This window comes from Melospiza georgiana, chromosome 1, assembly GCF_028018845.1.
Source record: "Melospiza georgiana isolate bMelGeo1 chromosome 1, bMelGeo1.pri, whole genome shotgun sequence".
NCBI classification, from domain to species: Eukaryota; Metazoa; Chordata; class Aves; order Passeriformes; family Passerellidae; genus Melospiza; species Melospiza georgiana.
In genome coordinates, this window is record NC_080430.1 from 13,692,203 (window position 1) to 13,980,560 (window position 288,358).

A 288,358-nucleotide genomic window follows, 5' to 3' on the forward strand; every position below is an offset into this window, starting at 1 on the left:
AGGAAACTTCTGTATTTTAGAGCCACCAACTTGATTACTATTGATTACCTACTTGCCTCCATGGTAATTTCCCTTTGTCAGTAACATTTCTGCCTGACTGCTCCTTCTGGGAATTGAGTTTCTGTTATATTCCTTTTTTTTCTCCAGACCAATTCCAAGAAATACCTTTTAGTTATCGTTTTGGGTCAAGCAAGAGAGGTAATAGAAGGGAAGGGCTCAGCTCTAATCATGGCAGGAACTTATTAAAGAAATCCCTTGTTGTTCCAGAGTCAACAAAAAGGTAATTCTACTTTTGAAAATTAAGCTGTCTCACAAAGTAAGTTTTCCTTTCACCCTTTGATGGAGAAAAAAACATAACAATTTAAAATAAATAATATATGAGGCATTTAAATACTTCCATGTAGTTACAATCTCTCTACTTAATGAAGTACTTAATGAAGACTGAAAGGATTCCTACAGTTAAATTACTGTGTGGTCAAAAACCAAGTTTAGAGCTGACTGAGTATGATGGCCAGCTGAGTGGCTGGGTAACAATGAGGTCGGGCCTCCAAGTGGCAGATGAGGCTTTTGTTTTATTTGTTTGACAGTAAATATCTGGGCTGTTGCTTAGCAGCCACAGGCAGAGACAGAGGCGTTTCCAGACAACATAAACTACACTACAGCAGGTAAACCTTTCACAGCAATTACCAAATGGAAATGAGAGCTGAGCCATCGCTGCAGCACAACCCAACACCTTCGTTTCCTGCAGATGTTTTAACACACAAATGGCAATTTGGGATTTCTCAATGCCAGTGTGAGAAGGCTTCATATACTAAAAAAATACACTGATTTTGAAAAATTATATGCTGAAAGTCCTAGAAACAGAGACCAAAGTTTTCAAACTTCTGTCAGCTGTTAAATCCATATTTAAATAACACGTTATTTTCTCTCAGAGACAATGAACACTTACAACTCTTGGTTCCAGGGAATTTTCATGGGTCCCAGGAGCATTGCACTCATCCAGAACTGAAATACAAATAACAGAGCACCAGACTGAAAAGCTTTTGTGGATATTTTAACTCAATATTAATTCTGATAAGCCTTATTTCTATCTCTGCTGTCACAAAAGCATCCCCACTCCAGCCAAAACTCGGGCATGTCACCTACCCCTGCGTGCTTCATTTTCACACAAAGTCTTCAGCTTTCACAGGACTCACCTCCTAGACCAAAAAAAAAAAGGAAAAGAAGGAAATGCCAAAGCTACTCTTGCATATCACAGCTGTACAGCTCCAAGGCAGGTATTTCACTGAGAAAGCAGTACTTGGCCTCAGTGAGCAAACAGAAAGGGCCAAATTCTGCTCTCCTTACCCTGGGGCATTCCACCACAAGGAGGAATCTGCATGTGAATAACCCTGGAAAAGAAATGTGTTTCCAGACACTTGAGCTTAAAGACTAAAAAAATGCTGTTGTGAATTCTGTCATTTTATATTTTCACTGAGGGTTTTTGGGGGTGGGTTGTGTTGTGGGATGTTTTTTTTCACTCTCAGAGTTGATCCACGGGGCATTGTCATTATGTTGCTGTCTCACCTTTCAGTTGACAGACAGACTTCCTGCTGGAGAGACATTATTATTTAACCGGATCCACTCATCCTGCCACTGATTTGTTTTACTTTTGTTCCTGGCAAAGAACAGCAACTCTAGGTAATGTTTCTTTTCTCATTTGGGCAAGTCCTTCAGAATACTTTAGCAAATTAACCCTATGCAGTTCACTTGGTAAACACAGGATCTCCTGAAAGGATTTATAAAACTAAATTACTTTAGAATTTCCAGACAATCTGTGTTTTTCTTTCGTTTTGTCTGACACAAGCTTAAGAAAAGACTCAGGAAGCAAATGTGAATGCTTAATTCCTCAGCAAATAGAAGTTCTAAGCACAGCATGAAAGAATCAAAGCAGAAAGGAGAAGTTTTAATAAACAATATAGATGAAGACATGCCAACTCAGTTTCTGAAGTAGAAGTATTATCAGTGAATCTGCAATAGTTTGTTTTATTTACATTATTCTGTTCTAGTTAAGGTTACCCTTCAGACATTATAATTTCTCTCTGGAAATCCACATCTTCAATTTGACCACAATCAAATTTTCATTCATTAAGTTTATGATGCATGTACTTATATTTGTGTAAAAATATTTAAGATATAACCTGTACTATACACTACTTGTTCAAAGACAAGTAGGAGGCTTCCTAAAAACATTAGTGACTGAAATTTGTTCATCTCAGTAACATCAGGCCAGACAATTATAAAAGTCTTTTACTTTCATCTACAGATCTATTAAGAAAACATATTCACCAGAGCTGTGTCCAATGGGATATTCTCCCTCCCACACTGTCAGACTAGAAACTTCTATCAGGTGCTAACAAGTCTTTAAAATATTACATTATAGATGCCATTCATAAAAATTTCCTGAAGCATCCAATTCCAACTTATCTAGTAGACATTGAAAATTATCCAGTTAATCTAAACAAGCCTTGGTCTAAACTGTAGAGTGACAGCCACTCATCACTAACTTTATACATATTTTATTCTTTCTAATCAGAAAATTAGGAATATAGTTTGCTCAGGAGTGCCTGCAGACTAGATGAAGGATTTCTCTTACTACTCACTGTCTTGTTTCTTCACTCCCCAAACACTCCAAGAATCACCAACACGCTTTCCAAAGTTTTCATTAATGCAGATTAAAAAAAAAAAAAAAAAGGATTTTTGCCCAAATACAGAATATTGCAATGAGTAAGAACTAGAGACATAAGGACAAGGGAAGACTCTAGAGATTCATAGAGTCCCTCTTGGGGTCTTCTTGCTTTATATGAGAAGAATTAGATGGTTAAAAAGAAAATCTGGTTGTTAGAAGTTAGGCAAGATTATTTCCAGGCTCCCCAGTTAGGATTTAAACACATAAAGGAGGGAGAGGAGGATCACAAACATATGTGCCATCTACTTACAGTCTGACTAAACAAAGCAGCCTTCAAAACCTGTATGAGTACCAAGAACAGTTCTGCTCCAGAGCAGAAAACTCTCAAGTTAATTTAGAAGAGGACAACATTAACCTGTGCAGAGCTCTAAACTGGATTAACCCTCGTACAGAAATTAGCTCAGTTAAATCCAGTTTAAACACCTGAACATTCACTCTCCTACAGCCCCCCACCCTGGAGAATACCCTGAGAGCTGTGCCCAGCAGAGGTGGCAGCAAGAACTCTGCTAGTTCCAGAATGGAGAGAGGATTTCTCAGGCAGGATTAGTGTGTTAATGTCAAAGAAGCATTAACAAAAACCATCAGCAGCACAGAAAGCAAAGTGAAGCACAAGCAGATGGGACAGGTACTGCAACTGCAAGTGACCTTTAAGATCATCCTGCTCTGGTGGAGCCACACAGGGGCTGATGGCTGGGTCTGACTAGGAAAAAAGATATTTTGTAGGATTTTGAGACCAGCTAGGCAGTGTTGACTCTTCATCAGCTTCTTGAAAGTAAAGATCTTTAATATAGTGACTAAATGTGCAAACAAAAACATTCAAAAGAAACCCTCTGAAGTCCCTTGTCACCAGCTGCCTGGACTCTGTCCACCCTGTACACACTCTCCTGGATCTCTGGGGTTCAGCAAACTCCTTCCCCTTCCAAACTGCTGCAAGTCCTCTTTCACCTGGGCTGAGCTCCTTGGCAGAGACCAATCCAGAGGGGAACATCACCAATTTGGCAAATCCGAGCCAACTAAAACCAGCACAACTCCCAGTCAAAACTGGTGTACAGGTGAAAGTGCTCAGGAACTTGTGCAGCAGGAGGAGATTCCCCTTCAACCTCACCATTAAATGCTAAGTATATTCAAAGAAATTCAAATAGTATGGCCTAGCACCCATAACTTCTCTCTGCACACAGCAGTGCATCCATATAGGTGTTCTCTTCCCCTGCAAATACTCTGCCTTGTGCATTTAAAGCTGTGAATACTTGAAGTTAATAGCTTTTGGCTTCAATCCATAGGCAGTACAGAACCAATTACCTAATTACATATATAAAAATCTGTTTCCCCTCACCAAAAAAAAAAAAACCAACCAACAACAACAACAAAAAAAAAAAATACAAAAAAAGAGAAGAAAAAAATGGGAAAAAAACCACCAAACCACACCAACACAAACGCACCCACATCTGAGTACAACAGAAATAAAGCACATTCATTTATTTATAACTAAGTCAGGGCAGCTTAACAAGAGAGATTTGCAGCAAGGGTTTTTGTTAAGTGCAAACTCCTGTTCCCTTCACTTTCAGTGTTCCTGCTATAGTTAACAATTATTACACTTAAAGACAAAGCTGCTCTGAAGGAGAGCAAGAGCTGGAACTGCCAGAACTGAGGCTGAGATATTCAGTTAATAATTTAGCAGCAGCTATTTATCAGGATACACAAGTTCACATTCCTCCTTTTCCCCACAGAAATGTCTTCTTCGTGAAGGAATTTCTTTGGGAGGTCACTGCTAGAGAAGAGAGTGAATTACACTGTGAGAAAATGCCTATTTCTGGCTCCAAGAGTTGTTCTGGATAACTTGCACAGACTTCTTTAAATGAATGGTGATAACAAATTTTTAAGAATGTTAAATCCTCTATACTGAACTCTTCTGCCATGCTGCTGTTTCATCTGATATGAAAATAATCTAGGTTTTGCCCTAGTGCAATTCTAGCCAGAGATCCATACAAAAAATGCAAATTAAAAGAAAAAAAGTATAATTAAGCTCTTCACTATTTAAATTTTAAGTTTTGGTAGAAGAAGATTGAGAGAAGATTAAAATATGTCCAAAATCTAATGTCAAATTTTGGACTGCTGAAAAGAACCCATTCGTATCTTGTTAGAAAAGAATGTTTAGTCACATGCAGTATTATTATCTATTAAATATTACTTTTTTTTCCAGAACTTTACAGCTGCCATTTCAGGTAAATTGTACCATTATTTCTATTTCTCTGTAACAGAGTCCTCCAAATTAAACAATATTTCTGCAGTGCATTATCAAATATGATATACTCATCATCTGTGATACACAAATGGAAATTTTGAACTTCAGGCTGTAAAAATATGTTCAAAAGTAATAAAGATGGTGCAAATAAAAACCACCTGGGGAAAAAAATTAGGTTTTGACTCATCTTTTTAGCCAAGCAAGGCAAGGCAAACCAAAGTAAGTTTTAGTGATCAACCCCCCAGATTAAAAAAACACATTTCTGTAAAATTTAAATGCTTGTATGTTCTTCTATATCATTTTTTGCTATGGACAGGAGATAAATTTGAGGAAGTTTTATTTCACTGAGATCCAAATTCATCTCACTAACTGCAGGAATTTCTCTGGGGTGCCTAATTAGGAGGCACATCAACAAAGGTTGCCTATATAAGTCAATGCTGAGAGACAGCTTTAAAGGATAATTCAGTGTTGCTACTCTAAAATTGCCTCTTCTCATGCTCTATAGAACAGGGCTCCTAATCTCAGCTGGGTATTACAATTAGTTGAAATTAATTCTGGCCCCATCCCTAGGGTTCCTACAGTTAAAAAAAAGCCCTTTTTTCTTTCATTCTGAAAGGAAAAGAAACATTTTTTTTTTTAACTCACAAACGCAAGAAACGCATAGGACAGATGCTCCTGTCTTTCACTGGGCCCTGCAGGCTTCTGAAAACCTATGGAAAATGCCATTCTCACTGGTGTTATGGCTTCACAAAGTCATAACCACTGCCACTGCCTCAGACTGCATTCAGTATTCCCAGTAGACATTTCTCACTATCTCGCTTGAACTTCAAATTCACCCCATTTCTAAGCCATTCCAGTCCCCAGGAAGGATCTTCAACAGTCTCAGGCTGAATAAAAAAGAACAATGATGTGGCTCCCCACTGCAAACCTGCAGTGTTTTTGAACACAGATGGAGAAATTAAAACAGAGCCCAGAGTAACCCTCTCCATGCGTGATCCAGGATTCAGTGCACCCTGGAATTCTGAGGATACAAAGCTCTCACAAAGGTGCTCTGCTCTCTAAGTAACCTGTTGTGAATTTGACAGAGGAAGAACATAGAGGCATGAAATTTAAAAAAATAAAAAAAAATTAAAATCAAGTCCACATATTTATGTAACTTCTTCTCAGGGTACATTTTACCTCATTCAAGGGACACAAGCTCCATTAACCCAGCCAAGTTCAGTATTTTTTCTATAAACCAGGCTCTAAAAAGCCAGGTTAGTGACATGCCAACAAAGTAAGAGTCATTTAGGAAACCTAAGTGAGAATATTCAGCTTTCTAGGGTTCAGATGGGGATGGAGAAGAGACAAAACTAAATTTCACAATGCTTCTTTCCTTCAGAGACTATTTTTTCCCCCAAAAAAATGCCTTGTTAAGAAAAAAAATAGTGTTGTTTCGTGCTTTCACAGTGTTCTACATGATAGATGAAAAACTAAAAGGAAGAATCAAGGAGGCGTTTTACCTTGGTTTTATGGTCAAAATTCATGTCTGTGTACTCTGGAAAGGCTGCAGTGATTGAAGAAATTAGGAAATTGTGATATGAGAAAAAGAAACAGGAAAAAGTAAACCCTACAGAAATAGAAATTGCATTGTCTAGTGTTCTTCAACCAAGGTTTTCAAGAATGATGATTTGGGCTTTTACAGTGCCTGAATTGCATATGTGGCTATTAGTTTCCAGAAAGTGCTGAGTATCTTTCCTCTGCAAACCAAGCCTCTTGAACCAATATGTAGTTGGGAAACAAAAAAAGAAGGCATGGAAAACTTTCTTTAAATTTAGAATATTTTTTAAACACCCGTGTAGCTACAATGCCCAAAAACACACTTGGAAGAAATAGTGTCAATGTGATCAGATTATCTGCTGTATAATTACAGTGTTGCAATATGTACCCCTGAGATACTCAAGCTGATTGTGAGGAAAATAGGAGATGATAATGTATTATCTGAGACATGCAGAGTTTAAAAATAGGCAGAAAACAGGCCTCCAGACATTTTTTATTTGCTACATCAAAATGACACTCTTCAAGTATATTACACATTTACTAGAGATTGAATTTACCATGTTAGTGATTAGCCATAATCTAAACTCTTTTTAAAAAGTGGTTTTTGCAGAAATTTGTGGTCTTTTTTCCAGACATTCTCATGCAGTTATGGATACAACCATAAGTGAAGCCTGCAGAAACCAATCAGTTTAATTTACATTTAAGGGTTCATATAATTCATACAACTATCAGGCCAAGTGGGACTACACAGATTATTTCAAGGAATTGTGTGCTTGGCTGTCTATAGGATTAGGACCTTCCCCATAACCTCCATTTCCCCAGAACCTCCACAGCTCTCCTGATATCTGAACATTTGCTCCAATCCACTTGAAAATACACCACAGCACACTGAGTCACTATATGCCATCACTTGGATTTCAAGTTCCACAGGAGTTTATTCCCAGCAAAATACAAGATGCAAGCAGCTGCACACAAGATTAAATCCCCTACCTCCAGCAGTTTTACAAAAGTTTTGCATGATGAATGTTCATTACACAAAGCTAAGTGGCCACCAATCAAACTGCTATGAATGCCCCCAAACTGGTTATGTCTTTAGAAGATAAAGTGTGCTGTTTATATAACTTATTAAAAATTGCACCCTTGCATTCCTTTTTCAGATAAAAAGTGTGAGGGCACTGCTTTATCACTTTAACTATGTGTTTCTTTGAACATATTTGTGCTTTAAAGTAAACACCAATGCTATTTTTTTACGACTACTAAAATCAAAACACATCTTTTCAAACTAATCTGTACAATGGCTGGGAAGAGCCTTTGATTCAGTACCGTAATTATAAACAGGCACTTAAGTCAGATGTACTAAAAGAGCATCAGTCATTTAAAATCAAATTAACAGTTTGATTAATCAAACACCAGACTGTCAAGTCAGATAACATACCTGATGGCTTTGTTCAGTTACCAAAGAGGGTTTCCACTTAAAGCTCCACGGAATTCATCAGCAAAACAAATTTTACTCAAGCAGAAAACTTTAGCTTTCTTCAAATGTGCTCTATAGCATTACTGGTAACACTTTTAGGACAACCCAAATTCTGATTCACTTTCATGTAGTCACATGGCAGAAAGGGGCAAATAGATTTCCTGTCTTGTTGAGGTCCAATTTCCAAGCAGAAAAGTGCAGTGGGATTCAGGAGGATGTGCATCAATAGCATCAGGTTATGCATGTGTGGTATACCAGTGTGGGAGATACTGCATTATTTATTGCCTTATTTCTGAAAGTTAGTGATTATCAGAATATGCATGAGAGGGCAGTGCACAGTCTAGGGGTCATTGCATGCATTTCACACCTGAATTTTCCTCCCCTCCTTTAGATTATTTTCTTTTCCTCCCATACCACTGAAGATCGGTCTCCACAAACATCTGGAAAGACCGTGCAATTTTGTTAAAACACCAAAATGCAACAGGTCATGCTCTATCATTACAGTCTCAGAGTAACAAAATGTATAGATGAGAGTATAGAACCACTATGGAAGACACCTCCCCTGTGCTCCAAAGAGCAAGATATTCCTCTGTGCAACTGGGGCCCAACAAAGTCAGAATATTGTCACTGAAGAATTGTCCTCTGAAGTGAAGCAACTCATCCTTGATCCTCTGTAAGTACAAATCACAGCATCATACCTGGCAGGAGGTGTCTCCAGATGTGTTCTATTTGATTTATGAAGAAAAACCATGTTAGTCAATACAGAAAGAAGGCATACATTTCAACTGACCAGAGAGGTTTCAAACAAAGAGGAAGGAAAAGCCATCTTTCTTCTGCAGCATCCAAATTTTGCTGGTGCTGGACAATGTTCCACGATTCGTTTTCAATCCCTTGGGTGTCAAAAACAGGCTGGAAAAACCTACGAAAGAAAAGCAAGAGAGAGTTTCTCACCGCATGGGCTGACCCACTATTACTAGACACTGGAGAATGCACCTGTGGCCAGCACTGTGAGCTGAGCAGCAGCACCAACCAGCAGATGTGTGCTGCTGGGGATAGGCCTGCTTTCAAAAGCATCATTGCAAATGCATGTCCTTTGCCGTGTCTGATCCAGAGCCCATTTCCAGCATGGCAAGGAAGGATAAAATGGAAGCATGCCAAGTATACCAACATAAAACCTCTAAATTCAGAGCATGCAATTAAAATTAACAGGAATAGGGACCAATTCCAGATTAAACACAGCAAAGGAAAAACTTGAAGAAACAAACCCCATCACCTCATACACCAAAGATCTTTCTGTCATGATTCATTATGCTGCCTGCATATATCTATGGATTTGTGACCAAAGAAAAATCAAAAATTCCTCTTGTAAATGGTGTTTTGAAAAACCGATAATTTCTTGGCTTCATTCCATAACTGCTTTTGATACTCGTCCATTTATGATTATGATTCAAACTTTAAATGCTTCTATGCTTCCAGCCTAAAATACATATTATTTGCTAGTTGTATTCTGAATGACAGTTCTTTCAAGGTGTCTGCCTATGGGGCCATTTGGGGGCCGAACAGCCTAATTCAACTTCATGCATTTTAATGTTCAGCACTGCCCATTGATGAGCTCTATTGAATGTGAGAGACCTAAAAATATGCAGAAAGTAATTGTCCAGTGGGATATTCCCCTCCCTCCTTACCCTAATTACAAGAAAAAACCTTTAGACTTGTTCTTAAAAAAACAAAAAGCAAGGAAAAAACTTTAACCCCCTGCTTAAGTGTTTTAAGAATGAAGCAAGGATCATGGGTTATAAGAAATCTAAAGGCTTATGGTAAAAGCATTTCTCTGGCTTACATTGGCATAAAGACAAAAGGTTTCAGAGAAAACGTATGTGGGGTTTGCCAGTTCATTACAGTATTTCTGCTAAAAAGAATTTCCCTCACAGGTCACAGTCCAATGATATATGAATCACATCTTCTGAGGCTTGGATCATGTGTGCCATGAAAATTGTGGCTGCTTATCTAATCTCTGAAGTTTCCTTTCTTCCTTTTCCCTTCACAGTCTTGATCTCTCCCTCCACAGCCTCATCTAAATTTATTACTACTCATACCAGTCCTTCTCGCTGTTTTTAAAATATCTCAAGTAAATACCACCAAAGTCTTTTTTTCCTTCTTCCAACCAAAAATATCAGTCTGATAGCCACTTCAGAAACCAAACCTCAGGAAAAGAGAAGTGGTAACTTATCACAACACCAAGATTCAAAGCCTGTATCTGCTGGAGTGAATTCTTCTTTCATATCCACAGATGTTTCCTCAGGACTGGATGAACAGGAATTCACCACCTCCATCCCACAGTCCCACTGCAAAGACATGCCCTAGAGATTGTAGATACTGCACACAAAAATTCACTATGTATTTGCACAACTATATAGGCAATTTGGACTCTAAACTTTTTAGTCAAACCCATTACACCTGCAATTGATACAGCTGTTGCTCCTTTTTAAAGCAAATACTTGATCCTCAAGCTAGATGGACCATCCGATACTGATGACTAATGAATGGCTATGTATTGTTTCACCTTTAATCCTCATTGATATTAATGGAGGCACAGTTTTCAGTCTGGGACACCTAATAGCAAGCAACCTCTTCCCTTCATGTTTGAAATATCTGATATTCTATACTGATGCAGGAAGATTTTAGAGGAAAGAAAATTTAATCAGTAATATTCTCTAAAAAAAGCAATTTTAACAAAATGCAAATGTGAGTTTCTAGTAAACAACTGCTGCTGTATTTTTTTTAAATTTCCATTATATTTTTACTTCATCACTTCACTTGTTATATACCTTTGCCATAAAATACTGAGATGCAGCATGTGTCAATACTAACAAAGCAAAATCACCTACATATCAGGTTACAGTAATTCAGAATTTTAAAAATTAAGTTTCTCAGTTTCCATGCCATGAAAAACTTCAAGCTTCTCTCCAAGTCAGAACAAAAAGAGAAGCCTTCATATTTTATCCTGAACAACAGAAAATGCCAACAACATAATACATAATTAAGAAACCTAATTTTCATGGCCTTGGATGAATATGAACATGCTCAAGGTAGATATGAACTTCATTTTTAGAAAATCTCAGAAACATAAAATAATGATCAAAACTCAGGACTGAATTTCTAAAATGTTGGGTTCCTTATTTTTCTTATATATTTTTACTAAAAATACAAACAAACACATATAAAAGAACAAACAAAAATTTTCCCAAGAGCATAATCCCTATTCCACATCCTAATGGACATTTGGCTCTGTCACTGACACACCATTGTCTTGGGACACACATGGGAAATTTCAGCCTACAGGGAAAACAGAAATGAACTGACCCCTTTAACCTTGGCATCTTGGCCTGTGACGATCCAGGACAATGGATTTTGTTTTCCCCTCCAGAATACCTTTCCATGCACTCCATGCTCTGCTGGAATAACACAAGAACACTGCATTGTAAAATAATGATTTTGCTAAAAAACTAACAGATTTTACTCTATAACAAAATCTCTACATAGGAAGGCATTCTGAAGTAAGTGTAACGAAACTTTATTTTCCTATACATTGGCCAGTCAATTTACCCAAATTCCATAGGAAAGGCATCCAGGCAAATCATGATCACACCAACCCCTCCATTATCACTTAAAAAAACAATATCTTACTCCATTTTTATTCTCATATTTTGCCTAAAGTCTAAAGTCATCTTAAAAATTTTATATAAATATTTACTATGTTTCATAATTATCTAAATCATATTCACTTGAAGTATAAGCATCTGAAATTAATACCCAAAAATTTCAGACCACTGGGTAAGTTCATGTCCCTCATTTATTGTAAGCAAAGATTATACTCTTACAACATTCAGACAAAACTAATTCAGGTTGAATTAGTTCAACCTTTCACTCTCAAGCAGCTGATCAATAAAACAGATCTTTAAAATGGTCAGAAAGACAGTGAACTTCTCCAGAAGGCCATCCCACCTGAAATGTACACTCAAACTTCACTTGCTTTAATCTGGCACATGGATATGTAATCTGGTACAATAATGTATATATTCCTCACTATTAACAAGAATTTGTAGGAGTCTGGACCATTTCCTACATAAATCTTAGGGATGTAATAGAGAGAAGTCTTTGACAATATGTCACTGAGATTCTAATTCATTAAAAACTATTTCACCAGAAACTGTGGCCATTCACATATGTGCTCCAGAGACTTTTCTTTTACCCTTTGAATTAGCTTTAAATACAGGCTCATGCAACTGCACAGAATATTAGCACTCAAAGGAAAAAAAAAAAAAAGAAAAGTATTTTAAATAAAATTTTAAAAATCACCAAGATAAAAAAAAAAAAAACCAAAAAAGGAAAAAAAAAAACCACTAAGTGTTATAGAAGGAGTTGTAAGCAGGAAGATTCCAGAAAAGCGGGAGAAATGGGATTAATATAATAGTTTTTTCATATTGGTACTTACTGTATCTTTAGAAAAAACATTTATGGAAATTAAATCAAGACTTTTTCAGACTTCCTGCCTCCTTTGTAACATTCTCTCTCTTTCTGGTCTATATACTGCAGAACACATTTAGCTCCCTTTTCACTTGGCACCTTCAGATCATGCTTTCCAAAGAGCATTTGAAGGAGAACTGCCCCTAATTCAGTCAGTCCAGCAGACTTAAGGATCTGCACAGGACAAGAAGCTCTTCCCACAGCAGACAAACCATTCCATGCTGTTCTTTGTGTGTTTAATTCCAGCAGGTATTTCTCAGCACTAATCAAAAGGACACCTCAGTCACCTGCACACTGTTGCTGCATTGTTTCAAACATCTGAAAGGTCAATAGCAATAAAAATCTGTGCTCATAGTGAAGAGTTGCCTTTCTGACATCAGCTCCCCAGCACATCTTGCTTCTGTCCAAACACTGTGCAGTCTAAAACCAGAGACTGGAAACAGCTTAGCTACAGGCTCAACAAGTACAATGGAATTCACCCCTTTTTCCTAATTTTGCTTGCTGCAATGTGAATAGCCATGGTTCAAGCAGCAGTTGGGGTCACATGAGAATTCACTTGCCCCCTTCCAGGGCAGTTTTCCCCAGCCATGGCCCTGAGAAGGCAACTTGACAATGTCAAATTCAGACCTCTATTCTTATACACTGACCAAGAGACAATAACATGGGGCCAGGCCTGCTTTCCTGACAGCAGAGATTCGGGAACGAGAATGTGTCACTTAAACAAAAGAATGACTTATTTATTCCACTGCTAGCAGAACTCTAAGTTACACTTTACAGCCTTACATAAATGTCTATGATCTGGAAAGAGAAGGTGCATCTAAAGCAAACTGAATATCCCCTCAGACAAACTGGCTTTTACCATCTCAGCTGAAAGCACGGGCATGTGTGCAATGCAGCCACACCTGAACAGCCCAAATGAACTTGGGGCTCCTTGTGTCTGGTGCTCCAGCCACTAATGCCAGGGGATTTTGCTACAAAGAATGTGATATTAAAAACAAACAAACTAATAAAAAAGAAAACTAGAAAAACAAAAAGCAAAAAAACAGGCAAGGATATTGAGAAAATATGCTTTTTTCCAGATCATTCCTGTAAAAGTGAGGCACACACCTAACACCAGAAGTGTATACAAGGTTAAGTACAACACAATCATGGTATCTCATGTTACCCAATCAGAAGGTTACAATTTCCTTTCTACTTCAAATCCTTTCAGAATATGTGAACATACACCATTTCCTTCTTCAGAGTAGAACTGTATATCCAGTGGATTTTCATATTTTTGGACAGCACAACATTCCCTGAAATTACTCCAAACCTGAATAACAATGCTTTAGAATGAGCTCCAGTCACAGTTTCACTCATCCTCAGTGGTGATCCAGCCCTGGAAGGGGCCGAAAATCAAAAATACCCAGGTCTCATGTATTCCTACCTAAGGGTGGCCATGCCAGGTCAGACCAAAGGTCCATCTGGTTGGATATCCTGGCTCTGGCAGTGGTCAGTAGCTGATGCCTAAGGAAAAGCAGAGAAGCAAGGCAAGCACGTCGAGATCCTTCCCCTCCTTACACTTCCAGCATCCTGCGGTTTCAAGGCTTCCTAAGCCAGAGGTTCTGACAGCAGTTTTATATGCTGAATTACAGGGCTCAAATCCCCAGCCCTTTATTTTGTGTAACAACAGCAGAAAGAAATGTTTTGCAGTTAATTAATTCATGTTTTAAGCAAGATCTGTTTTTTAGCCTCAACACAATTTAGGTGCTCCTGCTGCAAAATTACGTTTGTTTAGGCATATTTCCATGTCACACATCTCAACATGAATTCCATCGATCTTCTCATTTCACTTGCTGTTTGAAGCTGCAAAGAATCCACAGTTTGTCCATAACAGATGCCAAAAGCCTAGAAACTTATTGCACACTGCTCACAGTGTGGGTTCAGATACATTATCAGCATAAAAAGAAAAAGGCAAATTAGGCCACAGTAGGAGAACACATTTTTAATATTACAGTCTGCAGTTTGCATCTCTAATTTAATGCTGCTGCTTCCCAAAGTTATGCTGCATCATTCTAGGTTGCTGAATTGAAGAGATGGCATTTTACAAGTGACTGGGCAATGCAGATAGCCAGTGCTCTTCATGAATTCCAGAGAAACCTTCAGGGCCAAAGTGAATGAGACATTTTTAAAGAATTCTTTGGGCATTCAAATTCATAGAAATTAGGTATGCACATGCTTGGTGTATGAAATTTAGGGAAAAGGGAGATTTTAGTGCCTTCATCCAAAAGAACAGAAAGGAAAAACACTCAGCACCTGTAAGCGAATTGCATACACTCTCTGTAAATGTTTAGTTCTGTTGGCTAAATACACACACCACACACACACACGTCACATAAATTATCATCTCAAGAAATCATTGCTTACTGAGGGGATTATCTGTGCCATTATGGCTTCTCTCTGGAGCTGATAGATATCTTTTGCATCCTATCTACTTTTTACTCCAGCTACAGCAGAAGTCTTGAAAGAAGATATCAAAGAATACTAAAGAAATACAGTCAGGAAGGAAAAGTAACTTGCAAAACTTCTGGTTTCATGATGTGTCTTCCCAAATTTCTTCAGCTGGGGCAACTATGGTTTGCTTAATTTAAAGTTTAAATTAAAGATGGTGAATCTCCCAGCTAAGGATTAGATAACTGATATTGAAGAACCTCAGGGACAGTGAAACTTAAAATTATGCTGGTTTATGAAGTCACAGATTTTTCAGTTTAAGAAGAAAAAAATCAGACAGCACATATCCATGAAAAGGTTTGGCCTAGTCAGATGGAAGCAGAAAGGAAAAGAACTAACACTTGTTTACTTTACACTAAACAGAAGTTTTTCATATTAGACAAGTTCAATTTCAACAGTTCCAGTACCCTGAGATTTTATAATACCATTAAGATGAGGTGGATTTATCAGCGTTTACCCACCAAAATTTATTCCAAAAGTTCCCACCTGAAAAGTTTACTTTGATAATTACCAGAGGATGCACAAGTGTGCACCTAAAAAACCAATCACCAATGAGCACTATGTCTGTCCTGGCTTCTAGCTACCAAGTGGCAGCCACAGTAGAAAATTATTCAGAATTGCAATTAATCTCATGATTATTCAGCCAGCATTTCATCTAAGATGCTTACAGAAGCTCATTTTACATTGTCCAAATTAAGCACCCTGTTACCATCATAAATTTCCTTCATGCAAACTAAAAAATTCACAGTACAGGAGCATTTCAAAAGAACTACATAATAGTCAATTTTCTTGTCAGCAAATTGTTATCAAAAATTGCAAAAATCTAGCTGTTCTTTAGGATGGATATTCAACATGTTTGGGCCTCTTCTGCATTTCTTGGCTTGCTCAAGGGAATAAGCAGTTTGAGACCTTTTGGTCTCCATTATAATCTAAAGTATTGTGTTACTTGAGCAAACAAATTAAACATAACAATTAACTGGGAAGAAGGTGCCTGTGATTCTTGATATCCTGAAGTGGAATTAAGTTAGCACTGGCACTCACATAGCAAACATATTATTACTGCTGGATGTTTATTCACCATTACAGCAGGGCTTCAGACCTTTAAAATTAAATTTACATGCACACTATTTAAATAGACAATCAATGGTGCATATGTCTGTACTGTTTGAGATATGTGTGGTTTGCTAGACTGAATCGCCAGGTAAGTTTTTAATTACCTTTTTTCATTTTTTTCCCCAGCAAAATACATAAGAAGATAGGAAGTGTTTAAAGATATTAGACTCATTTGTCAGCCTCAGGCTGATTAGAACATAAATTCCACACTGCAGCTAATAATTTTAAAATTCCATATTGAAGTTCTAGAACTCTGACAATAGCACCATGAATCCTGGGACACAATCCATCTCATCCTGCTGATCTGTCATTTGCACTTCTGAGTACTATCTTGCTGTACTGCTGGCCAAGCCAAGTTTAGGAAAAGGTTCTTTTTTAAATATTTAAATTGATAGGTGGTACATGTTACTCTGAGCCTCTAATGCAGGGTCTTTAATCATTTTACCCTGTTGGCTGCTCTTTTTAAAGAAGCTTTCCCTTTTTTACATGTTTTCCTTTTTTGAATTTAAACATTACTACAGTATAGGGTTTTTTCTTTCCACAGGACACAAACTTTTAATTTGTCCTGATCTCTTCAGCCTGAAATGTAATAACATCTTGAAATACATTCTGTGCGATGTTGAGGATTATCCAGACATCACTTCTCCTTTTTTTTTACTTTTGGCTGTCACTAATAGCGGAAAACTTTCTAGAAAATACCAAAGCTGGTACTTGTTAGTGGCAAAAATGCAAGCCTGAACTGCTTCTGATGCATTAGAGAAATTCCTATGCCACTGAGTCAACCCTTGAGAGTGTCACAAACCACAAATCATAGGTTGCTGATTAATAAGTTTCATAAATATCTTTCATACTATGAGGTAATATTTATATGTAGGAAAAAAACAGGAATTGCCTGAACTACTTATAATCATGATTTTACTGCATTATATTAAGATTCCTTTTTTTATATATAAAAGAGCCATAAAGTTATTCCATCTTGCTTATATTTTAAGTATATACTAAGGATAGTCAAGTAAAATGCAGTTTCATATTCTCTTTCCAAGTCCACAACAGGTGGCAATTTTACAAGGTAGCAGCTAGAATCTCAAAAAACCTAAATAAATCAGAAAACTTGCCTAAAACTGAAACTTTCACTACCACAGCATTGTTAAAAGGAGGAAAGAATTCTGCTAGACCAACAGAAATCCTGACCTAACTGAAGTGGTATCATCCCCCACCACCACCAAAAAAAAATCCCTTTTTTGTAAACCACAGTCAAAGTAAGCTCTGGCAAAAAATGTTCTCATTTAAAGCTGTAATTATGGAATTTGCAGTCTAAATTATGGAAATTTGTAAGTATAACACAAGCAATAAACCTGGCATAGATAAAAAGAGCCTTAGCCACATCCATAAAACAGCAGTTAGCAGAGCAGTGGTTCTGAAACACAGGCAGAGCAAAGACTAATCCTGATTTAGCACAAGATCCAAGGTCTGTGTGCATGAACACAATCTGTACCACCCTGACTATTACTGCAAATTGATTTTGAGAGATAATGGTAAAACTAACTTTGAAAATCAAAAGCAGGCAACTACATCTGCAAAAATGTGTGGTGTTTAAATTTAATTGAACATGAGATTTACACTGATTAGATACAGTTGTGTAACTAAGCTACAAAATAAATAAACAACCACAGTAGCACACATATTATTCAGTTCATATTAAGTCTTTCACCTTTGAGAGTGTATTGGTACATAGGATTGGATTAAAAATACCGGCCCCATGTTATTGTTAAACTGGTTATCAGTAGAACTTACCACTGTTGAGGCTAGATTTTCAGGAAAATTCAGTTTTTAGACATTTAGACACTTAACTCAGCAGACAGGCTTTCAAATGAACTTTGTCCCCATTTTGGCACAGAAATGTATTGATTAGATTTCCAAGAACTCAATCCTACACCTTGTCAGGTAATTGTGGCCTTGCTCTCTTGCTTCTATTTGGAAAGGAAAGAATGCATAAATCCTGTTTTATTGAACAGAAAGGGGGGAAAATCAATACCAAAGGTGAATATAATTACCTTGAAATCTACATCTGCCCTTCCATTAAGCACTGTAGACCTAAGTTCTGTGAACATCTTCACAGTCCCTGTTCCATGTTTGCTTCTCTTAATTCTTTTATCTTTTTGTTTACTGATGTCCCTCATACAAGGACACCTTCAAAGCAGTTGAAAGCATTCCCTGGAAAGCATCCCCTCTGAATTTCTTTTCCCATTGGTTTTAGTTCAATTTTGGCGTTTCTACAGTCTTGGGCATTGGCTTCTCATTGTTTCTACCATTTCTGCATAAAGACAGGGGTCACCATTCCTCCCATTTAGAATGAGTGAAAAATGATTACTGCTGGTGAAGGGCAGCTGGAAAGATGCCACCTTTAATAAACACAAAATAAAATGCTGCACAGAAATTGCCCTAAGGGCTGTCATAGCATCAGTGTGAGCTATCAGTCATACCTGGAGCAGGGATCACTGCAGATTGGAGAAGGCAGATGTTGCTGCCAGCAGCAGTTGCCCACTCCTGTGCTGCAGGACCATCCTCCTCCCCTCAGACCCCCATGGCCACAGGAATTCTGCAGCCAGGGGAGCCCTCCTGCCCTGCAGGAGCCATCCCATCTGGCTTTCCAGCCTGCATTATCAGCACTCTAACAGCATTTGCAATCCCTTCTGTGGGACATCTTCTGTTTCTGTGAAGCTGACAGCCTCCCAAGTGCAGCTCCTCTCTGGTTAACAGTGAGCCCTGCTCAGGGATACCAAGATGATTTTGTCAGTTCCAGCATTTCATCTGATGGCATCTCTCTGCTACCATGTGCAAAGCTTCACACAGCCTTTTATCCCAAGGCTCTGCTTTTACATACACATTTACAGCTGTTAAATTTGCCAGCATTCTTCACCAAAAGGACATTCTTAAGAATTTATCCCTTTTACAGAAAGCTTTCTGAATAAAGGGAATTGAAACTGTTCTTCAAAATGATGCACATTCCTGTAATGTGTAGTAAACATCACACTAAAAGGGCAAAAAAAAAAAAGCATTCCTTGCAGCCAACAGCTGCCAAGCATCAAAGATTTCATTTCAACATTGTGTCAAAACCCCATGATGCTCTAAGGTTCATCAAAACATGAGTACATCTCCAAGGCAGATGTCTTGACTCCCAAGGCTGTTGACTGGCTGGATTATGGAAAAGCTACCAAAAAAAAAAGTGCCCATCCATGTAAAATTTTTCAGAAAGAAAAAGCATCCATACAAACACAGCAATAAGAGTTGCCCTTACTATTGTCTACCATTGTATTTTATCATCTGCATTTACTGTATCTAGCACTCCAGTTCTCAGCTGCTAAGGCCTTTGTGATTTCCTCTTGCTCTCCAGTCCTAAACAATTGTTACTGCTTTCTACTGGCATTTTCCTTACTTTTCTTTATGTAAGTCTTCTAGATTTTTACATATATCTTACAATGCGCATTAATAAACCCTGCAAGAACATATCAGGCTAAAAAAAGTTTAAAAAATTATTTAAACTTCAAAGATCCTCCTGCATTCTCTCTAACTCAGGATATTCTGTGATCTCAAATAGGTGAACTCTTCAATTGTCGCATTAACTTGACCTCAGGACCAGTTAAAATTATTTTAAAAGCCAGTAGCAGCAGTGTTAAAGATATAAAAGCTGTATTAATTGCAAAAAAAAATATATAAAACCAGATCAGACTGGATTTATGAACCAAATTACATCAAAACATCTTGTTAACCTCAAGATTCTAGGGAAAATAGCCATTGACATGAAGAACTATAACAGCAGCTGCAATCTTGACTCTCAGAAAGCCTTTGACAATTTTTCACATGATGGATTAGTGCAGATGGTACTAAATGGTAGCCATCCTAAGGAAAATTTGAGACTGGGTAAAGAAAATCATAAGACTAAGTAATAGATTTATAGACAGAAAGAAGAAAATGAGAATTTAAAGTATCCATTCATCATAATATGGCAAGGATTGTTTGTATGGGATTTAGATCAGATAGGTATTCTTCATAGTTTGATTAACAATTTACAGAAAGAATTAAAATATTAAACTCATCTATTGTCATCAGCATCAGAGATTAGGAAATGGTCAAAATTAGAAAAAATATTTATATTTTCATAGAAATATACTCAAGGTTATGTGGGATACTCAAGGTGATATGGGAATTTTAAGTTCCAGAATGTAGAATAATGCAAGCAGAAATGGTAGCTTCTTAATTAAATACAGATAAAATAAGACGAAAACATGGTAAAGAAGAACATGATCTAAATAGGTATAGTAAATATACCTATAGTATAATAATAGTAAAAATAAATACTAAATAGTAAAAACTAAATCTAACACAAAACAGAAATTTAAACAGAAATTTAAACATATTTCGCTTTTTTCTGAAAGGCTCTTTTGTAAGAGACAAATCCTCATGGACATCTAGAGGAGTTTCACCACTAATTTCAACAAGATTTTACCAGAAATGTGTGACATTATTGGTTCTAGGTAAGCAAAGTAAATGTCACATGGGTAAGTGATAAAGTCTGATGCAACTGGAAAGTGGGTAAATTTAACCTGATGAATTTACTTGACTAATTTAATAATTTACTTTCTGTAAATTAACCACAGTCAGCTGCATCAGCTGCAAATGTGCCTGTCTGAAATTGCTTAACAAATGGTTCTTATAAATGTAGGAAACATTCTAAGAAAGTTCACTTTCCTTCTGGTTCACACCCATCTCCTCCCTTTATGAGTAGAAATTAATGGCTATCACCTTCTGGGTTGGTTGTAGAAGGTCAATAGGTAATTTAGGTGAGATTCATAGGCTTTGCCATGAAGGTGCCCACTCCTTGACTCTCAAAGATGAAAAACAACAGATCATTGAATTATAAGTGTGGTTTTGAAATGTATTGGTTGTACTGCTGTAAACCATGTCCCTATTTAATGGGGAGATGGGGAGCTTGCACAGGGATTGTCTTTGAAATCTATCACTTTGATGTATATCCTCACAGAGAAAAAACCATATTTTTTACAAAAGGACAACAGATTTCCCCAGAAGATGTAACTCACTGCTACCTTGCACCATGCAGTCCCCAGGTGACAGTCACTCACTCTTCACAACAAGTTAGACCATTATGTTTGAATGAGGTCTTCAGCTTGTACATTCTATCAGATTTAGGTATCAAGACATCATTGCCTCAACTTCCATCCCACCTATAGCAGAAACAGAAGTTTCATGAGTTTACTGAGATACCACAACTCACTATTCAGCATATCTGTGTAAAACTGCTGCCAACTTCAGGGCACTGCCTTTGTCTTTTGCTTCTTTACTCTCATGAATCAACTCTTTTGGTTTTCTCTAATCAGTCTTAGGTCCTGCATTTCTTTATCTGTAAGAACTTTCCTTCACATGTACCTTCATTCTCCTTACACACACTCACTTGTCCCATTTGAGATATCACATACTTGGAAAAAGTTTAGGTGGAGCTGAAAATTCCTGGAATGTTGGAGTCCACACTACAATAAAATTGAAAGCAGGGCAGAAATCAGGGCTTGGGTGATATTCAAACTACACAATAATATTTTTCCAGAAGATGTGGGTAATTTTGTGGTGTCCTAGAGGCTACAAAAATATATCAATGAGAACACAAGTCTGAATACCACCCTCTGTGCAGGTAGAGGTCTTGGTGACCCTGGTCCTGATTCACCCCCCAGCAGCCTCTCATCTCAGGATTCTTCTGCTATCACAGAGAGTCACAGACATACATTAGACATGCTGGATGGATTTCTGTGTAATCCTGATCCACAGGTGTCTAATTGCAGAGGGAGGAGTAAAGAGAATATCCTTATCAGCAATACCTCAGTCTAGTGCTGGAATTAGCTGTGACTAACCCAAGTTACAGCATTTTTCCTAAAGCCTTTTCCTACATTACAAACAATGTAACTTGAGGAAAAGCTTAACATTAACATTATTGACTTCCTTAGAGCCTATTTATGCTTCAACTGGGATGGAAACAGCATATAAAATTTCAGTGTCTATTGCAAACAACTAGGAATAACCAAGAGTACAGGGAGATACAACTGGAATAAACATATAGGCACACACAATATTCAGAAAGGATTCTGGAATGGCTGTTCTTGACTAGCTCAATGTACAGTCAAGCCCTCAGTCAAGATGTTTTCCCAGGTCAGGGTGACTTAGAGATGGTTTGTAACAGAGAAATCCTGTATTGCTAATATCAGCCTTGGTCTGCTGACTCACCCTGTGCAGGTGCTCATCTGTCATTAGGAGTTACCTACACTCTCACCTGGTATGCTTTGGCAAAATTTATAAAGTTATGTGAAATAAATTGTGGTCATATCAATCTTATAAAAGTCTAGTTAATTCAGAACAGGGAAAAAAGTATAAATTAGTAAGTTTAATTACTTGAGACAATCTCAAAGTTAAACTATCCTCCATGGAATACCTCCCTTCATCAGAAAAAGCAGTTCCTCCACATGTAATTCAACCTCTATTTGACAGCCCACTCCAAAACTCGTATGGACAACTCATTCAAGAATGAGAAAGAGCATGTGGTCATGAGAGGAAGTTTCCTTGACACTTTCAAAATCTACACAGGACCTCTGAAAAAAGACAGAACTGGAAGTATTGTTACAGATAATCTATCAGTAGATTATGAACAGAGAAAGTCAGACAAAACCTGATTTTTAAAAAATTGGAAAGGTAAGGAAAATACAGCATTGTAAACAGAAGCATTAATTTCCAGATAAAAGTGGAAAAATTAAGCATTATTACTACATGTGAGCACAATAAAAATGGATAACATGATCAGCATTCAGTACATTTGAGGAGCGTTCATCCCTTCAGCATGCACAAAAATAATTTTGCAGAAATTATTTTTAGGACTCCCTGGGGATTTTGATTGGTCATAAGTTTCCTCTGACATTTCAGGTTTGAACTACTCTGGTGTTCTTTCATTCTTCACTACAAGGTGTAACTGTGATATTTACCCTGCTTTCAGCAGGGGTTTGTACTAGATTAATGCCAATTAATCCTAAATTATTGCATTATTCTAGAATGATTTTAAGACCTAAAATTTCACCAATTTATTAGGTTGGGGCGTTTATCTTGCTGTCCCAGACACTAAATGCTCCTTGGACCAGGTTCTCTGCTGGGTTAATGTAATGCACTGCCCCAAGGAGCCCAGTGTCCTCCCCAAGGAAAGTCACACATCCATTCCCAGAAGGAGCAACCAGACCCATAAGGATGTTAACCATGGCTGTGACAGGAAAAACCCTTGGAACATGGAGAATCCAATTCAGTGGGGAACTTCCTACCTAAAGGATTTGTTTCAGGGACAGAAGTGTTTGTGAAAATTATGTTTCACATAATTTTGTGAATAATAATGCCAGGCCATCCTTCATGGGAAGGTGCAGTATTCTGTTTTGATGCAAAAAGGGGTTCCAGGTCACCTATTCTTCTCAAGGAAAAGTGGTTATGGAGAGTTTCTGCTACATGAAAACAGCTATGCTCATTATGAAAGGTCAACCACAATAAAAGTGTGTACACACATATAATTTATATAATTCTGCTCTTTTTTTACTTTTGATATCAGACACTATAGAAGATAAATTCATGCTGTCTGAAATTAACCTCTTTTGCAAGAAATAATAAAAGATTAAAATATTAAGAATATTTTGAAAAATATGTACATTTTCTTTTTAAAGCTAATCCCCCTACATAGCAGTATTCCTAGAATCATTTGGGTTAGGAAAGATTTCTGTCAATAGGATTTCAAGGAGTACCTAAATCCAAGCCTCCTACAGCATCCCTGACAGATAAGTATCTTGTTGAGTCTTGCATATTCCAGTGATACTGGTTAGGAAACAGCCCTTGGCAGCCCCTTCTATTGCATAATTACTCCTATGATGACTGAGTTGGCTTTATATTATAGAGCTCAAAACTTGGCAAACAGCCTCTATTTTGAGGAGTCAAGAAAAAAAGAAAATCTAAGTTTGGGATCCATTTTGCTATAGCTGTTTCTAAACAGCCATGAAAAACCTAGGCTACATTATGGTGGTGCTTAATAATTTGAGCACATGGAAGATTTTTGCTATGAAGTTGCTATGTTCCTCTACTTTATTTCTGAAAGAAAGTCAGTATTAGTTCTTTTCTACTCAAGTCCTCCCTTCATTGATCATCTGTATAAAATCAGAGTCAGTGGCTGAACCCTCAACTTGATAAAGAATTTAAAATTACAAATTTTAAACATTACAAATTAGAAAAGGACAAATTTGATTATTCTTAAAATAAGGGTTTTCTCTCTCCTGATGACATTTAAGGTTTGTCATTATTGCTGTTTTCTTGTTAAGCCATAGGAATAATTAATGACAATAATCCACAGGTGTCCCTTTGAATGCTCACAGACATTACCACATCTGTTCTGGTATCTCTTTGTGGTGGGTTGGCCCTGGCTGGATGCCCACCAAAGCTGCTCTATCATTGTTCTCATCAGCTGGACAGGGGAAAGAAAATATAGCAAAAGGCTCAAGGGTAGAGATAAGGACAGGGAGAGACCACCCATCAATTGCTGTCCACTTGAGGAAAAAAATTAAGTTATTACCCATCAAATCAGAGTAGGAGGATGAGAATTAAAGCCAAATCTTGAAACAGCTTGTCCCTCATCCCTCCCTTTTTCCTCAAGCTCATTTTCACAGAGCTGTGGTCAGTCCATCCCATGCTGTCTCTTGTTACTTCTTCCTCCCCTGGGCAACGACCCCTCACAGTCTTCTCCTGTTCTCATGAGGAGTCACTCCCACAGAGACAGTCCTCCACTAAAAATCCTGCCAGCAAACCTCCTCCAGCGTGGGATCCTGTTTCTCCATGGGTCCACATGGAGTTCTGCCAGGAGTCTGCTCCAGCGTGGCCTTTCCATGGGGTCACAGCCTCCCTTGCTCCAGTGTGGACTCCCTTGGGCTGCAGGTGGATCTCAGCTCCTCCATGGGCCTCCATGGGCTGCAGGTGGATCTCTGCTCCTCCATGGGCCTCCATGGGCTGCAGGTGGATCTCTGCTCCTCCATGGGCTGCAGGTGGATCTCTGCTCCTCCATGGGCCTCCATGGGCTGCAGGTGGATCTCTGCTCCTCCATGGGCTGCAGGTGGATCTCTGCTCCTCCATGGGCTACAGGTGGATCTCTGCTCCTCCATGGGCTGCAGAGGCACAGCTGCTTCACTGTGGTCCTCGCCACAGCCACCAAGGGAATCTCTACACCTGCAGCACCTTCTCCCCCCTCCTTTTCCATTGGCCTTGGTGTCTGCAGAGCTCTCTCACTCTCATATTATGTCTGCAGCTGCAGATTTCTCTTGATCAGTGAATTTTCTCCCTTCTTAGGAGTGTTAGCTCAGAGGATCCACCACTGCTGCTGATGGGCTCAGCCATGGCCAGCTGGCTTTGGTTCTGCTCTGGCTCTTCAGGCACAGGGGAAGATTCTGGTGGCTTCTCACAGGAGCCACCCCCAAACTTAGCCACTTTGCCACCAAATATATTTTCATATCTTTAGATTCCATGCAGTGACATCTACAGCACGTTATTAGCCCACTGCATATGATTTCATTTCCTACTATCAAAGCAATAAACACTCCTCAGACAAGAAAGGGACAGGGCCATTCACAGCAACTTTCACACCAAGACCATTCATTCAGATTAAATCAGGCTACAATTGATGAGCAATTTAAAATAACAATACTCTCAGGAGGAGAAGAAGAAGAAACTGCCCCAAGAACCTCTTTTCCTATGATGAAATATTTTCCAGTATTACCTATAATTTTAATAAGAGTTGTTTACTAGACTGCTAGAAACATTGGATTAATGTTAGGAATGTTTTAATTCTAATGCTTGTAGAAACCATTTTTAGCCCTCCAGAGTGGTAAAAATACCCAACAAAAGCTTAGCTGCTATCCTCAATTTGCAGATTGTGAGAGCATAAATGTTGCAAGGTGTTTTGTTGGTGAACTTCAGTGAGCATCATTATGATGTAGCAATGCATAAAGATCTGAACCAAAAAAAAAGGCTGTTGCTCTGAGACAACATTTATTTTGGCTTCTAATACAGGAGAAAAGCCACCAACACATGGGAAATAAAATAAAATGAAAGGCTTTACCTTCACTGTACACACCAGTCTTTGGTAATTCTTAGATCTTTCTTCTGTGCTTCCTAATAACATGAGCTGTCAATGTTTGCTGTAAGACTTACATCAGTTCTGCCAATGTAGGGAGAATTAGCAATAAGAATTCAAGGGCATTTATCACAGTAAATATCATATATACCCCTCAAAGCCCTGAATTTGACTCAATGTCATGACATTTGGAAATATAATTACTCAAGGAAAAAAGGTTAAAATTATGTCCTGGTCCATTCTAAAGAAAATCAAACAAGCTAAAGTTTAAGGTATTGTTTTGGTGATTTGGGCTTTTTCCTCTGTCACTTGACCAAATCCTTGGGCAAGGAGCTTATTTGCTAAGCAGAAAAGCAGCAGAGAGTTTGCAAGCAGGAAACTCTATTAATATTTACCTTGGACTAGAATTCCCCATGTGTTGGTGCAATCAATGCACAATGATTACAGGAGTTGGCATTGACAATATATCTACCTGGAAAAATACCTCTGAAAAGTCTTATAGTGACCATGTGCCATAAGACAATTAAAATATCTGCCTTTCCAAGTTTAAGATAATACTTCTGGCATCTGAAAAAAAAAATGATAATTACATGCTTTTTATTCCTCACAAACGTTTATGAGGTTAATTTTCCTTTGACAAGGCTGAATTTTGCTTTTCTTCTTGACTACTTAATGCACAGTAACACTACTGTTCTAATGGTGCAAAATCCATAAAGCACAATATCCAAATCAATGTCATTTAATGAGGGAAACTAAAGCAGAAGGGAAAACAAAATATTTTTGGGGATATTTTTTGAAGACTCTACCAGGTATTTCTCAAATTCCACAAAGGTAGTGCTACCAGCATATTTTTGACAAATGCATTTTCTAAAAACCTTCTCAGTTCTTTTGTCAGTAACAAATTAAAAATGGGGAGATAAGCATTACCTGAAACCTCACCAAGGTGACCAGCTCTCTGTTCTATCATCAGTCACCATGAGAAACTCCCAAGTCATGATACCAAGCTAAATTTCATCCTGTTTTTTCATGAAAGTCAAATATGTCCCTGCTTTTAATGAAATCAATAAAACCTTTTAGTCATAGCAAGAAAGAGAACTCTGTCCTACATCACCATGCTTCAACATACCTATCCATAAATAAACAACTAGAGAACTAAAGAATTCAATTAAGTTTTCATTTCTCTCAGTCAATTGCAGATCACAGAGGAAGCACCAATGACAGCAAAGACAGATGATGAAAACCTGATCAATTGCTATCACTTCAATTTAGATAAAAAGTCACTCACTTTTCAGCTCTGCTTGGTGCCCAGAAGAGATTAGATTAAAATTAAATCAAGAGCAAAATAAAAAATCTAAACAACAGTCAAATAAAACCTTTTCCAGCTCTTGTAAATGTCTTCAGTTAATCCTACTATGTAAAGTCAGGCTACCAGCAATGCTAAAAGCAAATTCCAGAAAGTTATTCCTTTGAAAGTTATCAGTACTCTTTAGCCTTCAGAGAAAAGGAGCATGGAAAGTTAAACTACCTGTTTGCTTAAGTTCTCTCCTTCTGTACTGGATTTGGGACAATATTAGAAAACTTTCTAGAACATGATTGGGGCAAACATTACAAAATCTTATGTCTGCATCCCCCACTGTCACGTACCATGACATTATGTGTGATTCCCAGAGGTTCTGGCGTTATTTGATTGTTATAAAGCCACAGCAGAAATTTGCTAAGATCTATCACACCCTGATTTTTTTCAATTTTGGGGAAACATAGATAAAGCACTGAGGTGCAGGATGAGCAACTGACATTTTATTTTGGTTTGGATAACTATTCTGCAAGTGGCTTCATAGAGCGAAATATAAAGAACATGAATTTAGCACATTGTTTCAAGTGGAACACAAAGGGAGAAGACATTTATTTCACCACCACAAGGCTGTCATCACATATAAAAATTTATAAAACAACAGAAGTAAAAAATCTTGACTTTATTTAAAAAGAAAACACATGCTTTATTCAAAAGCTGAGGAATTAAACTTGGTTCATCCTACGAAATTTTGTGTACAGCAGCAGTTCGAGTAGCATATTTCAGCAGGCAGAATTAGCACCAAAGGAAACATTTTAATGAGGACAATATTAATCCTAGATTTCATCTTTCTTCTGTCAACATTTGTCACCAGTACAAATTACACAGTCACTTACCACACTGTCTGGTGATGCCCAGCCCTGTGGCTGCACACACACCGAGGCCTGGAGCTGTCTGGAGCCAGCTGTGCTGCCAACATTGACCTTGCACCCCTCAGGGACAGCCCCTGGGCAGGGGCACATCTTGGCTCATCACAGAATCACATAGCTGGCCTGCCCACCCACCCTGGGGTTCATTGTGCATCCCACACAAGGGCAGGGCTGTCCTGGGAGGGCAGCAAGGAGGAGCTGCAGGCACTGGGGACAGGTTATGCACTGGCATCCAAAGCTGAGGGGACCCTGGAGAGCACAGGGAGCACACAGTGGGTCACAGATTGTGTCAATTATTCTGCCAGGCTGTACCAGGGCTTCTACTGCCACCTCCATGTGATATGAATAATCCTTTGCTCAATTTCGCTTTTCTAGCTGTTGACAATCAGTAACATACAAAAGGAACACAATTTTGCAGTAACAAAAAAGGAAAATGTTATGATATTTTAAAATTATCATAAAATATTTCTCTTCTTTGAGAAGAATGTTGTATGACTTGGCCAAGTTACCTCATAAGCCCCATGGCTCAACAATGAAGACACTGATGGAAGACTGAATCAGAAAAACTGGAATGCTTTTCTGCCTCTGCTGCTAGCATAAAACTGGTTTTCCTTCAAGCTTTCTATTGTTTAATTCATGCAGGGCCACCATCTTGGTCAGTGGGGGTTTTTGAGAGTAGCTAAAGAGAGGCAGAGAGCAGCCAGCACCAAGCACAACACAACAAGTGAAAGTGCTGGCTGTGCACTTGGATATGTACAGGGAAGAAAAACAGGATAGAAAATTCACTCTGGATAAAGCAACAGAACAGTGGCATCCTAAAGATCCACCAGACAGAAAGAGGTAACAAGGCTTGAAGGACACTCCTCTACATCTCATGGAAGCCATATTTTCCAAACAATTCAGAAGTCCTACCCTGATATTGAGTCAGCCCATGCAGAATCCCTCTTCCCCAGTCTGAGCCAGCTTTCATCAACCACTTGTGCCTCCACTTCCACATAAACCATCAATTAATACTAACATGGTTAATAAGTCTTCTCCTATGTGGACAATAAAGTCCAAATCTTAGTTCAGGACTGAGAAATTTCCTGCAAAAAGTAAAAGGCTTGATTGCACAATATCCAAGGCTTAGATCCCTCTCCACTGGATCATTTCTAGACAGAAGATACCTTGGCATGAAAACCAATGATGGTCACAGAAGCAAACAGTAGAGGAAGTCCAAATTTTTTTGCAGGATATCCCTGGGAAAATCTGATAGATGCAAGTTTTTATGTGTTCTTAGTAAGCATTATTTTTATACTTACAAAGTTTCACTCAGCATAGACGACAACTCAGCACCTGACACGATGCACAACAGAAGTTGTCTGGCTGACATGCAATGCACTGGTGAGAAGGCATTGAAGTCAACCAGCCACATGTTTGGGCAAGTGTTAAATTTCACAATGGTACAGACACTTGCAAAAGCACTGTTTGGCTGTGAGGGTTTTTTAGATGGTGGTTTCCATATTCTTGTACCCATCCTACTCAACAGTGACAAGAACAATGGAATATAGCTACAATGAGTAGCATTTCCCCAACAAGGCAGGAAAATGGGAAGTGTAGATCCAATGGTTAAATTTCCACTGATGAATAATGCCAGACAGCTCCCATTTGGGAAGCTGAAGATTGCCTCTTTTTAATTTTTTTTTATATATTTTTAGGAAACCATTGCTATTAAACAACACTTTCACTGAAAAATGCAGGACTGGTTTCTGTTACAGTTTGATACATTAATTCCAATAATTGCTGACATTATGTTTCAAGATTTAACTGTACTGCACAGTTCCATGGATAGAGAAAAGCAAGGGAAAATGAAAATATAAAAATCAAAGCACACATCAATATAAATACTCATTTGGCAGTGAAATAATGAATTGTTATTTTGGCAAAGCACGATAACCCCACCCTCAAAGGAAAAGGGACACCTATCAGTTATATTCTCACTGTTTCCATTTCAGTGGAAGACTGAAAAATTACTGCTCTAGAAAAACATAGAAGCAGCAATACCTCCCCTTAACAAAGTTTGTTATTTTACCCAATCATATATATGCAACACCCCCTCTTCCAACTAAATATTCTCTATTTCCTCTTCTATCTTCTCCACAGGCACATGGGAGGGATGAAATATATCTGCAGGCTTCACCATAACCAACAGTTTCCATATTTATGAAGACCCAGAAGCTAATGTAAGCTTATTGCTGAGATGACAGTTGTGCCTAAGCAGAGGAAACACGGGGGGCGGGGGAGGAAGGAAAGAGAAAGAAAAATGATGAAACAAAACACCTGAAGTAGAAAGCCTAGCTCAATTGTAGCTTTTTAGATCTTCTGAAAAGAGCAAATGAAGACAGTATAGGCAAAGTAAGCCTTGCCTAGACTAAGGCTGCTCAGAGGAGGAGTTTTAGCAGACCTGTGACACCTTCACTTTTTACAGCCGTGAGGCAGAGGGTGCACACATCACAGTGTGATTCTGCATTATGAGGAACATCTACCACATAAAACCTGTGCTGCTTCATTGTGTGATTATGTGTGGAATTCTGGGATTTGTTCGTCTTCACTGTGAATTTACTGCTGTATTATTTTTCAGAGGCATTTCTTCTGCTAGATGCTCAGAGAAGCGCTTGATTGATTAGTGTTGGTTTTCTGGTTTACCCACTAAGCTGATTTGAACAATCCATTTGTTAATATAGTGAAAAAAATTCACGATTATAAATTGTTTAACAAGTCTCAACAAACAAGTCCCTTGGTGGTCCTGAAGTTTCTTAAAAGCAGATGGATGAGGTACAATTTTATAGATTCTCTTTCCTATTTGTGAAAAGCTGCTAAGGTCGGAAATAGGCTTTAGTGCAAACAAGGGGCATTGTCAGACAATAAAGAGACAATTGCCTGTGTTAGCACAACAATTAATTTATTTGCAGAGAACCACTCAGTCTATTTGTTACCAGAAATGTGCTAATTATTCCTGCTAATTACATGCAAAACCTTCATTATCACCTATATGAGGAAGAGGACCCCTCAGGTTTCAGTGACAAATTAATTACTGTGTTTTCCTTCTGAATGTAGTTCTTGACAGTCCCTGTTATCTGAAAAATAAATTGGCTAGCAGGAAGCTTGTCTCTCAGAGATATTCTGCAAACTAAAAGCAAACATACAAATGTCATATCAAGTCACTACTGCTATTTTTTCAGGCAGGTATATTCTGAAGCTCTCAGAAATTCTATATTAATTTACAAGCTCTTAATCCTAATAAAATGTATCATGCACTGCTAAATTCCACCATGTAGCTGCTTTCAGAGCCCTTTACACATCTATAAAACAATGGATAAGATAGCAGGCATTAGGTTTTAAAAATACAATTAATAAACCCAATGGTAAGCTACATGTCAGTAAAACATTGACATAAATTCAGGGAATAATTATTTAAAATTCATAGCTGAATTTTATTCTCTGAATTTCGGGGAATACATATTATTTAAAATTCATAAGTGAAAAGGACAGCAAAGGGACTGTATCACTCAATCTTGCATTATCACCATTCTTATTCAACACACAAGACACTTGCCCCTAATTCTTTGGAATGCACATGCCGGGCAGGAAAAGCCTCATGCAGAAGGGTGAGAAAGAGGAGGCAATCAGGATGAAAATCTTGATTTTAAAGGCAGAAAATGTGGTTAGTAAAAGAGTTGCAGCACGATAAATCTGGGAGAGGAATGGATGGAGAGGCTGCAGTGAATACTCAGCACACAAGATAAATTGACTATTCAAAAAAATTATTTAAATCTCTTAAATTTTGTGTAGAACCTGTCAGGTAAGTTTCAGCCATTCCTGTATGACACCTTGCCAACAGCCCGCCTCCACTTTCCTTAAAAGCTGGTCTGGTGAGCTGTGCATCCTGCTCATATTTACTCAAAGCCTCCTCAGTTTCTGTGTTCAGTACAGCAGAATATCAACAACTTTACAATTCAGAGTATCAGCAGCATCCATAAAGGGGCACATGAGCATCATCCTACAACTGCAGAATGTGGATTTGCAAGCACAACTTTAGGAGCAGCTGCAATATGACATTGCACAAAACAACAGCTAATTTGAGGCTGGATACAAACGATGGGGTCTTGGCAATGTGTCAGGGATGGGAGACAGGGATCAGACAGGGCTACTAAAACGTTAGAAATAGTTTCATGATGAACCAGGTGATGATTAACACACATGCAAAGTCAGATTTCAACAGCCACTCCACCTCATGAAGATAAAGCAGGAGTGGAGGAGTGGATTCAGACTCTGGGTGTCTGTAAGACCCAGCCCCAGCTGTCCAGACCTCAGCACAGACAGGCAGTGCCCAAGAGCGGCCTGGCCTTGGAGACTGAGAGTTCATCCATGACTCACTGGATCCATGCCCTTCCTTCACTGTAACTAGGGTATCACTTTTCATACAGCATGCTCTTCTACTTAAAACATAAGATACTTAATTTTTTACTTTCATATGCAGCCCATTTTTCAGACTCCTGTGTTTTGTGTATCAAGCAGCCCAGATAAGCCCCTAAGTCCCCTAAGCAACCTTGTTGGTGCTCTCTGCAGTGCTGTCTCCCTGAAATCCCCAGAAATAACAAGATGGCAACTTCATTATTCTTCAAGTCCACTTTCATCCTCTCCTTTCCTTGAAGCTTTCAAAAACCCCAGTAACAATATTGCTGCTAATACACTCAGTTCCCATAACCTGTGCTACTGAATACAGTTTCCATGTGTGCACTTTGGTTTGTCTCTTTGTCAGGAGTTCCCCAAAATGAGAGACAACTCTCTTGTGTATTCTTGTTGTAGTTAGCATGCCTTAAATATTACTCAACTATAATTATTAATAGAAGTAGTAGTAGTAGAGGTAGTAGTAGGAGTATGAGAGGGAAGCACAGTGCAAGTTTTCCAAATCACAAATGCAGCAAAAGATTCAACATTTGGAGACCAATACAACATTTGTCATAATTTTAAAAATTACAAAAAATTAAAATCTAAAAAATACAATTAAAAAACAAACAAAAACCCTTTCATGACAAACCAGCAAAGAAAACACACAAATCCTCATGTAACCATAGCTGTATGTACTTATAATTTTTATTTTAATTTTAGCCTATAATCCTGACTGAGGTTCTGGCATACATGCACTCTCTTTGTACCCTCTAGCTCATCATCTACCTTCATTCAATAAATCAAAATAAAAACAAGTGGATGAAAAGGAGTACTATACTCCATTTGAGTGCAGTAAGTTGGCGGTTTTTAAGTCAGAGACATTCATGTAAAAGATAGAATGTGCATGGTTTTATTTCCCAAAACTCATAAAATTACACGTAAAGCTCATTCCCCACTAACAGCATAGAGTCTGCTTTGTTGACAGCTATTAGTCCAATCCATGAGGATAATAAACAAAACTTTTTACATATACAAAGTTCTAACCTCCAAGTCCCAGTTTATTACCAGGTTTTTTATTCCAAAGGATGAGAAGGGTTCCTTAGCATAAGCAAAAAATCACATCTTTGAAATTTTAAGCACACTTTTTTTAAGGACTATATCACTCTGACTGAAAATCTCAAAAAAGAAGAGGTTAGCATTGCTGCTAGTCCTCCTACAAGTGCCCTCCAACCTCCTGTGCTCAAAAGCAGTACAGATCCTGAAAACATAACATTAACCTACTGTCAATCCATTGAAAACTGACCTCAACAAGCAAGACTTCAGGAACAGAATTCAAAAACAGGACACAACTTACTCATGACAGAAAGTTATTTTTTAGTTTATTATAGCAGGTCACTCACCAGATTCTTTTATCTGTTTGTCAATAACAAGAACAGCAATATTTGGCTGACCCTGAGAGATGACTGGCAATAGGGATGCCATGTGGCAACAAAGGAGGATTCTAAATCTGAGGGTCAGTTGATGGATGGGGGAGAAAAATCTGAAAAACAGAGGTGCATAAAGAGTCCTGCATAGCATCAAAATTGAGAACTGGACATGAAGGGGACAAAAATGGAAAAGGCAGGTGATTCTAGACTATTTTTGTTGTGACACAGAGAAGGAAAAACACATTGATTTCACAGTGAAACATTTGAGCAATAAAATAATGAGCGTGCCTAGCAGGCAAAGCCTTTCTAATTTGCCTGGCCCAAATTATGAGAACATATTTTTGGCCTGGCCTATACCACAAAATATGAGTAGGATTAAGTGCAGTCAAAGTAGCTGACAAGATGCTGGAGCAGAAGAGAACCTTCCCACAGAGATGAGAAAGTTGGGGTCAGCACTGGATTAGCTGACACAAACTGCATCTCGTGTTCCAGGGGTTTAATCACTCCACTTAAACCTATCAGCATGCAGAAGTGGCAACAGAAAAAACTATAAACTCTTTGTCATAGCTGGCTTTGGCAACTAAATGACAAAGAATGACTCAGTAATATTTCTTCTTTCTTTCCCATGTATGAAGCTTTTAGAGAGCACTCCTCCCTTCTTATTCATTTACATCTAGATAAGAATTTGTGTGGTCAGAATTGTTACAGTTGTAACAGTTTGGTGGTAAGATATGTTAAATAAGCTATTATTTCAATGTAGGAGCCCAGGGACTTATACACCTACAGCCACAAAGGATAGGGATCCACTCCTCCTGAAACCAACACTGGTTTATCAAGTTCTCCAACAGACATAGTAAACACTGAAGTGAAAAAGAACTGATCTAACTCAAAATTATAAGTCATAGAAGATTTTGTTCTTTTTCTTAAAGACCGCATGCACTAAAACACTGAGAAATTTTAAATTCCTTTACATTTGATGAGGCGAGGGAAGCAGTTGTTAGGTACAGGATTTTTTTAGATCTACATTTTCCTTCAGGTCCTCACATGCTCTTGCATAAACATTTCCTGGCTCAAGATTGTGTTTGCTCACACCAAAGTTCTTCCACAGACGCTTTTACTTCCTGCTGCAAGGAAGGGGGAGGGAAGGCAGCGTGCAGTGCAGCACCATTTATCCTCTGCAGACAAGGCTTCATTTAGAAAAGGACCAGTCACAACTTGCTGGGAACAAGAAGCCAAATAAATTATTTTAGTGTTTGATTATCCACATCATTCAAAACCTGTGTCAGTGGCAATTGGCTTGCTTCCTGTCATGCTGGGACCTGGGTTGCACAACAAGCTTGTCTCGCAGAGAAATGTGAGGTTTCTGGAATTGAAGGTTCCTGCAACTGTTAGCTTTCAAAAATTTTGTCTTGGACGGAGCACCTTAACTCCTCCCTGTTCTCTAGCACAGCAGCTAAAATGGAGCCATCCTGCTGGAGCCTGTACAGCCAGCAGCCTCCCTAGGGATCCCCCACACCCTTCCCCTCACATTAATGAGCAGCTAACTAACAAAGTAAATGGAAATAAATTACCAACAAACTTATTCTGATAGATGTCAAGGAAGAAAAGAATTCCAAAGAGGAATTTAAACAGGGAAAAAGATATATGAGCTTAGCAGTTCATTGTAAGAAAGAGTGCTTGTGTAAGACACCACATTAAAAAAATAAAAGTTCTTATACAAAAGGCAAAAGACTTGTTAAAAAAAAAAAAAAAAAAAAGTAAGTCTCAAGGGTAGCACCACTAATGGAACTGTGAGGAGGGATGAAAAATGTCAGCATTATTTCTGGCTCAGGAAGTCCCAAAACCATGATTCAGTAGAAGGTAGGAGAGTACACCAAGAAGGGATCATTACGTGCTTGACATTTTCTTATACTCTACCCCAGGCTGCTGTCAGAAACAGGATACCCAGCTAGACAGATGTTTAGTCTGATCCTGTATGACTGTTCCTCCTTTGTGATAGTAGTAAGACATAAATGTGGATAGGAAGAAAGTTATGTGCAACTCAGGGATCACATGAAACTTGGAGTTGATGCAAGTACAGCAGCTGACAGTGCAGAGATTCAAACCAAGGTGTGTCAGCTCTGGGCAGATTCTGATCACAATGGCCTTTCCCCCTGGGAGAAGTTCATACTGTCCAAAAATCCTTCTCATAGATTTCAGGATTAGTCTAAGGGCATCTTTGGAGTCAAATCATCTCCCCTGTCCTCCTCTGGTCTTTCAATTCCATATTTCATTCTTAAAAAAAAAAAAAATTGATCTTTCTGTAAATTATTAGCTGGCATCATGCTGTTCCAACATGGACATTTTCTACGTTGCTTTCTTTAGGTCTCTGCAAGAAAACAAGTCTTTCCAATGACACCAGTCTCTCTGATACACAAGTCAAAACTTACTCTCAAAGTACAGCATTCATTTTCCTGCCATCAAGTATTTAGGAACTAAAGCAGATATGCAGAGAAATTCTGCAGCATAGTGACAATGTCACGATGTCAACCATCAATTCTAAGTTGCACACAGATGGCCCAAACCATCGCAGTTCAAATACAGCTGGAACAACTCCTAGTCAGGAAGAGTTTTACTTCTTTCTTTACTATAGACTGGAGTGAAATAAGTAACAACAGTCACAAGAAATTTTCTTTCAGCACAGCCATCAGAAAGACTACCTGTTCTTGCTCCTGGTCACTTTAATTCATGCTCTTTCAGGCAAGTTTGCTAAAGAAACTGTATCTAGAAAATGTTATACAACAATTGTAGCAAGTAGCCTATAGAGCAGCTTATTTGCTGTGACAAATTGCACAGAGCATGCTGCACACCAATACTCCATATATTCTTCTGGGTCACTGAATTGATTCTGGTTCAAATTCCTGACAAACCATTTCATCTGTAAAGACATTCAAGGACCAGCACTATTTTCTTTTAGCTCTAGCTCAATCTAGCCTCTACTCTAGGAGCTAGGGTGGCCTGCAAGGCAATACACAGCATGGATACAAGCCCATCCAGACATCTCTTGGGTGATTATCTAGCTACTAAAATGTTATGTAAAAGGGAGCTGCTCCATTTTTCTGGCGGCAGCAGCTGCTGTCACTGCATTTCAGGAGGAGATGAAGCTGTTCAAGGATATTGTGTGCTCTGGGAACAGATCAGCTGTCCCAGGTAATTCTGATCCCATAGCATCTGCTTCCCGCATCCCAGTCAAGCTGCCAGAGCAGGGAACAAGCTCTGCCCCCCTGGAGCTGGTTTGGACCTTGGCTGCACCCACCATGGAACAGGAAAGCTGCTCATGGGATTTAGGTGCCACCTGGGCTGAACTGCAGTTAAGGAGGCACCCTTAGAGTCACCATTTTGGACTTAAAGAGCTTATTATTCCAAATCTCAGGTTAAAAAAGGTATGTTCAGTGGTTTCTCTCAGCAGTATCACACACTCCACAAATCTATTGTTCAGCTGACGTAGAAAATTACTGACTGGTTGTGTGCACCATAGCCTGATCCCCAAGATGATTCTTCAGGATAGGTAGATAATATGTGAAATAATTAGAATGGAATGATTTTCACTGTGGAGGCAATCCTCTCATTTCACTTCAGCCATCTTTTAAAACCAGCATCTCTTTCATAATGGGGAGGTGATTTGGTGACAGTACCAGGTTAAGCAACAGCTTCAACAAGGTCAGAGCCAACGCTTAAAAATACTCATGAACAAAGTTTAAAACAGGTGGGGCAACTGGCCAGAAAGCAATATTTTATCTCTGTTCTTATAACAGATGAAGAAATATAGACAGGTAGCTTAAATTAGAGAGCAAGATCCATGTGTTTATATCATAATAATCAATGTTACCTTGCACCAGAAGAAATAATACACATGCAGAAGGATTTCTTTAAAGATAATGCACTTTAATTACATTGGTATACATTTAGTTAACAGGTATAAACTTTTTCTGTTTTGGGGCTCTTGCAGACTGCAGACTTGCACAACAAGCCAGGTACACCAGATTAGATTCACACTATATTAAGAGAAGTTTTCAGAATAGCAATAGAGTTGTTTAATTTACCTTACTCTACACACTCTAGTGTGTAGAGTAACACTAGCTCTTATTACTACATAAAAAATACACACGTGCCTATGTAAAGAGAAATACAGAGATGAATATTGCTATTACAAAAAGGGTAAAGATTTTAATCAATATATATTAAGGAGTGCTTATAATTTCTATCATAATGCCCATCCCAGTCATAACTTATAACAAATGGAAAATCACAATTAATCTGCTACCTCTCTAAATAATATTTCAGTGACTTTGGTTTAAGAGCTTTTAGATCAATTGTCCCTCATGATTGAATCTGTGTTTCAACAGGAAAAACTTTACTGGGGTTGGCAGTGGGGAGGTGACTTCCACTAAACCTGTAATCCTTGACAGTGGCACTGAGCAGCAACATTTTATTGCTCTCTGATATCAGATGAGAAATCACTTTCTAATTAAATGAGAAAGTAGCATGTATATGAGGTAACAGCCAGCTTCTGAGTAGGGAAGTAATACCATTGTCTCATTTTTCACGGTAGGTCTGCCCTGCTTCTTTAAAAGAAGACACAAAATGATGACCTTGGAAAGATTGGCTATGTATGGCATATAGAAACTGTTATTCCCAAGACTCCACAGCTCCTAAGTGTTTCAAAAAACATACACAGAAGAATGAAAAAACCAGACAGGTGACAACAATGGCATCAGCAAAATACCTTATGCCTCACTCAAGTATTTTATATTCAAGGCACAAGTTACAACTCAAATTTCATTAAATCTACCTAATTTATACCAGAATCCATTGCCTCTTTGTATTTCAAGGGAATAGAAATACACGAGAGATTGTGGACAAAAGTGATATTTCTTGTAGGAATAAAATCCAAACAGAAAAAGAGAGAGATTTAGGCTTAATCTTTCTTATTATTTGATAAAAAAGCATTTTCTGAGTAAAGGTACAAGTTATTTATGGTTTTGATCACTCCAGTACACTGTTCCATACCTAAGAGTAGAAAATGTTTCAAATATTTAACAAATCAGGGCTAATTATACAGAATAATTGAATCCTTAATATAAAGCCTGAGAGACTTTATTCTTCTAACATTACTTGCTGCTGATGTGAATACCATGAGAAGAGATAAAACCACAGACCTGTTAATACAAAGAAGACAGTTGAAAATTACTTTCAGTTTTGAGAAAAACACTAGGCTCTGAATATAAGTTTAATAATTAAAGTTTGATTCCCTTTTTTTCCCAAAAAAAAAGTTATTTTAATTACTGCTTTTTTATGCCAAGTGTCTGCTTAACTTAGAAGAAGAAATGACTTTATTTGAAGCATTGCCTACTAGAAATAAGAGTTACTCAAGGGCAGTGTTTTATTGATAAAGCTTTTTTCTTAATAATCATCATATGTCATAACATTTCACAGGATCCATGAGGTTCATATTTTTTCAAAGGCAGAAACAACTGGAAGTTCTGATCTGAAGCTAACAAAATACCCTGAAGCATTGTCAAAAGTTGGAGTCATTTTTGCATTTTAAACCCTAGATATAGTAAAAGTCAGGTCCTCATAAAAGTAGGAGAGGTTATTTGTTACCATAAGAGCCACCATTTTTAAACTGTTATGAGTATTTGCATACATTTACATGCACTGAAAGCACAGCCATTCAGAACAAACAAGGTTCATTATGAAGACAAACATGCTGAGTATGACTGACTGACAATCCACACAATGGCTGATTTAAACTTTACATTCACCAACCATTTTTCTGAGCAGGAGGAGGAACAGCTAAGGATGCCTTGCATCCCTTCAGCCGCTTTTTATTTTTGATAAACCCTGAGGCTGCCTCTGTTAAGGTGAGAGAATACACTAAGCCCATTCAGCCTGCTGGAAACCCCTGCTATGGTCTCTGACTTCTAGCAGGCAAGCTTAAATGAATCTCTCTCAAGTAGTGGAATAGGTAGGAAAACTGGTTTATCAAAACACATACACAGTTCCCTTAAACAGTTCAACTTTAAGGCATGTCTGCATGCATTCCTACTGCCTGTGACAATAGTAACACTTCCTTTCAGCCTAATAGGTCCTGAGCCCCATCCTTTGTCTGCTGATTAACTGCTCTATTCATTGACCAGACCACTAATTGCATGCTCCTTATAGTTACCCTACATTACTGTAAGAATTAATGAGACACAATTACAGCTCCCAGAAATCTCAGGCCTAGCCAACTGCAAAGCACTCCAACTGAATAAGAACTCCCCAAGAATAAAGAGAAAAATTCAGCCCATTGTTCACAGGAAGCAGAATGTTTTTTGTTAAAAAATTGTATTTATTTGAAGCTGTTTCATAATTAGGCCCTGGAGAAAAAAAAAAAAAAAAAAGGAAAAAAAAGGGGAGAATAGAGAGAGAACTTGGGAACCAGCATTCAGTGAGAAATCACAGCGGATGCAGAGACGAGCACACAGTTCAGATACGAAGAGAAAAACACATAAGGAAGGAGTGCATAAAAAATGAGTGCTATGAACACTACAATCATCTATAACCAATCAGCTGTAGCTGTTTCAACAGAGCATGTCCCACTGTATGAGAATTTCCACTAATGCAACCTTATATTTGACAGCTTCAATCTTGAACAATTTAAAATAAGCATATGGGAGCTTCAGCAGTCATGTCTCTGAGACAGAAGAGGAATTTAATTTCCCACTCTCAGAATTTATTATGCATTAGAAGTCAGTGTCATTAGCCATGAAAGTCAAAATGAAGGACGGAAAATGAGTTTTTTGAAAATCACCCATATTGAAAACTGCACTCACATTTAATCTGTGTAATCAACAGCCACAGCTATTCAAAGTCTTAGTGACTACAATCACTACCTATTAGCCTGTAAGTAGTTCAAAAGCTATTATTCTCACTTGAACAATTTCCCAATACACAAGAGACTGCATTAAGTTAATGAAGTTAATATGCAAAGTCAATATTCTTTGTTATGAAGTCATCTTATTCCATTGGTTCCTCTTCAACTTCTTTTCACCATATAAATTCGATTTAAATTACATGTATAGTTTGACAAAGCCACTGATACTTAAAATAGAGCTTGAAATGCAGCACTGTACTTTATAGCCCTAGTAACCATTTTCCAGGGTACAATTTGTAGCAGCCACTGAGACCCCAAACTAAGCATGTCAGACTGGCACTGCTACATTCCAGAATCAACATCTTTGGGCAGAGACAACATTTTTTGTACGTCTCTACAGGGATTCTCAATAATTGCACCTAACTGCAGTAATAGTTTAAATTCATGGGAAATGGATGTTCTTCTGATATTATCACTCACTGATATCACAGCAGAACTCTTTCCTGCATGAAGCAGACAGTTACCACCATGTGGTGCTGAATCCCATGCAGGAAACAAGGCACAAATATGGATCAGAGACCTTTGTGTTCAGTGTATAATAAGTCCAATATCCCTGTCATAGAACAGCAATCATTAACTCGGGGATCTTTTGTTAAATGGCCCCTGTGGCTGGACTGGTAACAGCAGGGATCGAATTTGCAATCCTCAAGACTAGATTCATCTGTCAGGGAGACTGCAGACCTGCAGATTCATGCATTTCCAAAGTGAGTCTCTAGGACTTGACATGAAAATACCAATTTCAATTAACCTTGGCTGATTAATCAACCTCAGTGCACAGGCACAGAGCTTACATTTGCAGATCTAACCCTGGCAGTATTATTAGAAATGGGCATTCCTCATGTCTTGAAAAAACCTTTGAGGAAAAAAGAAACCTTTGTCTCAAATAAAACATCACCTAGCTTGTTCAAGCTGTTCCTGTTTCAAGCCCAAAAATAGAACAAGTCTGAATTCCTGCAGAGTATGATGTGAAATTATTTCTACTAGTGCAAATAATGTGCTCTGGTATCTGGTCCAGCCTTCACTTCAGATGTTATGAAGTAACTTAACCAATACAAAATATCTACACACTAGAGGTTAGCCACAATTTCTAGTTGAGCTGTCTCTCCATAAAGAAAAATGAGTCCTTCCTGCAACAAACATTATGACCCCACATTTTAGGGCATCAGTTCTAAGGAAGAATTTCTAAATGAACAATTATTTGACAGGAAGAGCATGGTAAGAGACAAGGGTAGGTTTCAAGCCATAACCTGAGCTCACTCAAACTATTTCTACTCCCCTGTTCCACTACCAATTTCTTTAGAGCTATTTGTTACTTATGGTAGGGCATGTAGCACTAGCAAAGGACAATCATGATCCACCAAGTGTTCCCACATGCTTATTTATGCTAGAACTGATTCACCTAAGAAAAATTCCACTTGTGTACTTCTCATCCTTTAGTTTTCAGGCTGCACATCAAAAGCTTCACTACTAGGGAGCTCCTTTCCCTCCTTTTCATTGTTATATCTTGTTGTCATTATATCTCAAGGGTTCCATATTGCTAGTTTCACACCTCCTTGATGTTTCTCATAGGCAGCTCCTCCAGGCACTGACTCTTCCTTGTCCTCACAGCAGCCAACTGACTCCAGTTCTCCCTCAACCAACCCATCCACTCTTTTATAACACTCTTCTTATTGGCTACAGCTATGGCCTGTTAAAATCAGGCATGTCCAAACCACTATTAACCCAGCTGCAACTCTTTAGGTGGTAAGACTACCTTCCATACTACCTTTATTTACTTATGTTCTATCCCCTTACAATATCTACCTCCTGCCCTCTTTTTCCTGAAAGTGGTTCAGCTAAGCAATGGTTTTGCCTGTACCATCTCCTAAGTGTGGCCCAAAGGTATCCCCAAGACAAGAACATCAACAGGACAGATGCCAAAAATGAACATTCAGGCATTGTCAGGAACTTGCAGCTGTAAGACAAGCCTGAAGGCAGCAGATGAACAGGAGACAGTAACACTGCTCTTAGAGCTGCTCTGGAGGTCATTCTTGGGAGCAAGGTAAGCATAAGCTATGATGTATCATCTCTGTGTGCAGTGATAAACTAGCACATGAGTCCCTGCAGGATGAGGCTTACAGCTGATTTACACTAGAAAGGTTAATATAGAAATTACACTAACAAGACTCTTCTTCTCGAGCAATCCACACCTATCCCTCAAGAGGAGTAAAATGTACAGGTAAAAGAATTCCTTATGCAGCTTCTGCACTGGGTTTTTTGCTGGCATAGCTATGTCAGCAAAAAATTCATATCCCTCCCTGACAGGCCTCCTTGAGAACACTTTCAAGTGCAAACCAGGTGTCAGTATTTCTGTTATGACAGAAAAAGACTTCTACACTAGTCATGAGCTGAATACTTGCCCTTTCATGACCTGGAGAAGTCCTTGCTTCCAAGGAGGTCAAGTCCCATGATCATGTTTTCCACCAGCAGAATCTCTCATGACCATAGCACTGGTATGGTACTGTATTAACACATATAGAGTAGAAGAAAATGTATCAGTAGCCAACCATTTATATTCTGCATTTCCATGTAAAAATTGTCTATTTACACTACATTAATGTCACAAAAAATCCTGTGAAAGGGAAGCACCAACAATTCTATTTTAAAAAATTTTTGTGACTTTGAGATTTAGTCTAAAAATTGTTTGAAAACTACTAATCTCTGGATATTTCAGTTGGTTATATTTGGCACTCAGAAATATTTGGATAATTCTAAGAGATTCTATAGATCGAATTCCCAGATGAATCCCAGATCATGGAAGAAGCCAACCAAGTACAAACATCTTTCATTTTTATCAGCCTCGTTAGGTAGAAAGTTAACAATATTGGTTTGAAAGCAGCTGGATAGCTTTAAAGAAAAGACAATTAAACATATAAATCTATTACATGGCAAGAACTCCAGAGCTGAAGAGATGATTGGAAGAAGATATGTTGCCACAGGCCGTATTGCAGAGGGTCCCTCAAGGATCACCAGCCTGTTCCTAACATAATTTACCATATTCTGTCCATCTCCAGTTCAGTCACTCTCCGATCCTATGAGATGGTTTATGGAATATGTTTTGGCTGATAGAGCTGACAGAGCAACAAAAAGCCCTTTGAAAGCACCCCTCACTGAGGTGGAATGCACAGGCCATGGTCTACCTGGAGTGCTCCTCAGTACAAACTAAGATGCTCTGTGATAAAGTCAGCATGAATAAAACAAAGTGTTTATAACCACTTACACATGCAACACTCATGGCCATCGATTAGCCAAACAGCATGAATTCCTGAGCCACAAGAAACAGTCAATCACATTAATTTCTTTAATTAATTAATTCATGTTACTTTATTGGCCAGAAAGAAGGAAAACATTTCAGAAATGAAAAGGAATCTGCAATATCTAAGCACTTAAATCCCTACCCAAACTGCATCCTACTCCTAAAACTAAGATAAAGTTTAGCATGGGAAGAAAGTGTTATGTTGATTTATGCCTGGTTTACTATTGCTAGTTTCAGAAGAGCAAACAGCAGAGCAGAGAGTAGTTCCTATGACAAAAACATTAGGCTGGCACAAGGTTCTGCATCCTTGAACTACCTGTAACACACACCCCTACCATGCCCTTTTTGGCACTCAAATGAAGTAGAATTTGGCTAACATGCAACTTGAATATGGGTTGGTTGTTATCATTACATTGCAAGAGTTCTATATTGCAAGAGTTCCATACCTCCTTGATGTTTCTTGTAGGCATCTCCTCCAGGCACTGACTCTTCCATGTCCTCACAGTAGCCAACTGACACCAGTTCCTACCAATCCACTCTTTCATAACACTCTTCTTATTGGCTACAGCTGTGGCCTGTAAAAATCAGGCCTGCTCCTAATCTTTAATAATTGGCTCAGCTGCAACTCTTTAGGGAGTAAGATTACTTTTTATACTACCTTTATTTACTTATATTCTATCCTCCTACAGTTGGTCAAAAAGTAGATTAGACAAAATCATCAAATCCCTGTCAATTTTGAGCCCTAATGATTCCTTTTATAGCATCTTTACAAGGTGCTCTAAAAATACCAGCAGTCCTATGGTTCACACCTGCCATGGTAAGAGGGAAGCCAGTCACTGGAAATTAAGTGTGTTTATTATGTAGAGAAATTGTAAGAGTGGAAAGAGCTGAAGAGGAACAGAGATCCCAGAGAAATACAGGATAAGATTAGCAAGAAACCGCTCCCAAAACAGAAACATAATTAAGCATCCAAACTGCCAAAGAGAGAAACATGTATGGAAGAATGCAGGGATGTGTGGGGAGTTAGGAGGCTATATTACAACTAAGATTTATACATGGAGAATTACAAGGTATTTAGGTTGCTGAATTCTATTTAAGAACATAAAGTCCCACTCACTTCTACAGGAATCAGGCACCTCCACATCTCAGCCAGGTGGGGTTCAGGGACTGTTCCCACGGGGTCTGTGTCTCTCATGGTTCTGTCTCACTGGTCAGGCAGCCACAAGAACATTGTGAAGAAACTCTTGATGCACCAGTGACTCAGAACAAAACTCTCACTCTACCGTAAATACATTTCATGTCCCACATGTAGGACCATTTAATGACACTCAGTAAAAAGATTCAGTTGTCTGGGGGAAGGGAAGCTACAGGCAGTTGCTTATTCTGAACTTATGCACAGGTCCAGAAATTTCCTCTGTAAAGCTTCCAGCCTTTCTCCACACACAATTATCGTGTGCCATTTGTGTCACTGTAGAACCTGTAAGTCCAGGCTATGGATCAGTCCTACACAGATGAAAAGAAATAAAGGACATGCTTACACACCTGATGTGAGTCATGCAACCCAAACAGTATCCATAACATAATTTTTAAAAATTTTATTCCCTTAAAGTTAATTAATACATCCATAGTAGAATTATCATTAAAACATTCTTCATACTACATTTGAACAGGTTCAGAAAGGAAAAATATTAATTGAACCACAAGGAGAAATACAGATTATTACATAAACTCTGCGTAGACAGGAGAAACACCTTCTTTGAAAGCAATCGAGTTTTTTACACAGCTAGATAAAATGCATTCCATGAAAATGACTTACAAAAACTGAACACATGGGAACCACTTCAGTAACTACAGTCTTGGAGGGCTTTCTGTTACAAACACAAGAATATGTTTGGATATCATTTATAACACATACTCCCTGGCAATAAATTACCCTTCCACTCAAAAACCTTGTATAATGGTACTTCAGTGCTACCACACAAAAAATCAGAATAACTTCAGAGAGAGCAACAAAGGAAATTTGCATCTGACACTAATATCTTCATAGGATAAAGTATATTTTAATGAAGATATTGTCAGCAATACATGTGTTTATGCTTCTTTTTTCCCTTCACACTTGGATTTTATTTCATTTATGTCATAATCTACCTTGCAAGTTTAAGAAATGCATCATTTATTCATGACCTCTACTTTTTCAGAACCTCTCAGTTACACAGAAGACCAGGCTAAAGAAAAATCAAGTGGTTTGTCTGATAACAGTTAGTGTCAAAACAAACTGTGTATGTTGAATTTCTGTTAGCTGAAGTCATAATTTAAAAAAACCCAACTCAAAAACCAGTGCTTGCTTTACCTTTTTCCAGAATAAACTCTCATAATTAAGCTTTCTACTTTTCCAAGTAGCTGACTATGTATTCCTGCACAGCAGGAGGTTTTCTCCACAGACATATTGACTTGGACAATAAACAAAGCAAAAATCCCTGACTGGAATTTACAGCTAAATTTAACTATGCATATTGTTAATAAAATTTGCATATTGTCTTTCAACATTAAGAAAAAATAAAAGTGGAAATTCAATGAATTTGGGCACTGCACTGCTTTGCAAGGAAAAAAATGAGATTTAAGTTGTAATTTCCATATTTATTGAGGCTGTACGTCAAAAGAAATCTGTGTAAAAAAATCCTGGTGCTGCCTTGATGAGATTTGAAAGATGACAGCATATTAATAGCAAAGGAACTTCTCCTTAGCAAAGATGGCTTAAATAATACCTATAAAACACTGATGAAGGGCCACATAATTTTAGAAAACATTTTCAGCATCTCTTATTTCTCTGTCCTTCAACCACAAAATAAGTAAATGCAGTTACCACGTTTTGAAGAAACGTCACCCATCCCTTCCCCTCAGTGTCAACTTTCCCCATGAAACATTAACAGATCAGTCAGCACTGACTTCTTACAATTAAAGCTGTGAAAGGAAACTTTAACTGATACTTTTACATTGATTTTTTTTATCACAACACTGCACCACCACTGGCCCTCCAAAGCCATGAACTATCAGTAGCAAATATCCAGCTTCTATTTTTAATTATTTTGTATTTTTTCACAGCATCCTGGACATGTGGATGTGTTAGGAATTTAATTTAAAGGAATTAAGGTTTGTAGTTCCTTTAAAACTAAGTTACTTTACCTGGATCTGTCTAGCCACAAAAAGTAGACAATGAAATGCAGTTCTGCCAGCATAAAACCTTTTAGATAAGCAAAAAAACTTTCCCACTAAAGAGAGAAGATCATACTCCTTTGAGGTACTTTTCCAGTACAAAAGCTGGATGTATTCCAGGGATTATGCCGTTGGTTGGATGGTTTGGGTTTGTTTTGTCGGGTTTTTTTTTTTCTTTTTTTTTTATAACTGAAACTGTGAATTTTTAACAGTATAGCTCTCATTAAATTATGAAAAAACGTTCACATTGCCACAGCATGTACTTTATGGCTTTTAATACTTGCACTGGGCAGGATTTCAAGGACACCTTTAACCTTTGCTTAACCCTTCAGAGCTTGGCTGCTCCTCAGCTGGAGGAGGGAGAGGGCAAAAGCGAGGAACTCGGTCATCACTGAAGGCATTGCCCGCAGCTGACTGTGCAAATGAGCGGCCCAGTCGCTCCTTTCTCAGGTTCCAGGTGAAACAAACAACCATTAACACCCCGGGGAGATGCACACATCAGCTCTCACCTCTCAGAGCACCTCTAGCACACACTGCAGGCCTGGCAGGAGATCCCTGAATCGTCTCCTGAGTTCTTCCTTCGAGTACAGCCACAAGGCTTTTCTTTTCTAACCAACGAGCCGAGCTGGGGGAGAAGTGCACCCCAAGCACCTCTAGCACCCAGCCTGTGGCTATAAACAGCTTCACATCAGCACAGGGTCTCACCGAGGCTCTGTAAAACAGTGCGGCACCTTCCAGAGCATCCTCTTGTGAGATCCACGTGTTGCAACATCACTTAGGGTTTTTTTTGCAAAATGCTGCATTCGGATATGAGGAAGTGCAGGAGTAATTTTATTCTGCAAATATGCAATAAAAACTAGGTCAATAACCTCAGTGACACATAGGAAGTCTGTGCATTCTGCATTTCCAACCACAGGAAACCAAAAACCTACAGGAAGATATGACTTTCAGTGAGGTCACCCATGAAAAGCTGAGAGCTCATGGGACGTGTTCATGACATTGAGGTTGGCAGAAGTCAAGGATCACAATTCCCCAAATACAAATTGCTGAGCAGGAACCCAAGCCAGCAGTTAAACACTGCAGAAGCAGGCACTGAAATTAAGGAGTTAAAGATTAATTCACTCCCAGACTGTGAGTACATGGTCACCTCATGGGGCCATCACCAGGAAGACAAGAGATCTTCTTAGAAGAACTGGCTCTACCAGAGGCTAATTAACAGATATGCTGACTGTAAATAAAAGCAGGAGGTGGTAAACAGAAAAGAATAGAAAGTTTGATGGGGCTCCCAACAGATGCTGTGTGTCAATAAACGTCAGCTGAAACTTAGATGTTGCTTTGTGCTCTCTTAAGGAAATCATTATAATCACATTATTCTGTAACACAGTCTAGCCTAAGCTCCATGCCTCATCCTAGAGAGGATATTTTTGATCAACTAGACATTTGTTAATTACAAAACCAAGCACCTCGAAGCTATTTCGTTTTACATACAGAATGAAGCAGCTTATTCAAAATTGAAAATTATTACATTCACATTTACTACCCATAAAGTTAACAACACCCATAAAGCTAACAACTATTTCTTATATCCCAAACTAAATTAGTGGCTCTTGTAAAAATATTATTTGCTTCAAAAATGCTAGTTAAATAGCACAAACATGTCTACAAAACAGACAAGAGATTGATATATACAATTACAATTAGGCTTTCTAAGCATAGAAACATTTTTCAGTTTATCCTCACAATTTCCTAAGTCTGTAGATGTATGCCTTAACTCTGGGGTTTGATATTTGATTCTTTATATATATTTTCTACAACCTTCACTGTCTATTTGCTCTCACTATTTCACAAATTTTCTGCCAATGAAGTACTCTCCATAAGGAAAACAGTTTTAATAGTACTGAACACTTAAAAGATGGTGATATTCATTGTCCATTCTCTACCCCACACCTCCAAAAGTTAACTCCCATTAAAAAACAGTTTTGTTTTCCTGTCTCCCATTTAACCACCTGATTTGACAAACCTTTTCTCAAGCAAACAGACATTTTCAAGTAACCAGCATCACAGGAGGACAGATTATTTTTTATGAGAAAGTTTACAGGAGGTAATCTTCTCTTTTCCTTGAAGTTAAAGTAATTAGTACCTAGTACTGAAATGAAAGAAATTTAATAGTGTCAGTCCAATTACCTGTGAACACATGTTTATTTTGCACCCAATTACTCCCCTCAATTCTTTAATTTCAAGAGTGGACAGATTTTGCAACTCTATTTGCTTCGCAGTTCTTGACATTAACATAAAAATTCTGATTAAGCCATACAAATTATGTGAGAGAAGTTGCAATATTCTGCCATTCTTGACACACTATAGACAGGATTACAATATCTTCTTTCACTTCACAGAATTTCTAAATTAATTTTAATAGCATTTATATATTTTTACTGCTTTTTTGGAGGAAAGCATGAACATTTTTGTTTTCTTTTTCCAACTCATGAATTCTAATGCACTAAAATTTCTTCCTTTTGCAATGATTCTTTGGATTAATGCTAATTGACTGTGGAGCACTATGCTTCAGAAAGTGTTTAGATTCCACACATGACCAGCTGGCACCATATGAGCTCACTCTTATGCTTCAATATTGTGCTTTCCTTTCTCTGTTGTCCTTCCTGCCACACTTTGGGTTGATGAATCTATTTCTCAACAATACTCAAACTCTTTCTTCCTTCTAAATGTTGTCTGGTTATTGTATTTTCTTACAAATTTTTATTTTAAATAGTTCTAAAATAATAAAAGGGAACTTTGAGTACTGACAAGGTACTATAATAAATTTGTGCTGACAGAAATCTGAATAAAAAGTGTCTGCCATGTCAGGAAAAGAAATAAAAGAGGTCCCACCTATTTTGGCCAATATAACACCCAGGTAAATTTAAGCACACAGGAGTAAAACTAAATATATCTATTTTCAGGAAATCATAAAAATTCTGAAGAGTTTATTAAAAATATAGAAAAGAAACCCCTGCTGTTTTACCAAGAGTATTCTCCTTTACAGATTTTACCATTAATACCTGTGAAGACTTTAACAGCAAAGTATTACTTAGCAGTCATGAACTAAGTTAAACTACCATGGAAACAAAGTTAAGAATATCTGGAAAGATATTTCTGTGAAGCTGTTAGAATACAAAACAAGCAATAAAGAATAAAAATCAACTTTTGCTCAAGAAATGCCACATGTTGCCAGTTGATGGTAGCTTCTGGCTACAAACTGCATTCTGACACTGAGCTAATGACAGAATATAACTCATGCTGAAACTAATGCAGATCATAGTAACAATGTTCCTCCCTGATTTTTAATATCTGCTTTGTTTTCTCTTCTTGTCATAATACAATGTCCAATGGATTTTGCAGGATTCTTTCACTAATGTTACACCCACCAACTTTGGAAGAACACAAAAAAGGTTCACAGTTGTATTTGAGACATAGTTGTTGCATATTTTTACCTCTACAAAAAGCAACAAAGAAGAAATGAAGCTGCAAAACCTACTTAAAAAAATAAATCAACAGATTGCTTGACTCCAGAATCACAATCTATTCAGACAAAATTCTCTATTCCTATGCTCATATATTTAGTGATTTGCTTGTACTTTTCTTGGTGAAAAATAAAATAATCTTCGATAAATTTTGCTGAAATCCAGATGGCCAAAGCCCACACTTACTCATTTGTCAGTGTACTTCTCCTCATCCAAGGATAGCTATGACAATTCAGATCAAAGGTCCACTTAGGTCAGTATCCTGCTTCCAAAAGCAGACATAAGTCAGAGTGAAGAGAAGAGAGCATGAGCAAAGAAATCAAACACATTTTTCCCAGAATAACTCTCTAGCATTTCTACCATATTCCAGTCTCAAGAATTCCTGAGACTGATTAGTGATTTATCTATTTATTTTGCCCAATGGACCTTCTCTTTCACTTATCCAATTATCCCTTGAAATTATATAAACTTTTGTATCCACAACGTGCCAAAGCAAGGCTACCCTGGGCAAAGAACTAGGAGCTGCATTGTAGTGATAACTGTTTTGTGCACAGTCAGTACACAGCACTCACATTTTCTTAGTAAAACACAAAATTTAAAAAATAAATAAATAAATAAAAGGAGCAAGATTGACGCACCCCTTGAAAGAAACTGAGTTTGCACATACTCGAGTGAGTGGAGTCCAGTGGGAATTAGCATTCTGAACACAGTAAAATGCTGCAATAGCAAGAGTTATAACAAGGTTGAATACAGCTTGAAAAGCAGGCAGATGTCATGAGTGAAAAAACAGACACCCTAAGAAAAGCAGCCAAAAACCTCTGTAAGCCTCCCTCAGTCCAACAACCAAATTCTGATCCAAGGAGGTTAAATATAGGGCTGCTTGAAAATTTTCCACTGCATCTATTTTTGATGGGAAATGAGGCTTTCTGCTAAACACTTTCTGGTTGGATTGTTTGGGGGTTTTTGGCATGTCTAAATATGTGCTTCTGCAAGTATACTTTCCTTACCAAAAAGCCAAACTTATCAACAAAAATATTTTGATTGAAAACACAGTATGTTAGCAAGAAATGCTAGTGTAGCATTTCATTGTATCTCCAGCTTATCTGCTTTATGTGGCAGATCTCTATCAACCAGACTTACCATTTAAATGAGAATTCTGAGGACAGATCATTTTGAGGGATTCCCCATCCCTTCAGGGAGGAAGATCATGGCACAATGTCAAAGGTGGAAGGCAGCCTCAGCCTCGCAGAGCAGGGCCAGCAGGCATTCAGGCTGTAATGTCACAGGAGGACTACAGTAACACATTTCAAATGCACAAGTTTTTGTTTCCAGACAAAGTCTTCCAAAGTCCTCTGAGTTCTGTCAAAGCATGTTGTGTTTCCTGGAAAATTAAGACAAAAAAGAAACAGAAAAAGATTTTTATTTTTTTATCAAAAATTCATGCAGGAAATTTCATGGGTCAAGAAAGGTCTTTCTTTCTCATTAACCTGCAGATTCAAAGATATCACCTGGACCCACCCACCCACAAATCAGAAACAAATTAAACAGCAGTAAAATGGTTCTAGTTTTCCATCACAGTTCTGTGAGCAGGACTGTTCAAAAGCCAAGGAGCTAAACCCAAACAAAAACAGAGATGAATGGTGTGATAACTTCATGTATGAGCCCTAACGTATAAAAGACCAACCAGCCTACCTTACAAAAGCAAAGGATGAAGATAATATTCATACAATGGCTACACTTACTGAGTAAGAAATCTATAATACAAAAATATGTATAGCAAAATTAACAAAGTGGCAAGAAAATAAGACACTCCAGTTATTATTCCCTTCCAGGGTTCTCTTTTCAGTAAAGTAAACCAGAAGGAATAAATCCAATAAGACTAATACAATAAAAAGCATCAGCTATCCCTACACGGCTATTATCATCCCTTTTCTTGGAACCCCACAATCCCCTGGAAGAACTGAAAGCCTTTCATCCAAAACCAAGCCCTGACCAGACCAAGAAAGAGAAACACCCAACTAATACTACCAGGAAAAATGTTACAACTAAATTTCTAGTATTTCTCTCCCCTTGTGGCTGCTTCCTGACATACAATTGCATCCCCTCACCCCAACTGCAAAATAAATGTATAAAGAAAATAAATAAAAATCAAGAAATCAATCAAGACTGCACTTTCTGTAACACTGTTGTGAACCTACAAAAGACAACTGCAGAAAATCTCATGCCAGTGGGGTACTTCTTTCTTTCCCCTCACCATACACAGAGAGGATTATTCCTCTATGGACTATTCCTGCCATCATTATGCCAACTCAGAATCAAGAAAATTCAAAGGAACTGGCAAAGAAATATCCTTATTTTAGAACTCAGGGAGTAAAATGAAAGGAAGGACATTTTGCTATTACAGTGAAATTCCTTTCAACACCTTGCTTTTCAATCACACCGTTCTTTCACTAAAATAAAAATAGAGAAAGGTTTTTAGCAGTTTCTGCTGAGACCAGGCACCTGAAAGCTCCCTATAAGCACTTCCAAACACTGCCTAATGCTCATTCCCTACAAAGTGTTAACATCTCTGACTGTCTAATGTTATAAAGTGAAAAGTACTAACACAATTTGTCATTCTCAAGGCAAATTTATTCATCAAAATTAGTACAAGCCCAAGCTTGCTGTCCTTACTCATATTTGGAATAACCAGCCACTGTTGTCCCAGCAAAACTAATACAGTGAAAAATTAGTCAGGGTCTAACTATAGAAATAAAAAAAATGTTTAGGATAAATGAAATGCAAAGAATAAATATTCAAAAGTAGTGATGAAAGATATGTCTGTTATTTCAATTTTATCTCCTGGATAAAATGTGATTTTGTCATTCAGTATTTTAAAAATTACTACTGGGCATCCATCAAAAATTGGGATTGGAAACAGTGAAACTTAAAAAAATGTCTACTTCAAACATATGCAAAACATTATTCCCTTAACTTACAGTTTCACTGACCTCCAAGGTGCAAAATATAGTATCAGAATTGATGACCAACTTCACATTGTTCAAGGATTTAATGACATGTTTCTCTTCAAATCAATCATACAAAGTTTTGCTTTCTTATATCTGGGTTTTATTCTTTTGCATGCCTTTCAAAACAAAGCATCATTTTTCCATCAGTTCACTTCTTACCCATAAGCACACCACCTCTTTAGTTTCTCATGTAATTTACAGCATGTGAGAGGTATATGTGCAAGCTAATGTCTCCGTGCAGCTTATGCAGAAGTTCTTGGCTCAAGGAGGACTACACTGCTTGATCTTGTCCCTGCACCAACCTTCCCCCACCAGGCTGGGTGAGCTGGCCCAGAGCTGCACACAGGCTGGGCTGGGTTTCCTGCCAGGAGTGCCCCCACAGCTGCGTGAGTGTGGCAGCTGAGCCCCCCCAAACGTGACTAACCCCTCATGAGAGACACCCTGCACTCCCCATCCCCTCTGCTGGGGCTCTTCCTTTCACCCTGTCAGTACCAACACTCAGAGTTAAATGTGCTATTCACCCATCTCCTACCACCCAAGCATGGACTGAGTAACAAAGTCAAGGAGGTCAAGTTAATGATGGAGTCCCTTAATTCCCCCAAAGCTGTGACATCAAAGTCCAGGTACCTGCGGGCCATGCCATCTTAAGGCCAGGTGGGAGTTGGAATTTGGAAGCTGCCCACCCCAGAGGGCCACATCCCAGACAGGCAAGGCAGGGGGCAATGGAACAGCAGTGGGAATTTACCAGAAGATTTGCAGGGGTTTGTACACAAGTCATTAAAAGTGAGGTCTCCAAAACTGAAGACCAAATGGACTTCCCAGCCCATGCTGGGAGTAGTGATGGTGAATGTGCCATTCCAGCATGTATGAGCACTAATTACATTTTGGTGGAGCATGGAGACAGAACCACAAACATAACTGCAGGAGTCACTGGTGTGCCAGAGGCCTGGACATGCTTCCACTTTGAGAAGAGAATGGTGCATGTTTATTCTCAGAGTGGGGCAAGTTTATACTCTCATATTAACCCCCAGAAACCAGACTGGTGGTTAATACCTTACCAACCTGAATGCACATTACCATCCTGAGATTCAGGAGTGCATTTACATACTAATGTTCTAGCAGTAGCCCAAGAGTAAATTCATGGTTACCTGGGTGATCAGAGGAAGACAGCACAACTCACTCTGTCCTTATAACCTCACATACATTATGGTCAGCAATTCAACTGTATGGAGTTTGTGTTGCTCTCCAAATAGAGACAATGACAATGGAGCAGCAGACAGCTGACATCCAGTGACAGTGGATCAACAGACTGTTTAATTCAGTGCAATTTGTCTTCACAAGTCCCATGATTTATCATGTGTGAAACACCACACCATGAGGTATTACAATCGGCAGCACAGGTGGATTATAAATGCAGCTTGCTAACTAGTGGTGGGAAAAGAAAAATACAGCATTTTAGAAAAAAACCTCAAGAACACTGATTTTTCTTCACAATCTTTATAATCTGTATTTTTTTTGTATTCCTTCTTCCTGCATTGTTTCACTAATGAGAATGGAAGCAATATACAATTACACTGAGAGTGCCAATACTTTGCAGCCCAATCACCAACTGCACAGTGTGGGAGAGCAGGGCTAAAGCCCTTCAATAGGAGCTCATCTTATACTGTCCTCATGCTAAACTGTTCCCAAAGTCCTTACACTCATTCTGCAGCTCATACTCCTTCTCCAGTGCAGCCCATGCACTCAAAGCAGCCTCAGGAAGAAATTTAAACATGGTCAGCAGAAAATCCTCCAGCCACATTCAGGGCCACAACTCGCAGCTTCAGTGTCAGAGCAATACTCAGACCACAGCAGTGATCAAACCCTTTCTGATCATCCTTTATGACAAAGCAATAACAAAGTACTCTTCCAGAAGTTTCTCCTCCTCCTCCTCTGTCACCTGCTCACTGCACTCCAGGAGTAGCTGTGGCAGCACATTGTAGTCAGCCAATTTTCTGGTTTCCTGAAGTCTCTCTTGTATCTCACTGAACAACAGCAGCACCACCATGGTACTGTGCCCATCCCCAATCAGATCTGACACGCCTGAAGAAATGCAAGCAGAACATTGTTCTTGCCTACACAAAGTTCTCATGAATCACAATAAAGTACAGGCTGACTCAGAAGATGTATGAATGCCATTTATTTATTTATTTTTATAAATGGAAAAATATCGGACTGTAAGACAGATGCACACTGTATTCTTCTATCTCTATTTCTCTTCAGCTTTCACAGCACTGGATTTTTGCTCATAATTTGTGCTTTTCGGACTTGCAGAAGTACAAACCAGGCAATTCCTTGGTTGTGCCATCATGTTGCTCAGTTCTGGACCACATGTAGCATGTGAGAGAAAAGGATTGACTGGGGGGGGAAACAGTCTCTCTTAATTTTAATTGGAACTTTTTAAGGGGAATCTGAACATAGTTAGATGCAACAACTCTACCTCACTGTGTTTACTAAATGGCCTGTAAAAATACTCTTTCTTCCAGCTCCTATTTATCCTGTCCTCACAAAGTTCCAGTTTGCAGTTTCATGGTGTTGTTCAATGTATTGTCCATGCAAAATCCCCCATGTCTTGCAGCTAACCAGCATTTGCTTAGACAGTCTCTGCACAAAGCTCTGTGGCCTGTGATAGGAAGGAGATCAGCCCAGCCAGCCCTTCTGGGTTTAATCCATGAAATTACTGCCTTCAGTCAAGGCTTCATTCTAACAAGATTATTTGAACAATTTCCATGGACCAAGTTCTTCTTTTCAAACACTTTTATAAAAGCACCATTCAGTGACCTATCCAGTGCAGACAATGCCACACTAAAATTTACTGGAGAACATTCAGTGGGAATTAAAAAGCAATTTTTCTTCAATCTTATAAACTAAATGTCTCTATTTTTACATAAACAAAATAGCATGTTAAACCCAAGATTTCATGCGGCATTTTTACTTCCAGTTAAAAAAAAAAAAAAGGCAAATTTACTTATTTTGAACTAAAATGTCCTGTGGTTACCATTACCTGGGATCCATATAATCCCAAATGCAAAGCCTCAGATACACAGAAAAATGAAGCTTATGTTAGAGGGGCCAGTACCAAACCGAATTATTTGACTAAAAGAGGGTGAGTATCTGTGGCAGCAAAGATCTGTAGTGACAAAGACCAGTGGGAAAGTGACTAGATTTGACAAGAAGTCAAATCTGTAACTTTGTAAAAAGTTATAATATCTGTAACATTCTTGCCAGCTTCATATTTTTGCAGGATTTGATGACTGGACATCTGTTTTGAAATCCCAGGGGGAAAAAGTGCTCTAAAGTATTCTGCATTGCTATAGCAAAGTTCTGCTTTTCAGAAAAAGCAGCTGCTGAATTTTCTGGAATAAACACACAAACCATTTTAAAGACTTGACCCTTGATTCCTTCATCACAGAACTTCTAGGGACTTCAGGGAAGTCTCCAAGTATGAGGAACACACAATGGGCTCTGATTCCACAGTGTTGAGCTAACCAGGCTGCTTTTCAGTCACATAAAGCAAAGCAGCCTCCTCACAGCTGTGCTGTTTTATATACCTGAAAGACAATTTTGAAAATTATCATGGTCTTACTGGGGAATTTGGATATGCAGTCATTACTAAATTACCATAAAGTTCCATATTACCAATTCTGTCATTACTGAACAGCTTCAAGACACACAGTATCTTTGTGCTTCATCTCTTCTTCTCGCTGTAAGAAAACAAGAGCATATGAATGACAGCCAAAATGAAGCCAAATGTACTGTTGAGAAACTTAGTATTCTCTTATTTCTAGGAGAGTTACAGTGTAATTCTAAACTGCAGCATTCAGCATGTCTCCTGAGCTTCCTCGCTGAAATATAGCAATGGAAATTTTACAGCATCTGTGTTGCTTTTGGAAGCCATCACCTCACATCTGCTGTCTCTGTAGTGTAAAGTTTAAGTTCAGCATAAAAAGGTACTTTGTAAGAGGCAAGAGGAATCCTGACAGAGCGGTAATTTACCGACTCGCCCGGCTCCCCCGACTAGACTCACTCAGTTTTACATTCTGTAGGGATTTTTAAATAAGGTGCGCTTCAAGCAGCCACCACACAAAAAAAAAGGTCACTTCTTAAAATGGAGCATCGCATCCAGGACTGGAGACTTTTTAAACCTCTATCCCTCACTGAGTCCCGTGCCAGACGTTTTCTTCACCGGGCATTGTTCGATCCCCTAAGACTTTTCACAATGGCGTTAACTAAATTAGCGCTAAAATAACCACCTGCTACTTTTGGGAAAGTTCTGATTGCGGTCACAACCATCACGGCGCGGGTAACAGCGGGACCGGCCGCCCAGTCCGAGCAGGCGGAGGAGCGCGGCCTCGGCCCCCGGGAGCTTCCCAGCCCGAGAGACCGGGGCGGGCGCGGGGTCGGGAGCGGCGCTCGGTCAATTGCAAATCAATTGTGGTCACACAGCGGGCGCGTTTATCGCCCCATCATCGCCCATTTCCTCCTAACGGGGTAATCCGCGCGTTCGCTCACACGGCGACAGCAGCCTGTTGGCTCAGCCAACAACCCGGGGATTGTTCCTTGTTTGGCCTCACGCGTTCCATTTCCTCCCCGGGCGCCCCGCACCGCCCCCCGGGGCGGGCTCGCTCCCCCCCGGCCCCGCTGCTCTCGGTGCGCCTCCCCGCGAATCACACGATTCCCGCCGCCGGCAGACGGGCCCCGCCGCGTTCCCGCCGTTCCAGTCATTAGGGCCGCAGCGGGAGCGCCGCGCGAGCGCCAGGCGCAGCAGCGCCTCAATTAACAAACAAACGCCGCGTCCCGGGAGCGCGACAACCCCCCGGGACGGCCCCGCCGCGCCCGCAGCCCGCGCCCGCCGCCGCCGCTCCCCTTAAGGTGGTCTGGCTACGGCGGGGCCGCCGGAATTCCCGCCCGCCCCCTCCCTGCCGCGGGCGGAGGAAAAGCAGCGGCTCCTCTCTCGGCCCCGGGAGTGGAAAGCGGGGGGGGCTCCGCAGCGCGGGGCTATCCAGCCGCGGATGGCTGCTCCGCCGGCCCGGGCGGGACACGCCGCCCCGGGAGCCTGCAGGCGGCTCCTCAGCGAGTCACCGCCGCGGCGCCGGGCTGGCGCGGGCGCTCGGAGCCGCGGCCGTGCCAGGACCGGCTCCCGGCGCTGCCCCTGGGCTGCAGGGCAGTGGCCGAAGGCGGCCGCGGTGAGGGCTCATGTTCCGCGGGCAGTGTGCGCCCAGCGTTTCCTATCACCTCGTCCTGCCCGGCTGGGAACCGAGTGTCCACCTGCCGGGGCGCGGGGCTGCTCCTCGCCGTCCCACCGGGAGCTCCCGGCGCCGGCCGGGGCGCACACACGGCACCGCCTGAGCGCGCCCCGGCGAGCGCCGTGACCGCGGGTGCCCGCGCCTCGGGGGTCCCCGTGTCACCCGTCACACGCCGCGACCCCGACCCCAGGCACAGCCTCCAGCGCTGCGCTGGCCCCGCGCGTGGTTCGGAGCTCCGCGCTGGGGCCGGGGCCGCGGGCAGCCGGGGCGGCGGGGCCGGGGCTGGGGTGCTGCCGGGACCCCATCACCAACACGTGCAAGGGGATGCGGCAACGCACACACCCGCACGGGCGGCGATCCCGCGAACAGAACGAGGTGATAGGAAACCCCTTCCGAAACAGCCCCGAGCCCTACTTAAACTGCGGCTGCGGTGACTGTGACTTGGCCGGGATCCCGTGCAGGGAGACGGAGATCCCTGCACAGCCCGTGCCGATGCGTGGCTGCCGCGCGTCTCCGCACGGGCAGGGGCCGAGCAAGCACCGCCACGTCCCCGCAGCCACCGCGACCCAGCAACACCCACAGTCCGGCACCGGCGCCACCTTAAGGAGCCCCGGGGCCCGCCCCCCGCGTCCCGCCCGAGCGCGGCTGATTGGCGGACGAGGCGGCGGGGGCGGGGTCTGGCGGCGCTCGCTATAAATATTCATGAGAGCGCGGTGGCCGGAGCGCCGCTGCCGGGGCCGGAGAGCGAGAAGTTGGCGGAGGCGCTGCCGCGCTCGACCGGCGGCTCAGGTGGCGCGATCGCGGCCGGGGCGCCCGGCAGCCGGAGAGGGACCCAGCGCAGGGCGAGGAGCGGCCGGCTAGCGGTCACCCGTGGGGCCCTGCGCTCGGGCGGGCGGCAGAAGTGAGCCGCTCCGGCCGCCCCAGGTCCGGCCCCGCCGCTGCCCGCCCGCTCGGGGCGGTGGGAGCCCGGCACCGCCTGGTTCCCGGGACGCCTCAGCCTTCTTCACCGCGCCGCCCGGGGGCTGACGGCGAAACTTCTCCGCCGCCGCCGCCCCGTGCCCGGCCGGCGCTGGAGCAGCGGCGAGAGGAGCCGCGCTTCCCCCTGCGAAAGCGACCCCGCGGGGAGCGATGCGACGGCGGCTGAGGGGCCTCCCGTGAGCCGCCCCACATCCTCCGGCACCGAGTGGGGGCTCCCCCTCACCGGGTGCCCGCGGACGACGGAGTCCGGCGGGAGCTGCGAAACCTCTCACCTGCGACCGGCACGGAGGGGGCCGCCCTCCGCCCCCCCGGGGGTAGCCGGGGCGGGGGGGTGCTGTGGCGCCGCGCTCCCCGCGGCTGCTGAGCGGGACGGGAGAGGAGCCGGGGCCGCCGCCCGCGCGCCGCCGAGCATGGAGTGGAGTTACCTGTTGGAAATCACCTCGCTGCTCGCCGCCCTGTCCCTGCTGCAGCGCGCCGGCTGCGCCGCCGCCTCGGCCGCAGCCGCCGCGTCCTCGTCCTCCTCCTCGGCGAAGGAGCTGTCGTGCCAGGAGATCACCGTGCCCCTCTGCAAGGGCATCGGCTACAACTACACCTACATGCCCAACCAGTTCAACCACGACACGCAGGACGAGGCCGGGCTGGAGGTGCACCAGTTCTGGCCGCTGGTGGAGATCCAGTGCTCCAGCGACCTGCGCTTCTTCCTCTGCAGCATGTACACCCCCATCTGCCTGGAGGACTACAAGAAGCCGCTGCCGCCCTGCCGCAGCGTCTGCGAGCGGGCCAAGGCCGGCTGCGCCCCGCTCATGCGCCAGTACGGCTTCGCCTGGCCCGACAGGATGCGCTGCGACCGCCTCCCCGAGCAGGGCAGCCCGGACACGCTCTGTATGGACTACAACCGCACGGACCTCACCACGGCCGCGCCGCCGCCCGCCAAGCCCCCGCTCCGCGGCTCCAAGCCCGGCACCGCCGCCAAGGCGCCCCCCGCCGCCCCGCCGGCCGAGGCTCCGCGCAAGCCGCGGCCGCCGCCGCCCTGCGAGCCGGGCTGCCAGTGCCGGGCGCCCATGGTGTCGGTGTCCAGCGAGCGGCACCCGCTCTACAACCGCGTCAAGACGGGGCAGATCGCCAACTGCGCCCTGCCCTGCCACAACCCCTACTTCAGCCCCGACGAGCGCGCCTTCACCGCCTTCTGGATCGGGCTCTGGTCCGTGCTCTGCTTCCTCTCCACCTTCGCCACCGTCTCCACCTTCCTCATCGACATGGAGCGCTTCAAGTATCCCGAGCGCCCCATCATCTTCCTGGCCGCCTGCTACCTCTTCGTGTCCCTGGGCTACCTGGTGCGGCTGGTGGCGGGCCACGAGAAGGTGGCGTGCAGCGGCGGCGCGGGCGCGGGCGGCGCGGGGGCCGGGGCGGCGGGGGCCGGCGGCGGCGCGGCGGCGGGGGCGGCGGCGGCGGGGGGGCGCGGCGCGGCGGGCGGCGCGGCCGAGCTGCAGCCGGAGCTGGCGGTGGCCGAGCACGTGCGGTACGAGAGCACCGGCCCGGCGCTGTGCACCGTGGTCTTCCTGCTCGTCTACTTCTTCGGCATGGCCAGCTCCATCTGGTGGGTCATCCTCTCCCTCACCTGGTTCCTGGCGGCGGGCATGAAGTGGGGCAACGAGGCCATCGCCGGCTACGCGCAGTATTTCCACCTGGCCGCCTGGCTGCTCCCCAGCGTCAAGTCCATCGCTGTGCTGGCGCTCAGTTCCGTGGACGGGGACCCCGTGGCCGGCATCTGCTACGTGGGCAACCAGAGCCTGGAGAACCTCCGGGGCTTCGTGCTGGCGCCTCTGCTCATCTACTTGGCCATCGGCTCCATGTTCCTGCTCGCCGGCTTCGTCTCGCTCTTCCGTATCCGCAGCGTCATCAAGCAGCAGGGTGGCCCCACCAAGACCCACAAGCTGGAGAAGCTGATGATCCGCCTGGGCCTCTTCACCGTGCTCTACACCGTGCCGGCCGCCAGCGTGGTGGCCTGCCTGTTCTACGAGCAGCACAACCGGCCCCGCTGGGAGGCCACGCACAACTGCCCCTGCCTGCGGGACCAGCAGCCCGACCAGGCCCGCCGCCCCGACTACGCCGTCTTCATGCTCAAGTACTTCATGTGCCTGGTGGTGGGCATCACCTCGGGTGTCTGGGTCTGGTCCGGCAAGACCCTGGAGTCCTGGAGGGCGCTGTGCACCCGCTGCTGCTGGGCCAGCAAAGGCGCTGCCGTGGCCGGGAGCGCGGGGCCGGGGGCAGGGGGACAGGCGGTGATCACCGCGGCAGGAGGGCTCGGGGCCGGAGGTGGCGGCTCACTCTACAGCGATGTCAGCACCGGCCTGACTTGGAGATCAGGCACCGCCAGCTCTGTCTCCTATCCCAAGCAGATGCCCCTGTCTCAAGTGTGAGGAGGGGGAAAGAGGCCAAAGGTTAGGGAATGAGGGACACTGGCCTGCCTAAAATGCCTCCTCACTGTTTGGTGCCATTAATGAACCCCTAATGGTCCTTATTAGCCACAGCTTGTATAGAACAATGCAGCTGGCAGAGGCCCCAGGCTCCAGCCCCCTCCTCCTTCCCCTCCATTCATATGCAGGGAGCATGTACTTCAAGGAGCCAGCTTATTATTTTGCTGGCAGAGGAGGGTAGAGGCTCACCCGTGTCTTGCAGAGGGCAAGGCACAGCAGCTTCTGAATCACTCTGGACTAACAGCAGCTCTTTACTCTTTATGGGAGAGAGGGTCTTCCTCCCCCCGTCCTGAGGTGGGAGTCTGCTGGGGACTGCAGGTTTATGGGATGTGGATGACCAGGCAAATGCCTTACAATATTGACTGAATCAAAAAATGTCTTAATTATACACCCCAGCTAAATACGGGTTTCCTACATTAAAGGATGTATTTATATAATTATTTGTTACCTTGTACAGATGTGTAAAATATGTATATATCCAAAGCTATACAGTCTGTAAATTTTTTTGTAAAAATTTAGAGGCTACCCCTGTAAGAGCAAATATGAGTATTCTATTTTGTCAATAAAATGACTTTTGATAAATGACTTTTTCATGATTTTCCTCTCCTCCTGCCCTGGTTATTCCAGCTGCTGTATCTTTAGGTAGTTCCATAAACTATGAACTACATTCATGCTCCAGTCATTATCTGTTAAAGAAGTGAGATATGTAGACACAAGAAAACAAGTCATTCAACAAGTTGTTCTGAAAAAGTGTTTGCCAAAACTGGGAGGTGCTTTACCATACTTTTTTCCTTTTTTGAAAGATGATGATGTCTTTGAGCCTTTACAAAAGAGTCATCTCCCGTGGCATGTTAAGTATCCTTTTAAAACGGGTGTTATTTTAGGAATGTGCACACCCGCCTCTCATGTCTGTTGTCTACACTTCTGTAAGCACCTGCCTTTCCTGGGATGCATACTGAAGTGTAAAAGGTTAATGTTTTAAATTCATAGCTCATGTACTGTGGTGGAACAGTGAGTTGAGATTTGTTAGATCAATCTCTTCTTAACAGATTAAACTAACATCTTAACTTTTGTATATCAAATATGGTCCTTTTTCAAGAGAAAAGGTATTGTTCTTCTGTCAGGAGTAAGCTAATTTATTTGAGCAGAAGGCTGTTGAATTAACAGAAGAATGCTTTGGCAATTGTTGAACTTTTTACCTGTCTGCCCAGTGGCTCAGAACATCATTCCTTTAAGAGGAGCTAAATGAATAGGGTTAATCTGTAGGGAACTTGGTTTCTTTTGAGTTTGGGAAAACTTTGATCTTTTCTCTTCACCAAACGTGATGTATAGTCTGAAGTTTCTTTCCCTGCTGCCTGGTTCCTCTTGTTGCAGACCAATTGGCCACCATGGAGCCTTAAAGTTCTTCAATTAAAGGGACATGGGACTTTTTTTTTTTTATTTTAAGAGGAAGACTTGTAACAGTTAGTGAACACCAGAGGGAAAAGGGAGAACAGCCTTTTAAACAGCTTTTCCCTGCATTGTTAGCCAGACTGCCGGCAGCAAGGCATGGCTTGGAGCATTATAGAAAAGAGCTATGAATGCCCTACAGGTGGTCTGCTCACATAATCTCCCCAATTTAAAACATTTTCCTTTACAGGACAATTGCATTACAAAACTCCCTTCACTTTTGGTCCTAATTGAACCAAAGAACAACTACAAGATTTTCTTTAAAAACTGTGTCCAAAAAAATTTAAAATCTATTAACTAACATTCTAATCTGTTTTCTAAAATGAGGGATCTCAGAATACCATGAGTAAAAACTGCATTAGACATTACTCCAGATATTTTTACATATTCTGCTTATATTCTGTCAAATTAGCAGTCATTTAAAAGCAATTGGTTAGGTTGTGTGCTAGCAGTGAAAAAGCCCCAGGTCCCTTATTAACCTGCCAATCATGATAAGAGATGGGCAGCTACCCTACTAATGACACAGATATCAGTCATGATTTGTGGGAAAAACCTTGTTTCATTGAGCACTGACTTGATTATTGGTGTCCCTTTCAAAGATCTCCTGACTTAATAGACCCCACTTCTACAAAGTTGCCAGGAACATGAAAAGGAGTAATTTAAAATGCTAACTAACTACTTGATGGGAAAAATAATTTTAACTTCTTAAATGCAAAGGAAAATCCCCTGGAATTTACACATGGTACCTATTTATGCACCAACTGACCAGCATCAGAATATTGACATAGCTGTAAGTTAAAAAGGCCACACTATTTTTCTATATTGCTGGAAACATTCTTTTCAAGGTTGTTGCTAAATCAACGTGGCACTTTTCCCAGCTGTCAGCTTTCCTTTCCTGCTGGGGAAGACCCACACAGCATAATCAGTTCTGCAGATAAAAATCTGAGTTCCTTCCCCTCCACCAGGTTCCAGCAAGGAAGACAGAGGAGAGGTACAGCCACAACTCCTCTCTGAGAATTTGTTTAGAGAGGTCTCTCACCCACAGGCTGCTGGTGCAGGTTGCTAGCACTGAGATAAAAGCATTTATGGTAAAAGAAAGAAGTAGCCCTTTGGTTTAACCTCCAGAATGAGGCAAGAGGGGCTACAGGGGAACTAAAAAATGGGGCCTCAGAGCTAGCCAGGTAAACAAGATGCCTGCTTTGGAAGTGACTGAGTAATAATGCAAAGGTTAAACAAATTAAAATCAGGTAAAATTAAAACCACTAGAAACACAGACCTGGGGAAATGGAGCTAAAGAAGCTCCATTAGAAGTGCAGATTTTTGTGAATCAGCATAAAATTTGTAGATAGGAAAAAACAATCAGAAACACCAAAAGCAAGGCATTTAGGTACATGAAAAATAAAAATCCACAGCCGCAATGAACTTCACATTATTAGGATGCCCTTTATCAAAATTTAAAGTTAAATTTGCTATGAAGATCCAAAAGGTATTGGTCAGGTGATAGAAATGACATCTTAATTTTCAAGATCTGATGATAAACTGCCTTCTCTGTAAATCTGCCAGAAAGCCACTGAAAACAGCCCAAGGAGAGCCATGGTCCCTGCCCTGCAGAGCAGGAGTGCCCACAGCATCCCTGTGCCAGAGGCTCATCCATGGCCAGGGGCAGCACACACACACACTGGCTCTGGAGAGCCAAGGGAAAGTTTTGCTGTCACTGATGTGGCCCAGAGCACAACCTGTATGGCAGCGTCTGGGGGCTGGATAAAGGCAGCTGAGAGCCTCCCACAGAAAGGCCAAACTGCTCTGCTCAGGTGGGTGACCAAGGTAGCACAAAAACATTGTTTGGGATTTTTTTTTCTTCTCTAATAAGCAAAATACCTTTGGGGAGCTCTCTTATTTTTTATTCTCCCTCTTTTTTTTTTTTTTTTTTTTTCCCCAGGACCCCTCCTTACTTTACGTGCTCCTGCTTCAGAAAGGAAATCTTACAGATCTTTCTTCTCCTGCTGCAAAAAGTAAAAAACCCTGCAGCCTCCCAGAGAGCTGGCCTAGCTTCTGGCGGGCCTCATGGAGGAGGCACAGCAGTGCAGGTGAGCTGCAGAGCCTCAGCAGGGACACAGGGCATCCCCTGGGCCCTGCTGCACAGCACAGTCCCTGGGAGCTAGCTGGAAGTGTGCTCCAAAGTTTTCCCTGTGCAGGAGAAGTCCCTGAAGCTTTGGTAATCAATCTTTTGGTTGGGAAGGGGCTTCAAGAAAAGAAGGAATTAGGAACTTCTTTTATATTGTAATAATACAGACGTGACCAGGCTTTCTGGGAAGGCTTAGACTGGCATAAAATAAGTGTTTCTCCTTTCTTACACAATATTTAATGTATTGGGGTGCTCAAAGCTGTCCCAGGTGGGGTAGGAAATCTAGAGGCAGAGGTGCCTCTGTGCACACCCTACCCACAGTTTTCACCACAGCTTCAGAGCCTGGGCTTTTTCTAGGTTCCCTCAGGTGGACACATCTCCAGACACCTGAAAGTGGCTTGTAGAAGAAAGCAATGACAGTTTTTTACAAGAGGAAACTGGTACTGGGAGATAAGGCAGAATGCCCAAATTTAGAAAGGAATCACTAGCTGAGAAAGAAAGGCCTTGGGAGAAACCCAGCTCTACTTTGAAACAGAGAATTCAATACAAGACCACTTCTTGATCCCACAACACACTTATGTCACAAGCACTAGATGCAGTGCAAAAGCCAGACCTAGCCTGCACAGTAAGGAAACCCTCTTAAGCAACAAAAACATGACATTTTACATGGGATAGACAGGCCACCTAATGTGAGGGAAGAGAGAGAACGAGTGATAATGTGCGTTGAAAAATTACAAAAGATGCTCCTGGAGTGAAAACTCACCAGGAGCCAAGATCATGCTGGAGGAAGGCTCAGTGTGGACCAGTCAAACCAGCTTGTGGAATCACAGCCAGTCTCCAGAGTGCCTGTTCCAACCTGCCTGCAGCATGCCCTGCTCCTGCACCCCATTCCAGAGGCACACAGCCTGTGCTTCTGCAGGCACACACTTCCACCCCCACACAGCATGGCCAGGGCAGCTGCTGGCCCAGCAGCAAAGGGAGTGAGGAGCAATCTCTCCCCTTCCTGGCCATGTTCCCTCTTTTTTTTTCCTGCACACCAAAACTGGATGGTATGGAAGGACAGCACATCTGTGCCTGGAATTAAAGAGGCTGGGCAACAAAGGGCACCCTGGAAACAATAGGATGAGACTGAAAAGAATAAAGAGATCTGAAAATGTCAGTCCAAAGAAAAAACATTAAACAAGGCAGGCTCCCTGCATGTGGTCATGATGAGCTCTAGGCAGCCTTTGAGAGAACTCAATTAGAAATCTTCAGGCAGCTCTATTTATTTAAGTTTTACAGCTGCCCATCATTACTGTAATCAGGTATATGAGTTTCACTAGTTCAGCAGAAAGGATCACACATAATAAATACTATGGTGGCATGGAAATAACTAGTGTCTGGTATTAAAATGTGGAGCAAAAACCTGAGGTGACTAAGGACAGCCAAAGCACCTCAGAAACTAGTACCTACGGTCAAATGCTGAACCAAGCTTTTTGAAGGCTGAGATAACACTTCTTCACTCCTACCAGTCTCCTATCTGTCATCTCAAAACACTTTACATTCACTTGTGAATTAATAGTCAGATTTCTTCTTGCGAGGCAGAAATTGCAGTAGAGAGTAGAAATTGCAGTGCCAGGCTAATGAAACCTAGATGCATTCTAGGAGGAACACCTGGATTTCCTGCCTGTGCTGTGTCCTCAGTCCAGCTCCATTTTCAGAGCAGTTTCTCGCACAGTTTCTCGCAGTGTCCCCGCAGTGTCCCCGCGGCCCCGAGCGCGGCTCTGCCCGGCGCGCTCCCGACCCCACCGGGCCCTGGATGCCCCAGGGCTGGGGCTGGAATGGCTGTACTGGAGGAAAATCACTCACTCCTCCCATTCCCTACGGCAGGCAGGTAGGGAAAAGAAGGTTTTCAGCGGTTCTGGAGCTGCACCGGGCAGGGGCTGCGGTGGCTGAGGCGAGCGGGACGCGGCGGGGCCGGGGCTCCAGCGCCCGCCATCCCGCAGCGCCCTCCGCTGGGCACACCGGGAATTCCAGCGCCTTCCCCCGGGCACGCCGGGAATCCCAGCGCCCTCCGCTGGGCACACCGGGAATTCCAGCGCCTTCCCCCGGGCACGCCGGGAATCCAGGCGCCTTCCCCCGGGCATTCCAGCGCCTTCCCCGCTCTGCTCCCGCGGCGTTCCCGCCCTTCCCGCAGCTTCTCCTCTCCGCGGAGCGCAGAAGGGCGCTGGGAGATGGGAGATGGGAGCCGCCGCTCCCTGCCTGACCCTGCCCAGCACTGCGGACACCCTCGGGACAGGGCTCACCCCCGCTGCAATGAACAGGGGAGAGCGCAGAACTAAGATGCTCTTCCCTAAAGTCCAGCTTTGCAAGAAAAGAGAAATTTAGGGGGAAAGATGTGGCCCCATTGCTGTAGACGTCTAATATATTATAAAGGAGAAAGCTGGGCTATTTCTCTTGGACACTATCGAACTTCTTTAATATGTTGCATTAAAAAGGGCTGTTATCCCATCAGTCTTGCCTTACCTATGACTTGTATACCTGATACTTTCAGGTATAGCTGTATACTAGATACTTTCAAGTATATCTGATGCTTTCGGATACTTTAAAAGCATTAGTTAGAAGTTCTTTCCTCCAAACTTCTGTCATTGATAATTGTATGTGACATTCTTCACACAGAAACGTTAGTCTCAAACTATTTTTTTCTTCTTGACTTTTTTCCAAAAATAAACTTACAACCAGAATGTCCAATTTTCACATCTTCTGAAATAAAAAAGAATGGTTTTCATGCTATGAAGAGACTTATTCATAAATGTGTTTGAGACATGATACCTTCATCATTTCTCAGTGGTTGAAATCTAAATGCTCTCTTTCAATGTAAATCAGAAAATGTAGCCATCTGGCTTAGGAAACAAATTACTTGCTTTGCCTTTCTGTCCAGATGTAGGGAGGGAACAGAATTAAATCTTTCAGGAAAGGAAGGGGCAATGTTTCCCGTGCAGACCGTGCAGCTTTGGGCACTGTGTGTTCTGTACTCGCTGCAGCCTCTCTGCAGGGAGCTGCACGACTTTCTCTCTCCAAACCTGCGGGGTGGAAAGCACATTTATCATTGTGGGTTTTAAACTGAAGTTACTTTTTCGCAAAATTCTAAGGAGGGAATATTTTGTTATAACAAGTAGTAAAATCTTAGTTTCCAGGACACAGAGCAGGGCATTTGGAATAGCCACATCAGGAAACCACGGAGACCCACACGGAGCTTCATTGCTGCCATCCTCGAGCTCATTAGTGTACAAGAATTGTGTGTGTTGTTTTTAGCAGCTAAAGAGTTATTTGGGGCTTCTATGTTCTCAAGCCAAAGTGAGTGAGGGGTGCAACCAGGGCAAACGCATCAGAGCAATGCAAATCACTGACAAGGCATCATGAATACAAGCTGAGCAGAATTTAAATACAATCCATGAATGAGAGGAAAGATTTGCATGAGGGAAAGAATCATTAGAATCTGATTTAACAAGCAGTACATAAAATGGGCCTTTGCAGCTTAAAATGAAGCAAAGCACATTCACGTTATACATTCTTAATGGAAAAAAAAAGCAAAATCACAAAAAACCTAATTTATTAGTAGAGCTTGGAATAGAAATGGTTTTCACAGAATACCTTTAGATCCTGATTCAGAAACTTGTGCTTGATTGCTTTCTTGAATAGAAGTGGATCATAAGCATGTAGGGTGGTAAGGGCTATTTAAGTGCATGCCAAAGTCCCATTGATTTCAGTGAGATTTTATAAGATACTTAAAGTAAGCATGTGCATAAATGTTTTTCTGAACAAGAGTGCTTTTCTGAATTAGTGTTTTACCCATGAATTTACACAGTGCTTTCAAATATAATTCCTTCTGGGAAAATAGAGTAGATAAAATATTTTTTAAAATTGTATATTTCTGCTTGTCTTAGAAGAAGTTAATGGACAATTATTCTGGTTAGAATGTTCCGTAAGGTCCAAAATGAACAGTGAACAATCTGTGAAAGCTGCAAGTAAATAATGTGCATACAGCAACTTTTATAGACTGTCTGTTCACTTCATCTCAACTAAATTATGGAAGCTTTTGAATATAAGGTGTTACATAGATAATTTCAGTCTCTTGGAAGGAAAGTGATAAGTTGTTCTACATTAAGTGATATTATATTTGGTCTTTGATAAAAGAACACTGTTTTTAAGAAACACCTGCCATTTTTTGTTTCCAGCCAGTGGTCACTAAGAGTGGGCAGAACAAACTTTTTATGTAATGTCTCCTAAAATAAAATGTGTCTACCTCTAAATGTCTGTTCTTTTGAAGTAATAGATGAAGTGGCAGATTCTGATGCAACTGTGTTTTCCTGATACCAAGAGATCATCTGTCTCTGTCAACACTGGATAATTTTTTTGTTTCTATAGAAGCATTGCTCCAGCTGTGTATTTACATTTCTTACCATATTCCTTTGAAAATACAGCACTTCTTTTATGCTCTTCTCTCAACTATGTCTTTAGCAACAGCTCACATGAGAATTCAAAGAGCTCAGTGCCATGACCATGTGGCCATATTGACTGTACTTGTGAAGCCAGACTCTAGTGTCAATTTTTCTTTTTGCATTTTAGAAGATTTTTGAGCGTTGTGGTGCTGGCTTGCAAGGTGTCTTTTTGAAACATATAAATGGTGTGACCAGTGTGATTTTTGCCTTTTGTGCTCTCTTTCTAAATAATTCTACTGTGAAAATGTTTGGCATCATATGCTATTGCAGGTCAGCAGCAATACTGTTCTCCCAAATTAGCTTTCTGTGTCTCCCTTGTTGAATAGAAACCAGTATCATGTTTTTTGAAAGGTAACATCCTCTATAGTAATGTTTCTCCAGCTGTTATCACTGCCTAAATATTTCTCAACATTTTCATACTTTTCTTTTTCCCTCCTTCCTCCAAGTGCCACGTTTAGGTGAAGGCTGAGGTTCAGCTCAAGACTAGGATGTGTAAATGCAGGTAGGTGTCTCAGTATAGGGGTTTTTTTTTTAGGTAAGGCATTGTATGAACTCTTATTGCAGTCAATAGAGTGTTAGGAATGCCGTCAGTAGGTCATGGAAGCAGAATCTGGACTCTAAGTTACTTGTGGGCCTCAGCCCAGCTGCTCAGACAGAGGCTCCCGGTGATCCGGGAGATTCCCATCCAGTCTCTCCCTGCCTCTCCAAACAGGAGACATGGGTGTCCCGTAACTTTCTGGCATGTCTGAAAGACACAGGTGAATATCTCAGTTACCCTCTGGCAGCTCTAATACCAGGGGTTACTTTTGTGGGCAGCTTATTGCAGCCCAGGTCTGGATTTGACCAGATCTCCTCAAAGAGCCGTGGGACTATTGACCCCGACCTCACAGCTCTGTGACAGAGTGTTGGTGTCTTAACCTTGAGCTGAACCCTCCCAAGAGAGGCTGCTGATTATTTCTATCATCTCTGTTGCAAGATTTCAGAATTTTCTTGCTGATGGGTTCTTTAATTGCTGTTTGCTTAAGTTTTACAATATTTGCTGGGCCCTCTCATGTCATTTTACAAGCTGGCACAATGTATAGTTTTGATTGTTGTGTAGAGAGGTTTCTTCTTAGCCACTGCTCTGACCTCTTTGACCCCTTAAAAGCATTCTGCACCTTGTCTGCTAAGGATTTGAAGGGGGGGGTGTTATTCTTGACAGGGCCTTTGATTGGTATAATATTAATTTATACAATATAATAATTTATTGAAGAGGTGTTATTTTAGTATCACCTCTTTTGGTAATACTTTTAGAATTACCTCTTTTTAGTATCACCTCTTTTTGCTTTCTTCTGCCTCTTTGTGGTATATTAACTTCTCTATTCTTTAAGTTTTATTTTGCTGTTGCTTCATTTCCTGACAAAATTTTAGAGAGGCTATTTTTTTACTTTGGTTTTCCTCTTTTTAAAATTTTCTTCATTTATCCAAATTTTAGGACCACTTAAAGTACATAACCACATATGCTTAAATCATGCAAGTTCCATGATCTCCTCTAGAGAGCAGCAAATATGTTCAAATAAAATAGTAGCACGCTTCAACCTAATGTTTCTTGAAACAAAGTCTTTTGTAACTCAACTTGCTAAGTACTGCTAAAGAGCAAAAAACTATGAGGGATGAAGGTCTTATACCTGAGCCTGGCATTTTCTGGCATTATCTGAGAACTGTCCTAGCCCTGATATTTAGTGTGGACCCTCCTACCCTCTCCAAAAGCCAGCACCAGCTCTCCAATATCTGATGGCAGAGGGGAGAAGGAAGCAACAGGGGTTCAGCCTGGGCCAGGGACCAGACTTGGATGCACACCAGATCTGTGGGCTGTAAATCTTCCATCTTTACACGGCACTGGCAGCCAAGAGGAAGCACTCACTCTCAGAAAAACACCCACAAGTTCTCCATCCTCGTGTCCATCAGTGGGCGTTTGGCAGATGGGACTCTGGCTCCTGGCGTGCACTAACTGGGGCTTGGGGAACTGACAGGGAGCCACAATTCTTTTATTTGTTAAGAAAAATTGCCAAGGTAATATAAAACCTTTCTAGCTACAGACGTCTTCAGGCTAATGCCACCAGGAGTTTGGACCTAAATGCTACATAAATCTTCAAGAGGAGGACAAAGGTCCCTCTGTTCTTCGAGAGCAGCCTCCCAGCACAACTGACAGCTGCCTGCCCCAGAGCTCACACAGCTGGCACAGTCCTAACAATGCAAACCCATTCTAATGGGGAAACCAATATAACAGAGCTTCCAAAAACATGCTCATGTTCACAGACCTGTCTCTGGTAAGGTTTTCTGGCAGTAAAGCTCCTTGGTCTGTGTGACCGTGTTCACAGGGGCCTTAGGATGAGGGAAGAGATGGGGATCTGACTCCATGTTTCAGAAGGCTTGATTTATTATTTTATGATATATACTATATTAAAACTATACTAAAAGAATAGAAGAAAGGATTTAATCAGAAGGCTAGCTAAGAAAAGAAAAGGAATTAATAACAAAGGTTTGTGGCTCAGACAGAGAGTCGGATCCAGCTCACTGTGATTGGCCATTAATTAGAAACAACCACATGAGACCAATCACAGATGCACCTGTTGCATTCCACAGCAGCAGATAATCAATGCTTACATTTTGTTCCTGAGGCCTCTCAGCTTCTCAGGAGGAAAAATCCTAAGGAACGGATTTTCCACAAAATATCATGGCTACAGGTCTGTATTGACTGTCTAAAGCAACTTTTGGAAAGGTTTTTCTCTCAGTTAAAAGCCTGATCAATTAATCCAACTCCAGAGCTGCAAAAAGCCCATGGCTGCAAGCAGAGCAGCTGTTCCTCATGTCATCACCACTACCACCTGTGCTGGTGGCATTCCCTTCAAATTGCCAGGTACCCAGGTACAAATGGGAACCACCTTCCCCAAAGTTACCACCCGGCCTCTGTTGGACACAGAGAATGCTGAGAGACAATTCTGGACAGACAGAAACCATCACCAGTGTAAGGGTGACTGCCAAGGCCACAATGAAGCAAGGGAATCCTTTCTGGAAAATGGATTTGCCATGAGCTGGCATTTTCCATTGCCTCAAAGATGCTCAGCTCACCCCAGCATACCAGCATAACATGGAGGAGGAGATTGATCCAGTCAGGCAAAGAGGGGAAAACCAGCAAGGAATGCTTTGTATGCAGCTGAAACAATGTTTATCCCATTTTCCCCTTTCCTGTGTCACCCTTCATACCAGGCCTCTGCCTCTTCAGGAGCTGCACGGCTGCTGCTGGTGGGCTGGATCTGTCAGATACAGCAATGCAGACAACCTGCCAACCAAGTCCCTCCTCACCTTTTGGAAACACACTGCCAAAGATCCTGGAAACTATGGAAGAGGTGCTCCTGGGTGGATGGTGGAGAATGCACCTTGCTGCTTTTTGAGGTGTGTGCTGGCAGCTGGGGCACTGGACAAACACAGCATTCTGCACCACAAGAGCCAGGCTGGAACCAGGGCAGAAAGAATTTAAAGGCACTGGCAAAATGGGAATTAGCTGACACTTACCAGCACTTCCTCTTTACAAACTAATTCCTGCCAACACTAACATGGGAATTCCAGAGAACACTCCACCAGGGGAGCTCAGTGCTCCCTGAGGTGGGGGTGAGCTCTTGTCAGGTGCTGAATGAGGCACGATTACCCTCATTATATGCTTTGTATAGCCCATTTTTGAGGAAGATCCTGATGATTCTCCAATCCAAATAAATTTATCTGTAGCTAACTTTGCAGCCACAGACTTGTGCTCACAATTGCAATAAACAGCTGCCCTGTCTGGCCTTAGCTTTGCCACAATTTCTCAATGCAGCACAGGGTCAGCTTCAAGTGATCTACTGAATTCTCATTTATCAGCAGAAGTCCTCAGAGTTCAGGGTGCTCAGTCTGTATTGGCAGGGCCTGCAGGCTGCCTGAGGGATGCAGAGAGCAGCTCTGTAGGGACTGGAGACACTGAAAGTTGTATTTTGGTGCCCCAGCTGGACTATTCTTTCGATGCCTGCACATACTCCAAAATCAGGGCAGAATTTGTGTAGAATTTGTGTCAGAAGCAGTGTGGGACTATGCTTCAGCTAACCTGGTGTCCAGGCTCTAGTGGGCTGAATCCCAGGTTCTACACAACAAGAATATTACTGATGGATACCAGTGAGCATGTCAACAGAAATAAACAACCTAAATGTTTTGCTTAAGCCTTTGCTTTCAATTTGTAGCAAAGCTTCTCAGGAGATAAAGTGTGCTGAGCCAAGTTGTTTCTGGAAATGATCCTTGTAGGAATATTTCAGGAACTTCATGTAAAAATAAAGCAACTGTTTGGATGTTTTAATCAACCCCTGACTCCTTCTCCCCCATACTATTTTTAGGATTTTTGCTGAAGTACAAAGGGCTGAGTAAATAGGGAATGCAAGACTGTTGTTCTAAGGGGTTGTCAATATTTCTGTGTAAAAGTCATGGAATATATTTCTCAGATAAAGGTAATTTGGAAAAAAATATTTCCTATTTATCTGCACATTCTAAAATCTATTGCCATAAGCTCTGAAAATTAGGATTGATTTATTCTAAATCGAAGTAGCTCTGTGTTTCATGTAACTCCAGCCCATGAGGTGGATTGTTACCACGTCTGTCTGTCTATATCACAAAAAAAAGGTCTACATTTGTACCATTCCTTAAAATCAGGTCACCTTGTGAATTTCACAGAGGTTGGCAGTCCATGGGATCAGTTCTGAGTGATTGCTGGGAGACCAAAGTGGGGCTGCAATGCAAATCCTGAGCTTTTATCAGTCATTCCAAGATTAGATCCCATCAAGATACCGAGATGTACATGAAAGTCTCTGGTGAACCTGGACAAACAGGTGTCTGTCAGTGCATCACAACTGGTAAACTGTGTTACAGATATTCCTAATTTATGTTTCAGAGAAATGCTTCAGAAAGAGGCTTGCTGAAGAAGAAAACAGCTTGGATTTCTTAGCCAGTGCACACAAGATGTTCATCTGCCTACCTTTGAATATCTCCACTAGACCTCCAAAGATAGCACAGAGCTTTAAAGATTGTGCCAGAAAGAAGGAGCTCATTGCACTGTATATTGTCTGTCAGAAGCAAGAATCACTCACACTGACTCAGAGAAACGAGCAGGAGGAGTGGGTGTCTAAGTGGGTGTTTAATTTGTCAGGACAAGTGGGGTTCTGAAAGCATCTTATCCTGGCTTCTCTTAAAAAGAAAATAAAATTGCCTATCTTCAGTGCAAGGAAAAGGCAAGTCATCACAGGGGAAAATGCAGAATTCTATTCTGCTAGGTCAAAATCTCCTATTTCCATTGTTGTTATTTCTTTTCTAAAGGTAACATTTTCAGTGCCAGAAAATGCTGTGGTGCCTAAAATCTCACTGGCAAAATAGATGTTACTCACATAGGAAAGCCAGAAAGGAAGGAAATTACTTCTGATTGCTGAGCCCAAATCCCCCATCGTTCTTGAGAGCACCATATGTAAACCTCAGTTTCTAACAACAAGCTCAAATGCCCCATCATCCTCACTCAGTAAATTGTCCATCAGTGAAAGCTTTTCAGAGCTAATCCAGTGCTCAGCACAAAGTGTTACCTGCAGACACTGAACTGGAGACAGCTCTCCACCTCTGGCATTCCCACAGCAGTGGGAGCAGCTCAGGATTATGAAAGTGTTCTCAGATTAGCACTGGGTGTGCACTGCCATGAATAAATTCCAGCTGTGGAGGTGCCTGGGACCTCCTGCCTGCCAAACCAAATGGAAGGAAACAGACAGTACAGTGGGAGGAATCAGCAGCCAGTGAAGCAGATTGTGACTGCAATCTATCCACACGGACACTGGATAATTTTAACATAGAGATGCAGTTGGTACATTCTGATCAGATTTCTGCCTTGGTGAACTCATCTTTCAGAGCTGCCATTTCTGGGTACCACAGGCCAAGAGTTCATGCTAAGAGTGAGCAGGGACCATCTAATCTGCAGAACATTTCAGCAACTCAATTACAGTGTAAGACATTCTGCTGTAAAATTACTTCTCTGTCAGTGGAGTACATCAGGCTATTAAAAGCAGATCAAAAGACAGAAATTAAAGAACAGCCTTTTGAACTACTCCACTGTCCTATTTTTTGAGATATATTTCTTTATAGTCCTAAAATACTACAAGCAGTAACAATTTATCTGTTCTCCATTGTAATCAGGACATTACAATAATATAATGCCCAATTAATATGCTCTTTAAGGATTTATTTCAGAAAGCTAATTGAAATAATGATGTATCATTTAAGGGCAGATAATAACTTGAAAGAATACATTGAGGATGTCTCTACACTGCTAACTTCAGATTCAATACTTATTCTGGGCTGAACTGAGATATTCATGGAGAACAACTGCTGCTGACAGGAAATTATACATTCCCTAGACACCTGTCTACAGTGTCTTTCACAAGACAAGAGAGAGTCACAGCTTTCTGTTATGCTGCTGAGACTAAATCAAAGTGACCCAACCTAAAAAGTGCAAGAAGAGGATAAAGTGATTATAACTGACTGAAACTTGGCTTCTAAACTAGTTTGGCTTTGACTATGGTATTCAAAAATATATTACAAAACACAACAAAAAAATTGAAAAAATATTTGCTTAGAGAAAAATGTAAATATATTTTAGTTAGAGGCAACAAAATTGATGCTTTTTTCTTTCAATCATGCTCATACTGCAGAAACTTCCAGTGATACTTGATTTTGCAGCATGGAAAACATGAAAATTCTGTGCCTCCAAAGCCTACTACATACTTATTTAGCCAGAGAATTGCTATTGAAATGCAATTGAAGATACTAATTTGATAATTTTCCAATAAAAATTTTATTTCTTACGTGAAAATTATTTTATCCTAGATTTTCTGATCAGTTCCAACTCTTATTTCCAGGGAGCTCAATTCTATCTGTATAATCTCATGGTCAGCACCACATGAGGCTGGATGAGAAGAAATATATATCTCTTCTGTATTTTTCCATAAAGCCACCTAAGGGTGCAAGTGACACCTGCACTCTGAGCACAAGGCAAAGGTCCCTGAGGGCAGTTTGAGGAGAATTGTGCTTCCAACCCATCTTTGAAATGCTTTTCTGAAGCAGATAGGTTAAGAAATTATTTAAGATACATCATTAAACATAATAACCGTTTGTAATGTTTTTCTGAGTATGCAATATTTTCTGGAAGGACTTACAACACCAATACATGACTTTAAAAGACTAAATATTTGTTTTAAGAGCAGAAAGCCTTGCTGCTTCCTTGGTTCGCATCTATCAGTTCTTTTCACACTCTAAGACATCCAGGCATGTCTACAGCACCTCCACATTCAGTGATATTGAATACAAGGGGAAATTACAGCTGATCTCTGTTTTTTCAAGCAGATTTTTTTTTTTTTTTTTGCTGTTTTCTCCTCCCCACTGTGGATGTCCCTCCCAACCATCACTTTTAATTTCATCGAGGTCTAGAAGTTCACAACAGTTCAAACTTCCTTTACACTTCTTCCCTTGCTGACAAATCAGCTGACCTTGCTGTATGTGACTTGGAGAAATAGCAGTAAAAGGTCCTGAGTCATTGCCCTAGGAGCAGGTTGTTGATGCCATAGGTTTCTATTCACTCCCCAGGGAAAATTCCACACCAAATCTTTCTCTTTTAATATGCAGTTTTTTATAAACACATTAAGTGCTTGTTACACTGACTGAATTATGTTTCAATGGAGCCACAAGTCCCAAAATCAGCCAGGTTTGCAGAGGTGCAGCACAACCCAAAGGCCACAGTCTCTGCAGACAAACAATGACATACACTAATTTCACTTTCCATTTCAAACACAAAGAGGATCTTTCCAATTTCAAACGAGACTCTTCAGTCATTAAAAAATGTCTAACCAGAGAGAAAAAACCCAAAGTGTGTCCAGCCATAATGCATTTATTATTTTTCCTACCTCATTTATTATTTCTCACGCTGTGGGATATATGCAATAGACTGAATCCACATTTGCTCCTTGCATTCCTTTTCACATCTCAGAAGAAGCAATGAATCATAAAAGGTTTCATTGTTGCAATGGTTTGTCATGGCACGTGTAATCAGCACAGACCCCATTAAAGAGGCTTTGGAGGACGAGAAGTTTAAATATTTAATGTTTTTCTGCCTATGATAAGTTTAATAATTAATGCTGCTTCTACCCTGGAAATGACAAATCACACAACAAGCATGCACAGTAACAGAAACAAACAGAGCTAATGGAGAGGAAAACCTTACTTAGAAGGTAGTGATTAAAAATGCCCACAGCCTACCTCAGGATCCCAAAGTACTCTGTTCCTGACCAAAGAGCAGCTCTGTCTACCTATCAAGCCACCTGATTTTGGGGCAATGCAGAAGAGAAGGGATAATTGCTAGTCTTTACCTTGTACATGTGAGAAATAATACACAGGTGAGATGAGCCTGTCTTGCAGACTCCTATGCACTCATAGGAGAGAAAAGGCAGACTGTGAAAGCTGTTGTCCCTTCATGCCCTGCACATGGGAGCCAGCCCTTGAGTTATTACAGAAATTTGTTACTTGGCAGCCCAGGAGCAAGGCTGGACCTGTGCCTGCTCCAAACTGCATCAAAGCACCAAGCAGGATCTACAAACACCAGTTCCTGACACCCTCAGAATAATTTGTTTTATAAGACACTACTGGCAGCACGTTTCTCTGGGTACATGCTCCTCCACATCCACTCCCACTGGTGATCTGCAGGTAAGTGCAACCTCCAAACCCCACTGACTTGTAGCTAAAGGAAAATTCATCTCATGCACTGCTGTGCTCTGGTGCTGGACCACGCTTATGCAAATGCGACAGAATTAACACTGAAGGAGGGCACAAAGTGTAATTGTAATAAAATCTTCTGTGATTCACTCAATTTAGACATGTTTTCAAACTATTAGCATTATGAGTCTGTCAGACAAAGAGGGTGAGCACTTTGATATAGACATTGTCACTGCATCCTTCTTTCAGGGTAGAAACCATTTTCCCTAAACCCAGGTCTGAGATAATCACATTGTGGGAGAAATAGGTGTATCTAGAAAGTGACTCATCTTACCTTTAGAGACCCCTAAAGCAGGTCAGGTGACTCATTCCCACCTCCTGAAACGGAGAGCCTGTGTGCCTATTTGAGGCTGAGATGTAACACCTGCAGAGGTGTCAGTGCAGCAGAGCAGGAGCATTGCTGCTCAGTCCCTGTCAGCTGCTGGGAAATTCCCAAGCACAGAACCATGCCCAGCAGCTGATGTGGATGCAGCCACTCTGTTTTGGAGGTTGATGTAGCTCGTAGAATGGTTTGGGTTGGAAGGGACATTAAAGATCATTTAGTTCTACCACCCCTACCATAGGCAGAGACACTTTCCACAAAACCAGAGTGCTCCAAGCTGCATCCAAGCTGACCTTGAACACCTCCAGGTGTGGGACATCCAGGTCATCCACAGCTTCTCTAGGCAAATTCTTCCACTGCCTCACCGCCATCAAGCAAAAAAAATTTTTCTTTGCATCTAATCTAAACCTACCCTACTTCAGTTTGAAGCAATTTCTCCTCGTCCTATCACTACAGGCACTTGTAGAAAGTCCCTCTCTGGCTTTTCTTTGGGCTCCTCTAGGTACTGGAAGGTGTTATAGTTGAAAATCTCAAGCATGGTCAGACTGCAGTTGGTATCAGTGTCAGAGAAAGGAACTACCCCAGCACTGCTACCTGGGAGAGGGGTATTGCCTTCAAGCAATCGGATCCAGGGGTTTTAACAAATTAACACTTTGCTACAAAACAATTGTTTTTATTTTATTCACTGTCTAGTCATCTTCTTGAATATCCTGTTTTTAAGTGGGCTTTGAGAATTTAGTATGAGATAAATTAGGCTTCTGAGAGTAGACAACCCATCTTTGCTAAGCTCAATCTTTTGCCATAAAACTAGGTTAGAGTAAACAAGTGTTCACACATACTCCTGGAAAACCAGGTCAGTCACATCAGTGACAGTTCACAGCCTTTTTAAACCATCTACATGCAGAAAACCATAAAAATGTCCCATTTTTTAAAGAACATGTCCCTTAATGTTCAAACCCTTACACTCTTATTCAAAGTTTTTCTTCTTCTCTAATGGAGTCAAGTGTCTCTGCAGCATGACCACAGCCAAGGGATTCAGCTGAAACTCCCTGAAGCCTCTTCAGTGATGCAATGATTTGCCTCTCAAGGTCACAGCACAGTGCTCACGCTGGCTTCTATACCCATTCAGACTTTTTTGACCTCAGGCAGCTAGAGCTGCTGTAATTCGATTGCTCATCAGGGCTTTTTAGCTCAGCTGAAGGGTAGAACCCTAAAAGCTTGCCCTGAACAACAGAGGAAGAAACCCCAATGGGAGACTCCATCTGAGGTCTCAAAGGCAGGGCAGAATCTTTAATGAAGTCTTGCTGCAGTCTGGGTCTCACTTGGCTGCAGGGAGTTCCTTGGTGGTCGCTGGCACACAAGGGCTCTTCAGTGCTCTGCTGCTCAGCAGCAAGGTCTCCTGGCACACAGCAATTATTGCTGCTGAGGTTAGTGCTGGCACTTTGCTGGGGGACACCTCCAGGATGAAGAACAGCCTCTTCTTCCTCCTCGGGGAGAGGTGAGCAGGAGCCATCACTGGTGTGGCAGCTGTTTGCTGCTGGGCCATCCCTGCTTTGAGGGGGAGAGGAGCTGCTGTGCTGGGCTGGGGGAAGGTGTATCCTGCACTCCTGCTCTGTGCAGAGGTTTGCCAGCTGCTTGTTCTCCTGGTTCCTTGCTGTCGTTCTCCGGAGGGCGCAGATGAGATCAGCAAGGCTGAGCAGGAAGGACAGACTGCTGACCCCCCAGATGAAAATCATCATGATGGATTTCTCAGTGGGCCTGGAGATGTAGCAGTCAACTGTGCTCGTGCAAGGTGAGTGGTGGCACGAAAAGCGGTCAGGAACAAAAAATCCAAAAAGGAAATATTGCACAGCAGCAAAGGCAACCTCAAGTAGGGTCCTGACAAAAAGATGAACAGTGTACGCCCCTGAAAAATTAAGGACACTTAGGTTGTCTGCACCACAATCTGCTCTATTGACAACTGCACTCCTACAGAGCTGCTTCACATCTTTGGGGCTTGACAAACCCTTGTTGCTCTGGCACCCATGCAGCAGACAGTGCCTGCTGACCATGTGCACAGCCACCTTGTGCAGCACATAAATGCTGAACGCAGCATAGGGCAGCAGGACAGACACAGTCTGAACGAGCCAGAACCTGAAGTGAGACACGGGGGAGAACAAGTCGTAGCAAACGTTGGAGCACCCTGGCTGCAGGGTGTTGCACACAAAGCGCTCCTGCTCATCCTGGTACAGGGGGTACCCTGCTAACACCACCACTGCCAGGCGCAGCAGGACCATCAGCACCAGCCAGAGCTTCCCTAAGGAGAAGGAAAGGTGAGAAAGGGTCAGATCCTGTGAAAGAGGGCAGGTCATGCAGTGGTGCTCTTTCTATACATGAGGCATTTGAGGAAATAATCTCTCCTTTTTTTTTTCTTTTTTTTGACTGGGACAGAAAATCCAGTGAAAATGTGTATTTTCTGACATATTCCATAATCTGCATGTAGACTTTACAATGTTGGAGTTAAACATACAAAAAGCCATGCCAACAGAAACTTAATGAAAACACTCCAATAAAAAGAAATCAAAACTGACTAAACAATCCATTTCATTCACAGTTCTTCCTTGTTGAGCTCCTGCACCTGAATTTTGCCCTATTTCAACAATCCAGTTCAGGTAACACAGCATGAGACTCATCTAGACAAAACACATTGCTCCATGACATAATATTTGTTCTTGGTTTTGGCCATGACATTGCATGTCAAGTTTACTTTGGCCAACAAAATCTCTGCAGTGTTTAGAATGGTATTTACTAGCAAGCTATTAATTAGTTATTATTTTTATTATTAGCAAATTTATGCGAAGTGTTCTATAAAAGTACATTTGTGCATCCCAGACATTTCTCTCTGCTGCCTCTTTGGTTGCCCCATCTTGGCCATGGTTTCTGACCTTTGGTCACCTCTGTGAGCAGATTTTCTCCAATCAGACAAAGTTCCCTTCTCTCAAACCACTCTATGATTCTATGAAATTCTAAAACTTTTTCCTGGGCAGGATAGGAAGGCTTGAAGATATAACATTCTGTTGTCAAAAGTTAAAAAAGCATTCTGTACAAACACATATTCAACATCTGAAGTTCAGTTTAGCATTTGAATTTCTCACATTTCCTTTTGAATCCCATCACCAATTCCCTATATAGTTTTGGAAAAGTAATTTAATTTAATAATCCCCTACCAAAAAAAAAAAAAAAAAAAAAAAAAAAAAAAAAAAAAAAAAAAGAGGAAAAAGCCTGTTTGAAAACAAAAGAGGGGGGAGAAAAAACAACATTAAAAAATTATAAGATTAATTCTGTTTTAATTATTGCTAAGACAGGAATTGTAAACACAGGCAGAGAAAGAGCAAGATTCAGTGTTCAGTGACTAAAGAAGTATATTATACAGAATTAATGGCTGAGAAATGTACTGCAAAGCTCAGGTCATTAATAGTGAATGCACATCTTATATGCACACAAGGTTTTGTGTGCAATCTGTGAAATAGCACCAATACACATTGTAAAGGCTTTAAAAAATGTCACAAAGGATTTTTCTGTAAACTATAAAACTATTTACGGGCAGTGCCTTGGAGATTTTTCTTCTATATTTCCCATAAAGCTATTTCCCAGTAGTTGGTATGAATTTGAAATATTCAAATATTTCCATAACATTGTGTGATACCTATTATTGTACTGAACATACACTTCAAGTGCCCTCTGAAAACCATTTGTGGCCAGCCAGCAGACAGATTACGGGTTGGAACAGTAAAACTGCACTCTGAAGTGAAAAACCTGAAGAATATCTAAGGCTGATGAGAGATCATCAGAGAAACTGCTGCTCCTGGCAAAATAATATATTATCCAACCATAAATAAATTGAGGCTTTTCCATTTTATCTTTAACCACCTGGGTTGTGGTGGTGGTTTTGCTGTTTCCAGCTGCCTGTGTTTGCTGGCAGCCTGTACTGTTACTCACTTTTTGACAGTGGGTCAATAGGAAACACCAGCTCTACAGAATCTGTCATCTTTAGCAAACCATGTTTCATCCTTTGGTAGCATTTCTTTCCCTGTGAGGACCTCAAAGTGTTTGAAGCTCATTAGTTAATTAGGCTCAAAACACTACATGCTATTTCACTATCAATTTTTAATTTGAACATGTACAATGGGGAGTACTGCTTAAGAAAAATCAATGGCTCCTTAGGAAGTAGTTTAGTGTGACATACATTTGAGAGATAACCCCTCCATGCATCCCTGTCCCTAAAGACCCAATCCTGATTTAACACACAAGAACAAACCTCTCCAGCAGCCCTGCTGGGGCTCAGCTGGATGCTCCCTGCAGTGCACAGCATAAACCACAGCAACTGCTGAAGGCAAAGATCTTTAAAGGGCCCTTGAAAGTTTTCCTCTGGCTCACACTTTGTTCAAAGTAGCCCATGAAAGAGGAACAGAATCTTCTTTAAATTACACAGGTGAAAAATAAACAGCAAACAGCTAAGGAAAAGACAATTTTTCTTGGATTTGCTTTTTTTTTTTCTTGGATTTGCTTTTTTTTTCTTTCTTGGATTTGTTTTTTTTTTTTTTTTTTTTAAATGCATGATTTCTATTTGTTTACAAAAATAAAGAATGAAAAGCAATAATTAACCCCAATGGTAGTAACCACAAACTTCCTCCTGTAAAAGAGAGTGGTTCTTCTGTCCTCTTCTTTAAGTTTTTTAATTTGTTACTAAACTATTGCATGCATTCTACCATTCACTTTAGGTGGTACAAGAAGCAATCAGCATTACTTCTGTGTGGTTTTACCATGATCCCTTCTCTCAGCTGACAGGGAGCCCTGTCATCAAGACCCAAATGTGAAAACCTTGCAAGAATATTTTATGCAATGTTCAGGAAAAACCTATCAAAGAAAGAGAAGCAATCTGTTAACAAGAAAATAAATACATTAATCTGTTCTATCAGGTATCAAGGAAAGAACTCACTGTACAGATCACAGAACCACAGCCTGAAATTAAAATTGATCATCAGTAGGGCACTTGGGTGGCTTCAGGATTTGAAGCAGCCAAAGAAAGAGGAGAGCTCTTTTAAAATACTTACCTACAATAGTCACATTATAGTTGAGTGTGACTATCAAAAATCCCAGTGAGTCCCAGTGCTCCATGTTTGAACTGGCTCAAAACACTTCCAGCTCCTGATGTCCTAACAGTTTTGTCATTTCCAAAGGAGATTAGACCTAGACAGAGAAAAAAGGGGGTAGAAAAAGGGAAGAAAAAGTAAAAAAGGAAGACATTTTTGCTGCGGGTCAAAGGCAGAAATCAGGAACTCAGCCAAAACAATGGGTTGATGAAGGATTATTTTGATGATTTGAACAGGACTGTTGGTTTTGAATGTTGATCTTCTTCAGGCTTTAACACATTGCCTTACAAAAGCTCTAGCTTGTCACATCCAATTGCTCCCACCTCTGTGTGGATCCTCTGTCCAGGCAACTGCAAGTAGACAAGCAACAACAGGAGTGATCTCTGCCATTGTAGACTATTCTTACCCTCCCAGGCATACCAGCCTCCTGGCATTGCTGAGATACTTCAGTGCTGAAAGACAGGGAGAGAGGAGAAAATAGCATAGAGCAGGAAATAACAGAGACCTCTCTGTCTCCCCACAAGAATTGCAGATGGATTAGAGAAACAAAGGGGATAGAAAAGGATGAGCATCCCTGGTTTTTGAAAGGCAGCTTTAGTTCAGGTCACTGGAAGCTATTCCATTGAAATTTCCCAAAACTACTTGGTTTTTAAATCAAAATCTCCTTGACAGAACACCATGGCCCTGTCAATCACAGCCACCCCAAACTCTCCTCTGTGTGCTGAGCCAGCCAGCAGGCTGAGCCTCCCTGCAGGCAAGAGGAAAAACAGGGGAAGCTTTAAAAAATAAAAATCCTAAGCGTGGGGCTGCTTTTCAAGATGCTGCAAGTCACTAATTTTTAATTTATATCAATGCTTTTGGCTGAAACTGCTTGGTACTTCACTCAAACTGCTTGGAGATCACTCAAAGATCTTAAGGGTGATTGACCATCATTCTCACACCCAGCAGCCTCTCAGCAGTGGTGGAGGGAGCTCCCACTTGGAGCAGAAGACCCATGGGCTCAGCAAGATGCAACTGCACAGCGTGTCCTGGACATTGTGCCACTGTGCTGCACACCAGGAAAAAGCAGGGGTGAAAATCAGACTCTCAGATTTTTGTTCCTTGCCTCACTCTTCATCCAGGTTACCCTGGGGAAAATAATTTACCATCATCTTCCAGCCACTGTTCCACCAGATTTGTGATGTTGCTCTGTCCTTTTTAACCTGGGCTGTGGCAAGGATGAACATACCGTGAAAACGCAGTCAGGAAATAGGAACAATCCCTGCAACGGCAGCTGAAGGAGTCTGTGTGTGATGTAGCAGGGAGAAAAGTGATTTCCTGACTCCTGTGGGGTGCCAACAGCCCAGGCACAGCTGGGCACTGCAGCCCTGCTTGTGTGCCTCGACCCAGGACTGCTCTGGGGAGCTCAGAGGGAGCTGCATGGAGATCCTCCATGACCTGGGGGCACTGCAGGGCTGGGCCCAGTGACTGAGCACATCTTACCTGGGTAAAAGGTAAAACTGATAGTTTCATCAAGTAAAAAATACCTGCACAAAGACTTTCTCCCCAGCTCCCTGCTCACAGGCTTTGCAATGCCTTGGCAGAACACACTGAGCACCCTCTCTGCAGTAAGCACCATCCTAAGGAAACCCTAACAGTGAGGTTTGAAAAGATGGCCCTTCAAACCCCTTTGTCTGTTATCTGTGTAAAAAGATTTTTAATTGCAGTAGAAAACACAGAAATGTTATTGGTTTCAGAATTGAAACGTTGAAATATTTGCCAAACTGCCATTGCTTCTCATACCAAGTTTTATTTATGGTTTGTGATGATGATTTTAGTTTCATTTACTTACACATACACAGATTTTCTTTTTCTTTTTTTTTTTTTTTCAACCAGAGATGTGTGTATGTGTGAGAAGTAAGGGAAGGAAGGAAAGCTGGAGAAAGTCAATAGAGAAAAGATGCAAATAGCCAAGATATGAATTATGCTGAGGTCTGAAGGTATTCCTGGTTAAACACCCTTTGTCAAAAATAAAGTCAGGAATGCCAAGACGGTGGCAGGATATGAATGCTCAGCAGCTGCATCCACACAATAGGCTATAAATTGTCTCTGTCAATATTGTTGGTTAAAATATCCTTGCTTGTGGTTGCTGTGAGACCTCTACCATTTGTGGAAGAGGGATAACAGCTAGGAATTTAAGCCCCCAGATTGTTGCCTGAGGAACTATACCAGGCAACAACATCTGATCCCTCAGCATGGATGCACTGAGATAGGATGGCCTTTTTTTTCCAAAAGAAAGCAGGCACCCTCCTGTCACAGTGCAGCTTAGCTCAGGTCAGAAAGCTTGAATTACATTTTAGCTTTTTCAGACATCTTTAGCGTTTTTTAATTTTAGCTTTTCTAACAGCTCATATCTCACTTGAATCCACTGCCTCTCCTTTCTGTGGTGTGCCCTCTTCCCAAGCCTCTGCCATCAGTCCCCACTGGCTCCAGTCTGTGGTGGTTGTTATAAAATGTTTGGTCTCCACAGACCCACATTGCTGAGCAAAGGGATGAGGAAACAAAAACCCATCTTTCAGGGCAGGGTTCCCACCTGAAGGTTTTCCACATCATAGCTGAACATATTCACCACACAATCCCCCTTGTTTATTATTTATCTTTAGCTGTTTCCTATATTCCCTGTTCCCTGTAAGGACTATGACAAAATAGGGAGAGCAGATTGCAGACAGGGCCCCAGCTCTGCAGTGCCACCCGTGGGTTTGGCACCATTTCCCACACCAGAGGATGAGCACAGACTCCACCCACACTCCAGCTCTAGAACCCCACAAACAACTCCTCCCAACCTAAAAAACTCTCAAATCTGTGAACTTGCACTGCATTCTAGTAAAAACAAAAGGCAGGTAGAAAAAACTGACATGGTATTGGGTAAAGTTAAACTTGGAAACCCAGCAGTACCTCATCACATCTCGTTTTAGGAAGGGCCCTAAAAGCCACTGGAAAACTTTCAGAGACAAACAGTGAAACATGAGAAGACACACTTTAATCTATTTTAAAATTTACAACTGCTGTCAACATTTATAACCCCTTATCATAGGTCTAGGGCTCGATCCTGCAAAAATACACAGATTCCATCACTGTGAGAGACCCACTGAAACATTTTGAACTACTGAAACTGCACCTCCCTGCAGTGTGGACCTGTGCCACATCCCCAAGCTTAGATCTGAGTTACTTCACAGAGCAAAGACACTGCAGCTGGTCCTTGGCTCAGAATGACATCCAGAGGTAAAACAGAGTTAGCTTGAAGCCACTTAAGGATCAAATCTGTCACCTGAATGGTGCCACAATCCCCATCACACATCAAAAAAGTTCCCAGAAAATAAAGACATTCCTCTGGCCCAGCAAATCCCAGACCCATCTGTCTTACCCAGTCAAGACCTACAGTAATGACACTGAAGTGAGAGTTACTGAGGGAGACTGCACCCTACCCCACACCTGGCAATGAAGGAACATCCCTCTACCAATATAATTAATGGTAAGGCAAAATAGATCAGCATAGCAGCTTCCCTAACAGACTAAATGCCAAAGTGAGCTGGCATTTTAGTCCAGGTCCTTTGGCATATCATAATTTAGGAAAGAAAAAACACAGATGCCTATTTTAAAGTCTAAGTAAGAAAGTTACTTAGAACTTTTTAGTTAGAAAAAATTATGTGTTAGTGAGGAATCTTGCAGTAAATCTGGCTCTTCCAAAGGTGATTTGTGAATGCAGGGACAGTAAACATTACAATTTATTTTGATGGCCTCATTTTAAAATTTGTGAAATACAGCAGAAGGGAGAAAGAAAGAAACAAGCTAGCCATGAAGGACAAGAGCAAAATAGTAGGAAAAGCTGTCCAGAGCAAATGCTCTTTTTAGGACATATGTACACACATGTATGTAAACCTTCACAGCACTCCCACAGCCAGGAGCCAGCACAGCAGGGAAAGCCCTTTGCTTTGCACAGGCACATCCAGCACTGCACTCTTGGCACTCCCTGGGTGTTGCTGCTGCTGTTTGAAAGGAGCCTGTGCCCAGAACAGCCACCAGAGCTGCTCAGACATGGAGAAGGCAAGGCAAGCACAGCTCCAGCTTTTGGGCTACAGAGCCTTCACACACTGAGGTAGGGAGCAGTGAATGTTTCCCATCATGAAGCATTCCATGGGGAGCTTAAACAATGTTGCTCCTGTTCCCCACTGCTCAGCCTCCAACTCATCAGCCCCCAGAAGCAGCAGAGTTGAGTGCAAGGAAAGGAAACTTCCAACAAATGCTCCTCCCTCTTCCCCATCCCTTCCAGCCTTCCATTCCCAGGGAGGAGCTGCATGCACACATGCTCAAACGTACAGAAATGCCAATGCACGTGTGTCTAAAACAGCCCAGAAGGACATTGAGAATTGTGAAGTTCAGCTCACATTGATTGGATTCAACCTTGCTGACTTCCACACCAGCTCTGTCCCCTTGGACACCTAAGCTTGGTGCCTCAGTTCCTTGCATGTGTTCTGTTGTCTCACTGTTCCTCTACTAATTTAGTACACCTAAAAACAGACTGTGTTCTACTGCATGCTCTTAAGGATTTAGACCATTCTCCCACATTGTCTCAAACAGAATCCCTTATTCTAAACTTTCGAATATTCAGAATTTGTATTTCTAAAGAGAACCTGCTTTTAAGAGGATGACAAATGGAAAAAGCAGCTCTTCTTCAGACTTTGGTTCAGAAACTTCACAGCTACTCAGCCAAGAATTTTGAACACTTCAAGACAGAGATGAAGTAATGGAAAATAGATTCTCATTTAGGAGCTCAGGGCCAATTTCTGCAAAAGTATTTAATTTACTAAGTAGTAAAAGTACAAAATGAGTCCACTGGATTTTCAAAAGCACATTATTAGTACCTGCTTAACTCCCACTGAAATTGGTAGCTACATGAGCACATGACATTATTAGTGAAATTTGCTCTGCTGTAACACACCAAAAAAAAAATCTTGTGTAAGAGAGATTCTAGCTCCTCTAAGTTCTGCACTTCACATTTACCACTGAGTTTTACAGTTACCTTTCTTTACAGTGCCAAAGACAGAACTGAAGGTTGGAATGCTTAAGGATCCTGTATTTTATGATGAAGCAGGTGATTTCATGTTTTATTAGTGCCCAACATCCAGCACTAAGGAGTTCTTCCCTCAAGCAGGTCCTAGCAATGGTCAGGCAGGCAAAAGCATGGTCAGCTGATACCATGGAAATTGCTTAAATAAGGAAAAGGCCCTAGGTAATAGGAAAACAGATTTTATAATAAACAGAAAACTGCAAGAAATCTTTGGGTCACCATGTTTTAAATTTAATACTTGGTTTCTAAGTGTGAATATTGCTAGACCTGTGGAGGGCAAATATCCCTGTTTGCACCATGCACAACAAAAGAGGTTACTGTGCTGGTTGTGGATTTCAGTAAATAAATCTGTCATCTTAGATTTAACATACAGGCAGCCACTGTGCATTTAAAGTAAGAGTTCTTTACACCTTCTTGTATTTCATGGCTGATCATTTTAAGGAACAAACCCTTTACTGTTGTCTCTGTTATTGAACACTGACACTGCTTTTTCTTTCACCATGGACAGATGCACTGGAACCCTGTGGTCATTAAACCAAGCACAGGGGAAAAGGCTGAATGAAAGAAGGAAGCTGAAAAGAGAAAAGGGATTTCCCCCCTCTAATTCACATACAGCTTAAACTTCAGGAATCTCTGCAGCCAGTACCAACTGTGGATTTCTTCTAACACATGAAGAAATGTCATTTTCAAGTCAAATTCATTCCTATGCAGATGTCAAAAAGTACATTGTATTAAATCTCATCTTTGTCTTAAAAATATAGCTTTAAATAAATAAAAGCTGTATCCTGTGCATAATAAAATCCTTATCCAGAAGAGTACTTCTGTCTAAAAAGAATGTGTACATCTATCACACTGCTTCAGAATGAGAAATTTTGATATTTAGCCCTGTTTAATGAACAATGAAGGGAAAAATCTAATAGTGCCCATAATGGCTATTCACAGCTTACTAGACAAAAGAATGATTGGATTTCTAGTGTTGATATCAGGATGTACAATTTTTGTATGTACATCTGGGCATTTAAAGGACAACACGAAACTGAGTTTCTGCACCCACATCACCTTATGGTTTTATGAGGTTTGTTTTGACCTTAAACTGTGACCTGCTAATAGTCTAGGTTTAGTGTGGCCTTTTAAAAAGTCATTTAAACAAAATTCAGATAGGTCAACCTCCACAGCATTAGGAAAAATCACCCAGATTTTTATTCCAGGATTTGAATTTGCCCTCAGCCCCAAACTTTTGCTTCATAATACAGTCCTACCATGCCAGTTGCCTACAGTTTCCATGGTTTCTGCTTTGTTTTCTTCCAAAAGCCATTTTTAATAATCATTGCTAGTGTACTCAACACATACTGGGCAGTACACAAGGAATTCCCTAATTAAACTGCAAGAGTATTTACATTCTATGTATTCTACCAACCAGGATTTTTTGTTTTAAAGAGAAAAGCATCATAAAATTCAGCTCGATGGCTCAGTCCATTGATAGGAGTTCAATACTCAACTGTCATTCATTCCTTTGAAAATTCTTACCACAACATCAAAAGGGTAACGAGGAGCCTGAAGGATTTATTCCAATGTCTTAGAGAGCAAAGGAAAACAGACAGGAATGATTAAGAGTGGATTTCCCCACAGAACCCATGCCCAAGGCAGGCTGGGGACACACAGCATTGCTCCCTACCTTGGAGCAGCTCCCAGTGCTGTCCAGAGGCAAGAAAATCTCACACGATGGATAAATGCACTGGCAAACATCCTGCTGGGGCTAAAGCAGAGAGCAGCAAGATTTTGCTAGGAAGGTAAACACAGCAGAAATGGGCAAGTGTCACAGCACAACCCACAGCATGTGTGGCAGTCAAGGCAGTCACAGTACACAGAGTGTCACCAGACAACTCCAGAAAGCTCCAACCCACACACAGTAACACCTCACCACTTCAGAGGGCTTCAGGTGTCTGCCCATAGAGAAGTAATACCATGCCACATCAGAAGGCTGCAAGCATCTGCTCTTCTTGTTCTTTATCCCAATCTTTTATCCCCTCCTGTTGGTGCATTGCAGCTGTGTGCCCTCTGTTCTTTGGTGGTCGGTCAGTGCCCCTGGGCACTCCCTGGCTCCTTGCTGTCAGTGCTGCTCACCTGCTGCTTCTCACAGCTGTGCCCACTGGGGATGGGGCTCAGCCACAGCCCCGCTCCCAATCACCACAAACTGTGTGCCTAGAGGGAAGAACACCAATTTATGTCCTGTTTTTCAATGATAGTCTGACAGTCTATTTTCCATGAAGGAGCAGGGATTACTGATTATGCCCCATTTACTTACCCATCCCTTGAGCAGCAACTCAGCCTATCAGTTTACTGTGTCCTGCACAAACACAGAATAAACCACCTCCCATTTCTACATTTGCTCTCCCAAAGCTTTTTTCCAAAGGTGGTGCCCCCCCAGAACTGAGAAATCTCTCCAGCCAACACCCTTTGCCTCAGCAAAACCTTTCAGAGCACCTGAGCAAAGTGATTTTGTCACTCCAAGACAGCAAATAGCTTCCACTGAAAATTCTTTCAAGTACCAGTACCAGAAATGAAATTTTACTACTACAGCAAGGCACAAACACAGCACAAGAAGACAAAACAGGGCCATTAGCTCAATCTTTCTGCCTCCTCTGCATTATGACAGATACTTTGCCATTTAAATCTAATCTACAAAACTGCTACCAATTACTGTGTTCCTGACACTATTAAAAATTGCATTAGTTCTTTGAACTGGTGTGGGCTGAGCACTGGCAAACCCGGGAGAACTGGCCACAGGTATTTATGGATATATTCCCCTGTGACCTGTATTGTGCCTCCTAACTGCTGTTACTATTTCAGTTTCTCCTCTTTTCTCCCCCCACATATTTTACATTTTGCTGCTTTCTCTTTTGACTGCCTTCCCTTCCTGGGGAAAAAATATTTTGGCCATCAAAAAACTCACAGGAAACACCTCAAAAAGCAGTTGTTTAAGTACATTAATCCACAAAATTTGCCAATGATGTTTTCATTTCTGGAGAATCAATCCAATAAATCACCAAAGAGAATCATAGTATGTGACATACCTGCATTCCTGAATAAATTATATTATTTTATGTACATGACAAAGGAAGTTATTTTGTATTTATGTATATTTAATTAACCTTTCTTTCAATGGCCATATTCATTTATATGCAAAAAAGTAGGCTTTAGAAGGTCTTACATCTTTGAAGTTTAGCATGAGTGCTTCAGGACATGCTTAAAATGCATTCCCCCACAGTAATAATGTGGTTTCTCACACAGAAAGAATCAGCAGGATAAAGTTTTTCTCTTTAATGTTACAGCTACTCATGTATGGACCAATTCTCCCTTTAAAGGTTTGTGTCAGAATCCCCCAGAGACCCTTTTCTAATCTGCAGGGATTCCTGTCTCAGGTTGTGATGTCAGATAGGCAAAAGCAATTTTTAGTTCAAGTAATGTGGTCCCCTACTGCCCCTTCCTGCCTTCAGCAATTATATGACTCATCCCTCAGGTTTAGAGGATTCAACTCTTCTCATGTTGATAAAGCAACCCAAAGTCACTGAGGTGAGTGCCCTGCTCTCAGGGCAGGTGTTGTTACACAAATGTAAATGATGAGTTTTCCATCTTGCCACTGATTTCATGCACAAATCTCACTAAGGACACTGCTGAAGAATGTGCAGATAAAGAAACAAAACCAGGCCAGGCTGGAAGGGACCCTGAGCAATCAGGGCTGGTGGAAGGTGTCCCTGGGCTAGTGGGAGGTGTCCCTGCCCATGGCAGGGGGCTCGGAGTGAGGTGATCTTTGAGGTTGCCTTTGACCCAACCCATTCTAGGATGGCCACCAGTCATCTGTGTAACCTAACACAAGAGAGGCATTGCTGCTCATGCAAGTATCACATATTGGAGCAGGGAGGAGGCCCAGCCAGGTGAACTGCCAGGTCCCAGACACTGGCACAGCCCACAGTGACAGGGACAGCACAGGGGGAGGCCAGGAAGATGCAGAGGCTGATGCATGAGATCCATGCAGGGAAAAACAGCTGCAAATCTGTGTTAGGTGAGAGCTGCACCGGGGCTGCCCAGTCATACAGACCCAATTTCACTTACCTGTGCCCCAAACACATACACCTGATAGCACAAACCAGTGCAGACCCACAGAATTCAATCACTTCAAAGCCCAGAGTGGCAGCTCAGGCTGCAAGGATGAGGATAAGGAACCTGTGGGGTGAGCAGCCTGAGCTCCTCACCTGTTTCCTCAGTCTGGTGCTGACTCAGCTCAAGGGCACTTTTCCACTGCCCCAAGAGACCTTCCCCCACCCTCCTGTGTCACCCACCATTTCACATTGCATTTCAGCCCGATTTGCCCAGAAACACACCTCAGGTTTAAAACAGTTGATGAGGTTGTGACTTTCTGTTCAAATCCTGAGAAATTCAGGAGAACACAGGACATTTGGAAACAGATGCTGAAGCTGTTTCTAGGGACGCTTTATTAAGAAATAAAGCGGAGGGAGATAGACACTAGTCTGCTCTAATTTTTTTTTCTCTAATTTTTAGAAATCAAAGCTACAGATTTATTTTGTTCTCTGTACTTCTGGTCCTTTGAAGCTCTCAGTTTATACTGAAAGTATTAGAAATCTGTAAAATTTCTTACAAATACTGAAAAATTGTTATAAGTTCATTGTTCATGTAATAGGATGAAGCGGATAGGGCAAAAATCTGCAATCTTGTATCACTGGATTTACCTATGCTTAGTAAGTCAAAGATAAATGCATTCCTCAGGGGGCAAACAACAGGTTCAAATAACATTTTAAATAATTGCCTTTTCTATTAGCAACTGCCATAGAAATTCCTTATCTAATGCAATTAGAACCAAAAATAAATGTTCACACGTACTGAGTTGTTAAGGAAAAGCTCAAGTCTGAAATTATAAAGAAAAATCTGAAATAGAAAAATTAGCATGCTGATTTGCCATATATTTTGGAGAAAACTTATTGCTTGCCTTGGTTCCTTTTTCTAAGAGAAAATTATTTTAGAAAAGGTTAAGGGAAAATGTCACAGCTGGGAATCAGATGTCTGAGCACACAATTTCAGCTAACACATGGTTCAGCTATTGCACACTTTGAAGGACAGAACAACTTTGTTCTGCCACATGCCAGCAAAACAGAGCAGAACAAAAAAAACCTTTCTGATTTACTACAATGACAGGCCACCACAGAAAAGCAACAATTTCATAGGCCAGATTTCTCCCAGGTCAGAAACACGAATGATGTTCTCACTGAGACTCATGATTAAATGGGGAAGTAGAAGAACCAGGCCAGCCCTTCTATCACTGAAGCTCAGTGTCAGGGTGACATGACCACAATTTCTCTAGATGAAGTCAGTACTGTCACTTCATGCTTTGAAGCATTTATTTCTGTTCAGCTGAAGGAACCATTGATCCAAAGCTTTGAATCAGGCAGATCTGGAAGATCACCTTACCTGACATTCAAAATTATCAACATACACCCAACTATTTTCCGGGGTTAAAAGAATCATTCCTCCAGAGGACAGACTTAGAACAGGTGCCCTACAAAGCACTGCCAGAGAACACATTCAGACTGTGGACTCATTCCCATGGCAGGGTGTAAGGTATGTACCTGCTGGCAGTAATAAGTTAAATATTTAATATTACAAATGCTGGTGGTGATTTACACATTTAAACAATTCCTACTTTTGTACAAAGCAATGATGCAATTTGGAAGAATAATTTTCCATCTCTGTTCAAAACTCTGCTGTGCTAAACTACTGTAACTACAGTAGTTGGAGTTGGGTTGTCATTACCAGGGGACAGGGGTAGGAGGTTGTTCTCCACAATTCTTCTCACCTTCCCAACCTGTGACTTCAGAAGTGAGACTGTCATGTACTGAGAGCTGTCACAAGCAGGAGACTCTTATTATTTAATGCTCATACTGATGAAGCTCTACAGCAGTATCAGGTTACCCTCTGCACCTTTTGTTCTTAACAGGAACTCTTATTACTTTTTTATTTTAGTTTTTTTTGTATAGTCTACTTTCAAGTATTACTGACTATATTCTAATAATTAACAATGTGTACTAAGCTTTTGCCTACACAGGACCACCTTGTACTGGAATGCCATAAAAGAAAAAGGATGGAAGTAAGGGGACCACCAATACTTTGCAAACACTGAAATAATGTACCAACATCAAGCTAGTTCTGCCATTCTAATGCTTGATGTTCAAGATTATCTGGTGTATATATTTTACATGTTCTTCTGTACCATTTCGCTCAGTACAGCCTGGTCTTCCTCCTCCCCAGATCAATGAAAAACATTCTGCATATCCTGTCCCATTGCATAATCCCTTAAACTCTTTGCCCAAGAGCTTCAACACCATCACACTTCTCAAAGTATCATCAATGCCTTTTGGTATTGACAGCATAGAAAGTACAAATACATTTCTCCATCTTTATTTCCTGGATTATTTAAAAATATATATACACTGAATTGTGCCTCACAGCCCTTCTAGCACACCAATCCCCATCGTTTTGGCCTCTCCTTTTTCTACAGCAGATTTCTTCACTTGCCTGAAATACATGAAAGAGAAGGATGTGGCCACAGGATGATCTGTATTGTTTAAATATAAGACAGCAAGGGTATCACAGCTGCCAGTTCCCAAGATACTGTTTCCATGGAGAATAATTTATATTAACATCTAAACTACAGGGGCATGAAAACCCAGAGCAGTGAAGCAAGGAAACCTACAGCTAAGAGAAGAATTAGCTCTATACTTAAGTGTGCTGTGGAATCTCTTACATGAAGGTGATGTCTTACTCTAATGCCTGTTTAGAGAAGCCCTCATGCCACATGAGTAAATCTTCACCTGCTTTTTGAGGATTCACTTCACTGCCAGTGAATTCAAAGGGGTGGCAGTGATAGTTCCAGAGATTTTTCAGCTTCAAAGTTTTACTGCATTAGTTACCACAGCACCCCAGTCTATGTGTCAGAGATGCAAGGAAAAAAGGTCTGAAACTAAATCAGGTACATTAGGCAAATGACCTTAGTACATTGGGAAATTGTATTTTACAAAATACAATTTCTGACATTTTGTTGTTATTTGCTGTTCTCCATCTGTAGAGACCATTGACATCTTCAGCTTTACAAACTCTTAGTAGAGGTTCTGGACAACTCATGGGTGTACAGCCCCATTTCACCACACCAAGAAGCTTACTTAGCAGATCTTCACCAAACAATATCTCCAGGTGTAACAGCTGAAAGCCTCTGCTAATAATACTGAAATACATGAAACATGGTGTAAAGGGCATGAAACAACAACTCTTTTTTCACACCAAATTGCATCGGGCCAACTATTCTAGAAGGAACACAAGAAGTAGAGTCTAGTTGTCCTGCTCTGTCACCTGCCTTTCTTCAATTTGCCATCCTGCTGCTGCTTTCTTCAGTGGGAAGAGCACAGTGATCCAGGCCAGGCAAGAAATAAACTCGAGCCTGGCTTTCTTAGCTGTAATCATAGAAAAACTTGATTAGGAAGGAACTTTAAAGATAATTTATTTCAAATTCTCCAGCCATGAACCCTTCCAGGGAAGGGGCATCTCCAGCTTGTCTCAGTAACCTGTTACAGTGCCTCAATGCCCTCAATGCATTCAGTCCTTTTCAAGCTGTGGTTCTGCAACTCAGCAGCTACTTTTTGTTGATTCTCATAAGATCCAGGAAAGCAGGTTCCCACACTGTGAAACAATCCTTTTCAACATCATAATCTACGTCTGCTCTCACTATTGTTTTCCTTATAAGCAGCAGCTTTTCTTCTAAATCTTGTTTCCCTTTTTAAAGCATTTTCACAGAGCAGTGGTCACTACACATCTGCCATCATTACCTTTAGTTCATGCAGCTCAGTCTCACCAGTTCTGTGGTTTCCTCAAGATGGAGTTCATTTGATGAGAAGACAGACAAAACCAGCAGAAAAACACATATTGCACTTCAGGTGTAGTAGATTTCCACATACATCTCAGTGAACTCACACAGGTATGTTTGTGTTTATAGTTACCTGATTTCTCAGAACCCATTAGAGACACTAAGTGGGAACCTCACTCCAGAGTAGGCAAATGTTATCAACAACTGCCAATTCAAGTAAAAAAAAAAAAAGGTTCTGATTACAGAAAAATGTGTTTTACACAGAAGTGAGGAAAGTGCTAAAAGCTAAGCTGAGTGCATTCCACATGAAGACCATGAAGAAGCAGAGAGAAACACGAGCCTGCAGGGGATGTGCAGCACTTCAATTAGGAGTTTAAACACATCACTAGGAAATGAAATGCTCATTACCAACTAAGGATGACTGTAAATAATTTGTTGCTTCAGGTGTTAAGATTTTGGGGTTTTTTTCTGCTTTCAGTTCCTCTATTCCCTCCCACATACTGTTATTTTTATACAGCCAACACTAACAGATGTCATTTTGTCATCTGCCACCATTGCCTTTTTCTGATGAGGTTTTTGTTACTTCTAATCTTTATATTATAGCTAAGGTTTCTGGCATTAGGGGAGCTGGAGAGAAAGGTGTTAAAACACCAAGTATTAGTTCAGACTCCATAAATGTAACCAGCAATTATGCAATATATGCTAATTTCTCTCTCTCTAAGAAAAATCCCCAAATCCTTAACAAAACAAATCCATTACCCTGCTATAGGATAGGATTTTGCATATTTTTAGCAATAGAAAACATGGATCATTTGAAGAGCTGACTGGGTTTGTGAAAGGTGGCAAAAGGTGATTTGATCATTTTGTTTTTGCACTTCATCCCATGACTCCAGTGCTCTCAGTCCCACATGACACTGTCAGAATGATATATTTCACTGACAAACAATGAAATACAAACAGCAAATAAAATATAAAGAGGTCTGCAGGTGGAAAGAGGAATTATGGTAACAACTCTGGGCTGCATACGGATGAATGATTAAAACCCCTACAAGATGCTTTTTTCAAATAACGATCCAATTATCAACACATAAATGACCAAAGCAGCCCACTGGCTCAACAAATAAAAATAATTCATTAAGACAATGATACTTGAAGGGACAGGTTTATTATATCTCCTACACCTTTTCAGTTCTGAGCCGGTGACCAAAGCAATAATGAAAACCTTAATCCAGAAAACATTTACAGCAAAACACAATGTCTTTGTGCTGTTAATCAAAATGTCATATGGTTCTCCTCCCTTCTTACATCTCCAGTGATGCTCTAACTTTGCAATGGTATTTTCCATACAGTAATGCTGAAAAACTACACTAAACACAACATAAGCCTAAATAATAATTAATTTTTAATTACCTGGTATAGAATACCTTGCAAACAAAAGACACTTTTCAGATTTACTGACAGGTACTGAATTTTTTGGCAACCCTGGAACAAACCAGAAGAAAAAGCAAAGAATTACTCTATAACCATGAGGGAGTCAAACATCCATCTAAATGTAGAGGATTCATATGGTAAAACTAAAGAAAAAATCCACACTTACAGCAGATTTTTTTTTTTAATTCTTAGTGCAAGAAACATAACCAAGTTAATCACAGAATCAGTACTAATTAAGAATATGGAAAATTCTCCTATACAGAGGTAGAGTCCAGTGCACAAGGCTAAAACGATATTCAATAGTCTAAACAAGACTGAGCCAGGTTTTACGGAATCCACTTTTTAAAGTATCAGACTGTATGTACATACATACAATAAATAGACTATACAATCTTTAAAGTAGTTTAATAAACTTCACAAAAATTATAGTAGATGCATTGATATCTTTACATAATCCAAAGTTCATATCTCTATCACCCAGAAATGGATAAAACCAATATTCCTGATATCAAGTTAAATGGAAAATAGTTTAGCAAAGTGTTGATAAATCAAAATATTTTACATATTTTAAAGCCTAAATTTATGCTTATAAAGGATGAATTTCAAATGTTCTGAAAATGTTCCTTTTGATACTATCTGTAAAGAGGTTTCAAATGCTGTAATTTGTTATAAACACTTGCCTTACATTCCATGTTCAAGGGAAAAATGGACTTGGATACTCACAGTTCTGATGCATTGGCACAACAAGAAGTGATGAGAATTAGATTATTTTAAAGGCCCAAAGAACATCAGGAGAATTTACGGACAAAGCCTTCATGTCTCAAACTAAACAAATCCCATTGGAAAGCTGACAGGAAGCTGTTTGGTTTCTCTGCTGTGATCCTGTGGGTGCCTCCTGGCCCGGAGGCCCTGGATCAGCATCGCTCTGGGAGCCAGGTGTGCATCTCTGGGCCCCCAGGAAGCTACAAGCCCATAGGGCTTAACAAAAACATGGAATCTTTGTGGGTTACAACAGTAGTGCACAAATCAGGGACATCTGCGGCCATTCCCTTCAGCGACAGTCACAAGGACACATTGCAGGGAACTGAGAGCTTTCAGCTGTATCTTTCTAAACTGTGCAAAAAAAAAAAAAAAAACAAACCACAAAAAACAAACAAACAAACAAAAAAACAACTGGGGGAAAAAATCACCCTGTGGTGTATGAAGCAAATATCCTTATACTGACAAGTTATTTTGTATAAAGGTTCTTACAATTGCCAAGGGGGGAACAGCCACAGTAAGAGCAAAATAATAATAACAACAGAGAAGTTCAATAAACTGAGTTGGAAATTATATTCACAGTTCAGTTACTTTTAATTTCTATAAGCACCTACACTGAAAAACATGAGGGGTTGTATTTAGCTTCAAAATCAAATCTCCTTGTGACAGATACCTTATTAAGATTTCCATTCTGCTCTTCTAGAGGCCTTCTCATTGGAACAATTTTTTTTATTATTTTTTATTTTATACAAACAGACTCACTTTGATTTAAAGTAAACATATAAAAATTGAGAATATTGCTTGCAACAATGGACCTGGAGGTGAAGGAATGAACTTGTCAGTCCACAAAAAAAAAAATCTCCTTCAAAATGGACGAATTTTGCTAAACTTCTAATGCTATGAAAATCTGCGAAAAGGATCACAAGATCTGTTGCAAATTTCAGAGATTTGGCCCAAGTCTTATCATCATCATCTCAAGACTTTAACAACTGTATCTTTATATTAAGGAAAAAATAAATGATTCCAAGAACTCAGGAAGGCACACGCACCCAAGTATACTATAAATAAAACACATCATGAAATTACAAAGATCTTCTGATCCCTGTACACACTTTTGGTTCAGCACTATGGTCAAGTTCTCTCTTTTGAAATACAATAAAAGGCATACAAGAAACATATGTAACATATGCATAATAATTAAGAAGAATAATGCTAATAAGACAGGTTACAGAGAAAAGTGCAGTGAAAAAACCCAACACTATTTATTCAGGGGCTTGTGCTACTGTAAATACAGATTTTGTATTTCCTGCTGTGCAAGGGGAAGAATTTATCCTGGGAAGCAGCAATGAGGAATGCAAAAAAAACCAACAACAACAACAACAAAAAGATATTAAGAGAAACCTTTAAGATGAAACTCTCCCAATGTCATTCCTCTAGTGCACAGTCATCTGACTACATGGGTTTTTATTCATGCTGCCATTTCCCTTCATGAGTACAATATAATAGAAAATGGCAGAGTTCTTAAATATTTTTCTGCCTCTACTTCATTTTTTTTTGTTTCTTCTTCCAAGCACCTGATTTGCTGTTTCCTCATAAAAGTGTAAAGCTGTTAGTGGAAGTGAGAAAATAATTGTTGCCGATCTTCTCTCCCGAACACCGATTTCTGCATTTCTCCTTCCGTTAGGCATTTCACTCGTGTGCTACACAATGGGGAGGCACTGTAAAGGCAGCTCGACAGATTTAAAAATAAAAAAATCAAAAGTCTTTTTTTCTTTATCCCCCCGCCCCCAGCCCACTCTGAAAAAAATGGATGGATGAAACAGTAGGTCCGTAGGAATATTCCAGTCTCCTCTGTTAGGAGATAATTGCAGGGGACCATCTAACCACAGTCAGATTGTCAGCGCTGACCGACCGCTTCTTTGCAGCTTTCCTGAAGTCCTTGTATTTATCTTCACACAGGCGAGAAATGGCCTGCAAGACACAAGATGAAAAACCCTCAATGGCAATGCCCACAGCTGTACAGGTACAGCAAGACTAGATGCAGATTTCTTCATACAGGTGAAATTACAAAAGTTGCATCATTAAGCAAAACACATGAAGACATTCTCCTCAAATCCTAGTTTTCATCTCATTTGTCTTGGAAGAAAGGCTTGCATTGCCTCACGTGGCAGCTTCAGAAGGACTCAGCATACCCCAAGCCTTGTCTCTGCAGGTGAACCATCACAAACCTCACTGAGGCAGCTGACAATGCTTATCCATTTCTACAAAGTAACTGATGTATAATCCTTCATAAATCAAAAATCGTGGAAAACTGAACTATAGAAACTGTAAGTGTATTTGGAGAATTCAAAAATCGAATGGCCCTTAAATTTTTTATTTCCTAAAAATCTTGTATTATATTTTTCTCTTTTGAGAAATGGTCTCGCAGAACACTCACTCTGCTTTGCCTCCCAAGCTGATGTTAACTCACCTTTCAGAAGCAGATAATAATTTTTAAGTGACCAAGCTATCTTATATAATTCCATATATATAGGGAAATGAAACTCATATTCAGAATAATTTAATTCATGTTATAAATACATAGTCATTTTTAAACCTTTTGAAGAGAGAGACAAACATTATTCAAATGTCAACTCCTTTTATGCTATACTGGAGTTAATGTTTGATGTTTCTTCTATTGTTTTTAGCCAAGTTTAAAAATAGTATTTATTATGGACCTCACATGCATGAATTTACTGTTCCCTAAAATAGCCTGTCTATTAGAGTTCATATGGCTGGGACAAGCTGTGGTTGGCATCAGTAGGGATGTTAACTCTGGCAATCAAACTGCAGAGCTGCAGAGAAAGCTCACTGCAAGGAGTACTCAAGGTCAAATTCAAAAATACGACAAACTAATGCAGCATTTTTTATTTACTCAGGAATGCTTTCAAGTTATGCCTTAAGATGTTTAATAAAGACCACTGTACAAACAAACCCAGTAGAATGTTTGATTATAACACAAGGCATTACAAATAATTAAACATCCTGACTCCATGGATCATCATTTTCACTCTTCATCTTTACTTCTATAGCACTGCAAGTTGTAGCAGTGAAGAGTCCTTTAATTTGAATAGTCCTGCAAAGACCAGGGGCAGGTATGGCAGAAACACATTGCTCATACATCTGAGAGCACATTCACCTAATGCTCTGGCCAAGCCAGCCACAAAATATTAAATTAGAAAAACAAAACACAAACCCAAACCCCAAAACAACATAAAACCTACCACCACCAAGAGAACAGATGCTACTTTTTAGCTGAAAACTACATTTTTGTTAAGACTACTCTTGAATGCGTTTTTCCTTCATGGTGCACACAAAGAGAAAAACAGAATAAAATAATAAAGGTATTCATATTGCTTCTTAGACTGTAACTTCATTCACTTACAACTGCTTAATAAAACCTTATTTAATTTACCAGGAACTTAATGGACTAAGAGAGTTGAGGCAATTCAATGGGTTAAAAACATTTATCCATGAAATCATGTGCCAAGGCATGGCATGACAAAGAGGTGTACTTAGGTGAGCTCAGCTTCTTTCAGCTGCCAAATCAGACTATTACCTTAGGCATCAAACAGTCAGAGAAGGTAATCACTTCAAAATTGCCTGTGTGACACAGGAAAATTTCTGTTCTGGCACTTGGTCAGACAAAATGAATTGTTGCTTGGAAGTGGCACTTAATATTTGGCATCTCTAGGCTATGCTGATGAATCATATGGATAAGAAACACACTGCCATGTAAAGCAGCTCAGTATCTAAAGATGCCTCTTCATATGCAAGTAAGTTATAAAATCAACATTTGGAGCATACTTAGCAAGGTAGTTAGTCAACTTTAGTATAACATATGGGGAAACAAAAAAAGCAGAAAATGGTAAATATTTATTATTGTCCTTCACTTAAAATAAATCAAAATAGCTATAATCACCTACCATCTGATAATTCTGTTGCTTTTATCGCTAGAAAAAGAAACCAATTTTTGACAGTTGCAAGGGACTATTTTTCATCTCAAATCAAAACATTCTTAAAAACCAGCAACACTAATTCATCCTGTGAATTTTTTTGGACTTGGCTGTAATGTATGTATTCAGCTAGAATGCATACACATATCTATTCTTCCATTATACCCATGCATACAGAACTCAAGTCAGTTCCTCTGCTGAGTTATATTGCTCTCCTAGAGATTCTATCACTGGAAGAGGGGACAAGTAAGGAGAAAGAAGGCTGGAGAATGGCTGTAGTAGCAGCAGCAGTAGTGGTAGAAGCAGTACAAATTTTGGCTGCATGCACATTTGTGCAGGGCAGGAAAGCAGCACAGCTGGTTATGGGCTCCCTCTCAGGAATGCACAAAGGCACAGACTGTGAGTGCTGCACACCCTCCAAAAACTGACAAACCGGAGGAAACTGAGCAGGGACAAACAGCAGGTAGTTCTCCTTAATTTATAAAGCACACGAAAAGCACAACTGGTTACTCCTAAGAATCAAAAAGGTGAGTTTTGCTCTTCCTTTTCCTCCTGGCTTTGAGGGTTCTGATCATACAACTGCAATCAAGTTACTGTGACAGTGGAAAGCTGAAGAGATATACAGACACTTCTCTGTAACTTACATATTTTTCTCCTGGTTTTGTCTGTTTGATCTATGGGACTGTATGTCTTTAGGGTCAAGAAAACAGCACGTATTTCAAAGGGTTTGAACTATGTGCTCAAGTACCATCCTAACAATAAAGATCTCAGACAGCATCAGTTAAACTGGGAGTGCACTAATGAATGCCCTTAGAAAATCTAACCTTGGAACAAGCACAGATCACAAGCAGCAATAGGACAGACACATTTTGTCTACTTAACCTAAAGAGGAGAATCTGACTCATATTTAGCTCAGTAGATGGCAGAAAAACCAGGTGCAAGAGTAGGAAATGATGAAATAACAGATTAAGGCTGGACACTCAACAACCTTCTTGGCAGAAAAAATTCTCCCATATTAGAAAACAGGTCACAGGAAAAGCAAAGAAAGCCTAAACATTTGACATAATTAAAAGGAAGAACAAAACACACTATAACATATGCTGTTTGGAACAAACAGCATTGGCAGGTGGACAGAGTGGACGATCTAATGAAAGTTTATTTGCCATTTTTAACCTGCCTGATTCCATAGAACAGGAGAAAAAACCAAAAGAGTTCATAAAAATGGTTTCTGGCTACTAAGTGGACTGGTATAACAAAACCAGGACACTTCAGTCCACAGATAATTAAAAAGTAAAAAAAAAAAAAAATACTTTCATTTTGTCATTTAAAAGACATAGCCGCTTTTTAAGTGTCAATTCTGAGAACATGACGTAAGATAAAACATCCACTGCAGATGCTGGAGAAAGTGATGTAATGCTTAACAAGAACTGCAATCTCTCGTAACACCTCTATGTTGATGGATCTTGTCCAGCATTTCCCTGTGATGAGGTACATTTCTTACTAGCCTCATCCTTTTAGGTCATTTTAGGGTCTTTTTTCATCATCATGGTTATGTCAACTCCATGATGTTTGCAGAAATCACAATGCAGATTCTGCCATGTCAGATCTAATGCTTCTACTTCAGATATAAAAAATAAATTTAAAATGCAAAAATAGCAAAAATATTTTATAATTCAGCTATTTCTCCACACAACACCTTTTGTGATCTCAAATGCCATAAGTTGCTTTAATCTTAGGACTGAGCAAGGTCTCTCTAGTTTATCACACAAGGCAAATCCTTCCCCTGCATGAATACATTTGCTGTGAGGCTGTTGTCTTTCATCACAGACTGCAGCTCTTCTCTCAGTATCAAAAATATCACAGCCTGTGTGGTACTTCATCTACTCCACCTGACAATCCAGGCAACTGTTTTAAAACAGAACTCTGGTCTGAACAGCACACGAGAGACTACAGAAGTGCTGCAAATGCATTTTGATGACTCTTGGCAAGCGAAATGCTTCACTGTGCTCAGGGAACTGGGTTATAAATTATGCTGTCAAGTAGTTTCAAGGGCACACTAATGACAACCATGTACTGCCAGGGAACAAGGCAGTTCCCTTCCTTCTGGCCACAGAACAGAGAGGCAAGGAGGTGGCAGACCAAGCTGGTTCACAGCAGATACTCCTCCTCTACCCTGAAGACATCCCCTGGCTGGCAGGGTTATTTACAGCCAACTTCTGCTGGCAGCTCAAAGCATGCCCAATGGGGAAGTTTTTAATAATACAGATTTATTGAAAAAATATTCCATTAGTTCTTTTTAAATATGCCCTTTCTTTAGCTAGTACAGAAGAATTACCAGTATTCTTTGTCTATTTACCATAATTTCCCATTTTTTTCCCTTCTAAGGTTTTAGGAGCATCATTGTTGCATTCATTTGTAACAGGCTGTTATACATTGTGTGTGATATAGATGGACAGTTTTAAGAAACTGTGGGCTAAATCAAAAAGCAATTCATTTAATTTTGATACATGTAATAGCACTTACTATCAAGACTCCCCTAACTCAGTAAAACACCTCTTTTCAAGTAAGATTACAATCCAAATGATTTTTTTTAATATTCTCTTTAATAGCAACAAAATCTGATGCAGATTTAGATCACAAGCCATACAGAGAATGACATTCTTATTGAAGCTACCTGTGCAATTTAGGAAGAATATTTAGAAAGAATGGGAAATAAAACTTAAGTGAAATTTTCTTTGATTCTTCTCCACCACTTTTAGCTCCCATTAGAGTCACAAACAAGTCAATTAACTCTCCCACGCACCATTTCCCCCCACAAAAACGTGCACAGAACTGCCTGCCTGCTCCACAGGAGCACTAGGAATTTCAGAACATGCAAAGCTCAGTCTAACCCACAGGCAAACAACCTCCAGTGCAGAGATGTTATGTAATTAAAGATGTGTACTGTTAAAAACAGCCAGACTCTAATGAAAATTTTCAAAATTAGTAACAAAATGCACACCCAGTGCAATAATGCCCATATTCCAAAAATCATATCCAAAAAATGAGGAAAAATATGTTGCAGTCTTGCAAAGGACCCACAATTAGCTGATAATTTCAATTCCTCCTTTGTCTGTGGTATTCACAGTGCCCAGCATTTCACAGTGCCCACACCATCCAACAGTGCTTCTGGCATATGGGATATCCACATCTCATAAGCATCCATGACTTATTCACTGAAGGCATGTGCTCATTTCTGTTCTCCCTTTACTGAGAAAACATCATGGGAGATAAACTTGGATTCACATGAAACTGAGCACTTACAGAAGAGGAACATGGAACAGCTATTATCAGCAATGGTTGTTAATACTGTGTCATTTAAGGTGGATAATCAGTTTTAAGAAACCAAATGAACAAACAACACTAGACTGTGAATACAATAATTATAAAACTTGTGGGTACTTCCACAAGGCCAATACAGACAACTGCAACTGAAAAGAAATGGAAAGGAAGGTAAGGTATGAAGCAAACTGGGTCTAAAAGCTGTCCCCACAGCCATGAATACTCAAAACATAAACAAAACCATTATGAAAATCAGGCTTATGATATTCTAATATCTCATGGGAGTATCTGGGAAGAGATGGGAGAAGGGAGAAACAGCACAGAAATTCCCACTCCCCCTATACATTTAACACTGAGCAATCTAAAAAGCCTTACCTCAAGTTTATATGCCCTGTCCCTGCTGAGGGGCTCCAAGGGAAAACTCAGGTTATTCGCTTCTGCCAGGGAACGCAAATCAAAATAATACTTGGCATAAACACTGGAGGGAACATTAATATTGAACTGTAACAGCTCAAGAAACTGGCGTTCCAGCTCATTCCTGTGGAAAGAAGATAAACATGGAAGCATATTTCAGACTGTGCATTCTGAATGCAATTTTACTTTAAATTGCAAATGGTACAAACCAAGTTCATTTTTTATTCTTGCTATCCGCAATTACCTCAGCCTAAGGTTTGACCTCCTCTACCAAGTTCTATCACACCAATGAGGAATATGAGAGATGCTGCACCTTGCAGCTGCCACTGCAATGCCAATCAAATCCAGACACAAAGTTTTGCTAGTGAAAGGGCACCTTTATCAGTTTAGCTAACACGATTTTGGAAAGAAAACCTAGCAGGGAAAAAAATTTCTCGTAGTTTCTGCTTTACCTCCACTAGGTGGGTCTGCACACACAGCTATGCCACAACAACACACACACAAATTTGTCCTAAATTTGTCAGGCTCCTCTCATAAACGCTGCCAATTAGTCTAACACATAAATTACTGAAGAACATATTTACTCCCTGCAGCTCTTCATAATCAATCATTTAGAATTAGTCATGGGAAACCTGAATTTTTCATCATACTCTCTTTATGAACAGAATAAAGCAATTTTTCCCTTAGACGTGGCACCAAAATTCACAGTGGTGATCACATGTTTTCCAGCATCTAAAGGAAAATATTTGTCAAAGTATCTGATAGGAACTGAGCTCCTGTTTGGGCTCCTACCCTGTAAAACTTTGGTATACAAAAACATTATTACCAACACCAATACATTAAAAAGTACATTGAGAAATAAGTCAACTAACAAAATGAAAGACTGGATATTTCCATAAATTGTTTGGATATCCTACTTAATACTTATGCAGGGATATATGATACATTCAAAACAATGATTTCAAGATATGAGAAATAAAAAAAGTAAATGGGTGGTGAAAGCCATCAATGTTTCCTAAAGAGCCCAGAGACTGCACTGCTGTGCTACCAGTGGGAATTGTCTTCAATTTTGCACATTTTGACTGCTGTGCAAATGCACAAGAAATATGAAAAAGAAGTTGCACAGTTGGCAGTAGAAGAGGAAGGATCTGAAGATAAAAAGTACTGGTGCAGTAGTTTTTTAACACTGAATTTTTTTTTCTCCTTCTCACTCTTTACCCTTATATAATTCTTACATCATAAGCATTGTCCTTCCTTATCCTCACTCTCTGTGTCAAAAATCTGTTTATTTAACGATAAACACCAATTAATAACTGAAAGCTGGATATATGAAGTCTTTGGCTTAAATTCACATTGTTGAAGATTCCAACTTAAAAATCCAAGTAAAAAATGTCCATAAATAGAAACTACCTTTACATGTGCTTTTATACTGCCGAGGTTGTACATTCTGCAAGATAAGCCTAAAGTTATGTTAATTGATAATATAAAGCCTACTTTACTAGAAGACATTGGCTGTACCCCATTTGAAGAGTACCCTCAAAAACCTCAAATACACAGCCTTAGTTTCTTATTATCCTCATCTCCAGGATCTCAAAGTTGGATCAGAAGACTAGCTACAGATCAGAAAGGACAAAACCACACAAATATTTCTTACTGAACTTATATAATTTAACTAACCACCATACCCTTCTTACCCCATACATCTCCTTCAGACTGCTTTAAGTATGTGCTTTCCTGGGCCGCTCGTCAGAAATTCAATGTAATGCCACATACAAGACTACAGGGACCCAGTGCACTTCAGTACTCCCAAGTTCTCCACTCACTTTTAGGCACAGTTCACTGCACTGATACTGATTTATAAAACCCTGAAAGGTCTGTCTGATGTTTTGCAAGATACACTTATGCTGAGTGATTCACACAAATTGAAGATTTGACCTAGATCTTCTGCCTTAGTAGTACAATGAAAGGCCCTGTCTTGCTTAGAGCCAGAGACTTCAAAATCATCATACTGTACTGTCCTGGCTAACTAAAAAATAAGAAGGAAAAAAAAAATCCACAAAAAAATCCATTGCAGATAGGATGAAAACAAAAATTGGAAAACTGAAAGCAGGAATATTAGCACCAGAATCTTTGCTGGGGGATTCACACAGAGCCCTACACACAAAGCCCATGAAGATCACCAAGTACACAGAGAAAACACAGGCTCCTCAGAGGCTTCAGTGTTTCCAGTTTGTGAGAATCCTAAAATCTTTCAAGGAAAGGGTAAGAAGCTAAAAAATCCTTGGGGACAAGGACTCATCACAGTTTGGCTTAGGGAATAAGCAGTGCAGAAAAGGGCTGATGTGAGCACAGGTCTGCCATGTGAGTATGGGCGTTACACAGCTCAAATGCAGCTTCTAACAGCAGCACCATCACATGTATTTGTCAGAAACAATAACTTCTTTTTTTTGTTTCCTTTCACACCGCCTTCAAGAAAAGCACTGAGAATTATCCATTTCAAACCTAACTTTTATAACCATTCCTGATTAATACTGTCATATGGCACAGTCAAACCTGTGACTGCTTCAAGCTGTTCAGCACTTCAGCTCATGTCCCAGCTTCAGGAACACTTTAAAAGCACCCAGGAGAAGTGAACGGAGGGAGACCCCCACTGCTACTGAATGCTCAAAAAGCATAAGAAAAGGATCAAGGGGAAAAGTACCTTGTAAAATTACTCAAATTCCACTCAATCTGTTAAGGAACCATTAGCAAATTCTTCTGCACGGAATATTGCACACAGAAATGTGAAGGGCCTGATTTTGGGTCTTGTCCATCTTATATCTCTCTTTTATTTTGGAAACCTCATTCTGTTTGGATTTTTAACATCTTGAAAACTAATACAGCAGAACACCGGGGGGGGGGCGGGGGGGGAAAGGTCAAAACCCAAAAGCATCCATGTTAAATAATGGCAATAAATAACTGGGTGATCATCTAAAGGTCATTAAGATAACTTCCTTTCCTGCCTTACATGTCCATTCTGTGCATGGAAAAGTAGCACGACAGGAAAAGATGCTGAAGTGAATATATGCAGGCTCACTGGATGTGGGGAATTTTATCAAATCATACATTTAAATATTCTGTAGATCTGTTTTCATTATTGTGTCAGAATATCCAGTGGTAAAATACACTTCAACCAGAAAACAAAAATAATTCATGTCTTCCATGTAAGCAGCTGTCAAGCTGACCTCATGCCATCTATCAGCATTCACCATGTTTAGATACAACACAAATACACAAATTTCACACAATTTATGAAAGAACCTCCCACCCCCCCTCACAGACACTGATGTTGGCATTCATTGACAAAGATAAACAACCTTCACTCACATGTCTTCCACTGTGATATCCTTCAGGATCTGGCAGTAATCCACGTTCCACACTGCCTGGTCGTCCCACACTTTCGATGCCAGTAGAATTGCCCCCAGTACTATTCGCTTCCAGTTTGCTGGACAGATATCTATCTCTGCATAAGTTAAGAGTCTTTCAAGATATACCTGCGGAAACACATCAAAATTAAGACTTGATCTATTTTGCTACTAAATAGAAATGAAAAAGAAAATTATTCACATTCCAGCAATTCTGAAACAGTATGCTGTCAAAAATGCTTTCAAGAAGATTATTTTATTGTAAAATAATTAAATATAAATATTTTTATATTTATATATTTATTTTATTTATTAAAAATGAAATAAAAAATATTATAAAATATTTTCCTTCTTAAGGAAGGCAAACCACTGTTATTTAAGAACAAAATTCCAAATTATGTGTCAAGCCCATTAGTGAAGATGGAAGTTTGACTTTTTACTTAGCAGATCATTCTGAAAAGACTTTGATGTACAAAATCTGTTATGTTGAGACTGCAGAAACACAAAGCTCAGTAAGAAGGTGGCACATGGCTCTCCCTGATGTCTGCACTACTAGGGGGTTCGGTGCAAAACAGTCTTTTCCAGACAGCCTATGTAAACAAGCTCCTCACACTCTATATCACACATGCAATTTATCAACTTTGCAAGCAAAACTGCTCCTCAAATAATGAAAACACAGCATTCCCTGGAGTCATCCCTGGGAAGCAGAAAACTTCTTTAAAGCAATACACTAGCACTGGGAGTTCCATAAGCAGAGAACATATGGAAGCTGTAATATTATATCACTCAAATTAGCAGATAACTTGCTTCACACCAATGCAGAATTTGACTCTCTACTGTTAATGCAAACCTTTTAAATCCCAACTTTTCACATCCACTTTTAGCAGATTTAGAAGGAATACTCCATATTTACAGTAGATAGAGCATACAAAAATCAGAAAAATCTATCTTTTCTAATGTACAACTCAAGCTTATAAAGAGAGAGAACTTTATAGCTTAGAAAGATAAAGAGAAAAACAATTAAGTAAGGATTTTGTGGGGGCTGAAATTCAAAGGCACTTAGAGAAGAAAATGTAAACAGGTTAGAATTATATTGCAAAGAAAGACATAGAATCATAGATTGGTTTGGCTTGGAAGGACCTTCAAAAGCCAAGTAGTCTCAACTTTCCTGTCATGGGCAGGAACATCTTTCACTAGACAGGTTCTCAGAGTCCCATCCAGCCTGGCCTTGAACACTTCCAGGGATGGGGTATCTATTTCTCTGGGCAACCTGTTTCAGTGTCTTTCATAGTAAAGAATTTCTTCCTAACATGTAATCTAACCTCCTTCAGGCTAAAGCCATTTATAGCCCTTGTTCTATTACTAAAAACCCTCATAAAATGTTCCTCTGCAGCTTTCCTGTGAGCCTTCTTCAAGTACTGGAAGGCCGCTGCAAGGCATCCCCAGAGCCTTCTCTTCTTCAGGCTGAACAGCCCCAACTCTCTCAGCCTGCCATGGGAGATGTGCTTCAGCCCTCTGACCAGCTTCATCACCCTCCTCTGGACTTGCTCCAGCTGATCCATGCCCTTCTAATGTCAGAGAGCCCAAAGCTGGATGCAGCACTCGGCTGAACAGAGCAGAAGGACAGATTCCCTCCACCTGCTGCCCACAGTGCTTTGGATGCAGCCCAGGACACGTTTGGCTTTCTGAGTTATGAGAGCACACTGCACACATGCAGCCCCTCCCCAGCCAACACATCCAAGTTCTCCTTGGCAGGGCTGCTCTCAAGTCTGCATTTTGTGCTTGGGACTGCCCTGACCCATGTGCAGGACCTTTCAGCTGGCCTTGGTGAACTTCATGAGTATTGCACAGGCCAGCCTCTCAAGCCTCTCAGGGTCCATCTGCACAGCAGATGAAATTACACCTCAGTAAAAAGGCAGCATAAACTTGCCACTATTTTCCCACCGGCACATACTTGAGAAATCAGAATTAAAATTTAAAAAGGAGTTTGATGAGACTCTATTCCTACACCTACTTCATTACCATACTGATGCATCTTCCAATAGCATGTTGAGGGCTGTGAAAAATCACTCTTGCTTCCCTGGTGATAATTTGGGCTTGACTCCAGATACACTGCTTGCTGGAACAAAGCTCTTTATCATACTCCACTAAAACTAAGGATGATAAACAGCTCTTCATTAGAAAGGCACTTAGTGTAGCTTTCAACTCTTTTCTTGAACATGCCTTAAATGAGCATTTATTTTGTTCACTTGCTGTGGCCTCCTTTACTCAGTCTTGGGTTTTAAGTAAGAGAAGGCAGAAAAAGAACAAGACTACTTGCAGCAAACACTTGTTAAAATTTAATAAGGTCCTCACAGTCAGTGTGAGAACTCACAGTAATCCAGGATTTGTGACATCATCAGTGTACCTTTGGGAGACATTAGTGTGAGTATTCAACTTTTAATCAAGCTCACCCAGCCACATAGAAAGTCTTTCTTCCAGCCCTCCCTGTGTCTCTCTCCCAGAGAGAACCCACTGACTGCAGATTGGGAAATTCAGGCTGGTACATACTTGAGCTCTTGCCCTGCTGATGTAGAGCAACCTCATAACAGCAATACACACAGAGCAGTCTCCAATGTAAATGTGCCCAAAATTAATTGTTTCTGATAAATGGAGCTGGTTTCATTTCAGAGCATTTCAATGGCCTAGTGGGACACAGTACAAGCCCACAATGTCCCACGATGGGACATCAGAGCAGGACAGGCAGAGTCTGCCATGCTCTCACTACTGCAGGGGGTGCTTCTGGCTGCTGCAAAGATGTGCTGAATCAGGAGAGACTTCTGGAGAATGGCCAGGTGGCTCCCAGCCTGTTTGAAGAGGAAGGCTGGTGGGGTGGTTAATCACTACACTACTCATCCCAAACAAATGCATTGCTGGTGGGAGAACACCACCTGCTTCTGCTGGCAAAAGCCAGTGAGTGTTCCCACACACACAGGGAGGCATGCTCCACCTCATTAAAAAAAAAAAAAAATCACTGAAAATGTTGGCCCTGGAATGGTAAATGTGAGATATGGAAATGCCATTTGTATGCAATTATGTCTAAACATTAAACAGTGTATTAAACACAAGGGTCATTTTCCTAAATATGGGTTTTGTATCAAACAGACTGGGATTTTGAGTGTACTATGTGGTTCAGTGGACTTTTCTCTTGTAATGAATTTCACTGGCCTAATTTTCAAAAGCAAAACACTTTCAACATCTACTTTACAACTAGTTACTATGAAGCAATATAATAAAATTGAATTTTAAAAGGTCACAATAGAAAATATTACAATTTCCATCTCAGAATGCTGGAAAAATTGGTTTATATGGCAAAAAACAAAAAATGCAAAACAAACAATGTAAGAAATGCTATTTTTCTTTCTCCCTCTTTTTTAAAGCATAAGTCTAAGAACTATCTTTTGATAGTTCTTTTTGATTATTTTGACAGGTGCTTCTCTATGGAACTAGAACTAAAGAGCTTTTAGTGTCCAGAGGCTAAAATATTATTTGCCTCCACCAACTTTTAACAGCTGTATCCATGCTCAAGAATGGAATTAAAGCTTAAAACAAATTGAAGCTGTTGCACCATTGTTACTTTTTTCCAAATTTGCTTCATCCTGAACGTAAGCTTTTGAGGCAGAACTTTTCAGTACTTCTCTACTAAACATTGAAAAGCTGAATTCTCAAAAGACTCAAGTTTATTCTGCATTAATTTAACACCTAGTTCTGCTCAAGCATTTTCATAGCATCCAAGAGTCATCTTCATCACATTTCTCATGGCCCACTTAGTTCTATGACTGTATGTATAGATATTTTTTACAGAATGATAACAAAACTACTTATACAGATGAAAGTTACCAAATGTGACATGAGCAAAAACTTTCAGTGGTTTCAGTCTAACAACACACTTCTGAACTCTTTCCAGCTTGCAAAGAACCAATAGAACTCAGTAACAACAACACTACAATATTGAAAACTCATTTGTACCATAATTCACATCCTAGCTGAAATGAAAATACAATTCTGCTTGGGAAAATGCCAGTGGCCTGGTCTGTCCATACATTTTTATGTACAGATTAAACACCTCAGAGTCTGGTACTATCATGATTAGCCTACATTCTGCATTTGGGAATGAATCACATGATTTCACATGTGTCAGGCTAACAAGCTTTGATGGACAACAGCTGCACCTCATTGGAGATGTTTTAATAACTAAGCACAAGTCAGAATGCACACTGCACAGAGTTAAGATTTCAAAGGAACAATACTGCATTATTTTCCATCTCTTCCCACAGACTAACACCAGGCTTTCACAATGACTGACCTTTATACTTGGAGTATTAGCAAATTATTATTTAATCATAAATGAAACCAATTTAGTGATTTGCCTCTGTTAAAAATTCATTTATCTGAATGAAAGAGACTTTCTTTATACTAATTAAATAAAATTACCACTCCATGTGTATAGATAATCCCAAATTGGCTGGAAGTTCAATGAACTCTGGAGAGATTCATTAGCTTAGATGTAGCACCACAGGAATGCAGTTAAATGGCTTGCAAAGCCATTTCAGGTCTAGCAGAAGTACAGAACTGATTTGTTTCAGCACATATCTTCAGCTGTTAAATCTGCCAGACCTGAAACAACTCCATGCTGACCTAGTTTGGATGTCTCTGATCTTGACTCCCAGGCCCTGGACTTGCAGTGGCATGCAAAATGGCACAAGGCCATCCACTATAACCACTGGTCCTGGGGGCTTTTTTATCCAAACACAGAACTGTAACATGGCACAAACTATCAGCATCAGCAACAGCATCCAAGGCCCAGCAGTGCTGCTCCAGCAGGGCCGCTGCTGAGCCTGAACTAATCCCCAGGGTGTTTATCTGCAGGTGGGTGAATCCATCCTGCTCTCCCCAAGTGTTTAACAGTAACTATCCACAGTATCCCGTGCTGTCCCAGTTATCTAAAATGTCAGGCTCCCCATGATCCTGGATAGCAGAGTGTTGGTTACACAACATCCCAATCAACAGAACACAAATCGTTTGAAGAAACTGAAAACTAAAGATAGCATTGAAGAGCTCATTTTTAATTAGTGTGAAACAGCATCTCATGTTTCCCATCTCAGAGGATATTTTAGCATGCTTTGGACATGATATAATACATTCAAGTAGAAAGAAAAGTTAAAATACTGGATAATACGTCTTTCCCTTTTTTCCCCTCTTCAGAAAGATATATACCTAATATTAAAATGTGAAATAATTTCATTTCAGTATTTCACAATCACAAAACCCACTCATTTTTAAAAATACAACAGGGGTCCTATAGAAGTTTCACTTCTTTTTGTAACTTCATCTTGAAGCTGTTCAACATTATCTTCCAATACTCCACTGATACCTCTTATGACATTGGAGTTGCAGTCTAAACACTAAAAATACAGTAGTTCTTTTTTTAGGCTTCCCTAAAGCCATGGAGAAGGTTTTCTGTGGGGGTTATGAAATTTTCATCTTCAGAGAAAGTCAGAACTCAACTGGTCAGGCCCTGATTAGCCTGCTTGTGCTTTAAGAAAAGGCCAAACCAGACACAACCCCAAAAGTCCCTTCTAACTGAAATTATTATGCAATTATATTTGTATGCAGTACTAGAATTTCCTGTGGTGCCACAGTAAGAGGTCAGGAATTGTGTGGTGCCCCCAAGGAAGTTGACTGGGAGTCTCAGCACACTCAGCAATGGGCAATCTCCAAGGAATGTCACTGTCATGACTAGAATAATTCTGAATTTTGAGGCAGCAGCAGGAGCAAAACATGATCTTCTCCCATGTGGTTTTTATATGGCTTTATGTAAAATTCTACCTCTATTTTACCAATAAAACTCTAGTAGCTTAAGTTATTTATCACTTGATTGACATGGACAAAAAGGAGACAATGGCTTTGCTATTTTAATTACTATAATTGAGAATCTACAAATTAACCTTTATTTGCAAACACCTCATTCCTTTCCTCATCAGGTAACCCACACTGTAAATTGCAGGAGCACAGAGTAGCTAACAAAGACATTTCCATCCCAACGTGTTATGGAAAAATACAGAGTCATCTCTCTCTAATGAGAAAACTTCAGTGTGTCACAATGCCTTGAAACTGAAATGATATCTTTATGGAAAAGATTATAATTGGTAGCGGGTCTCACACAGCCAAATCAGGCTCTACTCCAATCACTAAACTGCCATATGCTCTGTTCTAAGCCATCAGCCAGTTCCTCACCACGACTCTCCAGAAATAACCGTGGTTTGCAATTGCCCAGCTGGGCATTTAAAATATTCCACAAAGATTTGGTGCCACCCATTTGGTGGAAAAGGACATAATCTCATTGTGGTCCTTGCAAATTCATCCCATTTTTACTTCTGAGAACAAATGGTGAAAAGAAGTAACAAAAGCATAGAACTATGAAAAAAGGTGAACAACTGCAAAGCACCATTACAGATATTTATAGAAAGCACAAATGGAACCGAGAGAAAAGTCACACATCTCCAGGCTTGCCCCCAAAATTACTCTTTTTTAAGACAAATACCTATAATCCATGTCAAATGCACTTGAACTGTTAGGCAACATTGACTTTGCAGTCTAAAACTGGGATCAGCATTCATTCTTTGCCCACACAGAAGCCCAAGAGGCATCAGCACATACAGGCTCTTTGAATGTCCTCTTCCCTTTCAATTTAAAGAGAATTCCCCCTCAGTGCCCACCTCTATTGTTCTCTTTTCATTAAGTGCATATCCCAGCAACTCTAAGGCAAGAATTGACTAAGTAGATGTGTAAGTATTAACTGATAATCACTTGTGTGTCAGACATTGGACTGCAGTGAAAAGATAAGAATAGCCTAAAACCAGGAGCCTGAATCTCTTGTCCCACAGTACCCAGAGCACAGGTTCCTCCTCCTTCTAGGGAGCTCAGGATCAACAGCACAGGTCAAGGGACCCTCTCTCTACACCTTGAAGACCTTCTTCTGACGTGCCCAAGTGCTGGGCTTTGGCACCTCCCCGGAATGCTTGAGGATCAGGACAAAGGAGGGCACCAGCACCAGGGGATACACACAGCTCTCCTCACAGGTTCCTACCACAGAGCCCAGGTTCACTGCCTGCCCTGGCTCTCACCCAGCCACACTCAGGCTGCCTCAGTCACACCAGGCAACAAGCACTGCTTTGGATGGCACGCCAAGGTCTTCAGGGAAACCTGCACCTTCCATCAGCTGTGGAAAGGTTGGAGGTTACACTCCAGCAGAAAAGGACTTCTGCAGGTCAAGTGTCTATGGACTCTGGACACCCTTTTGTGTTTTCCTTTCCTTTTAAACAAGTATCAGACTTTTTTACATCAATTGAAATACTTTTTAAATAAAGTATTTTATCAGCAATCAAAAGTAAAAACATCCCAGTGAAAAGAAACCAATAAACTTTCACCATTCCTCCAAATACACAGAAAACAAAACAAAATTATCTGCAAATACAATAATTTTTACAATACAGTTCAGCAGTATTGTCTCTTGACCTAAGTGCTGAAAATGTGACTGAAGAATACAGTAAGAACTCAGGAACATCTGGCTGGATTAATTAAATCCCTATTTTTCATAAGGAGAATTTATTCCTACATACTTCAAATTTCAAATTTGCTAATATCAAATCCCCTCAGTCACAGTATGAGCTCTTTAAGGTATTCCAAAAGCATGCTCCTCTGAACTTGTCAGAATAATTCAGCCTGTGTACTGTATGTATTTACATATCACTGTATCTGATCTGTCTACAGCATGCAGACCCAGCACACTTGCAAATGCAAAATGAAACCACTAGGGACACAGATGTATATTAAAAGTGCCTTAAATTTGGCCTGTTTGCAAAAAACTCAGAAAGTCATGCCAAGGCAAAGCAGAAAACTTGGACCATTCTGCTCTTCAGGTCTAGTTCATAGGATTGTTTTCACAGAACAAAAGAACAAAGCATAAATATTTAATTCTCCTGACATGCAAACACTGTATTGTTTTCCTGTTCTCATTTTTATTTGCCATCCAATTAGTAGATTAACACAAGTACAACTTCCCACCTCTGCACTGAGGGAGATGCTAAAGAGGAGACAGGCATTCCTCAGTTTTAGCAAAGGTGGGAATACTCTGGGGTGAGAGACTTTTTTCAGTAAATCAGGTCACAGAACACAGTTATGCTGATCACTGGGGTTAGAACCACTAGTCACAAGCTTTAAATTAGCAAAACAATTCTTAAAACTTATTTTATTCTTACGGTACTATTTTATAAATAAATAATGTGAATTAGTATTTAATTGTTTCAACCTGAGGTTTTAATTTTCCACCTATCAGTATGGGAAATCTCTTGGCAGCTCTGGAGGCTATATGAAAATTAAATTTTTTACTTTAATTATAAATCGGTTTTGCTGCAATAGCGGAGGCTTTAATTGAAATATTTTAATTAAGTGCTTGAAGCCACACAATACTGGCTTTTTGCAGCAGAATAGCTTATCTCAGAGTCTGGAGTTTCACATTTACTCAGCTCCTGCATGCACACAGCCTGCTGTAGAACTAATTGTTGCTGCTGCTTTTACCTGGTTAATGCACGTACCAAGACAAACAGTGGGTGCATTCAACCACGCACGTGGGACCACGTTCATAATGTGCGCAGTAAAAAAGGGTCCTTAGAACTGTTTAAAAATAATTAGAGTGAGTGAAAGAACGATACAACTGTAGCATCTTGTTCAAAATGTCCCAGATCCCCACACTTCTGGCAGCCCTCCCAGGAGGAGCAAGCGGCAGACAGGGCTATCAGATTGCTGACGGACAGTCAGACTATGGCAAACACAGCAGGGAATGCTGATCCCTCCTTCTCCAGACAGGATATCAAAACTGAAAGCGCTTGCAAGGTTCATAAACAGCAGGATCAACATTATTAAGATTTCAGGAGTGTGGGAAGGGGGAAAGGGCTGCTTGCTTTTTCACAGATTAGTTTCCATGCATGAGTATTTCAAAAACCACACAATCTGTGTCTGGGGCCCCTCCCGATGACACAAAGGAATAAAGAAATGGGATCTAGAAGTACAGAGGAAACTGAGAACAGCAGCAGTAGAATTCACACTTGTAAAACACTATGTATAACCTCTGAAGGTTTGTGGAAAGCGGGGTCAGGCATGTGTTATTATCCTGACAACACAGGCAAGAAGAGCAGAATGGTAAACACTGATCAGCTGCACCAAATTCATCCATAAACATCTGCATGGCTTCTGTAAGAACTAGGCTATAATACATTTTCCTGTTCACATGGTAATGAGTAAAAAAAACCCCAAGTCACCTAAGTTTTCAAGCACTAACAACTATGGAAACAGCTTCTGCAATATAACCAAATGAACTAAAAAAATTTATGCTTCAAAAGAGTTACTTGCAAGGAAACCACACAAGAACCAGAAGAGGCAAGGAAGTAGTTATATAAGACTTGTGGGAAAGCACTTCTCATGCATTGCAGTAACAGAAAGGTAATGCTACTAAAAAAAAGGGAAAAAAGCCCCCTGTCTTCTACTAAACAGTGCACTCACTGATCACATAACTTAAGACGGAATAACAGACAAAATATATTTGACAGTGGGTTAATTAAATTACAAAAGAACATACTGATTCACACAACATATCTTGTCTCCAGCAGAAAACACTTAGGAAGAAAAGGAAGAAGGACAAACACTTAGTACAATTATATAAAATAGGCAAAATGTCATTTCAGAAAACAAATATTGGCTGTCAAGCAACTAGGTAGAGTAAAACTACAAAATGGAAGGGTGGAGCACTGGGGGGTGTTTCTTGTCCCATTTCTTCCATATTCCTGTTCTTTACTGGCTAGTACAACTCATTCTGTCTGAAGAAGAAAAGCCTGCCAACTAATCTTCGAAGCCAAGGAAAATAGATTAACAGAGGAAATGAGTAGGCCTGGGCTTCAAAATTCACCTTCTCCAATTTCTCCTTCCTCCATCTAAAATGCACAACTAAGCTGTCATGAAACCACATGTTGTAGTAGTAAAAAACCATTTTGTTATTTTAAAACCTCTGAGAGAAGAACATGGCCAAAATTGTGACTGAAAGCTGAAGAGACTTGTCGGAATTGGCAGGATATAAATTTCAAGAAAAGTAAGAAACTCCCAGCTGGTAGAGATCACTTTAGCTCTTTTAATCCACATTGCTATGCTGATCCATACCAGCTGAAAATTTGAACCTTCTTTTGTGTTGTGCTATTTTAAAGCAGCTAAACTTCAGACTTGAGTACAATTATTCAATCCCACAACAAGAACAGTGGAAGCGGAAGAGAGCCAACATGTCCCAGTCACTCACTGAATACTTCATGTGCCAGTCAATTCTTATTAGTGCTATCAAATCACCTACAGCTGTTCCCAAGTCTCTCCTGGGAGCTGCAGTGAGACACAGCAAACCCCCTGAAAGTTGAAGACTTTCTGCTTTTAACATTCTCTCATGTTCAGACCACCCCGTCCACCTACATTTTCTATGAGTCACTTTGGTGGCCTGGAACACTCATTTTGTGAGGCAGGACCCCAGGTTTTGTGTCACATGTTACCCAATCTCTTCTTCCTCACTTACTCAACCCATGAAATGAACTGTGGCCTCTCTTCCCATCAAGAAATCTCCTTGGTCTCCATGGTGAGAAAAAATTTCCCTGGCAACACCCAGATCTATGAAATCATACAAACACAACTTTTGAGAACAAAACTGGGTCTGTCAGCTGGCTGATGTCATCCTTCAGACACTCACCAGGGTGACAATGGCACATTCAGCAGTCAGTTGAGCAGCACTGAACAACGTCCGGACAAAGCGGTAAATCTGTTTCTGCTCCGGGTCATGTTTGTCATAGTCTGGTGGCACTTCGGATTTCTAAGGAAGAAATACTTCCAAATAGGTGACTGAAACAAAACGAAGCAGACAGAAAAAAAAAAAGACAGTTCACATGAAAGGGAAGGAGAGGCAGATGAACTTACCGAAAGGGGATGAAGGTTTTCATCAAAAATATCTAAGAGCATTCTTCCATCTGTGTCCCTAAAAGTATTAAAACCAAAGCACTGTCATTATCTGAACACAACAGCACACAACCCTCACAGACACAAGTGCACCATTCAAACTCCAACATCCCCATGCTGTGGGGTGCTTAGAAACACTGATGAAATGTGATTTTCAAATAGAGGTTAGACCTACTTTGGCATAAGCTCCTCGTGTAACATGGAATTCATACTACAAAACATGCTAAAACACTCAGCTTTCAGTGCCCGAGATACAAAACTGTTGTGCTCTTTACTATGAGGCTTAAAAAGCACTACTACGAACTTGATAAAATCAGGCCAGCTTACTCTCCTTTTCTCCTTTTTTTAACTTTTTCATGTCCACCCCTGCAATCTCTCAACTCCTCTTCCTTCTTCATTACCAACATTGTAAACGTTTACTGTGGCATTCACATTCCCTGAAAAAATTCCTTTGCCCAGGGTTTTTCTCCTGGGAAGCTGAAAGGCAGCAAGAGAGGCCTCAGAGAAAAAGAAAACAATTCTTATCTCATTTGCTTCTCCTGTGTTGTGCTCATGTGCAACGTGTTTGGGGATTGTTTCATTGGATTCTGATGTAAGTTGTTTTGACTCTTTGGCCAATCAGGGCCAAGTTACATCAGGACAAAGAGAGGAGTCACAAGTTTTCATTATCATCTTTTTAGCATTCAATAAGTATCCTTTCTGTATTCTTTAGTATAGTATTCTTCAATATAATATAGTATAATAAATTAATAAATTAGCCTTCTGATAAGATGGAGTCAGATACATCATTCTCTCCCCTCATCAGTGGACCTGCATTTACAATAGCTTACTACGAGGCAATGTTATTTTTACAGTCATCTTTTAGTTAATACATACATAGTTCACTTTTCATTTATCTAAAAAACCCTATTGTACTAATGATTTCTGAAAGCCAAAAGAAGCACATACAAACAAAAATTCAGACAAAATAATATTCTCATTCACTGGTTTCATAAGATGTTTCTCTGAAATGCCTGTAAATCAATAGCAGCAAGCACATTGATGCAACTTCACAAGCCTAACATCCAGGATGCAACATAAGATTTTTGCTGTATGTAACTTTGGCAAGGACACTAACAAACAAAACCAAGTATAACTGTACCAGAACTGGCACTTTCTGGACAGGTGCATCCCTGTGACCTACTTATTACAGTGCCATCTTTATTTTTAGCATCCCTGGTACTCTGATCATACAGTTCTTAACAAACAAACCACTGAATGTATTTTCTATCTTTGCTTAGCAGCACGTGCCTCTCAGAGCATGCAAACCACAAGTTTTACAGTGGACTCATGTCTGCAAAATACATTTATTAACTCAACAGCTGAAGGTGACTTTTCTTCCTACTAAAATGGAGGCTAACACTGGAAAGAAACACATTTTTAATATAAAAAAAAAGAAGATCTAAATTAAAACAAACAACCAACAAAACAATAAACAAAATAAAAAATAAAACCAAAACCTGGACTGGGGTGACTGGCCAGACTCTTTTAACCCTACCTAAAAAAGCAGTATCTTAATGCAGAAGTAGTCTCCCTGAAAAGGTGGTGTGATACAGTGAACTATGGCACTCCACAATGCAAATAATTTCCTATTTTATTTCTTCAGGTTGTAGCTGCTGTATGCTGTGAAGTCACACCTGACTGCCCTCAAAAATCTATTTAAAAAACTTGAGAGGTTTTTGTCTTCACTAAAACTTACATTGTACTCTTTCAAAAATGGACCATCTACTGATTACTCAAGCATTCTTTATGGTCAGCTTGCTGCGGTTTATTTTATTTCTTTAGCAAATTCACCAATGCTTATGCATTCCTTCAAAAACAAGATGAGCGTAGTTTTTTAGTTACTTGTTGAGTAGCCAAGACAACAAAACATGAAGAACACCGATCAGTATAACCATGATAGGAGACACTGGGAAAGGGAGGAATGATAACTGGAATGCTACAATCAAATGAATTGTGAGAAACATGTGAAGAAATAAGATATTTCATGCATAGCTTCTCAAAAAAATGTAGATTGGTGAGGGTTTAAAACATTAGGAAGTAATTTTGGTTTAAGTCCCCTATGCAGGAGAACAGGACCAACTAAATACTGTCTAAAATGAATTATTCTCTGGAAAAGGAGATGCTTGACTCATTTTCTATCAAAATGAACCTTGAGTCAAAGAGTCACAGTGGTTTCATACTCCCCATCCCCCTTAATGAACCAAAATCTCCCACATACGTCAACAACTTCCTTTTCTCCTATAACAGCACGAAACAGAACATATGTTTTGCTCTTGCTGTTTCAGCAGCAAGCACAACTGAGTGCTGTTATCACATTGTCCCTCCATTCCCAAATCAGAGAGAACCCAAGAGTGAGCAGTTGTTTCACATCCCTCATTCCAGAGTTTCTCACTGACACACATGAGCCTGGCTCCAGCATCACTGCTGGGACTGTCCCAAGGGCAGGCACAGCACTTCCCCACCCCAGGCATTCCAGGGAAAGCAGCAGCAAGCAGTTTCCTGAATCAATCACCTCTCCATCCCAAAAGTGAAAGGACAGACAGCAACTTTCCCAAGAAAGTAACAGTCAGAATGCATTTGTTTTCAATATGCTGACACAGTAGTCTTTATTTTATAAAGGTCTGGTCTCTCTGTCTACCAGCTGTAGGTCACATTTGCATCAGGCCTTGCAAGCCAACAAATGGGCATAATTTACTGCAGACAGGGATCAGCTCCATGGCAAACAGCATAGATGGCCATGTCTGGCACACTGTGGCTCTGGATTCTTCCTGCTCACTTGAGAATCCTTACTGAGGTCTCTTACCGCTTGTAGTCTCTGATGTGTCCAACTCTCTCAAGCCTTTTACTCAGCTGCCATGATACTTTGGAGAACACTTAATTTATTTCCACAAAACTTTGGAGTCTGATTATCTTTGAGATCTCTATTATTTAGTCAAGCATAGCAAAAACTGACTAGCTAACTAATCCAGGGACTATGGAAAAAAGGGAGAAAAGGAACCACAGATGGATAAACAAGTAATCCAAGCATGACCACTCATGCCTTATTTCTTGGTAAATGAGATTAAAAGTTCGAGAGAAGATTTCACTCCAACTTTTGCTTTATACACTGCCATGTTTCAGGCCAAGGCCCACTGATGTCTTAGAAAGACTTCCAAGAGCTTAGAGAGGGAATCAAGCCCTAAGCCCTTCTGCACATATAAAGGATTCTCTTGAGATGTCAGCCTTGTTAAGAAGTGTGATGGGTTCCAGTGACCTGAACCATGGTCCTGAATGACGTACCAGCTGAACTTTAAACTCATGAGTAATTCCTTTTGTTCTAGTTGGACTTCTGATAGTCCAGAAGAAAAAAAGTCTAAGTGGCTTGATAAATCAAGATCTAAGCCAAGTTCTCTGAAAAGGCCAATTGAAAAACCATGGACACAAAAGTAACTTGAATTATTTATACAACCTCTCCTTAGAAATGTCAGGAAATATTATTTTAGGATACTGTGACGTATCATGAGGACAGGGAATTTAAGATACAAAAGCACAATTCAACATGAAGAAAACTCACGTATGTGCCAAGTCGCTTTTTAGAGAACCTTTTTTCTATTAATTTTCCATCAACTTGACTGAGCAGAGATCTAAAACATACTACACCAGGAGAGATAAGCCAGGACCTGCTCTGTTTCTGAGGCATCTTGAATGACATCTATTCACAATGCCACTCTTACTGTATAATTCAAGGGTTTTATTTCAAAATCCTAACTGGTCACTTATAAACACAGTTACCTTTACAAAGGTGCAGCTAAAAATACAAAACTGAAAGATACTGTTCGGATTTTTCTACATGTAAGTGCAACATATGCAACAATGCAGAAGTGCCCCATATAAAACCAAACACTGGATGATCAGAGCTTTTCAATGTTGAGCTGTAGTTCCAATTTTATGGTACTTAATCCTCCAATTTTAATTTTTCTACGTAAAATAATACCTATCTAAAATGTGTGTGTTTTTTATTGCTAGCCTGTAAGTTAAGAAAATGAGTACCCAAAAACATTTTGAAAGAAACTAAGCATGGATTTTTAGGGTTTGAGCAGTTCACTTGTTTCAATAAAAGATATTTTCAGTAACTATTCACATACCTGTTTTTGATGTGGTAATATATTGCAAGAGCTACACTGTAAAGAAAAACACAGAGTTAATATCTCAGGACTGGCATATTATATTTTCTGCCATATTGCATGCAATTTAAAACCTAGCACAAAGCATGACAAACAGTATATGGTCAACAGTCAATTTTCTTTTGTTCACTCTTAGATATCAGGAAAACTGCTATAAACAGACAATTTTATAATGTTTGTTTTGTACACTCCCACTATATCCTTTTTACTAGTAATTAAGAAATTTACTTCATGTTATTATCATATTCATATTATCTTCTTATTTCATGTATCAAGTTGCACATACTTCCCATTTAATGCCCTACTCCACTAAACCCAATGATTAAACTCCTGACTTGCAATGCTGAAGACAAAGCACCACAAGCATTGGACATTCTCTTTAGTTTTGCTGCCAGGTTAACACAAAATGTTTTAATCACCATTGGCTTATGATTGTATATTTAAATCCATTGCTTGTGTCTGTCTTTATATAGCTGCTCAAACAGCAGACTCAAACACCACTCTCCTACAGTTTTATAGCATCAACTTACTTATTTTAACTCAGGAAAGACAACTCCCTGAATAACTAACTGCATTATGCATTTCCCCTACTCTCAGCCACACATCAAAGCACCCCTGCTTATGTTCTGCACACAGACAAAAAGTGTCCTTATATTCATAGAAAGTTAAGGTTTTGATTACATACACAACTAACAGATCTCATTTTGTTCTCATGAGATGGAACAAAATTAAAGCATGGATCCTTATGATTATCCTACAGTTCCCAACTCCCAGCTCATGCTTTACTCACAACATATTTTTATTGAAGAATGAAGCCGAGCCAGCACTCTTCCCTTACTTACAGCAGCAGCATAAAACCAATTTAAGCTAAAGGGGAAAGAGGATGGAGGAGGGAATTCACTGATTCTCTTTGTGGACAGTTTGTTTCATCAGTGATTCACTGCAAGATGTTTATGTCTTTTACTGATGCAAAATTCCCCCCTTTTCCTTAAAACACCTTTTAAGGGTCAAGCAGTTGCTCTCTGATTTTATTTCAGAATTTTTATATGAAAACTGAGATACTGCATGTTAGGAAAAAAAAATGTTTGAGCTAAAACTCCAGCAGAATTTTATACTATTTCAGGTTTGACTGGAGGTTTTTTGAACAGCCATACAGTAGAAAACATTTTTCTCCATTAAAAGCAAATATATTTTACTAAATTTTTATGAGCTTTTACTACCTGTATTACACGTTTTTAGATCATACATGCTTTTTAAATTTGGCTTTTTTCTACAAGCACATATTTAAGGACTCAGGATGTACCACAGACATTTAAAGACCACAGCTGTTACTCAACACAAGAAAAACCCACATTTATGAATGAATTTGATTTGACAGAAAGATATTCACAAGATAAATTAATCTTAAAATTTAATTTTAAATTATGCCCCTAGGAACACACTTGCAGCTTCAGTTCACTTAATGAAAGCAGATGCAAGAATCCATGTGCACAGCTCTGCTTGCTGCCCATATGGTTGCCTTTGTAACAAAATGTCAAATTAAGTTTAGAAAATATTTACTATTTAGAAATCTGTATCAGAATCTGACAGTCTCTCAGGGCTGCAAGAGAGTAACTCACCCAAGTTTCATTCTACCTTTCATACACTGGTTCAGCTGGCACTAAGAGTGCAGAAATGATGATTATGGAGCTTTCCATCACTCTACCCCAGCCACCCTGACTGCTGCAGATGCTGCAGTGGATACAGCAATATTTTAAACACACCAGTGTATAACATGACCTAGAAGAGATGAGCAAAATGCCTCCCTCAGATTTATCTATGTGCAATAGTTATTTTCCTGCAGAGACTGCAAGGTGTGGGGGAAAAATGAAGTTGTCCTACAGAAGCAATAATCCTACTGTCTCCTTACCCTTCAACCTGCCAAATGTGCAGCTGGACAGCAGATGCAAAGAGTTTGTGTGCCAGAGTTCAGTTTCTCACCCTCTGTGGTCCCTTCTCAAGCCCTCTGAGCCCTTGCAGCTTCCAACCCTCCCCATGCTGGCAGCCTGGCCTGAGCCCTGCAGAGCCCTGCCCCATCCCAGCACGGGCTCCTCCAGCTCTTCTGTCCCCACCATGCACCTGAGTCCCTCCCAAACACACCAACCTTCTCCCCACTATCAGCTCGTCCTTCTGTGACCTGAAAATGCTTCTTGGCTGCTGCACCTGAACTCATCTCTTCTTCCCACGAGTCATGGCAGGTATAATGCAAAAAGAATCCCAAAACCCACCCAAAAGGCTGCACTTCTGGTGTGTACAAAGGTTTTTAGAGCAGAAGAGTATGAGATTCAGGGAGAAAAAAAGCCCAAACACCTCAGAAAGGGAAAACCTTTTTCAAGTGTTAATCAGAACTATTTTTAAGTTACTAGTGACAGAAACATGAAGAAAAGCAAGACTATATTCCAGGCAGAAAGAGCTGATGAGGAATCAGGCATCAGTTTAACTACAAAACCTCTCTCCTCTCCCCTGTTTTTCCTTTAACAGAAAAATTAAGGACTGTCTTAGTGACCACATTACAAACTCCTTTGGATGTGCTAGTCTAAATAGATTTGTCTCTCATGTAACACCTCTGCAGCAGAGATATTGTCTTAAATTTTTGCATTTGTGTACACCAAGGTAACCAACCTACAGCCAACTCAAGAGAGGCTATCAGCAATCACTAACAAAGAGCACAAAATGCCTGAGCATTTGGTCTCTATTTTCCTCTTACTGTACAAAATGGAAAGAACAATACTCTACAAATATCAACTTCATTTCTCTCCAACAGTAAAAGGACACCAGTGAAATTTAAAACACTCATCTGAGACATCACCCAGTAACTCTGCAGCATGACTGATTAAACAATTTTATTACTTATAAAAAAAACTAAAACCTTTGAAGCTTGCTTAGGAGGGGTTCATAAATAGGTATACATAAATACACACATAAAATGTAAGTGCTAGCAAAAACAAATAAATTGTAAAACCCACCATTTGATGGTATACTTGAGGTTTGGTTGACTGACCGTGCTGTCATCCAGGAAAATAGTGGAGCAGGAACTGTACTTCCTTCTCAACTGCCCAGGAGGATGCTATCAAAAACATGCAAAAGAACAATAGCAAATATGTAATACCAAAGCATTTTTAGAGGAAATGTAAGAATTTTAAAAAGACAAATTTCTCTCTCACATGATGCACACAGTAATGTGATCACGTTTGGAAGCAGTTCAGAAAGTTGAGGAATAATTAACAGTGCAAAAGTCACAAAAATCCCTGCCTGAGACTTAATAATGCTTTCAAGTCACAAATCCCTTGTGTCTCTCCTTCCCCAAAAACATGCAAAATTTTTTCTGCAGGCTTACTCAAATACATACATACACTTGGAAAGCAAAGATGAATAAGGCCTATATTTTTGTCCTTATTCCAAAAGAGTAAATGGAAGAGTGAAAAAGAAATTGTGTTAGCAAAGACTAGTTCAGCAACAAATATAAAACTATGCTTGCAGAAAAAAAAACCCTAAAACCCTCAAAAAAGCTCCTAACAGAATGAAACAAGGGAAAGAGGTCTTTAGACTATAACTACAAAATTAATAAGGAGAATTCATTAAAAATAATTTATCAATAATAGATTGTTAGCAGAAAGGAAGAAAACTGATCAAAGAACAGAAGAAAAGAGTATAAGCAAATAAAAATACCCCATATCCTAACACAACAGGTTTTCAATATATTTCAATCCTTTTGCTGCACTACCATAGAAAAACACTGAAAAATCCAGCCAAAAAACTGGCATTTGAGAACTCTGGTTATTTCTAAACATTTTTTGCTGAGAGAGTTTCTCCATCAGCTGTTTAGAGTAGGCAGGACTCCACCAGGCTGAAGAGAACAGTTTCAATCACATCAGCTAATAGCTCTCACAGTTCTTAATCCTTTTGGATTCTATCTTTGCTTATCCCATCTACATTAGCAAATAATTTGACCAAGAACCTATGTCAGTAAAGTGAAGATCACTCAAATTACACATTTAACTCACTACAGAATAGGTTTAAAATTCAGTTGGCACATCAACATGGAAATTTTAATTCATCTTACAATTAATGTAGTTTCCAGTGTTTCAGTGGAGAGACCAAGTTCAATCCCATCAGCAGAATTCAGAGGTATTTACCAGCTCAGAGCAACTGAGTATCCAGGATACAGTCCTGTGACTCCTACCTCAGCACATCTTCCCCTGCCCACTTTCTAAAACAGATATTATTACAAGTGCCAGCATCCATCAGCTCACCAATGCTCCACTTTCCATAGGCAGCTGACTTCTTAATAGCATTCACTACACAGACAGACAGACTCCTAGCAAAACCTACACACATCTAAGTCATATTTCTGTATTTCACATCTATAAGTGAAAAACCAGTCTCCTGTTAATTGAAAAAAACCCAACATTTTCTGAAGCTACCACAATTATAGAAACATTATGTTCAAATTATCTGAAAGCTTACAAACAAATTCTAGCAAGGTCCTTCACTTGACCAATAAAATTGTTGGCTGAGCTTCTTTTCTTGGGAATGAAAAAGTTCACCAAGAAAATGAGAAACACCCCTTTTCAAAAATCCTTCAAGACTTTGGAAAGGTACTTTGTAATACTGTGAAAGCTGACAATCCATCTACCTTCCAATCTATTGTACGTTAGACAAGAGAGAAAAACTAGAAATACTGTGAATATTAATGCCATAAAATTTATTAACTAGCATTGATGCACACAGAAAGAATTACTAGGGGGCTGGTGATTCATAGCTCTTATTCTACCATAGCTGAGTTTAAATATCTGCATTCGTCTGTTGAGTACCTTCCACAGGCATGATAAAGGCAAAGCTACTTAAAAACAACAAAAATGAAACTCTAGCAGCTAGGGGGGAAAAGGGAGATATACACACATCTCAGCATTGTTATTTAAAAAAACCCAACACATGGAAAGCTTTCTTTCTGCATAGTAAGTGTCAATATGCTTTAAAGGTTTAGATAAAATTTAAGATAAATATACCGGACTCATTCAAGGCAAACAACTAAAAAACAGAAAATAACTCTATAGCAACATCACTATCAGATTTAAATTTTCCTATGTAAACAGCACTCTAACATTTGACACGTCAATAATTAGAGCAATGCACCTTATTTCTGAAACCACCACATAACAGAATTCTTCTTGGGTTTTCAGCCCACATCTCACTTGGTTAGGCTTGGAACTTTTCACACCTCAGGAAAATATGTGGTATCTCATGCCTCACTTTCTGTTCACAACAACTTGGCAGGAAGAAGCACCTCTGCCAGTCAGAAGAATGGTGCCAATTATAAAGCCAATTACAAATTATGCATCCTTGGGTAAATATACACACACCTGTGCCACGTGAATAACTGACCTGTCAGGAGATCAGCATCCCCAGCTTCTACTCTGAGGCCCAACTGCAGCCATATGATGCAGCAGGTAACATTTTCTGCCTTTGCCAATTGCTGGAAAACACCCTTAGTTTCATACTTCATCTTGACTAAGCTGGGAGATGTGTGAAGTGCCACAGTTCAGTCAGAGACCTTTCTGAGCCCCCAGAAAATGCTGCACAGGAACCTTCTGCATCCTTGCACAGGACCAAAGGGGTTACTGTGCATCAGCTCAGCATTCAGCACTGTCCTACAGACAAACTCCCATGGCCATTTCAATGGGATAGGTTTATGACCAAAATTGTACAAGAGCTTCACACCTTTGTATTTCAAATCCATCACAGCTCACCACAAAAATGCTCCCATTTAGACAAGTCAGAGAGGCTCTAATTAAGAAAAAAAAACCAAAAGAGCTGAGAATGACTACAGAGCATTTGGAGAAATTAGCCAAATCATCTAACAAGATCTTTCTACGGTTCTATCCCATCATAAGGCTGGTACAGGGAAAAGGACAGACTGGGACACCTCCTTTTGTAAATTTTCATATGCAAAAATGAGCATAGGACACGTGTGAAGCTTTGACAACCTCTGCTATTCCAAACATTTACTAATTCAAAACACTCACTGATATGAAGTGGGACTCACTTGATATATATTTTCAGTAGCTACAGTATTATTGCTGTAGCCAAGACATTCCTTAGATGTCATGCCTCTCAATTTCATCTCACATAAAACTCCCAAAGGGCAAACCAAGGAAAACATGGCAGGTAAAAACTACTTGGAAAACTATATTCTGGTCAGCTAGAGAACACTTGAAATTGGAAGGTTGAAGTAAGGGAAATCCTACAGAGGTACCAGTCAACTCCACATAAAATACTGACCAAAAACTTGGATCACAGTACCAAAGTATTTTTTATCGAATTTGCAGCTGACATTAACCTGCAGAGGACTTTTTTCTTTAAAAAATGCAATATATCAATAGAATTTATAGAGTTACCATATATGCAACAGAGTAGAGCACCCATCCACTCTGCCCCTGGAATTTTATGTCCAGTTTTTGACACTTTTTCAAGAATTCAAGCATAATGAATTTATTTCAGAGAGTCTGGAGGACAGAGAAGCAACATCAGTCAGAGATTTGAAAAACCTGATTTACAAGGGACAGCTGGCAGGCTGGAAAGGTTTTCTCCAGGAACAAAGCAAAAATAATGGCCTTAATTCATGTTGAAGGAAGCTACAAAGAAAAGGACATTGTTGTCCATGACCCTTGTGGGTGGGATAAGAAAGAGCAGGCTTATATTAAACTATGGAAAATTAAGATTGTGCATGAAAGTGTGAGACGTGTTTTTGCCATCACCTCTTAAGCCACCACCTTTTTCTAATAGCAGGGATACCTTAAATTACTTGAGCAGCGATAGAATCTCCATCACTGAAAGTTGTTCAGAAGAGAGAAAAAAACATAGACCAGGCACAGCTTAGACACAGGCTTCTGCTTCTCGACAAGAAACTATACTGAACAAGCTCTTGAGATGAATTCTGGACCAATCTTCTAACATTTGGTGGAGAGGATTTGTAGTTCTTTACTCCAGAAACAGTTGCTATTTTTCTCATTTGAACCAAAGACATCCACTAAGAAATGCTGACATTCATTATTCACAATGAATATGAAAAAGGTGCTTTGTGGAATTTCTTAACAGGAAAAGATATAGAACAGAAAACTGCTTTATAACTTGCTAAGTCTTTGAATGTGCTACAGAAAAAGCCCTAACAGATCAAGATTCAGCTTCCAATAATGCAGGTGCTCCTAGCTCTTGAGACTAGCAGTTGTTTTTCCTTTGCACAAAAGTACTAAGCAAATATCACCACTTTATTTTCTTCCAGCTTCATCCTGACATATTCCAATTTTCCAAATCCCATGTGCTTTAAGATGTTTGGACTACAGGTTTTTACTTGAAGATTACATAAAAACATTTTATCAGAAATTTAATGGCTTGGTTTGCCATCAAAATGATACAAACACTGCAGAATTGCTTCTGGGTACCTGCTCTGAAAGGGATCACAATGAATTCCTAACTTTTTCACAATGAGAACGTACAAGAGAGTTAATTTCCCTGAGGAAGCATGACTTAGAAATTAGATTTAATTTGTGGGCAAAGAAGAAATGTTACTATTTCTTTTGTTAAAGTAGGCACTTCAGAGGGGTTTTGTGTAGTAACATCTAATGGATGGTGCACATTGCCCAAAACCCACACTCAGAATTGACCTGAAGGGCCAGCTCTGGCCTCTCCAGCAGCACTAGGGTGGCTCTCTGCCCTGAAACTCAGCAGGATTCATTTGTTGGGGCACAACACTCCCCTAATGAAGCTTTTGTACCAGCGCTGGTCCTCAGCCAGCCAGCTTCCAGTTTGGCAAAACAGCTTTCAGCCTTTTCTAGTGTTCTTTCGCACTTGTCCATCAAAAGATGATTTGGAGCTCCTGTACTACATAATGACAGTAGTTTCTCTGCTTCCTGCAAACCAGGTGTAAGATGGTGCATGATTTTAAAAAGTCCTATTAAATAATATTTTCCCCCCCGGAAAAACTGAGGCTTGCTTGCACCCGTCTGTGCAGACATGCCCATTAGCTTCCAGGCAGTAGAGGCTGGCCAAGATGTTAAAAGGCAAAACTGGCACATAAAAGTGCACATAAAGCCAAATTACAACAGTAAGCAAAAATACCAGGACTGCTTCTGACTTGGAAAAGGGAGGTTCCTATCTTGAGGATCTTCTGTTGCTTCAGGACATGATTTCCTTTTGACAACATTTTTCAAAGAAGAAACATGATTTTACAAGTCAACAAATTACTTCCCAAATCAAGCAAACCCTGCAACACAATTCTCTGCATGGCTCTGCAAAGCTCTGCACTAATTTTCATCTTGCATAATGCCAATACAGCAAAATTGTCTACCTTTGGTACATCTACCAGAACAAAAGTAATAGGAAACTGCACCATTGTATGTTCATCTTCCTCTGCCAACAACTACAATTTAAAAAAAATCCAGTCCAACTACTCTTAAGTAATTGGAAAAGTAAAAAGTAAACCTCTTGTTCCTCATGATTCAACTTTGCCCTCAGCTGAAGTTTCACCAATGTTGATAATGCCCAAAACTAGCTTAGCTTGGACTAGATCTGTACTTGCAAGTTTTTGGCTCTCAAAGCTCATCCTTACTCATGCCAACTATAGAAAATGATGTCAGTAGACCACTGAGCTCCTGAGGGGCTCAGCAACCAACCACCAGTAAACTCCTCTGCAGCACATGCAGGCCCTATTTAACCACTGATAAAGCACCCTGCTTTACAAACATGAAAGATTAAATATTTCTTTGACTGTTAAAATCAGCTCAAAGGCTTATATTTACAAAGCATGTAATTGCTACTGTTGTGCAATTTCACCAGAGGGACTTTATTACATCCCCAGCAAAGCAAGTATTACACAGCCCCTTGTAAAAGAGCTGTCCTGCATGTTCTCATTCCAACTCCAAGGTCATCTTTTGTTTCTCCCCATTAAAAAGTTTATCACTTGACATAACCTAGCGCCTTGAGGCTGACAAGACAGGTAAAATTCTTCACCCTAGAAGACAGGAAAAGAAGCTAACTACAAGACTTTAGAAAAACACATTTCAAACAGTAAATTTAGGTAAGCCATTAAAAAAAGCCTGTTAATTTTAACTTACTAGATGCCTGGAAAGAATCTTAAGCAGCATCTATTAGGAATGGCATCAGTGTAGGGAATCTGCTAAATGGACCAGGTGGCCTATAAAGGCCCCCTCTAGACCTGCTTTTTGTGTGACTGTGCAATGGAAAGGAACAAAGGCCACATTAAGCAATCTCTAGAAGAACTTCAAGAGCACCTGAGAAGCCTCTAACCTGTTTTTCAGTTTATTTTGTTCTTCTCTTCAAGTAAGGAATTAAAATACCTTAAGGAATTTGGACAGCAATTATAAGCCTTTACAACAGCCAGCCTCAGGCAGTCCACTTGAAAACAACATTTCATGTTTTATGTTATGTTTTGTTTTCACAGGTTAAACTACTTTTCAGACTATGCTCCCATTTCAGCATGTATCTTATTTACTCATTAATCACTAGTTGACAGTGTTTGATTATCAGTCACATGTCCAGTAGTTTTACAACAGGGAAGCAGAGCAGCCTCTTGATTCAATCTGACAAGAAAATTTGGGAGCTACATAGGAAGCATGCAAAAAGGCGCATGGAAATTGTTCTTGCCTCAACATGTACAGCAAAAGACCCAACTGCTCTCTGCAAGTCCCCAGTACTGTGTCTGGGGAGAAGCTTCCCCTGATGTGAATCACTACAGGGTCACTTACAAAGACCAGGACTGTGACACGAGTGTTGCCCAGTAACTTTTCCCCAAGATGATGAAAATTCAGGTTTATACATAGATGTTAACTTTTCTACTTGGAATGATAAAAATAGTATTAGTTTGCTGGAATTTAACATCCAGTTGCCAGGTGGCAGACAGTGGAAGCCATGTCCAGATCCCTAAAAAAGACAACGATGAAAGGTTGCTGTTGCTACAAGGCTGGCAAGGAGTCTCCAAAATAAAATATGCAAAGGTGAGACATTATTTCCTTTTATTTTCTTTCCCTTTTCCTACCCTTTATCTTCCTTCAGAAATATAGAAACATGTGAAAAATACTCCTTAATTTTAAGGGGTATTACTACTCATAAACATAGATTCATTTTATGAGTGTATCTCACCTAGAAGAGAAGTAATTACTTGGGCTAACAGAGCAGTTTCTCCTTGTCTGAAAGGGAACATTTCTAGAAAAACTTGAAAGAGAAAACAACCTTTTTTTCTCCCCTCACCCTGCTCCTTTCCTTTACAAAAAACACAGTAAAAAAAGAACTGCCTACTGCAACAACAATAAAAGATTCACTCTTTCTCCACCACCTCCTCTAAAAACACAAAGCACGTCTGTCTTCCTGTTTGCTTTCCTTGTACAGGCAGAGACACTGATGCAATCTCTCCTCTCTGAGAAAGGAAACACCCCTATCTCAGTCTGCATCTTGATCCCTCTCAGCAGCTTGACTAAGCAGATTAAAAGACATGTGCACACCAAGGCAGCATAAAAAAAGCCATAAAATAACAAAAAACACTGACTGCCAGTGCAATGGAAAGAGAAGCAGAGTCTGCTGCAACTGCTCAGGAATTAAAACAGGCTGGAAGAAAGCAAACAGGTCAGGTACATTGGAGGGAGGGAACTTTCAGCATCATTCCCAGCCTGTCATGTGTCTTGGGCCCTATGGGAACTCAGAGATGGCAGCTCCTCCATAGCACTCTGTCACTCCCTCCTTTCATTCTTTCCCCACCCCAAAAAACAAGAGCAGCTGCTGGCTTCTTCCATCACACCTACTGACAAGGTGAATCTGAAACATGGCAACTGTCAGCTCTTGACAAAGTGTAACAAATCAAAGCAGGAGCCCACCACTTGTGTTTGGGGATCACAGGAAACTATTCAGGCAATTAACATATCCTACAAACAAAAGCAAGTGAGAAGGGAAAAGAACAGTGGTGTGATCATGCTAAGAAAGTGCATTTTTAAATGAGGAAGAGACAATACTAATTTTTTTTTTCATAAGTAATATCTCAAAACTACATTTGTATAAATCACTAATCTGTTACTACACAGAATTTGGCAAGCAGTTAAAAAAAACCCACCCAGCTTTTCTTGACAGTTCTCTTTCTAACCAGCCCCCTATATCACTTGGGAAAAATTCAATTCTGCCTGCAAAATAACCAATTATGCAGATATTGCATAAAAAGATAAAAATACTTTGTTGCTCATCTTGGTAATTTATCACAAAAGGAGAATAAGCATGAAAAAACAACAACAAAAAAGATGACATCATTGAAAAACCACAAAAGAAAAATGTGCTGCATTATGGTGAGGAGTTCTTTAAAAAAAAAAAAGACAAAATAATAACAGTACAGAATTTGTGTCCTCTGGAATGTTTCCACCAGAGAAGATGTGGGGACCCAGCACTTCACATCAACAGGGAAACAGATGAGTAGCAAAAGCTCCTGTTAGCATACACTGAGAAACAGTGGAAAAGAATGGATCAATCTATAGAGTATATCATAAACCATTGTACCATGTAAATAAAACCCATCATTTGTCACATACAACTGTTAAATCTAACTAATTCCTTCAATTTCTTCCAACAAGGTGATATAAAAACCATGATGGTTCCCTGCAGTCTGAAAATGTAAAGACAGTTTCCAGTTGCAAGTCACAGCTACCCCTTCAAAAAGGATTACCCAGTTTGTACACCAGGTTCAGCATTTAAGATTTAGGAGGTGCTGAATAAATACTCACAGGTGTGCTGAAGGAACAACCTAAAATATTACAGGACATGTTTGAAAATACAGCTTTTATCTATGAGTATTGCCTAAAAAGCTTAACTGACCTGTAAAGACAGAGACATGGTAAGGACTTCAGCCTCATAAAGGTTATTTTTAGCTTTGTAATTCAGAAGAAGTACTTTTTAAGTACAAAGACTTAAGGTAGCAGTAAACCACTGAGGGAAGTTTACACTACTGCAACCTCAGCCAATATTTTGAATGGGACTTGGGAGGGGAAAAACAAAACAAATTAAGAAGAGGTACAGTACTTAGCACATCAACTGCATATGCTGCTACACTGAGCTCCCAACAACACAACTCCTCAGTGATATGATCACCCTTCTCTTTCTTGTGGTATGTCCAGCCTCACCTAAAATCACTTTATACCAGAGTTTGCACTAGGGTGCTTCCAGCAGCATCTGTAATAACCATCTGTGTTAATCTGCTGGAGGAATCAGAACTCACAGCACAATTTGTACATATGAAATTGTTGGTACTTAGTACACATTATAAAGTTTACAGGAAGCCACTACACTGGCTTTCCAAGTAATTTTATAACAAGACAACAGCTCTGCAAATTACCCTCACATGCACTATAAACAATGGGAATGTTTTATAGGGGATTAGAAGATGAGGACCAAGAACATCTGCTAACCTAGTGAGGGCAACATTAAGGGTTTTGTAAGCCTCACAGTATCCCATGACTTCTCAGAATCTTAACTCTTGGGAAACTGAAAATCTCAGCTTGCTTTGACAGCCATGCAGCAGTTTCAGAAATACTCAACACCAACCAGTTCTATCAACAAGTGAAGCAGCCCTGCCCTCTCACCCCACACAGCAGTTCATTCCTGCCCTCGTGGCTCCCTCCCTTTCTGCAGGTGTGAGCTCTGGAGTGAATCACAATTAGGAGTCCCACTTTAGCATTCAGCTGAAACCACCTGCATTTGTGCCCTGATCCAGTTTACCTGGACCTAGACAAGTGTCCACTTCAGCACAAAGAGATGAAGTGGGTATAAAGCATATCTGTTTGTTTCAGCAGCTGTCGTGTCATAAAAATGAAATAGAGAAAAACTTGAGAGCTTCTCCCCATTCACCTTAAAGGCAAACATAGCATTTGGTAGAAAATGAGTTCTTTCCCTTCTCAATTTTACTAAGCCATGACTCCGCATATTTCAGCACAAGGCTTCACACATTGGTTCCAGGTGCTTCAGCAGTACAAACAATTCTAACTGAGGTGAAGAACCTGTTCCTGTACCAAAGCAGGCTACAGGGCATTTGCTCTCAGCTTCACTGAGAATTTGATTCAAACAGAAGAGAACTGAATTGAAAAATGCCCAGGGTATATAAGCATATCAACCCCCTGTCTTCATACTCAGCATGTAGCACATGTCAATTCACATTTACCTTGCATCAACACTTCAGAACAACCATGTAAATATCCAATGCTGTAGTTGTCTGCCAATGCAAACTTAGATACAAATGTAATCTAAAGTTTCAAGAGCTTCTGTAGTAATTTTAAAAATCATAGCAACATGTGCAGCTCTTTTTCCCAGATACCAGTTACCTATGTACACTGCTTGTTTGCATAATACTGTCTTAAAAATCAACAGATTTGTTCCACTAACTCAATAGTCAAGGCCTACACTTCAGGATCCTGATGCACAACAAACATGTGAAGCATCAGCACCCTCTCAGCAATGTGGAAATCACGAGTGATAGCTCTCATTTATAATATAGACAACAAGGAGAAAGCTGCATAGCGAGGCATTTTCACTTACGTGGTTTATATAGAGACTCTTGCGTTTTTCTCTCACTGCAAAAACACAAAATATGATAGAAATATTACATGACTATTTTTCCTGATTAAGCTTCTTATACACCATTTATAATAAAAAGAACAGGAGGCTATTTACGTGCAACATTATAATTGCTTTTGCACTAACCAAGTATATTTATATAGCAAACACAGAAGAAACACATATCTGTATGCATAAAGGCATTTATGTTCACTAGCATGGTGATGGGTTAAAATTCTCATCCATTGGGATACTTCACCAGGTGCTGGCCCACATGGGCAAGCTAATAGCAGTAAGCTGCAATCCAAGGTAGCAGTGGCTTGGCCATTCTTGCCCAGCTCTCTGTGTGGGCACTCCTGAGCCACCAGTGCCTTCATCCAAGGCACCTGGCTGCAAAGTGGCCTACACTACTTTGCAGGTATGAAAGCACCTAAACAGCCACACCACGGAGTTAGCAAATTCTCATCACAGCTTACTGGGCACTAACTCCCACAGAGAAGCCTTAAAACTGTATGGATTACACCACTGCCCCCAATAATGATCAGGCACAAGCCTGAAGCTATTATTCATGTTGGATGTAACAATGAAAATCTATTTCCTTGGTGAGTATGAACCAGTCACCACAAGCAATGGTTGCAAGTCAAAGCCACAATTAGCCAAAACAGTCAGAAAGTAAACAGCAACAAAAAAGGAGATAGATGTATAAAGTCTTAATTGTCAGGAAAATGCTTATTACAGCTGATTATACATACTCTATTTCATTTTTTTAAAGCACTTCCCCAATTAACATAGAGAGCCTGCGGAGCTCTGTTCCAGTGAAAATACCACAGCATTTAGGATACAACTCTGGAGGCAAGTAACACATAAATCAAGCTGCAGGATTAAAATAATAATGGTTTCATGCTGTAGGTGATTAAATGCACTTTGGTGCATCATGATTTGAAAGCTATGCAAACCAATGCACTTAGCAAAATAAGAGTGTTCACAATGGTGGGATATCCTGTCCATTCCCTGTTGGATGAGAAGCCATTTTCTGTGATTTATTATAAGCAAGCAATCTCACATAAACAAGGCTGTATGTGTGAATACTGTGAAATAATTGTGTTTAATGCAGACATAAAATGAAAATAACAAAATAAGAAAAAACTTTGAAAAATCCTTACATAATTTTCCTCCCAGGGAGCAGAAAGGAGAATCACACATGACAGATGTTAGCCATGTCACTTAGAATATGCTCAAATCCACAATTATGGACATTGTATAAAAAATAGAATTAAACACGAACAGCAAAAAAGTTCTGATGATCTAGTAAATTGTTAAACTGCTTGAAATCCTGCTAAAACACTGCACTACACTTAAGTTCCACACACTGCATTTATCACCACACATAAGACATCTACAGGGGAACATAAAATGATGGTAGGTAATTCTAAGAACAGCTAAAGTATTTGTCCAGTATCACATATTGCAATGTACAGGCAGTAAACAATTCTGATAAGCTGTGTGCAAACCTAATATAGTGCTTAACTCAAAGTTCATACCTATTAACAGTGAAATTTTGAACACAGTTAAGTATTTAACCGTTTTAATCACAAATAATTATACCACATTCTAAGTTCTTCAAATCCTACAAAGCCAGCTGGCACATATACTCCAAATTCCATTTTCATGACCTTTATACCCCTTAGATTTTTTTCTTCTGTATTTGTATCCCTTACTCAATTCCCCATAAAGGTACAATCCTCTACTACCCAAAGCAAGAACATCACTCACAGCTCAATCCCATTTGCTATTGCCAGTCTCCAGAAGAATATGTAAAAATATTTATACAAACCCCTCCCTTTTGCCTCTGAAGCACTTCTTGTGCACATCTTGCAAGCACCATGCTGACCTCCTTTCCCTGTCTCCCCATACAGCAGAAATTCAGTTAGCCTCTCAGGTGAGGCATTCCAGAAAGGCAGCTGCTCCTTTCCGTGCTTCTGGCTCACTCTGCCACAGGGTAAGGCTCAGCTCTCTGCAGAACACGTACCAGTGGGGAGCCAGGCAGAGCAGAAACACATTCTGTCCCAACCATTCTTTTATAATCACAACCCCCATTTTAAACAAGGGGAAGCCAACTATTGCACAAGGCTAAATGACTATAAAGAGGTAATTCCATCACTTGCCTTCAGTCAGATAAAAAATGCTTTGCTGCTCACACAAATCAGTGTGGTCTGCAGCAAGCCAAACCATCGTGTTAGAATGAACCAGCATTTTGCAGCATAAACTCCTAACTGCAACTCCAGGATTTTGGGTTTCAGGCATGGGGTTTTGATGACGTGAAGTCAAACAGATTTGGAGTCAGTTTAAACAATTCAACTACTACTTTTTTTAAATATTATAAAACTTCAAAGTTATACTCTTCAAGTGGAGCCTGAGATGGTGCCAAATTATCTCAGTTTTCCTCATTCTGCAGTTGATGACCTACTCCTGTTGCTGCAGAAACTTTCAACTTTTACTGTTGAGCTTTTGCAATAGGAGGAATTTACCCTGAAATTTAAAGGGAATGAGGAAATACACAGAGGCATCTGTGTGTATTTGTATGTATATATGTATTTTTCATTGTGCTGTAATAAGAACTCTCACAGTGCCATTTCTATAAATTTATTTTAATGTCAATCATATCAGGATCAAAATCAAAATTCTTCATGATTACAATTATAGGAACATCTTGTGTTTTGGAAGTGGAATTCCCAATAACTGGCAGCTCATCCAATTTTGTTTTAATTGAGAAGACTGGTCCCAGCTAACACTAAAGACCAAAAGCAGCTTACTCCACTTCTACCTGCCTATATAAATACAATTTGAAAATCTTTTTGTCTGAAGCCCATTCTTGCACTGATACTGCAAAATTTAATCAGTACATTGAATGTGTAAAGCCCAATCTTAGAGGGGTGCAGCTGGAGCCCACTGACAGGAAACACCATTACCAGCACCCTGGAGGAGCAAACACTGCCTTCTTGCATGAAGAAAAGGTAGTTCCATTGTTGAAGTGCTGTTTGGGAACCCTGGGTTATTCACCCCCACACACTAAATAGTACTAAATAATAAAACCCACTAAATAATGGGTTTACAGTCACCCACAGCTCACTGGCCAAGCTCAGCAGATTAAGGAGATCTTGCATAAAGCACTCACAGAAGTTAAAAACATAACAGGCAAGATTCTGTACCAGCTCCCTAAATAGGAAGAATTCCACACATATGATTCAATACCTAAAAATCCCCAAGAGTGATGGAAACATTTAGAAAAGCTCATCTAGCTAGGAATCAAATTAATACTTATTGTCATTTTAACTTTTCTCTAGATTCATTGAATGCTCAGGTAATTAAAGATCCATTCAGACTACTGACTAAGAGGGGCAGGACAACTTACATGCTTAGCACAGCATCCAGGCTTCACAGAACAAAGACAATTAGAGACCACTTAATAAAACCAGATGCCACATCCTGTCTCATTCTATTTGTTGCTCTTTGCTCACATGCTGATCACAAGCAGGTCAAGCACAGCTTTGCCAAGGGAATGCTATAACACCACCAGTGAGGCCCAAAGAGCACAGGGCTACCAGAGAGCCAAACATGGAATTGCCTAAGGTAACTGGCAAGTCACTCTAGCACCTAGTGATGGACTTGGCCATTTCCCTTTGTAAAACCATGAGATGTACACTCACAGCCAGAGCCTGGATGAAACCCTGAATCCTGACGTCACTTGACTCTGTGTATGGTAAAATGTGCATTTTAAATGTCCATGGGTCTTATCTATAGAAATATTTTAGCTTACAGTCAACAGGAAGGTTTTCCAGCCCAATACTATTCAAGTAATGGAGCATTTATTTGCCCAAGTTAGGTGTTTTCAACACAGCTAGCTCAGCTCTCCTCTTCTACATAATCTGAAGTAGTCTTGGGGGTCCCCTAGATTGCACAGTAACCTAACCTGTCAGATTACAACACTACCTGTCCTGAAAAATCCCTCTATTTTCCTCTTAACAAGCACTTTATTGCATTTTGGTTAGGCAGCACCCTTGAACAGTGTGCTAACTCCTACACCTCACTTGGTTCAACAAGGAGCCCAAAGTACAGCCAAGCAAAATCCTTAGTACTGGGAGCTGTCCCACCAGAACACAATGGCTCTTGGCAACACATCAAGAGATAAATGTTTGTAGAATCCTTTTATTTTTATACAAACAAATAGGCTCTGTATTTTTTCCAAGGTATCAAGGACAGCTGAACTGATCTTACACTCCCATTGATAACACCTCTATAATGTTTCACTGAATTCATTGCCCTTACTCAAAAACATGTTCTTCACATTACTTAAACTAGAACAAAGCTTCATAGACCAACACTAACATAGGTGTAAAGATTTTTGTAAAATGCTTAAAATTAGCTTGATATTGCCATAAATTAACTGCTCCTATTACAAGTAAGAATAATCATCCAGTCTGGTCAAAAAACTTAGTTGTTGAACTTGGGTCTATTTTGTCCTTTCTTTCAACAAGCTGTAACAAGAAACAAGTAGCATCCATATGGGATTAGACAGTTTCAAAACACAGCAAATTCACTATAAAACAGACATCAATCCTCATAGTACAACTATAGAAATATTGCCATATTCATTTGCCAGACTACCAAACCAGATTAGTATGGTAAATGGCATCCAAACCCAAATAATGAGGCATTGAAACAATCAGGGCTGAATTCAGAAGGAGAGTCTCAAGGTCAAAGGAGGTACTCACATAATCAACTCTTCAATTAGGGTCTAAATGTATATCCTCTTTGTTCTAGTCATGCTCAAAAACTAGCAAAAAATATACAGTAAGTGAAAACTACATTATTTTTCAAGTGATGTGTTTGACACTGCAATTTACTATGTAAATCAAAAGCAGCATTTATAGGCAGCAGAAAGGAGGACAAAGAATTCATGCTGAACAGTCAGAATTAAAATGCAGGAACTGCTTTGAAAGTCCTGCTAGAAAATAATGTGTTTTGTATCCATTATTCAATTATTTCTAAACCAACATATCATACACGTCCAACAGGGAACAAAAGAGCCACAGTAAATGGCTTCTATTCTACTACCTCTATCAGGAGGCTTGTTTAACAAATATTAATTTTAGAGATCATTTTGTCTATGTATAAAAAAAATCAACTAAACTCCAGAAAAACATGATTATATAAAATCCATAGCAAGAGAAGCAAAAGGAATGATGGGGTAGGATGGGAATTATTTTGTTAAGAAAATCTAGTACTGAACTTATTTACAATATAATCTATATCAGAGAAACCCCAGAATGTCTTTTTAGCTAATATAAGCTAGCATTTTTTTAAAAAAATATTTTCTACACCTTTTTCAGAAGCCTAATGTTCAGAGTGCTAAAAAATTTAAAACAGACAAAATATTTTCAATTTAGAGAAAATATTTCTTAAAATATAATTATATTGAGCTCCATCCATATTTGTACTACCGATCTGACAAGACAATTCACTAAAGGTGTGACTTAAAACTCTAACATGATGCCTCTAAATGCCTCTTTTTGGGGGAGAGGGGGCCATTGCATATTAAAGGACTATCACATGCATTCTAACAGAGGGTTTAGAGATAACTACTGTAATAAATTCAGTAACCTACCATCTGTTTGTGATTTACTGAGAAATATCGTACTGGCCCGTGGATGATCTGATGGGTTGAATTCCATGTTCAAATCTGGAAAGAAAGCACAGCACAAAAACTATTTATGATTATTCAATGGCAGACAGATTTTCTCATTCTTTTTAGTAAGACCAAGTTTACATACTTAAGCAGCTACTGTAAAACAGAATCCATCTTGAGGCCCACTTTTTTATCCTTCTTTGCACAAGTGGCTCTTTTTGGCACACAAATCATTTGCATCAACACAGCTTTGGGATTAGACTTCAGTTCTAAGGGCTGCTTTTGGATTAAAACAGATAAAGCAGCTTGAGAAGCTGGTATACAAGAAGTCAGGAATTTCCCATTTACTATCCCTTTCTTCCCACCATGCCCCAAAGCCACAGCTTGGCACAGGAAAACAGCTTGTTGTATGCACTTATTGAAGAATTAAATATTACAAACAAATGCACAACCCTCTACATATAGACAGGTTTCCAAGATTAGACATGATTTAAAAAAGTAGTTATTGATACTCAATGTAAACAAGTAAACTCTAGGCTACAGTGTTTTATGTGATCAAGATTAGAAAAACATGGCACTTCCACAGATTAACACTCTTTGCTGTAACAATTTGTAAAAAAGAAACAAAAAACCCCCACAACTACAATAAAGATCTCAAAAACCCCCAAAAAACCCAACCAGTCCTAGAAGATATTTACCAGTTACAAATTCAAATCTATCATACATAATACAAACTCCTATGAATTATTTTCCTTACCAACTTTAAAATCCATTGAATTTATTTGTCCCCAAATTGCACTCTACTACCCATTTGCTAAAGCTTACAGGCCTGTATCCACTGGAAAACATGTTACTAAAATAGTACATATTTTTTTAGCATTTCCTTGCTCTCCCAGGGTGGCTTTCTCAACCTCAGCTCTCTTACATTCTATCTCCAAATGTACATTCTCTTGTATTTTAAGCAGGCATTTATGTGATATTACATAGGAGTACTGATATTTTTATCTTCTGTGATTATCCCAGCTCTCATTCCCCTTTCATATCCTTGTGAAAACTCAGTAAAACTGGAAATTAAGCCCCAGGTCTCAGGAAAAGAAAACAAAGTCATTTTGCCCCAGGGTCAAGTTCTTCTGTCTACAGCTTTCCCTGTAGCTTTCCCTTTCCCTGCTCTCCTTGCCCTTCTATTTAATAATTTACCAGGTCTTCCACTTGCCTGCATTTTTCTCCTTACCACACCTCTTTACAAATGTGCCTTCTATTTGTATTTTTCCATTTTATGCTCTCTTGGTTTCCTTTTCACCTCCCTGCACTCTGTAGCCCATGAGATCAGCAGCCTGACATGCTGCTGGAAACCTGAGCACAACTTCTGGAAAATATTTGATCTTTCTACAAGGAAGACCTGAGAATGCACAAGTGCAACTTCTCAGCTGCAAATGGTCTTCTCATCTTCTTCTCTATTATCATTATCATCCATGCCACAAAGGAAAGGGAATCTAGGGATTTCAAGGGAAAGCTATTTTGATTGTCCCAGAAATCAGACAAGTTTGGAGAATATCCTAAGAATGTCATCTTATGTGAGGAGTTCTGACTTCAAGGGACTATGAGCTAGAATGTTTTCATGTTACTCTATGCATCTTATTTAGACATATAGAAGAAAAAAATAACCATCCATTGACATAGACAATGCTGGTATAGACTGTGTTCCGTTTCAGGTTGGTTTTTCTGTTAAGCTGAATCCAAGATGCTTCTCCTTACATGAAGAGTAATCAGCACTTAAAAATGCAAAATAGCAAAAATGCAATATTATCTTTTGTCAACCTCTTCATCTTTTATCAGCACAATACATCACCAGAAAAAAAAAAAGTTCTTGCTTTTTTAAAACACTACAGATATTTTTTTCTGCAACCATTTCAAAGTACAGAAGTGCAAATTCAGTCAATAAAATAGGTTCAGGAACACAAAACTGAATCCAGCTTGCAAAACACAGAAAAAACACTTCTTTCCTTCAAGCCTAGAAAATCATCTGCTTGAGCAAAAATAACAACCTGCTACAGGCTCACAGTTTGTTTGCAGGTCTGAAAAGATAGAAAAACCAATTGCCACATCTTACAGTCAAGTAGCATCTCCCAAAAACGCCTGTGTTACAAGGTGCTATTTTGCAGAAGCAGTAAACCAACAGAGGACTTAAAAGTCTGTCTGGAAAATGCATGAACTACCAAAAAGCACTGTCTCTTAGATAAACTGTTACTCTTCTGACAGGAGCTGAAAGAAGGCCAGCAAAACCCCATCTCAGCAGCTGCAGAGAACAGTCCAGGGATTTTTAATTGTCTTGGCAGAGCCAATGGTCCACAGCCAGGGAGCAACTGTGGCTCCTTCCCACCACTGAGCCCCACAGAGCAGCACACATCCTCCTCTCTCCACAGCCCTTCTCTCACATCCTCCCCAGCAACAGCAACGACCAGACACATCCATCTGTCCTTCCCAAACTGCCTGCACAGAACTCAGAGCAGGAGAACACTGCAATGGGCAAAGGCAAAGCCTGATTTACCAGCACAGCGTGGCAGAAGGGACAGGTGCTGCTGAGAGAGGCTGGCTCCCCACACCCCTCTGAGGAACAGCACAGGGATTGCAGGCAGAGGCACTGCTTGGTGTGCACCTGCAACTGGGCCAATCCCTTTTCCTCCAGGAAAAAGGGTCAGGCAAACGCAAGCATCCCACTTGTGGCACCACACCACTCCAGAGCACCACTGCTGGCACCCTGGAGCATTAGAATGGATTCACAACATGAAAGATTTCAGTCTCTGGTGGTTCTTACAGGTCTTAATTCATTGTACACATTTAAAACAATTTTCTTTTTGAATGTGACAACAAATTCTGACAGATTTGTCACTACAAAACACATTACAGAACAAAGATCAAATGATACACAAATATCTAAAGCCAGTAACTCATCACAAAGGGCATTATCCATAAAAAGGTTAACTCCTTCCTAAAGAAAATAGATTACTCATACTGCTTTTGTGTTATTACTAGTTCTTTCTTTAGTTATTTAGTTATTACTAGTTCTTTCTCTAGTATTTGAAAAGTACCATGAAAACCAGTCATAATAGGAAAGGTTTGCCCATTTGTTTTGAAACGGTCAAAGATAAAAAAAGAGATTTAAACTCATACAAGCAATAATCTGTTATTCAGAAGAAAGGAAAATGAGAGCCAGAATTTTAAGTCTCAAAAACTGCACAAAAATGTTCTTCATTACTATCAGCCTGCTCTGCAACTCATCACAGCCTTCAAATGAAAGAATAACAGTGGGTACTTCTTCCAACAGTTATCCAGCATTGCAAAAAAGAAAAAACCATGGTCTCATGGCTAGTCCAAATCTTTCACTGTAGCTTTCTTTTCTGTTCAACAGAATTAGAATGTTTTTCTATCGTTTCCAAGTTTTAGGGTTTTTTTTTCATCACTAAATGAAAAAAACTGTTAAATTAGGCAAAATATAATCCACATCCGGTAAACACCTCAACAGTCTGGTACCCCATGAAAATTTCAGGGCTTTTGTCTTCTAAAGATTAGGAACCAAAGGTTTGTGTCTTTAAATACATATACATAGGCACATATCTATATCTATAGATTAGTTGATAGCTGCATATTTAAATGAAACCTAATTTTTGGTTAGCCAAGGCAAAGTCAGACTCATGCACACTTCAAATAAGAGATCATGTGTCTAACAGAACTCACAATTTTGGAGGATTTGGACAAAAACAGCTACAAATGCAGGCAAATATACTTAAGACTGCATTCTCTTATTTGCTTAGCAGCAGCCATAGTAACAACTTTTATAACTGGCCATTTTGATGCATCACATCAAAATAAAATCACTCTGAGGAAAAAAAGAATAGATTGTGCATATAACTTAATTTAGTACATAACTATACTAAACAGACACCACCAGAAGAACGCAACAAGATTCACCCTGTACACTATGAGAAGCTTAATTCCTTAAGCAACAGCAGCTGCATTCAAATATGGCCATAAAGAGAACTGTAAAACAGTTTGGCTTCAGACTTGGGCTAAAGCCCAGGCAAGATTTTAAATCTAAAAACAAGATCTTAAAATGCATTACTGAGGAGAAAAAAAAAAAAAAAAAAAAAAAAAAAAAAAAAAAAAAAAAAAAAAAAAAAAAAAAAAGAACTGAACACAGCCTCAGCTTCCACTTTTTAAAGCAGAAAGAGCAGAGCAAAGAGTAAGAAAAAAATTTAGATGAATGTAGAGGTGAGCTACAAGAGTGACAGACTGCTGAAAATTCCTTCAATTAAGAGTCTTGATACTGTAGCTGAAGGAAAAGGAAAACTATGAGGTGTCTGCTTTTCACATAAAACTTGATAACTACTGAAAGCTCTCTCCAATCTAGCACACAACATAACAAAAACAGTGGAAAATGAAAGCCAAAAGAAAGATTTTAATTAGGACCTTGGATGATAAAAAAGGGAGGACAATTAGGCAGTGAAGCTCCACACCCAAGGAACATGCACTCAATTTATCTTGATGTTTTCCTTTTTGAGAAGATTGCCCTAGCCAAACATCTTTGGGCTTTAGTCCAGAATGAGTATTTGGGCTCAATTTAAGAATAACTTATGCAAGTTACTTGCTTATGATTCATATGCAGGTCAGATCAGATGATCCCAGGGGCCTCAAGGCTAAGGTCTATAAAATCTTCAGAAATAGCAATATTTAAATTATTAAGCACAAAAGCTCAGCAAATCCCAGTGGCACATCTGTAAACTCTCTAAAACTGCACCAAGCTCTGCTGCAATTCTTCAGAAAAAGGTACATCTTCAAACGTGTGGTTAGAATATATTATACAAGATAAAAAAAACAGTAAAGGATGAGACTAAATCTTTTGTGGCAAAACTTTAACAAAACACCCAACTGCTTCTTCATCTCATGAATCTTACCGTGATAGGAGAGGGCACGACAAGAGAATGAAGGATGGGTGCTGTAGCAACTAACTTCACAGCAATACACATCAAAGCTTCTGCATGACACAAACAGGAAAAACCAACACAGTCACTGCTTTTCTAACAGTGCACGTGGGCTGCAGCACAGGGAGCAGGTCTGAAAATGTGTTTATTCTGTTAGAAAAACAAGATGTTATTTCCTTCCTTTTGAACAATGAAAGTCAGGTAAGTCTGCACCACCATCAGCTCTGATGGTGATTTGATAACAGAATAAAGTCTAAGCTGAGCAAACCACTGGTTTTAGTCTTACTCAATTCTGAAATAACCTGGTGAAATCCTCTCCTTCCTTCCCTTTGCCCCTGGCACCAGAGCCTATCACTGCCACTGCACAGCCACCATTACCATTTGGGAAATAAATAGCGTCCCATATTAATGGCTTATCATATGCTTCATTTTTTAAAATTATTTAAAGGCACTTAAGGTAAGAACAAACCTGTCCAGGGCATACTGCACAGGAAATTGAGCTGACCAGGCACTACACAAATTACTTTATTTCTTTGCCATCTTTTCTCCACCCACAGCCTGACACTACAGTGACTGCTTGCAGTGGGTGGAAAACAACAAAAACACCACAAGGGTTCTTACTGAGCAATTACAAGAATGCAATCCATGAGTAACATCTAAGCCCTACACTCTTTCAGGAAGGAAGCGTGTCAGAAGAGGAGAGAAACAATCACCACAGAGGCAAAGGGAAAGGGAAGCACAGGTGACCTGAGCTAAGGGGAGGATGTTCACAGGGATGTCCAAGGCAGAGCTTCCCATGTGCCCTGACGTGGGTGGGCACCAGCACGGCTCTGACTCCCCAGGTGGGCCCATGGCCCACCTCTGCACCAGCAGCACCTGAGGGGTAATTTGTCCAGCTGGCAGAGAGAGGGAGCTTGGTGCTCCTGCCCTCACTGTACCAGCCCATAGGAATGAGCTGATGCCATCTGTGGGAAGAGAAACAAATCTGTATTCTACAAGCACAGATAGGGAGATAAGCTTCCCAACACTGAACCTAGAAAAAAATGCTGAAATAAATTCCCAAAGTCTCATTACACCTTTTTCCTTTCTGCTACTTTCTAACTCTAGTGGGCTGCTCTCCTCAATTAACAGCAATTAGCCATGAGTACAATAATGAAAATACACCCTTAAACATTATTATGTTATTAGCACTCCCTGAGGAGCTGGTGAGAGTTAAAAGGACACCTCAGCTAAGAGGATGCCCCTCATCTGTCTCTAGTCAAATGAAGACTAAAAACAAAGACTAAAATAGAGAGCAAAGCCTTTTTCAATCTTGTTTCTATCTCTCACCATTATTATCCATATTCTTTGACTTTATTTTAAAGCACCATAATTTAGGCAAAAGAGGTATGATAAAACTTTACATTTGGAAAGCCCTATGACTAAATCTAGCAGTAAAGTTTCCATTTGAGATTTCTGTACATCAATGTCTCCAAAATGTGGGATGCATAAAACACTGCGACTAAAATAATACACTAGGATAAATAAATAAAGCACTGGGGTGCTTTCTGTTCAGAGGTTTTCAAAACTTTCAAGCCAAAACAAGACTGAATTGTATAGGCTGATTTCACTGTAACTGCACCTGTTTTTACACTAAAGCTTCCAAGATGTGAGATCCATTACTACAAATTTCAGCTCATGTCATTCAAACACCACACAATCACAGCATAAAGATTCAGCACTATCAGACTACAAGATCCAGCAGCAACTTTTTACAATACTTCAAATCTAATCTAAGCAGCAACTAACCCACCACAAATGAAGATGCCTCTCAGCTGCATGCAGTATTCCTGCAAGAACAAATGTTTGTGATCGTGTTCCAGTAGACTTTAACGAGAATAATTAAAAGAAAAGAAAGTTGGAATTTGGAAGGCTTTCAAGAGCCAATTGGCTGGAAGCATAAACTCCTTCAGATTTGGCTAGATTGCTGGAAAAACTTGGATGTGATCTTTGCTACCCTGGAGCTATGGCATTCTCAGCCTACCATTCCAAGCAAACGAGGGGCACGACATTTCTCAGCAAGTTCCAATTACATGGTGACTCTGTTCCAGGCTCTGCTCTGATCTCAGCTTTCAAGGGAGGCTGAGAGAGTTCGTCAATAAAAGAAACCCTCTGTGGCAAATAATGCTCATTCCTGTACAGTTATGCCTGACCAGTCAGCCAAGTGACAGCCCAGAGCAGTTCTTTTGGGCACAGCTATATTTATTTTCTCTTCTAGAAGCAAATCACAGATATAACTTTCCACAGAGTGAAATACAAGGTTTGTATCCAGAATTGTTAGTTTTGTATCACTTATCAGGATTTGCTTTCCCTTACACAGCAGTCTCTCCAAACTAACTAGACACATTTCAAGAGCAAATTAAATGATCTGACATTACATGATTCATAAGTCTCTTGTTTAATGTCTCCTTGCATTTAGAACATGAAAGATAGTAATAAATACATCTTTTCCCTCTCAAGCTCATCTCATGGAAGTTTTTCCAGACATTTCAGTACTGCACTTATTAGTTTTTTTTAACTGTAACCAAAATTAGTTTAAAAAGTTTTATTGGTATGTAAGATACAAGAAGATAAGAAAAAAAATTACTAATGCAAACACTTCTTCATTCCCTTCCCCACAGGAAAAGAGAGAGGAAAAACTATTTCTCCCCATTATATGCAGAATTCAGCATGAACTGACGAGAGCAACAATTCTGTGCTATTATTAAATCCAGAGCATTTCCCTTATTTAAATGCAACTGTCCACTGTAGAAAGTGCTTCACACAACACACATGACTCTGCATACATGTATTTCCATCATACTCAAATACTGTTCCTCTGGCTTTTGAGTCCAACACAGAATCATTGAATCATAGAATTACTTAGGTTGGAAAAAACTTTCAAGATTATCAACCCAGCACTGCCAAGTCCACCACTTGGATGGCCCAGCCATGTCCCCAAGTGCCACAAGCACAATCTTTAAGATCCCTCCAAGGACAGTATTGTCACTGACAGGCTACACAGTTCAGTGAAGCCTACAAAGACAGGGCTTCAAATACAGCTGCATGACCTTCAGGTAACCCAGGTTCCACAGCAAAGACCAAAGAGCATAAAAACATTTCTTGAACAGCAATGCCTCAAGATGGAGACATTAAATACTATTCTTGTTGAAGTTAAAATCATAGAGAAAATCCAAGTAAAAAGTATTCTGAGATTAATACTAATGAGAACACAAATACCAGCTGGAAGAATATATGCTTCTGCTTTGTAAGATTTCAATGTATGCTTTTAAAGTTAATTTTTTAAGTCTTTCAGCCTGTACTAATACCCTAGCAGTAAATTTGGTCAAGAAAAATTTAGACTGGGTAACTGTAGAAATTAGCAATGAAAAGGCAAAAGAGAAATTTAAGTGCATTACTCAGTCCTTTTTTTCTTCTTATTATACCAAAGAAGAACTGATAGTCAAAACAGACTTACTTAAACACTGAAATTTATTCCATTATTTTAGAAAGTAAGCTATATGAATAATGGAATGCAAATATTTAAGCAGCCCTAGAGAACCAAGGATTGAAAGGGGGAAAAAATGCTCAAAACTTGCAAGTTTTTCCTTTTGCACTGTTCCAATCTTTGGAACATGTTTCAAGGTGTGCACACCGCAGAAATTAAAGACCTATCCCAGTGAGGGTCATTTCCTTCTAGGACCTACACATGGAGATAACTGAGGACATGAAGCAGGCTGGAGTCAGGCTAACAGGTTACCTTGTCTTCAAGTCTACAGCTCCAAGGAGCACCTGACTGTGATTTCCCAGGGAGGATGGCCATGCCCCAGCCCTGGCAGTGCTGAAGGCCAGGCCGGGTAAGGACTTGAGCAAACCGCTCCAGTGGAAGATGTCCTTGCTCATAGCAGAGGGCTGCTTTTGGATCATCTTTAGGGTCGTTTCCACCTCTCAATATTCTGTGATTCTATAGTGACACAACCACTTCCCTGGGCAGCCTGTGCCAATGCCTGACAACCCTCCCAGTAAAGAACTGATTTTTAATACCCAATCTAAACCTCCCCTGGTGCAACTTGAGGCCATTTCTTCTTGTCCTATCACTGGCTGCCTTGGAGAAGAGGCCAATTCCCACCTGGCTACAGCCTCCTCTCAGGCAGTTGTAGAGGGCAATGAGAATCTTCCCCTGAGCCTCCTTTCCTCCAGGACAAACACCTCCAGCTCCCTCAGCCCCTTTCTCCCAACACTTGTACTCTAGTCCTTTCAGAAGATTCACTGCCCTTTGGACACACTCCAGCACCTCAATGTCATGAAGCATGATTCATTTTACATTACCCTAAAACATCTGAAGTGTAAGAAAAATAAAATACAATAATGGAATGTAGAACAATGTCTATTCTAAAAGCCACTTCTTTAGATCAAAAAATCTTGACATACAAGAATGTCACTTTCCCTTTGCTTATCTGACTAAAAACCTAAGGCCAGCAAAGTGAAACAACTTCTCAAATATGGCACCTTTAAGATTTTCAGTTTCCTGTTAAAATTAATAAGAACAGTGACAATCACATGTGTGAGCATGTCCCCCTTTCCTCCTGACAGCAGGCCCAAGGCATATTACAGGGTAAAGGACACTGATAACCCTTTAATTGAACACTGTCCTCACAGAGAACCTCCCACTAGTCTTGTAAAAATAATTAATTTTTGGGTTTGTTGGTTTTTTTTGGTTTTTTGGTTTTTTTTTAAGGAAGAGTTCAACAGAACCTAGCCCAAGAATCACAACTGGGCCCAAATCTTGTTTATATGCAGGATATGCAGGGATGTCGAGCAGACATGCTGAAATACACACAAACTGACTCCAGAGCTGAGGAAGAACACTCCCTAGGACATCACAGGCTTTCATGGACAAAAATTCACTCTGAAACACCATTTTCATCATACTGAGGTTGCGTAACATGACTTTGGGAATGAAAAGCTTGCACTGGGACAGAAGTGGAGTCCTGCGAGTTCATCACACACAAGAGCTCCCATAGCTTCTGACTCCTTGGCACTGAGCAGGTTTCAGCCCAGCAGACAGGGGTGGCCTGAGCCAGACCCAGCAGATGCAGCAGCCTCCCTCAAAGGTCCCAGAACTCACACAGCCACCTGCCTCAGTTCACGTGGGTGAGCACATGGCCACAGACACACGGCTGAAGCCAAGCAAAACTGCTCTGAACACTTCTCACCAACAGGCAAGGAATGTGTGTGGCATTCCAGCTCTGCTGTTGGAATACAAACACAGGGTAAGGCTTGCTCTCATTTTTTCAGAAGCATGGTCCACTCTAAATATTACAAGTAATATAGATAAGAACACTTCCACAAAACCTTTTTTCCCCCCAATAATCATATATGATATAGCTGCCTTCAAGTAATGTAGGCTGGGGAGAGAAACTCCAGTGCCCATTTTAAAGCATCTTGCTTTGCACTCCTGGGCTTTTGCTGCACACGTTGCCCATCACTGCTCATTTTCTCACTGAATCTGTTCATTTTGTTACTATACCACACTTGCGGGCACTTGAGAACACAGTACCCAAGTTGCCAGTTCCACCTTCTCTCTTACTAACCTTCCTTGATTAAATGCCAGCTAGAGCACACTGGAGGTGATCCTATCACTGTGCCCACTTCAGGAATACAGGCTGGGGTCTCCAAGTGCATTTCTACATAAAGCAGCAGAACGTCACCACCTGAACTGCTACATCACCTGTCTCTAGCAGGATTTATCAACACCTTAACTATTGCCTGCTTTGTGCAATAGTTAAGGTGTTGATAAACATCACTTGTGCTCCCCTTAAGCAAATGTAGCAATGAAAGTAACTAAGCCATGTCCTATTAACCCTGAACTGAAATTTATGCATTTCCCTAATGTCCTTGTTAGCATTTATAGTGCTTAGTGTTTCTCCCTAACAAACTTCTACTTAAGTTATCCACCAATTCAAAATTAATTTATTCTGCCCTATCACATTCAAAGGCAGACAGAAGGGAACATAAAGCATTGTGAAAGACTTTTAAAAATTATTAATTAAAAAATACCAAGTTATTTTTCTTCACATACATGTATCAGAAAAAAAAATTATGATTCAGTCACCACCCATTATGATACCAACTTTACTTGACAAATGTAAAAATCTTTTAAACACAGTATCATTACAGACCTAAACAAATTACACCAGCTGATGCCACACCAAATTACATCACTTGTTTGAAACAGTATTACCATGCTCTCCCACCAAGAGACACCAAGCCGTCCATGCCCCAAGAGAGGCTGGCTGAGAACCCAGCTGCTCTTGCCACAAATTTAACCTAGAGGTTGGTTAGCAGCTGGTAGGGGATTTTTGTCACTGAGCCAAACACACAATACCAGTCAGCAGAAGTGCTGGGTTAACCTACAGCAAAGTGAAGCAATTTTACTTAAAGACACAGATCAATACAAGCTCAGCAGCATAATCATCATCATTTCACAGCTGACATTATGAGTTTGAATCTTAGATTGAAGCATTACCTGCAGCTTTGCACCAAGGTCCATGCATTTCGCCATTCCTCAAAACACAGACATTATTGCCATACAAATCAGTAAGAAAATGCATGACTTAAGAGTCATTATATTCTGCAAACCAGGGCACAGGAGCCTGAGCTGCAGCTCAACTCTACATCTGGAAAAAGGCATCTTATGATATTGATTGAAGCTCTGAGGAGCTCTCACCAGCCCAGCAGGGTAGGACGAGTTTACCCTTCCTCATTCCCTTACAGAAATGATTTTTACAAGTGCCAGTGAAAATAGCATCTTTCCAGGCTCTCTTCTTTTCTTGGCTTCCCTACTGAGCTGTGTGACCCAAAGTTAAAGTAAGTAGGTAATCCGTGAAATACAAAGAGAAAAATATCAACCCTGGCTTCTCGGAAAATTTAGTGCAAGGGTATTATACTACACTTGCAAAGGTACATTTCTGACTTCAGGGACAGGAGCTGCTTTCTTAAGATGCAAAAAATATAACTTGTAGTATTTTCTGAGGAGGATATTTGATAACAGGCTTTCAATTTTTCCCCTGCAGATTTGTATTCACATGGCAACCAAATCACCAAGCTACCAAGATACAGTGTCAAAATCATACATAAAAATTATCACCTAAAACTGAAAGTCAACTGATATTACAAACCTCTTATCAGTGAATCTCTACATCTGTCAATGTATGCAAAAGCCCATAAACACACCCAGTTAAAGCCCATGCACAGGTGCATTACTCAGCTGTTGTGCTGCCCTGTGTGTGCCCAGAAGGCTCAGTCCCATTGAAGGCTGATGGCAGAACAGGAACCTCCCTGATTCCTGAACATGCATCCACTTCAGATGCTGCCATGTCATTATTACCCAGACTCCAGACACTACACCCTCCAAAACCGGAAACCTGCAACTTCCACACTCATGCATCCCATACACCAGGCACACTAAAAAGAGCAAGAAGAAGGAAATGGATAATTGAACTTTGAAGAAAAGAGACAGAGATCTTTAATTGACAGTTATCTTAAGTCTTTCAGTTCTTCAATAAACATCTGCTCTCAGAAGAGTCAGCTCAGAGTCATTAAGTGCTGACCTTGAAGAAGCCCCTTACAACAACTGAATATGTTATGAATTCTCACTATAGGAGCTACCATTCCCAGTGAGATAAAAAGCAGTACACTGATATTTTATTTGCTGAAAATTTATAGCCATCTCAAACATTGCCATCTATCTTCATCATGATTTAACATATTAAACTGAATATCTGAATAGCTCTAAACAACCACGGAAAAGTCTTAAATTTACTTTTAAGTCTAAATCCTACAGAAACGTTCTGTCCTTGTCCCAGACAAAATTATTTCCGAGATTACAATGGCTCAATGCCCAAGACTAGTAACACCCAGTCACAGTGCAGCAACTAGTTTCAGATTCAATATTTTACAGCTTTCCAGCTCTTGATAAAGGCCCTGGACAACTGAAAAAAGGATAAAAGCAATTTCCTATTTCTTGGGGTTTTTTCCTCCAAGTCAGGTGCCATCACATGCAGTACTCAGGTCTTGAGGCTGACCTGATCATGTAATGCAGCCATTCTAAATCCAGGCAGATAAAACCTTACAAACCAAACCCAGAACAGGGATACCTGTGTGAGGAACTGAGGTAAGGGAATAAAAGCAATGTCCCATTAAAATCCCAGAGCCATTCTGCACTTAGCTCTGTAGAACTGACTCCAAGTATCAATCTAAGCAGCCAGAAAAAGAAGAGCACATACTTAGGGTGTCACAGGACTATCTTGCTCAAACTTCATAGTTGCTTTTTAGATGTCTAACTCAGCCCCTCAATAAACAAAGTAAGCACTTCTAAAAGTGCATTTGTTTAGCAGCTATTTCACAAAGTCGTAAAACAAATATTTGGGATAGAACAGACACATCATACCCTGGACATACTGACCCATTTCCACTGTCTATACCTGGATCCAGTGGTGACAAACTCAGTCTAAAGCAAGGTGCAGTCAGCTAAGGTTGACACAAATTACTCTTCTCTTGGTTATAAACCCAGAGATTTCTGATTTGACTGAGTCACCCAGGACAGGCTGCTGACTGCTCACTATGAATTATGAACGAAGCAGGACTCTGTCTTCACATCCCACTCTCTTGATGTCCTCCATATAACATCTTTATTTCAGCAACAAATCCCACTGGATTCCTACAGACAAGCTCTCCTTCTCTGCACTGACTGATGCATTACTTACAGTCCATTCTCAGTACAGGATGAGGCAGGACAGGAATCCTGTTGAAAAACAACACATGGGCATATAAGAAATCTGGGAAAGACAGAATAAAGTTCTTTGATTCTGTTTAATCTTGAAAATTTCAGAATCAGTTTCTCTTCATTAATCTTTTAAATCTTTCCTCAAACCCATGAGTATACATGAAGTTTGCTTGAACATCTGGATCCATTTTTCAGAAATACCTGTTGCCCCAAGAAGCCTTCCAGATTCAGGAGAGGATCTACTGAAATGTCAAGTATTATCATCAAACAATTTGGTCTCTGTTCTCCCTCAGGTGCAGAGACGGACACAGTCAGACATCCCTCATCTTTCCTGATACATTTATTGACAACCTTACCAGGAAATTAATTAAAAAATATATAAAATAACACACTACACTAACCCAGCCGTGCTTCTAACTATTCACATTGACACTATGTGTTGTTGCTTACTTATTAGGCAGTATCTTATTTCCAGATCACGGGAACTGTTCCAGGTACCAAGGCTACTGGAAAGATACATCCAAATGTCAGGCCATATGCAATGTAACATTTTTGAACAAAAACTTCCTATTATTGCCTACCAGGGAAATGCTAATTTAATTCACCAAGTTCAATTCTTCTGAGCTTTTTTTGCCTTTAATAGCTCAATGTGTTCAAATGTTCATTGCCAGATTCAGACCTATGCTCAACTCATTAGACACATCAAAAGCAGCAAAGGTGAATTGCTACCACAGAACAGCTCAAACCACCACATGTGAGCCTAGAACACTTTAAGAGTTGCTATGAGAAAAGAGAATCAGAAAGACAATGTATTAAATCAGAACAGAGAATACCTACTGCAGCATGCTAATCAGACTGATTTCATCAAGTCTCCTCCAAGACAATCTACTGAGGGAATCTACTGACAGGGAAGAATAACCACATCATTAGTGATTTGTACAGCTGCCAGAAATGCATCTAGTCACACCAGAGATTAAAAGTTTAAGCAATTGCTAAGCAGACATGAAATTTTTCCAATTCAAATGCCTATCTCTAATCTGCCAATAAGAAAATTAAATACAGTGAGCCATTTTACTCAGGACAGCAGTTTCTCATCTCAAATATTATCAGAAGTTTTCTTCATTAAAATGTGTCAGTTCACATCATAGGAGAGGTTTAACTGGCATGTGTTGTATGTACAGAAGCATGTACCAAATTCAACTCTGACTGCTCTTTAAAAGTGAAAAAAAATACAATTTCATATATGCAGGAGTCACTTGAAAAGTTCACATGTCATAGGAAGACCTGGAGGTCCTACCCTTCTGAAGAACCATGGTGTCCTGATACTGAAAGGATCCAGATACAGAGTGGGAAAATTGAGCAGGCTTTTGTAATGGAAGCTTACAACTCTCAGACTTTAAGTCCTACCCTTAATGGGATAAAAAACACGTAACGGAGATCTGGCAGATACACAGAATCACAGAACCAATCAGGTTGGAAAAGACCTCCGAGATAATAAAGTCCAAGTCATGACTGACCCCCACCATGTCTAGACCACAGCACTGAGTGCCATGTCCATTCTTTCCTTAAATACTGCACCTATCCCCAGGCAGTCCATTCCAATGTCTAATCATCCTTTCTGCAAAAAAATTGCTTCTAATGTCCAACCTAAACCTCCTCTGGTACAGCTTAAGACTACCAAAAGGCTTTAACGAGGCCACTTGCTTCTAAAACTAAGCAAACACTGAGAGCTCAGAAAGGCCAGGAACAAATTGCAAAAATGCTGGGAAAAGAAGCACAGGATGAAATGGTCACTTTTCAACAACTGTTCTGTCATTTTTCAGCACATTCAAAACCATGAAGGGATTTCAGTAAGATGGCAAAGTCTGCAGATGACAGGACATAACATCACAAATGGCATCAACTGTGAAAAATATCTTAGTTACTGGTTGACAAAATGGTAGATGCAGATAAATGCAAAAATTGGGGCAGACAGGAAAAAACATTCAAAATTCCTCTTCAATGTTATAAGCTTTGAATATTCCTTCTGAGGAAATGTATTGCAGGAATTGGGAAAAAAAGCATTCAGATAGGGGCATACTCAAATGGCACAACAGGAGGAGGCTCCTTAGCAGCATTAATGCTGTATAACAACTTTCCACACACCACTGAAGTTCTTACAGCACCAATGGGTTCAAAAGGGATTAGAGAGGTTCCTAGAAGACAAATTCATTAATATTTGGAAAGTGCATAGTAACAGCTCAGGGAATTCCCAGGGTGGAGCCTTAAGGCAAATATTGTTATGTTCCTATTTTATTATTCTGCCACTGGCTCACGGAGGAGACAGGCAAGAAGGCCTGACAGAACTTCAGGCACCAGTCACATAAAATTCCTGGTACATTGCAATCTGATAAACCAATAAAATAAACATCTTAAATTAAACCAAATAGTTCCTTTATTGTTGAGAGCTACCAAAACATCTAAATTACCTAAACCCAAAGCTGGGAATTTTCTAGGCAAGCATGTAGTTTTTAAGCAAGGAGCAAAGCTGTCACTGCCTTGCAGTTTAACACTAATTAACTTGTCTCCACTGAATCAGACTGCTTGTCCAGCCAGCATCAGATTTAAGGCAGCATATGGACTTCCACCCTCAGAGAGCACCTTTGTGCTCTTCCTCCTCAGAAGCATTTGTCCTTCTGGCAGTTCTGGAAAGCAGCAGAAAAGGGAAGTACTGCATGTCTTGTACATCAGCTGCAGGAATCAAAACAGTCCCAAGTGAAACAAGTCCAAACCAAATGTTCAGTGAGGGCTCAATTATTGATCTGCTACAGGCCACGTTACTGCCCCAGTTACCTCTGAGGTCAGTGCACTGCCATGCTGCAGTTCTGCTGGTTGGAACAATGCTTACACACCATTTCAAACTAAATACATGTTCATCCACTGCAAATTGCCTAAGGATCTGGACAAGCCCAACAGGAATGAATGAACCTTCTTTTTCCTACTGGTATGGGTTTACCCTAAAGCCACAGATTAAACATTTGTAAAACAATGACAAGATTTTTTAAGTTTTGCAGAAAAAATTACTTTTGGGTAGAAATGAAGGCAGGCTTTAGGTTTTGCAGTGTTACCCTGTATTTTGAGTTGTTTTCTTTTTTCTTCTTGAACATGGATTAAAGGCACAGCATTTTGTAGGCACTTCCATGAAAGAACACAAGAAACACAAGATTTCAGTTTCCATCTGGGTTACTATCATGTGAAAGCTCACCCAGCAATGGGCAGGGGAGGTGCCAAACCACAGGCTAACTCCAGTTAGTATCTAGAAGCTCTTGGTGAACACTTTTATTGATATTTATTTCACATGTTATTCAATGTACAGCTTATAATGCATCTATACAAGGAAATGAAGTTTTAACAAAGCTTTGGCTGCATGGAGGGACTGGATCCTGACTTCACCAGGCGCCTACACCAGGCTGCCTGACACACCTAAAGAACAGCACTGCTCAGTGAGACACAGATAAACTTTTAACACTCCAGTAAATGCAGATCAAAACCACTACTCTTTTTTAAACATACCAAGACCCTGGTGAAATAATTTCTGTCAATGATTTTCAAAATACCACAAGTTCATGTTTCTAAAAACTAGATACAGAAAAATGTTCAAAGTAAGGTTTGCATTCTGACACACATTTTTAAAAAGAGTTCTCCCACACTTTGTAAATCATGATCATTGCCAGCTAGAGAAGCAAATTAGAAATGGAACATAACAAAACAAATAAACAAAAAATCCTCAAGCCATGATGTTTAAATGCTCCCTCACTGCCTTACAGTGCTGTATTATGATTTGAATGACACAACTGGGCTCTGAACTTGCATAAGAAAACTCTCTTGTCTAGAAAGCAAGAGTTGTCTTTCTCTGCCTGCCCCTCAGTCACATCTGAGTTATGAAGAAAAATGGCTTGACTGACCAGCTTTACCTACTGCCTGTGACCAGTCTGGATCCAATCTGTACTTGATCCTTGTCATCCCCTCAAAAACTCCCTTCTACTTTTGCTGTAATAATGCTGCAAATTTTGGCACCTCACAGCCTTCTTATAAAAAGAGAGAATTTCAACTTGCTGTTTCTACTTTGTCCTAGCAACATGAAACACACAATTTGATTATATAATCTCCAGATATGTGGGAGGGATTTGGAGGCTTGCCTGAAAACCTGCCACTTCTTACACATTCAAAAGCTCGATAGCATGTTTCTCCAAAGTACACATCCATGTAGGTGAAATCACAATTGAGTTCCTTCACTCTACAGCATCAAAAAAGCTACCCAAAAAACCAAAGGCCAAAAAGGCAGGTGGGTAAAATTTAAAAAAAATTACAACATGCGTGACATTATACAACAGTCTGAGCTGGGTGCTGCCATAAGTAAGAACAAAGCAAAAAAAAAAGTTAATGGATTTACACCAATTTATACTATCCAATAACTTCAGTGGTTTCAGTCCAAATACCAGCAGATCAGCCACTGTAAAACACAGTCACCAGAACTGACACTGACGTCACTGCAGCTGGCAGCTTTTTCTGAAATCTGTGGACCAGCTGAACCTTAGCCTTTTGTCAATAAGCATTCAAGCATGTACCAGACCAGTAGTCCCAGTGACAGAAGTGTTAGACAGGTCTTCTGTTCCCTTTATCTATCACTCTTCTGTGTGCCCTGGTCTTGAGGCAAATGACAGCTTTTCAGTTCTCAATAAAGTCAGTGTGTTTTCACTGACAGGCTAAGATTTTGAAAAATACCACAGAAGAAGTTACAACATTCAATTTGCAGTCTAAAGAAAAGTTCCAATTATTCTGTTTGAAGACTCCCAGAACTGAAGAAAAGCATAGAAAAGAAACAAGGTTCAACTCGACATATTTTTACAGCAGAAGCACTAGCAAGCTGAATTCAGCTGAAATGTATCAGCCTTTGAAAAATCATGAGCATCATGTTTGTTTTCTCTTTCTCAGGCTTTAAAACTTGAGGCTGTCTCCAATCTGTATGACTTCAAAAGCAGAAAACTATTTGTCCTCAACGCGATCATATCTGCATACTGAAAAACACTTATGAATGTTTTCATTTCAACCTTTTTTTACCTTATGTTTCTTCTTTAATATATGCAAATGAAACTTCCACAACTGGCCACCAATTTGCTTCCATATAAATAAGTGGAAAACAGCTGATATTTCTGAATTCTTTTTGAGATCTTAGTCACTTTTCAACAATGACAAGAGATGCCACAAGTTATTCTGCTCAACTGAATATGATAACATATTCTGAAAGTTCACAGCACTTCAGTTCTTCAAAACACCAGGATGACTGAAGAGACAGGAGCAATTTTTGAGACATCCATCTCAAAAGTCTGCCACGTGTCTCATGCTTTAGGCACATACAGTGTTCCAGGCCCACAGGCCATCAGCTACCAGCATTTCCAGCGCTGTCCTTTCTTCAGCACAGCCACAGGAAGGTTGGCACTGCAGTGGAGGCAAAAGGCTGGGAGTCCTGAGCTTCAGGGACATTCAACTCTCTCACGGATTCCTAATGGCTCAACCACTGGCACTTTGAAGCCTTTCAGAAAAACAGCTGTTTCTTGCTCTAAGAATGCCATTTAGCTTCTCAAGGCTCACGTAGCAGTCAGCAAAGCACTGTCTGCACTAAAGCAACACAAGACAATTTCAAATCAATAGCCATGTGTAAAGATTCAGAGGAAGAGCTTACACAGAGCTTATGACAACTTTCAGATTTTCAGAAGTTGCTACTGAGCTGCCATAACCTGGCATGCTCTGCTCTGTCCTTTCTAGAGCAGACTTTAGTATGTACCCACCAAATTAAGAGGACTGACTAAAACATCCAAACTTGAACCAAATATTTGAAGAACTGATGAGAATTGTTGAAAAACTTTTCTTAGCTAAGAAAATGAGTCTGGGGACTGGAGGATACCAAATGAGCCAAAAGACAGAGCTAGCACAGGCAGGCTGTGGACAAGTTTGTGATGGGGAAGGAGAAAATATTGGTGCACTTACAAAAGAATTGTGGAACTTCCTCCTGAGCCAAAGCAGAGTTTCAGAAATGGAGATAGACCAGAGGGTAGAGATTTTTGTCCAATCTGTGTGTAATTTCTACTAGTAACTAAAAAGCAATGAAGTCTTAAAACAGTTAAATAGTTTCGGGTGACACATAACACACACCTATACATGCATGAGATGTCTCAGAAAATCAATATGGATGGAGATTTGGGACGCTGTTGTATTTAGGTTCCAAATATCCTGGAAGTTAGCACAGATCTGAGAGCTGAAGGCAGTTGGGGTGTTACCCTGTCTATTTTGTGACAGGGTAACAACAGGCCTAAAACCAGGAAATCTTTCAGATGAGCCAGGAAAGAAACAATATGAATGCTTCCTGGGACACAGAAAGCACAGGAGATGTCCCAGCACTGCCAAAATCTGAGACTGAGGAGATTAGTGTAAGTTCACCAATCTGACCAGACAAATCCACGCTTGAAAAGACTGCACACTGCAAATCAAAATTCCTGCATTTCTGCCATTGGGAGAATCCATCATTCCTGAGTAAGTTTCCACTTACTGGCACTGCAAAAAGCAACCATGCAAAGAGCAACTCTCGAGCTTTAGGACCTTGTACAGGCAATCCACGTTGGCCTACTCCCACTTTTTTAAACCTGAAAAACCAGAAAACTATCATATACTTTGCAGAAAATTGGACAGGATTACACCTTTTTCTTCTGGTAAACCATAAGCTTTTCTCACTTTGTGTTCCAAGCTGGTCACACCAGTGTCAGAAGAATGGTATTTTTAAGAGGGCATCCTTTCAAAAACACAGCTTTGTTCACTCCTGACTCCAAGATGACTGAAACAAAGAAGTTGGTCTCTAAATAGCTGTAAGAAATTTCTGTTTAAATGCTTTTCCCACAAGAAAATTTTTCTTATTATTTTTAACTGTCATAAGAAAAATCTCTCTCTGCCCTCTCTCCCACTTCTTATCACTAGAAAAATTTCATAGCCATTCTGTAATTAATTAGTATGTCTGCAACTGTCAAAGTAACATACATACAATCAAGTGGAAAATTGTTCCCTTCAATCCCTCACTGAAACCAATAAAGAAAAAAAGAAAATTACTAGAACAGAAGTTTTCAAAATATGTTTATTTTCCTCCCTTTCTTCTACCAACATCTTTTTTTCCTTATTGGATTTCTCAAAGAAGAAAGAAAACTAACAGGACTAAGAATATTTTTAAAGCCACCTTCATATTGCCTGAAATGAAAAAAAAGCACATGAATGCAAGTTTTTGCCAGCTATGTATAACCTCTGCATTATCACAGATTTCACCACTTACAGGCAGATGGTTGATTCAGTGTTAATTTCCCTTCTGACATATGCTTTTCTGCTGAACAAAACTCTCAGCAGAAGTTTTAAAAATTTACAAATTAACACATGAGCAAATGCACTGCAGAGGCCATAAGGCAGTTAGCACTGTCAATTGATGTATATGACATTTCACACAATGCAGGCTGCCCTAGTCTCTAGTGCACTCACAGAAGCTAACCCCTCTTCCTCATTGGCTCACTCCATTTCTAACTTTGTCATTTCTACATTGGCAACTCCCAAGCTTCATTTATCTTCTATTCATAAAGGCAAGAGCAGTAAAGGCCTAAGAAACAATAGACCAGTGCACAAAGAATGGAATTCCACTATGGTCAGTTACCTCAAGCATTTGTTAATTGTAGGCAGATGAAGATTCATACAGTTTATTGGTAAAGGTCCTTGATGAAACCTAAATTAAAAGAGGAACCTATTGTGCTGTTATTGTTTGATTTCCACTCAGACCTAAAGCAGAGGTTGAAGAAACATCTTGCTATGGAATATCTTCATTCTAGTCACTCCAATATTTCCTGCAAATATTTACATTCTCAACACATACAATCAAGTGCAAAGTTGTTCCCTTCATCACCTCCCTGGATGCAGCCTGGTGTCCACCCAGCTGTTATCTTCCATCTGAGGGTCTGTTCTGTTCTCTTGAGATTATTAGTCTCTTGAGACATTTGTATATACATGTTACTTTGGGAACTAAAAATATGATTACATTGTTGGAAAAACTAACTCTTCTGCCCTCAGAAGCACAGAATTGAACTTTGCAACATGTTTTGAATAAATTACCCTTCAAACTGGATTTCATTACTTCCTTAGTCTTCAGGAAACCAAACAAAAAATTTAAACAGAATGATCTTAGCCAGGTCATCCAAAGTAACCTCATCTACAATAGATATGACAATTTCCCCATCTCCAAGTATAACTAAGTCTAATTCATAGCAGGTGATGATCATCCACCACTTGACTGCTCCCCCTCTTATGCATGTCCCATTTCATCCAAGCATATGCTCTAGCACATCCTTTCACAACCGTTTCCAATGTTGCCAGTCTTTCAATGTTCTTCTGATGACATCTTGGCTAATGGCTAATTAAACATTTGGATAATATCTCTCTAAACACTCTCTAGACCACAATAGGCTACAAAATCTTAGCCAGAAGTTACCACTCTCTGAAAAGTGGAACATGTGCACTTTCAAAGTCCCCAGGCCTCAACTTCAGGCATCACTGTCTAGGGCAAAACCTTGAGAAAAATAAACCAGTTACCAAGTTGGTATAAAAAACATTTTCAACACAGCCAGAGGGTACCAAACAATAGTAGATGACTATTTGGAACAAATTCAGTGTACTTTACACCAGCAGCTACATCCCAGCAAACAGAGCCTAACACACATCACATTTAAAGTGAGCTATGTGCTTGCACAGTTTCAAGTGTATACTTTTATCAAGTACAACTATCATTACTGACACCTTTGAAAGGCAGCACAACATGCCACTAGAAGATACCCTTGTTATGTATCACACAGCTTATCATTCTGAAGCAGTTTGCATATTGTTAGTGATGACATTTATTTGGGGACCCACATCATGCAAATAAAAAAGGTATCATTTAGCATCTTCTAACAGAAATACAAGTATTGGCCTGTATACATTTTAATCTTTAATTGAATACAGTTGCTTATCTAACCCATAGATCTTTCTTCCCTGGTTAATAAAAAAACATTCCTACACAAAACAGATTCAGCCTATTCTACAACTGCTGCTGGAATGGACATCTTGCTGCCCAACTGCTCCAAAATCAAGATAGTTGAAAATATAAAGTAAGGCTTTCCACTTAGGATCATATTTCTTGTACTGCACCTTTGAATTTATCATGCATAACAGCTGGTACCACACAGTTAAACTGCCTGTTGTGCATCAAATGAATGGATGTTCTGCCATCATCCTGCCACACTCCAGCTCTGGCTGGAGAAGAGCTGCTGGTTTTAAGCCACAGTGACCAATGGCATGAATGACTGCCAGCAGACTGGCAAACAGAACTAGTTTTAAACCACAAAAACATATGCTGCTTATTTCACAAGCAAATTGATGCTTATTACTTCAAAGGGAGATGACACCAAGCATTAGTGAAAGTGAATATGAATCTCATGCTCTCTCCATTTCCAGCTTTGATACCTTGATCTGTTTTCATTTTTTCCCTTGCCAAAATGTTTCAGACACTTTTAGGTGCTTGTGAAAGAGATTCTTTTTTTTTCAAACCAGATTGTCCTTAGGCCTTGGAGTTAATTCAGGAAGATTTTTAATTAAAAACAACACAGCCCTCCTGTAGGTGTTCTCTTTTTCATCTTGCTTGAATTCCCAGGAGTCTAGCTTTCCCCAAAGACAGCTCAAGAGGAAAATTATGACAGATGCCTGCAATGCATAGAAACAGCAGGAGGAACAACAGCAACAGGGAGCAGAGACTGACTGAAGCACATGAAGGAAAAGGGGAAAAGGAAGTAGAATTTTGAGGTAACTCAGCAATTGGGAGAGTCAGGAAAAGAGTAAAAACTTAAAAGCCCATAATCATTCCCTTCTCATCCTTCTTTATCTTCTTCCTTCATCTTTTTTTTACATGACATAGTGATAGATAGCTGTAACAGAGCTGATTTGACCTAATTATTTTTAATGTTAAAAGAAACAAAGTATTGAAGATGCTAGTAAATAAAGTATGACGAAAGTGAGAGAAAAAATACTAAAAATTAACACTAATGGACATGGCACAAAAAACCTGCAATATGATTTCACACTCTTACAGTAGGGTTGTTTGTTTTTAAGAAAAAGAACAAAAAACTTTCAGCCATTAGGGAAAAATGCTACACTAAAGAATTTTATCACTCAGTTATTTGACATTTACACAGATTTGGTTGATTAGCTGAAAGATCAAAAGCCTAAAAGAACATCAAGGAAAACAAAACAGATTTCAGAAAAAAAACCCCAAATCAGGCATTCCAAAATATGCAAGGCCTTATTTACCACAATCATCCCTTCTGGAGCTTGAAGGTGTATAAATAGAAACCTTTCACCAAGAGGTTTATTATATTTCATCAGGAAGCCTGACACTTCAGACAATGAAGGACTTCACATGAACATATTAGTCATGAATAATTAATACACAGCTGGTTTGGCTCCTTTAATAGCAGCTTGGTTCTTTTGTTTCTTTTAGCTGCTACCCCCCTACTTTCAACTGTAAGGCAGACAACATTTTTTCCTTCCTGCCAAACCAGGAAAATAGTTCTTAAATACATAGTCTGGAACAACTTTCTAGATTACACAGATTTACAGTACATCACTATTGTGTCAGTAATCCTGAACTCCATAAGAGACATAAAAGTTTAACAGCTTGAATTAAGAGTATTTTGAATAACAACTTAATTTTAAATTTTTTTGTTCTCCTTATTCCTAAAATAAAGGCAACGTAAATTGTTTATTAAGAATAACTTTAATACTTTGAGATGCTTAGCATGAAGCAGGGCAAACTGCATGGTTTTGTACTCCATAGTAAAACTAATAAGGTTACTGGTAGAGCACATGAGACTCAATCAAACCATCTGCATTTCTCCCAGATTACCCCTGTTTTATTCTGTATTACACCTGTAATAGAAAATAATTCAGAAAATGTTCTGAAATGAGAGATACAGTTGATAGGTTGAAGGAAATTATTCCATTTTTTACCTACTCTTTTATAGAGAGAACCTGTATCCTTTTTGCCTTCAGAAGCAGAAATACCTACAGTATTATCTGAGAGGTCTCCAGATTCATTTTGTGATCTAAGTATATTAAACCAATTTCAATTTCCCTTGTAAAACCCAAAAAGCAAGCTTGTCTGTCATTTTATACAGCCCATGAGGGTCATTTTACAATCCCATTTAATATTTGCTTCCGTAACAAAATTTCTAACAGCATCTATCCTCCTAATGTATGACATTGTCACTACAGGGACATATTTTCTACTTAAATTAAATGAATGCAGCACACAACTCAGGCAGATATAATACCTTGAAGGCTGGTAACACTTATGGTTAGGATTGTTATGCTGGCAATGTCAGCACCTCAGTACAGGACATGAATCCAGGAGAGCACTTCCCTTGACTTGTCAGATATTCTACCATGGAGACCACGTAGTTATTCTGCTCTGAACCCCAAAGTACCAAGTGGACACTGCAAAAGGAGAGTTCCCAAGCTGGCAGAATGAGGATATGATGAAGTACAGCAAATTGTGTTCACAAATGTGGCAATCAGAGTGCCAGTGGTACACTAATGAAGTCACAAGACAACCCCAAGAATCAAACTGTGTCTGAGAACGTTGTCCAAGCACTTCTTGAATTCTGGCTGGCTCAGTGCTGTGATCACCTCCCTGGGGAGCCTGTTCCAGTGCCCAACCACCCTCCTCAAAAGGGTGAGGAGCCTTTTCCCAATAACAGTCTCAAACCTTCCCTGGCACAGCTGCCTGCCATTCCCTTGGGCCCTGTCACTGGTCACCAGAGAGAGGAGATCAGTGCCTGCCCCTTGCACATGAACCCTCTTTGAGGCTGTTCTCACATGGTTCTTCTGTGCTTGTGTATCAGAACATGTGGCACAACGGTCTCCTCTTTCTGAAAGTAGCCAAGAAAACCTCAAGCAATGTCATTAGAAATAATTTGCATTATATTTGTGAAAATACAATTTTGATGCAATTTACACTGAAAGGTGTTAAGCACACATCAAAGAATCACAGAATCAAACAAGCTGGGATAGAGCTCTGAGACTGAGTCCAACCTTGCCCTGAACACCACTGTATCATCCAGACAGTATCACTGAGAGCCACATCCAGTCCTTCCCTAAACACCTCCATGGACAATGACTCCACCACCTCTCCAGACAGTCCATCTAATCACCCCTCCTGCAAATAAATTCCTCCTAATTTCCAACCTAAACCTGCCCCAAAGCAGCTTAAGACTACATCCTCTCATCCTGTCACTGATTGCCTGGGAGAAGGCTGACCCCCACACCTGCAGGCTACAACCTCCTTTCAGGGACTTATAGAGAGTGACAAGATCACCCATGAGCCTTCTCTTCTCCAGGATAAACACTCCCAGCCCCCTCAACTGCTTCTTGTATCACTTCTTCTCCAGACCCTTCACCAGCTCTGTCACCTTTCTCTGGACTTGCTCCAGTATGTCAATGTCCTTCCTGAACTGAGGGGCGCAGAACTGGACAGAGGACCAAGTGTAGCCAGTTTCTATTACTCTGAAATAACCTGAATCATTACCCTAATTATTCCTGTAAAAATCCTGAGATATCCTGCTATCTCCTATTTCTCAGAATAAGCAAACTCCTATCACTTGTTCAAGGCACCACTCCACAACTGAAACAAATACACAAGGTAATGCTAATGTATATTTCATTGCACTGTATTCCAAAACAAAATTGTACTTGGCAAGGCTAATACTCTTCAGCACCCTCAGCTGATAAGCTTGTTTCCAATATGCAGATTTTGCCCTATTACTTACAACTTTGAGACAAGTGACCAGAAACCTTTCAGCACAGTTCTGAGACTTCAGGAAGTTCAGCCAAAGGAGTCTGGTCTGAGTGCAGCCTTTGTCAGGCTTCCTTCACTTGGACAGCCTTCACTTACCCCAGGCGCACACCTCCCCTTCCCCCACGGTTACAGAGTCACTATGTTTCCATCTCACTGCAGGGGTTCCACACTGTTGTCTCCTTATCACAAAAGTTTCACACCTTCTTGGTGTTTCTCATGGGCATACCTCAGAGCACTGACTCTTCTTCACAAAGCAGCCACTGACTCCAGCTCCCTTCTCACCCAGCCACCCCACTCTTTTGTAGCACTCTGCTTCTCATTGCTTACAGCTGTGGCTTGGTAAAGTCAGGTCCTAATCTTTGCTAATTGGCCCAGCTGCAGCTCCTGAGAGGTAACATTACTTTCTACCTTTATTTTCTTATATTCTATCCCCCTACAGCACTACACACACAAGAGGCAGCTGTAGGAACAAGTCTGCAGCACCAAATGAAGATAGCAGTTAGCTGAAGCATCTCTTCCTCTCGTCACAGAAAACAAGGTGTGCAGTGGACTGTGTAAAGAGAAACCAATCTCTAGTGATGACAGAAATAAAGGTTCCTCTGCCTTCACACAGAGCTTGTTTACTGCCAGTCAAACCCCAAACTTTGCAGAAGCAATCTACAGCTGCAAGTTTTCATGTGCTGCATGTCTGGACTTGGCAACATCAGGTTAACAGCTGGACTGGATGATCTTAGAAGTCTAGTGCAACCTAAAGGATTCCTAAGTTTCTTTAGGAAGGAAAGGATTAAAAGGATTGCAACTCTTCCTAAGTAGAAACTCTCAGCCAACAACAGCAGCTTTACTAAGAGCATGAACTGCACATAATGTACAGAACCTGTAAACTGAGCTCCTGGGCACTTAGAAACAACACTAAATTAGTAGGCCTTTCCAAAATTATTCTGTATAACAGCTCTCCATCTGCAGTATAAGGAAAAATCTGATAAAACTCCTGGAAGACAAGTAAAAATTCTTGTGTCCACAAGCACTACTGTGTAACTTACCTTGGAACAAGATTTGATTAGTAGGAGACCAGGGTCTGTGACAAATGAGAAAGATGCTGAAAAGCAGTCCATTAGGTGACCAGTGCTACTGCACAAGGCAAGAAAAATCCACACTTCTGGATTGTGCATAGCAAGAGGGGAATAACAAGATGAATTAAACTTGAAAGGCAACTTTAACTCCTGATAGTTCCTATTTTTAAAGTGCTCAATTATTGGCTCTTAGTATTTTTGAATGGATTGTTTCTAATACAATTCATACAGAGGATGTCCACTACCCATCAGCTTCATAACATGTTCAAGAAATGTTATATTGAACTTCCTTTACAGAAAAAATTTAAAGGAACAGGAACTGTGCTTCACGCTGACCATTATAACATTTTAAAACTAGGGTCTTCTCTTTCGGTTTTCCAGTTTAGCAAACTTCTTCTGTTGAAGCAGTCATCTGAAGTAAAAGGTGCTTAGCCAAAAATGAAAACAACCAAACAAAGCCCCACTGCACTATGGGAAAAAATGAAGCATGTACTATTAATAAATTAAATAGCTTTTTAAATAACTACTCTGAATTTGAAATTCTTCACTACAAGTGCAACCCTATAAGTAACAACTCCTAAAACTTTATTTCTTTCTAGATAATCTATTCATTGTCTCCAGAAGTCAAGAACTAATAATATATATACATTTTTATTGTCAGGGGCAGTAAGATGTTCAAGAGAATGAGTGGTTCCTGCTTTACAATTCAAGTGTAGAACACATTGACAGCAAAAGTTACTTGGTTGACAGCTTCCCAAAAATAAATGACATAGTCCTTTAAAACAGTTGCAAATTGTTTATAAATGGGAAAACATACTATGCTATAACTACACAAACTCTGAATAAATACTACTTAAGTCAAGTGGTAGCATCAACTAAGATTGGAAAGTGTTTGACCAGTGTCATTTGGTCTGCATGAAGAATAAAACCTATGATGCTGCCCGAGCAGTTTTTTATGCTGCCTCTTCAAATTCATTAACCTGTGCTCTCTTACACCATGGTGTGTTTACCAAGTAAATAAAGTAGCTTAGCTGTTAGTCTTGTTAATCTCCAGTCCTTCATTAAATAGCAATCAGCACTCATTTCCCTGTGAGATTTTTTTCCACTTAAAACCATGCTTATCCACTTGGAAAAAAAGAAGAAAAAAACAAGAAAATTGGAACAACAAATGAAGGTAATATTCAGGGCATAAAAATAACCACCCAAATCATCTGTCTCTGAGACATTATTTCATTAGTGCTTATTCCACTAAGTGCTACATTTCGCACTAACTGCCCTTGAAATTTTTTTCAATTGTTTGTTAACTAGCAGGTATTTCACAGAAGATATTGGATAAAAAGTCTAATTACATGGAAATCTAAGCATTTGTACAAGTACTGTTGCTCAAACAGCAACTGCCTTTATCCATCTTGGCAATAGCGTACGTATGTACAGAAAGTGGCTCTGGATTTGGGCAAAGCAAACAGGGAGAGGGATGAACTATATGCAGACACTTTCCATCATCATTATTACTGTTATGCAATAATATTGTCATTGTTGTTGTTGTTGTTATCATTCTAAAACTGGCTTCCCAAGAGACACATTCATCAAAACTCAGTGAAACTCAGGTCACCTGGCAAAGCATTTCTTGGCACACAGAACACACTACCTTGCCCAAAGGCCCAAGAAGTCTAGCAAAAAATGAAATAATGATTACATTTGAAATGATTACAATAATGAAATAATCATTACAATGATTAATGATTATTTATAAATGCAACAATTTGCCTATGCATTTGACTGAATCAAAACAGTTGTCATGTACTTAAAAAGAAAGAAAATGAAAGAAGGAAAAAGAGGGGAAAAAGTAAATAAAAAAACAAAAAACAGGAAAACATAGGATGTATGTTGCTAAAAAATTAAGTAGGAAAGTACTGAGAATCTTGCTACCTAGGTTAGGAAATTTCAGCTCTCTCTTTTCTGAAGTGACACCAACAGAAGTGCCACACTTGCTTATTTCTGTTGTTCACAAACGGGGCTCACAGACAATAGATGATGTCAGCGTTTTGGCTTGTAGATAAATATCCAAGCATAACACTATTTTTAGCTAACTTCCTAAGGAAATTAGGCATATCTAACTGCCCTAGCACTCAGCCGTCTGCCCTGAAATTTTCTGAGCACAAAACCTATTTGGACAAATTTTATAAAAGGTCCAGTACCTCAAAGGAACAACCTGCCTGCCTTTTGGGAAAGCTGGCAGGCTGGGTAGGGAAGGCAGTGCATCAAAGACCTTGCTAAAAGGAAGGAGGTAGGGATGGCTCATCCCAAGAGGTGGTGGCTGGCCAGCAACTTGCCATTTCCAGCACTTGTGTGCATTCAAAGACAGGAAAATGGGGGGAAGTAGGGCAGAGCAGCACAGCAAACAAGTTACAAGCAACTATTAAGAAAAAAGAAATTAAATTTAACAGAGAAACTTCATTGGACTTGTTGCTCATGAAACACTACATACATCTGCATATAGCATACTAAGCTCTGTCTTGGCAGGAAGATTAGCTCAATTGTTTAATGGGACTTATCCATATCTGATTTAAATGATCCTAAGTGGTCCCCACAATCTTTAAAATATGTCCCCTGGCACTAGTAATTCTATGATGAAAGCTAAATTATGTTCCAATCAAATTAGAAAAACTGAGGCAAATTGCATTAGGCTATTTAATACAAATGTTCCTTCTGAACAGCAATTTCATGGTTATTCTCATATCCTGTAGGAACAAGGACATAAAGGTGACCTGTGTTTAACAAAAGCTCCAGATGCAATGAGAAGCAAAGACATGGGAGATCTTAACTAATGGCATCTGGTTTTCCTCTGTATCAGTGCCCTACTGCTGGTACACAGCATAAATCACTGTTGTATCACCAACCAGGACATCACACCACCCCATGTCCATTAACCTGTTCTTGGTGCTATCAATTTGGAAAGTGAATTTTCCTACGCTTTCCAGATGTTCTTTTTCAGAAACAATTGCAATGCCACAGTAACATCCAGCATTATATATTTGTACATCTCTTTTTCTGAGCCTAAGTTTTCCACTTCATGGCCCCAGAGTTCAATTTTTTTCCTCCCAGAGTATATATTTTTCAAAGTTACATAATTTATCTTCTCCCTCTTTTGGATTTATTTCTTTTGCCCTGGGGCTTTGGTTTTTATGTTTACCACATTTTATTTTCTCTTCTTTAGCAGAAGAGAAATGAAGACAACTTTACTTCTCTCTACTCTCCTGACATCAACACTGAGCACTCAGCTATTTCTTCACTAGGTTCCCTTACTTCCTACATTTTCTTTACCCACTTCCATCCATCCAGAAACACATGCAGCACCAAACAAAGTCAAAGCAGCAGCACCAGTGGCTGCCCACTCTACAGCAGCCGAGCTACCTGGATCATCAGTACCAAAATCAGAGTCTGAAATAAATGGGCAGGGCTCACTCAAGGGCTCCAGCACTGTGGAACACAGAGAATCAGCTCCAGGATGAAGAGGTGAGGTGGCAATGACTGCTGAGGCACCCATGTGCTCACTCAGCCCACAGGCAATGCTCCAGTGCAGGGCCCACATGGCTTCAGGCAGCCAAAAAGGTTCAGTGTGAAGGAGAGGAGATGACCCAGGATCCCTGAGTTACTGAAAACCAGCAGCATTTGGAACTTTGGAGAGCCACACAGATGCTGCAGCTGGGACAAGGGAAGAGTTATCAATTTTCTCACATGGAAAGGACATACTATGTTTATGTTTTCAATACAAGAAATTCAGTTGCTAAAACAGAAAACTGCTATGTAGGGTAAGTGTGCTGTAGAATTAAGCAGGGAGGGATTCAAGGGGTTTGCATGAGAACAGTGAGAACTTACATTAGACCAGAGAACAGACTATAATACTAAATTGCAGTTAAATATTACTAATTTCCCCCTCAAAAAACGAACAAAATAATTTTGCTAGGCTCACAGTCAACCCATCTTGCTAAATAAAGCTTAAATTATGGGTCAGTCACCTCAGGCTCCCATCACAATTGACAGAGATTAATTTATTGCCTATGTGTTATTCTGGGGATATTCCAACATAAAATAGAGAAATCTACTCAATTTGGAGAAGAATTACCTCAAAAAACCAAACTAACAAATTCACTAACAGGGAATTAACATCTACATTATTTTGGTGTGTTCATAAAACAAACAGCAGAAAGATGGTGAGTAAATTTGCAAAAGCACATTGAAAACTGACAGCGTGTGGCTGTGCCCTGGTTTTGTCTTAATTGAATTTTTGGTGAGGAGAAAAAGAATTCCAGCTATAGGCTGGAAATGAGATTTGCTCTCCAATCCTTCTCTCTCTCACACATGATCTGCAGCTTCTCTGACCTCCCCATGGTCACTGCCCTTCACATGGCTGAATTCCCCCTGGACAGCTGGCAGCACTTTCATTCCCCTTCCCAGCAGATCTGGCTGATCCTTGCCTCCTCCAGACATCTGATTTCTCTAGCAAGCTCCCAGTCTTCCCACACTGCCTGCACTCCTACCATGGATACCTGGCAAGCTAGAGCACACCCACCAAACGTGTGCATCTCCTTCACATGCTCTGCACAGCACCTCAAACAGAAGCACATGCAAAAAGGAGACAGAAGGCTATCTCATTAGGATGGCACACTGCATATCTGATTCAACAGTGCATCTGTTATGCATGTATTCTTTATATAATTCCTGTATCTCACACAAATGGAGGCAGACATCAAAATTACTATAAACTGATGACATAAATTTTATTATCTGTCTCCTGTCTTGGCAAGCACTTCAGACAGATGGTTTAGGAAACACTTCAGGTGCTTGTCCCCTCCCTGTACATCTGAGCCTAAGGATGGTAGCTGCTATGTACCATCAGATACACTCCCACTTACACTGAGACTTGGATCTTGGAGACATTGGCGCTAAAAATTTCAGAGGAAGTTGAACAGAGGCAGACAAAAGAGAAGAAATAAATAAAAGACTAGGCTAATGTAGGGTCTCACCTTCACAGGCATCACTCAAGTTAAAAATGATGTCACACAGCAAAACCATATTCCTGTCAAAAATTCTGACCATTTTCAACTCACTGCAACTTGGTCATCTTATTAGAACTACCTCCCCAATTTTCTTAGCATTAAGTTGAAGCAATAGTATTTCCCAGCATCATATATTCAAGGCATGTGTGTAAATATCAGGCTAAATTAAGGGTGTTTACACACCACTGAACGAGAAGAACTAAATGGTTTTTTGAGTGATAGGCAGTTTATCAGAATACCTACCAACATTTCTAAGGCATTTATCACTGTAGGATGTTCTGACAAAAAAGCTTTGCTCTATTTAAGACCCCAAAGACTTCTCTTTTCAGTGCTGGAACAAACTGAACAGAAGGTGGAAAAAAATAAATTGTCACATAAATGTAGGCATAGAAAATTCCTTCAAGTCCCACATTACATTACTGATGTATTCTTTGCTCTGGGCACAAATGACTGGTACAAACAAGACAGAACCACATGCATACAGCCTGTGAACTCATCAGGGGCACATTCAAAAGGCACATACTCAACTAATCGCTTCGGGAAAGAAAACAGTACAGATGTTTACACCTACAAGGGTTCTAAACTAATAGTAGGGCAAGCAACACTCAGCCCTGATTTGCCACAGGCCTAGGTTTATTAAAAAGCTCCAGAAGCTCTTCTGTTCTGCACCACACAACACAGAATGAAAACTTAAGCCTGGGCAGGATATTTCAGGCCAAAATCTTTAATTAGAAGAACAAATTAGGAAACCCAAGTGTTGAGGATAAGCCTTTGCTATCACTTCTGCATGCTACACATGCTTTAACCAGGCTTTACATGAGGGATTAAGCATCACATGTGCCACCTATGAACTCATAACCACTCTGTAATGTGTTTGCTAGTGGGAAAAAAAATATGAAGCATTTACAGGAGCTTATTAAACATCACTTTAAAGACAAGAGAACAAGCACCTTAGTGAGGTTTAAAGCTCTACTGGGGACTGACCCTACTATCCCCAAGGAAATAACTAACGTAATACATAGAAATTGTAATGTAATATGTAAGAAATATGTAGTTCAAATATTATTTTCTCTTTAAAACCACACTGACACTACTCCAAATGACTAAAATAGGTCACAACACCTTTATCAGAAAAGGTAAATATCTTCCTAAGGCAATATTCTTTATTAAATCAGTAGTTAAATTTTTAAAAGATGTGTGTAGAAGCAACGTAATTGTTTGTCATTTATAAAGACAGCAAAGGTTCTGCAGACTGAAACAGATGCTGGCCATAATGAAGAGAGGTGAGAAAGACTCCGAATAAGACAGATGTGCATTTAAAAATAAATGCTGCTGTGGATGATGGAGGCCCTTGGTGCAACCTCATCAGGGTGGATGAATTCAGGACTTGTCTGCATGGATATTTTCCACAATTTATTTTGAGCAGACAGTAATGAATTTTGATCTCAATGCAATATAATAAGAGCTTTCTTACAGTGTTAAACTCTATATTAAAAGACGTATGCTTAAGACCTGCAAAAGGAATTAGTGTTTTACACCATTTTTAGCCTATGACAAAAGTTGCTGACCACAGAACAGAAATGTTTCACATTATGCAGAGTAGATAAAGGCATAAAAGCTGACAATTTACCTGCTATTCATTTCAAAATAGTATGTTTAAAAAATATATTTACAAGCACAAAAGTGTCTACTGCATTTTTGCACTAAATAGGGCACAACTTCAGCTACAAGGAAAACAAACCAAACATCCAAAAAAAAGCCTTTACAGACCTTCTTCTAAAATAAAACTTTTTTATTTTGTCTTACCCAATTATGAGGGAAATAAAGACTTTTATGGCTTTTATTCCCATTCAATCCCAATTATCAACTGTGCAGCAGCCCCGAGGAAACTAAAGCATCCACAGCAGCAGGACCACTTCTATGTTATGCCATACATATTGCCAAAGAAGGCTGTTTACTCAGCCAGTGGGTTAAAATGAAGCAGCACAAGGAATTTCAAGCATAAAGTATCCCTAGGGAAAAATCACCAATTCAGAATCTCCAGGTGGCTTCTCTGTTAGCAGTTTACTGACAGGGGTGGCAAGTGAGAGACAGTGCTGTCCCACAGGTACCCTCCTACACTGAGAAGCAGAACCCACCATGGGTCAGTAGGAAAAATGCAGAGCAAGCCCAAAGTGACCCTGAGGCTGTGACAAAGAGCTGAGAGCTCCAGAGTCCCTCTGCTGTTTTTGCTAGAGGTGTATTTATGCAGTTTATAACATACTTCCAGAAGCCTAAGATCAGCCTTATTCTACATTCTTCCTCCTGGGCTGCAAAAGGCTGTGTCAGAAGCCATGCCTACTTATTTAGGGGTTTTATATAACTGCCCTTGACAGGCACATGAACAGTGTGTCAGGACACACGATGCCTTCTCAAAACAACCCTCACCACTTGACCTCACCTGGACAGCAGCACGAGTGGAAAACTGCAAAAAGAAAACACCAGCTGGAAATCTCAGATCCAAAGGACCTACAGCAGTTCAAGGCACAGTAAACCTGGACCAAGTTTATCCATAACACATATTGCTCAAGAAATTAGGAAAACTGGAAGTGTCACTATGTAACAGCCTGTTGGCAAACACATTAAATGCATTAACAGGTTCTCACAAGGAAAATGTCCCTGTCCTTCTCATGCTTAACAATGTCGTTTTAATTGTTCCCTTCAAGAGCACCAGGAGACCCCTCCATGAGACACTTAGTGTCTGCTTCTGGAGGGAGTCACAACCCAGCAAAAAAGACTCAAGGAAATGTCAAATTTCATTTTCACTTAAATAGGGGTCAGTACACACGCAGACTAGGCCTGCAGTAAATACTCCCTGCAACAGCGAGGAAGTTCAGCAGCGGACTGAAGGCACACAGGCAAGTTCAGACACAGCTCTGTCACCCAGCCATGAGGGATGGTCCTGGTTGCAGTGATGGCACCACAACCAAGTCCTGCCAGCTACACGACAACAGCCAGGGATTGTGCAGTGAAATCAAATCAGACATTTCACAGAATCACACAATGGTTAGGGTCAGAACACGCCTGTTTAGCAAGGTCTATGAACCAGAAGCTGGCACCCCTACAAACACAGCCCACAGACAAACCAAAGGCTCTCCACCACCCCACACACTGCAGATGAGCAAGTAGGGGTGCCTATCCACAGCTGGGAATTTGCACAAAAAACAAATGAAAGGGGAAAAAAGCAAGGGAAACCTTCCACAAGGCAAATGAAGGTCATAATATAAGAGGAAATGCTAGATAAAAGCAGCAGTGTACCTTAAGGAAATGAAAATGCAGTGCTGTAAACCAGTATCACTGCTGTAATAAGCTCAGTTATTGCTGTAGTTGGCCTTGAACAGCAGCCAATGACATTTTAATAAATCGATCAATTGTTACCTGGTTGTGCAAGGATTTCCACCTGACACAGAATACTAGCTTGTAGCATCAAACACATTTTTCAACAATTCCAATGCAACTTTTTACCTTTCAGAGCAGCAATTCAACATGCTAAGATTAAGGAATGTTACCTCTCCGCTGGGGGTGGCAGAACACTTCAGTGACAGCTGTGTCCCATAAACTGAGCTAAAATCTTCATCTCACAAAACACTTCAAGAAGACAGTTAAAATAAACACAGAAAAACAGAAGCCTTGAAAGTAGGCATTTTGCAGATCATATTTTGAAAAAAAAAGTTTCTATTAATACCTTGTTTGAACTGTTCTGACTTAATTCTTTCCATCATCTGTTACTACTTTGCACGTCACCAATCTTTAATCTTTCGTTTTCCTTACAAAAGCCAGGCTGCCTGCTCTCAGGGTTGACCAAGTAGTGAAATTCATGGACAGAGGACAAATTTACTGCTTCAGAGAGCTATCTTTAGAGACGCGAGCTTTCAGTGCACTGAAGTTCAGCCAAGTCCTTCCTGAAGCATTTTTTAAAAATCACATCTATTGCCTCATTGAACAAAAGAAAACAACCTGGTTTTTCTCTTTTAATCTACATCTTTAACTTTGTCCTTATACTAAGCTTCACTTATCTTAGAAATTGCAAATGTGCCAGCCTGTGGAGATCGACTATTGAACCACAAAACACTACATTCTAAAAGGTAAGAACCAATGTTATTCTAAATGCACACTCTGTATACTGGCTGCTTAAAACAGAGCAAGACAACAAAATGAACCACTGATGTGAAACCCCTGAAAAATATCCCTGATGAGCTAAGAGTGCCTCTAAAGTTGAATGAAAACAAATTTAATTAGCTCAGTTGTTTCACGATGCCCAAAAGAACTTTGAAAGTTTTTCAGATGAAAATGGAACATATTTATACAGAAATTAAATACTAAATTTAAAAGACAGGAAGGAAACATTTCACATCAGATATACAGAAGTAGATGACAAATTCTGAATACCTAAAATCAATCCAGCTTGTCCCTCTGCAGTACTTCAGAAGGATACCACAACTTTAATGAGATCTATACTGACCAGAGAAAAGGCAAAAATCAAATCAAGACCTAAGGTGCACATTCCACGCACTTTATATACCAGACCAACTCCAGGGAGCAGCCCTTGTTTAAATAAGGCAGGATAAGGAAAAAGATCTATTATCCCCACCAGCAATCCTTCTTGTTCTAGTTTTATCATTTTCCTTTCTAGGAGCAGAGGCATTTATTTTTTAAAATATTTAATATATTTTAATATTTTCTTAATATATTCCATCTTAAGAACCACTATCCTCTATGTGTCTCTGCCACCTGACAAGCACCGCGGCCCACTCCATAGGGCACCACACTTGGCATAAGCCAAACAGATCTTTGTCACAAATATATGTGTAAGGTAATTTTCCTCTAGCTAAAAGACTCAAAAAAAGAAGCATCCTTCAATATAAATATAAGACAGAAAAAAACCACAATGTTTGTTGGATAGGTTTTTGAAGTAAAACATTGAGCCTTGCACAACTGAAATTATAACAAAAGAGAACAACACAAAAACACAAAATGTTCCTCATTTTATTCAAGTACAATCAACTGCCAAAAGCAAGAAATCTAACAAATCTATCTGGTGGTTTTTACAGATAACAGTCACACAAGAATCAAGGCTCCTTCCTCAAAACAAACGTAGATTAAAGCATCTGGGGCTATGGGGAGGAGAGATCACTTTCCAGCTAAAATGGAGGTACCTTTCCAAAACAAAGGAATGAATGGTACCAAGGGAAATCTAAAGAAAATCAGAGAACGGCAGCACAAAAAATTTTGCTGAGCAGCACAATGTAAGAGACTTTAAACGTTTAATTACTAAACCCTGAAGAAGGAAAGACATGAATAGCTGCTTCAAGATACACCAATTTCACCAGGAGAGGATAGAAACTATTTTCCATTACCATTCTAATAATGGAAAAATGCCCAAGGGAATGAAACCCAGAATGCAGAGGAAAGCAAAAGTTTCAAACAGGGTTTGTGGAATAAGCTGCAGAGAGCCAACACCCACACTGTTCTCTCCAGCAGGCTCTGCTGAGCCCTCCCCTCCACAGAGCACTCATGGAAAAAGAGAGAATAGGAGACAAAAAGAACTGCCCAGCCATACAGATATAAGGAAAAATCAGTCAGTAAAAAAAAAAAGAAAATAAAGACTGGAACATGGAAGCCCCTTCTGAAGCTGCTGGGACGTGCCTGCACAGATGGGCAATTGGAGACTGATGTTCCAGAGGCTTTTTGCTACCCTGAAGGAACACTTGCATCTGTGGTCTTCTGCTGCTGGAGATGACCATGAATACACTCAAAGAGTTCAAAACAATGGCAAAAACACTGTGGGTGGTTTAGTTGGTCTGGGGTTGGTTTGTTTAAAAATTTCCAAATAACCGGCCACAAGAAGGAACCTGAGTTCTTTGTGCTCATTCCAGCAGCATGGTCAGTAACCAAATTGTATATTGGTAATATATTGGTATATATTCACCTCTCCCTGAAGGTGAGTGCCTCCTGCAGCAGTGCCCCTCTAGATCAACAACTCCCCAGAAACACTTGTGCAAGGAACCCACGCCAAAGAGAAATATAAATACCATCTTAACACCCCAGATTCATAGCCCCAAGGCACAGCCAACCCAATTCTATCAACACCACTTAATTTCTCAAGATGACTCAGAAGATATGGGGACAAACAATAAGCCAAAGGCAAAACAGATTAGCAGGTTTGTGCCACAGACAAAGAATGAAGAGTAGCTATATAAAGGGCACTGTTTGCACACAACATTTCATAAGTGTTTATAGGAAACAATTGCTACAAACGCACAACAAGCACACCTCTATCCAGGAAGGAGCTGGGGACTATAAAAAAACCAAAACCCCACACCCGAAACCCCAAAGTGCATTACTGGAGACTGAACACTGCTCCTTCCTCGCTGCTGCCAAGGCAGATGCAGAAAGGAGTTTGTGCCAGCCCACTCTGGCTCTGACACACCCGTGCTCACAGGGACACAGGACGCATTTGCTCCAGCTCACTTCTTCACCCCTAACAAGAAGAGCTTTTTTTGAAAACTGAGTGACAGAAGTAAAGATCTGGGAAGCCTGTTGAGTCCTCACACTTCTTTCTTTTGCTATATATTCTATGCAATATAAATACTTTTGTTGAAGGGCAGAAAACAACAACTCACAGTAAAACTTACACAAGTTCAGGTAAGTTCAGGAGCCCCCCAGGTTCACTTTTGGCAGTGGTCCCTTAGCAGTGCAGTGACACTACCTGGGCAACACTACAGCCCAATAACCACTAATGCACAAAAGCCAATGGGACTGTCTACCTATTTAATATATAAAACATTTCTTTATAGATGTCAGGGAAAAAAAAACATTTATTTCGAGGAAAGCAGTACTTCACGAACTGATTTAGTCAGGGAAAACTAAACATAAAATTAGAACACAGTTAGAAATAAATGAACAAATAAATTTGAACTTAACTGTCCAAAATTACATGAGAGGAAAAAAGAGGATTAATTATTTTGTTTCCACTGTAATTTATTATTTCTACATATCAGAATTTAATATCGTTATCTTGCTATTAAGATTCTTCCATTTTCTTTAGAGTAGCAGATTCCATACCCAAATATGGTATATATTTCTCCAATCCTTGTTCTTCTTTAAAATAATAATAATATTAAGTACCTGATGAGAAGAGTGAGTTCAAGTAAGCCTCAGGATGCACAGGCAGCCCATTACACAGCCTGTTTCACCCAGCATTAAACTCATTTTTGAACACAGAGGAGGAAAGGAGGATTAGTTACCTGAATAACCCTTATGGAAGGGGAAAATAACTGGACTGCAAAACACAGAATAAGGTTTGCCTTACAAGAACAAATATAATGTTTATATACTTAACTGCACTTTATGCTGAGGCACAGGAAGCCATAAAGTATTATTAAAAGTATTTGGATATTCAAAGAAGAATGCTGAGTGCTTTAAAGAATCCCCCTGGTCTACAAGATAGGATGCTGGCACAGTGGTTGCCTCATGTTGATTTTTCTTCACAATCCAGCATTTTAAACGAAAACCATCCTACTTAGACTGAAGACTTAGTGAAGATATTGTGAAACTCAGCTAAAATAGATGTATCTCCACATCAGGAGTACTTAGGTGACTCACCATACTTGGAGGCCTAAGACAAATAAAATGTCAATATTCACAGACTGAGACTTTGTCAGCAGACACCAAGGTCCAACACAAAGCTGCTGTACAAGGCTACAGCTCTTCCACAGAGCAGGCAGGGCAAATAATTTCTTGAGACACAAGAAACAAAAAATGGCACATTAATGGTATGTACACCAGAGGCTCAAATAACTCATGCCTGAGGATGCAGGAAACATGAAGCTTCCTGGGGAAGCAAGTACAGATTTTAGTCCCAGGGCTAAAAAACAGCAATGAGCAAGTACTACATGTTTGTTTGGTCTCACTCGGTAGTGGAGAAGCTCAGTTCATTAATTTCAAAATCAATCTTCCATCTACACATGCTCCTGCATTAAATCTAGGTCTAAGATGGTGGCCAAAGAAGACTACAGTATAATTTGTTACTCGATATAATTTTGTTACTAGACATAAAAGAAAGCATAGATTTAGTGCTGGGCTAAAAACTCCAGTCACACAACCTTAGAAGCCCATGGTACATCCACCCAAACCTTTAAACTGCTTTGTTATTGGTGTTTGTGCCATGGCTAGTGCTTTTCATCTGGGAAAAGGCTTGTATAGCTGGCAGTAATTGAGGTGGAGATCCCTACTGACATAATACCTAATTCCACAACAAATTCAATCATGAAACTGCATTACCGAAATGGATAAATTACAATAATAAAAGCAGGTGTGACAGTAGGAGAGGAACTGTAGGAAGTATCTTCCCCATATAAGAAATAGTGCATCTAATAGTTTGATTTATTTTCTGCAAGTTTAATTATGTCAGAAAGAAATACTCGCACTGTAAAATACTATCAAATAAACTGTATAAGATAAATAAAAAAGTTCCCTTACTGAGAAAGTTAATTATTCAACAAGAGTCAGAGTGTCAGATATACCAACCTCGCAAAATAAAAATGCATTACATACCCACACTGCTATGTATTTTACACACATAAAAAATCCAACAAAAAAATCAAGATACTGTAAGTGTACTTCTGAGGACACTGCTTTGATGTGCATCTGTGTTATGGAAGCAAAGGATTCATCCCTGAACAAAAAGAAATGATGCTAAATGTCACCCAAGAACAAATGACACAGACAGCAGCCCATAATGCCCCACTCCCAATCACCTTGTCCGCATTTCACTGCACCAATCAGTCTAAAAGCAAAAAACAATTAGTGTGGTGTCTTGTCAGACTTTGAAATCACATCTCACAGTCCTTCCAGTACAATTAAGAGCACACAGAGATGCAGTAATTTGCTGGAGTCCATCTCCTCCTACACTGTACACAAAAAAGTCTTGAAGGCAACTCCCAACACTGTTTAAATTAGAGAAGATGTATGTAGAGGAAAAGCTGGAGAAAAGATGTTGGGCGGAATCTTTAAAGAAACATAATACTGATTATGCTTCAAAATTACAACAAACCCCCAAGGAAAAGGGAGCATACCACTGCCTGAGAGATTTAAAAACCTGAACTGGAGGAGAAGTTTGGGAGAAAAAACCCAACACCAAAACCCCCTTTATTAGCAGTTCTTGCCAAAACACCAATAATTAGGCTGTAAATCATATAATGCAAAAACATGCAAGGTAGAAAATTAGTGGGTAATAATATTTTCTACAAACGTCATTCTGATCTCTCAATCCTTTGAGATAAAATTCAGCCCTCAGAGGCAGTCAACCATTCCTCATACCAGCTGTTCCCCATGTCAACCATCCCACCTTTTAAGAAAAAAACCCAAATTGCAGTCTCAGACCCTGAATTTTTCTTAAAATATATCTACCGTTGATTAGGGAGGAGAAAGAAAAATGAAAGGAAAAAAAAAACACAAATCAGATGAAGAGTCCTCTGTTTCCAAGAACAAAGCTGAGAAGGAAAGCTAGTTTGAGTTCCTGCAGTGAATCCCCTTAAAGCTAAAACCTGAAGTCCATACATTCTAAAGAAGGTGAAGGTCCAGGCTTCCCTCAGCCAGCTATTAATGTGAACAAGCTTCTGAAGTGAGAGGTTATGCAATCGCTACAATAAACCAGTCAAGACCTCCCAGCAAGATCTAAAGCAGTGCCATATGGTAAGTAACAGGGGACTTGCTTTTGCATTATTACTTCCAAGAACACTTAGAAGCATTTGTTCAGATCTTAATGGAATTTATGATAGCTTTTGTCCTCCTCGGGAATCACTGCTTATTTTTATCTATCAGAAAGGCAACTGCTGAGAGAACATTATGTACTAGAGTCTTAATATTTCCAGAAGAGCAAACATTTTTCAAGACTTCAGTACTTCCTTAGTCTCAGGCATGCTGTCAACAAAGTAGGGCAGAAATTTGCTGTGCTAGAGAAGTAGCACTCCTCATTCTTCTCACCTGCAGTGCAACAGCAGTGACACTAAGAAATCACAAGGAAAAATTCCAATTCAGAAGACATTTCCAAGGCAAGTAAGAGAAGCCACAATTACCAACCACCGTTTGCAGTTAATGTACATCTTAAAAGCATCAACATCACAGGCCCAAATTAGCATCATATTAAAGAGATCACAGAATCACACAACAGTAAAGTATCATTTGCTTATATATCATGATCTTCCAAAATCAATACACAACCAAGGAAGACACTTTAAAAATAACAAAATTAAACAGAAAAATAAAAGCATGTTCAGAATGCAGAAGCTTGCTTCAAATTTTAAGAAAGACATAGCATTTGTTGAAATTATTTTTTAAAAAAACAATATAGCTAATACAGCAGATTCAACTTGCATATTGCATTGATCTACAGCCTAGCCCTATAAAAACTGCATTTACAGAAAACATAGCTAGGACAAATGTCACAGATGTTTTCCTCCTACACCTCAGTCACCTTATTAAAATGAAACCTCAGTGCAAAATTCAAACCCAGTGTAATAAGCATAGCTAATTTATTTTTTGAAGAACACTAATTAATCCCAAAGGTCTATCAAGGCATAGTAGAAGCCCATACAGGATTAGGAAAAGCAAGAAGCTTTGAGCTTGCCTATGTGGCGTGCTCTTCATATATCAAAGTTGATTAGGAAAAAAATGGAATGAAAGCCCAACAAAGAAAAAACCTCACACCCAAGAAAACAGAAGTTACATTAGCACTGCATGTCTTCTATTTTTTTATTCTTCTTTTTAAAAAAAGCTGTATAATCTCAATACTGCTGCATTTAATTGTACAATAATTCCCACCTGACCAGTAAAGTAGATAAAAATATAACCTCCCTCCAAATTAAGGCAGAAAAACCATGAAAGTACCAAACTTCCCTGCAGGGCAATTTGCCAGAAAACAGATCCAAATGTTTGGATTTCCTCCTGACAGTGTGGATGCCTAACCCCAGAGGAAGAGCCTCTGCCCGTGATTCCCCCACAGGACAGCTGTGTTTGCAGGTCCCCAAGACGAGGGAAGAGATCAGAATCTTGACTCCATGTTTCAGATGGCTGATTTATTATTTTATTATCTATATTAAAAGAAAATTATATACGAAAACTATACTAAAGAAAGAGAAAGGAGACATCATGAAGCTAGCAAAGAAAGGAATGAATAATAAAATCTTGCAACTGCTCACAGCCTCAAAACAGCTGGACCTGTGATTGGTCATTAATTATAAACAACCACATGAGACCAATCAATGATGCAACCTTGATAGTTGGTAAACCATCTCCAGACCACATTGCACAGCCATCAGATAGTTATTGTTTACATGTCACTTTTGAGGCCTCTCAGCTTCTTAGGAGAAAAAAATGCTAGCAAAAGGATTTTCATAAAGTAGTCAGTGACAGACAGCAGCACGCACACACAGCAGGTGGAACGTGCCGGGCAGCATCCCTCCCCACCCACCTGCACAGCCTGAGTGCTGCTGGAAGGGACAAAGGGACACACTGGGGATGGCCCTGAGGGGTGTAACCAGCCTGGCCTGTCTTTGGCAGCTCGCCCTGCCAAGTCATCTCAAATGTTGGTGTTTATGGCTTGAACAGAGCTGAGGCTCCCCGAGGGCAGAGGCACAACTCCTCCCTTCCCCACTGCGGCCCAGGCAGGGCCCTGCTGCTGAGGGCTCACCAGGTGTGCAGTGCCTGCCCATGACCAGGCACCTCCTGGGAGATCAGAGCTCTGCAGGTGACAAACAGAGCCCAAAGCACAGTGCAGGCCCTCCCAGCCAGGCTGGGCAGGAGCCATGCCCAGTGGGCAGCCCATGGGCTGGGCACTCCAGCTGCCTGCCCACATCTGTGCCACACACACAACCTCCACAAGCCCTCCAAACCCACATAAAAGCTACCTTCTAGAAAATTGCCTTCAGCAACTTTTATTTTACAAACTGTAAAGTAACAAAGGGGTTCCTTGGTGTCACAGCTCTCCCAGGTCCTGCTGGTTGATGGCACACCTGGCAGACATCATGCACCAACATGAAGGGCAGGCTGTCACCAGCTATAATACAGACAAGCCCTCCTATGGCTAAATTATGTCCCAGAGGCTGTATGATGCACAACTTCCCATCTATTATAATCAGAGCAGCAACAAACAGGACAGAAAAAGAGCAGAGCACAGCCAGCTCCTCTGGAAGAGTGGGGGAAAACAGTGATGGAATAAAAGGGCTAGATGGAGAAGACTACCAATTTGGTTTCAAATTGATCATTGATTATTTAGTGGAAAAAAAGACTATAAACAAAAATATCATTTACCACTCTGGCAATCATTAAGTTTACCAGTCAGAGGAGTATGTGAGGAAGCTCAGAGCCCAAGAACCACTAACAAGTATTTTGATGAGCATTAAACTCTTAAGAAAATAAATTTAGGTGAAAATTGCACAGATACAGTGGAATGTATTATTAAAGCCATAATAAAATCTAATCAGGAAACACTGATAAATACATTTAGATAAAACTTACATTTACCTGTGAGGATCATTAACCTTGAACATTTTATTTATTGTAGTGATTCCTCTAAGTGTTTGTATTGGGTTTGTATGGCTGGGTTTAGGCAGCAGGTTTGGAACAGTGGTGGATTCTGTGAGGAGTTGCTAGAAGCTTCCTCCACGTCCAAGGGAGCAAACCCCAGCTGGCTCCAACATGGACATGTTGCTGGACAAGGCCGCAGGGATGCAGAGATGCACCTGCAGCCCACAGAGGAGACCCACACCAGAGCAGGGGGATGCCTGAGAGGAGCTCTGACCCCGTGGGGAGCTCCTGGCAGGGACCTGCAGAACATGGAGAGCACAGCCCACACTGGAGCAGGTTTCCTGGTGGGACTTGTGACCCCATGGGGGATTCATGCCAGAGCAGCCTGCCCTTGAAGGACTGCACCCTGTGCAAGAGGGACCTGCACTGCAGCAGTCTGTGGGACTCATGCTGGAAAAGTTCATGGGGAGCTCTCTCCTCTGGGAGGGACCCCAGGCTGGAGCAGAGCAAGGGCTCCTCTCCCTGAGCAGCCTGAGAAATGTGTGATGAGCTGACCACAGCCCCCATTCCCATCTCCCTGTGCCACTGGGGGAGACAGCAGAGCTGGGAAGGAGGGAGGGGAGGGGGGAAGGTGTTCTTAAGGTCTGTTTTTACTTCTCATTATCCTGCTAGGATTTTGTTAATAGTACATTCAATTAATATCTCGAATTCTAGCCTGTTTTGCCCATGACAGTATTGGTGAGTGACCTCTCTCTGTCCTTATCTCAACCAATGAACCCTTTGTTATATTTTCTCTCCCCAGTCCAGCTGCAGAGGGGAGTGACAGAGAGGCTTTGGTGGGTGTCTGGCATCCAGCCAGGGTCAACTCACTACAGTCTTCAAATTGAAGTTGAATGCCTTGATACTTTAAGAGTAAACACTTGCATCGGTTTAAGTTGGCTATACGAACGAACAAAAAAATAAAAAAAAACGTAATATATGAGAATACTTGCTTGGATTTGCCCAGTACTGAAATAAATAATTTTATCTGAGCAATATAAAATTCTCTGGACTCACCCAAAACAGTTTCCACAAAATCTTTCTCCATCCAATACTGCAAATTTAGAAGTACTTTTCCAAATTATAATTTTAACTGCAGACTGGAGAAGTGTACCCAAGGACAACATGGATTTTTTGACCTCTCAGCTGATGGGGAGACTTCCTACAATCTCAAAACATCTGAACCTGCTACATACACAGCATGGGATGCCTGAAGGAAAAGTGCCTCAAAATATTTCAACCATTTGCACAGCATTGGTGAATCACTGAAGCATCTTCATGTCAAACCTCTTGGAGGAAAGGCCAAGCAGGGGTGGCTTCAAGATTTCAGAAATACAAGAGCAAGGCAGCAATGGGACATTTTTAGTTTTCTTCCCATGTATTTGCCACTGACCGATTTCACTGTGCCACATGGTTCAAAACCTCATTTCTTAAGGCAGGAATTCAGAAACTAATTTTTAAAAAAATCAAGTCATGGGTATAAACCATCCTTTATACTGTAAATTCAAATTGATGTTTTATTTTATTTGTAGAAACGGGGCACATGCCTCACTGCCAATACAGGGGCACAGCCACTGACATCCCTGACACAAGTAACAACCTGTTTAATCACCCAATATTTATCTGCAGGCTGTCTGAAAACTTTTGCAAACATATTAGTAGCACAGTTCTGTTTCAGTTAAAGGCCAAAAGAGCAAGCATGGGTGGTAAATTTTTCTCAGTAATTTTTGTTTCTTCCTGGTAAATTAACGTCAATCTAATCTCCATTGAACATAACACCCCTTAAGAGCCCTTGCCTGCTCAGACTGATACAAATAGGAAAAAAAAATAAGCCATACAGGCTCAGAAAATCTCACATCTTAATTTAAAAGAATGGAAAAAAATTTAAGTATGAACAAAGTAATGGAAATGACTCTAAATAGAAATGAAATTGCACTGGAATTGCCTTTAGCTAGAACATAATGAAACAGCTGAGCAGCCGCAGGAATGCCGGATTTCAGTACACCTTCAGTGTAACTCACCCATTCTGATACTATTAAGAGAAATAAGACACCAAATATAGACACTGAGGATAAAAAACCCCTTCATTAACCTAGTCCATAACTGCCCCATATGTGTAGATGTCCTATGAACCAAGGCACTATACAAATTCAGGCTATTCACAAGAAAACACTCCTTATGAATACTTTCGAAGCCTGTTTTTATTTCACCATCTTTCTATGGTGGTATCTTCCTCTTTCCCAAGCCCTAAAAACATCAGCTTCTGAATAATATGTGAATAACAGACTAGACTGCAGAAGTTGTAGGGAAAAAACATGAACTGACAGTAAGAAAACTGGTACCTTACTTTACCTTTGCACATTTTCCAAACTGCAAACTCCCAGTCCAACAAATCCCTTAAGATCTGAGCTCTACAGCTTTGAGGGCAGGAATTATATAACAGCTTTTAATAAATGTTAAAAATGTAAGCTAATTAAGAACTAAGCTCTTTTTAAAAAGAAGTCTCCAAAACTTTTTAAGTTTTTTTTTTATTTCCAGAGCCAAGGAGAAAGGAAAGCTGGGGAACTGCAGGCAGTATTTTGATTTCCTACACACTACCATCCACATTAGCAACTGTAAGGCACAAGACTCCCTATCACACTGCATCTACACACCCAAACCAATTCTCTCCTGCTCTCCTACCAGACAGATTTTCTGAATGTATCAAAAATATTCTGAAGCCAACACTTAAAATAAACATCCACCACACGCAAAAGGAATTGCTATATTGATGTGGCTCCTTTCATCCTGGCTTGAAACCATGCTGAGATCCAACGATAACAAGAAACACAGAGGGCAGAGTTGGTCACTGCTCTCTGCTGCAATTTTGACATCTGTTTCACAGCTCCTGGAAAGCCCATTTCCATTAATCTATGAGAAAGGACAGGAGATAAAATTCCCAGGCTGCAGAGGGCATTAGCAGACTTTCCTAGCTGACTGTACATTAAGAGAACTGTAACAGCCAAATTACGTTACTGTGAATGGACGGAAGATGCTGTAATTCTATTCCTCCTTTTGTCTTAATGGAGTTATTTATGTTGCAATCTTGAGGGCAGACCACTTACCAAAGACATTGCCAGCCACCTGCCTGACACACAAAAAGAGCAGACTAAGAACAGAAGGGGACATCCTGGTCCCATTCAGCAGAAGCTGGGCTGTGCTTTCCTGACTTAGCCTGCAAATTATCATTTTTAACAGTTTACACACATTGCTCCTGCTGCACACTAACATTTAGGCAAATTCTACCAAACAACCCAGAGATTAGTTTATCAAATCTAGGTAAAGTAAGGGACCTGACTGAAAGCCTCATCACAGAGAGAGTGGAAAAGCTTAGCTTTTGTCATATTTATGCCTTCTAAAAATAAGAACAAAAATGTGTTTTCCATTCAATATTATTAAAATCTAAACATAACAAGTTGCTTCACAGTTGAACACTTCCTCCAGATTAGTATCCTAAATCAAAGAGGGCTAGAATATTGGTCATGTAAAATTTTCACAGAAATTATATGCACTCAACACAGACATTAAGAATTGAGCTCCTTTAATTTAAACAACTAATTTCAAGCACCTGGCCTTGAAAGCATGAATCTCTTTATTAAAAAATACCAAACAGGCTTCCCTCATACACAAGCAAAAGCAATACTAAAAGCAAATATAGGATCTGACAACAACAGAAGCTGCAGAAAAGAAGGAATGAAACCAGGAGGAAGAGATGGAAGACTGATGGAAAAAAACAAAATCAAACCATTCATCATATATATGTAACATGTTTTCTGCTTTCTTCTAGGTTACTAACACTCTGTATTTGCCACTGAGGAACAAAAAGAAAGATGTCACTAAGGAGCATCTACCCCTGATATAACCTCGAGTTATTAACCCCAAAGACTAAGTTTACTGAAGTAAATGTTAGGAAAGTTCAAGCTTGAAGAACAGTTTGTGATATTAAAGTATGTTAGTACTCAGTTAGCAACCTAAATACAGAGATACAGTGGCTCAGTCATTTGAAAGAGAAAAATTATTGGAAGTAGCTCCTCTGAATTAACCTAATAATCAAAAAACACAACGTTATTGATCCATATGGTGGGAGCTGTGTGGGTTGGAAGGTATTTGAGAGTTTACTTTGAAGTCTAAAATAAAATGAGCATGGTCTTGGCGCAAGTCAAAAGCCCAAATCCACACATGACCAAAACGCCTCTCATTTAATCTGGATCTGCTGATTTCTCAGTAGGACACATGAGAAGAAACTCTGTTTCTCTGAACAAGACTGGCAGTAGGAAAATCAAAGCATTGACAACTTCACAGCACAGCTAAAAGCTGGAGAAGTCTCTGTTTGTGCTAGTTTAAGGAACAGAGAACAACCACCCCATTGCCTGCAGGATGTTCATTATCCAGCACCATAATTAACACCACTTCACTTAAACTGCATATGGGAAAGCAGCAGGAATTAAGAGTAAATACCAAAACGCCTGTCAAATGGAAAATTATTTTCAACTAGCTATGAAAACTTGTAATTATCTCTCTGACTATTTACTGGGATGTGACTCTCTCTTAACAGTCCTTCATTCAATCTCAGACAGATGATAAACAACAAGACTTCAAATTTGTTCTGTTTTACAACTCAAGATAGGGCAGGAGACATGGACATTTGCATGGATTAATAGAAATCTTTACTTTTCAGACAGGATTTAAACATAACCCTACAAAATACTTCCCATTTGAGTGGAACAGGAAAGATTTGGAGAATCACACACCTCTTCATTTGCAATCTCCTTTTTACACAGTAAAATCCTCACAGTACATTTCCATAAGTGTGAAGGAAACCAAGATAAATAGTTCCGTTAACCACACACTTTGTGGTTTAGCCACAAAAAATAAAATGCAGTTGGCTCATGGGAGAATGTCTGCATGCAGTGGAGCCAGGCTTGAACCAGAACTAGACCTAAGACTGGTTTAGCTATGACCAAGAAGAAACAGAAGTCTCTGCTTAATGTATTACACAGTGAATTCATCATTCTACATCTGATAGAGGTTTCCACTAGTTAAAATCCAATAAAACATGCTTGTCCATTAAATTATATTATATACAGCCCTCAAGCTACAGGCACACCTCATTGCTTATCAGTAAAATAGAACCTTAGAGATGATGTAAGGTTAAGTCCTTCACTCCCACCTCCTAGTACAAACGTATTCCTCCTTTGTTTTCAACTTGACCATACTAGAAAATGGTAAATCTTAGTTCATTAATTTCTATTCCTCTGTTTTGTCAAGTACAAAGAAGGAAAAAGGTTCTTGATCCACCATCAACAGTGAATTCAACCAGAGAACGACAAGAGAAAAAACGTAAGCAACATTATATTTTTGTCTTTTTCCTTCAACATCACACTATTGCTGAAATTTTACACAGAAAACAGAGGAGAGAACAAACTTCAAAAAACTTGTAATGAAAAGACAGCCAGAGCCAAATCAACACTTGGTTTACTTCAACCCAAAAGAAAAGCAAACTCCTACACATGGAAGAGCAAACACTGGGAAGGGTGACCATTTGCAACAATGGTCAGACATCTGAACAAACGTTCAGGAGCAAGGGAGCTCTCCAGACAAACACTTCAGAAAACATCTTCTCTCTTACAAGACACTATCCCCTACCAACACACAATTAATTGACAACCTCTTACGTGTCTGTAACATGCCACTGGCCAGCCATACATCCTTATGATGTTACCAAATGCTAGCCCATAATAGAAGCCTCCAAGACTTGCATCAGCACTGAGCACATCTCTAAGAAAAAGGAGAATATTGGTTTGCTCAGGCCATGGCTCCACATTGGATCAGCCAGACACAGTTTTCTTTCCCATCACAAAGTGTTCAGCCAAGGGGAAGCATGACCAGTAAGTTAAAATATAACAGCACTGACCCTTGAGCACTGAAATTAATAATATTATTTACAAGTCCTGATAGCAAAAATGAAGCTCAAATGCACCAAACTTGAAAGAGGGGTTATTTAAGGACAGGAAGAGAAAGAGGAAGCCTATTCAAAGTCACCGAGTAAAATGTGAAGCAAATTTACAGAAAGAAGATAGGCATTTCTGCAAAGAGAAATGAAGTCAAAATTATTCGTCCCCAGTCATAAAGACATGTACAAAACAAATTCAACAGAAAGTCTGAATTTGGATCCATTTCCTCCCATCCTATGGGAAACACTTCCCAGCTGCAAATTGCTCATTCTTAAAAATTACAACTTTATTATTATTATTAATACTTCAGCCTTCTCAGCATGTGACATACCATAATATATGAATGGTCAGTCAAACCATTAAAAATTTTATTGATGTTGCAACTGAAACACTCATGGGTATCTGTTCCTGAAATATCTCAGAACTAAACAAGTATGTATGAAACAAGCTAGCCCCACAAATCAGATGGGAAATTACAGGAACCACGAACTCAGCTGGTGCTTATGTTTAACAATGTATTGATTGTTCTGGGTAAAAAAATTGCAGGTGTTACACAGCTTTGAGAAAGGCCTCTGAAAGCATTTCTAACACATGGAAGACAAAAATATATAAAGAAATGCAAACCAAATTCCTCTTTAGAAAAGGCATCTGCTGATTCAGGGGCAAAACATACTAAAGTTTTGGAATCCTTCTGTTTTCACAACTCCCATAAAACAAAAAAACACAAACAAGGTTTAAGAGACTCAAACCCAATATCATGTTTTAAGAGTTTTTAATACATTGGTTATTATATCTGCTGTATATTTTAATGGTTAATACCTACTCTTGCCTCTAGACAAAACACTGCAATTCCTTGCTATCTGAAAGCTGTATGCCTGTTTGAAACAACTTATTCACCCTCTGGCTGTCAAGACCACTGTTACACAAAATTAAATACAGTCTCTAGTAGTTATCCATTCACCTTTCTGAAGGGACATAACTGGGTTAGGATTTGTTCTTGCTTTACAGGGACTTTAGAACCTACCCAATCCTCTTATGATAAAGACTCAGATATGGGAAGCCTAAAGTTGGAGCTTTACAGTACCTCCATTTCAAGCTCATTCCCAACTGATTCCCAGAGGGAAGAAGCCATAAGTCAATTTGTAGTGGTAAAAAACCCAGCCTAATTGCCCTTTTCCTGCAACAGTGACACAGTGACTTCACAGACAAAACATAAAGGAGGTTTCAACTGCAAAGTAAGGAAAGACTATCCAATTTCTCTCTTAAAGCATGCCACAATCCCCATATAATTATGCCAAGATCTCAAAGCCAGCTCTGATAATTAATATTTCTAGGGACTGAAAAACCCTTAAATTAAATCTCCAAGAAGCAGGACTAACACAGAGGATGCAAATGTGCTGCATTTCTGCTTTGGGGCATGGAATTCTTCATGGAGCTGCAGACTCCAAGCTCACTAACTCATTCATATCATAAAACTCTGGAAACAAATACACAATTTGCAAGCACTCCCCCAAGATAAAACCAAAGCACGCTGTACATTTTATGTCCCACAGTACCACTGCTTGATAAACAGCACAGTCATTTCCCAAATTCCCAAATGTTATAAAATTTGAAGTCCTTCACACATTTCTGAAGTCCAGTATTTACATGGCAGTTTTGTACCAACTGCTCAAGAAACATTTTAAAATTATAGTTTTGTACTGGTTACCTGCTGGTTAACTGGGTTCCAGAAAAAAAAAAAACAAACAACTGACACAGACTTTTCAGAATGCAAACAAAATATGATCATAGCAGAAATTTTGCCTACTACAGGCACATTATGGCAGACAGAGATAAAACCCATGGGGCTCCAGCCTGCCACAGCCCCAGATGATATCAGTGTTCAACTTCAGAGCACACGAGTGGCTTTGAAAGGAGACACTGTGATCTGAGCTGGCAGATTAGAAAGGAAAATTCAAGCCCTTAAAAGGGATTGCATGGTTAAGATAAATGAGCACAGGTGTCACAGGTTTAGCAGGAATTAGCATCAGAATTTGGGACTTCAGAGAACTTCGAATGCTTTAAATCTGTAAATAAATTAATCCAGTGAAGGAAAACAGTCTGTCAAAAAATAAATTAATTACCTGGCAGTTATGTTTCTCCACTGAAGAAGCAAAAATTAAAACCAGACAAAGCACACACAAACACTCCTTTCCAAGGGATCAATGTGCTCACAGAGAGCAGGGTTAACCCTGAAGCTGTTTTGCTCTCAGCATACTGCAATTCTGTTCTGACTTCAGTTTAGCTAGGAAAGGAACAACATCTGCCTTACAGCATCCAGCAACAGGCTAAAGCAACCTTAAAACGAGAAGCTCTACTCCTTTGTGATAAAAAAGCAGTTTCCAGTAATTTTGTTAACCAATACAAAACTGGTATTTTAAAAATTTAAATACTAAGGCATACAGATGTGATTTGGTGTTTCCCTGAAAATAACATATCTCAAAATCCCAGGGGGAAAGGCCATTCAATCATATACTTGAAGCCTACTTAATCATTTGCTTTCTTCAAAAGGGACAAGAAGATAACCCAGTCAAGTCTTTCACACATTTAAACACTGTAACAGAGGTTTTAAAGATGGGGTTCCTGTATCTTGATTTCACAGTGCTGTCCCAGCAAGTTACTTAAACAGAACAATAAGCACAGCAGGTCCTCTCTAACTTTGGTACACAATTCTGACTGTCATTGCTCTGGCTGGCAATCTGAGTTACACTCCTTTCAGGGAGATTTTGGAAACATAATTATCTGAAACTATTTATCTGGAATAAATAGTTATTTATTTTGGAAACATAATTATCTGAAAATGTCTATAAATAATTTGTCACATTTATGGTAAAGAAAACCAGCAGATGCATATTTGTGAAAAAAAGTTAATTTGCATGATTAGGCATCAATTGAGTAAGCATCAATTCCTAAATCCAAATTACAATAAAATATCTATTTCTTAGTTGGGATCAGTTTAAGAAACATTAAAACATTAATTAAACATTGTTGGTCTCACTTCCTAGCACATTTACATTTCAAGGTGATGCATCTATTTTCTAAATATTCATCCATGTTAACATCCTATATGAACCATTTATCAAGCAGTGGTAATACAGAAACAGAGAGGGAGGGACAGAGACACTGCATCTGCTTAGAATCCCTACAACAATATTTTTGGCTTCTTGCTGTATTTACATGTATCCTTTAGTTCTCAATATCCTGCAGTGTATAAATGACCCAAACTCCCAAACCATTCTCCATTAGTTTAAGAATATTCACATTAATACACAAGTAGGAACATGTAGGGGTTGTCATTGTTACTAGAAGGATTATGCAATTAAAAAAAAAAAAAAACAACTAAGAATGAGCAAGCATCACATAGTGTAATTACCCTATGCATAAGGGCATTTTTCTCACAACACAGAAAAGACAAACTGAAGAGGACTATATATACATACATAAGAGGACTATAAAAGATGACTTGACATGGAAAACACTGGAAGTAAATTAACAGGATTTCAATGGCAACAAGCAGCTTCTGAAAATATATTCATTTCAAAACCAGAATATTTTAACTATGCAGAACAAGGTAGAAGCCAGACCAGGCATCCAGAGAGCTGACAATTCTTTAGTAGTCTATAGGGCTTTCTACACAGCAGTCAGAACAAGGTAAGGCAGTCCAGCTAAAAGAGAAAACAAGCAGTGTTCATGAGTAACAGAACCTTTTCTTTTAAGCATGACAATCTATGATGAATACATCAATAATACTTCAAGGGCAATACAATTAAAACTGATATTACATACTAACAGTCAAAGAGATAACTTAGTCTCATCAAAATGACAGAAGAGCAGCTTCACAGAAAAAATGCTTATATAGCTTTGTTAGTAGATACAGCTGAAAGGATCAGCACAAACCAGAATTAACAAGATTAACACCTGCTTGCAATTAATTTCTTTAACTAGAGCAACCTTCTTCCCCTCCTTAATGACAAAGTTAAAACAGAGAGAAGAACTGAGAGTCTTGCCAAAGCAAAGACTTCAATTTTGTTAAATCTAAAAGCCTTCTGCTGCCTTTCCATCTGCCTCATTGGAATTTCAATGCCCATCACTGAACAATTTCTAGTTAAAAAAACAATAACGGGACTACTGCCAATAGTGGACTCTGGCTGTTCATCCATCAATTAAATACAGCCACTTCCAGGCAGAAACACAACATGTGCTGCTGTACCTTGTCCCCGACACAGCTGCCAGTGCTGCACACATGTAATGAAAGCAAGATAGAGAATCCAGAGAACAGCCCTGGGCAGGGACACTTAAAATGCCCATTTTCCAAATAGAACCCCATGTCACACTGTACACCTGCACTGGAGGTACTGATCAGCTGGTTGTCTCTTATTTTTAGATACAAGAAATGGCAAAAAGCCAAATGGTTGGTTATTACATGTTTTAAAACATTTGCATTTAGGAAACAAACAGAAGTGAGCATCTGAGAATCAGTCAAGTCACAGGCAGTGACTACAAATAGATAACAGCAAAAAATAACAGATCACAGAATAACATCTCCTTCTGTCTATTTACTTTTATAGACAGACTTCTCAAGCATCAGACAATGTAGAGACTTTCTTGGAATTTTAGTAAGGACTGGAAACAGCTTGAAAATGATGACAGAACAGATGAAAAATGGACAAGACTTGAAACTTCAGAAAATTAACTGATATGGGGCAGTTTGAAAATACTGATACCTACATTTTATAGGTTTTATCTGACGGGTTCTTCATTAGGCTTCAAATCAAGACATGCCAACAGACATGTACAAAAATTACATCTTTCATATTTAACTGAACCAAAATTGCCAAGGTAAAATTGTTTTCTTAATCAGTGTTCTGGATAAGCTTTAGATAAAATCCATAAAAAATTATGGTGTAGAATGTCACCTGTTGACTATTGTAAAGTGAATATTCTGAACACTAATCTGTGAAATACAATCTTTCAGGAGTTTTTTCTATTCACTTGAAATGAAGGGGAACTGAAACAGTAACACCACAAATGCATGAGCACTTGCCTGTGGTTTCAGATTGCAATATTGCTTCCTCCTTGACTATCTGTCCTGTGAAAAAGTGCAGTATGGAATTTGGGGGGGGATAGAATTTTTTCCCCTTAATCTGCTGTTTAAGGCATCATCAGACTTGAGATACACAACTTGGTGGCTAGTCCTCAACTTTAGTTTAGCCTCCAACTTTTGCTTACCTTTCAGGTATGCAATTCTTGCTATTACTAAAGATGCCCATATAATCAAGGGCAGTATATTCTGGTAAGCACCTTTTCTAGAAGAAAACACTTCCTTTTACCCAGAAGCAATGTATTTCCCAATATAAAACCAGCTTTCTTTTCAGTGTGTGCTAACAACGCTCCCCAATACACAGAGCAGCAAAACTGTAACTGTTAACTCAAGTTTGATGTTTCCAGTTTCTTTTCCCCTTCACACCCTGCTTAGGCAAGGAAAACCCAGACCATGAAGCACAGCTGATGACCCTACAGCATTCCTACCAAAGTGTAATTACAATTACAGGACATGCAAAACTCAGATCACTCCCAGCATTCTATGCAAAAAAAATTAAGACCTTAAGAAATCATAAGACTGTGTACAGCTCCTTCAGAAAGGAGCTCCTTGCTTCACAAGGCCAAGGCTAAAATATACTAACTACTGAGTTTTAGAAAGCCTATCCTATTTCTATAGCTGACTGAGAAAGATGCCCCCTTGCTCCTCCCTTCAAGTCCAAATCAAACATCAACCTTTATGGGCATGCAGCTGTGCAGCACAAGCACTAAAACCATATCTCACACTGAAAATTCCACTTGATATGGATGTCCTTAGGAAATATATAATTTTTTTGAGAATAAAATTAAGTAAACAAAAAAATAATTAGCGTGTTTTAGCATTCTAGTCAACTCTGGAAACTTGTCACTGTGTGCTCCTAGACCAGCCATGTAGCCTAGGCCTTACAAAATTAAAGTGTCAAATATGTAAGGATGCCTGCTGCTCACACACCAGCACAGCTCTGTAGGACTCCAGCACGTGCCCTTCTACCTGGGAATACAGGCACTCCAAAACAATCCCACAGACAAACTTACTTTCCTGTACCAGAAGCAATCCAAATCTAATACAGAGGTTTATAAACAAGGAATGATTTTTTTTTACGGCTATTGCTATTTTGCCTTGAAAAAGAGTCACATCTAAAGACAGTTGTAATTCTTGCCTCTGCCTTAAATGTTTACAGGTATTCTCCAGTTCTGTAAAGCTCTTCTGGCACAGCACAGTGCAGATGGTGCTGTGCACTTTATCTGAGCAGCTGCTGCTGGCAGAGACATTGTCTGGGCCAACTGGGATTTCTCAAATTCTCTGCTAAATGCAAACACAACACTTGAAGACAAGTATGTAAGGCACTTCATGGAAGGAAATAAAATTTAGTGAAGGCTTATTCTGCATTTGTTTTTTAGCTTTATTGAGTTATCAAGAGGTTTGGCTTTCTAAAAGTCAGTCTCATTTAGTGAGTCTCTTAGCATAATATACACATTGCAAATACTCATCAGAAAAGGGCAGAGGCAGGAATAGACCCTTAGTCTGAAGACAGGAGTCCAGTTGGTCAGCTACCTTTTAAATACACTTTCACAGAGAAAATATTTGAGATAGTAAAAAATTTGTTCTTCGCAAAAGCCCAGGTGGTTGAAAAGGTAGAAAGCTACAACCTTGAGCTATGGAAAAAATCCTATTATCAAAACAGCTATAAATTAAACTCCAAGTAGAGACTCTGCTGAACTTCACTCTAAGAGAAAAAAGCAAGTCAAATGTATAATTCAATGCAAACTTAATCTTCAAAGAAGACCAAAGTTGCTGACCTTGTCTTGGATACATCCCAGCCAAGTGAGCCCACCTCATGCTGCTCGCCCTGCAGGTCCCACAGGGCACCTCCCAGTGTGTGCCCTGCCCACCTCAACAGCCAGCACAGGAGAAAGTATTGTCAGCCAGGACTGGCAAGAATGAAGGACTCCTACATGAGCCAGCAACCAAGCACCAAACCCCAAAAGGATAACCTTGTCTGCAGTCAAAACCAAGGTTTTTTTTTTTTTTTTTGAGAATTAACAATAGAAGTCAAGAAGAGCAATTGTATAGTGTACAGAGTTGTAAAGGAATTAGCAAAGTGAGTCTTTGGCTGTTATCAGTTTTATTTAATTTACACATTGCTGGTAGGAATACATGTCCCAAGAGTTTCTACAGCCACACAGAACCCTGAATTTTCTTGACCAAAATGTTGTAGTCATGAGGGGTTTTAAATGAATTTACATAAACACATGTATACATATGTACATGTACACAAAAAACCAAATAACCCCATAACTAAAACAAAATCTACTTCAAATCTCCCAGCATTATTTTATTTTTAAGGAAGCAAATAATGAAATTCTTTTTACCACAAGGACTAGATTAACTTTTTCTTTGGTCTAAACTGGCAGAAAACATCTCTGTTTCTTTTCCTGCAGGCTTCTGAAAAATTCCACACCCTGAAGAAACCGTCAAACCTCAGATCTCACTTCAAGATATATCACCTTGGAAAATAGAGACAAATTTTCCTAAATGTAATTCTACTAAATTCCCTGAGAAGGGTATTGGAACAAGCAAATTAGGGATGCTGCAACTTGTACTACAGTCTGCAGTTCCAGTGAATAAAACTATGTCTTCTAGCACGCTTTAAGAGCTTTTCATTCTCCCACAAATATTACTTGTTGACATGGAGATTGCTTTGCTTGAAAGATGCCAACTGATATTTTTAATTCTAGCTTGCAGCATCAAGATATTGTCTCTAAAAACATTTAATATCAGGGAAATAAAAATTTCCATTAAGAGGAAGAAGACATATATTAACTTAAAAATAAATTCTGTTCCCAAGAGTCAGGCATAGTATTTGCAAACTACTTAATATTCAAGTAGTTTTCAGCTTTCTTTGTTCATATCACAAATCCTTTTGGGTTTTTGTTAATTTCATATTTCTGATAAATAGAGAGCCAAGGACATTTCTTACTGTTGTCTCAGCTTAAAAACACATAAGTTAGCCATTATTAATATATTATGCCAATAAGCACAAGCATGAGCACAAAGTGTTGTTCTTCACAACAACAACCTTCATTTGCAAGTAATTTCTGATTCTCCATTGTTTACTAGGTCAGGGTACCACCACAGAGATGACAATGATGCCTTTTAATCAAAGGAATGAAGCTAATGGAAATAATTAATGCTAACTACCAAAATACCAGCTATTTATTTAAAACACAAAGGCATGTGCCTGGACATAGCTGCTATATATTATCAGAAGGAAACTCAGGCTTTTTCCCCCAATCTATTTTAAATTCCATTGAGAAAATACACCCCAAGTTTAGTTATGGCACCAAAAAATGCTATAATGGCCGAGTCCTGGAAAACCTTCAGTTTGCTATAAGATAAGAATAGGTAAGAAAGCTTACTTGTGGCAAAACAATAAACCATGCCAAAAAGGGATAAACAGGAGACAAAAAAGATACAAGAAAAATTTAGAGCATGAAAAAAGACCACCAGACCCAAACAGCAAGACAGGCAAGTAATGCCACTTAGCAGCGGCATAAAACTGGTTTTTTGAACTAAGTCTTGGGTTTCTCCACAAACAGTAAGTAAATATTGTCAAATCTTACTTGAACGATGCCACAGAGATCTTTCCAGATTTCAGTCAGGCTCCTGGGTAAAATTTATTTTCCAGCTTACAAGTAGATATTATCAACTCTCTAGAAGACATCAATAATTAAGTTTTCTCAGTGCATACTTGCCCTATTATTTTCTATCAGATACAAAGAAAAAAGTACCTTAGTTACTCGAGGAAAGAGATCTGCAGCAAGCAATAGGAAACTAATAGAACTATTTAGAAATCAGACGCAATATCCTCTTTCAACAAGTGCCTTGTTGAATACTAAGAGTCTTGCAAGAGCAAGTTCCATGTTCTGAATTACTTCAACAAGACATTCTCACATGGGCCTTGGTTAGAAAATTTATCATGGCAGTTAACTGTTTGATAGCAACAAGCTTAGATGCTTTGGTACCATTGCAAATGTGTTTTACAGCCAGCAATGCACTGGAGTTTACAGTTTATATGCACTGCTGAAGTGACACTCGACACTTCATTATACACTGCTGCACCCCTGCCAAAGCAGTTCATCATGAATTATACCACCCTCCATTTGATAGTTACCTGTAACACCTTCTCTCTTTTATATCTGCATCAAAGCTATTTTACCACAATGAAAACCAGGATTAAAACCTCTGTGTAAGAACTGGCAATGGTTCAAGTAAGTCAGCACACTCTCATGAAATCCAGCTGCAATCAAATATAATTTTTATGGCATAAATAAGACCAGTTATACAGCTACAGCCACATTTGACAGTGTGCTGACTCAGCATGTGACATTGCCCCAGCTTTGATTAGCACAGCATCACCAGGGACTGCTGGTGGAGATGATGGCACAGCCAGCAAGGGGAGCACGGCAAGCACACATGACCAGCACACATGTCAGCAGCCTTCTGCAAAACACTTTTCTAGAAGTAGACAGCAGGGATAGAGATCTCTTCTGACCTACAAACAAAACCCTTCATACGGCCAAGAGCCCAGACTAACAAAACCAAGAGAAGGAGGAGCACCAGACATGGTCCCATCACTGCCTGGCAGGACAGGACTGGGCTGGACTCCAGGAACTCACAGGGACAGCACAACTGCCCTGCCAGCTCCTCTGGGTGCCACCTGATCTGCCAGGTATCCCTGGCCAGAAGAGGCCACCAAGAGCCACCAATCCCACTGGTTTGGACAACGGTAAACTCAAGCACATTCCTATTCCCTCAATAGAAAGAAATCCTCTCCCAGCAAGAGACCCTGTCTTTCACTTAGGGCACATCAAATCAGTCAGATTTGAGTCCCCTGATAGAAACCAAGAAGGTTCTTCATTTGCATGAGGAAAGAAATGCAAAAACACATGGTTAGAGAAGATTTACATACAGCTGGACACAATGAATAATGGGCAGAGTATCAATTACAAAGATGGTAATTACCAGGAAATTTCTTCCATGAAATGCAGATCTTAAGACTCCTACCGACTAATTCTCTTTTCAGCTTTTTATTCAGAACAAAGCAGTGCATATGCATTCCACATTCTTTAAAAAGAAAAAAACCTACACAGCTTCACAGCCTGTTTAAGAATTGCAGCTCATGCACCATGGCTTATTTGTTATCCCAAACTGTATTTCAGGGCATACACTCATTACAAAACACAAATCTCCAAAAGATATTAAGAAAATTATAATGCACTCAAAATGCACTTGGAAGTCCAAAGACACAACGCAGAAACACAGAAATCTTACCAATTTATGGATAACCATCACACAGATCCAAGAGAACAAGGACTATTTGCTTGTCTGCAAAACATGTAGGAGAGGGAGGAAAGTAGGAATGTGCAGCAAATGTTGAAATGAAATCATGACCTAAGATAATACAGGGCTTTGAATTCAGTGTTGACAGCCATGCTGCCACCCTGGAATCTTCACTGACCCTGCTCTAGAACAAACTGTAACTGTTGTGCACTCCTCATCACCCCAAAAGAACTGCAAAATAGAAGGGGGCAAGTAGGAGGAGATGAGACCAGGGACAGGATGTCTGTGGGGTGTGGGTAGAAGAAGGCTGGGCTGAGCACAGGCAAGTAAGGCAGATTATGACAGAGTGACACAAAACAAAGGGGAAGAAGAAAAAGGAGATAAAAATCGGACAGTCACGGTAAAGCAACAAGGATGGAGGAATCATCAAAAACCACTGGAAGAATGATCAAAAAGGAATATATTGATCTTTCAGCTCAAAACTGCTTTTACCATTTTACTAGAAACACACCAAAAAAACCATAAACTAACTTCTTACTTTCAAAACATTATATTCCAATACATTTGTTAAACATAAGACCTGAAGACCAAAGTTTCCATTCAAGACCATACACACAAAGACAAAATAACAGGGGGCAGAATCTGCTCTGCTTCTGCCAAAGCCCAGAGCCTCCTGCAGCTCACAGATACCCCAAGGACAAACGGCACGCTGGGTTTGCATCAGTTACCCAGCCCCAGAGCAGGCCCTGAGCTGACCCTGCCACCAGGGGCAGGAGGACACTGGGGCACAGGGGCCATGGCCAGGCCGTGCTGCACAAACCCTTCCCTGGGGCAGGGATGCCACTGCCAGCTCCTGCTCTGCAGCACCCAGGCCTGGCAGCAGCCACAGTGCCAGCACCATTCCTCGCTCAAATAACCACCCACTACAGTCAGCATGAGTACACTTGCTCTTTCCCCTACAGTAACAAAGACATTGGTACATCCATGGGAACCCATTTTGATAAAACCAACACAAAATCAGAGACAAAAGAACTACAGAAGTGGTTCCTTAAGTTCTCTTCTCCTTTTCTACCCACAATCACACCTAATTTCACTGCTGTTGAACTGCAAATTTATGTTCAAAATCAAAACATGCAGTAAGGAGAAAAACGACAGCAATAAAAAAAACAACCCACAACTGTTGCCACCTTACTGCAAAAGGCCCCATACCTTCTTGGTGATTTCTCATGGAAAGCTCCTCACAGTACTGACACCTTCTCCTTCTTCACAGCGCAGCCAACAAACTCCATCTCTCTTCACAGCACAACCAAGTAACTCCAACTCTCCTCACCCAGCTAACCCACTCTTTTATAGCACTAGTCCTTGTTGGACACAGCTGTGGCCTGTTAAGGGCAGGCCTGTTCCTAATCTCTGGTAATTAGCACGGCTGCAACTCCTCAGGGGTGAGATTACCTTCTGCACTGTCTTTATTTTCTTACTTCTAACCCCCTATACACAACCAAGTATATGAAAGTATGAGAGCAGTTGTATAATATTCAGGTTCTCATGTAGTAATATAAAACCTTATCGTTTGGATTGTGTGAACTGTGACTCAAATATTGTTACAAAGATAATTCTTTACCATAATATTTTTTAAAGAAATGTGATTTAATGTTGAGAGCTTACTTTTCACAAACATTCGTTTCCAGTCCAATTTAACTTGGCACTGTCCCCTTCATTTAAATATCCATTTTTGCCCAGGGGACACTATTTTCTAGATTTAAAATTTGCATCACTGCTTATATGTGGAACGTTGAATTGTTTTTTTGTTTCCTTTAGCTTTCAAAGGTGGTATTGTTTTCTTTTTCTCTATGAAACAAACAGTTAAATCTCTCCTACTTCTTATTCTTTTTATCACAGACTTGCTCTCTAAACCCATCTCAGTTACAGGAATCCTTCCTGTCCCTAATCCCATGAAAAAGTACAGAAAATCCTCCATACAATTACAATTCAAATTTCTATGTCTGACTCAATATTATGAATGCAGCATTCTAGACACTTACCCCAAGTGAATTATCCTAGAAGAAAGGAGGACATTTAGCTGCAGAAGTGTGATTTGAAAGCTTAAAACACAATTGCACTTCCAAACTCTCCACACACTTCCAGCCTCCACTGGCTGAGTGAATAACTGCATGTGGATTTCTGCCAGCCAGGAACAGTCACAACAACCAGCTCCAAGGAGGGGCCACTGAGAGCCGAGCATTCACAGGGAGCACCAGGTGGGACTGGCACACAGCTCACAGCACACACAAAGGGTCTTGCTGCTCCCTTGTGAAACTGGATCTTACCTTGATGCTTATTGTACTATCTGAACTTTGAAATCTTCTGCATGTGAATTTAACAAGACATATCATTACACTAACCAGAAAAAGCTCATGTATCGTAATTCTGAAGTTAAGATACAGGAACTGTTCACTCCAAATGCAAACAAATCAATCACTGATTACTATTTAAAAATGGAAATACTAGGATTTCAAACCACATCTATGAACAACTGTGTCAAGTGGTTAATTACAATCCTTATTTTAAAAGTGACAGTGAATAGAGCAGAGAATTTCACATTATAGGTCATCCTCAACAGATTTTACTGAGTTTGGAGATCCAACGGATTTAAGATTCTATAGCGGCAGTTGAAACTTTGCCAGCAACTAGACATAAAATTCTTTCTAATAAAATCTGAAACTGTTTTTTCCCTAATTATAAACAAAGCAGAATGATGCTATGAATTGTTAGGCAAAATATTTAGCCACTGGACTTATTAATTTTAACTCTGTTGATTTCAGTTCTGTATTTCATAAACTTAATTAATAAAAACAAAATGAGTCTTTCAAAGTTCTCCAAAATAAAGAGAAAACAAAACAAACAGGAATAAAAAGAGATTTGAAGATCCCAATTCCTAATAGCTGTGGTTCTACCTCACAAACACATGGGAAACTGCCGTTCTATAATAAGCAAACCAACTGTCTGGAAATCAAAATTTCTTTTAGGATTAATTGTAACCTCTTCTTTTTCAACCTGTATTTAACACTGGTTATTCTAACAGCATTCTTTGAAGAGGAGGAAGTGGGGGCAGACCCACACCAAATTAGTAGAGACTACAGTTCACTGAATGAAAACTGCCTATATACCACAGAGACAACTTTTTTCAAGCTAGATAAACAGATGAGATCTAAAACTCCTAACATGAGCCTAGGAATGAAGAGATCTAATTAATTTCAAATGTTGAAAGACCTTCTTCAAGGTCTTTAGATGACTTGCATTACTTTACAGCACAACACAGCTCACCAAGTATTTCACAGATATAATTACTGCTTGTAAAGCCCACTGACCACAGCCTGAAAGCTTCCTTTAGTCAAAGCAGGGAAGCATGGTCTGCTGTGCTCAGGATCAGCTACAATTCCCAAACTTTGGACCTTCTAATCTAATGCAATGTCCTTCCACAGGAAGGTCAGGAAGGAGGATAAAGAAACCAGATATTTAGCTTTAAAATGGAACTATTGATAAATAGCACAAAAGCATAACTGCTGCCAGTCATTTCACATACACAGCCTCATCTACTGACAATTCCTAAATTAGCCCCTGCACAGAGAGCTTGCACAGTGGTGAAAAAGTGTAGGATAGCAATGTGAAATATCTCTGCTGACCAAGCATGCTTTCTTTCCCATGCAGTACTACTTTCAATATCTGAAATGAATGACTTTTTCCCAGGAACAAAGATGGTAATAAGTATCTTTTGAAGTTGGAAGTGTCCCTTTAGATGTCATAAAACAAATAACAACATGGCAACAAAAAGGTACTGCTTCCCAGAATACTGATGTGCAGGGATAAAATGCAGAACAGAAACAATTTTAAGCATGCCAGTAATTCTACATTCTGGATCTAGAAAAGAATCCCTGTACCATTAAGTCTTGCATCTTTATCACATCACTTTGTGTAGCCTGACTTTACAAAGCCCTGGAGTACTCTATATCTTCTGTAAGTTTTGTCTCCTTACAACTCAACTTTCAGATGAAGGAACCATTCATCAATTCCCACTCTTAATGAAATACCAACACAGCAAAGAAAACAATCCTTTAAAATTTCAACACGTTCTCATATTGGTTTCAATACTGCTGAAAGTAAATACTTTCACTTCTCATCTGATATCTTCTGGATCTCAGCCATAGCTAAGAATCATTTCGCAGACAAAAAAAAGATAAGCAAGCCAAAAGTTTGAGATAGAACTTTTTAAACTAAGGCTGGGTGGATTTTTATTTAAAAGAAAATTAGGAGTCAGTAGTTGAAGGCTGACTCTTCTGATTGCAGAGAGAAGGATATTACAGTGCAGATTCTCCCTCTAAGAATCACAGTAGAAAAGAGCATGGGAAATGTCACACAAGGTGGATGAAAATTCGCTTTTAATCTTGGGATTAGCTCTATTCCGTAACCTTGTCTGACCATTCAACTATTGCAGTCTTCTGCAACATTTTCATGCAAACACAGTAATCAAGTGCCACTTGCAGTACCAAAAACATTGACTTTATTGATACATTTTGTTCAAACCACCAAAAGCTACAGGAGGAGAACAGTTTTGCAGTGCAAACTGAACCTATTGATGGCATACCAAAGGAATTTCAGCAACATGGTCACAGCATCACCCCGACTTAAAAGAAACAGTATTCATTTCCAAAGAAATAAAGAGAGAAGTAAATAAGTAGGAGTTGGACTTCAATGATCCTCGTGGGTCTCTTCCAACTCACAATGTTCCATGATTCTAACACCAGTTCATGGAAAATGCAAATCTTGATGATCTGAGAATCTTGTCTTAGCTGAATGATCTAAAATATCCTTTCCAATTTGCAGGCCCAAAATGTCATAAGCATGAAGAGAAAGGAAACAAACAAATTAAAACTAAAGGGGGAGAAACCAGGATTTTGTGCAAATTCTCCAACCAGTTTTCATTAGTAATTTTCCATTAATGCCAACCATGGCTCTTTAGCCAGCTTCTATACTAGTTAAGGATTAGAAACAGGAGCTTTGGTCTGAAGACTAAGTTCTTTCTCAACCCAATTCAGGCTACTGAGCACCCCAAATTTAAAACCAGTCCTCTCAGAAGCAGCACAAGAGTTGGGGATGCTCCTACTGCAGCCTACAGAATCAGCAACAAAAGCTAGTTTAAGTTGAGCTCAGTAAAACCATCTCTGAACTTTGGTCAATTTTGCAAAAAGCTTCAGCTAAGGAAATTAACATCCCAACAGTCCATTTCAGCAATTCTGGAATATTTGCTTTTAAAGTTGGTTTGTAAGGAATAAAACTCCTTACAAACTGCTCATTCTCCTTACAGAAGATAGAGGAAGTAGTAACTACTCCAGTGAAGGCACCACCTATGCACACTGCTTGGAATAGTCTATCTAGTCCATCCATAGTTCTAGATTTAAAAGATTTATTAATGCTTACCAGCTCTTCACATACATTTCAGAGAGGTGTGGCACATATATTAAATATTCTGCAGGATGAAGTGAAAAAGATCACTCCATATGTCAGAATGCACATAGAAAATTAATAAATTTTAGAAGTTCTATTTCTCCAAGTCCAAAGGAATGGAAAAGAAGCAAAAGTAATGTCAATTCATTTCTACATGGAAAGCTCAGAGACAGGCTATACATATGCTTTCAGTTTGCAAAGTGTGTTTCATATTCTTGCAAAGATGTTAAGCAAGGAAGATCTTTAGACGGTGTCTGATGTGCATCTGGCTGGCAGGACAAGGACAAGGACAGCCATCAGGTAGTGCCAGACATTGCTCACTTATTCCCCTTCCAGCCTTGGGACACCAGAGCAGCAAGAAAAAGGCATTCATGATGTCAGTAAGCTGCTGTATGGTGTCCCACCAGGACCGGTTTTTGTCCAAAACATCTCAAAATACAGCAGCCCTTCCATTTTCTGACACCTATAATTTTAAGTTTTTCCTTCTGTTTCAAGTACCAATTTACCCAGCCAAGACTGTACAACTCACTTGCAAAGAAAATACTAATCAGATGGCAGCGCACTAATAAAATTTCTTAGAAGTAAGTTCAGATATGACCAGCCTTAGTGTGTGTACCTCTGAAAGTTTCTCCAGCTAAATATGAAAATACAGGGTGTAAATTTATTATTTTGATGTGAACAATGAGGTTTTAGGAAAGCTCTGTACGACACGATTGTGTCTCTGAGGAGAAGCAGAGCACAGACAGAATAACCAGATGAGGTGGTAGCAGAAGGAAAAAGAAAGCTGTGCAGGAGGCATCATTAGCAACGTGCAGTTTAGGCCTAGGTTCAACAATGTGGGCCACAGCAGGCTGCATTTTTAATTTTTTCATGCATCAGAATACAGGGGTACCTTGATACATGACTTCTGACAAATGCTTAGGTAGATAACACCAAACACCTAAACAGTAGTACTGAAAAACACACAGATCACCCCTGTGCTGGAGTTCTGGCTAAACAAGAACATTTTTTGAAAGAGAATTTTCATAAACCAAATAGGCTTTGTTTTTAAAGAAGGCCTATCCTTTTACAATCCATGTTTTAGCAGGAATGTCTGTGTGCAGCACACTGGATGTTTAATTTGCTTCTGAAATGCTTATGTCTTGACTTTTGTGAAGTAGGTCAGTTCCTTCACAATGTGCAACCCATCATGCCCTAGCTCTTGAAAACACCAGTATTCCCTTTCAGCAAAATTCCATTAGGTATATGGGGCAGACATTTTAAAACTTCCTTCTATTTTGCTAAAATCTTGTAACTCTTATAAAACCTAGCAGCCAAGAAACACACAAATAGTAACTAATCCCATGTCAGAGACCCTCTTATGCCAGTTCCAAGAAGCTGGAGAAAAAAAAACCCCATAAATGAACAAATAAATAGCTTTTTTTAAAAGCAGTCCATTCTAAGGAGCCTGTACATTATGCAGCAAAAAAATTAACATGATTGACCCATGATTGAAAAGGGCTGAAAAGGTTTATCAGTGATGCACAGTTGCACAAGGCATTATGTGAACTAGCCATGCATGACCTAGTGACACTAGCAGAAGTTTATCAAGAGGGGGAAAAAATAAATCTGAGTTTTGTGGGATGAAGGGGGAAAAAGGGGAGAAGCTGAACATTAAGAACCATCTTTTCTTGAAATAGCCTATGAATTCTCCATCTAGTCTCTGTTTCAAGAACAGCCTTTTGGCCAGTTTCATTGTATGGTATCAGCTTTGCTTCACACCATTATATTTGTAGTAAGACATTTCCTTTCACTCCCTCACTAGAGATCCATACTTGAAAAGCTGACTGTAGAAATCATGCTCCAAACAGAGCAATCACACCTGAGCACCCTTCCCAAGCTGAACTGGCTCTGATTGTGCCTTGCTGAAGCACAGAGCAAGGGGAGCGTGGGCTCTGGGCAGCCCAGGCAGCGAGCACTGACACCGTGCACACTCCAAGCTGCTTGCACAGGCCAGAGTTTGCATCCTGAGAGATACACAATCTGCCACACAAAGGTCCCAGCCGTTTTTACTTATGGCTGCCATTGACTGCTGTAAAAAAAGGTCTTGATGGCAAACAGATGTAGGAATCTACAAGTATTGAATCCACTGCCACAATTTTTTTTAAAGTTAACTTCTGAAAGTGAAGCACTGAAAAATGTGGAAGCTCACCCTAAGCAATAAATCATCAAGACCAGAAGGTAATCTCTGTATGTTACAGTTACCTTCTTGCTCTTCCTCAAAAGAGAAAAACACTAAAATTCTGTTAACTGTTCTTCATTATCACGGGCCTGTGGAAACTAACAATAAAATAAACAAAAAGCATTCAGAAACAAACAAAACCAAAACATTCTGGTGACTGCACAATATTCAGAGAGGCATTTTGCTTGTGTGGATGTTTGTAGAAGTCCACTACCTTCTGAGAAATTTGAGGGGAAGAAAAAAAGAGGAAAAAAAGGTAAATTCAACTTTACTGTTCTACAGAATAATTCTCTTGATAAATTCCTCCTCATCAAAATTCTTTCCAAATTCCCCTTCTCCTTCAGATTTACCAATTTACAAGCAGTTGTAAAATATTACAGAAATTGAGATTTTTCTAGCAAAGTACCAGTGATGTAGAAGTATTTTGTTATAAAACCAATTCCTACTGGAAAATAATTTCTCCACCAGTTCTTTGAAAAACTACTATGGACTGGGTATGGAACTTGAATTAGAGAAGTCAAAAGCATGATTTTTGAAGGCAGATTTGATGACTGTTTCCTTATGCAGTACATAAAAGAGGCAGACGTCAAACACTTCCACTAGTACTAAAATTTCCAGTTAAATTACACTTTAAGATTTGACATCCTTCCCTCTTTTTTTTTTTTGTCTCTCCCATACTGCCAGAACAGGGCCTGGAACAGTGAAAACCACGCATCTCTTAAAAGCTTAAAATAGCCCACAGCTGACTTAAAGGTTCTAAAAGTTCTTCATTTATTCAAGAAGATTTACCCACTTGAAAAAATAAAATGTTTCCTGAATTTCCATCAGTATGAGCATGAAAACAACTTCCACACAAAACACAGTAACTAAGACACTGCATGACATGATTTTTACAGTTCCTGAAAGTACCAGTGACAAAGTAAATGCTCGTTAGAGACACGAATTTGCACTTTGAGACCTGTCACTGACACGCATACCCAAGCAGGATGGAAGGGCTCTCACTTGAAGAACAGTGAGAAATAAATTTGAAGTGTCAAAAAAGTTTCCTTTCAGTGCATTAGTCTTTGTCATCATTCATTTAATAAAAAAGGCACATTTGCCAACACTACTAATTTGAGAAACCTTATGACTTGCAGGAACACTCAGGAACAAGCATCCAGCATTCTCTCTTCACAACACAGATAACCAGACTATTGTTCTTTCATTCTAAAATGGCAAAAATATCATCAGAGGTCTCTGCTGTGAAGGGTTTTCCCCATCCCAGTGTCACATCCATAAATGTCTGTATGCCATAAAACTTCAAACAATCTAACAACAAAAACATAATAGCTAGTCCAATACAAAATAAAATTTCAGAAACAAAGAATCACCCTATTACATTTAATACTTGGTCATCACCTCTAACCAAGACACCGTCAGTGAGCGTGACTGCAGTGCAACAGACCTGCAACAAAGCACGCTTCAGAAAGTTGTTTTATCCCAGTCTGTCCAGTTGTTTTGAATGCAGAGACATCTATTACCCATCAGTCTGCCCAGTGAAAACTTACTTCTCAGACTCTATCCATAAAAATGGCCAAGAGTGAGTAAAGCATAAAAAGGAAACCCATAACGGTTTGTCCACAAATTTGAAGACAGCTTGCCCATTTTGAAACTGACAATGGCTCCAGATGAAAACCAACAAAATGTAAATATAAATAATGCATGAGGTGTTTTCTGTGTTCTAACAACAGGTTACAACATGCCACACTTTAAAGGAGAAGAGAGAACACCCATGTACCTTGACACAACAAATGAAACCACCAACCAATAAAGATCTCCTGGGGTTTTTTGCAAATATCTGCTAAGATGCAGGAACTTATCTGCATTGCATGCACATTTCAGCAAGCACACATGCACTTACTATTCCCATCAAAGCTCTTCTTCCCATCCATTAAAAAAAAAGCACACTGAGAACAAGGCACAAAACCCACACATCTCTGACCAAAAAGTTTACTGCAGCCTGTGTTGTTATAGATGGAGAAATCCGTACCATCAGAGAGAGCTGCATCCTGCTACACTGCACACCACTGATGCTGGAAGAATTAATCATTCACAGATCAACAACTGGTTCTTTCATCTCCCTGGCTTTCTCAGATCAGACCATTATGTATTTTTTTCCACCTACTGATCCTGTTACACTCCATTTTTCAGCTGCATGTAGCAAAGACATCTGAAAAACATTCCTATTTCTAGAATGTACCTCACTGAAAGAAACTGGTGAGGGAACCTATATGCTTCCAGGGGATTCACAACTTTACCAGTGTCAAGAAGTGACAGAACATTGAATTCTGCACTAAAATCACAATGTAATAAGCTGTGAAAAAAATGTGGACGGCAAACTGAAGGGCACCAAAGTCCTTCTTTCTGGCTTTCTACCAAAAGCCTCATGGGTTTGTTCACTGAATAAACCCATGAGATAGCTGACCTTTTAGCAAGTAAAGTTTTAGGACTAAATACTTCAGCTAATCAAAAACTAAATTACATGTATACATTAACTCAGCCCACATCTTTAAAATAAAGCTGTATTCTGGCCAGCCCGAATGGCACCACATTCAGTCACGACTAAACCAACAGGAACATGGCTTTTTTAATATCTCTGCAGAGAAAGAGAGGGCAAGGCAGTATTCATGATGAGCACTGCGCCTCATCATGACAGCAACGGAAGAAAAAGTCACTGGAAGAGAAGGTTGTCATGGGAAACATTTCTCCCACTTTTATCTCCGGCAGGGTTTGTCCTTTAAACGCTCACTCCTGCAGAGGCCTGGCAGGTGACATCCCGGCAGGTGACGTGAGTTCGGCACAGCCAGCCCTGCCAAGGGCGAGGGCCGCTGCCCTGGGCCACGGCCGAGCCCGGGTGTCCGAGCCCGCCGGGACCGCCCCTAAGGTCCCCTCACGATCCTCTGAAGGGCGCAGGGTCTCGGCAGCGCAGACCCGGGGCTGCAAAACTGCACCCAGCCAGAGGATGCGGCGCGGTGCGGGGATGCTCCCAGCCCCCGCTGGAAGGGTCCCGCACAGCTCTCCCCGGGGACAGGAGCAGCTCTGGAGGCGGAATGCACCGCGGCATCCCCGTGAGCCCCGCGGGCAACAGGGACCAGCACCCGAGGGACGCGGTGCCGGGGCAGCGGGACCGGCCGGCCCGGCCCCACCCGCCAGGGAATGGCCGGGGCAGAGCCGAGCCCGCCGCAGGGAGCGGAGGGGAGGGGAGGGGAAGGGCTGCGGGGGCTCCCCGGGCGCCCGCCCGCGCTCACCGTCGATGTTCTCCCGGTCGCTGATGTGCTGCAGGTTGCAGCCCGTGTCCTCCCGGCTCAGCTCGGCCTCGGGGCGGTAGGACTCCAGCCGAGAGTGGGCATTCCGCCGCAGCTTGGGGCTGGAGGAGACGCAGCAGGACGTGGTGTTCCCCATCTTCTCTGCTCGGCCCCGGCCCGGCCCGGCTCGGGAGGAGGCGAGGGGCGGCCGGTCAGCGGGGGTGGCGGGAAGCCATGGGCGGCAGCGGCGACAAGAGGGAGCGGCGGCGGGGGAGGAGGCGGCGGCTGCGGCGCCCTGCGGCTGCACTCGCCGGCGGTTCCCCCCGGCGGCTCATCCGCGGAGGCGGCCCCGCAGCGCGGCCCGCCGGCGTGGGCTGCGGCAGCTAAGCCGCCCTCCTCCGCGGGCGGGCAGCGCGGGGCCCGCCAGGGCACAGCCCCATCCTCCCCCGCCCCCGCGCAGCCGCCGGGCCCGCTCCGCGCACGCACCCACGCGGCAGCGTCGCAGCCTCCGCGGCAGCGACACCGCAGCAGCAGCGGCGGCGGCAGCAGCAGCCGCCCCGGGCGGCCCCCGCGAACCGGTTCCGGTTCAAGCGGGCGGTGACGCCTCCCGCCGGGCGGGCTGCGGGAGAGGCGGCGGAGCTCGGCTCGGCCGAGGGGCCGCCCTGGCAGCCACCGACGGAGCCTCCCTGAGCCGCGGCCGCGGGGCTCCCGGCGCGCTGGCCCCTGGGTCCCCGGCCCTCCTCACTCGAGCGTGTCCTGCACACGGCACGGACCCTCTCCCACAGCCCGGGGCTCAGCGCCCTTGTGCCGGGGGAAGCGGGCACGGACCCTCTCCCACAGCCCGGGGCACAGCGCGTTAGTACCGGGGGGAGCGGGCACGGACCCTCTCCCACAGCCCGGGGCTCAGCGCCCTTGTGCTGGGGGAAGCGGGCACGGACCCTCTCCCACAGCCCGGGGCTCAGCGCGTTAGTACCGGGGGGAGCGGGCACGGACCCTCTCCCACAGCCCGGGGCACAGCGCGCTGGTGCCGGGGGGAGCGGGCACGGCAGGCGCTGCCCGTCGCTCCCGGTCGTTCCCCTCCCCTCAGGGGCCCGGCCGGGCCGAGGCCGCCCCGCTGCCCCGAGGGCTCCTCGGGACCCCCCGAGCTCCTGTCCGCAGGGGGACCCCGCGGCTGCTCGGATCCAGAGCGGAGCCCGGGCCCGGCTGGCCCCGCGCCTGCCCCGCCGTGGGGACCCGCATCCAGCCGGAGAGAGTCACTGCTGTCCCAGAGATTTGTAGGGACTGCACGGATTCTTAGAGAACTTGTTAAACTCTCCTGTGGACTGACCGTCCCAAAGATAACAGGCCACAGAGCAATGAGAGGGTGTTAAGTGCTCCTTTGTAACACCTTCCCTGTGCTTAAGGCTTTCCCAGTCAAAAATCCAGTTTTGCCCTACTCAAAGTAATGGGGATGTGCATGGCTTTCATTAGTCTTTTTTATTGTGTGGGGTTTTTTTCCTTTAAATCTTTGTAATCTGAGCAAGTCTCTTGACTGCTGGAGGTCTGAGTCATGGTAGTTGAATGAATACACTGATAATTTGACAAGAGAAAAGCACTTTTCTGTGTTTATAAAAGATGCTTTGACTTGCAGCCCTGTGTCCAGGGAGCCATGACTTAATCTACCAGGCATCTCATGATATCTGATGTGTTCACAAGATCTGCTCAAGTCAGATGATTACATGAAAGGCTTGTAAGTTTTTTATCCTACTTTTTTTTTTCACATCACACGTTGCAAAGAAAATCAAATTTTTAATTTTCAACTGCCTTTTGAATGTTTATTGATGCAAATGTACTCTAGTGGGATACAAAGAATCAAGAAGAAAGAAAAATAATGTGAGTTTTTTTCAAAATCAAACTGTTTGGGGGATGTCTTCTGTAACTAGTTTAGGGACACTGCCCTCCCCAAACATGGATGGGCAGTAGATTTGGGGTTACATCAGGAGATTTGGAGTTACATCGTCCCTATGTGTTTGAGTAAGTCAAGATAAATTAGGGATAGGTTTAGCATCATTTTTGTATTAGTGTATTCAGTGGTTTGCATCCAGACAAAAGGAAAGTCTTTGCTGAGCTCTGGCTGCTCTCAGAAATGCTGTCTAGGAGGATGTCATGCTAACCAGTGCCTTCCAGCACCATGCCATCCCTTGCTGAGGGCACCTCAGCCCCTCCACTGGAGCTCACCTGCTCTCCAACTGAGCCTGAGCCTGCTCAGACCAGGCCTGACCTTAACCTGGCAGCAGGGGAGGTTAAATCTGAAATGGGCATAAGCAACAATCAGAAAATCTCAATTTTAAAAGAATTAAATCGTCTCAGTATATACACAACAGAACAGTAAGATGTTACTGAAATGCCTGGCTTACCACATCTTACAAAGGCACCTCAAGCTAGTGACATCTCTGCGGAAGACTTGTCTGAGCTGCCCTGTTAAATTCCACCTTCCTGCAGGATTCAGGGACATGTGCTCATTTGTGGCCTTTTCAACCTCTGTGACAGCTCCTAGGCCACCAGTGCCATTGTCTTTGTAGTTCTTTTTGGGTAATGCTAACTGGGCAACTCTTGGCTTGCACTGTCAATCCCACCACATTTTTTCATAAACATTTCATAACCCCTAATTGTTTAGAAACTTGTAACAATTGTAAATATATTGTAGTAAAATCTTAGACAAAATTTGCAGTTTATACTTATTCTGCAATTTTCACAAGCTTTGAAACAAAACAGGCCACATAATGATGGAGATGGGTTATGAAGCTTGCTTCTCTAAATGTTTAAGTAGAGCTTAAAAAGACATGTTTTCTTTATTAGAAAGGATTGATTAAAGCTTTATGTTTTATTTAAAACTAATATTATAAAACTAAACATTGTAATTTAATGTATTTAAAATTTGTGATCACTGGCTGTGACCATGTAATCACTGGATTTAATCAATAGATGTGACTATGTGATCACTAGATTGATGCCCTTTAAAATCCCTTCCAACCCAAACCATTCTGTATTCTATCCCTAGTTCTATTATTCTGTACAGCTACCTGTTTTCTCACTCACAGTCTTTCACTCTAAATTTTTACCTTTATTCCTCCTCTTTTCACTCTAGGAGCTTGCTGAAGTACATTATAATGACAAAGGTGCTGAAATACATATTTCAAATCAAAGAAAAGGGATGCTGCTCTAGGGTAATGGTCTCCTGCTGGTATGTAAGAGCTGAGAAGAGGTGAAATATATACCATGAAAACATATTTGGGGTTTGATTATGATTATTTATTTCAGCTATCTGAAGTGCATGATGCAAATGTAACTGCATTATTTGATAAATATTCATACAGTAAAGCAGGAACAGCTCACTGCACCTTACTGACATGCTTAGAAATCAATGTATGTCCTTCTTTGATTAGAGATTATTCTGTTCTTGAGATTTATGATTTATGTATTTTAATGAGTTTGCCCTCCGGAGCAACTGCATCAGCTGAGGAACACCATAAAAGTCCCTAAACTAAGGCCAAGGCTTTCACAATTGGTCAGTGCTGACATACTTTTGTTTTAAAAGTGCCTATTCCTGCACAAAAAATATTTTAAATCTGTAGTATCTCCACTGCACAGAAAACACTCCACTATAGAAAAGACAATGGATTTTAATTGGCTAAAATTAATGATGTGACCCATTGAATTTTGTGCTTGAAATCTTCCTGGAACGTTGTCAAAAAATGTGTTTCAAACCCTCAGATATAGGTCAGTGTTTTGCTTATATAAGCTTTTTATCTATTTTGAGCAGATAAAAATTAGAAGTATTATTTAATCCAAAAGTATTTCCTGCTCACAAACCAAATGATTTGTGAAGTACAGTTAAAGAAAAAAAAACAACAACAACAAAAACCCTCAAAACCATAAGATAGATGAGTGGTGATCACCAGATCTTTTGGTTGTGCTCATCTTTCAAATGCAGCCTGAGAAAGTCGTGTCACACAATGCCTTCCCCACACCGCCATCTGATGTTTGGTCGGAGTTGTACTCGCAGGTTGGGTGTGCAGTCACTCTCAAATGCATCGTGTCAGTTCTCTCACAGAGCTAATCATTGTCTGGAGTTTAAGCAAAAGCTTAAAATTAACATTCCCATTTGCAAAGTGTTCAGCCTGGTCAACTGAATCATACCCTAGACTTTGTTGATTGTAATAGCTAAATTTTTTTTACAATAGTAATAAATTCCAAATCAGTTAAAGTCAGTCATGAACACATCTGAGGAATGTTATTATCCCTCTGACAATTCTTATTGTTGATATTTGCATTTATTGTTACAAGTCTGAATTCAGTAGTGTTAGCAGACTTCCTTCCTGAAGGCAAGTTCAGAATGCATGACACTTGACTCTGACCCAGGCTGTGTGGCAAAGCCTTTTACTGTGCTGCTCCTCAAGGGAATGCATTCATGGATCATGTCTTAGATTCCCTCCCTCAAGTATACTGTGCACATAGACTACTCCTATGGCAAATTTCCCCCTTGATTCTTCCAGGGCTAAGACAGTATTCTCTTTCTTGGAGGTAGAAATGCAGTGCCTGCCAGAAGACATCCTTTCAGCCTGACACAAGTTATGCGCCAGCCCCAACCTCTGAGCTGTCCCCAGAGAGAGGAGGAGGGTTCTGCACATGGCAGAGAGCTGCAGCTACTGTCCACAGGAAAGACACCCAGACCTAACAAGGAGTATGTAAGAGATGGGACTGGGTTTAAAAATACCCAAATGGTATCATTGGAGTTATTCCTCTGGTGAATGGCACATTTGTTTCTCAGGAATCAAATGCCTTACTGGAATCAGTGAGAAAAGGAGAAAGAGTAAATAAAGATTTGTTTTGAAGATCAGGGCAGAAACTGGGGCTATTTGATTAATGTATTCAACTTAAGTGCATAAACTGGGATATTAGTCTCATGCAGGCCCATGAAGGGATACTGTTCTAGGCAACAATGCAAAGCCCTAAACCACACTCCTACTCTGAAGTGTGGCAGCCAAAGGACTCTGCCTATTGCCACTTACTGTACAGGAGGACACAATTGCTTCAAGAAGGAAAGTGATACACCAGAGAGCGAGTGTTGGAGTACTGCCTGAAACATACATAGCCCAGATAAGTGTGTATTATCTTATATTACAATCTTTTTTATTATTGCCATGTTTCTCACCAGCTTGAAATCACTGCAGAAAGAGGCAGTTTCCCCACAAGTAGGGGAAGATTGGTCATTGTTTTAGGGGTTACATTTGAAGAACAACTGTGCTAGAGTATTATACACACACACACACATATATATACATATACATGTAACTGTTCTTTTTTATTTTTATTGTTTCTCCAGGGATTGAACAAGATAAGATCTGCACTCAAGCAGCCAGAAGCCCACGCATTACGCTTATGGGGGAAGATCACCCACAGTGCACAAACGTGCAGTGAGCTTTGGGAGGGAGGAGGCAGCTCAGCACAGTGTACCATGCATGCCCTTGCATTGTGGAGGAAGGCACAGGCAATTGGATTTAACCAGCTGGGTGGAATTTGATTTGATTAGCTTTGGCACAGTTTCACATACTCTCAATTCATCAGTGAATGGAGTAACTATATTGGAAAGCTACTGGGGAAAAACAACATTGCCCCTGATGCTACTGTCACAGGCAGATAGAGCACAATCCCATACAGGCTCACTCTGTGTTTTCCTCTCTTCATTGTCTCCCTAGTTAGTTTTTTTGTGCCAGTGTGTGTCTTCCTGTATAAGGATTGGCTGCCTTTTCTTGCTCTGAGATCTTGGCATGTAAAGAGCAGTAATTACTCCATGACTTGACTATGAGCAAGGGTGGGAGTGCCCCCTCTTGAACAATAAAACCCCTTGTAGAGAAAAGCCTAACTAAACAAAACAAAATGTGTAAAGCCAGGCAGTGCTGCCACAAAGCACTTTGCTAGCTAGAGAGTGTATATGGAGTATGAATAAGAGCCTACTGTGTTTCAGTCTGTCCTGCCTGTGAAAGATCCCATTCTATAAAGGGGTACGTGTTAGTCTCTTCTTATGTTATACAAGTCTAGGCAAATACAACTACTTTAGTTTCAATGAAGCTGTGCCTAATCTCCACCAAGAATGAGAACTGAACCAGGCCCAGCAATTTGGGACAGCATGTTCATACAAAGCCATCTTCTCTCAGATTCATCTTGAGAAAATAACATCCCCTACTTTTACCAACTGTCAATACCTCGTAATTTTGAGTATCAGTAGTGGCAGCTCACAGTTAAAAACATTTTTGTGTACTATGAGCTTACAAGTCCTGTAATATGAGCTAATAAAGGGTAATATGCAAGTGATTGAAGTCTTTTGAAACATGGCTCACCAGAAGATCATGTGTCTATCATGTGTCTATCATGTGTCAGGCTGAGCTCTCTGTATGAAGAATATGATAGAAATTTATTGCTTTATCTTACAGCTCCCCAGAAGACCATCCTTTTAAAGTAGTATAAAAAAAGTGTTTTGTTTGAAGGATAGATCTGAAGAAAAAGTTATAGGTTTCAGAGACAGGGAATCAAGCTAAATATGGTGAGCTGTACAGATGAATCTCAGGAATTATTCCTGTGAAACACATTCTCAAGCTAAGTTCCCCTAAGTATTAACATCTGTCCTGAGTGAAAATAGACTTTCATCAGTTAATTTTCAAATCAAGAGGTGAAATTAAAAAGTGAGAAAATTCTCAGTATGAAAATTAAATTGAAGCATCCAAGTTTTCAACAGAAAAGTTCCAGGCATGAGCCTTTTTGATTTTTAGCAGGGTACTACAATTGTGAATACTTGTAGGAGCTCAATTGTAACTGTAGAGAGGCCAAAAACCCCCATGTATACGTCTAGAAAATACAGAAAATAGAAATATGGATCTTAAAGGTAAAGAACCAAAAATTAATTAATGCACTTAATGAATGATCAACAGCTATGTAATTTTGAGTGTGTACTTCTTACAGATTTTGTTCCACTTCCTCATGTGGGAGGAATCCTTTGTGGGATTAGGCAGGACATTTTCCTTTGACAAACAATGTAAGACTGAAAATGATACATGAAAAAAGGCCAAAAGCTTTACTTGTGAATTCTGTCCACCACCAGTGGTCATTGATATCAATGTTCTTTGAGTAGAAAGGCTACAAAATCAATAAAAGTAATAAAAACATTATTTCTTTGTATTCCAGAGTTCTTTCTCTCTCAATGAAAAAGTATCCAGGACATAAGCAAGCCTACAGAAATGAAATTGAGGCTTCCATGTCAACATTTAAAAATTTCCCCTCAAATACAGCAAAACCTGGCATGATCCTTAGATTAAGTTTCTGTTGGGGAAAGAGGGGAAGAAGAAAGTTTTCTCCTTTAGTCAGGTGAAACTCATGGGTTTTTGTTATCACATTTTGAACTACAAACCCACAGAGACAGGACCAATGATTGTTTTACTATTGAGAATAACCATCCAGAGATATGCCCACAGACAAGGAACCCAAATTCATTTTTCTGCTCTATTGCAGACTCTGCAGGAATTTTGAACACCACTTAACCCCCATATCTCATATCCCTTTCAGTGAATGGAAATCATAGAACCTCACTATATGAAAGGGGTTTTTCAAGATTAAAATCTTTAAAACAGCAAGTTGTTCATGTGTTACAGGAAAGGGGACCAAGTAAATAAAACTAAGAGAATACTCTGTAATCACAGATGTGCTGTCCTCCCATGGTGCTCCTGACATGCACACCAACACTGCAGGATGCAGGCAGTGCCTAGACCATCATTAAATTATTAAATGCTTGTCTGTTGCAATACATTTTTCCACTTGTGTAGCTTATTAACTTTGCTGTCACCATCATTCAACAAGCAGATACATCAGCTGATAGAAAAAATGCCAACATGAGGATAGCAAGTTCATAGGTTAAAAAAAGTCTTTCCTCTATAAATAGAGTAGGTATAAATCACAAGAGTCTGCAAAATGGGCCTGGGAAAATTAGCTGCTGACCTAAAAACACTTCCTGTTGGCTGTCTGGGAATCCATTTCACACAGTTAAAAGTGACAAGAATTAAAGTAGCTAAAGAAGCAGGACTTTATGGTGAAATAAAGAATAAAGTGTCCTAGCAAATATGAAAATAAAACCACGAGCAACTAATAAAAATACAATTATACTATTGTGCAAGTATTCTTAATAATCAAAAGGCAAAATGAGCCATACTTTTTAAACTCTTAATGAGGAAATAATTATAATATGTTTCAGTGTCCTGCAGTCCTTGTGGCAGCTCTGGAATTCCAGCAGCTGAGCAGCCAGCAGGCCCCATGACCTGCAGTTGCATCTGGCAGTGTGTGGTTAAACAGGGAACTCAGCACAGCCATTTCTGTAGGAAACTGCTGACTAACATTGGGAAGAATCTAGTCAATTTGAATTACACTTCAAATTAAAGAGAATATAATTAATGAAGACATTTTTATCTCAAGTAAGGAACTAGCTTGCTGTTTTTCATTCAAAGTTAATGCTACCCTTCACTGCTGGAACTCTTCAGCTAACACTTCACCCAAGTGTCCTCTGCTGTCACTCAAAAAATGCCCCTTAGGGAGTGCTAAGGAAATTTATTCAGGAAATAAAATGAGGGCATTGAAACAGGGATTTTCTTAGGTCCAGCTCAGTGCATCACCAGGTTTATTGCAGCATACTTCTGTTGTGCTCATGCATGTGACACTTCTGTAACACCAATTAATTCAGTGATGAGTTCCTCTTTACTTTAAAACTACTTAACTAGAAATTATTTAGAGACACCAGATTTTTACATTCCAGGAACTTTGAACTGTCACATAATTTGACAATTAAGGTCTAAAGAATTCATAAAAGCATATAAAAAGATATGACTATAAATTGTAGCCCTCTAGATAAGCTTAGCTCCAAACAGAAAACAAAGGCCTCCTCAAATTCATTTTGAAAACCAGAAAAATATCTTGTGTAACACAGGACAGAATATCCATCTATAAACATATGCCCTTTTTCTTCAAATTTTGAAGTAAAACTCCTAAAATTGCAGAACAACCTTTCCAATAAATGGCAAAAACACATAAAAAAATACTTGTTTCTGTAATCTCTCAGTTAAAATAATTTCTCATACTGGGTGAGTTACATGAATTATAAAATTTGGTTCAAGACTGCAGAGCAAACTTCCCTATTTGGAGTGCTTAGGCAATTCAGGTCAGATATTTGCAGCTGCCCCTTAAAGTCTGAAGACCAGTGAAATGCAATCTTTGGACTCTAATTATGTATTCAAGCTTACAAAGTCTCTAACCTCACCCTTAATTGTCTTTGTCCAAAATAAAGTTGCCAAAGATACATTTCACTGTTTAATATGGTGGATTATCCATTAGCATAATACAGTATTTTGTCTGAGTCTGTTAATTGGTTTCATGATTTTCCCAGTTGTTCAGACTGAGTTATTTTAAGAATTTACAGCTGGTATGGGATTGCCTACATAGCTAAAATATGTGTCTTGGTAATGGCTAATAATTCTAATCAAATATGTGTTGGCAAAGTGTTTAGGTTCAGGATAAATCATTCTGCTGGCCACAGGGTAGCAAACAAAAGGAGAAAAAATTATACATTATGTCATGCAAAATAAATTTTCTATCATTCATCTAGAGCATTAGGGCTCACAGACTCTTTGAATTAAATCTATACCCTTAATCATGCACAATCCCATTGATAAGAGTTAAAAAAGTTCCAAAAACAAAACAAAAAACCTAAACCAGCTTTGCAGAGCAAAACTTCCCAGAATATTGACTGGGAGAAGCAGAAATACAACCACTGAGTTAACTGTCTCACTGCAAGTGCTCACTCTTCCAGATATCCATCCTGCTTTTAGATGTGCTTAAACTTAATGTGCAGTTTTGCAGGTGCCATCAAAGCAGTAAATGTGTCAGGGACCCCTGTAGAATGGTGCATCACTAAAAACTGCATACTAGAGTCTGTCCCAAGAGAGTCAAATCACTCTGGCCCAGTGGTTGCAACACTTGAACAAATGCATGAGGATCATTTCAGAAGGGATTCTTGCCACTCTGAGCTTTGGAGGTAAAGGCCTTTTTTCCAGTGAAAGTAAACAAGATCCAACAGCCTCATTTTCACTTGCACCACTGAAAATCTCAGTTTACTACAGATGCATCCAATATGCAGAATGTCTTCCAGATCCTACTAATAGTACACAAAGTGTTTCAAAATGGCCAGCACTGAAAAACACAAAACCCCTTTCCTTCCCATGGGACCAGCACATAACCAGAGGAGGGAAAATCCTTGTCTGCAATTCCTTCTCTATGCACATGAGTTGGGAACTTTTGCTGGCTCCGATTATAGTTTGCCAATTTTTATATTCATCTCCTCAAAAACACAAGATATACTGACACTCACTCTGAATCATGTGTTCACTCATAAATCCAGCTGATCTCCCACATGCAGAATCATGTCTGTTCTCCTTTGCCCACATTATTATTTGTATGGCCATACAGGAAGCTCAAACAGCCTGTTCTGCTTGAAGGCAAATCAGGCAAAGTTTTCAGCTAGTCTCCAACCCAGCTTACCATGGAATTGTGCTAACATTATTACTGGCTCAGGAGAAGCAGGGGAAATACGTGACTGGGGAAAGATAGGGCTGTTTTTCTGGGTCACAGTCTCACTCAAGGGGCTTAAATGACTGAGACAGCAGCCTAAATTTGGGAATCAGCTCCAAGAGCAAATATATTCTCATTAATCCTCCCTATCACTACTCTTATACTGCCAGTTGCTTTTGCAGGACATTTCAATGTTTTTTCTAAGATGCTGAAATAAAATCAGGAGAGGATTTTTAATCATGTGAATTTGACTTGTGCCAGACATCTGTAGCTTCAGCAGTTTATCTGAAATCTTCCACTGTGCTGCTCTCTTTGTTTTGGTTATATCATTTGCTTCCACTTCAAGAACCTAGAACATCAGACAGCATTGCTGAGCACAGACCAAGAACCAGAAATATGTAATACAGATGCTAAAACCAGCACTGGCTTTTTATTACTCTGCCACATTTTTCTATCATGCTGGAAATAATAATTTTGAAATATCTCATTTCATAAGCACAGTTGCTGAATCTCTGCTGGTGCAATACTTGAAATATATTTTTTAGAAATAGATGCAAATTTTTCTGCTGTGCCAAAGGAAAATTAAAATTTTAATGTTCTGTCAAAGGAGGAGTTATATATTTTTTGACAAATTAACAATGTTCATGGAAATGAGATGCTATATAGCCAAGTGAAACTTAATCTCTTTTCATGCAGCTTCTCAGAAAGAAAATATTAACAGCTATTGTACAATCACTCACCCACTCCAACTTACTATTAGTTAGACAACATGTGAAAACTGCAAGCTACCTGATTCTACTTCCAAAGTTGTAATGTCATGCTAATCTTAACTTCTAGCAATCTACTTGAACATAAGAGGAGCTGTTACCATCACAAAACCAACAAAAATATGTTACATCAGGATATAACAAAGTATAATAAATTATAATAAATTTGAGGTGAGTTACCCTTTGAGGAGGGGCCTAGAATTGCAAGGCTCTCTCAGTTCTTCCTGACTTCCTTTGTGATTATAGAGTATTATTTGTATGTGAAGCAGTGGCATGAGAGTCCTAGAAAACTAATTTTCACAGATTTAGAGAACAAGCATAGCCTGGAAGAATTAAATCTTAGCTTCCTTGCAACTGTCTCAAAGTTCACTGAATTCTACCTGAAATAAAAGAAAAATTATTCCTTCATTTCTTGAAGTCTAGGTTAAGAATGGGCAGTTTTAGTTCTGAGCATTTTTAAGATAAAGGTACTTGTGTATTGTTCCACGTATCTCATTAACACTTTTATTTACAGAAATATTTCTTTTACCTTTTGCTGTACACATCTGGGACTTCAGCTAGAAATATTTTTACAGGCAAAGGCCAAAGTTTTTCAGATTGTGTCCATGATGTCTACACCCAGATAAGTTCCCATTGGACTAATGCATTGCCTATGTCATCTGGCTGTCATCTCTATGTACATTGATTTTTCACATTTCCTGAAAAGTTTACAGCATTGTATATTCACAGCTGTGTATACCAAGTATTCTTGCTTTTTCTTGCTCCTGAAATCTGGGAAATCCTACTTTCTTTTGTCTGTCAGGGCATTCCAGGGACTCTTTTAATTTTCAAAGGAGGGACACAGGCCCTTTTTAGTTCCTCTATTTTATGCATTTGAGCATCATTTACATCTTTGAAGCTTCTCTCACCTGCAGTACATACAGTGATGAGTAGTGGTTTGGTTATTGTACCCTGTATGCTCAAGAAAAAAAAAAGTCCATTTGCAAGTGTAATTTTGGAATGCCTATGAATGTAACTTAACAGAGAAACAATTCCTACCTACACTGTCAGGCTTCTGCTGCAGAACTTGGAATCTGCATAAGGCACAGGTTTACCAACAGCCCTGGGACATAAATCCCAACTCAGGCATATCCCAAATCCTTTCCTGTATGCATGGGAGTCCACCACCTCCAAACTTCATCCTGTTTTTAGGGCAGATCTCTGGGGAATACAGACTTAAAGAACTTTGCCTCATTTCTGTACTTAGCTAACAAGTCTGTCATGGTTTCAGCCCAACCAGCAGCTCAGCTCCATGCAGCCTCACTATTACAGCGACCTGAGTGGGTCGCTGCTGGTGAGAGAGAGACAGTGAATCTTGTTTCTTGATCAGAAGGCTGGATTTATTGATATATGATATATCCTACATTATAACTATACTAAATAGAATAAAGAGAGAAGTTGCAGAGCTGCTGCTAGGCCAGGCTCAGACTAGAAAGAAAGAATCTATAACAAAGTTGTGTCCAAGGACTCAGTCCCTAACTTGCAGTCGTGATTGGCCTCCAATTATAAACATGGGAACATGAGCCAATCAAGGTGCCCCTGTTGTATTCCACAGCAGCTGATAATAATTGTTTACGTTCTCTTCTGAGGCCTCTGCCTTCCAGAAGACACAGAAATCTGAAAGAAAGGATTTCTGTGAAAAAATGTCTGCGACACCTCACTCTCCTCATGTTGGGATACAGCACAAATTGGAAGAGTAAAAGTGGAAAAAACCTCATGGATTGAGATAAATATAGTTTAACAGGTAAAGCCAAAGCTGTGCATGCAAGCAAAGCAGACAGGGAATTCATTCATCTCTTCCCATGGGGAGGCAGCTTTTCAGCCATCCCCAGGACAGCAGGGCTCCATCACATGTGATGGTGACTTGGAAAGACAAACACCATTGCTCTGTATCCCTTCCTTCTTCCTCAGCTTTACATGCAGAGAATGGCATCCTGTGGAGTCATGGTATCAGCATGTGGAAACACCTTCAGCCAGCTGGGGTCAGCTTCTTGTGCCACCCCAGCCTCCTCAGAACAAGCAGAAAAGGCCTCAGTGCTGTATCAGCACTGCTCAGCAACAGCTGAAACATCTCTGTGTTATCAGCACTGCTCTCAGCACAAGGCTGAGGTACAGCCACATGCCAGTTACTATGAAGAAAATTAACTCTACCCCAGCAAAACCAGCACAAAGTCAAAGAAAGCAAGATTAAGTCACTTCTACAAAGCAAAAATGCACTTTTTACAAATAACAAATAAAATGCAAACCCTCAGACCCCAGTGGTACAAGACCTTATCTGAACAAGTGGATTAAAACACTAAGCCTGAATAAACACAAAACCCAGTTCTCTAATGAGGCTTGGAACAGAAATGTTGCACAACTGGGATTCCATTTTTTCAGATGGTATCACTACACAAGATCTGGAATGAATGCTGCTTTCAGCTCAAACATCTGCACAATAAAGCTGCGCTATCTTCACTAACCACCCAACTCAGCAGAGCTGCAATGTGATTTACAGTTTCCTTTGCAAGACTATCATCCCCAAGCACTGGACAGGAAGCTTAGGCAACAGACTGAAGTATCAAGATTTTATTACTGGTGTAGTAGTTAGACCTTCTTCTATATCCTTATTCCTTGTCGGCTATAGTAGGAGTCCTAGTTGTATTGTATTATACAGTCAAGAGCTGGGAAAATACATGTATTGTATAATTGTAAGTAGAATATGTAAAACCTGTCACTGTAAGAAAAAGAAAAGGGGGAAATATAGTAGGAGTCCTAGTAAAATATCTGTATTGTATTTGAATACCTGTATATAGGCCTTGCCCGGATAAGTCCAGGTTGTTCTTGATGGGCTGCAGCTGCGATGGCTGTAATTGGGCTGCAGCTGTAGCTAATGAAGATAACTGTGATAAAAGGGAGTGGGCTTGGCCAGTCAGGGAGAGCCTGGAAGGAACCCTCACTAAGCAGCAGCAAGCAGCAGCAAGCAGCAGCAAGCAGCAGCAAGCAGCAGCAAGCAGCAGCAGCAAGCAGCAGCAGCAAGCAGCAGCAGCAAGCAGCAGCAGCAAGCAGCAGCAGCAAGCAGCAGCAGCAAGCAGCAGCAGCAAGCAGCAGCAGCAAGCAGCAGCAAGCAGCAGAAGAAGGAGAAGAACTGCCCCCAAGAAATGTCACCGAGAGGGTGAGCGGCTTTAGAAATATGATTGTGGCAGTATGGGACTCTAGAAATATGAAATACAACAGTTGGCTATAGTAGAAATAGGAATTAGGTCACAAGTTCAAAGATTTGAGATTCTGAAGTCATAGAAGTAAACATCACAATGAGAGATGCATTATGCTATTAACTAAGCATTACCAAGTACAACTTTACTTGAAGCTTCAAGCATTTAATATATGTTACAAGAGAAGTGTGCATGAGATACTGTTTTGTTCATTCTTTTATTTTGAAATCAATTTTAATTGCTAAATCCTGTTCCTTCATCACATATCCATGGGGAGTATAGGAATTACCATGCAGGAGCACCTTCTCTTCTTGTGTTATGGGCATCATGGATGTAAGTTAAATGGCATTTGTGCTATCAGAACAGGTTCCAACAAAAGGGTACCTTGCTCACCTCATTTCATACTTTCCAGAGCTCATTTTGTGAAAAGCCATAAACAGATGGCATTTCATCACACCACTGGTCTGTTCAGATCAGAAGAAACCAGTGGAACATATCACAGGGAACTTTAATGTTGTTCTAATCCTTCTGGGGTTTCACACTCCTGGGCTGTCAAGAAAGAAGCCTTCATTGATGTTTTATGTTTGATTTGAGTTTAGGGTTTGTGTTTTTTTACTATAAGAAAAGATATGAAACATTACTGCAGTGCAAACCAAGTCTTTTTAGCCAGCCATAGCAGGAGGCAAGTGCCTTCATCACTAATCAATTTCCTTTATATAATAAAGGGAAAAACACTGCTAAAGAAAGTATTGAGGCCCTGATGGGTTGCCAGAAGAGACTAACTCAGTATCTGTGGGATTTTCTGGGAAAGGAATATAAATCTCCATCTCTTGTTTGGCAAATAAGGATCTCAGTTTTGCAACTTTTTATGCCACTGTTACATTCACTATTGATCTGAGTATCCTGAAGTCTATAGTTACTGCACCCTATCATATATGCAATTTAACTATATGGACCAAAAAACCCACACATTTTTAAGGATAACTATTTTAACAGTCCTATTTCAACAAGCTGATCTGTTGAATTAAAATTAAAAGCCTTTGCTATCCTACTTCCTAATGCAAATCAATTTACACAAAAAGAATGGTGAGGTGCACAGAAACTGCAAGAGCTTAAGGCAACCACTGGTTTCCAGATGGGATGGAATGGGTCAGGCATAGAGAACTAGAGAAGCAACATCCATAACAACTCTGTAAATCAGGATTTTTTGGTGAGGTACTGGTAAGACTGAAAGCATAAATACAGGACAAAAAAAGGTTTCCGTCTGCAGAGAGAACTAATCACACATGTCCTAAAGCTGTCAGCATCAGTGGCACATGGTACTGCAAATGAAGACAAAAATATCTTCAAAGATTTTCAGATATGCACTGATTATTAATTTATGTTGTTCATCTGAATAACATAACTTTTGAAGTTGACATCAGGAACCCACATAAACTAAATAACTATCTAGGTTAGACTAGAAATTTGGGTCAGGGAACTTTATTGAATATACAATTTATACAATGTTCAAATTTGAAGCTCCCTAACAAAGAAAAAGAAAAAAACAAAACTTGTGAAGAGTTTTGGGTTTTTAATCTGAGACTGTTTCACAGGTAACAGTGAATTCTCATTTACATAACAATGCTGAAAATTAACTATTGACAAAAATCCAACAAATTTTAACAAAATAACTCCACAACATTTTATAATAGCCTCCTGGGATTGTGTACTTTCAATTCCAAATGAATAGCTGACTCATTCCCAAGAGTTACAGAGGCACATATTAGCTTAAGCCCTTCTTGTATTCTTGTGCAATTGTTCAGCTCTGTAAATATCCATAAAATATTTCTACAATACATTCAAAAGGTTAGGAACTATTCAGAAATCATTTTTTACTTAATGCTAAATAAGTTAAAATATACTAGCTGATAAGGAAGAGTAAAGAGAAACTAAATAATCCTTATCTAGTATTTAATGGTTGTGGATATCTCTGTACTTCAAGCTTAATTATATCCAAATTCACCAAAATAGAAATATTAAGGAGACCATGATATTTGACTAAGCACACTGCAACAAGGCCAGATTTTGCCAAAGCCAAGGTTTTGCTGTTTAAAATGGGACGTGAATGAACTTGGATATCTTGGTCTTAAGAGCTCCTGACATGGCTACAGTTTTGCTCCCGTTAACAGCTACAATTTTTCCAGTGCTCACAGAGCTGCTGCTTACACTCAACCTAACCTGAATGTCTAACACAACTTGCTACCATTAGGGTTTTCAGTTAGCTTCAAAGTTGCAAAACCTACTTCATACTTTCAGATCAAGCTGACAGATGAAGCCAACAAAACTATTACTACCCTTTAAAATTACATAAGCCATGCCTGGGACGTTCAAGGTACATCTTCTATGGCACAGAGTCAGGATCACTGTCCCAGATATGTAGAATGGATCAAATTCCTCCTTTGCCAAAGAACTTTCAATCTCACCTCTCCTGGGAAGTCTTCAGCTACTGTGCTGCTCAGGGTCTGCTGTCTGTACACCATTATTCTGATAATACTGTCTCCCCTTCCTTGCCACAGTTGCTTCTCTGAGGACTTTTTCCTCAAGATAAAAGTTAATCTTTCTTGGGAAGGATCAGGAATTTGTTACCATTGGGGTTGGGTGTATCTTGCTTAACTGCAATCAAAAAAACAGCTGTCTGTTCCTAGCTCCCCTCTGAACTGTTTGTTTGTTTAGTGGAAGGAATGACACTTCTGCAAGAGCAAATACCTCCACCCTCAGAGTTATGGACTGCACTATGGAAACACTGCCTGCCTCCCACTGAAATACAGAACTAGTCTGTGGAGAAATACCTAGAGTTTAGATTATCATTGTTAGGTAAGACAAGTATCACTTCAAGCAATTGAGAGTTAATTTATCCAGGAATCAGAAGAAAGGAGATGGACTTTCTATACCTACTCCTATTAACTTCTCTGAACTTAAATGTAAGCAGTCATGTATTATGCAGAGAGCTTGTACACAGTGAGGGATCCAATTACCAGATTTGGGACCAGATATCTGAAGTTTAAACATGCAACGATTTACTGGACCATTTAGTATCTGGTCCTTAAGATAGGGCTATTTCCCATAGCAGGTTCACAAATGTCATTGCAGTTCTCCTGGGTACCATCAATGTGGGGATGCTCTTCAAGGTTTTCACCCTGTAGCACTTCTGCAGTGATGAGGCGCAGGTAAATCTGCAGGCCAAGTTCTGGCTGTGCACCAGCTCTGCCTTCAGGCAGGTCTGCTTCTCTCATCACTGGACATACACAGCTTCAGGAATGCTGAAGGAGAACCAGCTGCAGCACTCCAGACTCATTATGCACCACTGCTACTGAGTACTGAGCTAAGACATAAGCACAACTATTTTTTCCAGCCCCCTTGTGGCAGTATATTCCTTCATTTTTTCATTTTGCCTGTTTTCTGCTGGGTTGGTTTGTTGGGGTTTTTTTGCAGCTTATATGCTACAAGGTCTAGCTATGCTTTCTGCTACAATTATTGACTGACTTGAGCAAACAAAATCTGCTGATCTGGCCTAAAGTGCATACCTGATGGCATATCAGCTACATTCCCTGTGTTTTTTAATATCTTTCCTCCTACTTTATGTTGCTAAAGAATCAAAGCAGATGAATTCATTAGGAATAAAATCTTTAACCACATTTAACATCTATTTAGCCACTGTCTTTATGATTCTATTCATTTGACAGGCTTATTTCCTTATCAAGTCTTTATTTTAAAACAAAGCTACTGTCCTGACACCACTTCTCTATGTTATTGCAAAGTTAATATTATATTTTAATAGGATTATTTTATATCAGGAATTCCATTTAGTGTGTTTCATTTTGCTGGGCATCTGTCCAAGATTCCAGATAACTAATCTCTAAAAAGTGACCTACATACTTAACCATTGTCCCATTCATAAGTGACACTAATTGACTCATATTTTCTGTTTGATCTATACACAATTTCTCATGCAATTGCATAAATCCTTGTGCTTTATTAGTTTTTTTAATTTATGAAGATTTTTCCCAGAGTAATTCAGACAAAGAAGACTACCCCATATCCTAACCAAAATTTAAGTTTATGTGGACATTGTTAATCCTGGTTTCTTTTGTCCTAAATATAGTCTTCCCGCAGTGCATAATGAAGCCATGAAAGCACTAGGAGGGCTAGGTTTATTTACTTAAAATTTCAGCAGAGGCAGGCATCAGAATCAGATCTGTTACATAGTCTGATTCTTTCAGATTCTTTAGACTGGCAGGACAGCTATATTTTGTATTTTCAAAACCTTTGCAGAGGGCAGAGGAGTATGTGAGGAAATGCCTACAATTTGTTATGGAACTTCAGAGTAAAGCTTTGGTAATTTTATTGTGGGTGTGCCCTCTTCTTGCTTGAAGGAAGCTTTTCCTTCCTTCATGTTTGAGCATATGCCTTTATTTTTCCTTGGTACAGTTGAAAAATCTCTTGGACATTTCTATAGCTATTGCCTTCATGTTAAGTGTGCATCAAAAAGAATAACAAGTTCCCTTGCCACAGGTGGAAGCTGACCATCTTGCTAGAGAAGAATTCAAACTTGAATTTTGTTACCCAGAGGCAGCTAGGCTCTCCTAGAAGAGTCATCACTCTGAGAAAAAAAAACTTTGAAAAACAAACTAAAAGGAGCCAATAAAAAGTGATACTTCCAGAAAAACTAATAACTTGACCAAGTTCTCTTTTATGTGGCTTTGGGCAATTGAGCAGTAGAAAGCAGAGGTTCTGTTGTCAGTCATTTACAAAGGAGATCTGGTAGAAATGTATCTCCAGAGATGCCTCTTGACCTGAGGCCTGCAGGTGTGCATTCCTGCATGAGTGCAAGTTTGCTGCTGTGCACACTTGCATGAGTTGTTTCTGTTCTCTCACACCTTTCCAATGCACAATGAGACCTCTGCTGTTCATACAAGTGTGCAGCTGGGTTATGAGAGCAAATCCATTTCTGATCCTTAGGGAGCTAATGGCAAAGTGGGAGATCAAAGAGAACACCTAAGGATTTCCAGGGCTAAAATACTGGCTAAAGAAATGTAACATTTATTTGTTTCACTCCTGAAAGTGCGGTGGCGTGAGGGTGTGTAAGACGGGAAGAAGGACTTTGTGAAACTGACTGATCTACTCCAACAGCATGAGCTAATATCAGATGTTGTTTGAGCATAATGTTTGTCACCTCAGGAATGCTCTAGTCTGGGGAGGAGATACACAACCAGATCTAACACTGGCCAAAATAGCTACACTGAACCAGCTGGGACAGCAAATCAGCTTTATAAGCTCTGCAGTCATACACTACAGTGAAAGAGGATACTGACCCTCTTCAGGCTCTCTCTGTTACAATACAAACTTAACTGTGACCAAGTTAATATTTTGGACTGGAGAAAAAAATTGCATGGCATTTGTAACTGGTCTAATTGTGAAATTATATAAATATTTAATCTCTTAATAACAACAGTTCCCAAACTGCATGTATTTTCATTTTTCATAGAATAGGCCTATAAACTTACCACATGCAAGTGCATTTGTTGCTCTAGATCTTGACATCACATCTCATGCATTTGGTGAATTCTCTTGAAAGAGTCAAAAAAAAAATCCTGTTTAGGTGTTTTGTTCACCCACTTCACAGGTGCTGTGGAAAAACACAAGTATGAACTATCCACATGGTCACTGGCAGAGCATCTGTGGGGGACACAACACTATATGGTCATAGCTGTAATGTAGAACTGTACAACTTATTAGAAAAGTGGAATCTACCTATCCTGAAGAATGCTTTTATTCATGACTTTGTCTTTACCTTTTCCTGTGTTCTGCATTCCCCCTTTTTACCTCTCCCTTCCATTTCCAGAATGGTATTTCCATTTTCCAGGATTAAAGGCACATTATTTCATTTTCCCTTCACATCCTTAGCTCTCCAAAGATACTTAGGTTTCTAATTGTATTTAATTTCTGTGATCTAGAACTAATAACGGCTGTGCTTCAATAGCAGTATTTGCAATAGCATTTAGATAAATCTTATCATTATTACTATTATTATTATAAATCAAAATTAAATAACTCCCATTTTGTCTTTCATTAAATGCGACTATTGGTCAGAAAGAGACTATAAATTGAAAAACTGTCAATATAGTTTTTTTTCCTCTTGAAAGGCCATCAAATTTAAAATAATTTATTTCTAAATACATATTAACACAGGAACAGCAGGAAAAATGAGTTTCTGTCCTCAACGGCTCCAGAACACCCCACCCCCCAAATTTCCCCCATAGGATACAAGAAATTCCCTACTTTTGGAGCATCCTTTGGCTGCTTTATCAGTTTGAAAATAAAGTGCAGACATTTATACTCCACAAGGTGTCACTCTAAAACAGCTGGAAAAAAAATCGTGTCCTTTTTGCTTTGAACTTTACCCAGAAGGTCAGAAATTACCAGCATTTCAAATTTAAGCCTGAATTATCAGATGCTACTCAGAGCTACAATAATGTAACAGTATAGGTAGTGGGTATTTTTCTTGTAAGTTGTGTATTTCAAAACCAGTCTATTTTTAAAATATTTGCCTAGCTGAAGTGTGGGGAAAAGAAAAGAAAAAAAGTATGTCAGTAACTGTTTCAATTTGGGGGAGCATCCAGCAAGTATTTTATCAGGATACATTGCACTGTCCTTTATTCAACTACCACTGGCTTGTTGAAGACACAGAAAACAACATCAGACCCAACAGCTTAGGTCTGCAAGGTATTCAAGCTTTTTAATAAAATACATTTTGTCTATAAACAAATTATCCTTTTAAACAAATATATTATAATCTACAGACATTCAAATATCCTCCAAAAAAAATACAAATAGTTGTCAGCAACAAAACCTCACTTTCTATGGTTCGTGGGCAATCAGTGAATGAATCCTCTGGAATCTAATAGAGAGAATTCCTAGAAAGTTTTCTTGAATCTAAAAAAAACTTACATTCCAACTTCTCCTGTAGTAAGTCCATTCCTTCATTGCTAACTACCTCTTTTCATGAACTTCTGAGAGATCTTTGACACATCTATGAATTTTAATTGCTGTAGACCACCAGGTTCAAAACATACTAGAAGAAATGCGATACAAACATGAGCAACTGTCACTTCACAGGAAACAATATTAGTATTTCAGGAAAATGAAAATCATCAATGAAAAAGAACAAAAAATGTATGGAATAGGTCTGATAATGTGAGGGAAGGAGCTGAAGGTAAAAATTTACACAAGATACAACAAAAGAAAGAACAGATTTTGAAATATTGACACTTTTCATTCTGTGTTCAATACTGCAGAGTTCTGATCCCTACAGAGACCAATGGGGCTTCTGCACAAAAAATACAGAAATTAAAAAATAAACAGTCTCACATCCAAACTTACCATACCTGCTTGTGTTATACCCTGTAACAGCACTGTTTTCAAACTCTGTGTTCAATCTATCCTAACTTTTCCTGGTTTTCTGTGGCTGTACTTCATTAAGGACCATTTCCAATAGCTAGACTTCAGAAAAGCTAATTAGATCAGGCCTCAAATGAGAGAAAAAGAACAATGTCTGCTTTGAAGATCTCAACAGATTTGGGCCACTCACTTGTCACGAAAGCTGCAGCTCCAGGCCCATGTCTGGATCTTTGAAGTAAATGACAACTTCACTGGTAAAAATGCAGGGCTGTCAAGGATTTCAGCATTGTTTTGTTTGTTTGCTAGCTGACAAACTTCAGAAAGCTTTTAGTTCACACCTCCAGGATCTCGGAGAATCTAGTTCTTCAGAATCAACTTCATCAAGCAAAACACCTCAGCATGCATTAAACTTAAAAACGTGTTTGCAGTTCTGTAAGAATTAATGGAAGCTAGAAATGTGATAAATACTTTGCTTAGGGGAAAACAAATCCTTAAAGAGAACTATTTTAGAAAAAACAACATCCTTGGTCCAGACTGAGCTTGTTAAACAGCTCTGCAGCAGCTTTTACCTGGTGTGAGTAGAACTACATTGGGAAGGGGCTGGAGGGGAGAATCATGAAAGTGAGAATATTAACAGCCTCATTCAAGGTTGTTTGGAAATCCTATTTTTGAAGCTGCAAAACAAAAACAATGACTTGGCTAGATAACCAGATTTCTGAATTGTGACATTTTTATAGCCATAATTCCATTCACAAGAAGCATTAATCACACCTGATTTCACTGACAAAGGCTATTAAAAGAGAGGAAAAAGCTCAGCAGTTACCATAACAAAGACACTTCCTTTACTGTTTTTTCCATTCAAGTCACACAGAATACAATGAAGTTTTTTTTCCTTAGTCTACATGCAGCACTCAGCTCACACCCTAGTCACTCTCAGACTCTGTGCATATACACAGCTTTTGCTTCATACTGAACAAGCCTGTTGCAAGAAGGAAGTTCTAACTCAGAATTAAGAAAAAAAAAAAAAAAACTGGGAAAATAGACTAAAAAATCATTAGACAAAGAAGAATAAATTGGTTTTTGCTACCCCCCATTTCAAGTTGGCATGACAGACTATCAAATTGCTCTAGAATTTACCTAAATTATTTTCCTCAGTTATTAAATCAAGCAAATACTAGAACACTTTTGCTGAAATAATGAGATCACTGTTATTCTCATCCACAAGGGCCTCATAGTGCCTTACACAAAAATCTCCAAAAAAACTAGACCCCCTCCCCACATGACAATATTTTCTCCAGGAAGGCTGACAAGCAAAAGGCAGTTACTTCTGTCAGCTGCTTAACAGCTCAGCACTTGATACAGTCTTGCCTTGTACACACCCACACACTAAATACCAAGGGATGAAACAGGAAAAAACTGTGGGCAAAATGAGTCAATCCAAACCAGAAGCTGAGCAGACCCCTTAGTTTTCTTTGAAGTGATATTTAATTCAGAAAAAGATCAGACTGAATTTAGCTATTACACTGATGTCTGCAGGGTACCAGTACAGATCAACAATTACATGTGACAAGAACAGAAGGAAAACCAAGCAGGAGACAACTTGCACTCCTCAGGACTCTATCGGTGCAGCCAAAAAAAAATAAAATAAAAATCTGCAACTATTCTTGCAAACAGCAAAATCTGTGGGAATAACAATCAAAAAGTCATCCCAAAGAAACTAAATCCACACCTACTCACACAATATATTTATTTTAATCCCTTCCTTCACTGGCCAAAACAGCTGAGGCTGTTTTAGAGAGTCAAGAGAGATCTGTCTGGATAGTCTATAGAGATTTGTCTTTGCATATCTGCTTAAAGAGGGAAACAGCTATGACTCAAAGCTGTACCTTAAGAGGAAGCTGACTATTACATTCCTCATCACCCACAAGTCTAGGAAGCTGAAGACATTTTACAAGAGACTATTTTACCTGAGCTACATGAAAATCTATTTTGAAAAAAAAAAATTAAAATCCATGCAGGTCTGTGTACACACACTTTGCCTCAAAAGCCAATTCTCTAGCTGTCTCTCTTAAAGAAATTTGCAGTTGTGTGGCTTCAGCAAGAAAGGAGTTTCATACCATAGAAATGCAGTTTTCTAACAGGAAGGAAAAAAACACCATTTGTTTGGCCTTTTTTCCTGATAAAGAAAAAACAAAATTCTTGTCTCTGCCAAATCAAAAGTTGGGCAGTACTCAAATTTCTTTTAATAAACTCAGATTCACTTGATGTTTCTATATAAAGAATACTATTGTATTGAAAAGGCCTTTTTCCTGCACCACATCCATCAATGCTTCAGTGTGTGCCTGCTGCCCCCAAGGCTGAGCCCATCCTGGCTGCACCCAAAGCAGGGTGGGCAGCAGGTGAGGGAGAGGATTCTGCCCCTTCACTCTGCTCCAGCTCTGGGGGCCCCAGCACAGGAAAGCCATGGACCTGTTAGAGCAGGCTTGGGGGAGCACCACAAACACAATCACAGGGTAGGAGCACCTCTCCAATGAAAACTGCCTGAGAGGGCTGGGCTATTTCATCCTGGAGAAAAGAAAGCTCCATAGAGATTTCACTGAGCTTTTCAGTACTTACAGGAGGCTTACAGGAGAGAGCAAGAGAATTTTTTACATAGGTAGACAATGACAGGACAAGGGGCAGTGGTTATAAAGAAGAGAAGAGAGATTCACATTAGATACTAGGAATGAATTCTTTACTCAGAGATTAGCACTCAATTAAGAGCCTCAGTGAAGATGAGGTTGCCCCATCTGTGGCAGTGTTCAAGGCCAGGCTGGATGGAGCTCTAAACAACATGATTTATCAGTGAGTGGCATCCCTGCCCATGGCATGGGGGTTTAGAACTATATGATCTTTAAGATTCCTTCCAACCCAAACCATTCTATGATTCTACTAGTAAAGAAATGAGTATCAACTACACAGATGTGGAACAGACAAGGATTCCTCCTATCAAATTTCTAATTGTAGTTAGTACCAGACACTATTGTGAAGATAAAGTGGACTTCTTACTGAATATATATCTACCACACACACACAAGTTTTTCTCTATTTAAGTTTCCAAATCCCTTGTGAGTCAGGAGCAATGCCTACCTGAAACAGAAAACAGACTAATGACAGAGCCACAACAAACTCCCTTGTTGCACTACAGAGGCTGTAAAACGGACCTGCAGATTGCATTCATCCTGCCCAATCTGAACAGAAACTTTGACTTCTGCTGACCTTAGCACTTCAGATGTATTTTCACAGTAAAGAAGATATTTCAATGTTTACTTTACTTTTGTTCCAAACCTGCATCAGAGCCTTAGAGGTCAGAGGTATCTTGTTACCTCCTTAATCAACTGATGTGGCTGCAGGAAGTGAGAGAGAATACCTCTTCTTACAAATGGTGCCACTTAGGTACCTAGTGATATTTTCAAAATAGTCAAGAATATTATCCTACATATTTCAAGTAATTTAGGAAAGAAGAAAAAATCATATACATAAACCAATCTACCCCAAGAGGGTCAGAGTGAAGAGGGTTAAATGCAAATTGAGTTTAAATTAAATTAGGAAGTCTCAATGACTTCAGTATGATTCCATCCCTCCTCCCCTTCCATACACTCACACTCTCTCACACACACACACACCCTCAGTAAAGCCAATTAAGTAGGAAACAGGCCTCTCCTCCTACCACATCTGTAAGGCCATTAGTTCCAGCAAAGTTCCCAAATACTCTGCTCATAGACTGTACTGGCCAAACAATTAGATCACTCCTGAATTTAAAAAGTACCCAGAAGCAACTTTGCATATACACTAGTTTTTTCAAAGCACAATGGAAAGTTGGCACATACTGCATTTATGAGAGCTGTAATCTGGTTTAAACATGGGTTTATTTTAAAAATCTTCAGCTCTCATCTGTAGGCTACTCCAGAACTCAGTGAATCAGCAAATAATTACTTATTGGAAAGCTCCCTTCCTTAGGACACCTTGACCACCTGTTTTGTTTGCTGAAATTGTGAAAAGAATCAATCCTAGACTTGTGGGTGATGCACCATCAATCTTCACTACCAGCAACTATCTACAGGTGTACAGGATCTAGAATGTGAAGTATTCAGGATGAACATTTAAATTTTGATATATAGACCTCCAGTGAATCAAATATTCTGCAGAATACAGAAAATTTAAGTAAATAGCAGCCATATAACAGAGAGCATCTTACAGGTATTTACAATATATTTAGCATCATGTCATGAGCTTAGGTGTGCTTTTTTCCCTTTGTCTTCTTTCAGATACTCATGGATTTTAAAGCATCTCAACCAGGTTTTTAAAGGAAATCAGACACTACACAGGTTAAACAACATGGTTCTATTAAAAACTATCTTTAACCATGGCACTCAGTGACAGCAATACAATACTTTTTTCCACAAAGCAACTAATATAAAAATATGCCATAAAATCATCTGTAGACTAGTATGCTAGTACATACATATAATCATAACATTCTTTTATAAACTCTTTCCTGAGATACCTTGGGTTGTTTGATTTTCTTGTATTACTGGATGCATTATCTTTATGATTCATCTAAAACAATTGCAAAATATTTTTAATGTGCAGGACACTCAGTAACATGTAAAAGTAATTTGTAAATACATGGCAAAGAAACAGCTCTTAGAAATTATGCACTTTTTTACTTTGTTATATTTTTTAACATTTGGCTCCTTGGGAGACAGAAGGATGGTGCATGAAAAACCTGAAATTAGAGCTATGAATTGACAAAAAGCAGGAAAGCATTCAGGAATGTTAGGAGTTGGAATATATTATAAATGACACAAAGAGAAAGCCGTAAGTCATGTTGGCTATGTATTGTCTTACAAAGCAACTGGACATATCTTAGTTCACAGTATAATAAATATTTTTACTAATCTGTTTTGGAAGAGCAAATGTCTTTTAGGGTTTCAAGCTCCTGTATAAGTTTCTTGTTCTGAACTTCTAGCACTGCAACACGACTCTCCAGACATTTTATGTATTCTTTCTTCCGACGTCGACATTCTTTAGCAGCTTCCCTGCAAAAAGCAGAAGTAAAAAGTGCAAACAAAAAAGCCATTTGCATGCCATTAGAAAGCTCAGCAGAGTATGGAGACTATGACAGAATTCCAAATTTTGGAATATCTCCCAAATCAGTCTGAAAACACTAAGCAAAACTGGGTTCCACAAGGGCCTCAAGTGTCTCTTTCTCAAGTTCATATGGCAATCTGTAGAATTGCTTCCTCTCATGCCTTGATTAAAGTTCATAATAAAGGAGGTCCAAATGAAAGACAGTTATTCTGCTTTATGACAATAAAGATCTTTGAGGGCCTTGAGTTCCTCAATGAGAGTCTTGTTTTGGTTTTCAAGCACAGCCACACGATTTTCAAGACATTTGACATATTCTTTCTTCTTTCTGCGACATTCTCTGGCAGCTTCCCTGGAACCAATACAAGGCAAATGACTACAGGAACAGCCACAATATGGCAAAGACTGGATAAATGCAATTACCTGCAATCCCTGTGGCTCCACAATAACAACAACCACCACCAACAACTGCTGGATTGCACAAACAGAACATCGGATAACAGCCAAAAGCAGTAACATAGTTAAAATATAATCCAAAACATCTAGAACTTGAAACGCATCCAGCATCACCAAATACAAAGATGGAACCAATACACAGAAGAATCGAGAAAAACAGGGAGTAATTGATGATGTATTGACTTGACTTGCACTAAACATTAGGATGGAAAGCAGCATTTCTTCTTCCAGTCACATTCTACTTTGTCTGTTTATCGGGAGCATTGTCTTCTGCCATCAAAATCTTAAAACCAAACCCAGAGAATATACTTTCAGAAAAACACAAACATAACACTACTCTCTTCAGATAAAAACTAGATGCCAAGCTTACATGAAGATAAAAACTTACTGCATGTTGTAACAATACATAATACAATTTAATCCAAACAAATACAATTTATTAGCATTTCAGAACTGGCTGCCTGAACACATTTCAGCCACATGAGTCTGTAGTTTTTATTGCTGGCAAATGATAGCCTGAAGCCATTTTGTAGTTCTGCTCAAAAGTCTCTAATATTTGAGCTAAACACTTTGGCTAGTGTGTTAAGAAGCATGTGACTAAACAAGCATTCAAATCCAGAAGAAATATTAGAAGTACTGGGAGTCCTCCTCTACTACCTTGGAACATGACAAACTACCAAATTGTGAGAGGCTAAAATTCCAGCAAGTTATGAGCTATAGCATAGGCATTAGTTTTAAAACTGAAGGAAGAAGAAACAAAAAGGAGGCACAACAATGCAGTGATCCTTGTAAGTAATTTAAAATAAAGGACAGGCATGAGAGCAAAGCAATACCATTAATTCAATTATAAGACAAGTGGCTAAGCAGTGTATTAGAAATCTGCAGAGCAGACTATTTCTACTACTAATCTGCCAATGGCAGAAGTGGCTACACATTTTAAAAAGACAGACTCCCCAAGGAATAGCAAGAAGACTGCACAGAGAAAGACTGACATTTACAACACTCAGTCTAGTCCATGACAACTAATTAAAAAATATACAGCAACTTCACACAATGGGCCTCACAAAATGACAGGGGCACTGCAAAGTATCTCATCCCAGCAGCCAAGTATTTGGCAAAGTCTATAATTATCATTCCATCTTTGAATAAGTCCTCTTCACAGCATCATTAATGGACAGCTGCTAATGAGATCCTCAGCTATTTTCCTAAACAATTCTTTGTGGGGATGTTTTAAAATGAAAGAGGCCCTACTGGTCATTTTACTGTCAGTAGTGGGAGAGGACAGGAAGTAAAATGCAACAAAAAGTGTAACTCTGGATCATCACAAAAATTATCTGATATTGATTTCTGAATCACCTAATATTTTCAAACTAAAAATCCATGGCTTTAAGGTCAACTCTAATCTTCCAGAGTTAACAACCAATACTCTGTCCTAGAAGGACATGGGATGACTGAAAAGAATTTCCTGCCTTCCCTTCATCAATTACAGGCAGTGCTCATGACCTTAAGAAGAAAACTTTGTTATAATGTTTGAGGGGGTGGGGGAGGTAGTTTACAACACTGACCATGAGTTATTGTATAGACTTACCTATTTTTCAAAAGTCTCAGCTCTCTCTTGCGTGTGGCCTCTTCTGCCATTTGCTGAGGGCTGTGCAGCGTCCCTGGCGAGGCTGCCATCACCACTCCCTGAGGTAAGGTGGTTGTGGGAGTTCGGATCTGGTAAGCTGGCATGTCTCCAGTGGCAGCTGCAAAAAAGAAACATATTTTAAAACATATGGAAAAAAAAAAAGTATATCTGAAAATAACAGATTTCTGACAATGATTTATCCAGGATCCCAGATACATAAATTATTGCACACGTCTGTAATGACACAACTATATTTTTTATCTTAATAGCATTTATTTCCATATTGTCAAGCGTCTGAATTGCTCTAGCATGTGGCCCCAGCAGCCAGCTGGACTGAAAGCTTCCACATGGCTCTCTTCATACAACATGAGGAAAGCAGTTTGAGAAACAGTTCAGGCAGTGACACTTCCTGTTTGCATAATCCCACAAAAGGAAGGCCCTGCATATAAACTGAGGTTTATATGCTACCCTGTTCTCCCTGTACAGGATTCAATTTGCTTCGGACGACAACTTTCTCCTCCTTCCTTGTGATAGCAACACTACCAGCTTTACAGCTTCTCCTCCTCCTACAAAAGCAGTTTGGCAACCCTTGGATAAGGAGTGAGAGCTGCTGTTGCTGCAATGAAAAGGAACAGACGAGTGCTCAGGATGTTCAGGCATTTGTTCCCTGGGCAAGAGGACCACACATGGGATGCTGCAGCATTAGCAGCAACAGGAGGCAGTGGCAGTTGCACAGGAAGGAGTGTAACTGCACAGTAAATCAGAGGGCAAAAGTTCAGATTCAGCTCCTGAGCTTAGCAGTTTTGTGCCCTCCCCAAGCTAAATGCTGATCTGATATGACTGGAAACCAACACCTTTCTCACAGACTCACGTCATTTCTTTGTTTCAGATGTACTTGTCCCTACATGATGTACCTCAACTTAAAAACACTGGGGAAGTCCTAAGTACTTGTGTCTTGTCTGACAGAAAACAAAACCAAACAAAAAACATACTCCTCTTTACATTCTGAGCAAGTATTTACCTATTTCCTTCCATTAATATTTTACATTTACATATGAGAGAACAAAAATTCAAATTGTGTCATTAAAGCAACTGTATATAGTTGATGTTTCAGAGGCTATTGTTACACTTATTTTATACTTTAATTCTCCAAAGCATTATTCAAATAATGGAAAAACATGTCTCACAGTTTAACCCCAGCCTGCAACTAAGCACCACAGTCAGTCACTTGTTCACTCCACCCACACAGCTTCCCAGCTGGATGAGGTAGAGCAAACTCATACGTTGAGATGGGAACAGTTTGATGGAAATAAAATAAAATAATAAATATAATGAAAAGGAAAATAACAAAAAGAAAGAAAAATAAACCCAATAAAAATAATTAATGCAAATTAGAAGCAATTGTTTACCACTCACCAACTGATGGCCAGCCTGCTGCTGAGCAGCAGGCCCCAGGCCAGCTTTCCCTCCAGTTTATATGCTGAGCATGATGCCTTAGGTATGGAATATCCCTCTGGTTATCTGGGGTCAGCTGTTCTGGGTGGGATCCCCCACAGCTCTGAGTGCACCCCCAGCCCACTCACTGGCAGACTATGAGAGGCTGGAAAGTCCCTGACTTAGTGCAACTACTGCTGAGCAACAACCAAACCATGAGTGAGCTATCAACACCTCTCTCATCCTAAAACCAAAAAACAGCACTGTACCAGCTAACAGGAAGAAAATTAACTCTATCCCAGCTGACACCAGGTCAACTTGGAAAAATAAAAGGTCAACAAAAACATCTTGGAGAGGCTGACAGATTGAGCAGTTAACTATAGGGGAGAAAAAATAAATCTAATAAAAATATACTATTATTCTTACTATATTAATGTAAGTGCTTCACTAGTTCAAAACAAACAAAAAAAAAATGGAATCAAGTTGTGCTTGGACTACAATTCCACAGCCATGTCCTGAAATCATTATCAGCTTAAACCCCGTGCACCTCCCCCCCTCCTCAGTCCTGTGGGTAAAAGTGTTTGTGGAATTACAAGATGAACTGGACCAGTGAACTGACCTGGATAATCCCCCAGGGATGTGGGAGGGAGAGAGGGAGGGGGAAATCAGCTCAGAACAGCCCTGTGAGCAATGACAGGCAGCTGCCCTGAGCACAGGGCTTGGTCATCTTGTACATCTACAGGGGAATTGCTTAACCCTTTAAATCCTCCACATTTCTTAGCAGTCCCAGTCACATCAATGGAATGGTACCTCAGCTCACTAACTATAAAAGTGGAATTTTAGCAACTCTTCAGGCTCACCATTATGCTGGCCACATTACATACATCTTAGAGACTCTATGGTAAGAACTATCTTTTCCTATCTCATCACTAGATATTAAAGAGATGTTACCTTAATTTGCCATAGCTACAATGAATTAGAAATCCAAGCAAACCATTCTGTAGATGAAGTCATGGTGGGAAAGCTCCACAAACCAGATCACCTCAGCCTGGCAAGACCAACTAATTTGTTGTCTGTGTTTGACTTAAGCTCAGATGGCAGCAAACAGACTTACTGCAGCTTTTGTGCAGAGGACTCAGTGTGATCATGTACCTCCAGCAAGACTTAACAAAAGCAAGTCCCTATCTCAGCTGGGATCAGCAAACACCACTGGTAAATGTTCTAGTCTGAGCAGGTCCCAGTCTCTGCCTGACAGTTGTCTCACTTAGAAACCTGCCAGCACAGGGACACCGATAAACAACTATTCTGGTGGTACTGACCTTGCCAATCCAGACACCACTGTTTAGAAACAGAAAGCATAGCATAGCATTGACAAAGTATCTTTTAGCTGTGCAATAATATATATTTTCCGATATATCATTGCAAAAATATATTTTGAAGATTGAAAAATGTTTTGTGTATTAGCTCAAGAAATTACAATGTAACTGAGTTCCCCAGAAAATGACCTTTGGAAAGATGAAACAGGCTCTAAACACAGTGGGATAAATTTAATTTTTTTCAAAGTTATTTTAAGCTTAATTATGTCTCTGTATTACAGTGAAGAATACCTTCCATTTCAGCATCTGAGATAAATGTCCTACACACTTCATCCAGACTCCCAGACTTCTTTGGCCATTTCTAATGACACTTCACCAAGGTTTAATGTAATTCCTAAGGTACCAGAAACAGAACTGAGAGTGTTAACAAAGCAACAAACCTGGAGTTGGTGCATTTCCCTATCACATTGCCCGGGGTAATAATTTTTTTTTTTTTTTTTTTTTTTTTTTTACCCCTTAAAATGCAAGGGGAGTAAAAAGTCACTGAAAACCTGAAGCTTTTAGTTGAGACTTGCAAAAAGAAAATTAAGAAAGCCAACAGACAACTAGTGAAAAAAACCAAACATGCATTAAAAAAAATAAAAAAGCAATCACCTCTTGGAAAAAGTAACTTGCTGAACACTAGAGAGCATCCCTGCACTCTGATCTTTCAGTGACTATCCAAGAGAAAAAATGCCCGATGCATTTGGATGCCTATTCTCCCCCTCTGTGAGTCATAATGGTGGGACTTGATTACCAAGGGGTTTTTAACTTCACCACTAAACAGGCTACACAAGGCATGAATGGCATGAATCATTATCCCTTTGAGCATTAAATGCATGGACCCTGAGCAGATATTTATCTCTGGATTAATGAAACAAGCGCGGCAGCAGTGAGCAGCAGCACGTAGGAGCCGGCAGGGAAGCAGTTAATGGCACCGAGCTGCCGGAGGCAATTGAGAGGCAGAAAGGAACTGACTAAATCGCAGCATGACTTGGAGCTGACGTCAATGTGTATCTTGTTTGGAGTTTAACTTTTCCAGTTCCCTACTGCAACACGATTCCAGGAAATCTAATGACGTCAGCCTTTTGAACTCAATTAGCTGAGGAACAGACCATTTTAACAGTGGAGGAGAAAACAAGCAGGCGCTACAATACTTCAATTATTGCCCTCCAATCTGTTTCCATTCAGTGTGTTTTAATACTTGGGGCATAGGGTTGATTTACACGCTAGGCTGAAGCCCATGGCTATCAAATTTGTAGCGTCTATTGCTCAATAAAAAAGGCAGTTGTCATTTTTACAAAAGAAAAAGCAATTATAAACACAGCAACATATATGACTATCACCACAATAAAGAAAAATGCAAAAGTAGAGTGGTGGATTGTTTTCAGCAAAATCCTCCATCAAATAATAAAGAACAGTTACTGAATCAATCTGTGCAAAAACTCATGCACTAGCAGTGATTTTTAGTTTTTCCCCCCCCAAACAAAACTGTTAAAATTGCTCTGGAATCCTACACTAAGTAGAGAGAATTAGAAGCTATTTGCATGACTTTAGAGAGATGAAAGAATTACAGCAACAGGTTCAAAAGAAAACGCCACAAATATTAACTAAACACTGCACAGACATACAAAAATACCATGTCAAAGGCTAACAAAATTTTTACCTGTTTCATCTCCTGTCACAGCCATGATCAACTTCTGCACACACGATTCTGCTGCTCCTCTACCAGAGCTCAGCATGAACTGTTCCAAACTACCAAGCATGTGCAGGATTACAAGCAAGAGCACTGACATCACAATGACCTCACTTGCTTACCGCTGTCATTAACATGCTCCATCACTGGAACAGCTCCCTGAAACTGCAGCCCAAAGAATTCCTTTTCCAGTAAACCTGGTTTTTTTTTCCTCTTCCATATTGCTATAAATCCTAGCTTTGTTCTTTCCCCCTGAATTATTCATAAAGCTACAGAAAGCACTCACCACAAAGCAGGCTGTTAAGAAAGACCTGAAAATTCACAGCACTGACTGACAGAAATGAAAATGTGGCTCTAGCATTCATGAATGAATCCAAATGATAAAGACATGATTGGATAGAAAATAAGGAAATTTAAAACAGACATGCAGTTGTTTTCATTGGAAGAGTTCCAATAAAAGGCAGAGAACTCTGTTGGACAGACATGCAAGACAGGAAAGCTTAATAAGCTGTAACAAATGGGTAAATGAAAGGCTAGAGCTCCTTGCTTTGCAGGAAAACCCACAACCCACTCATTTAATTTCAGTTAAAAGCTTCAGAAATTATTAAGGAACACTCCAATGAAGTAAGTCAACCTAAAGCCAGTAGTTTCAGATGATGTACCAAGCAGAACAGTAACTCTGGGTAAAGGCTACCTCTTCCCTCTTCCCTCCTTTTTCAAAATATGTCCAAGAGATCTGTTTGACTCTGTTTTAAAAATATAAATTAAAAAAAAAAAACCACAGCTCAGCTCTAAGAGAGTTACTCCTTATTTACATCAATGCAAATGAAATAGTTTCAGACCAAGAGTCCAAGCACTGGTTTGTATGTAGGGCACAACAAACTTCTAAGGTGTTTGTACCAAACAAATTCAGACTGGCAATTTATCAACTGTGAAACTGTGCTGGATGGCAGCACTGGAAGCATCAATGTTTGCATTGATGTTCTGTGTTTTACATCCTCTGTTTACAGGAGTGTTCTGTGATTACAGGAGCACTTCAGGATCAGATGTGCAGAAGATCAGAACTAAAGCACAAGAAGTTCAAGCCACAGATTTCAAACATCACTAACAATGTAATGAAACTACACATAGATCCCAACAGAATGATTTTTATATAACTTTTCTACACTCACTTTCACTAATCATCAAAACACTTCCTTCTTCAGATAGCAAAAAATCCTTAACCCTTAATGTGTTAGGAAACTGCCCAGACACTAGAACGGCCTCTTATTTTGCTTACAAATGTAAACTTGTAGCAAATACAATGTCACTCAATTGGATCAATATATTTGGCACTTTTATCCTAGTATTTTTCCACATCACAGGTTATCAGAAAATACCAAACACAAGGTTTATGTGATCTTATCCATTATTACATGAGATTCATTAACAAATACTTTAGAAAAAAAATTAATACATATGCTATCTGAAAGATTTTGAAACAGATCTTTTCTGTTTCCAGGTATTTGTTATATTCTTTTCTTCTTCTATGATAAAGGAAATAAATTATATGCTGCTACCCAAAATCATTATAAAAATACATATGTAAGTGGTAGGATTAGTAAGCAGAATAATTTTTCTATTATAATCTATGTTATCACAATATTAGGTGAACAGTCAACTACAAAGTGTACATCAATGACAAATGTTCATAACCTGTGAGCCAACAGACTTTCTGGCACAGGCAGGATGAGCTGTAATAAGGACATTTCAGACACTTGTATATTCAACTTATTCCATTGTCTCACTCCATCATAATTAACTCAGGTTTGCTGCATTCATACAATTGTATTGCTGTAAACATTTTTACAATGTTTTTATACTTTTTTTTTTCACTGTAGATGTTTTGTTTTTTCCTAAAGATTTTCTAATATCAATAGCATGTAGAGTAAGTTGAAGCCCTTTAACTTCTCATCATCTCCAAGTTCATGCTCATTTAGTGTTTGCTTTGTACTTTTCCCTGTATGTTATGTCACATTTTTGACTACGTTAACAGCTATGAGGCTCACTAAAGCACTGGACTTTAAACCAAAGGAACAGAGAATTCCAGGAAATAAACTTCTCTGAGCAGGGACAGAGAACAAATCCATTTACTTAAAAGTATCTAGATGCTTCCAGAAATAGGATGTAGAAGGCATTCAGTTACTGTCTCTGAATCCATTTTGAAAGTTTCCATCACAGGCAAAACACTTTAAGGGCAATTCCATCTTGTGGAGCCCTTTGCTGAGACTGAGCAGCCCTGTCAGAGAACAGCTCTGTAATGGAGAGTCTGTAAAGGAAAAATCAGTCAAATGGAATTCCCAAGGACTGAAATGCTGCCAGACAAAATCCTCAAATGCTGTGCTTCTTCACAGATGGGAAGTTTAAGAAGCAGCTGAGGAGTTATTCTTTCTGCCCCTGACACCAAAGCTCTGAAGAATCAAAGCAGTACCTATAAAATATTACAGTGAACCTGGAGAGATGGAGGCGGCCTCTGATTTAAGGGATGTGTAGGCACACACACAGAAAACATATTAGACTCATACTCAGAAAAACATGCAGCACTAGAGTGGGAAATTGATTTGGGGACAGCCAAATTTGGGACTTAATGCTTTGTTAAGTATGTATTCATAATAACATTTTGGGAAGTTGTAACAATACTCTCTGAACAATAAAAACTTAACATTTGACTAAGGTATTTTCATCTTATAGTCTTAAAGCACTTGAAATGCTTCTGGAAAAGTCTTGGAACAACAATGTATTTCGACATTTATTTGATGATCCTCATCCACTCCATGAATACATATCTAAATACTTCCTAGCTCTTCTCATGGCTTATTTCAGATAGCTGTTTTGGCTCAAGAAAGTATTCATACAGCCCTCCCTCCTACTTCTCTCTGTCAATAAAATTTTTTTTTAAATCTGTATATTTTCCATAGCTATTAATTTAGTGTCTCCATAGAGAAATCTATCTCCCATTTTCAAAGGTTTTCATCACTTCATGTGTGCACTTTATAGGACCTTCAAAGCATTCCTTTGTGAGAAAACTAGCTTCATTAAAGGATCTGCTTTGTAGTCACTGCAAGAGCCATAAGTTGAAAGGAAATTCTGCCCTAAACATATCCCAGAATCTTCCAAATTTGTGTTTCATTAACATTAACTGCTGAAAAAAACAAATTAGTTTCATATATTAAACGATGTGCACCTTCAGCATCTCACTTCAATCTGTAAGAGTACTTTTATTCCAATTAAACATGTCTCAAAATCTGCAAAGGACAATCCAAAGCAGAAAGTGATGTTATACTGCTATTTCATCCTTTTTAACCAAACACAGGAGCAGCCTTACTAAGCAGAGAACCTGAATCCTTTCCTAAGACTCTTTCATCTTGCTATGAGTATTTCACTTAATGGTGCAATAATGTCAACACGAAATAAGAAACATTTTAAGAAAAATTGTTTAATATAAAAAAATGAAAACAAAGTAGACTATTAAAATATACCTTGAACAACAACTTGGCTTCCAGGAACAAAAAACTGTTGTGTGCCATCAGATGACTGTGCTGCATATTGCACAATGGTAGCACCTGGCTGAGGAGCTCCCGAATTTGTCACAGCCTGAATTGTACCACCTTGAGAAATTGTAACTAAACAGGGGAAAAAAACAAAAGAGAAGTTAGGCAACAGAAAGACATAACACATGCTAAAAAACATGCAATAAACACTGTCTTACAGGACTCCTGGTCCTCTCCTTGCTTAAGGACCAATTCTATGATAAAATTTAGATAATATTAATACTGATTTCCACAAATATAAAGTCTATTGTGTAGCATATGCCATACATATAACAGACAAAAAGCCATGTTCAACACATTTTATCTCTATGTTTCCAGAAATATTAACTCTACTGAAATAGTTTAAATATGTAGGGAAAAATCATAGCTCCTAGCCATATAAAAGTGATGTTTTAAATGCTAACATCGGAGTTATTTTAAAAAAAAATCTTAAAAGAGTTGTTTATTGACTCTCAGAAAACAAAATCCAGGACATCAAGACAAAGGAAAAGAAAGATGTCTAACACTAATAATCTTTTCCTTAGTGTAAGAAAAAGTTTAGCACAACATTTAACCAGGCTGTACACAGTTGGATGGAGCCCAATACTCACGTCAAAAAAGAAACAGAACAAAGTAGGGTTCTTCCCTCAATGAAATAGCAATATGAAAAAAACAAATATACTTTCCCCATTAATAAAAATCATACTGCCTTCTTGCCATAATCAAGTATTTATAAAAATGCAATTCCCTAGAGACATCATTAATTGTATATTCCTTTTGAAATTAGCATTGCCTTTGTTAAACACAGAAATATCACTGAATCACAGAATGGCTTGAGTTGGAAAGGACCTTCAAGATCATCTAATTCTAACACTGGATCTGTTCAAGCAAGTCCATGTCTGCCTTGGGCTGGAAACTCAGAGCTGGATGGAGCACTCCAGGTGGGGTCTCACCAGAGTGGAGGGGCAGAATTGCATCCCTTGATCTGCTGCCCACCCTGCATTGGATGCAGCCCAAGATCTGGCTGGCTTTATAGGCTGCAAGCACACATTGCCAGCTCATAGTCAGTGTTTCAGCCACCAGCACATCCAGGTCCTCAATCCACTCATTGCCCAGCCTATATCCACATTTAGGATTGCCACAAGCCATACACAGGGTTGTGTATTGATGATTGGCATTGGCCTTATCATGGAGTTTGCATGGGTCCACCTCTCTACTCTGTCACAGTCCCTTTGGATGGGATCCCTTCTCTCTACTGAGCTTTGAGTCTCAACTGCATCATTCAGCCTGCTGTCACCTGCAAACTTTCTGAAGGTACATCTCCACAAAGATTCCACATCTCCAACCAAAGATACAAAATAATACTGGACCCAGATGTCTGAAGGACACCACTCATCGCTGGCCTCCACCTGAACGTCAAGCTATTGACTGGAGCTCTTTGAGCCAACTCCTTATCTACCAAGTGATTCACCAGCCAAATCCACATCTCCTGTGTTAATTAAAAGCAATCCTGAAACTTTCAGCTGAGAACCCAAAGCCCAAAGAGTAAAAAATCTTTTCTCCCACAGAAGATATTTAAACTATGCTATAAAAGTCATACATAAAAAAAGATTGAGGCTTGCCAACTTCTCTGAATTCATTGTCAGATTACAGTATTTGATGCCATTCCTGAAGGTTCAGCACTGCTTATCTCAATACAGGATTTGTTAGATACATATGTGAATTTTAGAGACTGCTGATTTCAAATGTTCTGTTTTGGCAACAGTAGGTTGGGTGCTGCACACAGGCTCCAGAAGGCATTGAGGAGAAGAGGAAGAGTGTGGCAGGGGGGAGAGTGCAAGATGTTTCATTCTGGCCTCCAAAGCAGAAAGTGCCCCATTTTAAGGCAAGACAAAACAGAGAGAAGCAACAAAAGTAAAGCTTTGTATCCCCTACTCTTCACAAAGTCCAGGACAAGAGCAACAAGATTTTTGTCAACTCTACCTCCCAGACAAGTTAAAAAGAGCCAAATTCTGCCTGTCAGAGTTAGCACCAGGAATGGTACATCTACACCACCACAGAACCCTACCACATAAACCCCAGTCAGTTTGGCTTCCTAAGCAGGAAAACATCAGCACAGACTGATAAAAAGCTCTTAGCTCCACAGTGCACCTGGGTAAACAATTATATCACAGCTGTCCAGCAATTATTCATTCAGATCCCAACCCAGTACTTTATACACAAAAGTGAATTTATTCCAGTAGCTGCCTCCCTTACTGGACTGATTCCTGCCACATTCCCAGAACACACACTGCCTGTCCCCCATTCACTGTCCTGATCTCAACCACTGCACACACTTTGTTGTGCTGGAGCTCTACTGAAAACTGAGCCTTTTATGATAAGTACAGGACTTTCCTGGACAGTCCCTGTAGCTGAATGTCATGCAGGTGGATGGATGCAAGCAGCATCTTCTCTTCCAACTAGGAGCGAGGACAGTACTACTACCACTCTCTGAGTATGATCATCAGCTCTAATCCAGAGGAAACACCCAGATCTTTTTCCCTTCCAAAACTGGAAATTGAACTAAAATTAGTCTTTCCCAAAAGATTTCCTAATTCTTCAATTGTTAAAAGTCTGTTCTAAGAGAGCAAGTAATTCAAACAGATAGGTAAAGATTTAATAATTTTCATTCCCCCTGCACTTTTTCATGCAGATCATCATGATATGCACAAGGAGGCAGGGGGATGGGGAGACTGATTCACACACTCCAACTGAACAAACAACTCTTACACATTAGACCACTACCACAGGTGAGGGAAGTAATTTTTTACAGTATTAAACAACCAACATGACAGAACTACAGCCAACAGAGTAGGTGTGTAGTCAGATAAGAATACAAGACTCCTATACCAGAGAGCATCTTGTGCAAAACTACCCATTTGCCTGGCAGAAAGGTCACATGTGTGTGGATGGAGGTAGCTGGCAAAGACATTTTATCTGGTCATGTCAGTCTGTCTGCTTCCATAAGCCAAGCCAAGAAGCTCCAAGGAAAAAGGTATTGGGAAACCATGGCAACATGTCATTTTGCCTGGTGAAAACTAAGTAGAGAACAGCCATCAATGCTGTTATTGGACAAAATTACATTTGTTTTCCAAACTATTTACTTATCAAGTTCTTCCAAAAAGAGTCACCCCAGACATCCAGACATAAACACACAGTCAAAATGATCTGTTCAAATTGCCCTTCCTTTGCAGGAATAGAAAGAACAGTAGAGAAAGCAAGGAACCAGCAAATGTAATAACCAAACATCTCTTTTAAACCAGGGCACAGTATAGATGGTGACACCACAAGGCCAGCTCTTCATTGCCACGGACACTGCACAAGCTTAACACACAAACTACTGGGTGCCTGCACAGCAGAACCTGGGCAGCCCATGCTGGCCAGGGACAGAGGAGTCCTCAGGCACAGGAATGACAGGCAGAAGCACAGAGCTACTGACAGGAGGTGTGAAGATGAAGGAGATACATGGAGTGACCCTCTGCATCATATGCAGTCTAAAATCAACACTGGATTTGCTACATTCCCACCCTATGTTCCTGGTTTTAGCTAACAGCAGTTCCTGGGGATTACAGGGAACCAACAGGAAGGCTCAGAGATGCTTCAGATCTGTGCTTCATATATGTAAAGACTAGGGGTCAACAGTCAAGCTCTCTTCAGCAAGTTCCAAATTAAGACCCTCTTTATTAAAAGGAAATTATCATCCTTGCTACCACCTGCCTAATTAAAATACACAGAATTTGCTAAGGCAAAAGGTATTTTAACTTACAAAGTTGAACTTTAAAAAAAAAATCCAATTAATGAACTCATAAATTCAGCAAGAAAAACTATTTCCAAAAAGAAAAAGCTCTCAAAACAAAATTTTTGAGCCAAAACCAAGAAAGTCCATGAAGGCTGACATTGCATTTTGAAGCAATGCCCCATTATGATGAGAACCTTAATTATACAGCACATGTTTTATGCTACAACTATAACTTACTCAAAGAAAAAGCAGCAAAGAACAGAATCTCCCAAGTTTGGCTTATAGCCTAATTTAAATTAAGACACATGAGATTTAATTAAATTTTTGTGGATTCTGTTCTCACATTGTCAGTGATGCTCTCTGTTGCTTCATTTTCAGAAATAATTGTCTGATTGAACAAGAAACCAAAACCTTTGAATTAAGTGTTCACTTGAAGTGTTTAATTCACTTAAACACCTCCCTATCACTATTGTTTATAGGTGTGTTCAAATGAAAATATATTCCCCTAAGAATCACCTCCTGCAAGATATTATGGTCAAAGTACAACTTTGGCTTCCCAGGGGAAGCCCTGATTAAACCTAAGCTCTAAAATTTCTTAGAAATCCTAGAGGTTTACAGGCTCACTAGGTAATACACAGACATTATAACACTTTTTTTTTAAGCCTTGAAATGGCAAATATATATATTCTTAATTAAAATTAAAATCAAAAATACAATGCAAAAATTGAAGAAAAATATTTAATTTTTCTTAGAATACAGGAATACATTAATACATGCTGGACTCTGTACTGAAAAGTTGTGATTTAGGATGATGGTATCCTTTTCCACAGAAAAGAATACTTCAGATGCTGGACATCACACAGCAAACATTTATTTATGTCTAGAGCTTACATGAAGGGTAAGAAAAGCAGCCTAGGGGCACAAGCAAAATTACTTTCTATGCTGAACGGATAGAAGCAGTATAGGGAAATTCTATCTTTGCATCATTAATGATTAGTTTAGTTGCATAAATTAAAAATAACTGAAGAATTCTAAGGATGAGTAGAACATAACTAGAGCCATTCTATCCTCTTTTCTATGCCATTGCAGTGTTTTAATAGACTTCCTCTGTTTTCTCATTTCAGGAAAAAAAATTCACAACATTTCTTATGCAACCTTCCTGTCATTATTTCAAAGGAAAAACACCTGCACTGTCTGCTTATGAAAAAACATGGAAATCCCCTACAAACTGTACGAGTGTAGCTTTATAAAATACAGAATTTTAAGAACAGCTGTTATTACAAAGTTATCCAAACTGATAACTGATTATGTCCAAAGAAGGCACAGAGTGCAAGTTATAAAACACTTCTACTAAAAATACAGGAATAAAAATATCTAAAAGCAAATCTATAGAACAGAACAGTGAGCATAACTTTGAACTTGCATTTGGATGATGTATCAAATGTTGGAAACCATGATTTCAGTTAGTTCTGTGATAAAAGTGCAGATACTTAAAAACTGGTGACAAAAAGACATAATTCTTTTAAGAAAGAAAATTGGAACTTAACAAGTAATTTCATACTCCAGCCTTACATTTCAAAAAATTCTACTTGCCATTTCATATAATGAATAGCGCTAATACATAACAAATCACAAGAATTTGAAACTGCAATGATTTGTATCATTAAACATTCACATGAAGGTGTCAACGTTTTTCATTTCAGCTGAGCCTCACCTCTCCATTTTAATGCATAGAAGCTCTAGGACGACTCAATTTAGCAGCCAACAAATACTACAAGATTAAAAGTCGATAATCCCCATGTTAGAAAAAATTAATAATAATTACTTTAAAATACAGAATCTCTTACTCTTCTTCATGAAAATCAAACACCCCTAGTGCATTAGTAACTGCTAGAAACAAAGCTATGCTATGCTCTGCATCACCACGTAGTACATTGCACACATACGGTATTGCCCTGTGTTAGTATGATACAGGCTGGTTGGCATGGCCACTGCAGAAATACCAGAAGGCGTTCCTTCATCTTCTGACTTCTCTTCTTCTTCAATCTTCGCTACTGCAGGTGCATCTGAGGAGAGCTCATTCAAAATTTTTCTAAAAAGAGAATGTAAGTAATTTTATGTACTTGAAGATCCATACTCTTGAGAAAATCAAAGAACTGACTTTTATCAGACAGTTTTGCTGTAATAAGTAAGCTGCCTTTAAAACCAGCAAAACCAAAATTAAAAGTCCTTACCGGTATGAAGGCCTTCTTGAAAGTATTTCCCTACGTTTTTGAGAATCAATTATCACTTCTGATTGTGCAGCTTCATCTGCAATCGATGCTACCTGTAATAGCAAAGTTCCTGAAATTCATAACTTCATTAAAAAAAGAGCAGCAGAGTAATTTTTTTAAAAAAAACTCCTTCCATGTTTACATATGGGAAGTTTGTTGACTTATTTATCACTAATCATGTGATTTTTGGACTACTTTTTCCAATGCAAATTGCAAATTCTGAAGCTATCCAGACACAGCCACTCAGATAACATCTTCCATTTGAAAAAGGAGTAAGTCAATAAAATCCAGGTTACTTTTTTGTGAATGACACTTAGAAAAAGTACTGGAAACAGATTTCTTTAAATATAAAAATATTATTCAATTTAATTAGGTCTTAAAAGTGAAGTCAAACATCTAAAATACAGAATACTGCACTAATGTGCCTTAAATGATAGTACACAATATAAAAGTTTCTTCATACCACACCAAAGCTATTTAAAAATTAACTTTATTTAAATATACACATTTATTAGACTTACTAACACATTCATAAATGCAAAGGCATTGTTTAGCAATGTTGTATGAGTTTTGGAAGTGCCTAAGAAATGCGCAGTATCTCATTTTCTCAGACCTTTAGTATTTTCATATGTTCTTCTTCTTTTAAGATTACTCCAGACAATATGAATCACACTCTTGACCAGCATCTATCTTACTTCACAGAACTGAAAGTCATTATTGAACAAGGAAAAGACTTTATTTTCTTGGATTCTACTCAGAACTATTGCTGTGGTGAGATTTTCAAATTGAAATAGTGTGAAAATCTTTTCACATGAAGACAGACCAGACTGCAGTTTCAGATTAAGCACTTTGTTAAACTAACACTCAACAAACACGATGTAAGAGACAAGAAGAATTCAAGTGTTTGAACCAGCTGCAGTGGAAGGTCAGGGAATACAAGGAAGAGCTCTGGAATTAATGCATCTGCCAATCCTCAGTGTTTGGTACCAGAAACAAAATCTGCCTGACTTCAGTAGAAAATGACTGTCTGGAATGTTCTGGAAATTTATAGGTCTGGGTCAGCTCAACTCAAACCTTTAGAACTCCAACTTGAAAGAACTGCAGGTTATTGCAGAACAAAATTATCTCCTCACTTGTTAATTTTACTACATTACACTTCTGTGTAAAAATATTTAATGTAGCCTCATTTGGCTGGGTAATACACAACAAACATCATTACAACTCTACATCTGCCACCTAGGCAGTGAGAGTTACTTCTGAATGTGTACAGATGCACAGCTCCAAACCAGACATCAGAGAATCCAGGTGACTGTAGGGATCCAGGTGCTTCAAGAAATTTGTATTCCTCCCTTTGCAGGAGAGACCAATGCTGAGCAGCACAGAGAGATTCTGAAAGACATTTCCCTCCCAAAGTGCCTTCAGCAATCTCCTCATGGATCAATCTTCAAGCCTCTGGCATAACCCTTCAGAAGCAAGATCGTATTGCACAGTCAAGAAAGAGCCTGGGCATCCTAACTCAAAACAGAATTTGCATTCTGCTGGGGCCTGGGGGTTAATAAATTATCTATTTGTCCCAGGACAAATAGTTGAAAAACAAGACCTCAATTGTCTTTAAATTGTCACATTACACTAACAGCTACCAACAGTCCCCCCAGTTTGTGAAGATGGCTGAGGAAGTTGGGAGCAGTCATACTTTAGGAAGAAGGTAAGGATAATTACAAGATTATTTAAGCATTTTAATGCGTGTATTGGTTTTGCATGGCATTGTTTTTGGTAGCAGAGGGGATGCAGAGATGGCTTCTGTGAGAAGCTGCTAGAAGCTTCCATGATGTCCAGTAGAGCCAATCCCAATGGCTCTGCAGATGATGCACCACTGGGCAAGCCCGGGCCAATTAGAGATGGTGGTAACGCCTCTGTGTTAACATATTTAGGAAGAAATCAAAACAAAGGTTGGGGACACGGTTTCAATTCCAGCCAGAAAAGAGGAGGAAGTGAGAACATGTGAGGGAAACAACATGGAGACACCAAGGTCAGCGGAGGAGGAGGTGCTCCAGATGCTGGTGCCACGATTCCCCTGCAGGCCATGGCAAGACCACGGTGAAGCAGCTGTGCCCCACAGCCCATGGGGATCCAGGGGAGATCCCCCACAGCCCACAAGGGAGGTGCCCATGCCAGAGTGGGTGGATGCCTGGAGGAGGCCATGGACCAGCGGGAAATGCATGAGGAGACAGGTCTTGCTCCCAAGTTGGAACAGCCTGTCCTTGGAGGGCTGCACCCCGTGGAACAGTGACCCATGCCACAGCAGTTTTGGGAGCATGGTTTGCCATGGGAGGGACTCACACTGCAGCAGTTTTGGGAGGCCTGCTGCTCAAGAGATTGGAGCCATGCTGGAGAAATGAATGGAGAACTGTCTCCATGGAGGGGAGGGACCCCACAGTCTCACTGAGGAAGAACTTCTCTCCCTGAGCAGCAGAGGAAAACCTTGGGTGACAAAATGACCAAAACTCCCACATTTTGTCTCCCTGCACTGTCAGTGGGAAGGAGGGGGGGGCTGGAGGAAAAAAGGTGTCTTCAAGGGCTTATTTTACTTCTCATTATCCTGCTCTGATTTTTTAGTTATAAATTCACTTTGTATCTTTAAGTTGAGCCTGTTTTGCCATCGAAGTGTTCTCTCCTGGTCCTTACCTCAATTCATGAAACCCTTTGTTAAATTTTCCCTCCTCTGCCCAGCTGTCGCAGGGGAGGGGGTGCGAACAACTTTAATGGGGGCCTGGAATTTTGGCCAGTGTCAAACCACTACAATGTGGAAGAGGACATTTTCTACAAGAAGTTTCAAAAACTTTAATTTTTATCATGACAAAGAGAGAAATGAACACTTCAGATCACTCTAACAGCAAACAACCATGTCCATACTGTTAACAAACAAACCATTTAGCTTTTTCCTGGACATCATTCAGATTTCGACTTTACCTATTTCAGCTTCATCTGCATTTGAACAAATTTAACTTCAAACTCATGTTAAGTCTTTCCAAGACCTGATACACTACAGGGAGGAGCAAGCAATAAGTCAAACAACAATTTAAATCTTCCTACAAATAAAACAACATTTAACAAAACAATAAGGAATGCTATAAACGTATTTTTTCATCTAAAAAACAACAGCATTATGAGAAAAACTTCTGAGCACTTTCAGTTGAAAATGGCAGATGTTTGAGGGAGAGGTCATGCAAGCTTCAACACCAACCTTCAGCATACTTCTTGATTTCTTTTTTAAACTGATGTAATCTCCCAAGTTCCCCACTGTCTGGCAGAGACAAGGTAGAAGTTAAAGCCAAATGATCTGGAGGAAATTCCAGGTGGCAGGATAGTGTACTGAAAAGGATCACAGAAGGGCTGAACACCCTCTGTAATGGATTCTTCTACAGCATGTTCAAGGCCCTTTCTTATCCAGATGAAACCAAAGCAAAATGTTGGAACTAATTAGTCAGTATTAATTGGGACAAAACTTTCTTGTTTCTACCCCTTTGGGTAAGGGTGGACAGCCAGAGTTCACTCAATACAACAAATAGTTGACTTCCACTCCCCTAAGACAACACAGCAGCAGCTGGCAAGAGATCCCTGAGAAATTTCTCCTTCTGAACTTTGAAAAAAGTCCTCTATCTTTGCATGTATGTCCTGACTACACTGACTAAAGGAAGAGAAACTGGGAATTGCTAACGTGCTTATTGAGAAAAGGTTACTCAGGAAAATTAGTTAGGAAGAATTCCAATGAAAACAAGTATTTACTTTGAATACTCTGTTCTGACTTGAAGTTTGATCAAATATTAGCATCTACCACACCTCTTTCCATAATGATCTAGGACTTCAAAACCTTGAGGTCCCATCATCTACACCTACTGCTCAACAATAAAATATTCATTATCTGATCACAGTTTTATTATTTTTCTCAAATATAAATCCTACTTATACATGTCTTTCCGTCATTATACTGGAAATTTATTAAGAAGCCTCTGCCATTAAAGATGGCTTCTCAAGACTGACAACACATGGCTTTTGCTTAATGTGTTGCAATGGCCACAGGCAAAACCCTTTTCTCCTAACAGGGAGAGGTGTATCACCTTTCTTATCAGAAATAGCTATTGTATCTGCAAAAAGCAATTCAGCTGACATTTCTCAAACAGATTTCAATAAAACTAGTGCAGAAGCCTTCCCAGCTACAAAAAAAAAACACCAATGGGAGGCCAAGAAATTTCCAAAACACTGCGAATTCATTCTCTCTTGCCTTTTCTACTTTTTAAAAACTCTGAAAAGTCTTACATGTTTTGCACCAATCCCTGTTTTCTAGTTCCAGTAACTTTAAACACATGAACATTTGCCACATAAATGTGTGTTTTGAGGCTGTATTTTTGGTATCCACATCCACAAAAAGCAATATGAGATGCTCTAACAGGGCCTGATAGGGGCTCCAAACAAGGAACCACTAGATACAATATGCTTACTTCTACTAGGCCCAGACCCTTTCCAAAAATAAAATAGCAGATACTTCAATATTTATGAGTTCAGAGTCTCATTAGAAACACTAGGTTCATAGCATTTAATAGAAATTAAAAACTGCAGGATACACTGAAGTAAGGCCGTGTTATGACACAAATTTGCTATTGCGTAAGTTCAGACCCAAGTTCCAAGACAATTTCTTATAAGATAAACAGGAAGCATTAAGGAATTGCTACACAATGCTTGTAGAGCTGCTCCTGGTTGGATGTTTGCCACCTCTCCCCCTGCTGTTTCCTGTGCCATCTGAGTAAATCTTGCAGCTCTGGTGGGAATGAAGAGAAACTGAAGATGGGCTGGGAAAAGAATTATGAGGTACCAAATATTCATGAAAATGTAACAATAAAAAAGCTAACCTGAACAGCTTGCATGTGTGGTGACTGAATGACTGAGGGCTGTGTGGCTTGAATGACACCCTGGACATGAACAGTTTGACCAGAAGGCAACTGCACTAGAGTTACAGCTGGAGATCCTCTTCCAGCACTGGAAGCAGCTACAGAAACCTGCAAAAATTACAATCATCATGTTTAAGTAAGATGGCTTAAGACTTCACAAAATGCTTTTAGCAGTGATAGCTAAAACAGACTGATTTTGTTGCCACATCTAAAAAAGCTCAGATGTATATAATTATCACACACAAAAATAAATTCTTTTACTAGTAAAAGTACTAAAGACATGTATCTTTCCAAATGGTCAGGAAAGCTTAAAACTGTAGCCTAAAACTGCAATTATTTGTTTTTTTCTCTCCAGAGACTTTGTATTTTCCTTTCAATCAAAAAAACCCAACCCTCAGACATCACACACCAGATCTGCTGTTGCCAGCATGAAGGTTAGGAAGAACCTCCAGAAATGTAACAAAACCCACACATATTCACTGGAGTGGAATGTCACTGCAATAACATAAAGGGCAGACTTAGGAAGAAAAAAATTATTAGGTAAGAAATTATGCTTTTTGGATGGATGTCTCAAGACACATGAGAATTCTTCAGATAGTGAAAAACCATCCTGTTAAATAAAGCCATAGAAGGATTTGTAAACTTATTTAGTTTAACGGACTCCTGTTATATATATAATTTTATGTATCAAGAAAAGGAGAGCTGGAGTGTATCAGTGCTTCAAACAACAACAAAAATAAAGAACAGCTGAATTTTCTCTAAGCCTAGCACAGCCATAGAACAGCTTTCCCCAGCCTGTGACTCTCAACCCTCAGTGCTGAGGACTAATGGGCTGAGAAACAGCTTAACACCTATGGGCTAAGAAATAGTTCAATATTTGTGCTTTTACTGTTAAATCCATTAACAGAAACAAGCAGTGATGCAAAGGGAAAACACTGTGATTGATCTCAATTTATGTGATGAAATATCTCTAAACTCGGAAAAGGAAAACAATGGCAAACATAAATTATATAATAAAAAGAAATGTTGTGGTTTTCAATTAAACTGCACTGAAAAGTCTTATTTCTATATTCTGCACACTCAACAATAAAATCAGACTCAAATATAAAATTGTTATTATTCCCTTCCTAGCTTTGTTCACAGCTCCAAAGGTAACTGCTATGAGCAGTAAACATAAAATGAGATGAGAGTAAGAAGAAAAACATGAAGAATGCTGCATATAAAAAAAAAAAAGTTAAAGAAACTTTTGTAATTTTTACATATTTACACTGAGGTGTTTTTTTTAATCCAAATATAAAAGCAGTTTTCATTCCTGATCCATAAGATACTGCTTGTCGAGGAAATAATTCCCTTTTTAAATAAAGTAAACAATTTTAACTACTATTAAGAGGCACTGCTATCAAAAAGTCATGATGTTGGTTCAAATTACCTTGCAGAAATAATGTTTCTCGGAAACAAAGACAGGATCTCGTCAACATTCACTATGCAATTGTTCAGTGTTGTAGGAAACTGAACCACTTTTCAGAAAACAGAACAATTGAGGGCATTTTTAACCCTGAAATTAGTTCCTTAAATTATTCCTTAAATGGCATGAAATAGTAACAGGGAAATAGGACATACAAACCTTCTTCCCAATCTATTCAACAAATAATATTAATATTACGAGAAATTTCTCAGAAATAGGTATTTGAGATTAAGCTCCAGAAAGTCTCAAAGATATGAAGCTTCCAAAGCTTACATCCTAAAGCCAAGCTTCAAGCAGTGATCACAGAGCAGTCTAAATGTTTACATAGCATGCTAACTTTTCAAAACATTATAAAGGCAATTTCACCAAACCTTTCCATTTAGTGTTCTCTTTGTGAGAATTGCCATTTGATACAATACTCAGCGGGTCAGAAAGAACTTTGTGAGTACAGCCATAAAACAGTAAAAGGTAAACAGTTGAAAAGTTTCTTTTTGGTACACAATGGGTCCGTCACACATAATCAGGAAATAATCCAGTACTTGAGATTAAGAAACTACATTCATTTTAAAGCTCCTTATTCAGTACAACCCCACAGGGGAAAAAAAAAGACAACTTGATTCAGCTAATACTCTTTTGGACTAAAGTTTAAAGGAGAAATTGTTTTGTTTCCATTAATTCAGATAAGAGATTAAAAAGGGGTTTAAGTGCTAAGGGAAGAGGAGATGGCAGTATTATAAAATTTTCAAGGCTCATATTCTGCATCTCTTTTATAAATATTAGAAATTATTATTAGAATTTTGATTCAGATTTCCCTTTACACTTTTCAAGCTGAATTTTCCTGTGTCAACTGACACACTAGGACATTTTCATGCTATCATGCATAAATCCTGACTGAAACAGACCTGGCAAAGAAATTTCTTTCTGACATCAGTGATGAGCAATGCTACCTTTAACATCATTACTTCAAGGACTGGCACAGCAACTGAAAACAATCCACAAAGGCAAGTCAGGGACACAGAGGCTGAGGGGAAGCTTAACACACTCTATGGGTTCTGTGCTCCTAGGCATGCAATACTCACATTCAATAGCTTCAATAAATATCAACCATGCAACCCATAATAGCAGTATGGTCCCATATTTCAGGTATTTGGAAATGTAAGTGCTCCCTCTTCTATGTGGGGAGAGAAAAGTAGCCAGCAAGAATGACCAGGTACTACCTTGCTACTGAGGCACACACTCTTGCAGAGAAAGAGGCTGCCCACCATTCATCTCACTTCAAGATACATGGTCCATCTGAACAGTTATCCTGGATATCCTGTCAATGTCAGATATCCTTTCCCTGCCAAGTACTGGAGAGGTTACCTTCACATTCAACCCCTCATACCCTCAACACTGCCAAATGCAGAACTCAGGACACAGGCCCATCTGATTTCTGCCCCTGCTGCAGACTCCAAGTACTACAAGGACTCTAGAAGTAAGGTGAAAAGCAATTCTGGAAAAGGAAAAGCCAAGGCAAATCCACGCTGGATTTAACAAAAGAACAAAGGATCTGCCACATTTGGGCACCGAGTACCATCTATGAGGAAAAGCTGGAGACAGATGTTTTGATCAATTCCAAAGCTACAGCCAAAACAGCAGCACCTAGTTTCAAGGGAAATAAGGTTAGGCTGACTCCAGACATTTGGTCACCATATGCTTCAAGGAAGCACGAAATGATGAAACATCTGCATGTTTATAATCCTCTAACATCAACTTTGCTAAATGGCCAGCATTTGCATTTGGCAGGCTGGTTTAGAGCCTTGCTTACAACAGCCTAGCAAACCCCCATAGTCTCAATCTCCAGGGAGTAAGATTTAACACTGTTTGATATCAAAAGCCCACAAGGACAACGGCCCAAAGTGCTAAACTTGAACGGTCCCAGCTTGCAAAAGGTACTCACTCCAGGCTCTGAAAACCTCCCTGAAACTCTCCCAATGCTCACTGACAGCAGTTCTCACATTGTAAACCCTGACATATGTCTAATTCAGGGCCAGCACCAAGGGGCCAACAGATGGTATCCCAGACAAGGTCAGCAGACAGCCCTACTGATAGACAACATGACAAGGTTAACAAAAAGTGAATCAAAGAGCAGCCCATCAAGATGTAGGATTAAAGAAAAAAGAAAACACAACTGAAAGTGTTTTTATCAAACCTGAGAAGGGCTGAAGTACATTGATCTTACATTGTTATAGTTACATTTAGGGTAGCTGAGCACACAGCAACATAGACTGGCTTCTAGAAATCCTGAAAAAGGAACACCTAATTTCTCTTTGAATACCATTGCAGATTTAAATCTTCCAAGATGTAAGTTTGACTACCATCAACACTATCAGAATATTCCAATACAATTTTACTTCCTTGTAAGTACAGCTCCATATACAGCAACAGATGATCTGGGCATGTGAGACAACCATGGGGCTCATCTCAAAACAGGTTGAGAAATTTTCCATCTCACACCTCTGCTCTTGCCTCAAAGACATCAAGCTTTGTACAGGTGTTGGGCACATCTTCAACAGTTTCTAAAGACAGCCACCAATAATTTTACTTTCTCACCTATTTATTCTGGTAGCTGGATCAGAAAAATATTACCATGTCAATGATTCAACTGGCTAAAAGTGACAGATGCAAGAAATGCAACTAGAAACTGATTCTACAGTACAACATTTAATTTTGAAAACAACCATTTAATGGACAAAAAGTGCATCTCATCTTTGCTAGTTTCAAATTCACTCATTTTTGCTTTAGTAGAAAAAGTAACTCTACTTTCAGCAGCAAAAAATTGCAGGAGAATACAGCAGTAACTATGACACAAGTGAAAAAAAAAATTGCAAACACTATTTTTTCCTCTACAAATAATGTACAGTAGGTCCTTTGTAGCATTGGAGGTCATCCCATCACACCATAGTGCTCCAGCCCGCACATTCTTAATGTCTCCTCTCTCTCCCAACAGAGGAGACATTAAAATCTTCAGCACAAAACAATCTCTAAAGATTATCATCTTCTGAAGTATTTGGTTCATCCTTTTAAAACTAAATAGCAGGTATTTCTTTAAAAAGCCTATAGAGGAGGGGAAAATAAGTCAGCTGCCCCCCAAGAAGAAGAAAAAAAAGGATGTCCACCTCCTATGTAGTTCTATCCCTCGTCATTTTACTAGTCACTCCCTGGCCAAGGCCATAATTCAATTAAATATCAAGCACATTAAAAACCATTACAACATTCCATCTGGACATAAAAACTCCACCTGTTTTACTGGAAGGGCAGTCACCTGCTGGGACAGATGCCCAGAGAGGTGCTAGAGACTCTATCCTTGGAGACATTTACATCCCAGGCAGACACAGTTCTGGCTGACACTGCTTGCACAGGCAGGTCAGACTAGATAATCTTAAAAGGTTCCTCCCAAGCTTGACCCCTCTACAATTATTTCTTTGATAATACACAGAAAACCCCAAATTAAAAGACAGTGTATTAAAATGGTTTACTTCTGACTGACCAAAACCAAGGTTGGGCAAATATTTTGTTAGAAAAACACAAACAAAGCTGCCATCTCCCCACTCCCTTGGAGATATTTGAAAAGGAGCCCTCAGTTTCAGTGACCAGGCATTTTTGCTCTCAGTAAGAATCAAGTCATTCTTTTCTACTATTTCTGCATATTTGCAACAAAATTAGTAGGAGGGAAAACTGGAAGCTGGCACAAGATACTTCAGTCACCTGCAGTAGCTGTCATCTCTTAACTGCACTCCTACACAGGACAAAGAGGGATAAGAGTTCTCTGCTCCTCTGTAATAGTCAAAATACACAGGCACAGCCATGAATTCCTCAGAAACACACAAACTTCCCATGTGGACCACCGCAAATCCAGTCAGATGTCCCATACGGGGCCTCCAGTGGGCTTTATCCCTCAACACCCAGGCCCAGCTCTCCATGACAAAGCTCCTCACCTTCCAAGCCAGCCAGGTAGGAACACAGGCTAAGAAAATCCTACTCATCTTAAACCGAAGCAGTGTCTCAAAAGGCCTGGCAGCAGCAAGTGCTCTGTCTGGGCAGCTTCACCACAACAAATGCTGGGGGCACAGCAGCCTGAAGGACTGAGGGTGTGTGAGGGCTGCAGGCCCCGGGAGCCAGCGGCTGAGGAGATGGGCACAGGCCCAGAGCCCAGGAGAGGGATGGCAGCACCAACCCTGCTTGTCTGGGAGCCCAAACCCTCAGAGAGGGACAGCAGCATCAACCCTGCCTGTCTGGGAGCCCAAACCCTTAGAGAGGGATGGCAGAACCAACCCTGCTTGTCTGGGAGCCCAAACCCTCAGAGAGGGATGGCACCACCAACCCTGCCTGTCTGGGAGCCCAAACCCTTAGAGAGGGACAGCAGCACCAACCCTGCCTGTCTGGGAGCCCAAACCCTTAGAGAGGGATGGCAGCACCAACCCTGCCTGTCTGGGAGCCCAAACCCTTAGAGAGGGATGGCAGCACCAACCCTGCTTGTCTGGGAGCCCAAACCCTTAGAGAGGGACAGCAGCACCAACCCTGCCTGTCTGGGAGCCCAAACCCTTAGAGAGGGATGGCAGCACCAACCCTGCTTGTCTGGGAGCCCAAACCCTCAGAGAGGGACAGCAGCACCAACCCTGCCTGTCTGGGAGCCTGACAGGGACAGCAGCACCAACCCTGCCTGTCTGGGAGCCTGACAGGGACAGCAGCTCCAGCCACACGTGCTAAGCAGCTCTGCCAGCTCCAGGACAGCTCTCTGAGCCATCCAACCAAAAACAGTCTGTTTCCAGACTGTTACACCCAGCCTTCAAACTGAGGTACAAGTTTTGGTTCAGTGTTAATTGAAGGAGATTCATCAATATTTCAGAGTTACTCATTTTAACTGTAAGGTATGAGACCCATACCCCCTACAGCTGAACCTTCACACACAGTACTCAAGCATTAAAAGCAGACAAACATAAAAGTGTTATACACTGCACAATATAGGAGTGCAAAAACTCTCCTGCACCATTAGGGACACCTTTGGATCAACACTAAAAATCTCAAGTGACAGAATTCACAGCTGTCTTCTCCAGAGACTGCTGTGCAAGCCAATAAATTTTACATATCAACCATCCTGTGAAAATTTGAACAAAACTACTAAAGAAGAAATGAGAGGATGACATCAACAGAGCAAATCAAATAAAATTCTTAAAGAAAAAAAAAAAGAAAAAGCTGAACAAGCAATACTCCCAATGCTGCATGCATCAAAACCAACAAAAAAAGGTTGATAAACATTTTGCAGTCTACTTTGTGCCAGAAGATCTGACAAAAAAGCAGCTGCTTTCAGTTTTAAAAATGTACCTATAATGTAAATCAAGTATCTAACATAACAAATACATGGCATCAAATCTTAGTAAATAACTTCTAATGATGAAAAAAAATTGGTAAGATGTTTTTTAAAATAATTTCTTTTATTTAACAAAGGATTTTTTAATCCTTTATTAACAAAAGGATTTTTTGAAAATCCTTTTAAATGGTCCATACACTTTTCTGAAGCTATAAATCTAAGTACTGTCAGGAACACTATTCCTCTCAAGTGTTGAGTATTACAGTACATATTTTTAATGTTTGAGAACTGTTACTATATAATCTTCTATCCATTAACAACCAAACAATAATCCACAGGAAACATGTAATGTATACTTTTAGAAGTCCAGATTGGATACACAGGGATGAAACAAAACAAGCACACATTAAAAATGTACTTGCAATTAGATTAAATAGATTCTGTACAAAAACTGGAACTAGGAAAGAACCATGGCTATTTTTATTCATGTTTCTATTTTTGTTATACAACACATCTTCAAGATACACAAACAGTTTAGATATGTTTGATCTTGTAGCCACCTCAATTCCTTAAGACTGTATCCCATCTCTATAACAATCGCCTTGTCAAAGTGAAAGAAAAAACCCTCTTTGTCTATTGATGACTCTTGTCTGAAAGGGCTCCTAAAATGTTACTTTCTAACAGACCTGATGTTATATTAGTCCTTTGTTAACTACTGAAGGCATATTTTCCAGTATACCTTTGTTATATTTTTCCTATTTAATACCAAGACTTATAAAACATGAGAATACCATAAAAATTGATTGTTTAAAAATCGTAGCAGCTCTGAATATCACTTCATTGATTCTTCTCATCTTTCTACACTCCAACTTACCTCAGATCCTGAGGAAATCTGATTCTGGCCTGGCTGATTCTGAAGGTGACCAGCACTTCTCTCTGTCAGAGAATCCACTGCATTGTCATCCTGTTCAACCATTTCCATGGTCATCAGTCTAAAAGTAAGTACATACATATTTAAATAACTCAATACAGGGAGGTATATCAGGCAGCTAGGGAAAATAATTTCAAACTATATTTGGAGCAGACAGAAAATAAATATATTTCTGTCAAAATGAAATCCTTTCTTCATTCCCCTGTATTAAAACATTCACTCATATAGCCAGGAGCTCTAAAACAAGTATTTTGGGAAGTTGCAGGGAGAGGCATTTCTGGAGATGGCTCTCAGGGAGGGACAAGCAGAGTGCCAGGGTCCCATGCAGTGCTGGCAGTGCTGCCCACAGAAGGTCCCTTCAGCCTCATGGGCTGCTACAGCCCTCTTGAACCTATTCCCTGCTGGCATCTACACTTGAATTGTCTGTAAACTGCTCATGGCTCAGGAGCCACAGCAATTCTTCTCACTTTATAGGTTTAAAAGTAGGATAGATTTTATTGAAAACTAAGAACTTGCTGACCCTCATTTTAAAGTAAGAGTTTAAACTTTGTAGAGAAAACTTCCAAATCTGCTACATATCTGCTATATAAAAATGCAATTACCTGACAGCTCCTTTTCGATATTTCTTGGCACACTTAGTCATAACGGAAGGTGTGAGTTTTAAAACAAGAGCTTGGATCTCTTCGGCTCCCTTTCTCTCCTACCAAACCCTGCACTGAAGGTGCAACATTGAACAGGTGATGTCAAACATTGCCATGGCAACAGGTCAGTTTACAAACAGAACAGAGACAGGACAGGGTCAGGCAGAGGCAGGCAGGGCGCCCTGCAGGCACGCTCCCACCTACACCCTACTTACACAACACGGACAGCCTCAAAAGGAAGACATGATATTAGTGAGAGATTTAAGAGGCAGCAAATCTTGGTTCCCCAGGTTCAGTTTCTGTAACTAGGGGATGACAAGCCCGAGGCCAAAGTTCAATTATTTCTGATAGCTACTCTGGTTTCTTCTCAGGACTTCGACTGAGAGATGCAAGAGGCAGGCAAGGACTGCTACCCACCTGACGCTGAGGCTCTGGAATTTAGTCTCTGTTACATTAAATCAAATTAAATGTGAACCAAACTCCTTTTGTGGCACTATTTTATAGAACATTCCACAGCCTTTGGAGAGAACAATTTTTATTAGTTTTATAAAAATCAAAATTTTGCCCAAAATAAAGGCATGAAAATATGAAAAGATAACCAGTCAAATGATGTAGAGAAGCATATTTCTAGCTTATATGCCTCAAATGCTACTCTACTGACCAGATTTAACAGTACTATAGCTAATGGTAGTGAAGCTGCAAAACAATTTAACATTTTATGGGTTAACATAAGTATTTCTGCTCAGAGAAGTTACATACCCTATGCCAGTACCAATTCAGATTAGAGTCATAGGGAGCTATTTGACAACTAAAATTTTTCTACATTTTTCTCTTGCTAGTTACCACTAATTACCTTTTTGTTTAGATGCAATCTAATTAAATATCTACTGAAATTTACCAAAGTCTACCAGCTCTGGGGAAAATGTTTTCATCAAACTTTTCACCATAATTTTCTATAAGATGTTACCTAATTATAATATTCTGGTTTTATACATGTGCAATATAATAACAAAAATAAAGCAGGGCAGAAAAGTTCTTCCTTTGTAAACTAGGGCCACCCATAAAGTCTCAAATATGAAAGGTTTATGTGGTTCATGTAAGAATAAGCTTCAGAATAGCTCAGACACCAAGGAAGAATAAATAATGCCTAGGTACTGGCAACATATTCATTGTAATCTCTTCCTAAAGATGGGAATATAGCCAGAATTAATTCACTTTATGAAGGCCCTGAAGTATTTTTGTATCCAGAGCCATCTGTCACAGAAAACCTATTGTTGAAAAAAACCACAAAAAACCAAAAACAAACAACAAAAAACCCAAGGACTGTTATTCCCACTGAGTGCATTTCATAGAAATTTTACACAGAAAGTGTCAGTTTTCATCTTGGAAAAAATTTAGTTCCTGGTTTTTAGCTTAATTTCTCACTGATTGCAGAACAGTATAAAAATGGATTTACTTCTACTTTATCAGGATTTTTCTCCCCAAGACATTTCATTTGCAGTGCTGCGCTACGTTAGCCAAAAGCTACAAAAAGAGCATCGGTGCAGCAGGAAATCTAACAAAGTTATTCCTCATATTTTGCAAAAAGCAGTTCAGAGAAAGGGGTGTACTTTTTGATTATTTATCTTTAGTTAGAAAAACAACAGCAAGAATGATACGTATCAGTGGAGTGACAAATATAATTAAGATTTATGATATACTTGGAAAACTCCAGAATTTATATAGATTTTCCATCTATAATTGTGTATATTCTGACTCTCAATACAAATGATTGCTTAATTGAAATATTTAGTAGGGTGGAGTAAAGTCTGAAAATTTGACTGCCATAAAATGCAATCACTACTCTGAAACACAGTAAAATACTTTTCCTAGATAAGCTCAAACCTGCTTCTTTTTGACAACCTCTGTGACCAAATAGTGACTTGACTTAAAACAACATCCAAATATAAAGATCCACTCACAGCCTAAAAAAAAAACAAAACAAAAATAATGAAGTATATGAGTAATTTTAAAAGATACACGAGCTATCTCAGCATAACACTTCAGTGAGAACCATGACTTCAGACAAACCAGCACATGAGTATCCCAGTGCAGACGTGTTCCAAGATCAGGAGTGACAGACACAACCATGGGATCCCTGAGCTGCCAGGAGCAGGTCAGCTGCAGTCATTTGAGCCTGCAGGGTCAGCGGTGGCACAGCCACACTGAGCTCTGCCACCGCCTGTGGGCTTGGAACTCCCGAATTTCAGACTGGGCTGTCACTGTCTTCAGAGCACTGTTATAACCTCAATTGTACAGGGGTTTTATTTCCTGTACTACATATCATGTCAACATGAATACATCAAACTTTTTAATACATACTAAGAAAAAATACTGAGCAATACTATAACTACGCTTTTTTTAAAACACCAGCAATACAGACTGTGGCATGAAACTGTTACTAATCCAATCCAGAAAACAGTTTCCATGCATATCACACTCAACTAGTCTGCATTGCAAGCAAATTCCAACATACTCATTGCTATTAAGTTTCCAAGAAAGAACAACAGAATTTTCTGCCAAGCCCTTAAAATCCTTTATAAAAGTCTATAGTAGGAGTACATATCACACTTAAAAGTTTACATAACCTTCCTTCTGTTTTTAAAGGAAAAGTTAGCAAATAGTTTAAAGGTCTTGGGTCCTGTTTAAAAATATGTTTTTCTTCATTGTATGACTCATTATAAACACCTTTTAGTCTTATACTCAGTATTAATACATTTTTCCTTATATTTTTTATCTTAGCTACTTACAAAGACTGAACAATAATTTTAAATACTTGTCTGGATTTTTAAATTAATAAACAAGTTACACCTCTGCACACACATAAAAATGGGACAAAAATGGTTTTGCATAATGAAGCAAAGATACCTGCTTCTTCCCACAATATTGGAAAGAGATCTTCAGCATCTGGCAGGAAGTTTAACTCTCACCAAACTTGGAACATTTCAATGTATGTAAGTACGTGTTTACTGTAGTCACTGAGACTAATGGACAGCAGGTGAGTGGTCAGTAGCACTGACAAATACTGATTAAGAATACTGATTACTAATCAGATAAACACTGATTAAGGTGATGCATACATTGCACATCAAAAGCTTCTTCAACTGTGATCAGATGAACCACCCCTGACAGGAGAAATCTGACAACTGGAATCAGCTAGAGGAAAACAGGAAGTTTTTCCTAGAAAATTAAAAGCAATTTACAGCTAAAGGTGTGAATTCTTTATATTTTTGCCCATAGGTAAGAGATGAAGGATAGCACCCCTAGCAAGACACATTCCTTTGCAATAAAGAGCACAGGAGTCCTTTAACTCCTCCCAGTACTGCTGTTTGTCTGCATATCAACATAATATTTAATGTCTATTGGTGAAATTATACTGCAAAAGCAGATTGCTAAAGTATTTGCATATTGCTAAAGTATTTTGGAAGTGTGTGACTGTCTAAATAAATACCCAGAGGCATTTTTAAAAACAACTTTTTTATTTCAACCATCCTTTATACATCAGGGACTGCTTACAAATGTGGTTTGATACAAAGGAAATCAGTCGTAAGAGGCTAAAAATTATGTTTCAGCCCTTGTTCCAAATCTCTTTGAAGGCTTTTATTCACAGGGGAGTTACTAGAAAGCAAGAATGTGAATTTACAAACACCTGTTCTGCATTTATTGATGACCCCACAGTGAGTGTGGAAACTCTCAGAATACACTTGTTTCAGACACTCTGTTTTGTATCAGCTCTGTTATAACTGTTTACCACCCTGGTGCCATGAAGGACACCAGTGATAAGGTGATCACAGAAGTCAGTCAAGTAAAATGTGCAACAGTAAACAGACCCAATTTTGAAGTGCAAACTTTCAGTTCTCAGTATCACCAGAAGCTTCATCACTAAGGTTTCAGCGTCTCCTACATTGTTATTCCCCTATTTTCTTCCCTGAACACCTCAGCTAAACCCGAAACCCCAAACTCTGCAAACCCCAACGTGCCATTACTGTGAGCATAGGCAATGCTACCTGGCACCTGCCAGCCCATCCATGCTGACAGCGCAGGGCAGAGCCGATAAGAAGAGGAACTGAACCTGATGTGAGCGGACACACGGCCCCCTCCAGAGGAGCCGAACCAGCCCCAGGCAGGCCAGAGATCACTCCAGCATCAGTCCCCGTGGAATCACCTACATGCGGCTGCACTCAGCCCTAAAACTGATGCTATCACAGCAGTAGGGGACGCAGACAAAAGTTTCAAGCAAGACTTCGGACTCACAAAACCCACTGTGATCCCTCCCCACCTGTTCTGACCCAGCTCCGAAAGCTCTGTGGGCAAGGTTATAACCGGGAGTAACGGACTGAGGGGCAAACGCCACCGGGCACCCCCGCTCCCCTCGGCCGGGGCGAGACGCCAGGAGGGGCCGTCCGGGGTGCTCTGCCCGCAGCGGGCAGGCGCTGCCCGAGCCGCATCGCCGGGCGAGCCGAGCCGGTGGCCCGAGCAAGCGCTGGAGCCACCGCCTGCCGGAGCCCGGCGAACGCCGTAGCTCCCGGGCCGCAGAGAAACCGCCGCTCCGGCAGCCCCTCCGGAATTCCCGGGATGCGCAGCCGCCTCGGGGCCGCCCCACAGCGCCGAGCGGGCTCCGCGCGGCCGTCCCTGAGCGCAGCGCGCTCCCGGCTGCCGACGGGGACGCGCCCCCGCCGCCTCCCGCGCGCTCCCGCGGCGGGGCTGAGCCAAGCGCGGCACAGCGCCCCCCGCCTGCCCTGCCCGTCCCTGCCCGTGCCTGCCGTGCCCGCCGCGCCGCCCGCTGCCCTCCGCGCTGCCCCGCTCCCGGCCCGCGGGGGGTCGGGCTGCGCGCACACGTGTCCCCGCCCCCTCCCGCACTCACCCGCCGCCCTGTACGTGCTGCCCCCGTCACAGGGGGTGGGGGGGACCGGGCCGGGCGGAGCCGCACGTCGTCCTCACGTCAGCGCTGATGCAGCCGCGCCGCCGCGGGGGCGCCGAGGAAATGGCGTCTGTGGGGCCTCCCAGCGCCAGCGGCCGCGGCGGGAGGCGGAGCCGCGCGCGGGCGGCGGTGCCGGGCGGCCGCGGGGCGCAACGGCCGCGGCGCTGACCAACCGCCGCCGCGGGGCCCCCGCCGGCGCCGCCCATTGGCCGGGGCGGGACGCGGCGCGGTGCGGGCGGGGCGGCCCCGCGCTGCCGGGGGCGGGGGCGGCCGGTAACAGCCGGGGCGGCCGCGGGCCCGCCGCGCTCCCTGTGCCGCGCTCCGGGTGTGCGATAGCGGGGCGGTGCCGGCCGGGCCCCGCCGATAAGGGCGGTTGGCTGGGCTCCCCCGCAGGGTCCGGCCCCGGCTGTCCCCGCACTGACCTAGGGAAGGGACGCGGCACAACCCCCGGTTGTCCCCTGGGCGGTGCCGGAGCCCTGACGGACGCGGGAACCTGCCCGGAGGCCGCCCCGCCGAGGTGCTGCCCGCAGGTTGTTTTGTAATTCTGCTTAGTAAAAGCAAGTTCTTTACATCAATCATTCATGGTATGACATAGTATTTTACATTTATTTGGCTAAGTAAATCAGAAGTTGCCAGGGGGCAACAAGCGGGAGCGACGTGCTTGTTTCCCCGCTCGCTGCCACGGGATTACGTGCAGATACCCTGAGTCATGCTGGGTTTGTGCTCTAGGTGTGAGCGCGTCCTTTGCCGGAAGCGCAGGGCCCGCCGGCTCAGGGTTAATAATGTTAAATACAATAAATGCGTAAGCCATAAACTTTGTTACTATGGGTGTTTGAACATCGTATGTCTTATTGCTGACCAGTATTTTACAAAGTAGTGTTACAAGGGACAATACTGCAGTAAAGTTTAAATTGCATGTGTATACATCGCTACACATATATTCTGAAGTTACGTAATGTATTTACCCATTTTTATGGTTTAGGTCCTTTTTTTTTTTCTTGTGAGAATCTACTCAGTGTGCTAAATAAACATGAAAAACCTAAGTTAATTTCACATAACTCATTGTGATTGAAGAATTGGAGGATGTGTGTGTCAGGATTGGTGATAGGTCCACACAGGTCAAACGCTCAGTCTTATTCATGGCATAGAGAGAACCTGCGTATTGATTTCCTGTGTTTTTTAAAAAAACAAATAACTCTTATCTCTGACTTCATAAGAGATGACTCATATTTATTTGCAAAGGTTTTGCCTTTGAGCGTTTAGTTCTTTAATTTGCTTCACAGGACTTAACACAGCTATCTAAATTGCAATCTAGTGGAAAAAATACAGAATCTTCAATTATCACTATTGCTTGTGCAAGTTTTCAGTCTTCATTCTACATTTCCTTTGTTGAAATATCAAACACCCCCTTCCTGTTTTGAGTTCTGTTTCCCTCCCTTTGTTTTTTGCATATATATTATGTGTCTGTTCTGGGTTTTTAAATAGGAGTTTCTCTTCCCATAATTAATTCTGCTTTAAGATCTCACCCATTACGTACACTATTCTTATGCTCATTCATTAAAGATATGTTTTCTTTTGTCAATTAAAAATATTTGTTGGAATAGTAAGATAATCAAATGAACAGGCAAGTGTTAAACTACTGAGAATTACTCTGCTGAAACCTTTGGAAGAAATTCCAGTTTTGCCTTGTATACTCAAAAAGCCAGAAATGGTTCTTAGGGTATTGGCAGCACCTCAAAAATATTTTTGAAGGTAGAAGTCTTAGTACAAACAGGAAGAAATTTCAAATGAGAGTGTTAAATAATGGAAACCACTGGAGTGTGTTACCTGTAAACAAACTGAGAATTTCCATGAACTCTTAGGGCCTGGATTTGGACAAACAGTTATTTTTTATTAGTTTTCAAGTAAGCCATAAATGCTTTGAAATGTTTAACTAAGAATTTATTACTATTTATACCACTTCTCTCATAATGAAGTGTATCAGAGACGTAAGGGGCAGAGGGCCTTAGACCTTGGTGATACAAAGATGACTGACCAGATTTGGCTCTTGATGCAGCTCTCTGATGCTGGGGGGCTGGAAGAGGAAGGCAATGACAAGGGCCTTGTGTTGTGCTCTTACTGCAGCAGGGCTGGGGTACCGTGTTTGGTACCTGAGGCCAGACCAACCTGTGCCACAAAAGTGCTCACTTTGACTAAAAACAGTTCTCCTTAAATTGGGATCAATGCCTGATGTGAATCCATTTAATTTCAAATGCTGAGACCAAAAGCAATCCATAAGAAAGCCTGACAAGTCAGAATTTGTTATGATTTCCATCATTTATGGAAGAACATAAACTTGGAATCCAGACTCTTTGCTGCTGTCACAATGACTGCCTGAGACACCTTTTCTCTCTAACTCAAAATGTCCATTGTTGTTTTTTTAAGTTTCTTTCAGCCTGGATCAATTCTTAAGTCTGATCCACTGCACCATGCCACAGAGAGAAGTAGGACCTTAACCAGGGAGGGTAATAGATGAACAGGGAGTTGGAGCAACTTCATTTGGAACCAAGAAGAAACATGGTGCTCTTTTTGCAGAGAACTGAAATATTTCACCAGTGCACATTACATCAGTAGGAGTGCTGTCTCTGTAATTTTCAGACAGCTGATTCTACATATGGATCTCACAGCTATCTTTTAAATAGATTTTTTAAGGGGATTGAAAGAATTTTGTGCATTTCAGTTCTAGTCTCCTGAAACACCTATTTAGTTTTCTTGTAAAAAAGTTCATGGTTTGTCTTGGCATAAACAACAACAGCAAAATGGATATGCTACCTAGCTTGGTTGTCTATTTCTCTTTAATTAGAATCCAGACATCTGAAGATAATGCAGGTAAAACAGACAGAAAAATAGACTGGTATCCTATTGGAAATAATAGTGATACTTACTGATTAATAATTTCACCACAGATCTCCTCATGGACCACTCCAATTTCAGCTGATGGTTGAATATTCCTACCTCTACTCTTCCATTGCCTGCAAGGAAATAGAGGGACAAGTGCAGAACTTGCAGCATGTCACAGGAAAGTGCAGTCCACACAGCCACTGTTTTCACAATTTATTTTGTGAATGTGATGAAAATCAAAAGTAGCCAACAACTGCACGCTGCAACAGAGTCCTGATCAGTCTGAAACACAGAACAGATCAGGCAAGAAGTGCACTTTAATGAATATAAAATATAAGACTAATAATTTATTTTACCTATTCTTTTCTAAATTCCTAGCAATGCAAGAAAAAGATTAATTTCCATTGGCTCACAAATTGAAACAGAAATGTGACACCCTCAGAAAGGCAAACATTGAAGGATAATGTAAAAGGTAAAAGCTTTGTAAATATTTTTAATGTAGTTTTTTTTTTAATAGTTACACATCTGTGGAATTATAAATATTTTGTAATCCCTCCTCTAAACTGTGTCAAGTTGGAAATAAAACTGAGTAGTACGAGTAGTACAAGAGCAAATTGATGATCCTTTTATTCTTATTATTTGCTACTGCCATCACTGAAACCTCTGAAAATCAATACTGTCTAAATTAGTGCTGCGCTAAGGCACTGCCTTGACTTTGTGGGTTGCATAAGGCAGAAGCACAGGAAGGAATGGCCTTGAGGAGCCCAGGTCTGGCTTAGGGAGAAGCCTGGCCTAACAGCTGTGAGGCTTTGCAGTACCTCAGCCAGCTCTACATGGCCTTGTGTCATGTAAACAATAGGCTTTCTTTATTTGGAAGGGTTGGATGTTATTATTGGTGAAGGGGGTATCAAGTACTGTTCTAGGTCCATTTTTAAAATTATTACTACTTTGATTTTCTTAGGTTTGAAATTATTTGATTTTGGATAATAAGTTGCAGTAATGTTATGATATTTTACACTCCAAAGATGAAATACAACATTTTAATGTGGTTTGATTGTGTTCATTTATTTTGCCATTTTTAAAACTTTTTAAAACTTTTTAAAATTTAAATTTAGAAATATAGAAATATAGAAATATAGAAATTTAAATTTATAAATACAAAACAGGTATCCCAAAATACCTGTTGGTATCAAGAGTAAAGCAGTGCAGGAATGTGGCCAGCACTAATAGGACATTGAGGAACTACCTCACACAAAGGTGAATGACATCGAACATTCAGATAATGCAGTAAAAGTCAAACACATACAAAGAGTTCATAATTGTTTAAAATGTTCAATGAAAATATATATAAAAAAAGAATTTGCATTTAGTTAACACAGTAGCTGTAGACTAGATTTCATAGCAACTGTAGGTTGTTTTTGATGGGGGAGCAGATTGTTTTGGTGGTGGTAAATGGTTGTAAATGACAGTGAAGAGCAAGAATGAAGAATATAAAATAAAAAGCAAAAGCTGCTGAATAAATGGAGCAAGGTAAAGGTGTCTGGGAGCTATAAAGGGAAGAGGTACAAGTGAAAAATTACTAAATGGAAGAGTATTCTGTATAACAGAAGATAGGCTATTTGCAATGTGTTTATGTGAGAGAACTTCTGTATTTCTTTCATGTCAAGAATTGTTAGTTCTTAATCTACCAGTGATGCAGATAAATGGCTAAAGAAACATATTTTTTTGAAAAGGGTATATCTTTCATCAAATGCTAGCTCAACTAATTTATCTCTTTGATATGCTATTTTGCCAGCTGGTTTATTTATGAGCTGGTTTTTGTCATTCTATTAGTCTAGTACTTTTGCACATTACAGGAGGTTTCCATCTCCATTAAGTATGAAATATGCTTTTTACTGGATCATTTGAAAGACAAATAGATATACTTTTATAAAATAATTTCACAAGAAAACCCAAGGAAATGGAACGATGCCAAGTTTAATTTGGAAAATGACATGTTAGAAATGGACACTAGACATGTCCCATTTATCACATTTTAGCAGAGACAGATACTATTTGCTCTTTTTCCCTTTTTTCTTTTTCTGGAAATAACAGCTCTGCAAATTCAGCATTATGTTGCCTAAGAGTCATCATCACTAGGGGTTCTGCAGTCACCAAGTTCAGGTGGTTTTCTTCCTTTTTTGTGTATATTTATACGTACTGCACACAGATGCCAAAGAGCTGTATGCTACCATTTTTAGTCTGGTGGTACAACCACTCAAGATTTACACGACTATTTTCTCCAAAACATTGTGCCTAGCAAACAAAAAGCAGCAGCTGCCTTGCTCTCACAGTATCTGCTCATTAAATCATAGGATTATAAAATCATTGAGGCTGGAAAAGACCTCCAAGGTGATGGAGTCCAACCTGTGGCTGAGCACCCCCTTGTCGAATAAACCACAGCACTAAGTGCCACATCCAATTGTTTCTTGAGCACCTCCCAGGATGGTGACTGCACCACCTCCGTGGGCAGCCCATTCCCATGGCTGACAACCCTTTCAGTGAAGAAATTCTTCCAGATGTCCAGCCTGAACATCTCCAAACACAGCCTGAGACCACTTCCCCTCCTCCTGTCTGGTTGCCTGGGAGAAGAGGTTGACCCCCACCTGGCTACAACCTCCTTTCAAGGAGTTGTAGAGAGAAATAAGGTCTCCCCTGAGACTCCTCAAGGCTAAACACCCAGCTGCATCCTCATATGACATTTTCTGTGCACTTCACCAGCTTCATTCCCCTTCTCCAGACAGCTCCAGCACCTCAATGTCTTCCTTGAAGTGGCAGACCCAGAACTGGACACAGGACTTGAGGTATTGAGCAATGTCTGTGCACTGTGTTGCTGCAACTCTATGAAAGGATTATTTCACTGTGATTCTTAAAAATGATTGTACAGTGGTGCACATGATCTATGAACCTTTTATAAAAAGCCACTGCTAAAAAGGTACTTGAACCATTTTCTGAAAATGATTGCATAATTTCTGAATCAAAAGGGAAGGAGAGACATTTAGAATAAAATTGCTTGGTTCACTGCTGGTACTATAAGCAAATATATTCCTGGCTCATGACCTGGTAGATGTGACAGAACTTCCTTGGAACTGCAGCTTCCCTTCCCTTGTGTGCAGCACCCTCTCATGGCTCTCTCCCTCTCTCTCTCTGTCATTTCCACCAGCAGGGGTAAGTGATGATGTTTGAACAGTTCCATGTCCTCAGCTCTGTCACCACGCTTCCCTAACCTGTACTAGCTTTGGGATTTTGTGCATATAAGCTAAAGCATTAAAACTACAAACCAACTTATTTACTAGAGTAAATTTCAGGGGTAGTTTCATATTCAAATTAAACCTGAAAGCAAAATCCCAATAATTAACTCAAACCCAGTCAGATGGTGTCTCAGCCAGGACTTCTTCATTTTTAACAATTCAGAAAATAAAGCCACCTAGCAGCTTCTTTAGAAGCTTTCTGCATTCTTTCCCCAAATGCTTAGATTAAAAAAATGAACAGAAACCTCTTATATGCCAGGTTGCTTGTTTGTTGGGAAATTGTTCTGTTTGGTTCACCCAGCCCATAGCAAGTACCTGAGCCATTGGCATTGGATGCATTTACTGAACAAAAAGGATTTACAACCTTGTAACTGAACACACACAAACTCCAAAATCTTTTACTCTTCTGATACTTCATATATAAAGCTGTTTAATATCTGAAAATTCCTGTAAGTAGAATCATTTAGGCTCAGTTACTGCATCATAAAGTCTTGGCAGCTCACTGATCTCTAAACACAAGTTGTAAATGTACAATTTTGCTTGTCAATAATGTTGCAGAATATTTTTTCAGCAATTTTTTTGGAAAAAAAAAAAAGGAAAGAAAACGAACTAGATTTGTTCAGACAGATAATTTACTTTCTTAGCTACAATGACATGAAAATAAATTGTGGCCCCTTTTTAAAAAACAGATGGAGAAAAAATTACATTTGCAATTTTTTTCCCAAGGAATCCTGGGGAAGGATAGAATAAATCTGGGAATTTAACTAAACACTTGATGGCAAACTAATAAATTCTGTTTGGGAGAGTTCAATTTTTGTTACTTTTCCTATTTCATGGACAAAAAGGTGTGGGTTTTGTTAGTTTTGTTGTAGGTTGAGCAAGTTGAAAGTCTTGAACTGCTATTTTGTATCTATTCCGTGCTGCCATCTTGTGGCCAGGAGTGCAGTGAGCGTCTGCTTCGTAATGAAATTTACAGGGGTTAAAGCAGATTAAATAATCATACATTTTAAATTCTTCATAAACTTAAAATATATACAAGAATAATACTTAATTACTGCGTATTTTTATAATCACAAAAGATTTGTTCCATTTAT

The 288,358-nt window shown here is 40.0% G+C and overlaps 4 protein-coding genes and 1 long non-coding RNA gene across 13 annotated transcripts; 2 read left to right on the forward strand and 3 right to left on the reverse strand.

The window, feature by feature from the left end:
• The first annotated feature begins 61,063 nt into the window (after positions 1-61,063).
• FZD8 (frizzled class receptor 8) lies at positions 61,064-63,712 on the forward strand. Its single transcript, XM_058018969.1, has one exon. It carries the CDS (start codon positions 61,064-61,066, stop codon positions 63,071-63,073), a length of 2,010 nt encoding a protein of 669 aa, XP_057874952.1. The 3' UTR covers positions 63,074-63,712.
• Positions 63,713-81,481: 17,769 nt separating this feature from the next.
• GJD4 (gap junction protein delta 4) lies at positions 81,482-85,523 on the reverse strand. The gene is made up of 2 exons (XM_058039273.1): positions 85,460-85,523; positions 81,482-82,662 (listed from the first exon to the last, which is right to left on the reverse strand). Exons 1-2 carry the CDS (start codon positions 85,521-85,523, stop codon positions 81,482-81,484), a joined length of 1,245 nt encoding a protein of 414 aa, XP_057895256.1.
• A 14,158-nt stretch (positions 85,524-99,681) lies between these two features.
• Positions 99,682-219,695, reverse strand: CCNY (cyclin Y). Of its 3 annotated transcripts, XM_058023185.1 has the most exons (10): positions 219,403-219,695; positions 146,450-146,524; positions 140,767-140,801; positions 130,152-130,252; positions 127,108-127,143; positions 122,903-122,960; positions 122,679-122,798; positions 111,822-111,988; positions 108,417-108,579; positions 99,682-102,696 (listed from the first exon to the last, which is right to left on the reverse strand). In XM_058023185.1, exons 1-10 carry the CDS (start codon positions 219,554-219,556, stop codon positions 102,580-102,582), a joined length of 1,026 nt encoding a protein of 341 aa, XP_057879168.1. In that variant the 5' UTR covers positions 219,557-219,695; the 3' UTR covers positions 99,682-102,579. The 3 variants fall into 3 exon arrangements, with proteins under 3 accessions (XP_057879168.1, XP_057879179.1, XP_057879188.1); XM_058023196.1 differs by lacking the exons at positions 146,450-146,524; positions 219,403-219,695 and adding an exon at positions 141,948-146,442; XM_058023205.1 differs by lacking the exons at positions 140,767-140,801; positions 219,403-219,695.
• Positions 219,696-220,633: 938 nt separating this feature from the next.
• Positions 220,634-226,604, forward strand: LOC131087604 (uncharacterized). The gene is made up of 4 exons (XR_009114900.1): positions 220,634-221,128; positions 222,527-222,622; positions 223,967-224,122; positions 224,765-226,604. It is a non-coding gene; the product is annotated as an uncharacterized LOC131087604 (long non-coding RNA).
• A 19,247-nt stretch (positions 226,605-245,851) lies between these two features.
• Positions 245,852-281,121, reverse strand: CREM (cAMP responsive element modulator). Of its 7 annotated transcripts, none has more exons than XM_058020890.1 (8): positions 281,038-281,121; positions 275,437-275,554; positions 267,709-267,855; positions 262,763-262,854; positions 262,475-262,620; positions 256,700-256,843; positions 248,658-248,814; positions 245,852-246,564 (listed from the first exon to the last, which is right to left on the reverse strand). In XM_058020890.1, exons 2-8 carry the CDS (start codon positions 275,548-275,550, stop codon positions 246,420-246,422), a joined length of 945 nt encoding a protein of 314 aa, XP_057876873.1. In that variant the 5' UTR covers positions 275,551-275,554; positions 281,038-281,121; the 3' UTR covers positions 245,852-246,419. The 7 variants fall into 7 exon arrangements, with proteins under 7 accessions (XP_057876873.1, XP_057876899.1, XP_057876913.1 ...); XM_058020899.1 differs by having other exon boundaries at positions 246,349-246,965; positions 262,532-262,620; XM_058020882.1 differs by having other exon boundaries at positions 246,349-246,965.
• Between the last annotated feature and the right edge of the window lie 7,237 nt (positions 281,122-288,358).

Bases quoted from the DNA above. Each gene is read 5' to 3' on its own strand.
- GJD4 (XM_058039273.1), bottom strand. From the start codon at position 85,523: ATGGAGCACTGGGACTCACTGGGATTTTTGATAGTCACACTCAACTAT. The intron at 82,663-85,459 runs GTAAGTATTTTA...CCTTCTCCTTAG, and splicing joins CTATAATGTGACTATTGTAG to GGAAGCTCTGGCTGGTGCTG.
- CCNY (XM_058023185.1), bottom strand. From the start codon at position 219,556: ATGGGGAACACCACGTCCTGCTGCGTCTCCTCCAGCCCCAAGCTGCGG. The intron at 122,799-122,902 runs GTAAGTTCATCT...TTTCTTCCTTAG, and splicing joins AAAACCTTCATCCCCTTTCG to AAATCCGAAGTGCCACCAGA. The intron at 108,580-111,821 runs GTGAGTGAAGGT...TTCTTTCCACAG, and splicing joins GATATCACAGTGGAAGACAT to GAATGAGCTGGAACGCCAGT.
- FZD8 (XM_058018969.1), top strand. From the start codon at position 61,064: ATGGAGTGGAGTTACCTGTTGGAAATCACCTCGCTGCTCGCCGCCCTG.
- CREM (XM_058020890.1), bottom strand. From the start codon at position 275,550: ATGACCATGGAAATGGTTGAACAGGATGACAATGCAGTGGATTCTCTG. The intron at 256,844-262,474 runs GTATGTGTGCAA...TCCCCTGTTTAG, and splicing joins TACTAACACAGGGCAATACC to TTACAATTTCTCAAGGTGGT. The intron at 248,815-256,699 runs GTATATTTTAAT...TCTTTTTTGCAG, and splicing joins AAGCCAAGTTGTTGTTCAAG to CTGCCACTGGAGACATGCCA.